Source organism: Taudactylus pleione, unplaced genomic scaffold, assembly GCF_031769625.1.
Source record: "Taudactylus pleione unplaced genomic scaffold, aTauple2 ptg000281l, whole genome shotgun sequence".
Classification (NCBI taxonomy): Eukaryota; Metazoa; Chordata; class Amphibia; order Anura; family Myobatrachidae; genus Taudactylus; species Taudactylus pleione.
In genome coordinates, this window is record NW_028284683.1 from 932,773 (window position 1) to 1,221,130 (window position 288,358).

Consider the following 288,358-nt stretch of genomic DNA (forward strand, 5'->3'; position numbering starts at 1 on the left):
TGGAGACCATCATCAGCGTCGCTCGCTGCATGTCCGATTCCCAGTGACCGCCGCGTCGGAAAGGCGTCTCCGGGAACACTAAGCGCGCCCACAAGAGCCGAAGGCAGGGACCAGGGTGCCCGTGATGGCAGCAAGCAAGCCTCTCATCCAAGGAGTGGTACTGGTGTGGATGGACCTGGAGCTAATTGTCCCCTCCAGCCTTGTCCTAGACCCACTACGGGCAGTGCTGGACCATTTTCCAAAGTTTGATGGACAGAACATGAAGGTGTGGGATTGGGAGGACAGCGTACAAGGATTATTTAATCTGTTCCGGGTAGCAGGGGAGATTCAGGCACATTTCGCGTTGTATTCCCTCGAGGGAGACGCTCGCAGGACTGTGACGCTGCGTCCAGATCGAGAACGAGACACGATGGCGAAGATCTTTAAGATAGTTGCAGATATCTATGGAAACAAGTTGTCGCCTGCAGAGCTGCAAATGAGTTCTTCATCAGAGTGCAGCGGGATGACGAGACCCTCCTGGAGTTCTCTGGTGCGCTGATGGATCTGATGATGGAGATTAGGTGGAAGGACCCTAAAGGACTTCAGGCTCTTGGAGATGAGGATCTTAATGCGGGATCAATTCATCATGGGTCTTCGCAATGTGACCCTGCGGACTATCCTTGCTGACAAAGCCACTGATTCGGCAAAAAACCTTTCATTTGATTCTGGTAAGGGCAATAGATATTGAAAGTGACGACGATGCCCCCTACATGGTGGACCAGCAGCGGTCAAGAACGCTGACCAAAGCCACCAAGGAAGAGCCAAGCCCTCTGGAGAGCTGTGTGAGGGACTTGAGGGATTCGCTCATTGCTTTGAAAGAGATTACGCAACTGAAGAAGGTAGTGACATCATTCAGAAAGGGACAAGGCGTTGAAAAAGATCCTCAAAGGCGAAGGGCAGAGAGAACTCGCTGTTGGAGATGTGGGCAGCTTGGGCACTTTGCCTGGCACTGCCAGGAGGTGGTCCCCCTGGGGTCTTTAAACTAGGATACCTCATAGCCATGGGACAACCCGCAAGGAAAGGAAGAATAAGGCCCACAATAAATACGGTTGCCATGATTCATGGATAGATCACGCCCAGCACTGTTACAGAACTAATGGTTGTCATCCTCTTCATCAAAAATGTATCAAGGGTGCTACTGCAGACGTAAATTAACTACAGGTTCTCACACACTGTCCTCAGCATCCCAAACAGTTCTTCTTTTCCTGGTCTCACGGAATCCAACTGAAATACTTTGCTCCACCTGTGGAACTTCTAAAATATGACAGCGAGTAATGGACACACCTGTGCACCTGTTGGGTGACCTGGAAAATGTGATCTGTGTTGGGTCCTAAGGACTGAGTTTCAGAACCACTGAAATAGCATTTTGGGTATCTATGAAAAAGACTGCTCTAGGGCTGCCTTATGTGTACTTTGAGAAACTGTTCATGCTCTGTGCATGGGACTCTCAGGATTGGGAGTTCTTGCCCATGTGGGAGATGGAAAGGAAAAGACACTAATAAAAGAAAACAATTGAAGCCACCACAGTTCATTCAAACTGTAACTGCTGTTAGGTGTGATGGAGAAGGTCTTCATGTACTGTTTGCAGTTGTCATTGACAGGTGTTCTCTAGCCTACAAGAGAATGCAAAGGTCGGAGCAATGATGGGTCACAAAACTGAAAAAATAGGAAGTGGAGAAGAAAGGCCTGATGTCACAGCCTTGCTTCCGTCCTGGACCCAAGCCTCACCAAGACCCTATGCGCAAAGCCTTACACACAACACTACGGCCAGTTTCAGACTGCAGGCACCCAGCCTCATCTGTCTCAGCTCCCAGGCCTTATAAATTATAGAACACCATTCTATAAGTCTATCCAAACTCCCTTTATTATAGTTATTCTTGTGTGATTGTTACAATCTTACTGTTTATTGCTGTTCCATGTGTTAGCTGGTTGTGTTTAGGATAGTTGTCAGGCCCTGCGCTTATTGCATAGGAATAGAACAGGTACGCGGGTGTGTTCTGTTTGCAAGATTCCTGAGGTAAATGCGTTTGCTTGTGGATCACTATTAAGGTGCCCATCCACTAGAAGATTAAATTGAACGATATCGTTAAATTGTTAAGAAAAATGTCTAAAATGACCAGCGATGTGAGCACATGCTGGTCGTTTAGACATCTATCATCAGGCAAACATGCTGGACAACCTGACGATAACATCAGGTTCAGCATGTTTGCAGATTGATGTGTCTACACTGAACGTCTGCTCGTTCAGTGTTAAGGTGCCCAGTGTTAATCGTGCAGTCGTTTTGAGGTCTGCTAGTGGATGGGCACCTTTACCGACGTCAGTATTCAAAGAACCCCTCAATTCTCATGTCCTACAGCAACAGCCAGGTTTATTGCCTGAGGTGTACTACCTACCCGGGTTGTATAGATGGCGAGGGATGTTCTTGGTGGTGTACTTGCCTAACGGAACTGCCCTTCAACTTTCACTATAGCAACATGAACCCCGCTGTGAATGACGAGCATCCTTTTCTCTTGTCCCGTCAGGGTAGCTCAGACACCCCCATCCCCCACTTTGGCACAAATGCTGATAGGTTTTTGGTATTATATTGAACTTAATTGGTACATTACTGTTGTATATGTCTGTACATTTATTTACATGGTAAATGCAACATGTGTTTCTACTTCAGGGTCCACAGGGTGACCTTGGGGTATAGCTGGATCCTCGGGCACCACAGAGTTAAAGCTTTTAGCTGCTTCCAGGATGCACTTGGGTCCATCCTCCTCTATACCCCGCCCCCGAGCCACAGGCACCTCAGTTTAAGATGGTGCCCGGCCGGAGTCGGGTCACCCTGCGGGGGGGGGGAGCTGCAGGAGCGGGCCCCTAAAGCTTTTTTAACTTAGTTAAATTTATTTATTTTTTTGACTACAGTTTTTTTTTTCTCCAGAGTGGCAGCGATGGGCTGTCTGTACATACGCCCACGCTGCCGCTCCTTTTCCCTGCTGGCGACGCCAGCACTGAACTGGGGATCGCGGCGGGGGAAGCCAGAGTCTGTACTAGCCGGACTCTGGTTTCCCCCGGGACTGCTGCCGGGGAGATCAAGGTAAGCCGCGCACCGCTGATTAGCGGCGGTGCGCGGGTTCCTTTTAAATGCAGTCCCATGCCCCCGGTCTAGGGGACAGACCGGCAGGGCTGCAGGAGTGGATAGGGAGGATTTGTCACAGGACGGCCTGTGCGGACGGTGCCAGGCGGTCCCTGGTACGTCTAAACCTCCTATGTCGCAGGAGCCACCATGGGCCATGGTTTCCCAGATGCTGGTGTCCATCGCGGGCGGTCCTGACTGCCGTCCCTACTAGGGCGTTGCCCCAGCCTACCATTCCCCGGGTGTCCCACAATTATTGCAGACTCCCCCGGGGTCTCAGCCTATGCGGGGTTGCCAATGTATATACAGTCCACCCCTGTGGCGCAGCAGGCTGTGGTGCCGTTTCAGGCTCCTGTGGCAGCTCCTCCACGCTGGGTGGATGCGCTTTCCCACACTGTCCAAGATTTGGCGGCAGCATCTTCGGCTTTTCAGTCGATGTTGCGCAGTAACGTGCCCTCCAGGGCGTCTAAATGCACAGTTATGGCGCAGGCTGCGCATTTTTCGGACTATGAGGGGTCCTCGGATGATGGTGAGGTGCAGGATGACTCAGCCTCAGATGCCTCAGTCCAGGAGGTAGACACTAAGTCTTCCATCAATGTGCGGGCTCTGGTTAGGGCGGTGCGGGACATTCTTCTGATTGAGGATGAGGCACCCGCTCCCAAGTCGATGTATCCTAGTTTTAAAAAAGCTAAGGTTACTTCTGCAGAGTTCCCCTTGTCTGATCAGTTGACTGATCACATGGCGGTGGCCTGGCAGACGCCCAGTAAGCGATTCCTGCAACAGAAGCGGTTGGCGTCCAATTATCCGTTTCCGGAGGCGCATTGTAAGAAATGGGAAACTCCGCCTGCGGTCGATTCCCATGTAACACGCCTCATCAGGAGTGCTACTTTGCCATTGCCGTCTATATCCTCGCTGAAGGATCCTACGGACAGGAAGGTGGAGACTTGTCTAAAGTCTATTTACTCTCTCAGGGGCTGTAGCCCGGCCGTCCATGGCCATCTCCTGGGTGGCCAAGGCCATTGAGGGTTGGGCCAACGCCTTGGAGGATATGTTTACGGATGAAGCTCCGGATGTCCAGAGGGCGTTGTTAGGAGGGATGAGAGATGCCGCTTCCTACATTGGAGAAGCATCTTTGGATGCTAGCCTGCTGACCTCTAGGGTTTCAGCGGCAGCAGTGTCTGCTCGCAGATCTTTGTGGTTGAGGTCTTGGAGAGCTGACGCTGATTCAAAGAAAGGCTTGGAGGCCTTACCTTTTAATGGAGAGTTACTATTTGGTCCGGACCTGGACAAAATCCAAGTCAGCCTTCCTCCCTTCAGCTACTACACCTGCTAAGGTCCGGAGCTCTTCCTTTCGCTCCTTTCGGGTTCAGGGCAAGACAAAGGGTCAGTCCTTCCCAAGGCAGTCCGCAACCAAGACTGCATCAAAGCCGCACAAGCAAGCCTGGAGTGCTAGACGCCCTTCTTCCAAGCAAGAAGATAAGCCTTCTGCATGATGGGACGGGCCTCCCTCTGGGGGACCCCAGAGTGGGAGGCCGACTTCTTCAATTCGCCCAGTGCTGGCACAATACCACCACGGATGTCTGGGTGCGAGAAGTGGTCTCCCAGGGGTACGCCCTGTCTTTTCGGCACAGGCTGCCTCGCCAGTTTTTTTGCACGAGTCCTTCTCAGGTTAAAACCAAGGCCTTGCAGGTTCAGGAAGCCATAGAGGCCTTGCTGATGGCGGGGGTCATTATACCCGTACCACAATCTCAACGTGGGATGGGGTATTACTCTACGCTGTTTCTGGTGCAGAAACCCAATGGCTCATGCTATTCTCCACTACCAATTCAGGGCTCTACCCTTTGGCCTCTTCACAGCACCAAGGGTATTTACCAAGGTGATGGCGGCTCACCTTCGGAGCCAGGGGATACGGTTGCTACCGTATCTAGACGACCTCCTCTTGCTGGCAAGCTCCCCGGAGGTACTGATCCAGCATCTCCACCTGACGGTCGCTTGTCTACGGGCGCACGGGCTGGTTGATCAACTGGAAGAAGTCCTCCCTCATCACAGCGGATGGTTCATTTGGGGGCCCTGCTGGACTCTCAGCAACGGATTTTTCTGACTCCAGAGAAGGTCTCCTCCTTACAGCTGCAGATTCACAGTTGTCTGAGCAGGGGCAGAGTGTCGGTGCACTCAGCGATGAGAGTTTTGGGGTCCATGGTGTCGGCATTCGACATGGTGGAGTTTGCCCAGTTCCATTCCAGGCCCCTGCAGAGGCTGATTTTTTCGGAATGGAACGGATTGCCACACAAGATCCGCTCTCAGATGCTGGTGTTGTCCTCGGAGGTGCGTCTGTCCCTGGCCTGGTGGCTATAGACGGCTCATCTCGAGGGGCGCCCCTTTTGGATCCCGGAATGGGTTCTGCTCACGACAGATGCCAGTCTCCGGGGTTGGGGGGCGGTGACAGGCTCCTTTGTCACTTCAGGGTCGTTGGTCGGCGGAGGAAGCGATTCTTCCCATCAACATCCTGGAACTGTGGGAAGTGTCCTGCAGTCGTCCGGCACTGCTCTTCACGGAAGGGCTGTTCATTTGCAGTCAGACAACGCCACCACGGTGGCGTACATCAATCACCAGGGAGGGAATCGCAGTCGAGTTGTGATGTCGGAGGTGTCCCGCATCCTGGCTTGGGCAGAGCGCTATCTTCCAGCTCTCTCGGCAGTCTTCATCCCGGGGGTCCTCAATTGGGAGGCAGACTTCCTCAGCCGTTACGACGTGCATCCCGGGGAATGGTCGCTTCATTCAGAGGTATTCCAACTACTCGTGGACAAGTGGGGGCTGCCAGAGCTGAACCTGATGGTGTCCCGTCACAATTACAAGCTGCCCGTGTACGGGTCAAGGACAAGGGACGCAGGCGCAAGTCTGATAGACGTGCTGTCGATGAAATGGCTGTTTCACCTGGCTTACTTGTTCCCTCCGATATCTCTGCTGCCTCGGGTCCTGCGCAAGTTCAAGCAGGACGGAGGCACACTCATCCTGGTGGCCCAGAAGGCCGTGGTACTCCGATCTGTGGAGCCTGTCCATCGACGCTCCATACCGCCTACCTCAACGGCGCGACCTGTTGTCTCAGGGGCCCTGTCTTCACCTGGATCTGGGTCGACTATCTTTGACGACGTGGCTCTTGAGACAGCCGTCCTGAGGTCTCGGGGCTTTTCTAGCTCCGTTATTACCACCATGCTGAGGGCACGCAAGCCTGCTTCCGCGAGGATCTACCACAGAGTGTGGCACACTTACTTTCAGTGGTGCGAGGCCAGAAAATATGATCCCCAGGTGTTCCGGGTTTCGCGTATTCTGGCTTTCCTTCAGTCGGGTTTGGACTTAGGATTACGTCTTTCCTCACTGAAGGTGCACGTGTCTGCTCTGTCGGTGTGGTTCCAGCGCAGGATTGCTGCTATACCGGACGTACACACCTTTTTCCAGGGTGTTTTAAGAATCCAGCCTCCCTTTGTGGCCCCGTGGGATTTGGCGGTGGTTCTTCGGGCCTTACAGGGTCCTCCTTTTGAGCCCTTGGAGTCAGTGGAGCTCAAGTGGCTAACTTTTAAGACTGTTTTCCTCTTGGCAATTGCTTCTGCCAGGAGGGTTTCGGATTTGGGGGCGCTTTCCTGTCGTCCCCCTTTTCTGGTTTTTCATCAGGACATCGCACTCGTCCTGATTTCCTGCCTAAGGTGGTTTCCAGGTTCTACATTAATCAGGAAATAGTTGTACCAGCCTTTCAGTCGCCTGATCTTTCGGCTGGGGAGGCTTCCTTAGACATTGTCCGTGCACTCCAGGTTTATGTGGACCGGACTAGCTCTGTGAGGAAGTCGGATTCTTTGTTTATCCTCTGGTTTTCACAAGAGGGATTGTCCTGCCAACAAACAGACTCTAGCCCGTTGGCTTCGTTCTGTTGTTATTGAGGCTTATATGGAGGAGGGTTTACCTGTTCCAGCCTCTGTTAAGGCTCATTCCACTCGGTCTGTGGGCCCTTCTTGGGCTGCTAGCCGTGGCGCCTCTGCTGTTCAGCTGTGTAAGGCGGCCACCTGGTCTTCTATTCAGACCTTTTTGAGGTTCTATGCGTTTGACACCTTTGCCTCTCAGGAGAACCCGGCGCCCAAAGGATGCATCCTATCAGCACAGGAGCGTCCCCGCCCTTAGTTGGACTGCTTTGGGACATCCCCAAGGTCACCCTGTGGACCCTGAAGTAGAAAACAAGAGATATGGTAAGAACTTACCTTTGTTATCTCTGTTTCTACGAAGTCCATAGGGTCCACAGGGCACTCGCCCTGACGCACCTGGCTTCATATGGGCTCTGTGACTGGTCACCGGTTTTCCGTCTCCCATTTCTGTGAGTATGGTTCTTGTGTGTTCCAGTCTTCCTTTTCTCTGTTTCGTCTCCTCCTCCGGCCTGGGCTGCTTACGAACTGAGGTGCCTGTGGCTCGGGGGCGGGGTATAGAGGAGGATGGACCCAAGTGCATCCTGGGAACAGCTATAAGCTTTAACTCCGTGGTGCCTGAGGATCCAGGATCCAGCTATACCCCAAGGTCACCCTGTGGACCCTATGCACTTCGTAGAAACAGAGATAAGAAAGGTAAGTTCTTACCATATCTCTTGTTATTAACACTACAAGCACAGTCAAAACTGTCTTATGTATATGACAATTAAAGTACTATATTGTATTTGAATTGTGTACTGTCACTTTAGCACTAACGCTATCAATCCACACATCCTTGCGTAACCCAGGCACATATACTGCTGTTCTCTCTTGGGGTAACCCAGGCACATATACTGCTGTTCTCTCTTGGGGTAACCCAGGCGTATTTACTGCTGTTCTCTCTCGGGGTAACCCAGGCGTATATACTACTGTTCTCTCTCGGGGTAACCCAGGCGTATATACTACTGTTCTCTCTCGGGGTAAACCAGGCGCATATACTACTGTTCTGGAGTAACCCAGGCGCATATACTACTGTTCTCTTGGCATATAACTGGCTCATATACTATTTTTGAAGAGCTAATACACAGTTGAGTCTTATGACGACCAGCTAATAACCAAAGTATCTGCAGTGTGCAGCACAGACAGCAGCTAGACGGGCTGGGAGTGACTCCATAAGGTGCTGGTAGGTTGGCACAGGTATCTGGAGCCATAGTGACAGCAGGGCATCCCACAGCTGCTGGAGGGTGCGTGGTGGAGTATCCATAGAGCGAACACAACGATCAAGGTGGTCCTACAGATGCTCACTTGGGTTCAAGTCCAGGGAATTAGGAGGCTAGGGAAGTACTTGGAAGTCTTGGTCGTGCTCGTCCAACCACTGTCGGACATTTCTAGCCATGTGACATGTTGCCTTATCTTGCTGGAAGATCCCATCCGTCTCAGGGAAGACAATCAGCATGTATGGGTGTACATGCGCCGCAAGGATGGATTCATAACCAAATTGTTTGAGGGTGCCTTCAACATGGATGAGTGGTCCCAGAGAATGCCATGAAAACTAATGAGTAGTTCACAAATGATCAGTTCAAAACAAACTAAACTTCAAAGTGAACTAGTTCACAGCTCTGGTAAAGATTAGTTCATCAGGAACTAAAACAAGTGAGAGGAGTAAGATACAGTGACAGAGAGAGCACAGCAGCTCCATTAGGCATGAGTCAGTACTGCTAAACTACCACAGATGGCACTGCTTTGCTCAGACATTGTGAGGACTCAGTGGAGCTGATTGAACTAGATTGTCATAATGACTCGAGTCATTCTCCTGGCATCTAGTTCAGTAGTTTGTTTAGACCAGTGGATTATGTTGTTCAAAAGTCACATTATACATTCCCCATCAGCTCAAGACACAGTGCTGCATGCCATATACTGTAGTTCTATTTATTCCACAAGACAGGGTGATATGTAAAACCTTCAAGAGAGATCAAGTGGAAAAGTTGTCCATAGCAACTAATCAGTTTCTGTCATTTTATAGACTTGGCTAGATAACTGACAGAAGCTGGTATGAACAACCCCTACACTATCAAACCCATTATCTCTCTAAATACTGAAAACTAGAGACATTGTATATTTTTGAGAGGAAAACATAAATGCAATTATAATACGTGATTTATGGCAGACTGTGTACCAGCTAGGCAGCTGGGTATTATAATGCTGTAATGATGATGGGCCTATTTTTATGTGGAGGCCTGGAGCTGTAGTCCCATTCACCCAATTTTTAATCTAGCAGTACTAAAATTGGAACAGGAGATACACAAACAGGCGCTATATAACAAAAGAATACTTAGGCTATCTGATCAAAAGCGTCCCTTGAGTCGGGAGTAAGTTCTCATGCACTTCTTTCTTAGTGTGTTCCATGTTCAGATTCTTAATCATTTCGCTCAGCGTGGTATGTGCCGTAAAAAGAAAAAAACATAAATTGCGTCACTGCCATGAGATCACCCTTCGATTATAAAACAAAGAAGAAAAAAAAAACAAGCTATGAGGGATTTGCTTGCAGTAGAGCGTACCCTTCTCACAGGAAAAAACACTGATAATCTTATAAAGGTATCTTGACAAAGACCTTCCCTCACCAAACGTGTTCAGGAAATGTAAGGTACTGCGTACCATTCACTCAAAAGAGGAGAGTGGAAAACACGTCATGGTTTCTTTAATTCTATAGGTGTGTCAATTTGCGTACCGGACTTACGATTTCAATATTGTGAGTTTTGCACATCAAGGTATCTTTCACTGTGTTGTTTCAAATGCACCATATCTTATATGTATTCACGATCGACATTACTCCAGTCCAGAAAATACATCCAAAAGCAATTTATTGATTAAAAAAAAATGTCCAAGATTGTTCAAAAGTATGTACAGGTTGAGTGTCCCGTATCCAAAATGCTTGGAACCAGGGGTATTTTGGATATCGGAAATATTCTGTATTTTGGAATATTTGCATACCATAATGAAATATCTTTGGAGTGGAACCAAAATCTAAACACAGAATGCATTTATGTTTTGGCTGGCGGTTCGATTCCCGGCAGCGCCTTTCTGGCAACAGCAGAGTTCCTGGCAGCGGAAGCCCGACAGTGCTGGAAATCCCGAACGTTGAAAGGTTAGTATTCTCTAATCGGGAAGCCGACTGCCTATATACCGGCAGCCGGCTTCCCGACTGTCTTATCCCGGCAATGGTGAAATGCCGGGCGTCTAGATGCCCGCATTTCCCAGACGCCGGGAGACCGGTGCCCGGCATCACGATCGTAGTGATGCCGGGCACCGCGAGCGGACAGCCGGGGGGGGGGGGTTAGGTTTAGGGCTCCCAGGGGGGAATTAGGGTTAGGCACCCCCCCCCCGGGAGGGTTAGGGTTAGGCACTCCCGGGGGGACTTAGGTATAGGTAGCGGGGAAGGGGGGTGGTTAGGGTTAGGCACTTAGAGGGGGGGATTAGGGTTAGGCACCCCTAAGGAGGGTTAGGTTAGGTTAGTGGATACTTTCCTATCCACGATCGGGATTTCTAGCGCTGTCAGGCTTCCGCTGCATCGCACTCTGCTCCTGTCGGGCTGCCGCTGACGGGAATTTCATACCCATTCCCTCTAACCTAACCCTCCTTAGGGGTGCCTAACCCTAACCTCCCCCCCAAGTGCCTAACCCTAATCCCCCCTCTGAGTGCCTAACCCCCCCTTCCCTGCTGCCTAAACCTAAGTTCCCCGGGGGGGGTGTCTAAGTCCCCCCTGGGGGTGCCAAACCCTCCCTAGCCTAACCCTCCCGGGAGGTGCCTAACCCTAAGTCCCCACGGGTGCCCTAAACCTAACCCCCCCCGCAGCCATCCGCTTGCAGCGCCCGGCATCCCTTCGATCGGGATGCCAGGCGCATGTCTCCCGACGTTGTGGAAATGTCAGGCGTCTACATCTAGACGCACGGCATGTCATCCCTCGCCAGGATATGTGAGTCGGGAAGCCGGCTGCCGCTATTAAGGCAGCCGGCTTCCCGATTGTATACCCTTATACACACAGCCTGCAGGTAATTTTATACAATATTTTCAATAATTTTGTGGCTCAATGTTTTTGTACATACGTGAAATTAATTTATGTTTCATATACACATTATACACAAAGCCTGAAGGTCATTTTATACTTTATTTTTAATAATTTTGTGCCTAAACAAAGTTTGTGGACATTGGACCACGAAAAAGCAAAGGTTTCACTATCTGTCATGCTAAAAGATTTTGTATTTCGCAGACTCAACCTGTATATCCAGACGATAGTAATAATACACAAAAAAACACAAATAAATTAGAAATAAATCCAAGAGGCAACACAAAAATCTATATATATATATATATATATATTGCACATAGCTTCAAATAGAATTCTGTTTTTTCCAAGCTAGAACAAAATGCAAATAAAAAAGAACATTCCTATGGATCAGTAAAAACAGCACACTTCCTTAAGATCGATGCGTTTCAGCACTCTTGGGAGCCTTTCTCAAGATATAAGAATAGTGTGCAGACACAAGCTATTTAAGCCATAAACTATCAATCGGGATGTGTTGGGCGGGATCACCGCCGAAAACCAGGTGTCTCCCGATAAGGTGTATTTCCTTTCATAAGGCGGGTGCAGCTTAAATCAGCCAAAGCGAAGTGTAATCCACCAAAGAGCCCTTACCTTGCAGGTTCCAGAGAATCCCAGCTGCTGGGCCCACGTTCACGACTTGAAGTGATGCGTGCGTGTCACTCACCAGAAGCGACCCCGGCCGCCGTGGATGTACGGAGTGCATCGGTGGTTACCATGGAAACCCGGGCAGGAGAATCTATTGCAATTTCTCTAATTAAAACAATACAACAGTAGTATACAGGTAAGTTAAGTTTCACAAATACATATAACAGAAAATATATTTCCATCGTCGAATGGTCCATGTTGAAATAGTCAGATGCTCCATGGGGCATACTTCTATTCATCTCCTTTATAATGGCAATCATTAATGGATGTGTTCCAAATGTCCATATTCCATACACAGGCAAATAAATCTAAAGTGAAGATTTTTAATCTCAGTTCACACATTTTGCAGAAGGACAAAATTTCCCTTTGGAAAAGGGCCTGAAGTATGCTCCAAGTAATTTCATTAACCCTTTCAACATTTTCGTTGATACAACAAAAATTCATAAGAAAGTTGACTGAAGAAGTTCTTTCTGAACAGGGGGAAGCAGGCTTTGGACACTGAGGAAGAGACGTCGGTCAATCCTTTTCGTCCTAAGTCTATCTTTTACCCACAATATTTGAAAGGCCCTTTTCTTGAGACATTCAAGGCCTGATTCAGAGCCGCTCGTAAGCGGCCGCTCGTTCGTTCTGAGCGATGTTCGCACATCTGCGCATGCATATGGGTTTTAGTACGCATGCGCGAACCAGTCAGTGCGGTCAGAAATCGTGTGCTCGCTATATAGCGAATGCCTGCTAATTTGAGTGACAGAGTGAGGCGTTTGTGGGTGGTAACAGAGGAAGGTGCTTGAAAACGGGGAGTGGAGATCCGAACGCAGGCGTGCCAAACGGTCAAAATGGCGTTTAATGGGAGTGCATAATTAACAAAGCAGCGTCATCGACCACGTCACTTGGTTGTCTTTTAGCCTAAACTGCTTGCATGATTGCGGTAGGAAAATGCTACCACAAGAATAGCGAGCAGTTCATACGCCGTTCGATGTACTCGATTAATCAAATAAATAGCGGAGATGACGTATGATGCGAGCGGCCAAGGGGCGTTTTTTTCAAAATAGCAACCGCATGTTTTGTTCGCTCATTCAGACATAGAGGCGTCAACAGACCGCAAAGAGCGAGCACTTCATTTAAATATCCGGCCCCTTTTTCAGAACGACCGTCCGCAAATAGCGTTCGTCTCTGAATCAGGCCCTCAGTTCATTGGTTCTGGATGATATAGAAAAACTGTTCACGAATAATAATAAAAAGAGGAATCTCAATATAACCTATAAAGAGAGAAAAGAATTGAAAGATTTAAGTGGAAATAATAAGTTAATTATTAAACCTATAGACAAAGGAAAGGGCATTGTTTTAAATATTGAGGATTATGAGACGGAGGTCTATAGGCAGTTGAATGATCAAAGAATGCATACAAAATTAAGGGGACCCCACAAAAATGACGCTTATTAAACAAAAAAAATCTAATAGACAAATATGTTAAAAAAGGGACGTTAACACAGACCTTAACCTGGGGGACACATCTGGTGGCCCCCAGGTTCAGGTTCTGGTGGCCCCCAGGTTCATTTTGATGGTGAGCTGCTCCAGTGTAGCGTGTCGGTCGGCCCTCACGTGCCTTCGTAGCCGATGTTCACCTCTCACATCAATGGCACGTTGTGCTCCGCCGTTTCCACGTCAGTTGTTCGCAATGGTGCCATTTGTCCAGTCACAATACACCTTACCACAGCAGCATGCAAACAGTTCACAAACTGCGCTGTGCCAGAAATACTGCCACCCTTGGCCCGAAAGCCAATAATCATCTTCCTCATTTCATGTTTTGCAATTACAAAGAGACATAGGGGCATATTCAATTTGTGGCGAAAAGTAAGTTGCCGGACTTTTCGCCATCATCGGAGGTTTTAGAAGTGAAAACTTATCGCGCTTGTCCCCGTGGTTCCCCGTATTCAATTTCATTTAGGTGAAAACGGGACTCGGCGAAAAGGAAATCGGTGAAAAGTCCTATCATTGTAGGGAAAATCAGCCTAACACCCCCCAAAAGATGCTCTGACATGGGGGATCACTATGGGTACCCCCGAATAGCCCTGCTAAAGGTATGTGGGGTCTTTAAACGGTCTCAATAGGTGCTGTATAGCGTCTTAGGGAAAGTGGTGAAGAATAGCATTTAGCAACTTTTTTGGGAAAAAAAAATGAGCAGTCCCATCTAATTTGGGGTACATGAAAATGGGTACTAGCATATTTTAAAGTGGCTAACGTGAAGTTTTAAAAATCGTGAAAAATCCACCTGCCGCAGCCGCCTGCAATCAAAAAAACACCTGCCGCATACTCGGGGACCCCCCCTGAGTCTATTTAGCTGGTTTAGAAGTTTGTCCCCCAATTATTATTTTTTTGCCCCCAAAATTAAAGTACCTTTTTTGGGGTGTCCTGTGGTCCTTTTTTTTTTTTTTTTTTTTGACACAGAATAACTTTGGGGGACTGTCCAAGGGGTGCAGGATGGTTTTTGGAAGTGTGCACCCCAATACCCCAATTCTGCACTTGTTCTCGCCACCTATTCAATGATGATACTTTTTTGCAGGTCCCAATGCATTGACTCCAGCGAAAGTCAGGAAAACTGAATACAAACCTGCGACAATGGTGTCATCGACGATAAAGTATCGCCGATAACGGGTTTTCGCAGCCTAATTGAATACGGCCCTTATTCTGCAAACACTTAGGAAATGTAGCCCCTGACTTTGTAAAAGCTTTAATGCACCACCATATACATTTGCCTTATTCTCCACCAATGAATCCCATATACACAGACCAATACTTCATCCCGCAGTATAACCACCAAACCATCGTTTCCCCCAGGTTTAACCCCACCACACCTTCATACATATCTTCTGGGGATCTCCATGGGGCAGTCACCAGTGCAATGATTGTGCTGCCCCCCTAAGCAGCTACCGAAATGCAGAGTCTGTACTCTACTGCAGCATCATACTATATGTGATAGGTGGACTGTGCTCCTCTGCTGTAATCTCTATGGCTAATCCAGAGGTTCTCAAACGCAGTCCTCAAGGCACCCCTATAGTTCAGGTGTTAGAGATATCCAGGGGTGAGCACAGGTGGTTAAATCAAATTGACTGAGGTACTAATTAAGTCACCTGTGGTCAAGCATGGATATCCTTAAAACCTGGACTGTTAGGGTGCCTTGAGGACAGAGGGCCTGATTCAGACCTGCTCGCACAGCGCTCGCAAGCGGGTCGATGTTTGCTCCCTGCGCATGCGCAGCGTCCGGCATGAGCGAGCCCCAGCGAGCGACTGAAGTTCAGTCGCTCCGGGGCTCGCTACAAGACGGGGTGGCTGTCGATGTTGATTGACAGCTCGCCCCGTTTTGTAGGCGGGGTGGTTGAGCAAATGCAGGCGTTCCCAAAAGAACGCCTGGCGTTTGTGGGCGGCCCTACTGAGATCACTCTTGATGTCAGTAGTGGACTTCCTGCTCTATTAGAGCAGGAAGTCCACTTGGGCTTGCGGGAGCCGAGACCCTACCACAGGGTCTCGTCGCAAGCCTGATGGTCGCGATAATCACCCACAGCTTTGCGAGCGGGCTGGTTAATAAAGAACAAAAAACATGCCCATCAGACCTGCAAGCTGCCTCCGGCAGCGAGCGGGTCTCAATCAGACCCAGAGTTTGAGAATCTCTGGGCTACGGCCCTGATTCAGAGCCGGACGCTCTGACAGAACGCTCGCTCTGAATCACGGCCGTCCCTTCTGCTTTTTGGAGCGGCCTCCACAGCTATAGCGAGCGGCCAAAATGATGGTCGCGATGGTCAAGACCATCGCGACAGCCATCAGGCTTGCGACGAGACCCTGCGGTAGGGTCTCGTTGCCGCGAGCCCTGGAGTGATTTTGGCTCTATCAGAGCCAAAAGCACTCACTAGTGATGTCAGTGGGGCCGGCCCCAGACGGTAGGCGTTCCCATGGGAACACCTCCGTCTGGGCCGCCACGCCCACCAAAGGGGGCGTGCTGTCAATCACCATCGACAGCACGCCCCCTTTGGTGCGAGACCCATAACGACGGCTTGGCCGTCGTTATTTGAGTCTTGCGCATGCGCACGACGGAGCCGGCTCCCTCGTGCGCATACGCACTTGGGCAACATCGACCCGCTCGCGAGCGGGTCTGAATCAGGCCCTAAATCCATAGAGTTATGGATTAGTAACTTCTCATTGCCTGATTCAGCAAGGATCGCAATTGTAAAATATAAATGTATCCCAAACTCATGACCCGCATGTTAGAATACTCTGTACGCTGTCCAGGCCGCTGCAGGGCAGACTGCCCATTACTGTGCGCAGAATGGTGGAAATAGGCTTCTACAGGGGACTTGGTTCTTGTGTACCATAGAGGGCCTGGCCTGAGGTACAAACTGCAAACTACCAAACTATGGGGCAGACTCAATTAGTTGCAAGTTTTACTATGCAGCTTTAACTCATGAATTAAGTCCTGGAGCTGTTCAATTATTGGTTGCGGTCAACCCGCGAATTGCTTTAGACCTCAGGATAGTTGCTTGAGATATTCATTTACAGCCCACAGTAAGACCGCGACTATCCTGAGAGTGACCGCAAAGTGGATTTTTCATCACAGCCTCTGGAGCTGCGAGGAAAAATCTGTGTTAAGTGCACCCTCTGGGCTACTCGCGGACAGTAAAGGCGCATATCCACTAGACGACATGAGCGATATTATCTAGTGTTTGCCCTGCAGTGCCGAGCATTCACACTGAACAATATCATAATAATATCGTTCAGTGCCGGCACCCTTCCTCATCCCCGTACTTGCAGAACCTGACGATATCGTCAGGTTGCCCTGCAAGTATGGGCGATGAAAGATATCGTCAACGAGCAGCGGGAGTGCACATCGCTGGTTGTTGGCAGCATACACACTGAACGTTATTGCGAATGATGAACGATATCGTTCAAATCGTCCACCTTCTCGTTTAGTGGATATGCGCCTTAATTGAATTGCTCTGGCCCCTTAACCTGGGAGTTAATGCCGTGCGGTAAAGCCTGCGGCCTTTTGAAATTGCCCCTATGATTACAATATGTGAATATGGCATATGTATAAAAGCTATTACTGCTTTATTTAGTATTGTTTTATTGTAGTTTTTGTGCATACTGGTTTCAATTTTTTTTCTATTAAATAAAACATCACTAAACCATCTCATACTCCATGCGCACATCCCCTCAGCTGACGTGAAATAGTACCGCCATTCCCTGGCTTACATTCTGACGTCCTGCCCCGGGAACATCTTCATACTGCTCTCTGTGATCCCGACTCTTTGCTGGATACATTACGTTTCTGTACGGTTCTCACTTGCGCCCTAGATTGCTGTATCCGCCCTTTCCACATCCAGCGTTATCGTTGTCAGGAGAAAACTCCACTTTGTGGTCACACCACTAAAACCATGTTGTGCACAGCGCTTACATCTGATCCGCCTGTGATTGATAGCTGACAGCCGTACATCAGGGCCGAAACTAGTGTTTTTGTCACCCGGGGCAAGACAGTAATTTGGCGCCCCCCTCCCCCTGCTAATTCCCCCGCAGCAGTGCCCCCATAGTAATGCCCCTTCAGTAGTGCACCTATAGTAATGCCCACTGAGGTAATGCCCCTGTACTAGTAGCCATATGGTAATGTTCCCATAATACTGCCCCTGTAGTGCCCATATGGTAATGCCCCCATAGTGCCCAAATAGTAATGCCCCTGTAGTCCCCATATAGTAATGCCCTCTAGTAATGCCCCTGTAGTGCCCATGTAGTAATACCCCTGTAGTGCCCATTAGTAATGCCCCTGTAGAGCCTCCTGGTAATGCCCCTGTAGTAATACCCCTAGTTATGCCCCTGTAGTGCCCATTTAGTAATGCCCCTGTAGTGTCCATGTACAGCCCCCTGCTAATGCCTCTGTAGAGCCCCCTGGTTATTCCCCTGGTAATGCCCTGTAGTGCCCATGTAGAGCCCCCTAATAATGCAGCCTGTTAATGCCCCTGTAGTGCCCCCTGGTAATGCCCCCGTAGTGCATACTGGTAATGCCCCCGTTGTGCCCCCTCATAATGCCCCTGTAGTGCTCCCTGGTAATGCTTTTGTAGACCCCCTGGTAATGCCCCCGTCGTGCCCCCTGATGCCCCTGTAGTGCTCCCTGGTAATGCTTTTGTAGTCCCCCTGGTAATGCCCCCGTCGTGCCCCCTGATAATGCCCCTGTAGTGCCAATTACACACACACAAAAAAAAAGAAATACTTACCTTAAACCCGCTCCTGTGACCACCGCCGTTGGGTCCGCCCGGCTGCTCCTCGGAACTATGGGAGAGACGTCATTACGTCTCTCCCATAGTGCCTGTGGGGAGAGCCGGAAGCTGGAGTTCAGGAGAGAACCGGGTGCACCTAGTTGCGGCCCTGCGTACATGCAGACCAGACATTGGGTATATAACGGGCAGGCCTGTCCTATCAGATTTACTGAGACTACAGAAGCCTCCTCAGCTGCAAACACCTCAGGAAACAGCTCCTCAATGGTTCCTTATGGTACCTACTAATATTTCCTATCTCATTAGTGAATTCCAGTGGGTGCTGTAAAGTTGCTACAAGAAATAATCTTTGTATTAAGTCCTGTGAGCGGCAATTATTATTTATATTTTTGCATCCAGAATATTTTGCTTTGCGGAGGACGCATTATAGAGAGAAAAAACAGCCTGGTACGGTGCGCAATTAAACCAAGTGCAGCTTAGGAGGCGTAAACACGGTGAATACTACATCCAAAAATGACCCAAAATGACACAGTAGACAAGATAATATTTACACCCTTAACATAGCGCTCTCCTGGCAAGTATATTTACATAGATGTGAATTATCTGATTGATTTCACACAGGTAAAACAAAAGAAAAAAAAACACCATAGATATTCCGTCTTAGAGGTTCAAAGAACAACGACTCAAAGGGGGGAATTCAATTCAACGTGAATTGAATAGCAATGGAACTGATGTGTGTGCAGGTGTTGATATTGCAGAGTTATGTAGGCATACACCAGCGGATGACACTATGAACAGCCCAGTTACTTACCCAGTGGCGTTGGTTTATTGATAGATAACAGGTACAGCCGTACTCACTGTTACATGTACACTGGTGCTGAAGAGTACAGCGGGGTTCTATACAGCTCACCAGCCAGTGAGTGTATGCTGCTTGAAGGTGGTGTAGACTGCTGGAACAGCATTAATAACAGGTAATAACCGGGTCTCTCATACAGGAGCTAAGTAGGAGACTACTGTCTCCCACCATGTCACTCTTGCAGTAAAAAAGCTGTCCACTGCACATATCCAACACATAGGAAAAGCATTGTGAATGACATGCATTCTTGTAATTTTATGTGCATTAAACAACATCTTATACGTCAGCTAGAGATAAAATATATGGCAACTTCAACCCTCAGGTAACCCCAACAGGTCATGTTTTCAGGGTTTCTGTCTGTGGAAGCAGGTGGGTGAATTACTGACCCAGAAAAACAGATTTACTCCCATGTGCATGACCTGTTGGGGAGGACTGGAGATGAGAAGCCCGGCTCTAGTGGAAATGATCAATTGAGGTAAATATTTATTACAGGGATACGCGTTTGGCATCGGGATGTCGATGCTTACATTACCGGCGCCAGTATACCGACGCTAGTCAGCATCCTGGCGTCGGCATCCCAACTGCCACGATGCCGATGGTAAGTAACTGGGGTTGGGGGGAGGGTTAGGCACTAAGGGGGGAGGGTTAGGTTTAGGGTGCGGGGACGGAGAGTTAGGGTAGGGAGAGGGGGAGGGTTAGCATGCCGAACAACAAGTGTCGGTATGTTAACCCTGTTGGGATCCCGGCGTCAAAAGGATTCCATTACAGGATAAGGTCTCAGAACAAGTACACAGGACACTAATTCTGCACAAGCCCGTATGAATGTCCTATATAGCTGGTGGGGAGTTATGATTAGATACCATACTCTTCAGCTGGTTAGAAGCACGCTGAGGGGGAGATGTACCAAGATAAACACTGGAGATGTTGCAAAACCAAGGAGCGGACACTGACAGAGCTTCCTAACTGACACTTTGCATATATGATCTAAATGTTTATGGACAGGACACCTTACCTGAGATCTAACATACCCGTCACTTAATCCAGTCACCATGTTCTGATACATGTGCGTCTAATGGGCTAAGTGGAAAGAAAATATCTACAGATGTGTCCACACAGAACTGTTCTCAAATCGCACCAAATAGCCCCATTTAGTGCACCACAGACTTGCTACTTAGCCGCACTAAAACACTAATCCTAAGAGCCTGGTACACTATTTGCAAACTATGGGCCTGATTTAGAGAGAATACACTAATGCCGCTACTGAGAATGTGTACGCCGGGGCTTTGCCAAAATACGCAAATGACGCAGCCGTCAGGATTTCCATTGAGACCGCCACTGGGGCTTTGCAAATCCAAAAGACTGCGTATAAGGACGCAGCATCGGTCGCAGGACAGTCGATTATCGGAGTTCTGAGTAATCCTATGTAGCTTAAAATCTGCTTCAATTTCTTAGTCATGCAGCCCAGTAATCCTACCGCAACTGTAGCTATAGGTTGTTTATTAGTGGTCTGTAGACGCATTTTATATACATATATACAGTTAGGCCCATGTATATTTGGAACTGACACAATTATAATAATATTGGCTCTATACGCCACCAAATGGATTTGAAATGAAACAATGTAGATGTCACTGAATTGCAGTCTTCCAGCTTTAATTCAAGGGGTTGAGCAAAAATATTGTATGAAACATTTAGGAATTGCAGCCATTATTATATACACCGTCCCCTATTTTCAGAGGCTCAAATGTAGTTGAACAAATTAACATAATCATAAAGAAATGTCCTTTATTATTACTTTGTGGGGAATCCCTTGCAGACAATGACTGCCTGAAGTCTGGAACCCTTGGACATCCCCAAATTCTGGGTTACCCTCTTTGTTATGCTTTGCTCGGCCTTTACAGCAGCTGGGTCTGCCTTTTAGTTTTGTTTTCAGCACGTTAAATGCAGCTCCATCGGGTTGGGATCAGGTGAATGACTCGGCCATTGCAGAATATTCCACTTCTCTGCCTTACAGAGCTCCTGGGGTGCTATCGCAGTGTGTTTTGGGTCATTGTCAATCTGTACTCTGAAGTGCCGTCCAATCAGCTGTAATGAATGTGACTGAATCTGAGCAGACAGTATATCCCTATACAATGCAGAATTAATCCGGCTGTTTCAGTCACATCATCAATAAACACTAAAGACCGGTGACGGTTGCAAGGTGGGGGCTGCAGCCCTTACCAAAACTGCCGGGGGTGGTGCCGTTTAAACTAAGTCTGCTCCAAACGCTGCTGTCGGGGATCGATCATTAAACTCCCCGGGAAAAGATCAGCTGGGTCTCTGTGTGATTGACAGGTTTGATTGACTGTGTGATTGACTGGATTAGCCTGCCCCCAGACTCCTGTTAGCTAGCTCCCATTGGCTAGTTTAGAGTCTGGGGGAGGTGCTAATCTGGTGTGTCGATCAATCACACAGAGACCCATCTGAGCACCGGTGAGTTAAACGATCCCCGGCAGCAGTGTTTGGAGCCGCGCAGACTAAATGTTATTGTTTAAACTGCACCCCCCCCCCCCTCCAGCAGTTCTGGACTGTGCTGCAGCCCCCACCTTGCAGCCCCCACTGCTAGCGACCCAGAGCCATTGGAAGCTATGCATGCCCATTCCATCACAGTGCCCCCCCCCGTGTGTTACAGATGATCTGGTATGTTTCCGATCATGAGCCGTTCCAGGCTTTCTCCATACATTTTTTTCTCCCATCATTCTGGTACAGGTTGATCTTAAGGTGCCCACACACATACCGACTTGCTCCCAATCAGCCGATGTACACGATTTCCCCTGAACTCTCCCCGGCAGTCGTGGTCACGATTTGGAGTTAAAAATGTCCAATCTGACTTAAGATCTATCGTGCAGCCAGTGCATTGTATCCCAGATTGGCTAATCTTCCCTACAGCACGGCAGATCTGAAGATGCGAGGTACGATGAGCGGGGACGAGCAACGGCATCATGATCAAGAGTAGAAACTCACGATTTGGCCATTTTTTACATGATCTGTCGTCACAATTCGTCGAAATCGGCCAAATTGGATGAAAAGTCGGTATGTGTGTGGGCACCTTTAGTTTCATTTGTCCAAAGACTGCTGTATTTGTTATGGTAAAGTCTTCTCTTTATGGTAGACGTGGATGATGACATGGCTACCTACCGGAGAGTGTTCCTCACTAGGCTGGATGTTGTGAAGGGGTTTATCTTTACCATAGAAAGGATCCTACAAACATCCACCACCGTCATCTTCCGTAAATGTCCAGGTCCTTTGTGTGTTGCTGAGCTCACCAGTGTTGATTTGGCTGCTCCTAAAGTTCCCGCTATCTCGCCAATGTAATTTTTTCATTTTTGTCCAAATTGGACCTCACTGTATTTCAGGTACTCGCTGGACGTTGCCTTTAACTTTTGTCCATTTTCCTTTGAGAGTGTCATTGTCTGAGTCTGCGTACCAGCAGCATCTGTACGTCCATCACATTGGTCCCAGTTAATCCAGTGACCAGGAGATACTTGCCGTGTTGGAACTGACTGAAGAAGCCATTTGAGTCACTGAGAAGCAGGGAGTGCTCCGCATCCAGCCCACTCCCCAGAGCTTGTGCCGTCAGCTGCGGATAGGCGAAAGCCCCAGCGGCCTCGGTGGGTCCGTCCTGACCGTCTGTGCCCGCACTCAGGAATATTACCTCACAGTCCTTCATGGTAGTCTGAGATTTGTGCCACTCCTTGGCCACTCGCAATGCCAACTCCTGGTTTCTGCCTCCTTTACCCTTTCCCTGCACCTGAACCGTGGTCTCACCTCCAAAGAGGACGCAAATGGCATCTACGTTGCCGGACACTTTCATCTCCTGCAAGCGGTCAGCCAGGTTAAGGTCGGGAGTGTCCATCTTGGAAGCCAGAGCTAGGACATCTTGTTCCAGCTCCTGCTGCTGAGGACTGGACGTCAGAAAAGAGCAGATGACTTCAGCCAGGGTGGCATAGAAGCGTGAGACATATTTAACGTCCCCATGGATGGCAGTAGAGAGGAGCAGGGTAAAATAACCCAACTTCTTAGCTTCTTGCTCTGCCTCCCGCAATGCAATGAAGTTGGACCCAATGAGGTTGTTGTGGACGTGGCTGAAACGGTCAGGATATCCGGTGTGTGACCGGGAGCGCAACGCTTCCTCTACCGCCTCCGACATGGAGTCTCTCAGGCCGTACCTACTCAATATGTGCAGGCAGTCCTCTGTGCTGTGAGAACTGCAGACTGTAGGGCCACTCGCAATGACGTCCAGGTCATCTCCAATAACATCAGACAGGATCAGACTGACCACCTGTACAAGGCAGAAACTGTATCAGTGTGTGTCTGATGGATAATCTTACACAGAACAAATAACTCTTAAAGGTCCTAATCTGAGCAGAATGTCCCAGATGTCGTGTGCATTGGCTTTATTCAACGGGGCGGGTACGGGATGCCTGTGCTCAGAATCCCGGCGGTCAGAATCCTGACACCTGTCGGTAGGTATCCTAACCCTCTCCCTATCCTAAACTTCCCTCCCAGTGCCTGAACCTAACCTCCCCCCTAGTGCCTGAACCTAACCTCCCCCCTTGTGCCTGAACCTAACCTCCCCCCTAGTGCCTGACCCTAACCTCCCCCCTAGTGCCTGACCCTAACCTCCCCCCTAGTGCCTGACCCTAACCTCCCCCCTAGTGCCTGACAACCTCCCCCCCAGTGCCTGACCCTAACCTCCCCCCTAGTGCCTGACAACCTCCCCCCTAGTGCCTGAACCTAACCTCCCCCCTAGTGCCTGAACCTAACCTCCCCCCTAGTGCCTGACCCTAACCTTCCCCCTAGTGCCTGAACCTAACCTCCCCCCTAGTGCCTGACCCTAACCTCCCCCCCTAGTGCCTGACACTAACCTCCCCCCTAGTGCCTGACCCTAACTTCCCCCCTAGTGCCTGAACCTAACCTCCCCGCTAGTGCCTGACCCTAGAGCTAGAGGCTGCTCCGTTGTGCGCATGCGCGAGACCCAAATAACGACGGCCAAGCCGTCGTTAAAGGTCTCGCACCAAAGGGGGCGTGCTGTCGGTGGTGATTGACAGCACGCCCCCTTTGGTGGGCGTGCCGGGGGCGTGGCTGCAGAGAGGGAGGCGTTCCCATGGGAACGCCTACCGTTTGGGGCCAGCCCAACTGACATCACTAGTGATGTCAGTGGGAGTGTTTTTGGCTCTAATAGAGCCAAAATCACTCCAGGGCTTGCGGCAGACGAGACCCTACCGCAAGGGTCTCGTCACAAGCCCGATGGTCGCGATGGTCTTGACCATCATCATGGACGCTCGCATAAGCTGTGGGACGCGCAAAAAAAAACAACAAAACGCCCTGATTCAGAGCGGGCGCTCGTTCAGAGCGTCTGGCTCTGAATCAGGCCCTGAATTCGCTATGCGAATTCGAAGTGAAAATCGCAACTCGCACCTCGCAATTAATAGGATTGACCCCTATGCGTCTGTAGTGAAATCTAGGAGCACTTGCAGCAGACATTTGGGGTGCATTGTCTATAGGCGAGGACTACACTTTATGAATGCACATTTGCTAGCTGTAATCCCTGTATTACCGCCCGATGTCATCTCCCATACATTGCCCCGGCTATACTGACCTGGGCGGGGTACGCTGCCCTAGCCAGGCCTCCCCCTTTTAGCTGTGACAGGGCTCTGCGCAGAGTGTTCAGCTCCTGTATAGTTGCACCTCTCAGCGCCAGCTGCTGGGTCACTGTCTGTTTGTCTTGCAGGGTAAGAGGTGGTACAGGTGCTGGCAGGAGAGCCGAGCCTCCACCTGGAAAAAGAGAGTGGGCATGAGATCTAATCCACGTCACTGCTACAAATACAGCCAGCAACTCGCTACCAGGCTACACTTACAGAACGTGGATATATAGATACTGTAACATCTACACTGTTACTGCACTACTGCGGCTTTTTAAAGCTCTGGTGTCCAACTGGATTATATATAGTTAATTTGGGCTAATTTTTTTTTTTTAATAATTGGGGACAGCGATTAGGGTTAGGAATAGGGATTTAGTTTAGGAATTGTCTGGAATTAGGGTTTGGATTAATGATGGTGTTAATTAAGGTTTTGGGAATAGCGATTGAGGTTAAGAATTGGAGGGGATGTAGTTTGGAAGCCGTTGGTCTAAATGCCGACCGCTGGCTGCCAGACTTTCTAATCCCGGTGTGGTACTAATGACAGGCGTCAAAAACTCGCCGCCTGTCATTAACCAGACGCCGGAAGACCGACGCCCGGCATACCGAACGAAGGTAAGATGGACGCCGGCAGCCGCGGGGGGAGGGTTAGGGCTCCCGGGGGGGATTTAGGGTTAGGCACCCCCCCGGGAGGGTTAGGCTAGGGGAAGGGGGGTTAGGGTTAGGCACCACCTGGCGGGAGGTTAGGATTAGGCACCCCCCGGGGGACTTAGGTTCAGGCAGCGGGGGAAGGGGGGGTTAGGTTTAGGCACTTAGAGGGGGGATTAGGGTTAGGCACCCTAAAGGGAGGGTTAGGGTTAGGGGGGGGAATTAGGTTAGCGATACTTACTTTAGGGACGATTTCACCCTTGTCACTGTCGGGATTTGAACCACAGGCCCTGCGTCCGGCGGTAATACCTACTACACCCAATTGGAGGGCTGCAGTTAAAGGCTGGAGTTACACAATGGGGAAGCTGGAGATAAAGATTGGGGTTAGCAAAGGAGATGAGTTAGGGATTAAGTTCTGAGGTTACTGATTGGAGATAGCAACTGGGATTAGACATTAGAGGCTGGGGTCAGGCATTGGGGGCTGGTGTTAGGCATTGAAAAGCTAGGGTTAGGTATTGGGGGCTGGGGTTAGGCATTGGAGACTGGGGTTAGGTGTTTAGGGTCTGGGGTTAGGCATTAGAGACTGGGGTTAGGTACTGGGGGCTGGGGTTAGGCATTGGAGACTGGAGTTAGGTATTGGGGGCTGGTGTTAGGCATTGAAAGCTAGGGTTAGGTATTGGGGGCTGGGGTTAGGCATTGGAGACTGGGGTTAGGTGTTTAGGATCTGGGGTTAGGCATTAGAGACTGGGGTTAGGCATTGGGGCCTGGGATTCGGAATTAGAGACTAGGGTTAGGCATTGGTGGCTGGTGTCAGGCATTGGAGGCTGGAGTTGGTGGGTGGAGTTAAAGATTTGGGTTAGGATTTGAGGACTGGGTTAGAGAGAGGGACAGGGATTAATAAGTGGGTGCTGTAGTTTGACATTGGGATTAGGGATTGTGGTTAGAAGTGTAGATCATTGTTGCCTAAATATGGTGGAGCCCAAATGATACACACTCAATACTACACCATGCCGTATTGTACACACCAAGTCATATTGCACTCTATTGCCTTAATGTCCCACTCAATTTCTCTTTCCGATGTTTGTGACTTTTCCACCTACATTACCACAAGCGTTCCCCCATGTGTACAGTTTTTAATACATACTGTGGTGAGAAGGGTTGTCTCTAACCTGAACTGCCCACATTCTGGTGGGATAAGCTCCCTCCAAGGGAGAGGAAAACAAGACCAGCACATTCTGATGTTACAATAGAAGTTTGGAATTCTGGGTTTTCAGAGCTGCACAGCTCAAAGTGGAGATATGGAACTCCTTGTTTTCCAGGTCGCCCAGAACCAGCAGGAAGTCAGTAGCACAGGAAGGGTTTACAACTCTCACACACCTGTTGCTCATTGCTCCTGATGCTGGATAAGCTAGCCAGGCGATAGGCTGGGGGTGGTGGTTAGCATTAGGGTGCCAGGACCTGGGGGGTCCACAGACATTAGCACAAGGAGTGCTGAAACATTTACTTTTATGTTGTTTGCTTATTTTCTGTTATGTGCCTGTGTGTGTGTCCAGGCCTATGCTCACGTATGTTAAGGCGCAGTGTTTGCTGATATTAATAAGCCACTGCTTTACCAAGTACCTGCCTTTCTGGAGTCCTCATTTCTATACCCCATGTTACAATACTATCATACATCAGACCCCTCTCTGAAGCTCAGGGTCAGCTCGCTCAGCTCATCCCACCTCACCTGAGATGAGCACCAGCAGTAAATGTTTCTCCTCCAGCTTCTCGGCCAGCTCCCGGATCTCCCCGGCAGCTCTCATTGCTGCCTCATCAGACATATTGTTTGCGGCTCCTTCCATCACGCGGATCCGGGACCCAGGGGACAGCAGCATATCCCTGCGAGTATCAGAGAGGCCCATTGGTATACGTGGCGTAATGCCAACACCCGCCATTACTGAGGTCAGCTATCAGGAATACATGATTAATGCAGCCCAAAAAGTACATTTCAAGTATAATGAGACATTTGCAACACATGGGAATACTGAGGTTTATATATGACACAGCGCAATCAAAAGACATTTCTGACACCCATCCCACAGAGAACTGAAGGAAAGGTATGTAACCAGACGTTGCCTCTCGTTGTCCATAGTAACCACCATACTGCGGAGACAGACAGTTATTGTCCATTCATCTCTCTGTCACCGATTCCTTGTTAGTTGATATTCCCATCAATATTGCCCATTTCTACAAACTGGCTGCTCCGCCAATTATAGGCGACAGGTACAATCACCAATAGATTATGAATAGAGGCCCTGATTCAGTACGGATCGCAAATGAGATCGCAGCTGCAAATTCTTACGGAACGCAGCTGCTAAAATATGCTAAAGCCTGCCAAAGCTCAGCCGCCATAAAGACGCTCATTGCTGCTTTCTCACATCCGTCCAACGCCATTGTTATACGTAAACATCGGTACCATCGACGCACATCGGTCACTCACGCAGAATTCACACCAAGTCTGACCAGCCGTAGATACTGAAAGTCTCCCCGCACGCAGAGAGCTCTCATGCTGAGTATGCAATCGCGGCTGATAACTTATGCGCACCCAGGAAATGGCGTTCCAGCGCGCCTGCGTTCTTCCGACCACCCCCGTCACCACCCCCTGAACGATGACAGCCTGTCACTCTGCGATAGATTCCTCTGGGCGTCCATAATCGCAGAGCGAATGCAGCGCACACGCAGTGCAGCTTATACACTTGCGCGATGGCAAACAATCGCTCGATCTACGTCCGCAGATGCACTGGTGATCGGTACTCAATCAGGCCCAGAAACATATAATAGTAGAGATGGAAGTTAAATATGGCCATAAAAATACATATGTACATTGGGCCTGATTCAGACCCGCTCGCAAGCGCTATGCGCTCGCAAGCGGGTCGATGGCCTGGCAGTGCGCACGCAATGCGTGCGCAAGCCCCGGAGCGAGAGAGAAAAACCATCGCGACCATCACCTGGCCGCTCACAAAAGCTGTAGGTGGTCACCCACAGCTTAGCGAGCGGCCAGAAGGCCGGACTCAAAAAACAAAAACCGCCCTTCAGACCTGCGAGCTGCCTGCGTCAGCGAGCGGGTCTGATTCAGGGCTATTATCCTCTGTGGGTGAATTTGCACCTGTAACTCCTATTCAATTAGACATTTTCGCCAATAAACAGGCGACAAAGGGCAATAGACGAAAAAAAAACTGGAGAAAAGTTTTCTCCATCCCAGACACATCCCTAAAAATGTGGGGATTCCTTTCAGAACCCTTTGGACACCCCCCATAATGTTAAATTACAGGGGAAAAAAAATGTAATTTGTGTACTTTGGCCCAAATTTTGGGCAAAAAAAACATTTAAAAAAGATAGAAAGCTATTTTTTTCCAGGAAATTACTGTTCCTCGTAAATTGGGGGTACGTTAAAATGGGTGCAAGTATGTTTTTGTCTCGTAAACACACAATTTTAAAAACCGTTAAAAATCATTTGCTGCGACCGCGCGCGATATTTAAAACACTTGCCGCATCCATACCGCCCATCGAAAAATCAGACCCAATATGCAGTGTCGGACTGGGTCATGAAGGGCCCACCGGGGGAATGCAGTGGTAGGGGCCCATGCTTAAGTGGTGTCGCCAGCCACCAGAGGTGCTTGGTAAACCAATAGGCAAATCTTGTTGTAGTTTCTATAGAAAGGAACCAAGCACCCATGTTGATCAGTGGTACTACTCCACCAGGTCACTGATCATTTAACAGAGTAACAATGTATGATTTGAGATCTGGAAACAGAGACAGACAGAGTAGGGGGTGGGCCCTCAGACAGTGGGGCCCACCGGGGATTTCCCCTGTATCCCTGTGGGCCAGTCCAACCCTGCCAATATGTTAAAAACATTTTTCAACGTTTTTTTTTTTGTTCGCCCAAAATGTGCGGACGTTTTTTTTGCCAAAGCACGCAACTTACGATTTTTTTCTCATTAGGGGGGGGGGGGGTCCAAAGGGTCCTGAAAGAAATCCCCACATTTTTAGCCAAAAAGAGGGATTTTGCATCTTTTTTCGCCTGTTCTGGGATGGAGAGTTATTTTTTCACCTGTTGCCATTTTCGACTGGTTTTTTTTAGAAAATTTCACCTTTTTTTTGGGGCGAAAACGTCCGTTTTTCGACAATGGCGAAAAATACCGTCCGTTTTCGCCGGTAATTGAATACGGCCATGTTATTTACGGCTAATTGGAACCTGTGAAGTGAAATGCCCTCCTGGTGCTAGGATAATACCTTCTTCCGGCTTGCTTTAGGCTCTCCTCCATCCCCTGCGGGATACTGATCACCCCCTGCACCAAATGCTTCCCCACAATCTGTTCCGCGGCGGCTGCCATCCCCAGGACCGCTTTCCCAAACCCCACCATGAAGAGATTCTTGTCCAGAGTGAACTCCTTCCCACCACACTCCAGGACCGAGGAGCCGCCAGTGTCCCTCACAGCCAGGGCCCTGCGCAGCATGCGGGGAGGTAACACGGCCGACACTGCACTCCAAAATATACGATGAGCATCTTGCTGTAGGGAGGCCATGTTCCTGGCGGCTCCGCGGGTTTGACATGAAAGGACTCGTCGTAGGTGTATGACGCCTGATATCCTGGCCATGGGGGAAAGTCAGATACCTGCAGAGAGAGCAGAAGGAATCGTGACATGTTTATGGGCAGTGTTACAGTAATTATCAACAGACTGTGGGCCTGATTCAGCAAGGAACGCAGCCGCGAATTCACACGCACCCGTCCGATGTTTGCGTTCTGGGCATGCGTATGCAGACTTGTGTTCCATGGTGAAACAGGTCCTGTATTGCTATGAGATCCGGGTCTAGACAGTGACTGTGGGAGAGGATGGTCTTACTACTGTACATTCATGTGTGAGCATACGGGTGACTCTCAGCCATAGATATAAAAGGATGAGGGACTGGCAGACAGCTATACTACATGCCCACTATGTGCCTGTTATGTCTTCCCTTTGTATAGACAATACAGTCAGTTTTAAAGTACAGTTGGCTTTAATCTGGCATGTACAGTATGTTGTCTCTGCTGGCACATGACTGCCAGGACATGTGCCAGCAGGAAGGAGAATGCAGCGCTGGACTAGTGACACACATAGGAGACTGCCAGGACATGTGCCAGCAGGAAGGAGTGTGCAGCGCTGGACTAGTGACACACATAGGAGACTGCCAGGACATGTGCCAGCAGGAAGGAGCGTGCAGCGCTGGACTAGTGACACACATAGGAGACTGCCAGGACATGTGCCAGCAGGAAGGAGCATGCAGCGCTGGGCTAGTGACACACATAGGAGACTGCCAGGACATGTGCCAGCAGGAAGAAGCATGCAGCGCTGGGCTAGTGACACACATAGGAGACTGCCAGGAAATGTGCCAGCAGGAAGGAGCATGCAGCGCTGGACTAGTGACACACATAGGAGACTGCCAGGACATGTGCCAGCAGGAAGGAGCATGCAGCGCTAGACTAGTGATACACATAGGAGACTGCCAGGACATGTGCCAGCAGAAAGGAGCATGCAGCGCTGGTCTAGTGACACACATAGGAGACTGCCAGGAGATGTGCCAGCAGGAAGGAGCATGCAGCGCTGGACTAGTGACACACATAGGTGACTGCCAGGACATGTGCCAGCAGGAAGGAGCATGCAGCGCTGGACTAGTGACACACATAGCAGACTGCCAGGAGATGTGCCAGCAGGAAGGAGCATGCAGCGCTGGACTAGTGACACACATAGGTGACTGCCAGGACATGTGCCAGCAGGAAGAAACGTGCAGCGCTGGGCTAGTGATACACACAGGAGACTGCCAGGACATGTGCCAGCAGGAGGGAGCGTGCAGCGCTGGACTAGTGACACACATAGGAGACTGCCAGGACATGTGCCAGCAGGAAGGAGCGTGCAGCGCTGGACTAGTGACACACATAGGAGACTGCCAGGACATGTGCCAGCAGGAAGGAGCGTGCAGCGCTGGACTAGTGACACACATAGGAGACTGCCAGGACATGTGCCAGCAGGAAGGAGCGTGCAGCGCTGGACTAGTGACACACATAGGAGACTGCCAGGAGATGTGCCAGCAGGAAGGAGCGTGCAGCGCTGGACTAGTGACACACATAGGTGACTGCCAGGACATGTGCCAGCAGGAAGGAGCGTGCAGCGCTGGACTAGTGACACACATAGGAGACTGCCAGGACATGTGCCAGCAGGAAGGAGCTTGCAGCGCTGGACTAGTGACACACATAGGAGACTGCCAGGACATGTGCCAGCAGGAAAGAGCGTGCAGCGCTGGACTAGTGACACACATAGGAGACTGCCAGGACATGTGCCAGCAGGAAGGAGCGTGCAGCGCTGGACTAGTGACACACATAGGAGACTGCCAGGAGATGTGCCAGCAGGAAGGAGCGTGCAGCGCTGGACTAGTGACACACATAGGTGACTGCCAGGAGATGTGCCAGCAGGAAGGAGCATGCAGCGCTGGACAAGTGACACACATAGGAGACTGCCAGGACATGTGCCAGCAGCAAGGAGCATGCAGCGCTGGGCTAGTGACACACATAGGAGACTGCCAGGAGATGTGCCAGCAGGTAGGAGCATGCAGCGCTGGACTAGTGATACACATAGGAGACTGCCAGGACATGTGCCAGCAGGAAGGAGCATGCAGCGCTGGACTAGTGACACACATAGGAGACTGCCAGGACATGTGCCAGCAGGAAGGAGCATGCAGCGCTGGACTAGTGACACACATAGGAGACTGCCAGGACATGTGCCAGCAGGATGGAGCATGCAGCGCTGGACTAGTGACACACATAGGAGACTGCCAGGAGATGTGCCAGCAGGAAGGAGCATGCAGCGCTGGGCTAGTGACACACATAGGAGACTGCCATGACAAGTGCCAGCAGGAAGGAGCATGCAGCGCTGGACTAGTGACACACATAGGAGACTGCCAGGACATGTGCCAGCAGGAAGGAGCATGCAGCGCTGGACTAGTGACACACATAGGAGACTGCCAGGAGATGTGCCAGCAGGAAGGAGCATGCAGCGCTGGACTAGTGACACATATAGGAGACTGCCAGGAGATGTGCCAGCAGTAAGGAGTGTGCAGCGCTGGACTAGTGACACACATAGGAGACTGCCAGGACATGTGCCAGCAGGAAGGAGCGTGCAGCGCTGGACTAGTGACACACATAGGAGACTGCCAGGACATGTGCCAGCAGGAAGGAGCATGCAGCGATGGACTAGTGACACACATAGGAGACTGCCAGGACATGTGCCAGCAGGAAGGAGCATGCAGCGCTGGACTAGTGACACACATAGGAGACTGCCAGGACATGTGCCAGCAGGAAGGAGCACGCAGCGCTGGTCTAGTGACACACACAGGAGACTGCCAGGACATGTGCCAGACACACATAGGAGACTGCCAGGAGATGTGCCAGCAGGAAGGAGCATGCAGCGCTGGACTAGTGACACACATAGGAGACTGCCAGGAGATGTGCCAGCAGGAAGGAGCGTGCAGCGCTGGACTAGTGACACACATAGGAGACTGCCAGGACATGTGCCAGCAGCAAGGAGCATGCAGCGCTGGACTAGTGACACACATAGGAGACTGCCAGGACATGTGCCAGCAGGAAGGAGCATGCAGCGCTGGTCTAGTGACACACATAGGAGACTGCCAGGACATGTGCCAGCAGGAAGGAGCATGCAGCGCTGGGCTAGTGACACACATAGGAGACTGCCAGGACATGTGCCAGCAGGAAGGAGCGCGCAGCGCTGGACTAGTGACACACATAGGAGACTGCCAGGACATGTGCCAGCAGGAAGGAGCATGCAGCGCTGGACTAGTGACACACATAGGAGACTGCCAGGAGATGTGCCAGCAGGAAGGAGCATGCAGCGCTGGTCTAGTGACACACACACAGAAGACTGCCAGGAGATGTGCCAGCAGGAAGGAGCATGCAGCGCTGGACTAGTGACACACATAGGAGACTGCCAGGATATGTGCCAGCAGGAAGGAGCATGCAGCGCTGGGCTAGTGACACACATAGGAGACTGCCAGGACATGTGCCAGCAGGAAGGAGCATGCAGCGCTGGGCTAGTGACACACATAGGAGACTGCCAGGACATATGCCAGCAGGAAGGAGCATGCAGCGCTGGACTAGTGACACACATAGGAGACTGCCAGGACATGTGCCAGCAGGAAGGAGCATGCAGCGCTGGGCTAGTGACACACATAGGAGACTGCCAGGACATGTGCCAGCAGGAAGGAGCGTGCAGCGCTGGGCTAGTGACACACATAGGAGACTGCCAGGACATGTGCCAACAGGAAGGAGCGTGCAGCGCTGGGCTTGTGACACACATAGGAGACTGCCAGGACATGTGCCAGCAGGAAGGAGCATGCAGCGCTGGACTAGTGACACACATAGGTGACTGCCAGGACATGTGCCAGCAGGAAGGAGCATGCAGCGCTGGACTAGTGACACACATAGGAGACTGCCAGGACATGTGCCAGCAGGAAGGAGCATGCAGCGCTGGGCTAGTGACACACATAGGTGACTGCCAGGACATGTGCCAGCAGCAAGCAGCATGCAGCGCTGGACTAGTGACACACATAGGTGACTGCCAGGACATGTGCCAGCAGGAAGGAGAAAGCAGCGCTGGGCTAGTGACACACATAGGAGACTGCCAGGACATGTGCCAGCAGGAAGGAGAAAGCAGCGCTGGACTAGTGACACACATAGTAGACTGCCAGGACATGTGCCAGCAGGAAGGAGCATGCAGCGCTGGACTAGTGACACACATAGGAGACTGAAAGGACATGTGCCAGCAGGAAGGAGCATGCAGCGCTGGACTAGTGACACACATAGGAGACTGCCAGGACATGTGCCAGCAGGAAGGAGCATGCAGCGCTGGACTAGTGACACACATAGCAGACTGCCAGGACATGTGCCAGCAGGAAGGAGAAAGCAGCGCTGGGCTAGTGACACACATAGGAGACTGCCAGGACATGTGCCAGCAGGAAGGAGCATGCAGCGCTGGTCTAGTGACACACATAGGAGACTGCCAGGACATGTGCCAGCAGGAAGGAGCGTGCAGCGCTGGACTAGTGACACACATTGGAGACTGCCAGGACATGTGCCAGCAGGAAGGAGCGTGCAGCGCTGGTCTAGTGACACACATAGGAGACTGCCAGGAGATGTGCCAGCAGGAAGGAGCATGCAGCGCTGGACTAGTGACACACATAGGAGACTGCCAGGAGATGTGCCAGCAGGAAGGAGCATGCAGCGCTGGACTAGTGATACACATAGGAGACTGCCAGGACATGTGCCAGCAGGAAGGAGCATGCAGCGCTGGACTAGTGACACACATAGGAGACTGCCAGGACATGTGCCAGCAGGAAGGAGCATGCAGCGCTGGACTAGTGACACACATAGGAGACTGCCAGGAGATGTGCCAGCAGGAAGGAGCGTGCAGCGCTGGACTAGTGACACACATAGGAGACTGCCAGGACATGTGCCAGCAGCAAGGAGCATGCAGCGCTGGACTAGTGACACACATAGGAGACTGCCAGGACATGTGCCAGCAGGAAGGAGCATGCAGCGCTGGGCTAGTGACACACATAGGAGACTGCCAGGACATGTGCCAGCAGGAAGGAGCATGCAGCGCTGGGCTAGTGACACACATAAGAGACTGCCAGGACATGTGCCAGCAGGAAGGAGCGCGCAGCGCTGGACTAGTGACACACATAGGAGACTGCCAGGACATGTGCCAGCAGGAAGGAGCATGCAGCGCTGGACTAGTGACACACATAGGAGACTGCCAGGAGATGTGCCAGCAGGAAGGAGCATGCAGCGCTGGTCTAGTGACACACACACAGGAGACTGCCAGGAGATGTGCCAGCAGGAAGGAGCATGCAGCGCTGGACTAGTGACACACATAGGAGACTGCCAGGATATGTGCCAGCAGGAAGGAGCATGCAGCGCTGGGCTAGTGACACACATAGGAGACTGCCAGGACATGTGCCAGCAGGAAGGAGCATGCAGCGCTGGGCTAGTGACACACATAGGAGACTGCCAGGACATATGCCAGCAGGAAGGAGCATGCAGCGCTGGACTAGTGACACACATAGGAGACTGCCAGGACATGTGCCAGCAGGAAGGAGCATGCAGCGCTGGGCTAGTGACACACATAGGAGACTGCCAGGACATGTGCCAGCAGGAAGGAGCGTGCAGCGCTGGGCTAGTGACACACATAGGAGACTGCCAGGACATGTGCCAACAGGAAGGAGCGTGCAGCGCTGGGCTAGTGACACACATAGGAGACTGCCAGGACATGTGCCAGCAGGAAGGAGCATGCAGCGCTGGACTAGTGACACACATAGGTGACTGCCAGGACATGTGCCAGCAGGAAGGAGCATGCAGCGCTGGACTAGTGACACACATAGGAGACTGCCAGGACATGTGCCAGCAGGAAGGAGCATGCAGCGCTGGGCTAGTGACACACATAGGTGACTGCCAGGACATGTGCCAGCAGCAAGCAGCATGCAGCGCTGGACTAGTGACACACATAGGTGACTGCCAGGACATGTGCCAGCAGGAAGGAGAAAGCAGCGCTGGGCTAGTGACACACATAGGAGACTGCCAGGACATGTGCCAGCAGGAAGGAGAAAGCTGCGCTGGACTAGTGACACACATAGGAGACTGCCAGGACATGTGCCAGCAGGAAGGAGCATGCAGCGCTGGACTAGTGACACACATAGGAGACTGAAAGGACATGTGCCAGCAGGAAGGAGCATGCAGCGCTGGACTAGTGACACACATAGGAGACTGCCAGGACATGTGCCAGCAGGAAGGAGCATGCAGCGCTGGACTAGTGACACACATAGCAGACTGCCAGGACATGTGCCAGCAGGAAGGAGAAAGCAGCGCTGGGCTAGTGACACACATAGGAGACTGCCAGGACATGTGCCAGCAGGAGGGAGCATGCAGCGCTGGTCTAGTGACACACATAGGAGACTGCCAGGACATGTGCCAGCAGGAAGGAGCGTGCAGCGCTGGACTAGTGACACACATTGGAGACTGCCAGGACATGTGCCAGCAGGAAGGAGCGTGCAGCGCTGGTCTAGTGACACACATAGGAGACTGCCAGGAGATGTGCCAGCAGGAAGGAGCATGCAGCGCTGGACTAGTGACACACATAGGAGACTGCCAGGAGATGTGCCAGCAGGAAGGAGCATGCAGCGCTGGACTAGTGATACACATAGGAGACTGCCAGGACATGTGCCAGCAGGAAGGAGTATGCAGCGCTGGACTAGTGACACACATAGGAGACTGCCAGGAGATGTGCCAGCAGGAAGGAGCGTGCAGCGCTGGACTAGTGACACACATAGGAGACTGCCAGGACATGTGCCAGCAGGAAGGAGAAAGCAGCGCTTGACTAGTGACACACATAGGAGACTGCCAGGACATGTGCCAGCAGTAAGGAGCATGCAGCGCTGGACTAGTGACACACATAGGAGACTGCCAGGACATGTGCCAGCAGTAAGGAGCATGCAGCGCTGGACTAGTGACACACATAGGAGACTGCCAGGAGATGTGCCAGCAGGAAGGAGCATGCAGCGCTGGACTAGTGACACACATAGGAGACTGCCAGGACATGTGCCAGCAGGAAGGAGCATGCAGCGCTGGCTAGTGACACACATAGGAGACTGCCAGGAGATGTGCCAGCAGGAAGGAGCATGCAGCGCTGGACTAGTGACACACACACATAGGAGACTGCCAGGACATGTGCCAGCAGGAAGGAGCGCGCAGCGCTGGACTAGTGACACACATAGGAGACTGCCAGGACATGTGCCAGCAGGATGGAGCATGCAGCGCTGGACTAGTGACACACACACATAGGAGACTGCCAGGACATGTGCCAGCAGGAAGGAGCGCGCAGCGCTGGACTAGTGACACACATAGGAGACTGCCAGGACATGTGCCAGCAGGAAGGAGCATGCAGCGCTGGACTAGTGACACACATAGGAGACTGCCAGGACATGTGCCAGCAGGAAGGAGCGTGCAGCGCTGGACTAGTGACACACATAGGAGACTGCCAGGAGATGTGCCAGCAGGAAGGAGCATGCAGCGCTGGGCTAGTGACACACATAGGAGACTGCCAGGACATGTGCCAGCAGGAAGAAGCATGTAGCGCTGGACTAGTGACACACATAGGAGACTGCCAGGACATGTGCCAGTAGGAAGGAGCATGCAGCGCTGTTCTAGTTACACACATAGGAGACTGCCAGGACATGTGCCAGCAGGAAGGAGCATGCAGCGCTGGACTAGTGACACACATTGGAGACTGCCAGGACATGTGCCAGCAGGAAGGAGCGTGCAGCGCTGGTCTAGTGACACACATAGGAGACTGCCAGGAGATGTGCCAGCAGGAAGGAGCATGCAGCGCTGGACTAGTGACACACATTGGAGACTGCCAGGACATGTGCCAGCAGGAAGGAGCGTGCAGCGCTGGTCTAGTGACACACATAGGAGACTGCCAGGAGATGTGCCAGCAGGAAGGAGCATGCAGCGCTGGACTAGTGATACACATAGGAGACTGCCAGGACATGTGCCAGCAGGAAGGAGCATGCAGCGCTGGGCTAGTGACACACATAGGTGACTGCCAGGACATGTGCCAGCAGCATGCAGCGCTGGACTAGTGACACACATAGGAGACTGCCAGGATATGTGCCAGCAGGAAGGAGCATGCAGCGCTGGGCTAGTGACACACATAGGAGACTGCCAGGACATGTGCCAGCAGGAAGGAGCATGCAGCGCTGGGCTAGTGACACACATAGGTGACTGCCAGGACATGTGCCAGCAGCAAGCAGCATGCAGCGCTGGACTAGTGACACACATAGGTGACTGCCAGGACATGTGCCAGCAGGAAGGAGCATGCAGCGCTGGGCTAGTGACACACATAGGAGACTGCCAGGACATGTGCCAGCAGGAAGGAGCATGCAGCGCTGGGCTAGTGACACACATAGGTGACTGCCAGGACATGTGCCAGCAGCAAGCAGCATGCAGCGCTGGACTAGTGACACACATAGGTGACTGCCAGGACATGTGCCAGCAGGAAGGAGCATGCAGCGCTGGGCTAGTGACACACATAGGAGACTGCCAGGACATGTGCAAGCAGGAAGGAGCATGCAGCGCTGGACTAGTGACACACATAGGAGACTGCCAGGACATGTGCCAGCAGGAAGGAGCGTGCAGCGCTGGACTAGTGACACACATAGGAGACTGCCAGGACATGTGCCAGCAGGAAGGAGCATGCAGCGCTGGACTAGTGACACACATAGGAGACTGCCAGGACATGTGCCAGCAGGAAGGAGCATGCAGCGCTGGACTAGTGACACACATAGGAGACTGCCAGGACATGTGCCAGCAGGAAGGAGCGTGCAGCGCTGGGCTAGTGATACACACAGGAGACTGCCAGGAGATGTGCCAGCAGGAAGGAGCATGCAGCGCTGGACTAGTGACACACATAGGAGACTGCCAGGACATGTGCCAGCAGGAAGGAGCGTGCAGCGCTGGGCTAGTGATACACACAGGAGACTGCCAGGAGATGTGCCAGCAGGAAGGAGCATGCAGCGCTGGACTAGTGACACACATAGGAGACTGCCAGGACATGTGCCAGCAGGAAGGAGCATGCAGCGCTGGGCTAGTGACACACATAGGAGACTGCCAGGACATGTGCCAGCAGGAAGGAGCGTGCAACGCTGGGCTAGTGATACACACAGGAGACTGCCAGGAGATGTGCCAGCAGGAAGGAGCATGCAGCGCTGGACTAGTGACACACATAGGAGACTGCCAGGACATGTGCCAGCAGGAAGGAGCATGCAGCGCTGGGCTAGTGACACACATAGGAGACTGCCAGGACATGTGCCAGCAGGAAGGAGCATGCAGCGCTGGACTAGTGACACACACACATAGGAGACTGCCAGGACATGTGCCAGCAGGAAGGAGCGCGCAGCGCTGGACTAGTGACACACATAGGTGACTGCCAGGACATGTGCCAGCAGGAAGGAGCATGCAGCGCTGGGCTAGTGACACACATAGGAGACTGCCAGGACATGTGCCAGCAGGAAGGAGCATGCAGCGCTGGGCTAGTGACACACATAGGTGACTGCCAGGACATGTGCCAGCAGCAAGCAGCATGCAGCGCTGGACTAGTGACACACATAGGTGACTGCCAGGACATGTGCCAGCAGGAAGGAGCATGCAGCGCTGGGCTAGTGACACACATAGGAGACTGCCAGGACATGTGCAAGCAGGAAGGAGCATGCAGCGCTGGACTAGTGACACACATAGGAGACTGCCAGGACATGTGCCAGCAGGAAGGAGCGTGCAGCGCTGGACTAGTGACACACATAGGAGACTGCCAGGACATGTGCCAGCAGGAAGGAGCATGCAGCGCTGGACTAGTGACACACATAGGAGACTGCCAGGACATGTGCCAGCAGGAAGGAGCATGCAGCGCTGGACTAGTGACACACATAGGAGACTGCCAGGACATGTGCCAGCAGGAAGGAGCGTGCAGCGCTGGGCTAGTGATACACACAGGAGACTGCCAGGAGATGTGCCAGCAGGAAGGAGCATGCAGCGCTGGACTAGTGACACACATAGGAGACTGCCAGGACATGTGCCAGCAGGAAGGAGCGTGCAGCGCTGGGCTAGTGATACACACAGGAGACTGCCAGGAGATGTGCCAGCAGGAAGGAGCATGCAGCGCTGGACTAGTGACACACATAGGAGACTGCCAGGACATGTGCCAGCAGGAAGGAGCATGCAGCGCTGGGCTAGTGACACACATAGGAGACTGCCAGGACATGTGCCAGCAGGAAGGAGCGTGCAACGCTGGGCTAGTGATACACACAGGAGACTGCCAGGAGATGTGCCAGCAGGAAGGAGCATGCAGCGCTGGACTAGTGACACACATAGGAGACTGCCAGGACATGTGCCAGCAGGAAGGAGCATGCAGCGCTGGGCTAGTGACACACATAGGAGACTGCCAGGACATGTGCCAGCAGGAAGGAGCATGCAGCGCTGGACTAGTGACACACACACATAGGAGACTGCCAGGACATGTGCCAGCAGGAAGGAGTGCGCAGCGCTGGACTAGTGACACACATAGGAGACTGCCAGGACATGTGCCAGCAGGAAGGAGCATGCAGCGCTGGACTAGTGACACACATAGGAGACTGCCAGGACATGTGCCAGCAGGAAGGTGCGTGCAGCGCTGGACTAGTGACACACATAGGAGACTGCCAGGAGATGTGCCAGCAGGAAGGAGCGTGCAGCGCTGGACTAGTGACACACACAGGAGACTGCCAGGAGATGTGCCAGCAGGAAGGAGCATTCAGCGCTGGGCTAGTGACACACATAGGAGACTGCCAGGACATGTGCCAGCAGGAAGAAGCATGCAGCGCTGGACTAGTGACACACACACATAGGAGACTGCCAGGACATGTGCCAGCAGGAAGGAGCGCGCAGCGCTGGACTAGTGACACACATAGGTGACTGCCAGGACATGTGCCAGCAGGAAGGAGCATGCAGCGCTGGGCTAGTGACACACATAGGAGACTGCCAGGACATGTGCCAGCAGGAAGGAGCATGCAGCGCTGGGCTAGTGACACACATAGGTGACTGCCAGGACATGTGCCAGCAGCAAGCAGCATGCAGCGCTGGACTAGTGACACACATAGGTGACTGCCAGGACATGTGCCAGTAGGAAGGAGCATGCAGCGCTGGGCTAGTGACACACATAGGAGACTGCCAGGACATGTGCAAGCAGGAAGGAGCATGCAGCGCTGGACTAGTGACACACATAGGAGACTGCCAGGACATGTGCCAGCAGGAAGGAGCGTGCAGCGCTGGACTAGTGACACACATAGGAGACTGCCAGGACATGTGCCAGCAGGAAGGAGCATGCAGCGCTGGACTAGTGACACACATAGGAGACTGCCAGGACATGTGCCAGCAGGAAGGAGCATGCAGCGCTGGACTAGTGACACACATAGGAGACTGCCAGGACATGTGCCAGCAGGAAGGAGCGTGCAGCGCTGGGCTAGTGATACACACAGGAGACTGCCAGGAGATGTGCCAGCAGGAAGGAGCATGCAGCGCTGGACTAGTGACACACATAGGAGACTGCCAGGACATGTGCCAGCAGGAAGGAGCGTGCAGCGCTGGGCTAGTGATACACACAGGAGACTGCCAGGAGATGTGCCAGCAGGAAGGAGCATGCAGCGCTGGACTAGTGACACACATAGGAGACTGCCAGGACATGTGCCAGCAGGAAGGAGCATGCAGCGCTGGGCTAGTGACACACATAGGAGACTGCCAGGACATGTGCCAGCAGGAAGGAGCGTGCAACGCTGGGCTAGTGATACACACAGGAGACTGCCAGGAGATGTGCCAGCAGGAAGGAGCATGCAGCGCTGGACTAGTGACACACATAGGAGACTGCCAGGACATGTGCCAGCAGGAAGGAGCATGCAGCGCTGGGCTAGTGACACACATAGGAGACTGCCAGGACATGTGCCAGCAGGAAGGAGCATGCAGCGCTGGACTAGTGACACACACACATAGGAGACTGCCAGGACATGTGCCAGCAGGAAGGAGTGCGCAGCGCTGGACTAGTGACACACATAGGAGACTGCCAGGACATGTGCCAGCAGGAAGGAGCATGCAGCGCTGGACTAGTGACACACATAGGAGACTGCCAGGACATGTGCCAGCAGGAAGGAGCATGCAGCGCTGGACTAGTGACACACATAGGAGACTGCCAGGACATGTGCCAGCAGGAAGGAGCATGCAGCGCTGGACTAGTGACACACATAGGAGACTGCCAGGACATGTGCCAGCAGGAAGGAGCGTGCAGCGCTGGGCTAGTGATACACACAGGAGACTGCCAGGACATGTGCCAGCAGGAAGGAGCATGCAGCGCTGGGCTAGTGATACACACAGGAGACTGCCAGGAGATGTGCCAGCAGGAAGGAGCATGCAGCGCTGGGCTAGTGATACACACAGGAGACTGCCAGGACATGTGCCAGCAGGAAGGAGCATGCAGCGCTGGACTAGTGACACACATAGGAGACTGCCAGGACATGTGCCAGCAGGAAGGAGCATGCAGCGCTGGGCTAGTGATACACACAGGAGACTGCCAGGAGATGTGCCAGCAGGAAGGAGCATGCAGCGCTGGGCTAGTGATACACACAGGAGACTGCCAGGACATGTGCCAGCAGGAAGGAGCATGCAGCGCTGGACTAGTGACACACATAGGAGACTGCCAGGACATGTGCCAGCAGGAAGGAGCATGCAGCGCTGGACTAGTGACACACATAGGAGACTGCCAGGACATGTGCCAGCAGGAAGGTGCGTGCAGCGCTGGACTAGTGACACACATAGGAGACTGCCAGGAGATGTGCCAGCAGGAAGGAGCGTGCAGCGCTGGACTAGTGACACACACAGGAGACTGCCAGGAGATGTGCCAGCAGGAAGGAGCATTCAGCGCTGGGCTAGTGACACACATAGGAGACTGCCAGGACATGTGCCAGCAGGAAGAAGCATGCAGCGCTGGACTAGTGACACACACACATAGGAGACTGCCAGGACATGTGCCAGCAGGAAGGAGCGCGCAGCGCTGGACTAGTGACACACATAGGTGACTGCCAGGACATGTGCCAGCAGGAAGGAGCATGCAGCGCTGGGCTAGTGACACACATAGGAGACTGCCAGGACATGTGCCAGCAGGAAGGAGCATGCAGCGCTGGGCTAGTGACACACATAGGTGACTGCCAGGACATGTGCCAGCAGCAAGCAGCATGCAGCGCTGGACTAGTGACACACATAGGTGACTGCCAGGACATGTGCCAGCAGGAAGGAGCATGCAGCGCTGGGCTAGTGACACACATAGGAGACTGCCAGGACATGTGCAAGCAGGAAGGAGCATGCAGCGCTGGACTAGTGACACACATAGGAGACTGCCAGGACATGTGCCAGCAGGAAGGAGCGTGCAGCGCTGGACTAGTGACACACATAGGAGACTGCCAGGACATGTGCCAGCAGGAAGGAGCATGCAGCGCTGGACTAGTGACACACATAGGAGACTGCCAGGACATGTGCCAGCAGGAAGGAGCATGCAGCGCTGGACTAGTGACACACATAGGAGACTGCCAGGACATGTGCCAGCAGGAAGGAGCGTGCAGCGCTGGGCTAGTGATACACACAGGAGACTGCCAGGAGATGTGCCAGCAGGAAGGAGCATGCAGCGCTGGACTAGTGACACACATAGGAGACTGCCAGGACATGTGCCAGCAGGAAGGAGCGTGCAGCGCTGGGCTAGTGATACACACAGGAGACTGCCAGGAGATGTGCCAGCAGGAAGGAGCATGCAGCGCTGGACTAGTGACACACATAGGAGACTGCCAGGACATGTGCCAGCAGGAAGGAGCATGCAGCGCTGGGCTAGTGACACACATAGGAGACTGCCAGGACATGTGCCAGCAGGAAGGAGCGTGCAACGCTGGGCTAGTGATACACACAGGAGACTGCCAGGAGATGTGCCAGCAGGAAGGAGCATGCAGCGCTGGACTAGTGACACACATAGGAGACTGCCAGGACATGTGCCAGCAGGAAGGAGCATGCAGCGCTGGGCTAGTGACACACATAGGAGACTGCCAGGACATGTGCCAGCAGGAAGGAGCATGCAGCGCTGGACTAGTGACACACACACATAGGAGACTGCCAGGACATGTGCCAGCAGGAAGGAGTGCGCAGCGCTGGACTAGTGACACACATAGGAGACTGCCAGGACATGTGCCAGCAGGAAGGAGCATGCAGCGCTGGACTAGTGACACACATAGGAGACTGCCAGGACATGTGCCAGCAGGAAGGAGCGTGCAGCGCTGGACTAGTGACACACATAGGAGACTGCCAGGAGATGTGCCAGCAGGAAGGAGCGTGCAGCGCTGGACTAGTGACACACACAGGAGACTGCCAGGAGATGTGCCAGCAGGAAGGAGCATTCAGCGCTGGGCTAGTGACACACATAGGAGACTGCCAGGACATGTGCCAGCAGGAAGGAGCGTGCAGCGCTGGACTAGTGACACACATAGGAGACTGCCAGGAGATGTGCCAGCAGGAAGGAGCGTGCAGCGCTGGACTAGTGACACACACAGGAGACTGCCAGGAGATGTGCCAGCAGGAAGGAGCATGCAGCGCTGGACTAGTGACACACATAGGAGACTGCCAGGACATGTGCCAGCAGGAAGGAGCGTGCAGCGCTGGGCTAGTGACACACATAGGAGACTGCCAGGACATGTGCCAGCAGGAAGGAGCGTGCAGCGCTGGGCTAGTGACACACATAGGAGACTGCCAGGACATGTGCCAGCAGGAAGGAGCATGCAGCGCTGGACTAGTGACACACATAGGTGACTGCCAGGACATGTGCCAGCAGGAAGGAGCATACAGCGCTGGACTAGTGACACACATAGGAGACTGCCAGGACATGTGCCAGCAGCAAGAAGCATGCAGCGCTGGACTAGTGACACACATAGGTGACTGCCAGGACATGTGCCAGTAGGAAGGAGAAAGCAGCGCTGGGCTAGTGACACACATAGCAGACTGCCTGGTGGGCAAAATGAATAGATTCCAGAATCTTGGAATGAAACTCATCAGAACGTGCCTCTGACACTTGTTTTTCCTACTGCTCCATTTGCATTAGAATTCCTACAATGGGGAAACTAATTAGTTTTCTTACCCCACCACTTCTCCTACCACTGTCTGCTCCCAAAGGCAAAGGTGAGCAGCAGAACTTGAGGACAAAATTGGATAAAATGTATAAACTGAGAATAACCCTATTTAGATATGTGAACAAATCAAACAATATAATATAAACTAAACAGTGATCAGAGAACAAGGAGACAGAACATGAGGTACAGTACAATGCACGTAACCTGCAGCGGTTCCAGAGCACGGACGTCCCCTAAATCAGAGCATTCCAGCATTTATCTTCCTGACTGATGTGTTCTTCCTGGATCTCCATCTTCCAGGTCTGGGCACAGAATAACAGGATCTCTCATAGAAGCCTGGATGCTATGCAGCTTATTCTCCAGTGTCTAAAGTCCACTATTTGTTTACTCTCCTGAAGGCCAAAACTTTTAACTGTTACATTAATAATTAGCAAGTGCCGGCTAGCAGTATTATTGGTTATCTAATACCTTGCATTAGTCAAATGTCCATTTACCTAACAACCCGTGATATAGTTGCTTCTTTAAGGGGCAGAGGTCGACCTTTGTGCATCCCACTAAACCCGCTTATACCCACAAAACAGACTCGGAGACAAAGCTCTGGGATACAAATCTGGTCACAGCTTCATTTGTTAACCGCATTAAAATCATTGCAGGGCACCAAAATAAGCAGTGGCAAGGCTATATAACAATATCCACCCGATTATGTACTGGGGCGTGCCCCGCCTACCCGGTAGGAGCCACAACCACACCCGCAAAAGAAACTGCCCCCTGGCGCATATCAGCTCACAGGTCCAGCCATCCAAAGCTGGAGGTGGGCCTGCGGCCATCCACAAAGGTGAATCTGCAAATTTCATCGTTCTCCCCCCATTTCCGATACCTTGCACAATGCTTATTTTTTTCACCACCCGAGGTCCTCAGGTAAGCCTGAGTACGGAAGCCCCCACCCTGCAAACTACTATAATGCAACTCCCTCTAGCGCCTCCTGCAATGCGTTTTTGAATAGATCAATGCCTATATCCGATGCACCCCATGCCCACTCTGTTGCTACTGATGTCTTCATACTATACCAATATAATTATGGAAGTACTGAAGCGCTACCCCATGCAATGTTGCTGTCTAATATTGATCAATAATATATGTACTAAACACACACTGATGTATCAAAATTAGAAAAAAATGTTTTACTTACTCCAATAGTATTCAATAATTACATGAACATATAGGAAACATGAAACAAAGGAAAATAAAGAAGCCAAGTATTTAAATACATAAAGTCAATGTAAACTATGCATTATCTTCCATGCACGGAAACAATGCAATTGATGGTGAGGGGTTGTGAATGGGGGATAAAATGACAAATAGCTGGGAACACTATGGTCACTAATCTTCTCTGTTGATAATTAGACAGACTGAGAATTCTGATTGATGTTAGTGTGTCAGATTTGCGGCGTCCCGCTGTCTGATTGGATGAAGTATTGAAAGTTAATGGTGATGTATATGAAAGTGGTGCCCCGGGGTATTCTTCCCAGGGCAGGAGTACGGCTCAAGTCTGGGTGTGCAAGGTAGGAGGAAGGCCTTAGAGGTGATGTATACCCCCCTGTACAGAGCACTACACCGGCGCTTGGCCTTGGCGTTCCAGAACATACTATACCACACTACCCCCCATAGCGGTGACCAATTTTCACAGCGCTGGGTTTACCTTCCTCCAAGCTCTCTCCAGACCCGCCAGGCTCCACACCATGTCAGCCCGGGGATGATGCTGGACCAGATAATTTGTACCACACTTGACCCATACCAAGTCTTAAATAGTGTAGAAGAAAGCGCAAATAGAATATTGATTTGATATATGTAATATAAAAATTTTTTAAACCTTAATGGTAAAAACAGGGGAAGAACCACCTGAATCATATATAAATCCACAAAATAAGTACAAGAGCTGTATATATATATTCAACAGTATAAATTTAAATTAAATTCACATATAAAATAGAATTGAATTAAATAATATTAAATTAAATAAAATAAAATACATGTATAATTGCTGCATATATATTGATCAAATTGTTCTATATATATCCTTTGTGGGACAAAAGCCTCAATCCGATGTTATAGGTATACAATCATTCCCAAATGATAAAAGGATTCTTGTTAGATGAATAGTATAATCACTTGTGCATATTGCACTAGTATTGGTTAATTGAACAATGGTATTGTGCACAATACTAGCTGACCTGTTATGTAACTCCCAATTGCGCTCCGAAAACAAAAAGAGGGCAGTGTCCGGAATGCCTCTCTGATGTTGAAAAGTCACCGCACAGAGGGGTAATGATGATGATGTACACCGGGAATACAAGTGATTATACTATTCATCTAACAAGAATCATTTTATCATTTGGGAATGATTGTATACCTATAACATCGGATTGAGGCTTTTGTCCCACAAAGGATATATATAGAACAATTTGATCAATATATATGCAGCAATTATACATGTATTTTATTTTATTTAATTTAATATTATTTAATTCAATTCTATTTTATATGTGAATTTAATTTAAATTTATATTGTTGAATATATATATATATACAGCTCTTGTACTTATTTTGTGGATTTATATATGATTCAGGTGGTTCTTCCGCTGTTTTTACCATTAAGGTTTAACATTTTTTTATATTAAATATATCAAATCAATATTCTATTTGCGCTTTCTTCTACACTATTTTTTGCTTGGGTTTATCCCATTAGAGTGGCTAGTCACCACTCAGAGAGCAGCAGTAGAATATTCTTTATTGTTAATCACAGCGCCCTTACCATACCAAGTCTGCTTGTATGGACCTAGGGCCTGATTCAGAGCCGCTCATAAGCGGCCGCTCGTTCGCTCTGAGCGATGTTTGCCCAATTGCGCACGGATCGTTATACGCATGCGCGAACCAGTCATTGCAGCTGAATTTCATGTGCTCGCAAAATAGCGAATGCCTGATAATTTGAGTGACAGGAGGAGGTGTATGTGGGTGGTAACAGGGGAAGGTGCTTGAAAACGGGGAGTGGAGATCCGATCGCAGGCGTGCTTAAAGGTCAAAACGGGCGTTTTATGGGTGTGCATAATTAATACAGCAGCGTCATTGACCACGTCACTGGGTTATTTTATAGCCAGAACTGCTCGCAAGATTGTGGTAGCAAAAACCAACCACAAGAATAGCGAGCAGTTCATACGCTGGTCGATGTACTCGAATAATCTAATAAATAGCGGACATGACGTAGGATGCGAGTGGCCAGGGGGCGTAGTTTCCCAAAAAACGACCGCAAGTTTTGTTCGCTCGTTCAGACCTAGAGGCGTGAACAGACCGCAAACAGCGAACGGTTCATTTGAATAGCCACCCCTATTTTTTGAACGAACGACCGCAAATAGCGACCGGCTCTGAATCAGGCCCCTAATTAAGTGTAGGGACTTCAATTTGCACAGGTCGTTGCCCTCTAAGTGCCCTCTATCACGTCTGCCCGACCCACAACCTCTTCAGCGACTAATAAAGTCCTTCTTAGTTTATAACTCCTTATTCCCCTCTTTCCAATCCAGAATAGCTTCCCTTTTCTGCCTCCCATAAGGCCTGCTGGTGGCGCCCTGCTTGCTGCCCAACAATCCATATTTGCTTCCCTCCATTGTGTCCTGTGGGGAAAGGGAGGAGAATATGTAGATATTTGACTGCTGCGCCCTCACTTGTTGGCCTGGTATAAGACTTGTAGCTACCAGACCTCCACCTCCCTAAAGCTTTGATATCTTCCACTGGCTGCAAACGCCGCCGCCCCTATATTGGAAGAATGGGTACCAAATTTACGCACGACCTATCCCAATCTCCCTATACATCTCCTATAGACCGCCATGAATTGTAACTTTGTTAGCGGGGATTCTCACCTGTGGACAAGAAAATTAGTCTCATCCCTTGGTCTGCTGATTAAGAATGCCCTCACTGCCATCACCGGGCATACTGACGTGTCTGGCTGCCTCCTTAACTGCACCCGTCTGCCCCTGACGATTTTGTTGGTCTTGGACTTTTGTACCTTGCCTCAGCTATCACGACATGACTGTTTTGTAATCCTGTGTCGCACGTTGGGTTGGACTCCACCACCAACTCACTAACCCTGGATGCCCTGTTAAATGCCATGATGAAACCTCTTCTAAATAATGTTGCCTCACCTGCATACCCATGGCACTGCACCCTTAGGGCCTGATTCAGACCCACTCGCAAGCGGCTGTCCGCTCGCAAGTGGGTCGATGTTGTGCACTGCGCATGCGCACGACGGCGGGAGCCGTCCATCATCGCGGCCATCAAACTGCCCGCTTGTATAGGCTGTGGGTGGTGACCCACAGCTATACGAGCGTCCAGGAGGACGCTCCAGAATTATGGAGGGCGGCCCTCATTCAGAGCGTGCGCTCTGCTCAGAGCGTACGGCTCTGAATGAGGGCCTTAGTCTTTCTCTGGTCAAAGGTTCCCTAATGTCCGGGTTCCTGACTTCACATTATTGGGCAGACCTTGGTCTCATCCCTCCTTACTCTCAATTTTGTAAAATAAAAAGAGATGCCACCCACTATAATGTTAACCTTTGCTCTGGAAGCCCGCTCCCGTCTTAGCTTGCCAAGAAAAGCTAACATTTCTTGGCGTGGAGCCTTAAGCCGGCCATACACAGTGCGAAACCTCACGATGTGTTGTATGATTGCCATTGTGATTCCTCCTTTGAAAGTCTCCATATGATGTGGTGAAATTATATACGATTGATCGTTACGATCATACATACATCAGAATACATCCTACACAATAGATCGCAATCTTACAGTTTTTCCGTAAGATGTACAATCCAACTATACGAAGGCAGGGACATGCATCGGCATCGCACCAAAACATGATGTGCACGGTTGATCGTTACGATCGATTGAAATCGTGTAAACAATAGCAGCGTGTATGGCTGCTTTACCCTCTGGGCTTCCCGGCACTTTGAAACTGCAGCCACTTTTCCCAGGCGGCTTTGTATAGTTTCCACATCTTTGGCGCCAGTGACCGCTCGACCAGGGTGCTTAGATCGGCTCTACTATCTACCAAAGATGGGAGGGGCACGTTAGGCCTACTGCTTTTGCCTGCGGAGCCGCTGTCCTGAAAACTTGCCATTTTTGCCTGGACAATGCATCTGCTATAATGTTCTGTTCCCTGGGTACGTGCTTAGCGCTAAATGTGATGATGTGATGCAGGCAGGCCGCCTCTAACCTCCTCACTAACCTGACGACTGGTGGTGACAAAGCACATTGATTTTGAATGATCTGCGCCACCCCCATGTTGTCGCACCAAAATTATATATACGCCTGTTGGCCAGCCTGTGGCCTCAGATGCCCACTGCTACCACTATTGGGATATAAGTCCAATGCTACCAAATTCCTGGTCAACCCCGTGACCACCCATCTGGCCGGCCACTGCTGGGCGCACCATTCACCGTCGCGGATACGACTGAAAACCCGTGGCCCCGGCGGCATCAGTGAATAGCTGCAATGCCTGATTGTGTGATGTCGCTGTTTGCCAAATGCTCACGCCATTGAAATGCAGGATGAATTCTTCCCACACTCGCAGGTCATCACTAAGGTTCTTGGAAATGCATATAAAGTGGGGCTTTTTCTTAGCGCCTGCTTCAGTCTTCTTTTAAAGATTCTGGCCATGGCAATTACTCGGCATGCGAAGTTGAGCCTCCCTAACAAGGAGTACATCTGTCCAAGCGTGACCTTCTTCGCCCTCGCGCAATAGCTGATCTCCCTACCCAGCTTCTCTACTATCTCTGCTGGCAATTTACACTCCATCTTTCCTGAATCCATCTCTGTGCCCAGGTAGGGTATTTTTGCTTTTGGCCCCTCGGTCTTCTCTTGTGCGATGGGGATGCCGAGTTCCCCCAGCATGCACTGGAGCTCGTGCTGCAGCCAATCACAATGGTCCCACTGTGGAGGGCCCACTAGAAGAAAATCGCCTAAATAATGCGCTACGGCTTTCAACCCTGTGCGTTCTTCCAAGCAGCATTGCAAAAAAGAGCTAAAAGCCTCAAAGAATGTGCACATAATGACACAACTAGTACAGCCAATCCTGGGGAATTGGTTCGATTCCCGTCAGCGGCAGCCCGACAGGAGCAGAGTGCGACGCAGCGGAAGCCCAACAGCGCTGGAAATCCCGATCGTGGATAGGTAAGTATCCACTAACCTAACCCCCCTAACCCTAACCCTCCTTAGGGGTGCCTAACCCTAACTTCCCCCCCAAGTGCCTAACCCTAATCCCCCCGGGGGGGTGCCTAACCCTAATTCCGCCCCGGGGGTGCCTAACCCTAACCCTCCCTCCCCCTAGCCTAACCCTAACCCTCCCGGGGGGGGTGCCTAACCCTAAGTCCCCCCCCCGGAGCCCTAAACCTAACCCCCCCCCACGGCTATCCGCTCGCGGCGCCCGGCATCACTACGATTGTGATGCCAGGCGCCGGTCTCCCGGCATCGGGGAAATGCGCCTCCGATCCCGGGATTCGCGGAATTAAGATAGCGGGCAGTGCTGCTAATTACTAGCACTTGGCTCAGCCTCAGCCGCTGCAAGGGAAGTCGGGGTGGGCAACGTCTGAGGCTAAGCCGAGCGTTAGTGCTCAGCAGTGCTGCCCTGGCCCACAAAAATACTCTTATACTATGCCCATCTTAATCTCCACGCCAGCCCGAGGCGGCCTAACACAGCGAGTGTTTTTTTTTTTTTTTATGAACGTGGGAGGGGGGGGGCAGGTTAAATTTAAATGCAGTCCGATCCTGGGAATGAAAAAATGGTCCGGGATTGGCCTCCCTAGACGCAACCGATGGGCAAGCACTTGTCTATGAGAAAATATCCCTCAAAACTGAAGCCCATGAGCCTGAAACTTTCCGGATGCAGGGGCAGCAGCTTGAAGGCTGATTCCATGCCCAGCTTCGCTGTGAGCACTCCCCTGCCCTGCGGCTTAACCATCTAGACAGCTCTGTCAGAAGGCTGGTACTGAACCGAACACTGCTCTCTATCCACCGCATCCTTTACTGATGCCCCTTTGGGATACGATAGCTGCTAAATGAGCCTAAATTTCCCGGACACCATCTTCAGGAACCAGCCCGTGGAATAACCAGATCTGGTATCGGCGGGGCACTGAACAGTCCCGTCATTCTACCCAGCGGTAACTCATTCACAATCTTGTCATACACCCCAAGCGGCTGCTCCCTGCTGGAGTTTACATTTTTGCTGCTGTGGATGGGACGTCTTTTCTTATTGGAATTCTGAGCCCTATCTGTAACAGCTTGGCTCCGTAAAGTTTAGGGTACCTGTACAGCCATTCTAGGATCCTGCCTAATCTTACAGGACTAATTGCTTTTGCTAGGTCCTGCTGCAGGGGGTAGCTTTTGTGTGTGACTAGTCCTTTTCCTAGTGCAGTCCTTAGCAAAGTGGTTTGCGTTGCAGAATGCGCAGGCGTGCCTAAACTTGCAGTGTCCTCATGTGCACTGTGACTCGTTAAATGTCCAGCATTTAACATCCTTATTTTGAGTGCTAGGCCTCCCTGCGCTAAACCTTTGCCCTGTGAGGCCCTTCTCTGCTAAGCCGATACCTTGTGCTCTAAGCCACACCTCTAAATCCCTGGTTCTGAAATGAATGGCTTTCCCACCCTGTGCTTTCTGCCTAAACACCTCGTCATACCTGCGTAATCTGTGTATTTTAGCATGCTCATACCCACTTCCAGGTAGGCCTCCATATAAGAGCCTGAGCAGGCAAACATACCACTTAGCCGGTGTTCCAAAGTCTAATAGGCCTCTGTCTGCCCGCCAACCTTTGCCACAGCTCTCTCTTTATCCCTAAACCCGCAATAGCACCCTTTATGATCTCCTTCCTGGTTTGCTTTGGCAAGTGCCTTGACCCCAGGTCACAGCCTACTGCTACCCCTTCCTGCAGGAACCCCCCTGCTTTCTTCTGCTGTACCTGCCCCACTAGGTTTCTTCCTGCATCTACGCCTGGGTTGCATATTTTATTTCTTATTACTCTTTTGCCCTTGCTAACTTTAAGCTGCTCTTTTAACACCTTAAATGCCTTATCCTCATCTGACTCCGATGAACTTCTGTCCTGAACGCTGACCTGTACTGCTGACCTGTACTGCTGACTTATTACTAGGCACTGCTGTACATTACACAATAGCCTTGCTAAAGTCCTGAACAGCTCCTGCGTCAACATTCACAATTACAGGTTGAGTCTCCCATATTTTTCGGTTTTCGGAGTACCTGGGGGGGTTCGGCGGGTCCTGTGGGAGTCATGCGGGTGTCATAGGAGGCCCGACGTGTGCTGTGGAGGGGTACAGCCAGGTTTGGAATATTTTGGTTTTTAGAATGTATGGATATGGGAGACTCAGCCTGTATTATTGATGTTCTCACCATTCCTGTGCGAAGAAGGGTTGTCTGCCCCGCTGGGATTGGCGCTGGCTGCCGCTGCTGGATTATTTGTGTTGGAAGTGGCATGGGCAGTCTGGGATGCTGTTGCAGGAGCCCTGCTGGAAGTGACGTTGACCACGGCGTTGTTCCATGTGCTGCCCTGTTCTGGGTGGTAAATACTGCCTGGCCAGATGCTGCAGGAGCCCCGCTGAACGTGGCACGGGCCGTGTAGCCATTCTTTTGAGGTTTCCTGTGCTGCTGCTCCGCAAATAGGTTTAGGGCTCCCGGGGGGACTTAGGGTTAGGCACCCCCCTGGGGGACTTAGGTTTAGGCGGCGGGGAATGGGGGGTTAGGTTCAAACAAGCCGTTCGTTTTTGTGCTATATTTATTATGTTCTGTTTTTGTCAGGTTTTTGTCGCATTCTACATTCTACAATACTTGGGACCAGGGGTATTTTGGATATTGGAATATTCCGTATTTTGGAATATTTGCATACCGTAATTAGATATCTTGGGAACGGGACCCAAATGTATACACACAGCCTGCAGGTCATTTTATACAATATTTTCAATAATTTTGTGCCTTAAATAAAGTCTGTGAACATTAAACCATCAAAAAGCAAAAGGTGTCACTATCTCAGTTATGCTAAAAAAAAATTCCATGTTTCGGAATATTTGGATATGGGAGACTCTTTAAAAGAAACACTCAGTAAAAGAGAGGGATTCTTAAATAAATAAATAAGAATAATCATGCAATTAGCAATAAAAAGACTGTTCTTATCTGAGACAGTGATCAGCACAAAGTTCATGCGGCAAGAGGGATCACTTCCCAACGCGTTTCGTCCGTGAGATGTCTCACGGACGAAACGCGTTGGGGAAGTGATCCCTCTTGCCTCATGAACTTTGTGCTGATAATTGACTCAGCTAAGAACACTCTTTTTATTGCTAATTGCATGATTATTCTTATTTATTTATTTATGAATCCCTCTCTTTTACTGAGCGTTTCTTTTAAAGTCTATGCCATGAAATTTAATCTTATGAAATCCTGTTTTTAATAGCTTGCTTCTTATTTCCCCATTGTGATCATAACCTACACCCCGATTGTTTTAAACCATATTATATAGACCCATTAGTATATCTACATGTAATGTCCTCTTGTATTATATGCACATCACTGTTTTAGCTTTTTATATTGTGTAGATTAAACATATTTCTATATCTATATGTTCACCACCGTATTATGTTTTTATTCACCTAATTGCTATTTATTCACTTGCACTTTCTAACCTAGGGCCTGATTCAGACCCACTCGCAAGCGGCTGTCCGCTCGCAAGTGGGTCGATGGTGTGCACTGAGCATGCGCACGACGGAGGGAGCTCCGTCGTGCGCATGCGCCAGACGCGACGAGCGAAGGAAAGTCCTTCGCTCGTTGTGTCTGATCAAAGGGGGCGTGCTGTCGATGTTGATTGACAGCACGCCCCCTTTGGTAGGCGTGCCGGGGGCGTGCCTCCCTGACGGGGCGTTCCCACGGGAACGCCTCCCGTCAGAAGCCGGCCCACTGACATCACTAGTGATGTCAGTGGGAGTGATTTTGGCTCTGATAGAGCCAAAATCACTCCGGAGCTTGCGGTTGAAAACCTCAACCGCAGGCTCTGGCTCGCAGTTTCGATGGTCGCGATGGTCAAGACCATCGCGGCCATCAAACTGCACGCTCGTATAGCCTGTGGGTGGTGACCCACAGCTATACGAGCGTCCAGGAGGACGCTCCATTTTCATGGAGGGCGGCCCTCATTCAGAGCGTGCGCTCTGCTCAGAGCGTACGGCTCTGAATGAGGGCCCTAGTTATAACACAGGTACTTATCACTTGATATTATTATTATTATTATTACCAGTTATTTATATAGTGCACACATATTCCGCAGCACTTTACACAGAATAGTTATCCATTCGCATCAGTCCCTGCCCCAGTGGAGCTTACACTCTATATTCCCTACCACATGCTCACACACATACACACTAGGGTTAATTTTTTTTGGGTGGGAGCCAATTAACCTACCAGTATATTTTTTGAGTGTGGGAGGAAACCGGAGTACCCGGAGGAAACCCACGCAAGCACAGGGAGAATATACAAACTCCACACAGTTAGGACCGTGGTGGGAATCGAACCCACGACCTCAGTACCGTGAGACAGTAATGCTAACCATTACACCGTCTGTGCTGCCCTAATATAGAACTGTCTGCTAATATAAACTCACTCGCTAGAAAGTAGGTAGTCGCTGAACAGTACACCTATCTACACAATACTTACAGCACCTATCCCTTGCCTATAATACTGTTTAGCTGACACCCTGATACGTAAAAGGGAGGGAGGTTTCTACTCACGAATATTCGTAACTTCACTTAAGTTTTGTGCTACATGTATCTTTGGTTTTTATATTGAGGGGGAGTGTTATCTGCTACTTATCTTCACCTACACATCGTTACTGTATTTATATCTCACTCTTCTCCTAATAGGACTCAAAGTGCTTTACATTTGCATTTAAAACACAAACTAGAAAATAAGCTTAACAGCAAAATTACATTGTGAGCAAATAGGGGAGACCTGAGTCTGTTTTTGAAGGAGTCTAGAGCGGACGGGTGTGATATGTATTACCGCCGGCCGCATGGTTCAAATCCCAACAGCGGCTGCCCGACAGAGGAGGAAATCCCGATCGTCCTAAAGGTAAGTATAAACTAATCTAATTCTACCCCCTAACCCTCCTTTAGGGCGCCTAACCCTAAAGTGCCTTACCCTAACCCCATCCCGAGCTGAGGCCTCTTGAACTGTGCGGGGAAGCGAGTTTCATAGAGTCGGAGACACAAAGCGAAAAGCTCGACCCCCAGATGAATTCTGGGAGATTCTAGGTACAGCTAATAACCCTTCATCTACAGATGGCAGTAAGTGACCGGGGCAGTAAGGACTCAGAAGCTGCTTCAGGTACCTTGGGCCCTGGTTATGTAGGGCCTTCAAAAACAAACTGGTTTTGCTTTTAAACTAATTTGGCTTTAAATCTAGCGGCTATATTGCTGGGATCAGCAAATCGGAGCCAGTTACATTTGGGCCGAAGTCTTTTTTGCATCCACATATAAGGCAAAATTACCAATACTGATATTATGTGATCAAAACTCAATGTAAACAAACTATGAGCAACTCAGCATTAGCAACAATGTGTAATGATAAAAATGCAACATATAAAGGAAGAACCCTTCATGATGTTATACCTGGCACTGACAAAGTTTACAAAGTAAACAAAACATTTTTACCCTGCTACTTTGTGTCCTATATACCGGATATTGGGCCTGATCCATTACCGATCGCAACTGCGATTACGCAAACAAATCGGCGGCCGCCCCTTTTGTATTGAGTCCCGGAGCGAGAGAATTTCTCTCTCACTCCGGGGCTCGCGCATGTGCAGTGGAGGACCATCGACCCACTTGCGAGCGCTGTGCGCTCGCGAGCGGGTCTGAATCAGGCCCTAAGGAGCTTATTCAGAGGCGGCCGTACGGTCTACGACCGCACGGCCGCCTCGATGTTTGGCCAGTGCGCATGCGGGAGCCGGCTCCCTCGTGCGCATGCGTGAGACCCGCTACGACCGACAGCGCCGGTTGTAGCAGGTCTCTTTCCAAAGGGGGCGAGCTGTCGATGTTGATTGACAGCTCGCCCCGTTTGGAAGGCGGGCCGGGGGGGGTGGCAGCCCAAACGGAGGCATTCCTATGGGAACGCCTGCCGTTTGGGGGAGGCCCCACTGACATCACTAGTGATGTCAGTGAAGAGCTTCCGGCTCAGACAGAGCCAGAAGCTCTGCGGGGCTTACAACAAGTGAGACCCTACCCTAGGGTCTCGTCGTAAGCCCCGATGGTCGCGATCACCCGAGCGGTTGTTAGAGCTGTGGGTGTTAACCCACAGCCTAACGACCGCAACAGAGGCGGGCGGTCAGGATGCAAGTGGCCGCCCAGTTTCTGAGCGACCGCTTGCATCCTCCGACCGCCTCTGAATGAGGCCCTAAGTGCTGTGAGGTAGCAATGCTAATCAGTGAACCGTGCTGCCCAGATCCCCCCTGTAGGAGGTATATTTACTGAAGCGTGTTGCCCATAGCAACCAATCAGATTCTACTTCTCATATATCTAGCACCTTCTAGAAGACAATAGCTAAAAACTGATTGGTTGCTATGGGCAACATCTCCACTTCTATAAACCCGCACTATAGTAAATATGCCCCTAGATGTTACTACTTCCATGTTATTATAACGTAGGTTACCTGATTAACCACATACATATAAGCAACATGTGTAATATTTATTTAGGGCTCGTATCCAACGGGGGTCCTAGTGTAACGGGACGAGCACTCTGCCAGCCTGTCCTGTCAGTTCTTCTGTGCTCTTACTGACTCATGTCGGATTGATTTACCATCAGTAGCCATCACTAGCCTGCCACTACTGACCACCGGTCATACTCTGCTGCCACACACTCACCGGCTGTGCACTAGCTGTAGGAGAATAGCCGCTGCCACCACCAGGCTCCTTCACCAGCATCTGGAACCGCTGCTATCTGGCTGCTGGTATAGCTGCTGCAGCGCCTCTTTGCTGGTGACTCTGGCTGCTTCCTCCTGACCACTTACTCTGAAGCAGGGCTGCAGGCACGGCATTGGCACAGAGCGCTGGGTATAACACAGCAGAGGCGTGGAATGGATTAGAGTGTCAGCTCTTATCTGTAGGTCACAGAAATACAGCACTTAATAGATGTCAAAAAAATATATTGGGGGAGATGTATTAACACTTGGAGAGAGATAAAGAACCAACCAATCAGCCTCTGTAATTTTTCAAACACAGCTTGTAAAATGGTAGTTAGAAGCTGATTGGTTGGTACCAGTCCATTGATCCATGTCACCACAGTCTGTCTATCCCCCCCCCCATTTAGAGTGCATAAGCTCTCTCGAGCAAGGCCCTCGTCCCTCATGTGCTTTTCCTTCCCTTACTTATACTACCATCTATTCCATACCCCCTACAACGCCACCTCACCCTTGGTTGTCCTGCCGCTTATTTGAGTATTAATGTGTCTGACCCATGTCCTTGCCCTGCTATGTTTTGTACTGTAAATCATTGTTTTCTATGGGATCTTTGTGGCGCTATATAATTAAATGATAATAATAATAATATCTCTCTCCAAGATTTGATACATCTCCCCCATTGTGAGCAGAATGGTGTACAGTATATTACTCACAAATAGGCCTTAAATGACTGTTACACATCAGTATGTGCTACTGACACCTGCAGCTGTAACACAAGGAGGTTCTCGCACAACACATACTGTATGCTCTTCATATAGAGCCACAGCCCTTGCAATACATTCATATATGTACTTAGAATACTGCACCAACCCTGGTAGATGTTTGAGCAAGGTGCCCAATCTGGGGAGGCGGCAGACTGCACCCAGCCAACCAAGCAGGGCAAAACCTTTATTATCTTTCCCGGCTAATTAACCTGTTCAGTTATGAGGGCAGATAGCCGGATAGTTTCCAATACAGTGATTATAATATATAACGTAATAATTTATTATCATTTGTACAGGATTCATTTATTACACAATAATGGAGAGCATCAGAGGGTGGTTCTAGCCACAAGTAGACAGAGATGATCTAAAAATGGTATTGAAACGCAATATACTTTAATATATAATTTAACACAGGCCCTAGTACGGATCGCAATTGTGATCGCAGCTGCCATTTCTTACGGAACACAGCTGTGAAATTATGCTAATGCCTGCCACAGCTCAGTCGCCATAGAGACACCCGCTGCTGCTTTCTCATATCCGTTATACCTCACACTCCTGCGTATACATCAGTAACATCAACGCGGATCAGCCCGTCACACACACTTACAGCAGGTCTAATTTATGCACGCCCAAGAAACGCCGTTCAAACGGACAGGAACACCTTTTTCCCAACCGCTCCCCCGTCACCACTCCCAGACGCTCCCAGCCTGTCACTCACTCTGCGATGCATTCCTCTGTGCGTACATAATTGCAGTGTGATAGCAGCGCAGCTTATATACGCATGCGCAATGGCTGACAATCGCTCGATTTGAGTACGTGGCTGCATTTGTGATCGCAACTGCAACAACGTACACAAATCAGCCGATGGTGCGTACTGCGCATGCACCGCAGTGCACGTGCGCAGCGGCTTAATTGCAATCACACCGCAGTCATGCAGAACACAGGAACCCATCGCAGAGTGAGTGACAGGCTGTCAGCATTTGGGGGTGGTGACAGGGTAGTGGTCGGAGAAACGCAGGCGTGGCTGTCCGTTTGAACGCCGTTATATGGGCGTGCATAAATTAGCCACTGCAACGGCATACGCAGCTTGTGTACTCACTGCGTGCGACGAGGTTAGCAATTTCTGAGTAAGGTCAGAATTGCTGTAAGTCTGCGTGAGGGGCTGATGTTCCCGATGTATACACAGGACTGTGAGGTATTACAGATGTGAGATAGCAGTAGTGGGTGTCTCTATGCTGGCTGAGCTGTGGCTGATGTTCCCGATGTATACACAGGACTGTGAGGTATTACAGATGTGAGATAGCAGTAGTGGGGTCTCTATGCTGGCTGTGCTGTGGCTGATGTTACAGATGTATACACAGGACTGTGAGGTATTACAGATGTCAGATAGCAGTAGTGGGTGTCTCTATGCTGGCTGAGCTGTGGCTGATGTTCCCGATGTATACACAGGACTGTGAGGTATTACAGATGTGAGATAGCAGTAGTGGGCGTCTCTATGCTGGCTGTGCTGTGGCTGATGTTACAGATGTATACACAGGACTGTGAGGTTTTACAGATGTGGGATAGCAGTAGTGGGTGTCTCTATGCTGGATGAGCTGTGACTGATGTATACACAGGACTGTGAGGAATTACAGATGTGAGATAGCAGTAGTGGGCGTCACTATGCTGGCTGAGCTGTGGCTGATGTTACAGATGTATACACAGGACTGGGAGGTATTACAGATGTGAGATAGTAATAGTGGGTGTCTCTATGCTGGATGAGCTGTGACTGATGTTACTGATGTATACACAGGACTGTGAGGTATTACAGATGTGAGATAGCAGTAGTGGGTGTCTCTATGCTGGCTGAGCTGTGGCTGATGTTACAGATGTATACACAGGACTGGGAGGTATTACAGATGTGAGAAAGCAGTAGTGGGTGTCTCTATGCTGGCTGTGCTGTGGCTGATGTTACAGATGTATACACAGGACTGTGAGGTATTACAGATGTGAGATAGCAGTAGTGGGTGTCTCTATGCTGGCTGAGCTGTGGCTGATGTTACTGATGTATACACAGGACTGTGAGGTATTACAGATGTGAGATAGCAGTAGTGGGTGTCTCTATGCTGGCTGAGCTGTGGCTGATGTTACAGATGTATACACAGGACTGTGAGGTATTACAGATGTGAGATAGCAGTAGTGGGTGTCTCTATGCTGGCTGAGCTGTGGCTGATGTTACAGATGTATACACAGGACTGTGAGGTATTACGGATGTGAGATAGCAGTAGTGGGCGTCTCTATGCTGGCTGAGCTGTAGCTGATGTTACAGATGTATACACAGGACTGTGAGGTATTACAGATGTGAGATAGCAGTAGTGGGTGTCTCTATGCTGGCTGTGCTGTGGCTGATGTTACAGATGTATACACAGGACTGTGAGGTATTACAGATGTGAGATAGCAGTAGTGGGTGTCTCTATGCTGGCTGAGCTGTGGCTGATGTTACAGATGTATACACAGGACTGTGAGGTATTACGGATGTGAGATAGCAGTAGTGGGTGTCTCTATGCTGGCTGAGCTGTAGCTGATGTTACAGATGTATACACAGGACTGTGAGGTATTACAGATGTGAGATAGCAGTAGTGGGTGTCTCTATGCTGGCTGTGCTGTGGCTGATGTTACAGATGTATACACAGGACTGTGAGGTATTACAGATGGGAGATAGTGGTGGTGGGCGTCTCTATGCTGGCTGTGCTGTGGCTGATGTTACAGATGTATACACAGGACTGTGAGGTATTACAGATGTGAGATAGCAGTAGTGGGTGTTTCTATGCTGGCTGAGCTGTGGCTGATGTTACTGATGTATACACAGGACTGTGAGGTATTACAGATGTGAGATAGCAGTAGTGGGTGTCTCTATGCTGGCTGAGCTGTGGCTGATGTTACAGATGTATACACAGGACTGTGAGGTATTACAGATGTGAGATAGCAGTAGTGGGTGTCTCTATGCTGGCTGAGCTGTGGCTGATGTTACAGATGTATACACAGGACTGTGAGGTATTACGGATGTGAGATAGCAGTAGTGGGTGTCTCTATGCTGGCTGAGCTGTAGCTGATGTTACAGATGTATACACAGGACTGTGAGGTATTACAGATGTGAGATAGCAGTAGTGGGTGTCTCTATGCTGGCTGTGCTGTGGCTGATGTTACAGATGTATACACAGGACTGTGAGGTATTACAGATGTGAGATAGCAGTAGTGGGTGTCTCTATGCTGGCTGAGCTGTGGCTGATGTTACAGATGTATACACAGGACTGTGAGGTATTACGGATGTGAGATAGCAGTAGTGGGTGTCTCTATGCTGGCTGAGCTGTAGCTGATGTTACAGATGTATACACAGGACTGTGAGGTATTACAGATGTGAGATAGCAGTAGTGGGTGTCTCTATGCTGGCTGTGCTGTGGCTGATGTTACAGATGTATACACAGGACTGTGAGGTATTACAGATGGGAGATAGTGGTGGTGGGCGTCTCTATGCTGGCTGTGCTGTGGCTGATGTTACAGATGTATACACAGGACTGTGAGGTATTACAGATGTGAGATAGCAGTAGTGGGTGTCTCTATGCTGGCTGTGCTGTGGCTGATGTTACAGATGTATACACAGGACTGTGAGGTATTACAGATGTGAGATAGCAGTAGTAGGTGTCTCTATGCTGGCTGTGCTGTGGCTGATGTTACAGATGTATACACAGGACTGTGAGGTATTACAGATGTGAGATAGCAGTAGTGGGTGTCTCTATGCTGGCTGAGCTGTGGCTGATGTTACAGATGTATACACAGGACTGTGAGGTATTACAGATGTGAGATAGTGGTGGTGGGCGTCTCTATGCTGGCTGTGCAACGGCTTTGCGATTGCATTCATTAGCATATTTTCGCAGCAGACCCGCACGCGTATTTGCAATAGCGATCCGTAATGAATCAGGCCCAAAGACACACACTCAGAGAGTACAAAGGAGGTAACACCGTCCCCTACCTGGCTGAGGCTGGAGGTTACCATGTGATTAGCAGTCTGTATAACACAGCCATGCTGTTGGTATAGTACCATAGAAATCAATACACTTTTTACACGTACAGTATAATGCAGCTGGCACGCCGTGCGCCAATAAGAGAATAACATTTGCGCAGTAAGTTATGTCTCCTAATTTTTGTGTGGCGGAAGATGGATCCCGGCACGGTGTGTATAGGGGTCTGGCACATTGTTTCTAACAGCGCCGCGTTCACTGGCGTTGTTACTAGCGTTGCGTTTTTGGATGCCATTTTGCTACGCCGTCCGCACTGGGATTGCCTACAGCGATCTTTTCAGCACTGGTAAAAATGCTACTGAAAAGGCACGGCAAACGCGTCTGCGTGGAGGTTCCAACGGCGACAACCTGATGTAACAAATGAAAGCCTTTCATTCCAGATAACAAATCCAGGTGACTGCAGCTGGGAAACAAGTGAAAGAAGGTGGATATAATAATAATATCATGACACCGAAGAAATGTAATAATTACAGCAGTTACACAGCATCTGCCTCCTCCAAGGTCCCCAATCCAGTAACATGGAGGAAGGCTTTAGTCCCCTAATAAATGTCTATAAAGCACAATGGAAGAGAGACCATGTCAGTCTAGCTAAGGAAGCATTAGTAACACCCCATAGGACAGAATGCACAGCAACAGCAGCAGCAACAGCAGCAGCAACAGCAACAGCAAGACTCACACTGTCAATGACAGGACAGCCAGCCTAGGAACCAGGGGTTAACCATGCCACACGCAAGATGGCGGCCTCCCAGGACCACAGCGAGATCACCGCGGCCCGTGCGCCCGAGCATTCCATAGCACGCAGCAGCGCGCCGCACGCAACATGGCGGACGCGCCTGACGTCACTGACCCTCCAGCCAATAGCCGGCCGTAGTTTTTTTTTTTTTTATGTGCTGCGTCGACGCGCGCTGCGGCCTCCCTCCGGCTCCTGCGGCAACATGGCGGCGGCGGAGACAATGAGCGCGGGCGGGAGGCGCCAACTGTGAGCCGGTCACTAACACCACCGTGACCCGGGGGCCCCAGGGACCCGAGCTCCTCCGCCTTCACCCCCCCCGTAGCCATCGGGCTCAGGGGTGTGATCTCACCCAGATCCCCGCACACCCGTCACCACACCAGGCCTGTCAGCCAGGGGGGGCTGGTGTAGGAATAGTGCAGGCTCTTATTACTGCTTAACCCTCTCCCTGCGCCCCCAGATCTCCCCCTGAGCCCCAACAGCTCCCCCCCTCTGCTTGTGCCCCTGCATCCCCAAGTCTCAGCCCCCCCACCATTACCTCACTTGCACCCCAATATTGCTTATATTTCTGCACCCCATATCCTGTTTCCCCCCCCCCCCCTTTTCTCCCCCCCCCCCCCTCTCCCGGGCGAGTGAGCCCGACCCCCTCTGGCAGCCATGAAGCTAACGGACAACGTGCTGCGCAGTTTCCGGGTGGCCAAGGTTTTCCGTGAAAACTCCGATAAGATCAACTGCTTCGACTTCAGTCCGGGCGGAGAGACCGTCATCTCCAGCAGCGACGATGACTCCATTGTGCTGTACGACTGCCAAGAGGGCAAGTGAGTATCCGGCGCTGCTGTTACGCTCGCTGTCTAGTGATCACAATGGGTCGGTTATATACTTCTCTATGTATAATAAACGCCTATGGCGTGTCCTGAGACTGATCTGCCATAGCCTGCGGCGCGCTCCCACAGAATGAGCTGGCGGGGGCGGGAGTTGTCCGAAAGATGTCACGGTTGGGACACGAGAGACCACCTGTCCTGGGGAATGCTTGGTCCATTACACTGGTGTACTGTCTGTATACGATGCAGAGAGAGTATGAGTGTGGGCCTGGAAAAGATGTAAAGATGGTTCTGCTGGGACAGCGGCGATAGAACTAGTATAGGTCGTTCGTGATTTACAGTAATGGTCTACAACCATGTAAGGGCACTTTGCCTAGGACAACCAGTCAGAGCCAGGGAGCCGAAAAATATCTGTAGTCAAGTTAAAGAGCTGCCACAAGGCAATGCCTCATTTTTGTGCGCACACCGTTGGTATGACATTAGCAGGAGCATGACCTTGTGTCACCCCCCCGTAGTTGTGCCCCCAGTAGTAGTGCCCATTATGCAGTGCCCCCTGTAGTGTCTATTATGCTGTGCCCCCTGTAGTTGTGCCCCTTATGCAGTGCTTCCTGTGGTAGTGACCCTTAGGCTGTGCCCCTTATGCTGTACCCCCAGTGCTAACATGATCACGCTGGGCATCGCTGACTCCATTCCGTCAGGGCTGCTGCTGACTGGATCTAACTAAATCCAGCAGGCACTCCGGCTCCTCACACCCGGCTAACCCCCCCCCCCCCCCACCCCTTAATCCGGTGCCCCCAAGCCACTTCAGGGTTAGAGCCGTATTACAACAATGAAAGACCCACATGTGGCTCGAGAGCGGTGGGTTGGCATCCCCTGGTTTAGGATAAAGGTGCATACACACGATCAGATTTTTTCTTCAGATATGGACGATAACGATTTAAAAATCGTTCAGTCGTTCATATCTGATGGAAAATCATTCATATCTGACATGCCTGAACGATGGACGATCAACGATGCGCGTTCCCGTTTGTCAGATAACGATATCTGACATCTGATGGGTTTGCAGTCAGACTTGGACGATTCCATTCATTTTAATGCAGTTAAAAATCGTTCAATCGTTCAAATCGTTCAAATCGTTCAAAACTTTGGTCAAATCGTCCAAATCGTTCAAATCGTTTAATCGTTCAGTCGTTCATCTGACAAGTCTGACAAATCTGACCGTGTGTACGCTCCATTAGAAGTCTGCCAGATCTAGGGAAATGTATGTAAGCTTTCACAGATGCTTGTTGCCATTTCTTGGCCTTGATAACTGTGCCCTGCTTGGCCCGAAACTGTACAAGTCTATAAAATCCTTCACATTGGAAACATCTGCGCGAAGAACATCCCCACTTGGTGGTAACCACATCGATGATGGCGTCGTTTATCCCCTTTTTGTACCTTTTGCTGTCAGATTTCGCCATGAATAACGACTATAACAAATGTAAATATATGGCGGTCCGCATGTGGCTGCCAGTCGACAAAGCCTGATCTTGATAGAGGTGGTGTCGGTGAGGGGTAGATTGGCTGAGAGGCTATTGGGGAGGCAGTGGGGGGGCAGATGTAAGTGTCTGTGATAAGGTCCATTCTGAGTCCAAGTGGCTGAAAAAAAAAATGGTACTATTACAATTGCTCTGGGTTTTTTAGCCGTGTTTCACAATGCTTTCTGTTTTGGCAGGCCCAAGAGGACACTGTACAGCAAGAAGTACGGTGTGGACCTCATCAGATATACACACGCAGCAAATACTGTGGTCTATAGTTCCAACAAAATTGATGGTACGCCTTCTCTATGGTCCACTCAGATCCTTACTCTGTATGTTGCCTCTTTAAGACCATTTGTCTACTTTACTATCGATGGTAGGTTACCTTCTTCAGGTATGTCTTTTGTCAGTGTCGGCAATAGGCTTATTCTACGGAGATGTCTTCGGTCGTAGGCTTGGATCTGGGCTGAGGTAGTTGTTTGTACAGTTTAAGGGTCTGTGACATCACCCGCGGTTGGAGATAACTGTACAGGCTACTGCCTTGCCCAGGGCACGGCACAATCGGCACGGAGTTCCTGCTCTGTGTGTGGATCCACAAACCTGTCTTCATGGTGCTGGGTAACGCTTTCGCTTTCCATATCGTACCTGAGATTGTTCTCGATTTGTTTTGTTTTTAAGCCATCTGTCTGTTGACTTAAACTTATTCTGTACAGTGATGTAATGTTACGTACAGCTAATCGCTTTCTTTTTTATTTCTTCTGTAGACACTATCCGGTACCTCTCGCTTCATGATAATAAATATATCCGTTATTTCCCAGGCCACAATAAAAGGTGAGTGACAGTAGTGAGGTGAATCTAACCAGCGGGTCACTAGAGTTTGGGTCAGGGAAGAAATGGTAAAAGGGGGGTGAGGCATGGTACATAAAATCAATGATGATGCTTTAAATAGATTATTGGAGATGCTACATGTAATCGCTGCCATGTGACAGGCAAAGTGTCCCTAATCGCCTCCACCTCTCATCAAGTATTCAAATCAGCATTTTTATTTTATTTTTTTTTACGGTTAAATAAAGTGCTCATCTTTAAAATCTCTGTGGCCCCACCCTTAGCGCAGTCATGTTTTTAATTTCAGTGCCATAGATAATAGCATTCCCTCTAGGCTGTTTTAGCGGGGCAAAAAGCGCCCTGCCCTCACAGCCTGCGGGTGCCGTCTTCACCCGCGGTTGGGGAAATGTGCGGTGACCTGGTCACCGCCGGAGAATAGACGCCCAGCATCTATTCTCCCTGTCGGCGCTTGGGGGCTTTTCAATGGCCACGCCCCCTTTTCGGAAGCGCGCGCCTTAGGCACGCTCACGGAAGTGCCCTCTCTAGCTCTGGCTCCCTGCCTGCCGCCCCAGCTAGAGTGAGCACTAGATAACACCATTCCAGGGGGTATAGAGGTGTTTATATGCATTTTCTTTTGATTGAAATTATTTATTTGGTTTCCTCATATTGGAAACAGCCCATTCTAATTGACCTAATTTTTTTTTTATTCCAAATAAACAATGTTTTTGCAATGCATCTATAATAGACTTGGGGAAAGCAGAAAGTTGTATGTAAACACCGTTAGTTGGTGGGTTTCTCTCTTGTGGGATTAAGTCTTGAACTGATGTCAGCTGCTTACCAAGTGGCTAGATTTGTGTCCAGCTACCCACACACGTGGCCAAATAGAAGTGATCCGGCTGTTTAATGCTTGTGCCGTGTGCCCAGACCTATGGGGCACAGAGCTTGTGCGATTGGATGACAATTGCGGTCATCATCCAGCTGCACTTGCGTGCGTTCCTGATGGGTATCTGGACATTCCTGCTCAGCTGTTGACCAGCAGGTGTTTTGTGCCCACATACTGCTGATGGCAATAAAACCGTCATTTTCTCCGTTTGTAAGACACCTTTGTGTGTCCAGTTCTGGTTTAGAATAGAAGTACTCTGAAACTGCATTCAGTGTCAGCTATCCCAAGCAGGGTTAGGAGTGTTGTGTATATAGGGAAATACGTCTCCTTGTATTTATCTTTGCGCTTCGACCTTCAGAACTGTTTCTTCAAGGACCTTCACTCAGGGTCTCATTATTTTAACAGGGTTGTTGCGTTATCTATGTCTCCGGTGGATGATGCCTTCATTTCCGGGTCCTTGGATAAAACCATCCGATTGTGGGACCTCCGGTCTCCCAACTGTCAGGTTAGTGACGCTCTTCCCTGATGTTTTATATGATGCGGAGGTGTACCGAATGAATCCCACTGATGATATATTCCTTCCTCCATAAAGGGTCTGATGCACCTACAGGGGAAGCCAGTGTGCTCGTTTGATCCGGAGGGTCTTATTTTTGCTGCTGGGGTTAATTCAGAGATGGTGAAGCTGTATGACCTTCGCTCCTTTGATAAGGTAATTCTAAGCCGACAGATCAGGTGCATTTGTGTTTACCAGGACAATTCCGCTGGTCACACATGACCCTTTCCTGCAACCGAGGACCAATAGTGTTCACTTCCGAACACATTCACTAACATGTCCGAAAATGATCTAATCAATTTTTAGTCCTGTGGTTGTCGTAGGGGCTGCATGCGTCAGAGTTGGCCCGATTCTTAGAAATCTCTTGCAATATGGTAGTGTTTAGCTGTCCGCTTTATATTGGCGGGATAGTACGACCACAAAGGGGCCCTTTTAGTGCGGTCACACAGGCCGACCAGATCAGCAGACCTGTCCATCGATAACCTGTTCCTTTTGGAGACACACGTGCTCATATTCTGTCTGTTGATTTGGTTTTATCTTAAGATCTGTCTGTCCGCAAATTGCAGCTTCAATGTGCTCAAAGCAGCGGCTCCCATTCCACATGTGACTGTGCCCGGGCTGGGTGTACGTTTGTTAGATTGGGAGTTTATCCGCTTGCTCAGTCATGTATGCTGCATGGAACGTGTGTTTTACAGTGTTAGAGCAATGGAGAAGGTCCCAATAGCCGCCAGAAAGATGTCTCTTTTAGCAAACGCCATTAGTCGCACTTTTATACGCGATACCTTGCATCTTAGCAGTGCTTTTAAATGAAGATCAATTTTTCTCCCACCCTCCTCTATTCAAGTTTAATTGTTCATGGAGCTTAGCGGATACTCTTTCTGCTTTCTAAACCAGGCCAGAGATATAAACGGTGCAGGTTTCTATTGATCTATGTGGTCATCTAGACCAACCAGTACGGTGGGGGGGTCAGCCAGTAAACGTATTGTATACTGAGACAGGCTGTAAACATTGAAAAACTTGCAGAATTAAAAAATCTCGTTCTGAAATTCCTTGTCGCAGGGCCCTTTTGCCACCTTTAAGATGAATTATGACCGTACCTGCGAATGGACATCACTCAAATTTAGCAACGACGGAAAATTAATTCTCCTCTCTACAAATGGCGGCTTCCTAAGGCTGGTTGATGCGTTTAAAGGGGCTGTGCTCCACACCTTTGGGGTAGGTAGCCTGTGACGTGTGTGATTGGATAAATGAGGATCAGGCAGTGGATAAATCTGACTGTAATATTGGTCTCTGACAGGGTTATAACAACAGTAAAGGAGTCACACTGGAAGCTTCGTTCACCCCAGATTCTCAGTTCATTATGATCGGTAAGACGAATAAGAATAGTTTTCTCCCTTGTTTTATGGCTCCTCGGCTGCTTCTCATCCTCCGTGTGTATCTGCAGGGTCGGAAGATGGCAAGATCCATGTATGGAATGGAGAGAGTGGCATGAAAGTTGCCGTACTGGATGGCAAACACACTGGACCCATCACCTGCTTACAGTTCAATCCCAAGTTCATGACCTTTGCAAGTGCTTGTTCCAATATGGTAAGCAAGGATCCTAAATGTGCAGTGACTTTTCCTTCTACCGGTGTACTGTCAGTAGGTCAGACGTAGATTATAGATGGATAATGGCATAGTCGATTTGCAGACTGGATTACACAATGGCACTAGTATTATAGCCAGGTAGCTAGCTATCGTGCTTTGACTTCTCATCTCTGTCCTCCTGTCTATATCTTATTTCTGTCCCCTCTGAGTTTCTCATCCCTTCCCCCGGTCTGTGTCTCAAATTTTTGACCACCCTCCAGGTCTCATCTGTCTCCCCTCTGTCTTTAAGTAATTTCTGCCTGGTCTGTGTGTGTGTGTCGGTCTGTCGGTGTGTGTGTGTGTGTCGGTCTGTGTGTGTGTGTCGGTCTGTGTGTGTGTGTCGGTCTGTGTGTGTGTGTCGGTCTGTGTGTGTGTGTCGGTCTGTGTGTGTGTGTCGGTCTGTGTGTGTGTGTCGGTCTGTGTGTGTGTGTCGGTCTGTGTGTGTGTGTCGGTCTGTGTGTGTGTCGGTCTGTGTGTGTGTGTCGGTCTGTGTGTGTGTGTCGGTCTGTGTGTGTGTGTCGGTCTGTGTGTGTGTGTCGGTCTGTGTGTGTGTGTCGGTCTGTGTGTGTGTGTCGGTCTGTGTGTGTGTGTCGGTCTGTGTGTGTGTGTCGGTCTGTGTGTGTGTGTCGGTCTGTGTGTGTGTGTCGGTCTGTGTGTGTGTGTCGGTCTGTGTGTGTGTGTCGGTCTGTGTGTGTGTGTCGGTCTGTGTGTGTGTGTCGGTCTGTGTGTGTGTGTCGGTCTGTGTGTGTGTGTCGGTCTGTGTGTGTGTGTCGGTCTGTGTGTGTCTGTCGGTCTGTGTGTGTGTGTCGGTCTGTGTGTGTCTGTCGGTCTGTGTGTGTCTGTCGGTCTGTGTGTGTCTGTCGGTCTGTGTGTGTCTGTCGGTCTGTGTGTGTCTGTCGGTCTGTGTGTGTCTGTCGGTCTGTGTGTGTCGGTCTGTGTCTCTAGTATTGCATTATCTCTGCAATCTCATCTCACTCTCCCTCATATGTGTCATCACGGTGCAGGCGTTGACAGGAGGGTACAGACCTGTACATTCATACAGCGCTAGGGGGAGAACAGCGGCTGTATCCTATCAGACAGCCAGTGAGAGCTGTAAGGGCAGGTTGTGCTGTTATCCAGTCAGGCATCCAGTGAGAGCTGTGAGGGGAGGTGGTGCAGTGTCCATATGGCAGACAGTGAGAGCTGTGAGGGGAGATGATGGCAATGCTGTATGTGTCAGGCAGCTAGTGAGAGCAGGTGGTGGGGCTGTGTCAGTCAAGCAGCCAATGAAAGCTGTGAGGAGAGGTTAGCGGGGCCTTCCTCCAGCTCTGACTTCACTGCTAGACATCCCTGTTATTTGGTTATATAATAGATCATTCCTAGTCCTGGAAATATGTTTTGCAGCGTTAAGCAGTGAAGACAATGGCACATTTAATGTTTGGAAAGTCTAGAAGTTTAGAACTAATGTCATTACCATGATGGATGTTCTACTGTATGTAGGCAGCAAAAATGCATTTCCCAGGCTGGAACTAATTTGCTTTTATGGGATTGTGGTTATTAATAGCGTTTACAATTTAATATTTGGTGACTGGGACACAGGGAGACGACAAGGACCTGACACTGGGACTGGCGGGGTCTGTAGAGGGCTCACTGTCACGTACAGGTGTCCTCTCCTTCTACTCTGCACTAAGTGTAACTGGATTCAGTGCGTCTCTACGAAACATGCGACTATCTGGGCAGTAAACAGTCTGATCCTACTTTGCAGGAGACACAATTTTATTTGTTATTTAAGTCTTTAAAAGCAAAATTGTTCTGTGAAAGAAAAGTGACCTGGAACTTGGAATCTACATTTAGTTGGTTAAAGTACAAGCGCCTAATTCTCATACGTGCGCAGATGCGGCTACCTGTTTAGCCGCGTCTGTATTCTTATGCCTCGACCGATATCTTAAAAACAGATTTCCACTTGCTTCTTCATGCGGCGGTGCAAATCTATCTCTGCATCTTTAGACGCTACCATCGGACGCATTATGGCCGGTGCCTTTTTTTCATCGGAGTATGGCGTACTGTGCGAGCAGTTGTGTGTCTTTGGATGCAGCTGCTGCCAGCAACACGCCCTCCTCTGCCTAGACTACTAATACGCTAATATACGCACTCCCTACGTCCAAATTCTTCTGCGTCTGTGTGGTAACCATCGGGACACATGCGCAGTTCTTCAAACATCGTCCAGCTGGGCTCATATTTTGCATGGTATGCAGTCGGGATGCCGACTGTTAAATCCCGACCGTTGGCGTCCCGACTGTCTAATCCCTGCAAGGGCCTAATGACAGGCGTCGAAATCCCGACGCCTGTCATTTTACCTACGCCGGGAGCCCGGCATCCCGATCGAAGATAAGCCGGTTGCAGACAGCCGCGGGGGGGGTTAGGTTAGGGGCTCCCAGGGGGGGGGGGAGTTAGGGTTAGACAGCCCCCTGGGAGGGTTAGGGGTTAGACTAGGGTGAGGGGGGGGGGGTGTTTGGCACCCCTGGGGGGAGGTTAGGGTTAGGCACCCCTCCTGGGAGACTTAGGGTTAGGCAGCGGGGAAGGGGGGGGGGGGGGTTAGGTTTAGGCACTTGGAGGAGGGTTAGGCACTTGGGGGAGGGGGGGAGAGGGGGAGGTTAGGGTTAGGCGCCCCTCAAGGAGGGTTGGGGGGAGGGGGGGAGGTTAGGGTTTAGGCACCCCTAAAGGATGGTTGGGGGTTAGGGGTTAGACTAGGGTAAGGGGGGGGGGGGGTGTTTGGCACCCCTGGGGGGAGGTTAGGGTTAGGCACCCCTCCTGGGAGACTTAGGGTTAGGCAGCGGGGAAGGGGGGGGGGTTAGGTTTAGGCACTTGGAGGAGGGTTAGGCACTTGGGGGAGGGGGGGAGGTTAGGGTTAGGCGCCCTCAAGGAGGGTTGGGGGGAGGGGGGGAGGTTAGGGTTTAGGGTTTAGGCACCCCTAAAGGATGGTTGGGGGGGGGGGGGGGGGGGTTGTTAGGTTAGTTTGTACTTACCTTTAGCGCAGTCAGGATCTTCACCTCTGCTGGGCTTCCGCTGTCAGGAATTGAACCGTGTGGCCGGTGGTAAATCATACCGATCCCATCTGCATAGCGTGCAAACAGACCCCCAGGGTCTGAGATTCTGCAGACTTTTCGGTAAATGCCAAATTTAAAAGTCCTGTTCTTCAGGCATTCAATGCTGCCCGTGATGTAATGGAAAGTGAGGGTGAGCTGTGTCTTCGGGGGGAATTCAGTTCCCCCCGATAAGTTTTTACGGGTAAAAAAGGGAGGTCGCCAAAGGCTATTCAACTAAACTTTCCTTTGTCACCTGATACCTTTGTTCACGCCTTTTACATTTACGTATTAAATTGACGTGTTAACGGACGTTCACACACATCCGTGAAAAGTTCACTGATTCGTGCATTAACAGGGTCGTGTCACCTGCTAAACACCTGGGTATCAGGGACTTTTATCACTGCTTGTGCAGTGGTGAAAAAATGTTTGATAATTGCTGCACATTTGGGGCTTATTGATTAGCACTGGGGGTTCAATTAGCCCACCGTAAATTACCGTGGCTTTTTGCATTCCCCTCACATAGGAGGCCATACTCTGTCCTATGGCAGGTGCAGATTACTAGTCTGTGTCCGATAGTGATGTCTGATGCACCAAGTGTTGGTTTAGCGTCTTAAGATGCTCAAAATGGGTGTCTGTCCTTGCACATTGGTACGGGCACTTGTACACCAGTGAAGAGCTTGTAGCGGCCTTTACGTAAGGTGGCAGGAGCAATACCAGCAAAGCGCACACACCCTGCGGTTTAGGGGCCGTTTTATATAGTTCAGTACAGGGTTCTGGATGGCAGAGTTGGTCTCCAGACAAATGGCCGTCGCATGAAGCAGGGCTCTTGCATTTGTAAACAAGAAGACTATGATGTGAGTGAGAACGGATGCTGAGAACTATACCTGCCCCCCTGATGGAAACCCCATCACACAGGCCGTCAGTACGGAGAAGAGCTATTCTCTTGTGATCATTTTAAGCATAAATGGTTATTGTCTCTGTATGTGTAAGGATGCTATCTTATTGGTAATTGTCCCTTCTGTCTCTGCAGGCCTTCTGGTTGCCGACTATTGATGACTAATGTACCGGTTACCCATGGGGGTAGCGAGAGCCCGCATGTTGGGGTTAGGACTCTGTTGGAGGCTTTCCTGAGTACTCCCCAGTATTACCCCGCTTCCACAATAGACTGATACTTCTACTTGCCAAAACTGCCCGGTTTATGCATCCGAATATATATATTATTACTGCCGTCCAGACGATGGATACTGAAGCTGCGCTGTGGTGACTGAGCTATGTCCTAATCACATTAATTTGGGGCCTTTTTTAAATTCCTGTGGTAACATTTTTATGTATTTCCTTCATGTATTAGTGTAACAGGTGCCCGGCCTGGCCTCACCCCTCTGAACGGGCGAGTTACAAAGTCCTCTCACCCTTTTATTGCTGGGATATTTCACGCACCTATTGTGCAACTATGCTGAAATGCAGCGAGGCTCTCGCCACGCGTGTGTCATGTGACAGACGTGTATTTGGTTCCCTGAACATAGGAGTTACAGCATTATTAGTAGCTTCGGATCTCTTACGCAATGAAGGGACTAAATAGAGCCGTTCTCGTTTCATCTCAATTTGTACTTTGTGGACCAGAGTGATAGAAATATTCTCTGCAGACTGAGAGAGTGTCGTCTCCCTGTCGCCCTGTCTCCCTGAGAGGTCTGACGGGCTGGTTGCAGTTACTGTCCGCGCCGTTCACGGCCAGTATCTTGGACGCGGGGATCATTGTACATAGGTTACACTGAGGATTCCGATAACTTCAGCTTCTGTTCTGTTCCTGCAGGAGAACATTTGATTTAATTTTGTTTTATTTTATTTTTTTTTAAACTTGGTTCCTGAAAGATTTTGAAAGTTTAAATATTTTCTTGAGTTTTTATAGCATAAGATCTAATAGTAACAGCTTGTTCTCCAAACCTAGTGAGCGGGGCGGGTACATGACAGCTGATATTTGTGTGGGAAGCAGTATAGAAAGGAGCACTGCAGCAATAAGATACTATTGGGTGGTCCTGACGAGATATGATCCAGTACATGTACAAGCCCACCTGGGACAACAGGCAGTGTGGGCTGCTCCCCTGTAAGCTATAGAGCAGGAAGACCAGGGGTGAGAGTGTACGTGGGCCTCACCTTGCACTATGTGAATCCCTGGTGCATAATATCTGTATATTACGACTTACTTTTGCAGTTTCAAGTATTGAAAGGGACCTGGCTTGTGGCACATGCTCATCACCTCCTCATCCCCAGGGACTGTCCGCCAGCAGTATTTCTGATGTATTTCACAGACGCACATTTTAGACTATCCAGCCGCACAAACAAATTGACATTTATTCGCAGATATGTACATAAGTGTTGTGATAATGTGAGTTTGCCGCAATAAACAGCCCACAACCGTTTCTTGTATATAATGTTTTTTTTACACAAATAAAACAGTTATCGAAAAGTTGTGTAAATTGTATTGTGGTCAATGCACAAAGAAGGAGATTCGACACGCCGGAATGTGGGTCTTCCGGTGCAGGAAATTCAGGGTAAACTGGAACGCGACATGCGGATGGCAGAGCTGCTCCGTCTAATGGGATTTCTTTGTTACTTATATAATTAGGCTTCATATACAACTTTAATCATCCAAAAGTATTGCCCAGGCACGCGAATCTACATGTCTTATTTATATATTAGCAGTTATTTATATAGTGCATGTTCTGCAGAGCATGGAGCCTTATTACCAGCTATATAGTGCGCATGTTCTGCAGAGCATGGAGCCTTATTACCAGCTATATAGTGCGCATGTTCTGCAGAGCATGGAGTCTTATTACCAGCTATATAGCGTGCGCATGTTCTGCAGAGCATGGAGCCTTATTACCAGCTATATAGTGCGCATGTTCTGCAGAGCATGGAGCCTTATTACCAGCTATATAGTGCGCATGTTCTGCAGAGCATGGAGTCTTATTACCAGCTATATAGCGTGCACATGTTCTGCAGAGCATGGAGCCTTATTACCAGCTATATAGTGCGCATGTTCTGCAGAGCATGGAGCCTTATTACCAGCTATATAGTGCGCATGTTCTGCAGAGCATGGAGTCTTATTACCAGCTATATAGCGTGCGCATGTTCTGCAGAGCATGGAGCCTTATTACCAGCTATATAGCGTGCACATGTTCTGCAGAGCATGGAGCCTTATTACCAGCTATATAGTGCGCATGTTCTGCAGAGCATGGAGCCTTATTACCAGCTATATAGCGTGCACATGTTCTGCAGAGCATGGAGCCTTATTACCAGCTATATAGTGCGCATGTTCTGCAGAGCATGGAGCCTTATTACCAGCTATATAGTGTGCATGTTCTGCAGAGCATGGAGCCTTATTACCAGCTATATAGCGTGCGCATGTTCTGCAGAGCATGGAGCCTTATTACCAGCTATATAGTGCGCATGTTCTGCAGAGCATGGAACCTTATTACCAGCTATATAGCGTGCGCATGTTCTGCAGAGCATGGAACCTTATTACCAGCTATATAGTGCGCATGTTTTGCAGAGCATGGAGCCTTATTACCAGCTATATAGCGTGCATATGTTCTGCAGAGCATGGAGTCTTATTACCAGCTATATAGCGGAGCATGGAACCTTATTACCAGCTATATAGCGTGCGCATGTTCTGCAGAGCATGGAACCTTATTACCAGCTATATAGTGCGCATGTTCTGCAGAGCATGGAGTCTTATTACCAGCTATATAGTGCGCATGTTCTGCAGAGCATGGAGCCTTATTACCAGCTATATAGCGTGCATGTTCTGCAGAGCATGGAGCCTTATTACCAGCTATATAGCGTGCATACGTTCTGCAGAGCATGGAGTCTTATTACCAACTATATAGCGGAGCATGGAACCTTATTACCAGCTATATAGCGTGCGCATGTTCTGCAGAGCATGGAACCTTATTACCAGCTATATAGCGTGCGCATGTTCTGCAGAGCATGGAACCTTATTACCAGCTATATAGCGTGCGCATGTTCTGCAGAGCATGGAACCTTATTACCAGCTATATAGTGCGCATGTTCTGCAGAGCATGGAGCCTTATTACCAGCTATATAGCGTGCATATGTTCTGCAGAGCATGGAGTCTTATTACCAACTATATAGCGGAGCATGGAACCTTATTACCAGCTATATAGCGTGCGCATGTTCTGCAGAGCATGGATCCTTATTACCAGCTATATAGTGCGCATGTTCTGCAGAGCATGGAGCCTTATTACCAGCTATATAGCGTGCATATGTTCTGCAGAGCATGGAGTCTTACCAGCTATATAGTGCGCATGTTCTGCAGAGCATGGAGTCTTATTACCAGCTATATAGTGTGCATGTTCTGCAGAGCATGGAGCCTTATTACCAGCTATATAGCGTGCATATGTTCTGCAGAGCATGGAGCCTTATTACCAGCTATATAGTGCACATGTTCTGCAGAGCATGGAACCTTATTACCAGCTATATAGCGTGCACATGTTCTGCAGAGCATGGAGCCTTATTACCAGCTATATAGTGCGCATGTTCTGCAGAGCATGGAGTCTTATTACCAACTATATAGCGGAGCATGGAACCTTATTACCAGCTATATAGTGCGCATGTTCTGCAGAGCATGGAGTCTTATTACCAGCTATATAGCGTGCGCATGTTCTGCAGAGCATGGAGTCTTATTACCAGCTATATAGTGCGCATGTTCTGCAGAGCATGGAGTCTTATTACCAGCTATATAGTGCGCATGTTCTGCAGAGCATGGAGCCTTATTACCAGCTATATAGTGCGCATGTTCTGCAGAGCATGGGGTCTTATTACCAGCTATATAGTGCATGTTCTGCAGAGCATGGAGTCTTATTACCAGCTATATAGCATGCATATGTTCTGCAGAGCATGGAGCCTTATTACCAGCTATATAGTGCGCATGTTCTGCAGAGCATGGAGCCTTATTACCAGCTATATAGTGTGCATGTTCTGCAGAGCATGGAGCCTTATCAGCTATATAGCGGAGCATGGAACCTTATTACCAGCTATATAGTGTGCATGTTCTGCAGAGCATGGGGTCTTATTACCAGCTATATAGTGCATGTTCTGCAGAGCATGGAGTCTTATTACCAGCTATATAGCATGCATATGTTCTGCAGAGCATGGAGCCTTATTACCAGCTATATAGTGCGCATGTTCTGCAGAGCATGGAGCCTTATTACCAGCTATATAGTGTGCATGTTCTGCAGAGCATGGAGCCTTATTACCAGCTATATAGCGTGCATATGTTCTGCAGAACATGGAGTCTTATTACCAACTATATAGTGCGCATGTTCTGCAGAGCATGGAGCCTTATTACCAGCTATATAGTGCGCATGTTCTGCAGAGCATGGAGCCTTATTACCAGCTATATAGCGGAGCATGGAGCCTTATTACCAGCTATATAGTGCATGTTCTGCAGAGCATGGAGCCTTATTACCAGCTATATAGCGTACACATGTTCTGCAGAGCATGGAACCTTATTACCAGCTATATCGCGTGCACATGTTCTGCAGAGCATGGAGTCTTATTACCAACTATATAGCGTGCATATGTTCTGCAGAGCATGGAGTCTTATTACCAGCTATATAGCGGAGCATGGAGCCTTATTACCAGCTATATAGCGTACACATGTTCTGCAGAGCATGGAGCCTTATTACCAGCTATATAGCGTACACATGTTCTGCAGAGCATGGAACCTTATTACCAGCTATATAGTGCGCATGTTCTGCAGAGCATGGAGCCTTATTACCAGCTATATAGCGTGCATATGTTCTGCAGAACATGGAGCCTTATTACCAGCTATATAGTGCGCATGTTCTGCAGAGCATGGAGCCTTATTACCAGCTATATAGTGCGCATGTTCTGCAGAGCATGGAGCCTTATTACCAGCTATATAGCGTGCATATGTTCTGCAGAACATGGAGTTTTATTACCAACTATATAGCGGAGCATGGAACCTTATTACCAGCTATATAGCGTGCGCATGTTCTGCAGAGCATGGAGCCTTATTACCAGCTATATAGTGCGCATGTTCTGCAGAGCATGGAGCCTTATTACCAGCTATATAGTGCGCATGTTCTGCAGAGCATGGAGCCTTATTACCAGCTATATAGCGTGCATATGTTCTGCAGAACATGGAGTCTTATTACCAACTATATAGTGCGCATGTTCTGCAGAGCATGGAGCCTTATTACCAGCTATATAGCGTGCATATGTTCTGCAGAGCATGGAGTCTTATTACCAGCTATATAGCGTGCATATGTTCTGCAGAGCATGGAGTCTTATTACCAACTATATAGCGGAGCATGGAACCTTATTACCAGCTATATAGCGTGCGCATGTTCTGCAGAGCATGGAACCTTATTACCAGCTATATAGCGTGCGCATGTTCTGCAGAGCATGGAACCTTATTACCAGCTATATAGTGCGCATGTTCTGCAGAGCATGGAGCCTTATTACCAGCTATATAGCGTGCATATGTTCTGCAGAGCATGGAGTCTTATTACCAACTATATAGCGGAGCATGGAACCTTATTACCAGCTATATAGCGTGCGCATGTTCTGCAGAGCATGGAACCTTATTACCAGCTATATAGTGCGCATGTTCTGCAGAGCATGGAGTCTTATTACCAGCTATATAGTGCGCATGTTCTGCAGAGCATGGAGCCTTATTACCAGCTATATAGCGTGCATGTTCTGCAGAGCATGGAGCCTTATTACCAGCTATATAGCGTGCATATGTTCTGCAGAGCATGGAGTCTTATTACCAACTATATAGTGCGCATGTTCTGCAGAGCATGGAGCCTTATTACCAGCTATATAGCGTGCATATGTTCTGCAGAGCATGGAGTCTAATTACCAACTATATAGCGGAGCATGGAACCTTATTACCAGCTATATAGCGTGCGCATGTTCTGCAGAGCATGGAACCTTATTACCAGCTATATAGTGCGCATGTTCTGCAGAGCATGGAGTCTTATTACCAGCTATATAGTGCGCATGTTCTGCAGAGCATGGAGCCTTATTACCAGCTATATAGTGCGCATGTTCTGCAGAGCATGGAGCCTTATTACCAGCTATATAGCGTGCATATGTTCTGCAGAGCATGGAGTCTTATTACCAACTATATAGTGCGCATGTTCTGCAGAGCATGGAGCCTTATTACCAGCTATATAGCGGAGCATGGAACCTTATTACCAGCTATATAGCGTGCATATGTTCTGCAGAGCATGGAGCCTTATTACCAGCTATATAGTGCGCATGTTCTGCAGAGCATGGAGCCTTATTACCAGCTATATAGCGTGCATATGTTCTGCAGAGCATGGAGTCTTATTACCAGCTATATAGTGCGCATGTTCTGCAGAGCATGGAGTCTTATTACCAGCTATATAGTGCGCATGTTCTGCAGAGCATGGAGCCTTATTACCAGCTATATAGCGTGCACATGTTCTGCAGAGCATGGAGCCTTATTACCAGCTATATAGTGCGCATGTTCTGCAGAGCATGGAGCCTTATTACCAGCTATATAGTGCACATGTTCTGCAGAGCATGGAGTCTTATTACCAACTATATAGTGCGCATGTTCTGCAGAGCATGGAGTCTTATTACCAACTATATAGTGCGCATGTTCTGCAGAGCATGGAGCCTTATTACCAGCTATATAGCGTGCATATGTTCTGCAGAGCATGGAGCCTTATTACCAGCTATATAGTGCGCATGTTCTGCAGAGCATGGAGTCTTATTACCAGCTATATAGTGCGCATGTTCTGCAGAGCATGGAGCCTTATTACCAGCTATATAGCGTGCATATGTTCTGCAGAGCATGGAGTCTTATTACCAGCTATATAGTGCATATGTTCTGCAGAGCATGGAACCTTATTACCAGCTATATAGTGCGCATGTTCTGCAGAGCATGGAACCTTATTACCAGCTATATAGCGTGCACATGTTCTGCAGAGCATGGAGCCTTATTACCAGCTATATAGCGTGCATGTTCTGCAGAGCATGGAACCTTTTTACCAGCTATATAGTGCGCATGTTCTGCAGAGCATGGAGCCTTATTACCAGCTATATAGTGCGCATGTTCTGCAGAGCATGGAGTCTTATTACCAGCTATATAGTGCGCATGTTCTGCAGAGCATGGAACCTTATTACCAGCTATATAGCGTGCACATGTTCTGCAGAGCATGGAGCCTTATTACCAGCTATATAGTGCGCATGTTCTGCAGAGCATGGAGCCTTATTACCAGCTATATAGTGCGCATGTTCTGCAGAGCATGGAGCCTTATTACCAGCTATATAGTGCGCATGTTCTGCAGAGCATGGAGCCTTATTACCAGCTATATAGCGTGCATGTTCTGCAGAGCATGGAACCTTTTTACCAGCTATATAGTGCGCATGTTCTGCAGAGCATGGAGCCTTATTACCAGCTATATAGTGCGCATGTTCTGCAGAGCATGGAGCCTTATTACCAGCTATATAGCGTGCATATGTTCTGCAGAGCATGGAGTCTTATTACCAACTATATAGCGGAGCATGGAACCTTATTACCAGCTATATAGCGTGCACATGTTCTGCAGAGCATGGAGCCTTATTACCAGCTATATAGCGTGCACATGTTCTGCAGAGCATGGAACCTTATTACCAGCTATATAGCGTGCACATGTTCTGCAGAGCATGGAGCCTTATTACCAGCTATATAGCGTGCACATGTTCTGCAGAGCATGGAGTCTTATTACCAGCTATATAGCGTGCACATGTTCTGCAGAGCATGGAGCCTTATTACCAGCTATATAGCTGCCGGTGATGTTATTTCGCCAGGCGAAAGCTTTTCCCCGTATTCAATTCCACAGACTTTTCGCTGGTGCGTCACCCGCGCCGTGAGGAGCCTGCGCGACCACGACTGCTTGATCAAGTCAGATCCAGTGAGTACGGCAGTGGAAGCGTCATCCTGGACGACGGCCGCGTCGAGTCAGGTAAGTAGGGGGCATGGGGGGGGGGACTACTACGACGGGAACTACACAGGGGCACTACTACTACTACTGGGGAACTACACGGGCACTACTTTAAAGGGCACAACTACAGGGGCACTACTATTACTATAGGGGACCTACTATAAAGGGCACTACTACTACAGGGACACTACTTTAAAGGGCACAACTACAGGGGCACTTCATAAGGGGCACTGCTACAGGGGGCATTGCATAAGGGGCCCTGATTACTGGGCACTGCTACTGGGGGCATTGCATAATGAGCAGTACTACAAGGGGCATTGCTTAATGGGCAGTACTACAAGGGGCATTGCTTAATGGGCAATGCTACAGGGGGCATTGCATAAAGGGCATTGCATAAGGGGCACTAGTACAGGGGCATTGCATGAGGGGAGGGGGGGTTAGTGATAGAGCGGGACTGTGCTGCGAGGGGAGGAGGTGGGTTCTGCGCTGAGAGGGGTCAGTGATGTGAGGAAAGGGGGCTGTGTATGTGAGGGGGAGTGTTAGGATACTTACCGGCAGGTATCGGTATCCTAACCTTGTCGGGATGCTGGCATCTGTATCCTGAGCGCTGGCATCCAGTACCCAAAATGGCTGAGCTCCTCTTATACATTTCCTGTGGATCATTGTTCAAGGAGACTCCCCCCTGCGGTAGATTCACGTTACGCATTTAATTAAAAGCGCCACGTTACCTATCCCTACAGTGTAACCTCTTTGAAGGATCCTAGGGATAGAAAGGTAGAATCTTGCCTTAAATCGATCTCTTCTTTTTTAGGGGCTGTTGCCCGTCCGACCATGGCTATTGCATGGGTGGCTAAAGCTACAGAGAACTGGGCTGACGCTCTTGAAGACTCTTTCCCTCAGATGCTTCTAGGGATCAGATATCTTTCGTCGCTCACATACAAGATGCAGCTTCATATATTGGAGGAGTGACATTGGAAGCCACTTTCCTTAACTCCAGAGTCTCGGCCGCGGTGGTGTCTGCCCACCGTACCTTGTGGCTACGCTCATGGAAAGCGGATGCGGATTCCAAGAAGGGCCTAGAAGTGTTACCCTACGATGGGGAGATCTTGTTTGGCCCAGACCTTGACAAGATTGAAACTACGTTGGCGGCTTCAAAAACTGCATTTCTGCCTTCAGCAACCAATGCTACAAAGCCTCGGGCCACATCTTTTAAGTCCTTTCGTCCTCACGGAAAGCCTAAAGATCAGTCCTTTCCTAGGCAGTCGGCTTCCACTAGTGTTGCCAAGACCAGGACCCGAGGATAAGCTCTCAGGGGACGGGCCTCTCTGGGAGATCCCAGAGCGGGAGGCCGACGACTTCAGTTTGCCCAGTGTTGGTGTCAAACCACCACGGATGCTTGGGTAAGAGAAGTGGTCTCTCACGGGTATGCCCTCTCATTTCTTCGACAGCCTCCCCACTAGTTTTTCTACCCAGGCCCTCCGTCAGACCCGAACAAGGCCGTACAAATCCAGAACGCCATACAGTCCTTGCTGCAGGCAGGGGTAATTGTGCTAGTCCCGCTATCTTAACGGGGGACTGGTTGTTATTCTACTATTTCTGGTTCAGAAGCTGAATGGGTCTCATCGGCCTATCCTCAACCTCAAATCCCTGATCGGGTTCAGGATGGAAACCCTACGCTCTATCCTAACTATGGAGCTTGGGGACTTTATGGTATCTCTGTATAGTCAGGACGCGTACCTACATGTACCTATAGCTCCCGCACATCAGCAATATCCCTGGTTTGCTATACTACAGCAACACTTCCAATTTCAGGCTCTGCCCTTTGCACTATCCACAGCTCCACGGGTGTTTACCAAAATTATGGCTATCATGGTGGCCCACCTGTGTGGTCAGGGTCTCCAACTGTTACCGTATCTGGACAACCTCCTGCTCTTAGCAGGATCCCCAGAAGTGCTTCACCGCCATCTGTGGCTAATCACTTCTTTCCTTCACAAGCATGGATGGTTAATCAACTGGAAAGAGTCCTCCCTGAATCCCTCACAGATAATGATTCATCTGGGAGCCCTGCTGGATTCTCAGGATTAGAGAATCTTTCTGACATCAGACAAGATCTTTACACTTCAACTACGAGTGCGCAGATGTCTCCACAGTCGCTGGGTGTCGATCCACTCAGCAATGCAGGTTTTGGGATCCATGGTGTCCACCTTTGACATGGTGAAATATGCTCAGTTCCACTCCAGGCCTTTGCAAAGGCTGGTCCTCTCCAGGTGGAACAGGTTACCCCATCGGATCAAAGCTCAGACAATGGTACTCTCTCCGGAGGTGCGTCTGTCCTTCTCTTGGTGGCTACAGACATCTCATCTAATCAAGGGTCGCTCCTTTTGGATCCTGGACTGGGTACTCCTAACAACGGACGCCAGTCTCCGGGGTTGGGGCGCAGTGACTGGTCCACACTTTCAGGGCCGCTGGACATCGGTCGAATCAACCCTGCCATTCAACATATTGGAGCTTCGAGCTGTCTACAGGGCCCTCATACTGGCCCAGAAAATACTTCACGAAAAACATGTACAGGTAGAGTCCGACAATGCCACAACAGTGGCTTACGTCAACCATCAAGGAGTCACTCGAAGTCGAGCAGCATTGACAGAAGTGTCACGCATTCTGACATGGGCCGAGGGTCACCTCCCGGCCATCTCTGTGGTCTTCATTCTGGGAGTTCTCAATTGGGTAGCAGACTTCCTTGGGGAATGGTCTCTTCACCAAGAGGTTTTTAAACTCCTAGTGAGCAGATGGGACCTCCCAGAGGTGGACCTCATGGCCTCCCGACACAATCACAAACTGCCGGTGTACGGGTTAAGAACAAGAGATGCCGAGGCAACCTTTGTAGATGCATTATCAGTGAAGTAGACCTTCCATTTTGCGTACCTATTCCCTCCAGTTTCCATTCTTCCTCGAGTTCTTCGGAACGGAAGTTCAAACAAGATGGAGGCACTTTCCTGCTGGGGGCTCCAGCTTGGCCCAGACGTCATTGGTACTCAGATCTTCGGAGTGTCTCTATTGGCACTCCATTCCTGCTGCCTCAATGACCGGACCTGTTGTCTCAGGGTCCTTGCCTTTACCCGGACCTGGGTCGTCTGTCTTTGACGGCGTGGCTCTTGAGACATCCCTCCTGCGGTCCAAAGGATTCTCTAGCTCTGCAGTCAAAACTATGCTCAGAGCGCGTAAGCCAGCCTCTGCTCGGATCTACCACAGAGTGTGGCATACATATTTCCAATGCTGTCGTACCAGAAGCTACGACCCCCAAGTGTTTAGGATTTCCAGAGTCCTGGCCTTCCTTCAAACTGGATTGGACCTTTTGACTCCTCCTGTCTTCACTGAAAGTGCATGTCTCTGCTCTATCCATTTGGTTCCAGCGTAGACTTGCTCCACTTCTGGGTGTCCACACCTTCCTCCAGTGTGTCCTCCGTATACAACCTACCTTTGTCCCTCCAGTGGCTCCATGGGATTTGTCAGTAGTGCTTTGTGCCCTCCAGGGTCCTCCATTTGAACCCCTGGATTCTGTGGAAATCAAGTGGCTCACAGCGAAGACTCTTTATCATCTGGCTATGGCATTCGCGAGAAAGGTGTCAGATTTAGGGGTGCTCTCCTGTCCCTCCCCATTTCTGATATTCCATCAGGACAGTGGTGTACTTTGGACTCGCCCTGGTTTCCTTCCAAAAGTTACTAGTTTCCATATTAATGAGGAAATTGTAGTCACCAGACCTATCGACAGGTGAGGCCTCCTTGGATGTGGTCCAGGCCCTCAGGATATATGTGGACCGTACCAGTTCCCTTTGGAGATCAGACTCCTTATTTGTGCTCTATGGATTTCACAAGAAGGGATGACCAGCCAACAAACAGACATTGGGTAGATAGCTTCGCATGTCTATCTCACAGGCTTACACGCAGACATGCCTTCCTGTACTGGCTACTGTTACTGCTCATTCTACTCGCTATGTGGGTCCTTTGTGGGCAGCTCGCCGTGGCGCCTCAACTGAACAGCTTTGTAAGGCGACCATGTGGTCCCCTGTCCATACATTTCTGAGGTTTTATGCCTTTGATACATTTGCCTCTTAGGATGCTTCATTTGGGCGCCGGATCCTCTACTCAGGAGCATCCCCACCCTTAAATGATTGATTTGGGACATCCCCAAGGTCTCCCTGTGGAGCCCTATGGACCCTGTAGAAGACTATGAGTTATGGTAAAACCTTTGTTAACTCTTTCTCTGAAGTCCATAGGATCCACAGGGCACCCGCCTTGACGCACCTGGCTTCATATGGGCTATGTCTCTGGTCACCGGTTTCCTGTCTCCTCCGTGAGAGTGTGATTCTTGTGTGTACCAGTCTTCCTTCTCACTTCTCCTTCGGCCTTTGGCTTGTCACAAACTGAGGTGCCTCGGGGGTGGGGTATAGGGGAATGGACTGATGCATCCTGGGAGCTGAAAGCTTTAACTGCGTGGTGCCTGGTCCTCAACCACCACCTACACCCCAAGGTCTCCCTGTGGACCTTATGGACTTTGAAGAAAGAGAGTTAAAAAAGGTTAATTTTTACCTTAACTCTCATTAGCTAGCATGAAGCCTTATTTAATACCAGTTATCTAGCACACAAATATTCTGCAGCACATGTATTAGGATAAGGGGTTTGCTGTGCCCCCATTTACTTATGCCCCACTTTTTTATCAATGGTGCGGCATTACATTCATTGCACTCTCCCCTTATTGCCCACATCTGTTTCTACAGCTTCGTGTGTGGGGATTGCCTTGGATTCTACCATGTCCTCCAAGAGCAAGACACCTGTGGAGGTGACCAAGGAGATGGGAGCTGGGAGGTATGGACTCGGAGTAGGGCTCACAGTGTAATAATATAATATACTAGGTGCAGCACTGAGTGTGGGAGTAACAGTGTAATAATGTACTAGGTGCAGGTAGTGAGTGTACGTGTAACACTAATATAATGTACTAGGTGCAGTTACTGAGTGTAGGGGTAACACTATAATAATATAATATACTAGGTGCAAGCACTGACTGGGGGGTAACAGTGTAATAATATACTAATAGTGTATATAATATACTAGGTGCAAGCACTGAGTGTGGGGCTAACAATGTAATAATATAATATACTAGGTGCAGGTACTGAGTGTAGTGGTCACACTATAATAATATGATGTATTGGGTGCAGCACTGAGTGTAGGGGGTCACACTATAATAAATATTATGATGTATTGGGTGCAGCACTGAGTGTAGGGGGTCACACTATAATAAATAATATGATGTATTGGGTGCAGCACTGAGTGTAGGGGGTCACACTATAATAAATAATATGATGTATTGGTTGCAGCACTGAGTGTAGGGGTCACACTATAATAAATAATATGATGTATTGGGTGCAGCACTGAGTGTAGGGGTCACACTATAATAAATAATATGATGTATTGGGTGCAGCACTGAGTGTAGGGGTCACACTATAACAAATAATATGATGTATTGGGTGCAGCACTGAGTGTAGGGGGTCACACTATAATAAATAATATGATGTATTGGGTGCAGCACTGAGTGTAGGGGGTCACACTATAATAAATAATATGATGTATTGGGTGCAGCACTGAGTGTAGGGGGTCACACTATAATAAATAATATGATGTATTGGGTGCAGCACTGAGTTTAGGGGTCACACTATAATAAATATTATGATGGATTGGGTGCAGCACTGAGTGTAGGGGTCACACTATAATAAATAATATGATGTATTGGGTGCAGCACTGAGTGTAGGGGGTCACACTATAATAAATATTATGATGGATTGGGTGCAGCACTGAGTGTAGGGGGTCACACTATAATAAATATTATGATGGATTGGGTGCAGCACTGAGTGTAGGGGGTCACACTATAATAAATATTATGATGGATTGGGTGCAGCACTGAGTGTAGGGGTCACACTATAATAAATATTATGATGGATTGGGTGCAGCACTGAGTGTAGGGGGTCACACTATAATAAATAATATGATGGATTGGGTGCAGCACTGAGTGTAGGGTCACACTATAATAAATATGATGGATTGGGTGCAGCACTGAGTGTAGGGGGTCACACTATAATAAATATTATGATGGATTGGGTGCAGCACTGAGTGTAGGGGGTCACACTATAATAAATATTATGATGGATTGGGTGCAGCACTGAGTGTAGGGGGTCACACTATAATAAATATTATGATGGATTGGGTGCAGCACTGAGTGTAGGGGTCACACTATAATAAATATTATGATGGATTGGGTGCAGCACTGAGTGTAGGGGGTCACACTATAATAAATAATATGATGTATTGGGTGCAGCACTGAGTGTAGGGGTCACACTATAATAAATAATATGATGGATTGGGTGCAGCACTGAGTGTAGGGGGTCACACTATAATAAATATTATGATGGATTGGGTGCAGCACTGAGTGTAGGGGGTCACACTATAATAAATAATATGATGGATTGGGTGCAGCACTGAGTGTAGGGGTCACACTATAATAAATAATATGATGGATTGGGTGCAGCACTGAGTGTAGGGGTCACACTATAATAAATAATATGATGGATTGGGTGCAGCACTGAGTGTAGGGGTCACACTATAATAAATAATATGATGGATTGGGTGCAGCACTGAGTGTAGGGGTCACACTATAATAAATAATATGATGGATTGGGTGCAGCACTCAGTTATCACAGTAATAATGTACTTGGTGAAGGGGGCGTAGGAAGAACCTCAGTGACACGTGGTATATTGGTTACGTCAGGGAACTACCTTTCCCGGCGTGACCCGCGGTGTTCCCAGCATGCTGTGCGTTGGTGCTCTGGAAATCGCTGTTTTAGTAATAGATTCGCCTCCCGCGCTAGCCCCGCCCCCCGAGTCCCCGGCCCCGCCCCCAGCGCAGTGTGTGAGCCGCTCCCTGATCCCGGGCTGTCCTGACATGGCGCACCAGACCGGCATCCACGGTATGTACCTACCCCCCGGGCCTGGCCGGGTGTGTGTGAGACCGGCACCGAGCGAGGCCTGCTCACTAGGGCTGTGTGTGTATATATAATATAGATGTAGCTGCTTCTGGGGCTTACCCTCCCACACACGATTGCACCATAGCCAGGTTACAGTATGAGCTCCTGCCCTCTGAGCACTTGTCATACTAGCAGTGATACGCTCTCCTTACCTGCACACAGTGTGTGCTCTGAGCACTTGTCACACGAGCAGTGATAGGCTCTCCTTACCTGCACACAGTGTAAGCTCTGAGCATTTGTCATACTGGCAGTGATACACTCTCCTTACCTGCACACAGTGTATGCTCTGAGCACTTGTCACACGAGCAGTGATAGGCTCTTCTTACCTGCACACAGTCTGTGCTCTGAGCACTTGTCATACTAGCAGTGATAGGCTCTCCTTACCTGCACACAGTGTGTGCTCTGAGCACTTGTCACACGAGCAGTGATAGGCTCTCCTTACCTGCACACAGTGTAAGCTCTGAGCATTTGTCATACTGGCAGTGATACACTCTCCTTACCTGCACACAGTGTATGCTCTGAGCACTTGTCACACGAGCAGTGATAGGCTCTTCTTACCTGCACACAGTCTGTGCTCTGAGCCCTTGTCACACGAGCAGTGATAGGCTCTTCTTACCTGCACACAGTGTGTGCTCTGAGCATTTGTCACACGAGCAGTGATAGGCTCTCCTTACCTGCACACAGTGTAAGCTCTGAGCATTTGTCATACTGGCAGTGATACACTCTCCTTACCTGCACACAGTGTATGCTCTGAGCACTTGTCACACGAGCAGTGATAGGCTCTTCTTACCTGCACACAGTCTGTGCTCTGAGCACTTGTCACACGAGCAGTGATACGCTCTCCTTACCTGCACACAGTATGTGCTCTGAGCACTTGTCACACGAGCAGTGATGCGCTCTCCTTACCTGCACACAGTGTAAGCTCTGAGCATTTGTCACACGAGCAGTGATATGCTCTTACCTGCACACAGTGTATGCTCTGAGCACTTGTCATACTAGCAGTGATATGCTCTCCTTACCTGCACACAGTGTGTGCTCTGAGCATTTGTCATACTAGCAGTGATATGCTCTCCTTACCTGCACACAGTGTATGCTCTGAGCACTTGTCATACTAGCAGTGATATGCTCTCCTTACCTGCACACAGTGTGTGCTCTGAGCATTTGTCATACTAGCAGTGATATGCTCTCCTTACCTGCACACAGTGTATGCTCTGAGCACTTGTCACACGAGCAGTGATACGCTCTCCTTACCTGCACACAGTATGTGCTCTGAGCACTTGTCACACGAGCAGTGATGCGCTCTCCTTACCTGCACACAGTGTAAGCTCTGAGCATTTGTCACACGAGCAGTGATATGCTCTTACCTGCACACAGTGTATGCTCTGAGCACTTGTCATACTAGCAGTGATATGCTCTCCTTACCTGCACACAGTGTATGCTCTGAGCACTTGTCATACTAGCAGTGATATGCTCTCCTTACCTGCACACAGTGTATGCTCTGAGCACTTGTCATACTAGCAGTGATATGCTCTCCTTACCTGCACACAGTGTATGCTCTGAGCACTTGTCATACTAGCAGTGATACGCTCTCCTTACCTGCACACAGTGTAAGCTCTGAGCACTTGTCATACTAGCAGTGATAGACTCTCCTTACCTGCACACAGTGTAAGCTCTGAGCATTTGTCACACGAGCAGTGATACGCTCTCCTTACCTGCACACAGTATGTGCTCTGAGCATTTGTCACACGAGCAGTGATACGCTCTCCTTACCTGCACACAGTGTGTGCTCTGAGCATTTGTCACACGAGCAGTGATACGCTCTCCTTACCTGCACACAGTGTGTGCTCTGAGCACTTGTCATACTAGCAGTGATACGCTCTCCTTACCTGCACACAGTGTAAGCTCTGAGCACTTGTCACACGAGCAGTGATAGGCTCTTCTTACCTGCACACAGTCTGTGCTCTGAGCATTTGTCACACGAGCAGTGATATGCTCTTACCTGCACACAGTGTAAGCTCTGAGCATTTGTCACACGAGCAGTGATACGCTCTGCTTACCTGCACACAGTGTACGTGCTCAGCTGTTGGCACACAAGCAGTGATGTGTTTTCCCCACCTGCACACAGTGTACGCGCTCAGTTGTTGGCACACAAGCAGTGATACGCTCTCCTTACCTGCGCTCAGTTGTTGGCACACAAGCAGTGATACGCTCTCCTTACCTGCACACAGTGTACACGCTCAGCTGTTGGCACACAAGCAGTGATGTGTTTTCCCCACCTGCACACAGTGTATGCGTTCAGCTGTTGGCACACAAGCAGTGATGTGTTTTCCCCACCTGCACACAGTGTATGCGCTTAGCTGTTGGCACACAAGCAGTGATGTGTTTTCCCCACCTGCACACAGTGTACGTGCTCAGTTGTTGGCACAGAAGCAGTGATATGTTTTCCCCACCTGCACACAGTGTATGCGCTCAGCTGTTGGCACACAAGCAGTGATACGCTCTCCTTGCCTGCACACAGTGTACGTGCTCAGCTGTTGGCACACAAGCAGTGATGTGTTTTCCCCACCTGCACACAGTGTACGCGCTCAGTTGTTGGCACACAAGCAGTGATACGCTCTCCTTACCTGCACACAGTGTACGCGCTCAGCTGTTGGCACACAAGCAGTGATGTGTTATCCCGACCTGCACACAGTTTATGCGCTCAGCTGTTGGCACACAAGCAGTGATACGCTCTCCTTACCTGCACACAGGGTACAGCGTAAGATCTGAGCACTTTCGTGATGCATCTGATTTAAAGAGGTTATTAAGTTGGTGAAAGTACCCTTCCTCTTTCTGTACTAGCGCTACGGGTATTGCGCCATGTACGGGTGACTCTCTCTGTTAGGCGGAGGAAGTGAGTTAGTGGCTGGGTTACATTGTGGCCAAACTCTACAGCCAATCAGCTGCTACATCAGCTTTTCACTACATATAGCTGAGATGATAAATGATGAGACACGAGTGTCCTCGCTCAGCTTTGCTGCCATCGCATCAAACATCCTCTCGTGGCGTGACCGGTGAGCCTCTGCAGCACCGGGTGTCTTTTTTTTTCCTGTGTCGTTTTGTCCCCAAAATGCGTCTAAGGCTGAGTACACACTTAAAGATATTCTCTCCAACCAGCCAACTAGTTGATTGGTTGGAATGAAAATCTGGTAACGTATGGGAGTAACCGAGGATCAGCAATTTGCTCCCAAACGCCGGAAAATGGACAAAAACTGTTGTTTGAACAAATTATTTTGATCAAACATTTAACAAACTTGTCTGACGCCATTTTCATCTGTTTTCTGGCATTTAGGAGCAAATTGCTGATCATCAGTTACTCCCATACGTTAGCCGCGACGTGACGCAACTAGGAAGCCCCAGGAAACTAACGCTACTGCTGATTGTATGTGACACGTCTACATCTGTGTGCATGTAATGTAAATGGCGCTTGGCGTGGAAAAATGCTGCGGCCGCTGAATCGTAGTAAAATTTCTAATCCGCACAGTCTCCAGGTGCGTCCTAGTCACATCACATTGCGACTTAAGCTGGGTACACACTGAGACGATGTCGTTCCGATCTGGCCAATCGTGCAGTGCGCATGCACAATATGCGCGCTCCCGCGATCACATGCCATGTCGTCAGGTTTGATGTGCTGCACGCTGAAGATATCGCTTGTGGCTCCATGCATGTTTGTGGAGGACGCAACGAGGGATTGTTCGGTCGTTCATTACTTCGTTCTTACGTGTACCCAGGATATGATATGTGTCGACCCAGCGGCCGCCATTTTGTTCTGGCACACATTGTCTCAGTGTGTACCCATCTTTAGATTTACAAAAGATGCCCAACGCTACCAGAGCTGCATGGGCTCACCTACACCAGGCATATGGCGCTGCATGGTGTATTGAGGGAACACAACTGTACCAGAAAATATTACATGAAGATAGTGATAGGGTGCGTACTGGGCAACAATAAAACACAGATGGGTGCAATAGATAGAAAACCTTCAGTGTGCTCTCATTACCTATGGCAGTGTGGGTGTGTGTGTGTATATATATATATATATTATTTATTTCATTTCTGGGCTCCAGCAGTCTTAGGTCAGGTCGCTCCTCCGTTTGGATGAAAAGTTGTTAGGAGAAAAGGAACACACAGGGGGCGATTCAGTTGTTTTTCAGCACCCATTAATTATTGCGCTTGTCGCACCCAATTAGATCGGGTTTAAATGACTAAACCCTATAAATTGTGACCTTGGAAGCAGGGCCGTCCTACCTCTGTTATTACCCAGTTTTGTTCTATTACTGTTTACAATTGTAAAAGAACAACGGAATACTGTACGCTGCACAATATAAGAAACTTAATAATAAAAAAATAATAGTCCTGGTTATGGCGCCCAAACGACGGACTTATCGTACATTTCTGCTCGCCTCCGGAGGTGGTGAGCAGAAATGCTGGCGCCTGTTCACACCCGAATTGCTCCGTCGGGCGCCTGGCGCTGACAATTGAATCGCCACCTAAGTGCAGTATGTTCAAACCAAAGCAATTTGTTAAAATACAATAATTCTCCAAATAAAACCAAAACGAGAGCAATACATGCAGCAAATCCTCTTCTAATGGAACTGCACCAGAGATAATATGAAAAACAGCGCAGTATAGAACCGGTCAGTTTTTTCCAACTAACCGTTTATAAACTAAGTCCTACAGGCGTGTGGTATAAATGGAACGTACCGCGTCCGCCCTTGTGGGGAGCGTTTCAGTTTTAGTAAAGTTAGGAGACTTCTGATCCTCCTTTCCTTCTCAACCCGGTCACAGAAGTAGTCACAGGTCGGGCTCTGGGCCTGATTCAGACCCGTTCGCAAGCGGGTCGATGGTGACCCAGTGCGCACGTGAGCCCTTGAGCGAGCGCTAAAAGCACTCGCTCCGTGGCACACTGCGAAAGGGGTGGCTGTCGATGTTGATCGTCAACTCGCCACATTTTGTAGGCGTGGCGGGGGTGGGTGGCTTCACAAATGGAGGCGTTCCCATGCGAAGCCCCAGAAGCTCTCTGGGGCTTGCGGCCACGAGACCCTACCACAAGGGTCTCGTCGCAAGCCCGATGGCCGCGATGGTCTTGACCATCATCCTGGCCGCTTGCATAAGCTGTGGGTGGTAACCCACAGCTATGCGAGGGGCCAAGAGGCCGCAACTAAAAAAAACAAGCGCCCGCCCTGATTCAGAGCGAGCACTCGCTTTTTGCGAGCGCTTCTGAATCAGGCCCTCTGTACAGACGTCTCCTATCAAGGCCAGGTAAGTGCAGAACGCCACCAACGCGTTTTGCGTAGTGAATAACTCTTCCTCATGGCTCTGCGGAGCCCTACCTGCGACTACTTCTGTGACTTGGCGCCTGATTTTACATGTGTTATTAATGTTGTGGTGTTTTATACTGTACCCTTTATTGCTTTTCATGGCTGCTATATCCGCTTTATGGGAATTTTCAGCCTTTACTTACAATAGACACAAGTGCAGCCCATTCTGCTGATTACTCCCTATTTTTATTAGCAGACTAAGGGCGGAATTCAATTGTTCTCGCGGCCCGGATCTCCCGTCTAAAGTGGCGGGAGATTGCGGACCGCTATGCAATTGTTCCAGCTTTTCGTGCTGATCGCACCCAAAGTGGTAGGGTTTAGCCGCGTAAATCGGCTAACCCCGACCAAAGTGCAGGGCGCGATCGCGAAAAGTGCCGCTTGGGCGCCCAAACTGGTCACTTATTGCTGATTTCAGCTAGCACCCCTCTGGGGCTGCGAGATGAAATGGAGAGCTGGCAGGTGACGGCGCCCCACTGGAGCAACAATTGAATAGCTCCGTCCGGCGCGATGGGTGCTGGAAACAATTGAATTCCGCCCTAAACCCCCCACTTGCATGATCCTTGGGGGCTCCTGGCATCCATGCAGCCAAATGTTGCCAGCAGCTTGCGCACACCTCTCCTCCCAGTCTTGGTGCTGCCCGGCCGATCGCGACAAGCTAAACAAGGCGCCAATACCCGACGACTCCTAGTCTCCCCAGCGGATGATCTTTCCGTTGCCTATTGCAGCAAGATACAGGGCAGGCTCCTATTGGCCGCAGAGCATAGCGGCCGGAGACTATTGGATGCAGCGCGTCTCAGCCAGATAGTCATTGGTTGCAGAGCGCGTCCCCTGGGACTCCATTATTTTGTGAAGTGCGTCCTCCACTATAATTTTGAAGTAAAAGACGTGCTATAGCGCATATGTGCGATCACTGGGAGATGAGCGCTGGCGTGCGACGGGGGACTCACAGTTGGTAATAGTCTGTGGATAACATCAATTGTTCACAATGGTGACAGTAATATGAGGCTCAGGGCTGGGGCATGTCTGGTACGTTGCACCTTTTCTCTCTGTGTGCTTCGTCTCGGCTGCCTGATCCCCGGCCCCTGTAACATGCTGAAACTTGTTACCACGGGACGAATCGCTGTTCTGTTCCTCTCGCCTGGCAGATGCTGCTGGCCACGCCATTCTGCCAAAGCACATAGAAGTATGAATAGGAACGCCATGAGGGTGTGGGGCAGCACTCGTAGGCATCCGGGTTTCTCAACGGCGTAACATTAATGGCTAAAGGCCTGAGATCAGATAAGGGGGTCATTACCCGGTCCCTGGAGCCGGTGCCCTCAGCCTTTATTCGCCATGAGTCCTGTTCTGCCAGCGCAGTGGGAGTGGATGAGCCGGGGGCAGTACTGTATAGCGTGCCAGCTCATGCGTAGTCGTACTCTGTACTGTATGATGCCGGGTCATTGACTCCGACTTCACTTTGCTGCTAATGGAAGTGAAGTGATTGTTCTGTGTGTTAGGCAAGTCCCTCTGCCCTTAGTCCTGAGAGACTGACATTAGACTCGGGCCTTGACAAGAAGGACGACGTACAGAGCTCAGTATGTGATGCAAGGTGTTGAGGACTCTGCTCCTGAGAGCTTACAATCTAGGGGGGGGGGTGCAATGGAGAATTAGGCTGGAGTGTGGTGTAACTGCCCAATGGGGGTAGGAATGAAGCCTACAATGGACACTGTGAAGTGAATTTACTAAGGTGCAGTGTTTTTTAGAAGTGGGGATGTTGCCCATAGCAACCAATAGGATTATACTTAACATTTACCTAGCACCTTCTGGAAGATGATAGCTAGAATCTGGTTGGTTGCTATAGGCAACATCTCCCCTTCTAAAAATCCGCAGTTTAGTAAATATACCCCTGTATATTTATATTTTCCAGGCACTTGTAGCTGAGGAATATTTGCATTGGTTGATATGTGTAACGGTAACGTTGGGCTTCCATTGTGCAAGCATCCGTCGGCTGGCTCAGGGTTTGGAGCGATGCCAAAAAAAGAGCGATTTTGAACCTTGTTAAACCCACGCTGCACTGTGGGTGGGGGGAATTGTGCGTAGAGAGTGGGAGCGGCGTGTCCCTGCAGTGTAAGAATACAGCTGCCCTGTAACACAACTAAACGACCGGCAATCGTGCCCATGTGCAGGGCGATTTGCCTTTACCCTGGACATCGCGTGATTGCCGGTACACACAGATTTATAGAATGACGAAACAATCACTGTTCTGTCCTTCAGCCTTCGATGCGATATCGTGTGATTGGCCGTTCTGCACAGTCAATCACACGATATCGCATGCGACCGCGGGAGCGCGCAAATTGGGCATACACACTGCACAATATGCCTGGTTTGTCATTACGATTTGGCCAAATTGTGCCGATATCGTCCTGGCGTGTATGCATCCTTACTGTCAGTAAGTACCCTACATGTGCCCCCCTTGCATTGCAGCATGGTTTGTCCGTTCTCATAGTTGCTGAATGCCCTGTAAGTCTAGCTCAGGGGTGGGCAGTAATAGCTGGTGAGCTGTGAACTGTTGGGAATTGTCTATGGAAGGCGTCATTTGTGTTTATTATGGTGAAGGAAACGTCATTGGTAGTAAAGGCAACGTGGCCCCTGGTGCTGACATGCGGGATGTGTTACTGATGTCACTTCAGCCAATGAGAGGGAGAGTGACACTAATGCCATGTGATTTCTCTACTGTGTGTGTAGTGGGGAGGGGTATGGGTACTGGTGTAATGGGGAGGGGTATGGGTACTGGTGTAATGGGGGGCAGTATGGATACTGGTGTAATGGGGAGGAGTATGGGTACTGGTGTAATGGGGAGGGGTATGCCTACTGGTGTAATGCGGAGGGCTGACTGTGGGCACTGGTGTAATGTGGAGGGCTGACTGTGGGCACTGGTGTAATGTGGAGGGCTGACTGTGGGTACTGGTGTAATGCGGAGGGCTGACTGTGGGTACTGGTGTAATGTGGAGGACTGACTGTGGGTACTGGTGTAATGGGGAGGGCTGACTGTGGGTACTGGTGTAATGGGGAGGGCTGACTGTGGGTACTGGTGTAATGGGGAGGGCTGACTGTGGGTACCGGTGTAATGGGGAGGGCTGACTGTGGGTACTGGTGTAATGCGGAGGGCTGACTGTGGGTACTGGTGTAATGGGGAGGGCTGACTGTGGGTACTGGTGTAATGTGGAGGACTGACTGTGGGTACTGGTGTAATGGGGAGGGCTGACTGTGGGTACTGGTGTAATGGGGAGGGCTGACTGTGGGTACTGGTGTAATGGGGAGGGCTGACTGTGGGTACTGGTGTAATGGGGAGGGCTGACTGTGGGTACTGGTGTAATGGGGAGGGCTGACTGTGGGTACCGGTGTAATGGGGAGGGCTGACTGTGGGTACCGGTGTAATGGGGAGGGCTGACTGTGGGTACTGGTGTAATGCGGAGGGCTGACTGTGGGTACCGGTGTAATGGGGAGGGCTGACTGTGGGTACCGGTGTAATGGGGAGGGCTGACTGTGGGCACCGGTGTAATGGGGAGGGCTGACTGTGGGCACTGGTGTAATGGGGAGGGCTGACTGTGGGCACTGGTGTAATGGGGAGGGCTGACTGTGGGCACTGGTGTAATGGGGAGGGCTGACTGTGGGCACTGGTGTAATGGGGAGGGCTGACTGTGGGCACTGGTGTAATGGGGAGGGCTGACTGTGGGTACTGGTGTAATGGGGAGGGCTGACTGTGGGCACTGGTGTAATGTGGAGGGCTGACTGTGGGCACCGGTGTAATGGGGAGGGCTGACTGTGGGCACCGGTGTAATGGGGAGGGCTGACTGTGGGTACTGGGCTAATGTGGAGGGCTGACTGTGGGCACTGGTGTAATGTGGAGGGCTGACTGTGGGCACTGGTGTAATGTGGAGGGCTGACTGTGGGCACTGGTGTAATGTGGAGGGCTGACTGTGGGCACTGGTGTAATGGGGAGGGCTGACTGTGGGCACCGGTGTAATGGGGAGGGCTGACTGTGGGTACTGGGCTAATGTGGAGGGTTAAAACTTGGATTGTGGTTTGTGTTATAATTGTAGAGCATGGATCACGTGTTTCTGTTATTCTGCTCAAACCGCTGTTTGCATGTTACTGTTATATCGTGGTTTTGTGTGTTGCTATAATTGTAAAGCAGAGATCGCTTTTTGGCCTTGTTGCCACGGAGCAGCGATCCTCTTTGCGCCTTGTTACGATAGAGCAGAGATCGCTCTTTGCGCCTTGTTGCCGTGGAGCAGCGATCCTCTTTGCGCCTTGTTACCGTAGAGCAGAGATCGCTCTTTGCGCCTTGTTGCCGTGGAGCAGCCATCTCTCTTTGCGCCTTGTTGCGTGGAGCAGCCATCGCTCTTTGCGCCTTGTTGCCGTGGAGCAGCCATCGCTCTTTGCGCCTTGTTGCCGTGGAGCAGCCATCGCTCTTTGCGCCTTGTTGCCGTGGAGCAGCCATCGCTCTTTGCGCCTTGTTGCCGTGGAGCAGCCATCGCTCTTTGCGCCTTGTTGCCGTGGAGCAGCCATCGCTCTTTGCGCCTTGTTGCCGTGGAGCAGCCATCGCTCTTTGCGCCTTGTTGCCGTGGAGCAGCCATCGCTCTTTGCGCCTTGTTGCCGTGGAGCAGCCATCGCTCTTTGCGCCTTGTTGCCGTGGAGCAGCCATCGCTCTTTGCGCCTTGTTGCCGTGGAGCAGCCATCGCTCTTTGCGCCTTGTTGCCGTGGAGCAGCCATCGCTCTTTGCGCCTTGTTGCCGTGGAGCAGCCATCGCTCTTTGCGCCTTGTTGCCGTGGAGCAGCCATCGCTCTTTGCGCCTTGTTGCCGTGGAGCAGCCATCGCTCTTTGCGCCTTGTTGCCGTGGAGCAGCCATCGCTCTTTGCGCCTTGTTGCCGTGGAGCAGCCATCGCTCTTTGCGCCTTGTTGCCGTGGAGCAGCCATCGCTCTTTGCGCCTTGTTGCCGTGGAGCAGCCATCGCTCTTTGCGCCTTGTTGCCGTGGAGCAGCCATCGCTCTTTGCGCCTTGTTGCCGTGGAGCAGCCATCGCTCTTTGCGCCTTGTTGCCGTGGAGCAGCCATCGCTCTTTGCCTCAGAAATGTCACTGGTTCCTAGTGTATCAAGTGTTTGCATTCTCAAAAATAATGTTAATCTCAAGCAATGGCTGCCCTCACCGCAGAAGACGTTATCTCATATAGAGGAACACAACACACGCATGTCTCTGTGTGCAGGAACTGGGGGAGGAAGCGTGACTCTTATCTCCCTCAGTGCGGGCAGAGACCTGCAGATGCCTGGACATCGGAGACTCTAGGCCCTGACACTGAAGTGTAATGTGTGTGTGACAGCATTGCGTGATGGGTCTTATTCGTAAATATAATTCCTTTTATGATCAGCTATTGGTATAGCACCGCCATATTATGGAGCGCGCTACCGAGTCATTCAGATCTATTCTACAGGAATCACAGGGAGAACATGCAAACTCCACACAGATTTGACCCCCTGTCGGAATTCATTACATGACCTCAGCATTTATTAAATAAACTTTATTAATAAAGTGCAGAAGTTGCCCAAATCAACCAATCAGCTTCTATCATTTATCATTTATCTAGCACAGTCTATGAAAGTTTGGAGACCTCTCCCTCTGTGTGAGCAGAACCGTTGTTGGTGAGTGTACTGGAAGTGTTATACCATTGCCCTCCAGCTGTAGCCAAACTACGATTCCCAGAGTTCTGTGCGAGCTTATTTAGTTCAGTAGAGCTCTCGGGCCGTGCTGAGATATGTAGTTCCTCGTGGAGAGCCACTAGGTGGCAAAGTCTGACGTGATGCAGGCTCTGAAAAGCAGTGTGATCCCAAATGACATACTGAGAGGTGTATTTGTACCAGGACATACTGAGAGGTGTATTTGTACCAGGACATACTGAGAGGTGTATTTGTACCAGGACATACTGAGAGGTGTATTTGTACCAGGACATACTGAGAGGTGTATTTGTACCAGGGCATACTGAGAGGTGTATTTGTACCAGGACATACTGAGAGGTGTATTTGCACCAGGACATACTGAGAGGTGTATTTGCACCAGGACATACTGAGAGGTGTATTTGCACCAGGACATACTGAGAGGTGTATTTGCACCAGGACATACTGAGAGGTGTATTTGCACCAGGACATACTGAGCGGTGTATTTGCACCAGGACATACTGAGCGGTGTATTTGCACCAGGACATACTGAGCGGTGTATTTGCACCAGGACATACTGAGCGGTGTATTTGCACCAGGACATACTGAGCGGTGTATTTGCACCAGGACATACTGAGCGGTGTATTTGTACCAGGACATACTGAGAGGTGTATTTGTACCAGGACATACTGAGAGGTGTATTTGTACCAGGACATACTGAGAGGTGTATTTGTACCAGGACATACTGAGAGGTGTATTTGTACCAGGACATACTGAGAGGTGTATTTGTACCAGGACATACTGAGAGGTGTATTTGTACCAGGATATACTGAGAGGTGTATTTGTACCAGGACATACTGAGAGGTGTATTGGTACCAGGACATACTGAGAGGTGTATTTGTACCAGGACATACTGAGAGGTGTATTTGTACCAGGACATACTGAGAGGTGTATTTGTACCAGGACATACTGAGAGGTGTATTTGTACCAGGACATACTGAGAGGTGTGTGTGTGCCAGGACATACTGAGAGGTGTATTTGCGCCAGGACATACTGAGAGGTGTATTTGCGCCAGGACATACTGAGCGGTGTATTTGCACCAGGACATACTGAGCGGTGTATTTGCACCAGGACATACTGAGCGGTGTATTTGTACCAGGACATACTGAGAGGTGTATTTGTACCAGGACATACTGAGAGGTGTATTTGTACCAGGACATACTGAGAGGTGTATTTGTGCCAGGACATACTGAGAGGTGTGTGTGTGCCAGGACATACTGAGAGGTGTATTGGTACCAGGACATACTGAGAGGTGTATTTGCGCCAGGACATACTGAGCGGTGTATTTGCACCAGGACATACTGAGCGGTGTATTTGCACCAGGACATACTGAGCGGTGTATTTGTACCAGGACATACTGAGAGGTGTATTTGTACCAGGACATACTGAGAGGTGTATTTGTACCAGGACATACTGAGAGGTGTATTTGTACCAGGACATACTGAGAGGTGTATTTGTACCAGGACATACTGAGAGGTGTGTGTGTGCCAGGACATACTGAGAGGTGTATTTGCGCCAGGACATACTGAGAGGTGTATTTGCGCCAGGACATACTGAGCGGTGTATTTGCACCAGGACATACTGAGCGGTGTATTTGCACCAGGACATACTGAGCGGTGTATTTGTACCAGGACATACTGAGAGGTGTATTTGTACCAGGACATACTGAGAGGTGTATTTGTACCAGGACATACTGAGAGGTGTATTTGTACCAGGACATACTGAGAGGTGTATTTGTACCAGGACATACTGAGAGGTGTATTTGTACCAGGACATACTGAGAGGTGTATTTGTACCAGGACATACTGAGAGGTGTATTTGTACCAGGACATACTGAGAGGTGTATTTGTACCAGGACATACTGAGAGGTGTTTCTACTTCAGGGTCCATAGGGTATCCACAGGATACCTTAGGGTATAGGTGTGACGTCAGTCGCAGGGCACCAAAGAGTTAAGCTTTCAGCCTCCCAGGATGCACTAGGTCCCCCTCCTATACCCCGCCCCCGGGCCAAGGCACCTCAGTTTAGTTTGGTGCCCGGCCGGAGTCGGGTGCACCTGTTGGAGTGGGGGCTAGAAGAGCCCCTGAAGCTTATTCTTCATGCAGCTGTGGCTGCACAACTGGATGAACAGCATGGACAGTCAGTCCTGACGTCCATGCTGTCTTCCCTACACCCCGCCGGTACCAGAACGCCGGTACTGATCCGGGGATGCTGGTGGGCGTCTGGGGTCACAGCTAGCGGTGACCCCAGATGCTCCGGACCATGGCCGGATTCAAGGGGGACAGAGGTAAGCAGCGGGGTCCCGCGGTGGGTCCCCGCTGATCACATGGTCCTAAGTCCCCAGGCAGGGGGCTCCCTGGGGACTGGCTGCAGCGTGGAGCCAGGCGACCAACCTGCGCTTCCACTACCCCCTGGGACAGCGGACCGCAGCAGAGCGGTAGCGCTGCGGCGTCCCAGGGGTTAAATGCATGCCAGGGGAGCGCGCCTTCCCTGTCTCACAGCCGGCGCCTCCCCCGCTGCACACAGCCCTCTCTGCATGCTGCCGACTGGTCCTGTGGCAGCGCTCCTCCCCCAGGCCAGCCTCCTCTCTGCTCCTCGGCGGCCATCTTCTCCAGAACGCATGGTGAACGCTGCTGGAAGCGCTGGACGGAAGCATCGTGGTCTGGGTCCCCCCGCATACCTCTCCTCCGCTGTGGTCAGGTCTGTGTATGCAGCGCTGTGTCCTACCAGGCCCTGTGTCTGTGTAGTTGAGTGATCAGCGCTGTTAGTGCAGGAATTGTTATTTTTCTGCATTGTATGTGACTGTGCTAGCGCTGCTGCCTGTAATCTTTTCTTCTCTAAACTGTCAGCTTTATTACTGTCCCTGTTCTTTCTGCTAAAGCCCGTGCGGTGCTGCAGGGTGGTCTCTCGCCTATTTAATACTTAATTGGTGAGAGAGGTCACATACGTGGTGCCATCATGTCTGAAAGTGATTTTCCCCTCCGGCTACAGTGTACCACGTGCAAAGTACCGTTAGCGGAGGGGGAGGGTAGCGCGGAGGGCCTTTGCCGGCAGTGTTTGTCCATGGCGCGGCCTATTACGGTTACAGCACCGGTACAGGAGCCGCCCTGGGCTTGTTTCGCTCAGGCGTTAACAGCTTTAGTGGGCCAGTTAGCTCCGCAGCCCGCGTTTACTCCGATGGGTTTGTCCCAGCAGTCTGTGGTGTCGTCACCCATGCAGGGGTTCCCACGACAATTGGTGGTACCCCACAGTCTCCCTATTTCCCCGCTCCCGGGTTCTCGGGAGCCAGCGTGGGTTAACTCCCTGACGAGTTCTGTACAGCACTTGTCGGATGTGTTGCAAGGGGAGTCTGTGATGCGGTCTCATAAAAGGCCGGTGGCGTCTCTGTCCGCTCCTTATGAGGATGACGAAGGGACGTCTGATGATGGGGAGATTCTAGATCCTTACGATCAGGAACCTCTCCATACTAAGGACGCTGATGCTAAGTCCAAAGTATATATTCCTGGACTTATTCGGGCGGTCCGCACAGCCTTGGTGATTGAGGACGAAGTTCCCCCAGCGGCTAAATCTAAGTATGCCTTTTTCAAAGATGTGAAGGGCGATGCCACAGTCTTTCCTCTTTCGGGTCAGTTGGTGGACCATTTAGAGGAGGCGTGGAAACAACCTGGCAAAAGATACCAGCCGCAGAGACGCCTGGCGGTGGCTTATCCGTTCGCGGATAATTATTTTGCGAAGTGGGAATCCCCTCCACAGGTGGATTCTCACGTGACCCGTCTTGTCCGTAGTGCCACATTGCCGATGCCATCCATGTCCTCCCTTAAGGATGCTACGGACCGCAAGGTAGAAATCTGCCTGAAGTCCGCTTATTCCCTTGCAGGGGGGGCAGCACGGCCGGCTATGGCCATTTGCTGGGTTGCCAGAGCGATGGAGCGCTGGGCGGATTCATTAGAGGCTTCTTTTGAATCCGACTGTCCGGCCGATCAGGCGGAGTTGATTGGCAATCTCCGTGATTCGGCCACCTACATCAACGAGGCGGCTCTAGACATTAGTACTCTGGTGTCTAGAATTTCTTCAGCAGCGGTAGCTGCTCGTCGCACCTTGTGGCTGCGATCCTGGAAGGCGGACGCAGATTCCAAGAAAGGTCTGGAAGCGTTGCCGTTTGCCGGAGAAGTTCTCTTCGGTCCGGATCTGGATAAGATTGTGGCCACGCTGGCGGCAGCCAAATCTGCCTGTCTCCCGTCGGCCGCTGCTCCTTCTGGTTCGGGACCATCGTCCTTTCGGTCATCTAGGGCCCAGGGCAGGCCCAAACCACAGTCGTTTCCTCGACAGGCTGGCCCTAAGAAATCGGTCAAGCCCCGGAAGCAGGCATGGAGTACCAGACGTCCGGCCCCCAAGCCAGATGACAAGCCTGCGGCCTGACGGTCCGGGCCTCCCTTTGGGGGATCCCAGGGTGGGAGGCCGCCTGCTACAGTTCGCCCAGTGTTGGTCGACCACTACGACAGACACTTGGGTTCTGGAGGTGGTTTCCCACGGATACGCCCTCTCCTTCCGGCACAGACCACCGGCTCGCTTCTTCACCACGGGTCTCCCATCAGACCGGAACAAGGCTACGGAGCTGCGGAAGGTATTGCACACTATGCTCCAGGCTGGAGTTATAGTGGCGGTTCCATTCTCCCAGAGGGGCCAGGGTTTCTATTCAAATCTATTTTTGGTACAGAAACCCAATGGGTCATATCGTCCGATTCTCAACCTCAAAGCACTCAACAAGTCTTTGCGGGTCCCGAAGTTTCGGATGGAGACCCTACGGTCCATCATTCTGGCGCTGGAACCTGGGGACTACTTGGTGTCATTGGACATACAGGACGCTTACCTGCATGTCCCTATTCTTTGGCGCCATCAACAGTTCCTCAGGTTTGCAATCAGCAGCGACCACTTCCAGTTTCGGGCGTTACCTTTTGGCCTGGCAACAGCACCACGTGTTTTCACCAAGGTGATGGCGGTCATGGCGGCTTCTCTGCGGCTGCAGGGAGTCCGCATGTTGCCGTATTTGGACGACCTGTTATTGGTGGCAGGATCTCCAGAGCTCCTGTTACGCCACTTGGACCTGACCATTGCACTGCTGCAACGGCACGGCTGGCTAATCAACTGGCAGAAGTCCACTCTAATCCCGTCTCGGAGGATTCTGCATCTTGGAGCCTTATTGGACTCGGGACAGCAAAGGATCTTCGTGACGGAGGACAAGATCTCTGCTTTACAGTCAAGGGTGCGCAGTTGTCTGCACAGCCGCCGGGTGTCCTTACACTCGGCGATGAGGTTACTGGGCTCCATGGTGTCGGTGTTCGACATGGTGGAATACGCCCAGTTTCACTCCAGACCTCTGCAGCACCTGATCCTGTCCAAGTGGAACGGGCTGACTCAGTCTCTGAAGTCCCAGACGATTGTGCTCACCCAGGAGGTTCGCCTGTCCCTTACGTGGTGGTTACAGACGACCCACCTCAACAAGGGACGTCCGTTCTGGGTTCCAAATTGGGTCCTGTTGACAACGGACGCCAGTCTTCGGGGCTGGGGAGCAGTTTTGGGTCCACACTTGTTCCAGGGCAGGTGGACGCCGACAGAAGCGGAGCTTCCAATAAATATCTTGGAACTCCGTGCGGTCTTCAATGCTCTCCAGCAGGCACAGCGGTTTCTCCAGGGTCGCCCGGTGCAGGTCCAGTCGGACAACGCTACCACCGTGGCCTACATAAACAGGCAAGGAGGAACTCGCAGTCGGGCGGCTCTCGTAGAGGTCTCTCGGATCCTGGTTTGGGCGGAGCGCAATCTTCCGGCCATATCAGCGGTCTTCATCCCGGGAGTGCTCAATTGGGAGGCGGACTTTCTAAGTCGCCAGGACGTTCATCCGGGGGAATGGTCCCTGCACCCGGACGTTTTTCAACTACTGGTGGACAGGTGGGGTCTTCCAGAAATCGACCTCATGGCGTCCCGGCACAACAACAAGTTGCCGGTGTACGGGTCTCGCACAAGAGACGAAGGGGCGTCTCTGGTGGATGCTCTGTCCGTCCGGTGGACGTTCCGGTTCGCATACCTGTTCCCTCTGGTCTCCCTTCTTCCACGGGTAATCCGGAAATTCAAACAGGAAGGAGGGACGCTCCTGTTGATAGCTCCCGCGTGGCCCAGACGGCACTGGTTCTCAGACCTTCAGGGTCTGTCCGTGGACATTCCTCTGCGGTTGCCGCTACGACCGGACCTTCTGTCTCAGGGTCCTTGCCTTCACCCGGACCTGACTCGGCTGTCTTTGACGGCGTGGCTGTTGAGACGGCCATGCTGAGGTCCCGGGGGTTTTCCAGCTCTGTGGTGCGTACCATGTTGCGAGCTCGGAAACCGTCTTCCGCGAGGATATACCATCGCGTGTGGCATACGTTCTTCCAGTGGTGTCGACCGAGAGGTTATGCACCGCGGGAGTTTCGTCTGTCTCGGATTCTCGCCTTCCTGCAAGCGGGACTAGATCATGGGCTTCGCCTTGCTTCTTTGAAGGTACAGGTTTCGGCCCTATCTGTCTGGTTTCACCGTAGGATTGCTACAATCCCGGATGTGCGCACCTTTATGCAGGGTGTTCTCCGCATTCAGCCGCCCTTTGTTCCACCTGTGGCGCCTTGGGATTTGGCTGTGGTCCTGAGGGCTCTCCAAGGACCGCCGTTTGAACCACTGGGCTCAGTGGATCTTAAATGGCTAACAGCTAAGACTGTTTTCCTTCTGGCCATTGCTTCGGTCAGACGTGTTTCTGAGTTAGGGGCTCTTTCTTGTAGACCCCCTTTCTTGGTTTTTTATGGGAACAGGGCAGTGCCCCGCACTCGGCCCGAGTTTCTTCCCAAAGTTGTTTCCCAGTTTCATATTAGCGAGGAAATAGTTGTTCCGGCCTTTAACTCACCGGGTCTTTCCGTGGGTGAGGCCTCTTTGGATGTTGTGCGGGCCTTAAGGACTTATGTTGACCGCACTTCTTCGTTTAGGAAGTCGGACGCTTTGTTTGTCCTCTTTGGCTTCCGTAAAAAGGGTTGGCCTGCTTCAAAGCAAACTTTGGCAGCCTGGATCCGTATGGCTATTTCTGAAGCTTATCTTCATGAAGGCCTACCGGTCCCTCCTTCTCTGAAGGCTCATTCCACTAGGTCTGTGGGTCCTTCGTGGGCAGCTCGACGTGGTGCCTCGGCAGTTCAGATCTGCAAGGCTGCTACGTGGTCTTCTGTCCATACCTTCGTGAGGTATTACAGGTTTGACACCTTCGCCTCTCAGGATGCTTCCTTCGGGCGGCGGATTCTCCTTTCTGCACAGGAGCGTCCCCACCCTTAAAGGATACTGCTTTGGGACATCCCCAAGGTATCCTGTGGATACCCTATGGACCCTGAAGTAGAAAATATGAGATATGGTAAGAACTTACCCTTGTTATCTCTATTTCTACGAAGTCCATAGGGTTCCACAGGACTCCCGCCCTGTCGCACCTGTGCTGCAGATGGGCTTTGCTCTGGTCACCGGTTTTCCGTCTCCCTCTGGTGAGAATGTGATTCTTGTATGTGTCCAGATCTTTGTTCTCTCTCTTCCTTCTCCTCCTCCGGCCTATGGCTTGGTAACTAACTGAGGTGCCTTGGCCCGGGGGCGGGGTATAGGAGGGGGACCTAGTGCATCCTGGGAGGCTGAAAGCTTAACTCTTTGGTGCCCTGCGACTGACGTCACACCTATACCCCAAGGTATCCTGTGGAACCCTATGGACTTCGTAGAAATAGAGATAACAAGGGTAAGTTCTTACCATATCTCATATTATTTGTACCAGGACATACTGAGAGGTGTATTTGTACCAGGACATACTGAGAGGTGTATTTGTACCAGGACATACTGAGAGGTGTATTTGTACCAGGACATACTGAGAGGTGTATTTGTACCAGGACATACTGAGAGGTGTATTTGTACCAGGACATACTGAGAGGTGTATTTGTACCAGGACATACTGAGAGGTGTATTTGTACCAGGACATACTGAGAGGTGTATTTGTACCAGGACATACTGAGAGGTGTATTTGTACCAGGACATACTGAGAGGTGTATTTGTACCAGGACATACTGAGAGGTGTATTTGTACCAGGACATACTGAGAGGTGTATTTGTACCAGGACATACTGAGAGGTGTATTTGTACCAGGACATACTGAGAGGTGTATTTGTACCAGGACATACTGAGAGGTGTATTTGTACCAGGACATACTGAGAGGTGTATTTGTACCAGGACATACTGAGAGGTGTATTTGTACCAGGACATACTGAGAGGTGTATTTGTACCAGGACATACTGAGAGGTGTATTGGTACCAGGACATACTGAGAGGTGTATTGGTACCAGGACATACTGAGAGGTGTATTGGTACCAGGACATACTGAGAGGTGTATTTGTACCAGGACATACTGAGAGGTGTATTTGTACCAGGACATACTGAGAGGTGTATTTGTACCAGGACATACTGAGAGGTGTATTTGTACCAGGACATACTGCGTTTTGCTGCTTAGGTCTGGGATACAGATTACAGGAGGATTGTCTACTATTGTACACTAACTCCCCTAACCCTCCCTTAGGGGTGCCTAACTGTAAATGCCCCCGGGGTGGTACCTAACCCCAAGCCCTTCTGGGGGTGCCTAAACCCCCCCCCCTCCCCGCAACATAAATCTAAGCCTCCCGGGGGGGTGCTTGACCCTAACATCCCCCCCGGTGGTGCCTTATTCCCCCTTCCCCTAGCCTAACCCTAACCATCCCCGGGGGGTGTCTAACCGTAAGTCCCCCCCCCCGGAGGTGTCCCCGCTTCCCCGCTTACTTTCGTTCGGGAAGCTGTCTGTCAGGATTCAGTCATCGGGCTAAAGATGGGTGTTGGTATGTAGACGCCTATCTTTTGTACTAAGAGCCGTATTTAATTTGAGCCGAGCCGCGATACATTTTCGCCTCCCGGACTTTTCGCCTACTTTGCCCATTTTGCAGGCAGAAAAGTATCGCGCGCGTATCCCTGTATTCAATTTGAAAGTACGCTTGGGGACCCCCCCAGAGTCAAGTTCGCTAGTTTTTAACTTTGTCCCCCAACTTTTTTTTATTTTCCGCCCCCTTTTTCAAAGTAAATTTTTGGGGTGTGCTTAAGTGTTTTTTTTTTTACATTTTTGACAGATTACCTTTGGGGGACTGTCTGTAGGCTACACAGGGGTTCCCGCAGCGTTGTACCCCAAAACCCCAATTCTGCACTTTTTTCCAACTGCTATTCATAGGCGACACTTATTTGCCTAGTATGTTGTATTGACTTTCCGGGGTAAAAGGAAAACAGGCGAAAATGATGTCATTGGTGAAAAACTATCGCGGATCCGGACTTTTCGCCTCAAATTGAATTTGGGCCTAAGTTGGGATTTCGACGCCGGGATTCCATCAGACGGCTTCCCGTGCGTCGGTATCCGAACTACATCCTACCTACATCCCAGATACAGCTCGGCCTCTCTGCTATTTATAGCTGACATGAGATGATGTCAGAGCGCTGCTATTACCACCCACATCCTCTGCTCTATTGTCGGCTACGATGCTGCCTGCCGGTGTTTACTCTGCCAGCCCCTCCTGAACATAATGTCTTTATATCATTAGGCAGAGTCGTTTATTTTCGTATTCCTGGGGAAGAACCAAAAAGCTGCTTTTCAGAAATAACTGTAACCAATGGGGAGAGCGCTCAGCAGATCCGTGTCACCATCCAGGCCTGATGCTGCACAGACATGATGGAGGAGCACGGGGGGGTTGTTAGAAACCTCTGCAGCACAAACCAGGAAAAGAAAGTGACCCCTGACAGATAACATGGCAGCGTGTGACTGCATTTCTGTATAGTATGTGGTCGCTTTCCAGAGGGGGCCGGACAAATCGGTAACTTATGGCGTTTTATCCGGCTATTTTCACATGTATGACACACGCAGAATCTGTATAACAGGCTACACACACATCCTTTTATACTGGCTGGGATACCCGGCGTTACCCGGTATGAAGACTGGACCCTGAAGTACACCGGCAGCCTTTGTGTACATTGCCCTCGCCTATAGCCCCATTCCACTGATCCTGACCAGAACCCCACTGTTAGCTAACATGCATGCGAGCAGTGGCGTAATTACGGTGGATGCAGGGGGCGCGGCTGCTATGGTGCCCGAGCTGGCTCTGTGACCCGCTGCTCTCCCTGCACCCAGTCACACAAGTTGGGCTGGTCCAGTCAGGACCGTCGAGGGGCGCCCGGGTGTCAGCGATTTTGATTTGATGCCGGCCCGCCAGCTGGTTACAGCTGGCGCACTGGCAGGCAGTCATGGAGAGACAGCGCCACCGGTCGTGAGGCAATAGGAGCTCGCGGACCAGCAGCCAATCAGCAATGGTGGCTCCTTATTGGCTGCCAGTCCACGAACTCCGACAAATTGCGCCAGTCCTGTCTGTCCATGTCTGCTAACTACATCCCGTGTGTATATTTATATATGTTTGTGTGTATATTTATATTTGTGTTTTGTGTGTGTATGTGTTTTGTGTATTTGTATTTATATATGTGTTTTTGTGTGTGTAATTGTTTGTATATATATATATATATATATATATATATATATATATATATATATATATATATATATACAATGTTTTCTGTGTGTGTATATATACTGAATGTGTTTTTGTGCGTATGTGCTTTGTGTGTGTATATATGTTTGTATATTTGTGTAATTTTGTGTGTATATTTATATATGTGTTTTTGTGTGTATATATTGTGTTTTTGTGTGTGTGTGTATATATGTGTTTTGTGTGTATACAAGATTGGGCCACCAGGTAACGTCACGTTTGGAGCGCAGCGGCGGTGGTTAGATGGCGAGATCACGGTGTAGGTTGTGCAGACATAAAAGGAAGTTGTTGTTTTGTACAGCACCCTGCAGTGTGTGTGTCATAAGTTATTAGGGGCCTCTGAGCCCAGGGTCCACCTTCCCAGAGCCGCTTATGCTGTGTCCTGGTGACAGTGTATACTGTAATGGGTTAGGTATCCGCTATACGGGAGGAATGAGCAATTATGGGTGTTAAACAGTCTGTTGTTTTAGATGTTGCCCTCTGCCCCCATTAAGGAGAGGACTCGGAGGTCTGCCTGTATGAGATAGGCAGTGACGGGGCGGCCCCCCTCCCCTCCAGCGGAGCTCTCTGCTATATTTGGGAGGTTATGCTGTCAGGATTGTGATCCAGTTTAGCACATGTCCTCACCCAGCTATTCCCTATGTGCAGCTCATCTGCGCTAGACCTCCTGACGTTTCCCCCTCCAGCGTCCGTCTGTTTCTCTCCCCGCCGCGCACAGCTGACTCACCGGCATGTTCTTGGTTCTTGTAGCTACACCGGAACTGAAGGATTTCTTCGCCAAGGCTCGCAATGGATCTATCCGGCTCATAAAAGTGGTCATCGAAGACGGTGAGTTGTAGTGACATTACTGGGGGCATTTATATATATATGTGTTTTAATCGTTTCTTTCACATGTATTTATAGCATAGTTGAGAATTTAGATTTGATTTTATTATGCAGGAACTTGTAGTGAATTTGAGGCATTTTAGCGAATAAAGACAAGAGCAGATAAACTTTCCGATTAGAAAACCAATATCTAGTTTGTACGAATAATGTTATATTATATTATTATAGACCACAGAGAAAATACTGTGATGCTGCTGAGCTTATGCGTCATGCTGGGTGCGCGCGATATACTGTATCTGTCAACCACGTAGTTTACAGATATGTCACATCGGTAGTGCGGCACCGCAGATGCGATCTATCTGAAAGGTATATCGTACGCATCTGTGTTGGCAACAGGAACCAGCGAATGTGACATCGCAACTGGTTCCTGCGGCCAGACATATAAGTAAGACGATTTTTAAGTGTGAATACTTATCCAATCGGTTGGTCGGCCAAGTGTGCGCCCGGCATGAGAAGCCAAAGCATAATATACATATACAAGCTTGCACTGAATGCTGGGACTTGCAGTTCCTTGAACCGTTGGTGTAGTTACCAATTGTCTAAGTCTGGTCTAGACCTTGAGTCCGTGTCCTTGTCTCCCAGTCTGCGGGGGGTACGATCTGCGTCCCACCTAAGTAATGAGGAGGTGAAGGTTCCAGATCTCCCCTTCCCTTCGCCATGGGGCGTAATATATTAATCTTATTAATCTCTCTGACCAGCAGCTAATATATTCATTATATGTGTTTATTGCTGAAGGACATGAAATGACTTCTACATTAACACTGCGCATAACGTCAGCCCAAAGCTGCTCCCAACAGGTCATGTCGTTAGGATTTCCTGTGAGGGCGCAGGAGGCATAATTACTGACCTAATCCGATTTTATTTACCCCTGTGCTGTTTAAGAAATCGTCAAACCATGACCCGCAAATGAGATGCCCACGACCACCAGTCAGATGTCTGCTTTCAGTCAGCCTAAGCAATCGGATCAAGAGCGAACATCTGATTGGCTCGGCTAAAGGCTCAGTCAGGGCCCAGTTCTCACACATTAAGTCAGAGCTGATGCTAATAATAACGTAACTTGTGTCAAATGCTTTAATTCCGTTTTTTTAAGACTTCTGTGGTACAAGGGACTTAAGTTACTTCCAGGTTTAACTGCATTTGGGAAGTCAGAGACCTATGGGGGCCGTCGTGGATGTGACCAGGGTAGCGGGTTACTGAGCGCTCGGTTTTTATTTTAACTCTTTGTTCTCCCCCCAAAATGCAACTATTCGTTTTTGGTGGTGCTGATTCGGGACTCTTACTACTCGCCGGCAGGTAGAACGTTACCCACATCCATCACTGACCATGGTAAGAGAGGACCCGGAGTGTAGTGGTCTAGGTCACAGGGTAGTCGGAGGGTCTGTCACTGGGGTAAGTGAGAGGACGGGCTACAAAGCGCAGCCAGGATCCAGCTCATGGAAAATATGTCTCAGGCCGTCTGGAATGTGAGAGCTTAGAATAGCTGGGAGAGATAAACACATTGGCCAATTGTACATGGAGACACGGGGTGATATAGCCCAAAATATATACTCAGCTCCGGGAGGGAGCGGACTTTCCCAATACCTGCCGCCGTATTTTATTTACAGCTCACTTGTCAGTGTCACGCGTCGCTGGCATGTCACTCGTGCAGCGACAGAAGGATTTCTCCTAATGGTGCCGCATAACTCGCTGGTGGTTATTATCCTGACCTGCGCTGCGTGTAACTGGCCCCCTGGGGGGGGGGATTTCAGCCTGATGGATTCAGTGAGAAAACCAGAACCGTATTCAGTATTCACATAGAGTAAAACACGATGCACAGGATTAGTATAATAAATGTGTGTGTATATAGGGGAGGATGGTGGGGTGGGGGGATGTGTGATCAGTATATAGGGGGAGGATGGTGAGGTTGGGGGGATGTGTGATCAGTATATAGGGGAGGATGGTGGGGGATGTGTGATCAGTATATAGGGGAGGATGGTGGGGTTGAGGGATGTGTGATCAGTATATAGGGGAGGATGGTGGGGTTGGGAGATGTGTGATCAGTATATAGGGGAGGATGGTGGGGTTGGGGGATGTGTGATCAGTATATAGGGGAGGATGGTGGGGTTGGGGGATGTGTGATCAGTATATAGGTGGAGGATGGTGAGGTTGGGGATGTGTGATCAGTATATAGGGGAGGATGGTGGGGGATGTGTGATCAGTATATAGGGGAGGATGGTGGGGTTGGGGGATGTGTGATCAGTATATAGGGGAGGATGGTGGGGGATGTGTGATCAGTATATAGGGGAGGATGGTGGGGTTGGGGGATGTGTGATCAGTATTTAGGGGAGGATGGTGGGGTTGGGGGATGTGTGATCAGTATATAGGGGAGGATGGTGAGGTTTTGGGGATGTGTGATCAGTATATAGGGGAGGATGGTGAGGTTGGGGGATGTGTGATCAGTATATAGAGGGAGGATGGTGGGGATGTGTGATCAGTATATAGGGGGAGGATGGTGAGGTTGGGGGATGTGTGATCAGTATATAGAGGGAGGATGGTGGGGTTGTGTGATCAGTATATAGGGGAGGATGGTGAGGTTGAGGGATGTGTGATCAGTATATAGGGGAGGATGGTTGGGTTGGGAGATGTGTGATCAGTATATAGGGGAGGATGGTGGGGTTGGGGGATGTGTGATCAGTATATAGGGGAGGATGGTGGGGTTGGGGGATGTGTGATCAGTATATAGGTGGAGGATGGTGAGGTTGGGGATGTGTGATCAGTATATAGGGGAGGATGGTGGGGGATGTGTGATCAGTATATAGGGGAGGATGGTGGGGTTGGGGGATGTGTGATCAGTATATAGGGGAGGATGGTGGGGGATGTGTGATCAGTATATAGGGGAGGATGGTGGGGTTGGGGGATGTGTGATCAGTATTTAGGGGAGGATGGTGGGGTTGGGGGATGTGTGATCAGTATATAGGGGAGGATGGTGAGGTTTTGGGGATGTGTGATCAGTATATAGGGGAGGATGGTGAGGTTTTGGGGATGTGTGATCAGTATATAGGGGAGGATGGTGGGGGATGTGTGATCAGTATATAGGGGAGGATGGTGGGGTTGGGGGATGTGTGATCAGTATATAGGGGAGGATGGTGGGGTTGGGGGATGTGTGATCAGTATATAGGGGAGGATGGTGGGGTTGGGGGATGTGTGATCAGTATATAGGGGAGGATGGTGGGGTTGGGGGGATGTGTGATCAGTATATAGGGGAGGATGGTGGGGGATGTGTGATCAGTATATAGGTGGAGGATGGTGAGGTTGGGGATGTGTGATCAGTATATAGGGGAGGATGGTGAGGTTTTGGGGATGTGTGATCAGTATATAGGGGAGGATGGTGGGGGATGTGTGATCAGTATATAGGGGAGGATGGTGGGGTTGGGGGATGTGTGATCAGTATTTAGGGGAGGATGGTGGGGTTGGGGGATGTGTGATCAGTATATAGGGGAGGATGGTGGGGTTGGGGGATGTGTGATCAGTTTATAGGGGAGGATGGTGGGGTTGGGGGATGTGTGATCAGTATATAGGGGAGGATGGTGGGGTTGGGGGATGTGTGATCAGTATATAGGGGAGGATGGTGGGGTTGGGGGATGTGTGATCAGTATATAGGGGAGGATGGTGGGGGATGTGTGATCAGTATATAAGGGGAGGATGGTGGGTTGGGGGATGTGTGATCAGTATATAGGGGAGGATGTGTGATCAGTATATAGGGGAGGATGGTGAGGTTGGGGGATGTGTGATCAGTATATAGGGGAGGATGTGTGATCAGTATATAGGGGAGGATGGTGGGGGATGTGTGATCAGTATATAGGTAGAGGGTGGTGGGTTGGGGGATGTGGGATTAGTATATAGGGGAGGATGGGGGGGTTGGGGGATGTGTGATCAGTATATAGGGGAGGATGGTGGGGTTGGGGGATGTGGGATCAGTATATAGGGGGAGGATGGTGAGGTTGGGGGATGTGTGATCAGTATATAGAGGGAGGATGGTGGGGTTGGGGGATGTGTGATCAGTATATAGGGGAGGATGGTGGGGTTGGGGAATGTGTGATCAGTATATAGGGGAGGATGGTGGGGTTGGGGGATGTGTGATCAGTATATAGGGGGAGGAGGTGGGGTTGGGGGATGTGTGATCAGTATATAGAGGGAGGATGGTGGGGTTGGGGGATGTGTGATCAGTATATAGTGGAGGATGGTGGGGTTGGGGGGATGTGTGATCAGTATATAGTGGAGGATGGTGGGGTTGGGGGGATGTGTGATCAGTATATAGGTGGAGGATGGTGAGGTTGGGGATGTGTGATCAGTATATAGAGGGAGGATGGTGGGGTTGGGGGATGTGTGATCAGTATATAGGGGGAGGATGGTGGGGGATGTGTGATCAGTATATAGGGGAGGATGGTGGGGTTGGGAGATGTGTGATCAGTATATAAGGGAGGATGGTGAGGTTGGGGGATGTGTGATCAGTATATAGTGGAGGATGGTGAGGTTGGGGGATGTGTGATCAGTATAAAGGGCAGGATGGTGGGGTTGGGGGATGTGTGATCAGTATATAGGGGGAGGATGGTGGGGTTGGGGGATGTGTGATCAGTATATAGGGGGAGGATGGTGGGGTTGGGTGATGTGTGAGCAGTATATAGGGGGAGGATGGTGGGGTTGGGGGATGTGTGATCAGTTTATAGGGGAGGATGGTGGGGTTGGGGGATGTGTGATCAGTATATAGGGGGAGGATGGTGGGGTTGGGGGATGTGTGATCAGTATATAGGGGAGGATGGTGGGGGATGTGTGATCAGTATATAGGGGAGGATGGTGGGGGATGTGTGATCAGTATATAGGGGAGGATGGTGGGGTTGGGGGATGTGTGATCAGTATATAGGGGAGGATGGTGGGGTTGGGGGATGTGTGATCAGTATATAGGGGGAGGATGGTGGGGTTGGGGGATGTGTGATCAGTATATAGATCAGTACAGGGGTAGGTCACATCTGGCACTCCAGCTGCTGTTACATGTGACCTGGATTAGTGTATAGAGGACGTTGGGCAGAATGCTGTAACCTGGGTCATTGTATAGAGGACGTTAGGCAGAATGCTGTAACCTGGATCAGTGTATAGAGGATGTTAGGCAGAATGCTGTAACCTGGGTCAGTGTATAGAGGACGTTAGGTAGAATGCTGTAACCTGGGTCAGTGTATAGAGGACTTTGGGCAGAATGCTGTAACCTGGGTCAGTGTATAGAGGACGTTAGGTAGAATGCTGTAACCTGGGTCAGTGTATAGAGGATGTTAGGCAGAATGCTGTAACCTGGATCAGTGTATAGAGGACGTTAGGCAGAATGCTGTAACCTGGATCAGTGTATAGAGGATGTTAGGCAGAATGCTGTAACCTGGGTCAGTGTATAGAGGACGTTAGGTAGAATGCTGTAACCTGGGTCAGTGTATAGAGGACTTTGGGCAGAATGCTGTAACCTGGGTCAGTGTATAGAGGACGTTAGGTAGAATGCTGTAACCTGGGTCAGTGTATAGAGGACGTTAGGCAGAATGCTGTAACCTGGATCAGTGTATAGAGGATGTTAGGCAGAATGCTGTAACCTTGGTCAGTGTATAGAGGACGTTAGGTAGAATGCTGTAACCTGGGTCAGTGTATAGAGGACTTTGGGCAGAATGCTGTAACCTGGGTCAGTGTATAGAGGACGTTAGGTAGAATGCTGTAACCTGGGTCAGTGTATAGAGGATGTTAGGCAGAATGCTGTAACCTGGATCAGTGTATAGAGGACGTTAGGCAGAATGCTGTAACCTGGATCAGTGTATAGAGGATGTTAGGCAGAATGCTGTAACCTGGGTCAGTGTATAGAGGACGTTAGGTAGAATGCTGTAACCTGGGTCAGTGTATAGAGGACTTTGGGCAGAATGCTGTAACCTGGGTCAGTGTATAGAGGACGTTAGGTAGAATGCTGTAACCTGGGTCAGTGTATAGAGGACGTTAGGCAGAATGCTGTTACCTGGATAATTGCGCCTATTCTTCGGTCTGCAGAGCAGCTGGTGTTGGGATCGCACAAGGAGCTGAGACAGCACTGGGACCAAGACTATGATGCCCTAGTCCTCCCTCTCCTGGACGAGACGCAGCCGTGCTATATCCTGTACCGCCTCGATAGCCAGAATGCTCAGGGATACGAATGGCTCTTCCTGTCGTGGTCACCCGATCATTCTCCGGTATGATGCAAGCTCCCTTGTTTTCCTTCAAACTGTCAAATACCTACCTCCACTCCGGTGGAACTACACATCCCAGCATGCCCTGTCTCAATTTTGCTATAAGGGCTCGAGGTTTTATCTGGCATTCCTAGTAATGTCACACAATTAGCACATTGTAATAACTGTGAGCAGATGATTTTATGTCCCTGAGGATATAAATCTGGTCCTGAAGGTTATCAGTAAATGGTTGTACATTGTGTAAGCTGTTCCTAATAGCTGTGCAGGTGGGGCTTGGTCCGCGTTGCGCTCACCTCTGCAATGGGCCTTAGACGCATCTACCAGCCTATAACCGGACTAAGTATATTTATTATTTCCCTGCTCCAGCGGTGGGCTGTGATTGGAGGTTTTCCTGAGAAGTAAATTTTATATATATATATATATATAGATATATAGATATATATATATATACACACATACATATATACAGGTAACAAATGGCGGCACTCCACGTCTTGCCGTTTGTTACCTGTATTTTGGGCTGTTGTTCCTTGGAAGGCACCCTCCCATATATATCTTCTTCACTCTGACAAGTGCTGGGATTTTGTCTGCTACTAATAAATAAATAAATATATATATATATATATATATATATATATATAAACAAGACTGTAACTATTTTCTGATTGTACCTAGCGCAGGGATTGTATATGACTGACAGTTATATGTCCTATCTCTGCCATCTATGAGCAAGCTCCCGAGTTTAATCTATCCGTCACATCTATTTCTGCTCTGTTATATTTTTAGTACCTGAGCGCACCACTAGTGATGTCATACCTCGGCCCCTATGGCGCCAGACACATCCCTTTGTATTAGGTCACCTCCCCAGTCTGGTGTATTGTGAGGAGATTATTACACTCCATAAGATCGAGAGGAGACTTCTGGGAGGAGATAAAGGGGTTATGGGGAAGGGAAGGGATGCAATGGTATCTGTACTGCTATTTGTGCTCTGTAAGCAGACCTGCTAGCAGCATCATAGAAACACATAGTAAAACACATTAACGGGAATATATTTATACTGTACATTCATCCCTTACTATTTACATGTGTTACGCTGTTATTGTGAAATGATCTCATAGTTGGTTGTAAGCTCTTTATTGGATACACAGTGACCCCCATGGATGTATTGGCGGTACTCCCCAATCCAATATGGAGGTTACAGCAGAGCGAGTCGGACTATTTGTGATTGTTCTTGTGTCTGAGGCTTTGTTCTCTTGGGGCAGGTGCGGCTGAAGATGTTATACGCAGCAACCCGAGCAACCGTCAAGAAGGAGTTTGGAGGTGGACACATTAAAGATGAATTGTTTGGAACACTAAAGGTCAGTCTGTGATTTGGGATTGTGTGGTCTCTAATTCCTGGATGTATGTAATCAGTAGGGGTACTGAGATGTTCTCTCTCATTCAGTAATAAGCCTGGGAGATGTCTGTGTCGTATATATGGTCATTTAGGGTTTGGCTGAAGTGGCTGCTGACCAGGTGCGGCTGGGCACTTATAGGGCACGGATTATGCTGTGTGGTAGTGTATTCCGGAGGAGGGACCTGCACGTTGCTGCCTGTGCTGGGGAACCAATGGCCCATTCCCTGCAGGTAAACTAGAGAGGAATAGCAGCTCTTAGTATTTAATGATGAGGAGAAATATTATTGATAAGCAAAGCGTATCCAATTCATTCAATACAAATGTATATTTATATAAACCCGCCTATGTAAAAAAATTAGGTTTTCCAATTGATTATGATATTTATACCATCTCACATTAGAAAACAATACTGTTACCCTAGTTTTTGTAACAGAGTGCAGTAAATTATTATTTATAAATTCCGGGCCGTGTCTACAAATCCGTTTCTGTAGTCCTGTAACTGAGGGCCTGATTCAGAGCCGCTCGTAAGCGGCCGCTCGTTCACTCCGAGCGATGTTCGCACATCTGCGCATGCGTATGGGTTGTAGTACGCATGCGCGAACCAGTCAGTGCGGTCGAAAATCGTGTGCTCGCAAAATAGCTAATGCCTGCTAATTTGAGTGACAGAATGAGGCGTATGTGGGTGGTAACAGGGGAAGGTGCTTGAAAACGGGGAGTGGAGATCTGAACGCAGGCGTGCCAAACGGTCAAAACGGGCGTTTTAAGGGTGTGCATAATTAACAAAGCAGCGTCATTGACCACGTCACTTGGTTGTCTTTTAGCCTGAACTGTTCGCATGATTGCGGTAGGAAAATCCAACCACAAGCACTGCGAGCAGTTCAGATGCCTTTCGATGTACTCGATTAATCAAATAAATGAGCGGAGATGACGTATGATGCGAGCGGCCAGGGGGCGTTTTTTCCAAAATAGCGAGCGCATGTTTCATTCGCTCGTTCAGACATAGAGGCGTCAACAGACCGCAAAGAGCGAGCGCTTAATTTAAATAGCCGGCCCCTTTTTCTGAACGAGCGAGCGCAAATAGCGTCCGGCTCTGAATCAGGCCCTGAGTCTCCTAGGAGGACAATTGTCCCATATCCTAGTTAGTCAGCAGCTTACTCCCAAAAGAGTTGTATGAGCGGGTTACAATTGCAGGGACCATACACCTGTGTAGTGTGGATTGCTGCTAGTACAAGGACTTCTCAGTCCCAGGGGAAGAAGCATCAGGGAACGCAGATGTAATGTAGATTGGGCAGCTTTGGCAGACTTTACGCGTTTCACCATACAGAGCGGCGATTTCATCAGATGCAACTACAGTTATGATAATAACTTGCTGCCATTTCCCTGAAGTAATTGTTCCGTTCTGTGCGGCAGGAAGACATAGCTCTTAGCGGGTACCAGAGGCACGTTTCTTCCTGCGCCGCTCCGGCGCCACTCACTGCTGCCGAGAGGGAACTGCAGCAAATCAAGATAAATGAGGTGAGTGTGCAGTGAGGTTGGGGGCTCAGGGGGGGGGGGGGGGGGGGGCTGAAGTGTTGCTCTTCCTCTGTGACATCCGGTGCCTCTTTCCCAGGTAAAGACTGAGATCAGTGTGGAGAGCAAACAGCAGACTCTGCAGGGACTGTTCTTCCCTCTAAGACCAGAGGCTGAGGAGGCCGTGCAGCTCCTGAAGCAGAAGAAAATCAACTACATTCAGCTGGTAGGTCACAGAGCATCCACATTCTTCACCCTCACAGCGTCCTACAGACTCGCTGCGCACGGATTATCATAGCACAGGTCACACTAGAGAAAGTATTTTCCGTTATACGTTATCCTTTGTCGTGGTGCGTTTGTGCCTATGACTTGGTGTTTACAGCCTGCAGTACACGCTTACCGCCTGCAGGTGTCGCTGTTTGCAGTAATGAGGTTAATTGCGAGAACAAGTCCTGCATTGTCCCCTGACCCATTTATACCTGTATTTGTGTCTAAATCAAACATTTGAAACATCGTTGTGTTGGATATTCCCTGATACAGACAATCCGGCAGCTCTGAAAGCTATCCCACCTATAATGTAATGGCAAGATATAGATTTAAATTGGACAACCCCCCTGATCAGTGAATTAGAGTTAATCTACTGTGATTTCAACCAAACAAATAGACCAAGCAATGTGTTTCTGCTCCTTCACCTCATAACAAGAGGCGTAGGCAGGGGTATAACACCCGGCTGCACCAGTTCACGCAGCTGTAACGGGCACCCCAACGTCAGGAGGCGCAGAGGACACAGAGGCACGCATTGCTGTGGCCTCACCTGCCTTAAGGATGGCGTTTAGTCTCCCGGACCCTCTCAGGGCAACGATGTGTCCGATGGCGTCCGAGAGACTATAACATTGCCATACGGGGCCAGTCAGGAACTCAGTAGGAGTCCTGGGGATGAATAGATTATGCTGCGCCTTAGGGACAGAAGGAGAAGTAGCTACAACTCACGGCCTCCAGAGAAGGTGGAAGACCTGGTGGGGTGAGGATGTTACTGCATAATCAGTCTGTTATATTTCTGTCCTTGCCATTGGGTATATAAAATCTCCCAGCATACACTCTTTCCTAATTCCTCTGTCTATGCCAGGGGATCCCAACCACGGTCTTCAAGGCACACTAACCTTCCAGGTTTTAAGGATAACCATACTTGAGCACAGGTGACTTAATTAGTACCTCCGTTATTTTGATTTAACCATCTGTGCTTTAGCATAGATATCAATAAAACCAGGACTGTTAGTGTGCCGTGAGGACCGAGGTTGGGAATCACTGGTCTAGTCCTATGTGAGCCCCCTGCACAGACTATGAGCGAGGTTGGGAATCACTGGTCTAGTCCTATGTGAGCCCCCTGCACAGACTATGAGCGAGGTTGGGAATCACTGGTCTAGTTCTATGTGAGCCCCCTGCACAGACTGTGAGCGAGGTTGGGAATCACTGGTCTAGTCCTATGTGAGCCCCCTGCACAGACTATGAGCGAGGTTGGGAATCACTGGTCTAGTCCTATGTGAGCCCCCTGCACAGACTGTGAGCGAGGTTGGGAATCACTGGTCTAGTCCTATGTGAGCCCCCTGCACAGACTATATGAGCGAGGTTGGGAATCACTGGTCTAGTCCTATGTGAGCCCCCTGCACAGACTATGAGCAGCCTCCCGGGTTACATCTTCCCTTTTTCATCATTTATGGACATCAGAGCCCGGTTCAGGGTCCCGGCTTATGTGCGGTTCAGGGTCCCGGCTTATGTGCGGTTCAGGGTCCCGGCTTATGTGCGGTTCAGGGTCCCGGCTTCTGTGCGGTTCAGGGTCCCGGCTTCTGTGCGGGGCAGGGTCCCGGCTTATGTGCGGGGCAGGGTCCCGGCTTATGTGCGGGGCAGTATGAGGGATTTGGGTTTAATAGTAGAAGTAAATGTCATAACTTTTTTTGGAGACCTAATTGGGCGCATATCCTGATTAATACCTGACGGGGGAGCCTGAATATGTTGGTCAGGCCTAGCGGTAAATTCATTTGTCTGTGCGGGTAAGCCGCCGCAGGTCATGATGCCTGGACTGGTCGTGCCTTGCAGGGCTGGCACGACCAGTCCAGGGTCACAGCCGGTCTGTGACAGATCTCAGCCAGCCATATCTGCTCTGTCCCACCTGCTTATAACCCCTTCTCGTTGTCTAGAAACTGGATCTAGAAAAGGAGACCATCGATCTGGTCCATACAAAGCACACCGATATCCAGGACCTGCCCTCGAGGGTCCCGAAGGACACAGCCCGCTACCATTTTTTTCTCTACAAACACTCCCACGAGGGCGACTACCTGGAGTCCATTGGTAAGATTGTTGTCCTGATTTCCTCTCATTCTGTAACATAGACCATTGGGCTCTCCCTCCCGCCTCTATGGTAACCCTGGTTATAATAGGAGAGCAATCATTTCACTAACTTACAGTGACCTCATCTACGGGGAGATGTACCAAGCCTGGGGGAGATGTATAGTGTGGCAGGTGCCCATAGTAGACGATCAGCCTTCTAGCTGTCATTTCAAAGACTGCACTGGATAAATGACAGATGCTAATTAGTTGCTATTGGCAACTACTCCACTTACTCTCTCTCCAAGACTTGATACATCTCCCCCTGTAGTCATAGTAGTATCAGTGGTACTTTCAGTCTGAATGCATGAAGAGCGGGGCCTTCAGTTGCAGTTACAGTATCTCCTGAGGTTGTGACTAAAGCGGTATGCAGTTGGGATGCCGATGGTCTGAATGCCGACATTCGGCAGCTCGACTGTCTAATCCCTGCAAGGGTCTAATGACAGGCGTTGACATCCCGACGCCTGTCATTTTACCTACGCTGGGGGCCCTGCATCCCGATTGAAGGTAAGCCGGGCGTGGACAGCCGCAGGGGGGGGGGTGTGTGTGAGGGTAAGGGGCTCCCATGGAGGGGGGGGGAACAGGGTTAGGCACGCCCCCTGGGAGGTTTTGTGTTAGGCTAGGGGAAGGGGGGGGTTAGGGTTAGGCATCCCCCCGGGAGACTTAGGGTTAGGCTGCGGGTAACGGGGGTTAGGTGTAGGCACTTACAGGGGGTGGGTTTAGGCACCAGGGAGGAAGGTTAGGGTTAGAGGGGTTAGAAAGGTTAGCGATACTTAACTAAATTTATGATCGGGATTTTCACTCTTACCGGGCTGCCGCTGTCGGGATTTGAACCGCCGGCCGCATGGCATACTGATTCCACTAAAGTTACCTCTATGCAGATACCATTCCACGCACCTGTGTGTACATGCTGGGTAATAGAAGCCCCCTCTTCTGCAGAGACCCTTATTACCAGGTCACCATTCCCCTATGAGTGGTGCTGATGCTGCACCTGTGTGTACATGCTGGGTAATAGAAGCCCCCTCTTCTGCAGAGACCCTTATTACCAGGTCACCATTCCCCTATGAGTGGTGTGCACCTGTGTGTACATGCTGGGTAATAGAAGCCCCCTCTTCTGCAGAGACCCTTATTACCAGGTCACCATTCCCCTATGAGTGGTGCTGATGCTGCACCTGTGTGTACATGCTGGGTAATAGAAGCCCCTCTTCTGCAGAGACCCTTATTACCAGGTCACCATTCCCCTATGAGTGGTGCTGATGCTGGGTACATGCTGGGTAATAGAAGCCCCCCTCTTCTGCAGAGACCCTTATTACCAGGTCACCATTCCCCTATGAGTGGTGCTGATGCTGCACCTGTGTGTACATTCTGGGTAAAAGAAGCCCCCTCTTCTGCAGAGACCCTTATTACCAGGTCACCATTCCCCTATGAGTGGTGCTGATGCTGCACCTGTGTGTACATGCTGGGTAATAGAAGCCCCCTCTTCTGCAGAGACCCTTATTACCAGGTCACCATTCCCCTATGAGTTGTGCTGATGCTGTACCTGTGTGTACATGCTGGGTAATAGAAGCCCCCTCTTCTGCAGAGACCCTTATTACCAGGTCACCATTCCCCTATGAGTGATGCTGCACCTGTGTGTACATGCTGGGTAATAGAAGCCCCCTCTTCTGCAGAGACCCTTATTACCAGGTCACCATTCCCCTATGAGTAGTGCTGATGCTGCACCTGTGGGTACATGCTGGGTAATAGAAGCCCCCTCTTCTGCAGAGACCCTTATTACCAGGTCCCCATTCCCCTATGACTGATGCTGATGCTGGGTACATGCTGGGTAATAGAAGCCCCCTCTTCTACAGAGACCCTTATTACCAGGTCACCATTCCCCTATGAGTGGTGCTGATGCTGCACCTGTGTGTACATGCTGGGTAATAGAAGCCCCTCTTCTGCAGAGACCCTTATTACCTGGTCACCATTCCCCTATGAGTGGTGCTGATGCTGCACCTGTGTGTACTTGCTGAGTAATAGAAGCCCCCCTCTTCTGCAGAGACCCTTATTACCAGGTCACCATTCCCCTATGAGTGGTGCTGATGCTGCACCTGTGGGTACATGCTGGGTAATAGAAGCCCCCTCTTCTGCAGAGACCCTTATTACCAGGTCACCATTCCCCAATGAGTGGTGCTGATGCTGCACCTGTGTGTACATGCTGGGTAATAGAAGCCCCCTCTTCTGCAGAGACCCTTATTACCAGGTCACCATTCCCCTATGAGTGGTGCTGATGCTGGGTACATGCTGGGTAATAGAAGCCCCTCTTCTGCAGAGACCCTTATTACCAGGTCACCATTCCCCTATGAGTGGTGCTGATGCTGCACCTGTGGGTACATGCTGGGTAATAGAAGCCCCTCTTCTGCAGAGACCCTTATTACCAGGTCACCATTCCCCTATGAGTAGTGCTGATGCTGCACCTGTGTGTACATTCTGGGTAATAGAAGCCCCCTCTTCTGCAGAGACCCTTATTACCAGGTCACCATTCCCCTATGAGTTGTGCTGATGCTGTACCTGTGTGTACATGCTGGGTAATAGAATCCCCCTCTTCTGCAGAGACCCTTATTACCAGGTCACCATTCCCCTATGAGTGATGCTGCACCTGTGTGTACATGCTGGGTAATAGAAGCCCCCTCTTCTGCAGAGACCCTTATTACCAGGTCACCATTCCCCTATGAGTAGTGCTGATGCTGCACCTGTGGGTACATGCTGGGTAATAGAAGCCCCCTCTTCTGCAGAGACCCTTATTACCAGGTCCCCATTCCCCTATGACTGATGCTGGGTACATGCTGGGTAATAGAAGCCCCCTCTTCTACAGAGACCCTTATTACCAGGTCACCATTCCCCTATGAGTGGTGCTGATGCTGCACCTGTGTGTACATGCTGAGTAATAGAAGCCCCCCTCTTCTACAGAGACCCTTATTACCAGGTCACCATTCCCCTATGAGTGGTGCTGATGCTGCACCTGTGGGTACATGCTGGGTAATAGAAGCCCCTCTTCTGCAGAGACCCTTATTACCAGGTCACCATTCCCCTATGAGTGGTGCTGATGCTGGGTACATGCTGGGTAATAGAAGCCCCCTCTTCTGCAGAGACCCTTATTACCAGGTCACCATTCCCCTATGAGTGGTGCTGATGCTGCACCTGTGTGTACATGCTGGGTAATAGAAGCCCCCTCTTCTGCAGAGACCCTTATTACCAGGTCACCTCTCCCCTATGAGTGGTGCTGATGCTGGGTACATGCTGGGTAATAGAAGCCCCTCTTCTGCAGAGACCCTTATTACCAGGTCACCATTCCCCTGTGAGTGGTGCTGATGCTGCACCTGTGTGTACATGCTGGGTAATAGAAGCCCCCTCTTCTGCAGAGACCCTTATTACCAGGTCACCTCTCCCCTATGAGTGGTGCTGATGCTGGGTACATGCTGGGTAATAGAAGCCCCCTCTTCTGCAGAGACCCTTATTACCAGGTCACCATTCCCCTATGACTGATGCTGCACCTGTGTGTACATGCTGGGTAATAGAAGCCCCCTCTTCTGCAGAGACCCTTATTACCAGGTCCCCATTCCCCTATGAGTGGTGCTGATGCTGGGTACATGCTGGGTAATAGAAGCCCCCTCTTCTGCAGAGACCCTTATTACCAGGTCACCATTCCCCTATGAGTGGTGCTAATGCTGTACCTGTGTGTACATGCTGGGTAATAGAAGCCCCCTCTTCTGCAGAGACCCTTATTACCAGGTCACCATTCCCCTATGAGTGGTGCTGATGCTGTACCTGTGTGTACATGCTGGGTAATAGATGCCCTCTCTTCTGCAGAGACCCTTATTACCATGTCACCATTCCCCTATGAGTGGTGCTGATGCTGGGTACATGCTGGGTAATAGAAGCCCCCTCTTCTGTAGAGACCCTTATTACCAGGTCACCATTCCCCTATGACTGATGCTGCACCTGTGTGTACATGCTGGGTAATTGAAGCCCCCTCTTCTGCAGAGACCCTTATTACCAGGTCACCATTCCCCTATGAGTGGTGCTGATGCTGCACCTGTGTGTACATGCTGGGTAATAGAAGCCCCCTCTTCTGCAGAGACCCTTATTACCAGGTCACCATTCCCCTATGAGTGGTGCTAATGCTGCACCTGTGTGTACATGCTGGGTAATAGAAGCCCCTCTTCTGCAGAGACCCTTATTACCAGGTCACCATTCCCCTATGACTGATGCTGATGCTGGGTACATGCTGGGTAATAGAAGCCCCCTCTTCTGCAGAGACCCTTATTACCAGGTCCCCATTCCCCTATGACTGATGCTGATGCTGGGTACATGCTGGGTAATAGAAGCCCCTCTTCTGCAGAGACCCTTATTACCAGGTCCCCATTCCCCTATGAGTGATGCTGATGCTGGGTACATGCTGGGTAATAGAAGCCCCCTCTTCTGCAGAGACCCTTATTACCAGGTCACCATTCCCCTATGAGTGGTGTTGATGCTGGGTACATGCTGGGTAATAGAAGCCCCCTCTTCTGTAGAGACCCTTATTACCAGGTCACCATTCCCCTATGACTGATGCTGCACCTGTGTGTACATGCTGGGTAATTGAAGCCCCCTCTTCTGCAGAGACCCTTATTACCAGGTCACCATTCCCCTATGAGTGGTGCTGATGCTGCACCTGTGTGTACATGCTGGGTAATAGAAGCCCCTTTTCTACAGAGACCCTTATTACCTGGTCACCATTCCCCTATGAGTGGTCCTGATGCTGCACCTGTGTGTACATGCTGGGTAATAGAAGCCCCTCTTCTGCAGAGACCCTTATTACCAGGTCACCATTCCCCAATGAGTGGTGCTGATGCTGCACCTGTGTGTACATGCTGGGTAATAGAAGCCCCTCTTCTGCAGAGACCCTTATTACCAGGTCACCATTCCCCTATGACTGATGCTGCACCTGTGTGTACATGCTGGGTAATAGAAGCCCCTCTTCTGCAGAGACCCTTATTACCAGGTCACCATTCCCCTATGAGTGGTGCTGATGCTGGGTACATGCTGGGTAATAGAAGCCCCTCTTCTGCAGAGACCCTTATTACCAGGTCACCATTCCCCTATGAGTGGTGCTGATGCTGCACCTGTGGGTACATGCTGGGTAATAGAAGCCCCTCTTCTGCAGAGACCCTTATTACCAGGTCACCATTCCCCTATGTGGTGCTGATGCTGGGTACATGCTGGGTAATAGAAGCCCCCTCTTCTGCAGAGACCCTTATTACCAGGTCACCATTCCCCTATGAGTGGTGCTGATGCTGCACCTGTGTGTATATGCTGGGTAATAGAAGCCCCCTCTTCTGCAGAGACCCTTATTACCAGGTCACCATTCCCCTATGAGTGATGCTGATACTGGGTACATGCTGGGTAATAGAAGCCCCTCTTCTGCAGAGACCCTTATTACCAGGTCACCATTCCCCTATGAGTGGTGCTGATGCTGGGTACATGCTGGGTAATAGAAGCCCCCTCTTCTGTAGAGACCCTTATTACCAGGTCACCATTCCCCTATGACTGATGCTGCACCTGTGTGTACATGCTGGGTAATAGAAGCCCCCTCTTCTGCAGAGACCCTTATTACCAGGTCACCATTCCCTTATTAGTGGTGCTGCACCTGTGGGTACATGCTGGGTAATAGAAGCCCCTCTTCTGCAGAGACCCTTATTACCAGGTCACCATTCCCCTATGAGTGGTGCTGATGCTGCACCTGTGTGTACATGCTGGATAATAGAAGCCCCCTCTTCTGCAGAGACCCTTATTACCAGGTCACCATTCCCCTATGACTGATGCTGTACCTGTGGGTACATGCTGGGTAATAGAAGCCCCCTCTTCTGCAGAGACACTTATTACCAGGTCACCATTCCCCTATGAGTGGTGCTGATGCTGGGTACATGCTGGGTAATAGAAGCCCCTCTTCTGCAGAGACCCTTATTACCAGGTCCCCATTCCCCTATGACTGATGCTGATGCTGGGTACATGCTGGGTAATAGAAGCCCCCTCTTCTGCAGAGACCCTTATTACCAGGTCACCATTCCCCTATGAGTGGTGCTGATGCTGTACCTGTGGGTACATGCTGGGTAATAGAAGCCCCCTCTTCTGCAGAGACCCTTATTACCAGGTCACCATTCCCCTATGAGTGGTGCTGATGCTGCACCTGTGTGTACATGCTGGGTAATAGAAGCCCCCTCTTCTGCAGAGACCCTTATTACCAGGTCACCATTCCCCTATGACTGATGCTGATGCTGTACCTGTGGGTACATGCTGGGTAATAGAAGCCCCCTCTTCTGCAGAGACCCTTATTACCAGGTCACCATTCCCCTATGAGTGGTGCTGATGCTGCACCTGTGTGTACATGCTGGGTAATAGAAGCCCCCTCTTCTGCAGAGACCGTTATTACCAGGTCCCCATTCCCCTATGAGTGGTGCTGATGCTGGGTACATGCTGGGTAATAGAAGCCCCCTCTTCTGCAGAGACCCTTATTACCAGGTCACCATTCCCCTATGAGTGGTGCTGATGCTGCACCTGTGTGTACATGCTGGGTAATAGAAGCCCCCTCTTCTGTAGAGACCCTTATTACCAGGCCACCATTCCCCTATGAGTGGTGCTGATGCTGCACCTGTGGGTACATGCTGGGTAATAGAAGCCCCCTCTTCTGCAGAGACCCTTATTACCAGGTCACCATTCCCCTATGACTGATGCTGTACCTGTGGGTACATGCTGGGTAATAGAAGCCCCCTCTTCTGCAGAGACCCTTATTACCAGGTCACCATTCCCCTATGAGTGGTGCTGATGCTGCACCTGTGTGTACATGCTGGGTAATAGAAGCCCCCTCTTCTGCAGAGACCGTTATTACCAGGTCCCCATTCCCCTATGAGTGGTGCTGATGCTGGGTACATGCTGGGTAATAGAAGCCCCCTCTTCTGCAGAGACCCTTATTACCAGGTCACCATTCCCCTATGACTGATGCTGATGCTGTACCTGTGGGTACATGCTGGGTAATAGAAGCCCCCTCTTCTGCAGAGACCCTTATTACCAGGTCACCATTCCCCTATGAGTGGTGCTGATGCTGCACGTGTGTGTACATGCTGGGTAATAGAAGCCCCCTCTTCTGCAGAGACCGTTATTACCAGGTCCCCATTCCCCTATGAGTGGTGCTGATGCTGGGTACATGCTGGGTAATAGAAGCCCCCTCTTCTGCAGAGACCCTTATTACCAGGTCACCATTCCCCTATGACTGATGCTGATGCTGTACCTGTGGGTACATGCTGGGTAATAGAAGCCCCCTCTTCTGCAGAGACCCTTATTACCATGTCACCATTCCCCTATGAGTGGTGCTGATGCTGCACCTGTGGGTACATGCTGGGTAATAGAAGCCCCCTCTTCTGCAGAGACCCTTATTACCAGGTCACCATTCCCCTATGAGTGGTGCTGATGCTGCACCTATGTGTACATGCTGGGTAAGAGAAGCCCCCTCTTCTGCAGAGACCCTTATTACCAGGTCACCATTCCCCTATGAGTGGTTCTGATGCTGCACCTGTGTGTACATGCTGGGTAATAGAAGCCCCCTCTTCTGCAGAGACCCTTATTACCAGGTCACCATTCCCCTATGAGTGGTGCTGATGCTGCACCTATGTGTACATGCTGGGTAATAGAAGCCCCCTCTTCTGCAGAGACCCTTATTACCAGGTCACCATTCCCCTATGACTGATGCTGCACCTGTGTGTACATGCTGGGTAATAGAAGCCCCTCTTCTGCAGAGACCCTTATTACCAGGTCACCATTCCCCTATATGAGTGGTGCTGATGCTGGGTACATGCTGGGTAATAGAAGCCCCTCTTCTGCAGAGACCCTTATTACCAGGTCACCATTCCCCTATGAGTGGTGCTGATGCTGCACCTGTGGGTACATGCTGGGTAATAGAAGCCCCTCTTCTGCAGAGACCTTATTACCAGGTCACCATTCCCCTATGTGGTGCTGATGCTGGGTACATGCTGGGTAATAGAAGCCCCCTCTTCTGCAGAGACCCTTATTACCAGGTCACCATTCCCCTATGAGTGGTGCTGATGCTGCACCTGTGTGTACATGCTGGGTAATAGAAGCCCCCTCTTCTGCAGAGACCCTTATTACCAGGTCACCATTCCCCTATGAGTGATGCTGATACTGGGTACATGCTGGGTAATAGAAGCCCCTCTTCTGCAGAGACCCTTATTACCAGGTCACCATTCCCCTATGAGTGGTGCTGATGCTGCACCTGTGTGTACATGCTGGGTAATAGATGCCCTCTCTTCTGCAGAGACCCTTATTACCAGGTCACCATTCCCCTATGAGTGGTGCTGATGCTGGGTACATGCTGGGTAATAGAAGCCCCCTCTTCTGTAGAGACCCTTATTACCAGGTCACCATTCCCCTATTACTGATGCTGCACCTGTGTGTACATGCTGGGTAATAGAAGCCCCCTCTTCTGCAGAGACCCTTATTACCAGGTCACCATTCCCTTTTTAGTGGTGCTGCACCTGTGGGTACATGCTGGGTAATAGAAGCCCCTCTTCTGCAGAGACCCTTATTACCAGGTCACCATTCCCCTATGAGTGGTGCTGATGCTGCACCTGTGTGTACATGCTGGGTAATAGAAGCCCCCTCTTCTGCAGAGACACTTATTACCAGGTCACCATTCCCCTATGAGTGGTGCTGATGCTGGGTACATGCTGGGTAATAGAAGCCCCCTCTTCTGCAGAGACCCTTATTACCAGGTCACCATTCCCCTATGAGTGGTGCTGATGCTGCACCTGTGTGTACATGCTGGGTAATAGAAGCCCCCTCTTCTGCAGAGACCCTTATTACCAGGTCACCATTCCCCTATGAGTGATGCTGATGCTGGGTAATAGAAGCCCCCTCTTCTGTAGAGACCCTTATTACAGGCCACCATTCCCCTATGAGTGGTGCTGATGCTACACCTGTGTGTACATGCTGGGTAATAGAAGCCCCCTCTTCTGCAGAGACCCTTATTACCAGGTCACCATTCCCCTATGAGTGGTGCTGATGCTGCACCTGTGGGTACATGCTGGGTAATAGAAGCCCCCTCTTCTGCAGAGACCCTTATTACCAGGTCACCATTCCCCTATGAGTGGTGCTGATGCTGCACCTATGTGTACATGCTGGGTAATAGAAGCCCCCTCTTCTGCAGAGACCCTTATTACCAGGTCACCATTCCCCTATGACTGATGCTGATGCTGTACCTGTGGGTACATGCTGGGTAATAGAAGCCCCCTCTTCTGCAGAGACCCTTATTACCACGTCACCATTCCCCTATGAGTGATGCTGTACCTGTGTGTACATGCTGGGTAATAGATGCCCCCTCTTCTGCAGAGACCCTTATTACCAGGTCACCATTCCCCTATGAGTGGTGCTGATGCTGGGTACATGCGTGTACATGCTGGGTAATAGAAGCCCCCTCTTCTGCAGATACCCTTATTACCAGGTCACCATTCCCCTATGAGTGGTGCTGATGCTGCACCTGTGTGTACATGCTGGGTAATAGAAGCCCCCTCTTCTGCAGAGACCCTTATTACCAGGTCACCATTCCCCTATGAGTGGTGTGCACCTGTGTGTACATGCTGGGTAATAGAAGCCCCCTCTTCTGCAGAGACCCTTATTACCAGGTCACCATTCCCCTATGAGTGGTGCTGATGCTGCACCTATGTGTACATGCTGGGTAATAGAAGCCCCTCTTCTGCAGAGACCCTTATTACCAGGTCACCATTCCCCTATGAGTGGTGCTGCACCTGTGTGTACATGCTGGGTAATAGAAGCCCCCTCTTCTGCAGAGACCCTTATTACCAGGTCACCATTCCCCTATGAGTGGTGCTGATGCTGCACCTGTGTGTACATGCTGGGTAATAGAAGCCCCCTCTTCTGCAGAGACCGTTATTACCAGGTCCCCATTCCCCTATGAGTGGTGCTGAAGCTGGGTACATGCTGGGTAATAGAAGCCCCCTCTTCTGCAGAGACCCTTATTACCAGGTCACCATTCCCCTATGACTGATGCTGTACCTGTGGGTACATGCTGGGTAATAGAAGCCCCCTCTTCTGCAGAGACCCTAATTACCAGGTCACCATTCCCCTATGAGTGGTGCTGATGCTGGGTACATTGGGTACATGCTGGGTAATAGAAGCCCCTCTTCTGCAGAGACCCTTATTACCAGGTCCCCATTCCCCTATGACTGATGCTGGGTACATGCTGGGTAATAGAAACCCCCTCTTCTGCAGAGACCCTTATTACCAGGTCACCATTCCCCTATGAGTGTTGCTGATGCTGCACCTGTGTGTACATGTTGGGTAATAGAAGCCCCCTCTTCTGCAGAGACCCTTATTACCAGGTCACCATTCCCCTATGAGTGATGCTGATGCTGGGTAATAGAAGCCCCCTCTTCTGTAGAGACCCTTATTACCAGGTCACCATTCCCCTATGAGTGGTGCTGATGCTACACCTGTGTGTACATGCTGGGTAATAGAAGCCCCCTCTTCTGCAGAGACCCTTATTACCAGGTCACCATTCCCCTATGACTGATGCTGCACCTGTGTGTACATGCTGGGTAATAGAAGCCCCCCTCTTCTGCAGAGACCCTTATTACCAGGTCACCATTCCCCGATGACTGATGCTGTACCTGTGGGTACATGCTGGGTAATAGAAGCCCCCTCTTCTGCAGAGACCCTTATTACCAGGTCACCATTCCCCTATGAGTGGTGCTGCACCTGTGTGTACATGCTGGGTAATAGAAGCCCCCTCTTCTGCAGAGACCCTTATTACCAGGTCACCATTCCCCTATGAGTGATGCTGTACCTGTGGGTACATGCTGGGTAATAGAAGCCCCCTCTTCTGCAGAGACCCTTATTACCAGGTCACCATTCCCCTATGACTGATGCTGATGCTGTACCTGTGGGTACATGCTGAGTAATAGAAGCCCCCTCTTCTGCAGAGACCCTTATTACCAGGTCACCATTCCCCTATGAGTGATGCTGATGCTGTACCTGTGTGTACATGCTGGGTAATAGAAGCCCCTCTTCTGCAGAGACCCTTATTACCAGGTCACCATTCCCCTATGAGTGGTGCTGATGCTGCACCTGTGTGTACATGCTGGGTAATAGAAGCCCCCTCTTCTGCAGAGACCCTTATTACCAGGTCACCATTCCCCTATGAGTGGTGCTGATGCTGGGTACATGCTGGGTAATAGAAGCCCCCTCTTCTGCAGAGACCCTTAATACCAGGTCACCATTCCCCTATGAGTGGTGCTGATGCTGGGTACATGCTGGGTAATAGAAGCCCCCTCTTCTGCAGAGACCCTTATTACCAGGTCACCATTCCCCTATGAGTGGTGCTGATGCTGGGTACATGCTGGGTAATAGAAGCCCCTCTTCTGCAGAGACCCTTATTACCAGGTCACCATTCCCCTATGAGTGGTGCTGATGCTGCACCTGTGTGTACATGCTGGGTAATAGAAGCCCCCTCTTCTGCAGAGACCCTTATTACCAGGTCACCATTCCCCTATGAGTGGTGCTGATGCTGCACCTGTGGGTACATGCTGGGTAATAGAAGCCCCCTCTTCTGCAGAGACCCTTATTACCAGGTCACCATTCCCCTATGAGTGGTGCTGATGCTGCACCTGTGTGTACATGCTGGGTAATAGAAGCCCCCTCTTCTGCAGAGACCCTTATTACCAGGTCACCATTCCCCTATGAGTGGTGCTGATGCTGCACCTGTGTGTACATGCTGGGTAATATAAGCCCCCTCTTCTGCAGAGACCCTTATTACCAGGTCACCATTCCCCTATGACTGATGCTGCACCTGTGTGTACATGCTGGGTAATAATAGCCCCTCTTCTGCAGAGACCCTTATTACCAGGTCACCATTCCCCTATGAGTGGTGCTGATGCTGCACCTGTGTGTACATGCTGGGTAATAGAAGCCCCCTCTTCTGCAGAGACCCTTATTACCAGGTCACCATTCCCCTATGACTGATGCTGCACCTGTGTGTACATGCTGGGTAATAGAAGCCCCCTCTTCTGCAGAGACCCTTATTACCAGGTCACCATTCCCCTATGAGTGGTGCTGATGCTGCACCTGTGTGTACATGCTGGGTAATAGAAGCCCCCTCTTCTGCAGAGACCCTTATTACCAGGTCACCATTCCCCTATGACTGATGCTGCACCTGTGTGTACATGCTGGGTAATAGAAGCCCCTCTTCTGCAGAGACCCTTATTACCAGGTCACCATTCCCCTATGAGTGGTGCTGATGCTGCACCTGTGTGTACATGCTGGGTAATAGAAGGCCCCTCTTCTGCAGAGACCCTTATTACCAGGTCACCATTCCCCTATGACTGATGCTGCACCTGTGTGTACATGCTGGGTAATAGAAGCCCCCTCTTCTGCAGAGACCCTTATTACCAGGTCACCATTCCCCTATGAGTGGTGCTGATGCTGCACCTGTGTGTACATGCTGGGTAATAGAAGCCCCCTCTTCTGCAGAGACCCTTATTACCAGGTCACCATTCCCCTATGACTGATGCTGCACCTGTGTGTACATGCTGGGTAATAGAAGCCCCCTCTTCTGCAGAGACCCTTATTACCAGGTCACCATTCCCCTATGAGTGGTGCTGATGCTGTACCTGTGTGTACATGCTTGGTAATAGAAGCCCCCTCTTCTGCAGAGACCCTTATTACCAGGTCACCATTCCCCTATGACTGATGCTGTACCTGTGTGTACATGCTGGGTAATAGAAGCCCCCTCTTCTGCAGAGACCCTTATTACCAGGTCACCATTCCCCTATGAGTGATGCTGATACTGGGTACATGCTGGGTAATAGAAGCCCCTCTTCTGCAGAGACCCTTATTACCAGGTCACCATTCCCCTATGAGTGGTGCTGATGCTGCACCTGTGTGTACATGCTGGGTAATAGATGCCCTCTCTTCTGCAGAGACCCTTATTACCAGGTCACCATTCCCCTATGAGTGGTGCTGATGCTGGGTACATGCTGGGTAATAGAAGCCCCCTCTTCTGTAGAGACCCTTATTACCAGGTCACCATTCCCCTATGACTGATGCTGCACCTGTGTGTACATGCTGGGTAATAGAAGCCCCCTCTTCTGCAGAGACCCTTATTACCAGGTCACCATTCCCTTTTTAGTGGTGCTGCACCTGTGGGTACATGCTGGGTAATAGAAGCCCCTCTTCTGCAGAGACCCTTATTACCAGGTCACCATTCCCCTATGAGTGGTGCTGATGCTGCACCTGTGTGTACATGCTGGGTAATAGAAGCCCCCTCTTCTGCAGAGACCCTTATTACCAGGTCACCATTCCCCTATGACTGATGCTGTACCTGTGGGTACATGCTGGGTAATAGAAGCCCCCTCTTCTGCAGAGACACTTATTACCAGGTCACCATTCCCCTATGAGTGGTGCTGATGCTGGGTACATGCTGGGTAATAGAAGCCCCCTCTTCTGCAGAGACCCTTATTACCAGGTCACCATTCCCCTATGAGTGGTGCTGATGCTGCACCTGTGTGTACATGCTGGGTAATAGAAGCCCCCTCTTCTGCAGAGACCCTTATTACCAGGTCACCATTCCCCTATGAGTGATGCTGATGCTGGGTAATAGAAGCCCCCTCTTCTGTAGAGACCCTTATTACAGGCCACCATTCCCCTATGAGTGGTGCTGATGCTACACCTGTGTGTACATGCTGGGTAATAGAAGCCCCCTCTTCTGCAGAGACCCTTATTACCAGGTCACCATTCCCCTATGAGTGGTGCTGATGCTGCACCTGTGGGTACATGCTGGGTAATAGAAGCCCCCTCTTCTGCAGAGACCCTTATTACCAGGTCACCATTCCCCTATGAGTGGTGCTGATGCTGCACCTATGTGTACATGCTGGGTAATAGAAGCCCCCTCTTCTGCAGAGACCCTTATTACCAGGTCACCATTCCCCTATGACTGATGCTGATGCTGTACCTGTGGGTACATGCTGGGTAATAGAAGCCCCCTCTTCTGCAGAGACCCTTATTACCACGTCACCATTCCCCTATGAGTGATGCTGTACCTGTGTGTACATGCTGGGTAATAGATGCCCCCTCTTCTGCAGAGACCCTTATTACCAGGTCACCATTCCCCTATGAGTGGTGCTGATGCTGGGTACATGCGTGTACATGCTGGGTAATAGAAGCCCCCTCTTCTGCAGATACCCTTATTACCAGGTCACCATTCCCCTATGAGTGGTGCTGATGCTGCACCTGTGTGTACATGCTGGGTAATAGAAGCCCCCTCTTCTGCAGAGACCCTTATTACCAGGTCACCATTCCCCTATGAGTGGTGTGCACCTGTGTGTACATGCTGGGTAATAGAAGCCCCCTCTTCTGCAGAGACCCTTATTACCAGGTCACCATTCCCCTATGAGTGGTGCTGATGCTGCACCTATGTGTACATGCTGGGTAATAGAAGCCCCTCTTCTGCAGAGACCCTTATTACCAGGTCACCATTCCCCTATGAGTGGTGCTGCACCTGTGTGTACATGCTGGGTAACAGAAGCCCCCTCTTCTGCAGAGACCCTTATTACCAGGTCACCATTCCCCTATGAGTGGTGCTGATGCTGCACCTGTGTGTACATGCTGGGTAATAGAAGCCCCCTCTTCTGCAGAGACCGTTATTACCAGGTCCCCATTCCCCTATGAGTGGTGCTGAAGCTGGGTACATGCTGGGTAATAGAAGCCCCCTCTTCTGCAGAGACCCTTATTACCAGGTCACCATTCCCCTATGACTGATGCTGTACCTGTGGGTACATGCTGGGTAATAGAAGCCCCCTCTTCTGCAGAGACCCTAATTACCAGGTCACCATTCCCCTATGAGTGGTGCTGATGCTGGGTACATTGGGTACATGCTGGGTAATAGAAGCCCCTCTTCTGCAGAGACCCTTATTACCAGGTCCCCATTCCCCTATGACTGATGCTGGGTACATGCTGGGTAATAGAAACCCCCTCTTCTGCAGAGACCCTTATTACCAGGTCACCATTCCCCTATGAGTGGTGCTGATGCTGCACCTGTGTGTACATGCTGGGTAATAGAAGCCCCCTCTTCTGCAGAGACCCTTATTACCAGGTCACCATTCCCCTATGAGTGATGCTGATGCTGGGTAATAGAAGCCCACTCTTCTGTAGAGACCCTTATTACCAGGTCACCATTCCCCTATGAGTGGTGCTGATGCTACACCTGTGTGTACATGCTGGGTAATAGAAGCCCCCTCTTCTGCAGAGACCCTTTTTACCAGGTCACCATTCCCCTATGACTGATGCTGCACCTGTGTGTACATGCTGGGTAATAGAAGCCCCCCTCTTCTGCAGAGACCCTTATTACCAGGTCACCATTCCCCGATGACTGATGCTGTACCTGTGGGTACATGCTGGGTAATAGAAGCCCCCTCTTCTGCAGAGACCCTTATTACCAGGTCACCATTCCCCTATGAGTGGTGCTGCACCTGTGTGTACATGCTGGGTAATAGAAGCCCCCTCTTCTGCAGAGACCCTTATTACCAGGTCACCATTCCCCTATGAGTGATGCTGTACCTGTGGGTACATGCTGGGTAATAGAAGCCCCCTCTTCTGCAGAGACCCTTATTACCAGGTCACCATTCCCCTATGACTGATGCTGATGCTGTACCTGTGGGTACATGCTGAGTAATAGAAGCCCCCTCTTCTGCAGAGACCCTTATTACCAGGTCACCATTCCCCTATGAGTGATGCTGATGCTGTACCTGTGTGTACATGCTGGGTAATAGAAGCCCCTCTTCTGCAGAGACCCTTATTACCAGGTCACCATTCCCCTATGAGTGGTGCTGATGCTGCACCTGTGTGTACATGCTGGGTAATAGAAGCCCCCTCTTCTGCAGAGACCCTTATTACCAGGTCACCATTCCCCTATGAGTGGTGCTGATGCTGGGTACATGCTGGGTAATAGAAGCCCCCTCTTCTGCAGAGACCCTTATTACCAGGTCACCATTCCCCTATGAGTGGTGCTGATGCTGGGTACATGCTGGGTAATAGAAGCCCCCTCTTCTGCAGAGACCCTTATTACCAGGTCACCATTCCCCTATGAGTGGTGCTGATGCTGGGTACATGCTGGGTAATAGAAGCCCCTCTTCTGCAGAGACCCTTATTACCAGGTCACCATTCCCCTATGAGTGGTGCTGATGCTGCACCTGTGTGTACATGCTGGGTAATAGAAGCCCCCTCTTCTGCAGAGACCCTTATTACCAGGTCACCATTCCCCTATGAGTGGTGCTGATGCTGCACCTGTGGGTACATGCTGGGTAATAGAAGCCCCCTCTTCTGCAGAGACCCTTATTACCAGGTCACCATTCCCCTATGAGTGGTGCTGATGCTGCACCTGTGTGTACATGCTGGGTAATAGAAGCCCCCTCTTCTGCAAAGACCCTTATTACCAGGTCACCATTCCCCTATGAGTGGTGCTGATGCTGCACCTGTGTGTACATGCTGGGTAATATAAGCCCCCTCTTCTGCAGAGACCCTTATTACCAGGTCACCATTCCCCTATGACTGATGCTGCACCTGTGTGTACATGCTGGGTAATAATAGCCCCTCTTCTGCAGAGACCCTTATTACCAGGTCACCATTCCCCTATGAGTGGTGCTGATGCTGCACCTGTGTGTACATGCTGGGTAATAGAAGCCCCCTCTTCTGCAGAGACCCTTATTACCAGGTCACCATTCCCCTATGACTGATGCTGCACCTGTGTGTACATGCTGGGTAATAGAAGCCCCCTCTTCTGCAGAGACCCTTATTACCAGGTCACCATTCCCCTATGAGTGGTGCTGATGCTGCACCTGTGTGTACATGCTGGGTAATAGAAGCCCCCTCTTCTGCAGAGACCCTTATTACCAGGTCACCATTCCCCTATGAGTGGTGCTGATGCTGCACCTGTGTGTACATGCTGGGTAATAGAAGCCCCCTCTTCTGCAGAGACCCTTATTACCAGGTCACCATTCCCCTATGAGTGGTGCTGATGCTGGGTACATGCTGGGTAATAGAAGCCCCCTCTTCTGCAGAGACCCTTATTACCAGGTCACCATTCCCCTATGAGTGGTGCTGATGCTGGGTACATGCTGGGTAATAGAAGCCCTCTCTTCTGCAGAGACCCTTATTACCAGGTCACCATTCCCCTATGAGTGGTGCTGATGCTGGGTACATGCTGGGTAATAGAAGCCCCTCTTCTGCAGAGACCCTTATTACCAGGTCACCATTCCCCTATGAGTGGTGCTGATGCTGCACCTGTGTGTACATGCTGGGTAATAGAAGCCCCCTCTTCTGCAGAGACCCTTATTACCAGGTCACCATTCCCCTATGAGTGGTGCTGATGCTGCACCTGTGGGTACATGCTGGGTAATAGAAGCCCCCTCTTCTGCAGAGACCCTTATTACCAGGTCACCATTCCCCTATGAGTGGTGCTGATGCTGCACCTGTGTGTACATGCTGGGTAATAGAAGCCCCCTCTTCTGCAGAGACCCTTATTACCAGGTCACCATTCCCCTATGAGTGGTGCTGATGCTGCACCTGTGTGTACATGCTGGGTAATATAAGCCCCCTCTTCTGCAGAGACCCTTATTACCAGGTCACCATTCCCCTATGACTGATGCTGCACCTGTGTGTACATGCTGGGTAATAATAGCCCCTCTTCTGCAGAGACCCTTATTACCAGGTCACCATTCCCCTATGAGTGGTGCTGATGCTGCACCTGTGTGTACATGCTGGGTAATAGAAGCCCCCTCTTCTGCAGAGACCCTTATTACCAGGTCACCATTCCCCTATGACTGATGCTGCACCTGTGTGTACATGCTGGGTAATAGAAGCCCCCTCTTCTGCAGAGACCCTTATTACCAGGTCACCATTCCCCTATGAGTGGTGCTGATGCTGCACCTGTGTGTACATGCTGGGTAATAGAAGCCCCCTCTTCTGCAGAGACCCTTATTACCAGGTCACCATTCCCCTATGACTGATGCTGCACCTGTGTGTACATGCTGGGTAATAGAAGCCCCTCTTCTGCAGAGACCCTTATTACCAGGTCACCATTCCCCTATGAGTGGTGCTGATGCTGCACCTGTGTGTACATGCTGGGTAATAGAAGCCCCCTCTTCTGCAGAGACCCTTATTACCAGGTCACCATTCCCCTATGACTGATGCTGCACCTGTGTGTACATGCTGGGTAATAGAAGCCCCCTCTTCTGCAGAGACCCTTATTACCAGGTCACCATTCCCCTATGAGTGGTGCTGATGCTGCACCTGTGTGTACATGCTGGGTAATAGAAGCCCCCTCTTCTGCAGAGACCCTTATTACCAGGTCACCATTCCCCTATGACTGATGCTGCACCTGTGTGTACATGCTGGGTAATAGAAGCCCCCTCTTCTGCAGAGACCCTTATTACCAGGTCACCATTCCCCTATGAGTGGTGCTGATGCTGTACCTGTGTGTACATGCTTGGTAATAGAAGCCCCCTCTTCTGCAGAGACCCTTATTACCAGGTCACCATTCCCCTATGACTGATGCTGTACCTGTGTGTACATGCTGGGTAATAGAAGCCCCCTCTTCTGCAGAGACCCTTATTACCAGGTCACCATTCCCCTATGAGTGGTGCTGATGCTGCACCTGTGTGTACATGCTGGGTAATAGAAGCCCCCTCTTTTGCAGAGACCCTTATTACCAGGTCACCATTCCCCTATGAGTGGTGCTGATGCTGGGTTCATGCTGGGTAATAGAAGCCCCCTCTTCTGCAGAGACCTTTATTACCAGGTCACCATTCCCCTATGAGTGGTGCTGATGCTGCACCTGTGTGTACATGCTGGGTAATAGAAGCCCCCTCTTCTGCAGAGACCCTTATTACCAGGTCACCATTCCCCTATGACTGATGCTGCACCTGTGTGTACATGCTGGGTAATAGAAGCCCCCTCTTCTGCAGAGACCCTTATTACCAGGTCACCATTCCCCAATGAGTGGTGCTGATGCTGCACCTGTGTGTACATGCTGGGTAATAGAAGCCCCCTCTTCTGCAGAGACCCTTATTACCAGGTCACCTCTCCCCTATGAGTGGTGCTGATGCTGGGTAATAGAAGCCCCCTCTTCTGCAGAGACCCTTATTACCAGGTCACCATTCCCCTATGACTGATGCTGCACCTGTGTGTACATGCTGGGTAATAGAAGCCCCCTCTTCTGCAGAGACCCTTATTACCAGGTCACCATTCCCCTATGAGTGGTGCTGATGCTGCACCTGTGTGTACATGCTGGGTAATAAAAGCCCCCTCTTCTGCAGAGACCCTTATTACCAGGTCACCATTCCCCTATGAGTGATGCTGATACTGGGTACATGTTGGGTAATAGAAGCCCCTCTTCTGCAAAGACCCTTGTTACCAGGTCACCATTCCCCTATGAGTGGTGCTGATGCTGTACCTGTGTGTACATGCTGGGTAATAGATGCCCTCTCTTCTGTAGAGACCCTTATTACCAGGTCACCATTCCCCTATGAGTGGTGCTGATGCTGGGTACATGCTGGGTAATAGAAGCCCCCTCTTCTGTAGAGACCCTTATTACCAGGTCACCATTCCCCTATGACTGATGCTGTACCTGTGTGTACATGCTGGGTAATAGAAGCCCCCTCTTCTGCAGAGACCCTTATTACCAGGTCACCATTCCCTTATTAGTGGTGCTGCACCTGTGTGTACATGCTGGGTAATAGAAGCCCCTCTTCTGCAGAGACCCTTATTACCAGGTCACCATTCCCCTATGAGTGGTGCTGATGCTGCACCTGTGTGTACATGCTGGGTAATAGAAGCCCCCTCTTCTGCAGAGACCCTTATTACCAGGTCACCATTCCCCTATGACTGATGCTGTACCTGTGGGTACATGCTGGGTAATAGAAGCCCCCTCTTCTGCAGAGACCCTTATTACCAGGTCACCATTCCCCTATGAGTGGTGCTGCACCTGTGTGTACATGCTGGGTAATAGAAGCCCCCTCTTCTGCAGAGACCCTTATTACCAGGTCACCATTCCCCTATGAGAGGTGCTGATACTGGGTACATGCTGGGTAATAGAAGCCCCTCTTCTGCAGAGACCCTTATTACCAGGTCACCATTCCCCTATGAGTGGTGCTGATGCTGCACCTGTGTGTACATGCTGGGTATTAGAAGCCCCCTCTTCTGCAGAGACCCTTATTACCAGGTCACCATTCCCGTATGAGTGATGCTGATGCTGGGTAATAGAAGCCCCCTCTTCTGTAGAGACCCTTATTACCAGGTCACCATTCCCCTATGAGTGGTGCTGATGCTACACCTGTGTGTACATGCTGGGTAATAGAAGCCCCCTCTTCTGCAGAGACCCTTATTACCAGGTCACCATTCCCCTATGACTGATGCTGCACCTGTGTGTACATGCTGGGTAATAGAAGCCCCCCTCTTCTGTAGAGACCCTTATTTCCAGGTCACCATTCCCCTATGACTGATGCTGATGCTGTACCTGTGGGTACATGCTGGGTAATAGAAGCCCCCTCTTCTGCAGAGACCCTTATTACCAGGTCACCATTCCCTTATGAGTGGTGCTGATGCTGCACCTGTGTGTACATGCTGGGTAATAGAAGCCCCCTCTTCTGCAGAGACCGTTATTACCAGGTCCCCATTCCCCTATGAGTGGTGCTGATGTTGGGTACATGCTGGGTAATAGAAGCCCCCACTTCTGCAGAGACCCTTATTACTAGGTCACCATTCCCCTATGAGTGGTGCTGATGCTGCACCTGTGTGTACATGCTGGGTAATAGAAGCCCCCTCTTCTGCAGAGACCCTTATTACCAGGTCACCATTCCCCTATGAGTGGTGCTGATGCTGCACCTGTGGGTACATGCTGGGTAATAGAAGCCCCCTCTTCTGCAGAGACCCTTATTACCAGGTCACCATTCCCCTATGACTGATGCTGATGCTGTACCTGTGGGTACATGCTGGGTAATAGAAGCCCCCTCTTCTGCAGAGACCCTTATTACCACGTCACCATTCCCCTATGAGTGATGCTGTACCTGTGTGTACATGCTGGGTAATAGATGCCCCCTCTTCTGCAGAGACCCTTATTACCAGGTCACCATTCCCCTATAAGTGGTGCTGATGCTGGGTACATGTGTGTACATGCTGGGTAATAGAAGCCCCCTCTTCTGCAGATACCCTTATTACCAGGTCACCATTCCCCTATGAGTGGTGCTGATGCTGCACCTGTGTGTACATGCTGGGTAATAGAAGCCCCCTCTTCTGCAGAGACCCTTATTACCAGGTCACCATTCCCCTATGAGTGGTGCTGATGCTGCACCTGTGTGTACATGCTGGGTAATAGAAGCCCCTCTTCTGCAGAGACCCTTATTACCAGGTCACCATTCCCCTATGAGTGGTGCTGCACCTGTGTGTACATGCTGGGTAATAGAAGCCCCCTCTTCTGCAGAGACCCTTATTACCAGGTCACCATTCCCCTATGAGTGGTGCTGATGCTGCACCTGTGTGTACATGCTGGGTAATAGAAGCCCCCTCTTCTGCAGAGACCCTTATTACCAGGTCACCATTCCCCTATGACTGATGCTGTACCTGTGGGTACATGCTGGGTAATAGAAGCCCCCTCTTCTGCAGAGACCCTTATTACCAGGTCACCATTCCCCTATGAGTGGTGCTGATGCTGGGTACATGCTGGGTAATAGAAGCCCCTCTTCTGCAGAGACCCTTATTACCAGGTCCCCATTCCCCTATGACTGATGCTGATGCTGGGTACATGCTGGGTAATAGAAGCCCCCTCTTCTGCAGAGACCCTTATTACCAGGTCACCATTCCCCTATGAGTGGTGCTGATGCTGCACCTGTGTGTACATGCTGGGTAATAGAAGCCCCCTCTTCTGCAGAGACCCTTATTACCAGGTCACCATTCCCCTATGAGTGATGCTGATGCTGGGTAATAGAAGCCCCCTCTTCTGTAGAGATCCTTATTACCTTGTCACCATTCCCCTATGAGTGGTGCTGATGCTACACCTGTGTGTACATGCTGGGTAATAGAAGCCCCCTCTTCTGCAGAGACCCTTATTACCAGGTCACCATTCCCCTATGACTGATGCTGCACCTGTGTGTACATGCTGGGTAATAGAAGCCCCCCTCTTCTGCAGAGACCCTTATTACCTTGTCACCATTCCCCTATGACTGATGCTGATGCTGTACCTGTGGGTACATGCTGGGTAATAGAAGCCCCCTCTTCTGCAGAGACCCTTATTACCAGGTCACCATTCCCCTATTAGTGGTGCTGATGCTGCACCTGTGTGTACATGCTGGGTAATAGAAGCCCCCTCTTCTGCAGAGACCCTTATTACCAGGTCCCCATTCCCCTATGAGTGGTGCTGATGCTGGGTACATGCTGGGTAATAGAAGCCCCCTCTTCTGCAGAGACCCTTATTACCAGGTCACCATTCCCCTATGAGTGGTGCTGATGCTGCACCTGTGTGTACATGCTGGGTAATAGAAGCCCCCTCTTCTGCAGAGACCCTTATTACCAGGTCACCATTCCCCTATGACTGATGCTGCACCTGTGTGTACATGCTGGGTAATAGAAGCCCCCTCTTCTGCAGAGACCCTTATTACCAGGTCACCATTCCCCTATGAGTGGTGCTGATGCTGCACCTGTGTGTACATGCTGGGTAATAGAAGCCCCCTCTTCTGCAGAGACCCTTATTACCAGGTCACCATTCCCCTATGACTGATGCTGCACCTGTGTGTACATGCTGGGTAATAGAAGCCCCTCTTCTGCAGAGACCCTTATTACCAGGTCACCATTCCCCTATGAGTGGTGCTGATGCTGCACCTGTGTGTACATGCTGGGTAATAGAAGCCCCCTCTTCTGCAGAGACCCTTATTACCAGGTCACCATTCCCCTATGACTGATGCTGCACCTGTGTGTACATGCTGGGTAATAGAAGCCCCCTCTTCTGCAGAGACCCTTATTACCAGGTCACCATTCCCCTATGAGTGGTGCTGATGCTGCACCTGTGGGTACATGCTGGGTAATAGAAGCCCCCTCTTCTGCAGAGACCCTTATTACCAGGTCACCATTCCCCTATGACTGATGCTGATGCTGTACCTGTGGGTACATGCTGGGTAATAGAAGCCCCCTCTTCTGCAGAGACCCTTATTACCACGTCACCATTCCCCTATGAGTGATGCTGTACCTGTGTGTACATGCTGGGTAATAGATGCCCCCTCTTCTGCAGAGACCCTTATTACCAGGTCACCATTCCCCTATAAGTGGTGCTGATGCTGGGTACATGTGTGTACATGCTGGGTAATAGAAGCCCCCTCTTCTGCAGATACCCTTATTACCAGGTCACCATTCCCCTATGAGTGGTGCTGATGCTGCACCTGTGTGTACATGCTGGGTAATAGAAGCCCCCTCTTCTGCAGAGACCCTTATTACCAGGTCACCATTCCCCTATGAGTGGTGCTGATGCTGCACCTGTGTGTACATGCTGGGTAATAGAAGCCCCTCTTCTGCAGAGACCCTTATTACCAGGTCACCATTCCCCTATGAGTGGTGCTGCACCTGTGTGTACATGCTGGGTAATAGAAGCCCCCTCTTCTGCAGAGACCCTTATTACCAGGTCACCATTCCCCTATGAGTGGTGCTGATGCTGCACCTGTGTGTACATGCTGGGTAATAGAAGCCCCCTCTTCTGCAGAGACCCTTATTACCAGGTCACCATTCCCCTATGACTGATGCTGTACCTGTGGGTACATGCTGGGTAATAGAAGCCCCCTCTTCTGCAGAGACCGTTATTACCAGGTCCCCATTCCCCTATGAGTGGTGCTGATGTTGGGTACATGCTGGGTAATAGAAGCCCCCACTTCTGCAGAGACCCTTATTACCAGGTCACCATTCCCCTATGAGTGGTGCTGATGCTGCACCTGTGTGTACATGCTGGGTAATAGAAGCCCCCTCTTCTGCAGAGACCCTTATTACCAGGTCACCATTCCCCTATGAGTGGTGCTGATGCTGCACCTGTGGGTACATGCTGGGTAATAGAAGCCCCCTCTTCTGCAGAGACCCTTATTACCAGGTCACCATTCCCCTATGACTGATGCTGATGCTGTACCTGTGGGTACATGCTGGGTAATAGAAGCCCCCTCTTCTGCAGAGACCCTTATTACCACGTCACCATTCCCCTATGAGTGATGCTGTACCTGTGTGTACATGCTGGGTAATAGATGCCCCCTCTTCTGCAGAGACCCTTATTACCAGGTCACCATTCCCCTATAAGTGGTGCTGATGCTGGGTACATGTGTGTACATGCTGGGTAATAGAAGCCCCCTCTTCTGCAGATACCCTTATTACCAGGTCACCATTCCCCTATGAGTGGTGCTGATGCTGCACCTGTGTGTACATGCTGGGTAATAGAAGCCCCCTCTTCTGCAGAGACCCTTATTACCAGGTCACCATTCCCCTATGAGTGGTGCTGATGCTGCACCTGTGTGTACATGCTGGGTAATAGAAGCCCCTCTTCTGCAGAGACCCTTATTACCAGGTCACCATTCCCCTATGAGTGGTGCTGCACCTGTGTGTACATGCTGGGTAATAGAAGCCCCCTCTTCTGCAGAGACCCTTATTACCAGGTCACCATTCCCCTATGAGTGGTGCTGATGCTGCACCTGTGTGTACATGCTGGGTAATAGAAGCCCCCTCTTCTGCAGAGACCCTTATTACCAGGTCACCATTCCCCTATGACTGATGCTGTACCTGTGGGTACATGCTGGGTAATAGAAGCCCCCTCTTCTGCAGAGACCCTTATTACCAGGTCACCATTCCCCTATGAGTGGTGCTGATGCTGGGTACATGCTGGGTAATAGAAGCCCCTCTTCTGCAGAGACCCTTATTACCAGGTCCCCATTCCCCTATGACTGATGCTGATGCTGGGTACATGCTGGGTAATAGAAGCCCCCTCTTCTGCAGAGACCCTTATTACCAGGTCACCATTCCCCTATGAGTGGTGCTGATGCTGCACCTGTGTGTACATGCTGGGTAATAGAAGCCCCCTCTTCTGCAGAGACCCTTATTACCAGGTCACCATTCCCCTATGAGTGATGCTGATGCTGGGTAATAGAAGCCCCCTCTTCTGTAGAGATCCTTATTACCTTGTCACCATTCCCCTATGAGTGGTGCTGATGCTACACCTGTGTGTACATGCTGGGTAATAGAAGCCCCCTCTTCTGCAGAGACCCTTATTACCAGGTCACCATTCCCCTATGACTGATGCTGCACCTGTGTGTACATGCTGGGTAATAGAAGCCCCCCTCTTCTGCAGAGACCCTTATTACCTTGTCACCATTCCCCTATGACTGATGCTGATGCTGTACCTGTGGGTACATGCTGGGTAATAGAAGCCCCCTCTTCTGCAGAGACCCTTATTACCAGGTCAGCATTCCCCTATTAGTGGTGCTGATGCTGCACCTGTGTGTACATGCTGGGTAATAGAAGCCCCCTCTTCTGCAGAGACCCTTATTACCAGGTCCCCATTCCCCTATGAGTGGTGCTGATGCTGGGTACATGCTGGGTAATAGAAGCCCCCTCTTCTGCAGAGACCCTTATTACCAGGTCACCATTCCCCTATGAGTGGTGCTGATGCTGCACCTGTGTGTACATGCTGGGTAATAGAAGCCCCCTCTTCTGCAGAGACCCTTATTACCAGGTCACCATTCCCCTATGACTGATGCTGCACCTGTGTGTACATGCTGGGTAATAGAAGCCCCCTCTTCTGCAGAGACCCTTATTACCAGGTCACCATTCCCCTATGAGTGGTGCTGATGCTGCACCTGTGTGTACATGCTGGGTAATAGAAGCCCCCTCTTCTGCAGAGACCCTTATTACCAGGTCACCATTCCCCTATGACTGATGCTGCACCTGTGTGTACATGCTGGGTAATAGAAGCCCCTCTTCTGCAGAGACCCTTATTACCAGGTCACCATTCCCCTATGAGTGGTGCTGATGCTGCACCTGTGTGTACATGCTGGGTAATAGAAGCCCCCTCTTCTGCAGAGACCCTTATTACCAGGTCACCATTCCCCTATGACTGATGCTGCACCTGTGTGTACATGCTGGGTAATAGAAGCCCCCTCTTCTGCAGAGACCCTTATTACCAGGTCACCATTCCCCTATGAGTGGTGCTGATGCTGCACCTGTGTGTACATGCTGGGTAATAGAAGCCCCCTCTTCTGCAGAGACCCTTATTACCAGGTCACCATTCCCCTATGACTGATGCTGCACCTGTGTGTACATGCTGGGTAATAGAAGCCCCCTCTTCTGCAGAGACCCTTATTACCAGGTCACCATTCCCCTATGAGTGGTGCTGATGCTGTACCTGTGTGTACATGCTTGGTAATAGAAGCCCCCTCTTCTGCAGAGACCCTTATTACCAGGTCACCATTCCCCTATGACTGATGCTGTACCTGTGTGTACATGCTGGGTAATAGAAGCCCCCTCTTCTGCAGAGACCCTTATTACCAGGTCACCATTCCCCTATGAGTGGTGCTGATGCTGCACCTGTGTGTACATGCTGGGTAATAGAGGCCCCCTCTTTTGCAGAGACCCTTATTACCAGGTCACCATTCCCCTATGAGTGGTGCTGATGCTGGGTACATGCTGGGTAATAGAAGCCCCCTCTTCTGCAGAGACCTTTATTACCAGGTCACCATTCCCCTATGAGTGGTGCTGATGCTGCACCTGTGTGTACATGCTGGGTAATAGAAGCCCCCTCTTCTGCAGAGACCCTTATTACCAGGTCACCATTCCCCTATGACTGATGCTGCACCTGTGTGTACATGCTGGGTAATAGAAGCCCCCTCTTCTGCAGAGACCCTTATTACCAGGTCACCATTCCCCAATGAGTGGTGCTGATGCTGCACCTGTGTGTACATGCTGGGTAATAGAAGCCCCCTCTTCTGCAGAGACCCTTATTACCAGGTCACCTCTCCCCTATGAGTGGTGCTGATGCTGGGTAATAGAGCCCCCTCTTCTGCAGAGACCCTTATTACCAGGTCACCATTCCCCTATGACTGATGCTGCACCTGTGTGTACATGCTGGGTAATAGAAGCCCCCTCTTCTGCAGAGACCCTTATTACCAGGTCACCATTCCCCTATGAGTGGTGCTGATGCTGCACCTGTGTGTACATGCTGGGTAATAAAAGCCCCCTCTTCTGCAGAGACCCTTATTACCAGGTCACCATTCCCCTATGAGTGATGCTGATACTGGGTACATGTTGCGTAATAGAAGCCCCTCTTCTGCAAAGACCCTTATTACCAGGTCACCATTCCCCTATGAGTGGTGCTGATGCTGTACCTGTGTGTACATGCTGGGTAATAGATGCCCTCTCTTCTGCAGAGACCCTTATTACCAGGTCACCATTCCCCTATGAGTGGTGCTGATGCTGGGTACATGCTGGGTAATAGAAGCCCCCTCTTCTGTAGAGACCCTTATTACCAGGTCACCATTCCCCTATGACTGATGCTGCACCTGTGTGTACATGCTGGGTAATAGAAGCCCCCTCTTCTGCAGAGACCCTTATTACCAGGTCACCATTCCCTTATTAGTGGTGCTGCACCTGTGTGTACATGCTGGGTAATAGAAGCCCCTCTTCTGCAGAGACCCTTATTACCAGGTCACCATTCCCCTATGAGTGGTGCTGATGCTGCACCTGTGTGTACATGCTGGGTAATAGAAGCCCCCTCTTCTGCAGAGACCCTTATTACCAGGTCACCATTCCCCTATGACTGATGCTGTACCTGTGGGTACATGCTGGGTAATAGAAGCCCCCTCTTCTGCAGAGACCCTTATTACCAGGTCACCATTCCCCTATGAGTGGTGCTGCACCTGTGTGTACATGCTGGGTAATAGAAGCCCCCTCTTCTGCAGAGACCCTTATTACCAGGTCACCATTCCCCTATGAGAGGTGCTGATGCTGGGTACATGCTGGGTAATAGAAGCCCCCTCTTCTGCAGAGACCCTTAATACCAGGTCACCATTCCCCTATGAGTGGTGCTGATGCTGCACCTGTGTGTACATGCTGGGTAATAGAAGCCCCCTCTTCTGCAGAGACCCTTATTACCAGGTCACCATTCCCCTATGAGTGATGCTGATGCTGGGTAATAGAAGCCCCCTCTTCTGTAGAGACCCTTATTACCAGGTCACCATTCCCCTATGAGTGGTGCTGATGCTACACCTGTGTGTACATGCTGGGTAATAGAAGCCCCCTCTTCTGCAGAGACCCTTATTACCAGGTCACCATTCCCCTATGACTGATGCTGCACCTGTGTGTACATGCTGGGTAATAGAAGCCCCCCTCTTCTGCAGAGACCCTTATTTCCAGGTCACCATTCCCCTATGACTGATGCTGTACCTGTGGGTACATGCTGGGTAATAGAAGCCCCCTCTTCTGCAGAGACCCTTATTACCAGGTCACCATTCCCCTATGAGTGGTGCTGATGCTGCACCTGTGTGTACATGCTGGGTAATAGAAGCCCCCTCTTCTGCAGAGACCGTTATTACCGTGCCCATTCCCCTATGAGTGGTGCTGATGTTGGGTACATGCTGGGTAATAGAAGCCCCCACTTCTGCAGAGACCCTTATTACCAGGTCACCATTCCCCTATGAGTGGTGCTGATGCTGCACCTGTGTGTACATGCTGGGTAATAGAAGCCCCCTCTTCTGCAGAGACCCTTATTACCAGGTCACCATTCCCCTATGACTGATGCTGCACCTGTGTGTACATGCTGGGTAATAGAAGCCCCCTCTTCTGCAGAGACCCTTATTACCAGGTCACCATTCCCCTATGAGTGGTGCTGATGCTGCACCTGTGTGTACATGCTGGGTAATAGAAGCCCCCTCTTCTGCAGAGACCCTTATTACCAGGTCACCATTCCCCTATGACTGATGCTGCACCTGTGTGTACATGCTGGGTAATAGAAGCCCCTCTTCTGCAGAGACCCTTATTACCAGGTCACCATTCCCCTATGAGTGGTGCTGATGCTGCACCTGTGTGTACATGCTGGGTAATAGAAGCCCCCTCTTCTGCAGAGACCCTTATTACCAGGTCACCATTCCCCTATGACTGATGCTGCACCTGTGTGTACATGCTGGGTAATAGAAGCCCCCTCTTCTGCAGAGACCCTTATTACCAGGTCACCATTCCCCTATGAGTGGTGCTGATGCTGCACCTGTGGGTACATGCTGGGTAATAGAAGCCCCCTCTTCTGCAGAGACCCTTATTACCAGGTCACCATTCCCCTATGACTGATGCTGATGCTGTACCTGTGGGTACATGCTGGGTAATAGAAGCCCCCTCTTCTGCAGAGACCCTTATTACCACGTCACCATTCCCCTATGAGTGATGCTGTACCTGTGTGTACATGCTGGGTAATAGATGCCCCCTCTTCTGCAGAGACCCTTATTACCAGGTCACCATTCCCCTATAAGTGGTGCTGATGCTGGGTACATGTGTGTACATGCTGGGTAATAGAAGCCCCCTCTTCTGCAGATACCCTTATTACCAGGTCACCATTCCCCTATGAGTGGTGCTGATGCTGCACCTGTGTGTACATGCTGGGTAATAGAAGCCCCCTCTTCTGCAGAGACCCTTATTACCAGGTCACCATTCCCCTATGAGTGGTGCTGATGCTGCACCTGTGTGTACATGCTGGGTAATAGAAGCCCCTCTTCTGCAGAGACCCTTATTACCAGGTCACCATTCCCCTATGAGTGGTGCTGCACCTGTGTGTACATGCTGGGTAATAGAAGCCCCCTCTTCTGCAGAGACCCTTATTACCAGGTCACCATTCCCCTATGAGTGGTGCTGATGCTGCACCTGTGTGTACATGCTGGGTAATAGAAGCCCCCTCTTCTGCAGAGACCCTTATTACCAGGTCACCATTCCCCTATGACTGATGCTGTACCTGTGGGTACATGCTGGGTAATAGAAGCCCCCTCTTCTGCAGAGACCGTTATTACCAGGTCCCCATTCCCCTATGAGTGGTGCTGATGTTGGGTACATGCTGGGTAATAGAAGCCCCCACTTCTGCAGAGACCCTTATTACCAGGTCACCATTCCCCTATGAGTGGTGCTGATGCTGCACCTGTGTGTACATGCTGGGTAATAGAAGCCCCCTCTTCTGCAGAGACCCTTATTACCAGGTCACCATTCCCCTATGAGTGGTGCTGATGCTGCACCTGTGGGTACATGCTGGGTAATAGAAGCCCCCTCTTCTGCAGAGACCCTTATTACCAGGTCACCATTCCCCTATGACTGATGCTGATGCTGTACCTGTGGGTACATGCTGGGTAATAGAAGCCCCCTCTTCTGCAGAGACCCTTATTACCACGTCACCATTCCCCTATGAGTGATGCTGTACCTGTGTGTACATGCTGGGTAATAGATGCCCCCTCTTCTGCAGAGACCCTTATTACCAGGTCACCATTCCCCTATAAGTGGTGCTGATGCTGGGTACATGTGTGTACATGCTGGGTAATAGAAGCCCCCTCTTCTGCAGATACCCTTATTACCAGGTCACCATTCCCCTATGAGTGGTGCTGATGCTGCACCTGTGTGTACATGCTGGGTAATAGAAGCCCCCTCTTCTGCAGAGACCCTTATTACCAGGTCACCATTCCCCTATGAGTGGTGCTGATGCTGCACCTGTGTGTACATGCTGGGTAATAGAAGCCCCTCTTCTGCAGAGACCCTTATTACCAGGTCACCATTCCCCTATGAGTGGTGCTGCACCTGTGTGTACATGCTGGGTAATAGAAGCCCCCTCTTCTGCAGAGACCCTTATTACCAGGTCACCATTCCCCTATGAGTGGTGCTGATGCTGCACCTGTGTGTACATGCTGGGTAATAGAAGCCCCCTCTTCTGCAGAGACCCTTATTACCAGGTCACCATTCCCCTATGACTGATGCTGTACCTGTGGGTACATGCTGGGTAATAGAAGCCCCCTCTTCTGCAGAGACCCTTATTACCAGGTCACCATTCCCCTATGAGTGGTGCTGATGCTGGGTACATGCTGGGTAATAGAAGCCCCTCTTCTGCAGAGACCCTTATTACCAGGTCCCCATTCCCCTATGACTGATGCTGATGCTGGGTACATGCTGGGTAATAGAAGCCCCCTCTTCTGCAGAGACCCTTATTACCAGGTCACCATTCCCCTATGAGTGGTGCTGATGCTGCACCTGTGTGTACATGCTGGGTAATAGAAGCCCCCTCTTCTGCAGAGACCCTTATTACCAGGTCACCATTCCCCTATGAGTGATGCTGATGCTGGGTAATAGAAGCCCCCTCTTCTGTAGAGATCCTTATTACCTTGTCACCATTCCCCTATGAGTGGTGCTGATGCTACACCTGTGTGTACATGCTGGGTAATAGAAGCCCCCTCTTCTGCAGAGACCCTTATTACCAGGTCACCATTCCCCTATGACTGATGCTGCACCTGTGTGTACATGCTGGGTAATAGAAGCCCCCCTCTTCTGCAGAGACCCTTATTACCTTGTCACCATTCCCCTATGACTGATGCTGATGCTGTACCTGTGGGTACATGCTGGGTAATAGAAGCCCCCTCTTCTGCAGAGACCCTTATTACCAGGTCACCATTCCCCTATTAGTGGTGCTGATGCTGCACCTGTGTGTACATGCTGGGTAATAGAAGCCCCCTCTTCTGCAGAGACCCTTATTACCAGGTCCCCATTCCCCTATGAGTGGTGCTGATGCTGGGTACATGCTGGGTAATAGAAGCCCCCTCTTCTGCAGAGACCCTTATTACCAGGTCACCATTCCCCTATGAGTGGTGCTGATGCTGCACCTGTGTGTACATGCTGGGTAATAGAAGCCCCCTCTTCTGCAGAGACCCTTATTACCAGGTCACCATTCCCCTATGACTGATGCTGCACCTGTGTGTACATGCTGGGTAATAGAAGCCCCCTCTTCTGCAGAGACCCTTATTACCAGGTCACCATTCCCCTATGAGTGGTGCTGATGCTGCACCTGTGTGTACATGCTGGGTAATAGAAGCCCCCTCTTCTGCAGAGACCCTTATTACCAGGTCACCATTCCCCTATGACTGATGCTGCACCTGTGTGTACATGCTGGGTAATAGAAGCCCCTCTTCTGCAGAGACCCTTATTACCAGGTCACCATTCCCCTATGAGTGGTGCTGATGCTGCACCTGTGTGTACATGCTGGGTAATAGAAGCCCCCTCTTCTGCAGAGACCCTTATTACCAGGTCACCATTCCCCTATGACTGATGCTGCACCTGTGTGTACATGCTGGGTAATAGAAGCCCCCTCTTCTGCAGAGACCCTTATTACCAGGTCACCATTCCCCTATGAGTGGTGCTGATGCTGCACCTGTGTGTACATGCTGGGTAATAGAAGCCCCCTCTTCTGCAGAGACCCTTATTACCAGGTCACCATTCCCCTATGACTGATGCTGCACCTGTGTGTACATGCTGGGTAATAGAAGCCCCCTCTTCTGCAGAGACCCTTATTACCAGGTCACCATTCCCCTATGAGTGGTGCTGATGCTGTACCTGTGTGTACATGCTTGGTAATAGAAGCCCCCTCTTCTGCAGAGACCCTTATTACCAGGTCACCATTCCCCTATGACTGATGCTGTACCTGTGTGTACATGCTGGGTAATAGAAGCCCCCTCTTCTGCAGAGACCCTTATTACCAGGTCACCATTCCCCTATGAGTGGTGCTGATGCTGCACCTGTGTGTACATGCTGGGTAATAGAGGCCCCCTCTTTTGCAGAGACCCTTATTACCAGGTCACCATTCCCCTATGAGTGGTGCTGATGCTGGGTACATGCTGGGTAATAGAAGCCCCCTCTTCTGCAGAGACCTTTATTACCAGGTCACCATTCCCCTATGAGTGGTGCTGATGCTGCACCTGTGTGTACATGCTGGGTAATAGAAGCCCCCTCTTCTGCAGAGACCCTTATTACCAGGTCACCATTCCCCTATGACTGATGCTGCACCTGTGTGTACATGCTGGGTAATAGAAGCCCCCTCTTCTGCAGAGACCCTTATTACCAGGTCACCATTCCCCAATGAGTGGTGCTGATGCTGCACCTGTGTGTACATGCTGGGTAATAGAAGCCCCCTCTTCTGCAGAGACCCTTATTACCAGGTCACCTCTCCCCTATGAGTGGTGCTGATGCTGGGTAATAGAGCCCCCTCTTCTGCAGAGACCCTTATTACCAGGTCACCATTCCCCTATGACTGATGCTGCACCTGTGTGTACATGCTGGGTAATAGAAGCCCCCTCTTCTGCAGAGACCCTTATTACCAGGTCACCATTCCCCTATGAGTGATGCTGATGCTGGGTAATAGAAGCCCCCTCTTCTGTAGAGATCCTTATTACCTTGTCACCATTCCCCTATGAGTGGTGCTGATGCTACACCTGTGTGTACATGCTGGGTAATAGAAGCCCCCTCTTCTGCAGAGACCCTTATTACCTTGTCACCATTCCCCTATGACTGATGCTGATGCTGTACCTGTGGGTACATGCTGGGTAATAGAAGCCCCCTCTTCTGCAGAGACCCTTATTACCAGGTCACCATTCCCCTATGAGTGGTGCTGATGCTGCACCTGTGTGTACATGCTGGGTAATAGAAGCCCCCTCTTCTGCAGAGACCCTTATTACCAGGTCACCATTCCCCTATGAGTGGTGCTGATGCTGCACCTGTGTGTACATATGGGTAATAGAAGCCCCCTCTTCTGCAGAGACCCTTATTACCAGGTCACCATTCCCCTATGAGTGGTGCTGATGCTGCACCTGTGTGTACATGCTGGGTAATAGAAGCCCCCTCTTCTGCAGAGACCCTTATTACCTGGTCACCATTCCCCTATGACTGATGCTGATGCTGGGTATATGCTGGGTAATAGAAGCCCCCTCTTCTGCAGAGACCCTTATTACCAGGTCACCATTCCCCTATGAGTGGTGTTGATGCTGCACCTGTGTGTACATGCTGGGTAATAGAAGCCCACTCTTCTGCAGAGACCCTTATTACCAGGTCACCATTCCCCTATGAGTGATGCTGATGCTGGGTAATAGAAGCCCCCTCTTCTGTAGAGACCCTTATTACCAGGTCACCATTCCCCTATGAGTGGTGCTGATGCTACACCTGTGTGTACATGCTGGGTAATAGAAGCCCCCTCTTCTGCAGAGACCCTTATTACCAGGTCACCATTCCCCTATGACTGATGCTGCACCTGTGTGTACATGCTGGGTAATAGAAGCCCCCCTCTTCTGCAGAGACCCTTATTTCCAGGTCACCATTCCCCTATGAGTGATGCTGATGCTGGGTAATAGAAGCCCCCTCTTCTGTAGAGACCCTTATTACCAGGTCACCATTCCCCTATGAGTGGTGCTGATGCTGGGTACATGCTGGGTAATAGAAGCCCCCTCTTCTGTAGAGACCCTTATTACCAGGTCACCATTCCCCTATGACTGATGCTGCACCTGTGTGTACATGCTCGGTAATAGAAGCCCCCTCTTCTGCAGAGACCCTTATTACCAGGTCACCATTCCCTTATTAGTGGTGCTGCACCTGTGTGTACATGCTGGGTAATAGAAGCCCCTCTTCTGCAGAGACCCTTATTACCAGGTCACCATTCCCCTATGAGTGGTGCTGATGCTGCACCTGTGTGTACATGCTGGGTAATAGAAGCCCCCTCTTCTGCAGAGACCCTTATTACCAGGTCACCATTCCCCTATGACTGATGCTGTACCTGTGGGTACATGCTGGGTAATAGAAGCCCCCTCTTCTGCAGAGACCCTTATTACCAGGTCACCATTCCCCTATGAGTGGTGCTGCACCTGTGTGTACATGCTGGGTAATAGAAGCCCCCTCTTCTGCAGAGACCCTTATTACCAGGTCACCATTCCCCTATGAGAGGTGCTGATGCTGGGTACATGCTGGGTAATAGAAGCCCCCTCTTCTGCAGAGACCCTTATTACCAGGTCACCATTCCCCTATGAGTGGTGCTGATGCTGCACCTGTGTGTACATGCTGGGTAATAGAAGCCCCCTCTTCTGCAGAGACCCTTATTACCAGGTCACCATTCCCCTATGAGTGATGCTGATGCTGGGTAATAGAAGCCCCCTCTTCTGTAGAGACCCTTATTACCAGGTCACCATTCCCCTATGAGTGGTGCTGATGCTACACCTGTGTGTACATGCTGGGTAATAGAAGCCCCCTCTTCTGCAGAGACCCTTATTACCAGGTCACCATTCCCCTATGACTGATGCTGCACCTGTGTGTACATGCTGGGTAATAGAAGCCCCCCTCTTCTGCAGAGACCCTTATTTCCAGGTCACCATTCCCCTATGACTGATGCTGTACCTGTGGGTACATGCTGGGTAATAGAAGCCCCCTCTTCTGCAGAGACCCTTATTACCAGGTCACCATTCCCCTATGAGTGGTGCTGATGCTGCACCTGTGTGTACATGCTGGGTAATAGAAGCCCCCTCTTCTGCAGAGACCGTTATTACCGTGCCCATTCCCCTATGAGTGGTGCTGATGTTGGGTACATGCTGGGTAATAGAAGCCCCCACTTCTGCAGAGACCCTTATTACCAGGTCACCATTCCCCTATGAGTGGTGCTGATGCTGCACCTGTGTGTACATGCTGGGTAATAGAAGCCCCCTCTTCTGCAGAGACCCTTATTACCAGGTCACCATTCCCCTATGAGTGGTGCTGACGCTGCACCTGTGGGTACATGCTGGGTAATAGAAGCCCCCTCTTCTGCAGAGACCCTTATTACCAGGTCACCATTCCCCTATGACTGATGCTGATGCTGTACCTGTGGGTACATGCTGGGTAATAGAAGCCCCCTCTTCTGCAGAGACCCTTATTACCACGTCACCATTCCCCTATGAGTGATGCTGTACCTGTGTGTACATGCTGGGTAATAGATGCCCCCTCTTCTGCAGAGACCCTTATTACCAGGTCACCATTCCCCTATAAGTGGTGCTGATGCTGGGTACATGTGTGTACATGCTGGGTAATAGAAGCCCCCTCTTCTGCAGATACCCTTATTACCAGGTCACCATTCCCCTATGAGTGGTGCTGATGCTGCACCTGTGTGTACATGCTGGGTAATAGAAGCCCCCTCTTCTGCAGAGACCCTTATTACCAGGTCACCATTCCCCTATGAGTGGTGCTGATGCTGCACCTGTGTGTACATGCTGTGTAATAGAAGCCCCTCTTCTGCAGAGACCCTTATTACCAGGTCACCATTCCCCTATGAGTGGTGCTGCACCTGTGTGTACATGCTGGGTAATAGAAGCCCCCTCTTCTGCAGAGACCCTTATTACCAGGTCACCATTCCCCTATGAGTGGTGCTGATGCTGCACCTGTGTGTACATGCTGGGTAATAGAAGCCCCCTCTTCTGCAGAGACCCTTATTACCAGGTCACCATTCCCCTATGACTGATGCTGTACCTGTGGGTACATGCTGGGTAATAGAAGCCCCCTCTTCTGCAGAGACCCTTATTACCAGGTCACCATTCCCCTATGAGTGGTGCTGATGCTGGGTACATGCTGGGTAATAGAAGCCCCTCTTCTACAGAGACCCTTATTACCAGGTCACCATTCCCCTATGAGTGGTGCTGATGCTGCACCTGTGTGTACATGCTGGGTAATAGAAGCCCCCTCTTCTGCAGAGACCCTTATTACCAGGTCACCATTCCCCTATGAGTGATGCTGATGCTGGGTAATAGAAGCCCCCTCTTCTGTAGAGATCCTTATTACCTTGTCACCATTCCCCTATGAGTGGTGCTGATGCTACACCTGTGTGTACATGCTGGGTAATAGAAGCCCCCTCTTCTGCAGAGACCCTTATTACCTTGTCACCATTCCCCTATGACTGATGCTGATGCTGTACCTGTGGGTACATGCTGGGTAATAGAAGCCCCCTCTTCTGCAGAGACCCTTATTACCAGGTCACCATTCCCCTATTAGTGGTGCTGATGCTGCACCTGTGTGTACATGCTGGGTAATAGAAGCCCCCTCTTCTGCAGAGACCCTTATTACCAGGTCCCCATTCCCCTATGAGTGGTGCTGATGCTGGGTACATGCTGGGTAATAGAAGCCCCCTCTTCTGCAGAGACCCTTATTACCAGGTCACCATTCCCCTATGAGTGGTGCTGATGCTGCACCTGTGTGTACATGCTGGGTAATAGAAGCCCCCTCTTCTGCAGAGACCCTTATTACCAGGTCACCATTCCCCTATGAGTGGTGCTGATGCTGCACCTGTGGGTACATGCTGGGTAATAGAAGCCCCCTCTTCTGCAGAGACCCTTATTACCAGGTCACCATTCCCCTATGAGTGGTGCTGATGCTGCACCTATGTGTACATGCTGGGTAATAGAAGCCCCCTCTTCTGCAGAGACCCTTATTACTAGGTCACCATTCCCCTATGACTGATGCTGATGCTGTACCTGTGGGTACATGCTGGGTAATAGAAGCCCCCTCTTCTGCAGAGACCCTTATTACCACGTCACCATTCCCCTATGAGTGATGCTGTACCTGTGTGTACATGCTGGGTAATAGATGCCCCCTCTTCTGCAGAGACCCTTATTACCAGGTCACCATTCCCCTATGAGTGGTGCTGATGCTGGGTACATGCGTGTACATGCTGGGTTATAGAAGCCCCCTCTTCTGCAGAGACCCTTATTACCAGGTCACCATTCCCCTATGACTGATGCTGATGCTGTACCTGTGGGTACATGCTGAGTAATAGAAGCCCCCTCTTCTGCAGAGACCCTTATTACCAGGTCACCATTCCCCTATGAGTGATGCTGATGCTGTACCTGTGTGTACATGCTGGGTAATAGAAGCCCCTCTTCTGCAGAGACCCTTATTACCAGGTCACCATTCCCCTATGAGTGGTGCTGATGCTGCACCTGTGTGTACATGCTGGGTAATAGAAGCCCCCTCTTCTGCAGAGACCCTTATTACCAGGTCACCATTCCCCTATGAGTGGTGCTGATGCTGGGTACATGCTGGGTAATAGAAGCCCCCTCTTCTGCAGAGACCCTTATTACCAGGTCACCATTCCCCTATGAGTGGTGCTGATGCTGGGTACATGCTGGGTAATAGAAGCCCCCTCTTCTGCAGAGACCCTTATTACCAGGTCACCATTCCCCTATGAGTGGTGCTGATGCTGGGTAATAGAAGCCCCTCTTCTGCAGAGACCCTTATTACCAGGTCACCATTCCCCTATGAGTGGTGCTGATGCTGCACCTGTGTGTACATGCTGGGTAATAGAAGCCCCCTCTTCTGCAGAGACCCTTATTACCAGGTCACCATTCCCCTATGAGTGGTGCTGATGCTGCACCTGTGGGTACATGCTGGGTAATAGAAGCCCCTCTTCTGCAGAGACCCTTATTACCAGGTCACCATTCCCCTATGAGTGGTGCTGATGCTGCACCTGTGTGTACATGCTGGGTAATAGAAGCCCCCTCTTCTGCAGAGACCCTTATTACCAGGTCACCATTCCCCTATGAGTGGTGCTGATGCTGCACCTGTGTGTACATATGGGTAATAGAAGCCCCCTCTTCTGCAGAGACCCTTATTACCAGGTCACCATTCCCCTATGAGTGGTGCTGATGCTGCACCTGTGTGTACATGCTGGGTAATAGAAGCCCCCTCTTCTGCAGAGACCCTTATTACCTGGTCACCATTCCCCTATGACTGATGCTGATGCTGGGTATATGCTGGGTAATAGAAGCCCCCTCTTCTGCAGAGACCCTTATTACCAGGTCACCATTCCCCTATGAGTGGTGTTGATGCTGCACCTGTGTGTACATGCTGGGTAATAGAAGCCCACTCTTCTGCAGAGACCCTTATTACCAGGTCACCATTCCCCTATGACTGATGCTGCACCTGTGTGTACATGCTGGGTAATAGAAGCCCCTCTTCTGCAGAGACCCTTATTACCAGGTCACCATTCCCCTATGAGTGGTGCTGATGCTGCACCTGTGTGTACATGCTGGGTAATAGAAGCCCCCTCTTCTGCAGAGACCCTTATTACCAGGTCACCATTCCCCTATGACTGATGCTGCACCTGTGTGTACATGCTGGGTAATAGAAGCCCCCTCTTCTGCAGAGACCCTTATTACCAGGTCACCATTCCCCTATGAGTGGTGCTGATGCTGCACCTGTGTGTACATGCTGGGTAATAGAAGCCCCCTCTTCTGCAGAGACCCTTATTACCAGGTCACTATTCCCCTATGACTGATGCTGCACCTGTATGTACATGGTGGGTAATAGAAGCCCCCTCTTCTGCAGAGACCCTTATTACCAGGTCACCATTCCCCTATGAGTGGTGCTGATGCTGTACCTGTGTGTGCATGCTGGGTAATAGAAGCCCCCTCTTCTGCAGAGACCCTTATTACCAGGTCACCATTCCCCTATGACTGATGCTGCACCTGTGTGTACATGCTGGGTAATAGAAGCCCCCTCTTCTGCAGAGACCCTTATTACCAGGTCACCATTCCCCTATGAGTGGTGCTGATGCTGCACCTGTGTGTACATGCTGGGTAATAGAAGCCCCCTCTTTTGCAGAGACCCTTATTACCAGGTCACCATTCCCCTATGAGTGGTGCTGATGCTGGGTAATAGAAGCCCCCTCTTCTGCAGAGACCTTTATTACCAGGTCACCATTCCCCTATGAGTGGTGCTGATGCTGCACCTGTGTGTACATGCTGGGTAATAGAAGCCCCCTCTTCTGCAGAGACCCTTATTACCAGGTCACCATTCCCCTATGACTGATGCTGCACCTGTGTGTACATGCTGGGTAATAGAAGCCCCCTCTTCTGCAGAGACCCTTATTACCAGGTCACCATTCCCCAATGAGTGGTGCTGATGCTGCACCTGTGTGTACATGCTGGGTAATAGAAGCCCCCTCTTCTGCAGAGACCCTTATTACCAGGTCACCTCTCCCCTATGAGTGGTGCTGATGCTGGGTAATAGAAGCCCCCTCTTCTGCAGAGACCCTTATTACCAGGTCACCATTCCCCTATGACTGATGCTGCACCTGTGTGTACATGCTGGGTAATAGAAGCCCCCTCTTCTGCAGAGACCCTTATTACCAGGTCACCATTCCCCTATGAGTGGTGCTGATGCTGCACCTGTGTGTACATGCTGGGTAATAGAAGCCCCCTCTTCTGCAGAGACCCTTATTACCAGGTCACCATTCCCCTATGAGTGATGCTGATACTGGGTACATGCTGGGTAATAGAAGCCCCTCTTCTGCAGAGACCCTTATTACCTGGTCACCATTCCCCTATGAGTGGTGCTGATGCTGTACCTGTGTGTACATGCTGGGTAATAGATGCCCTCTCTTCTGCAGAGACCCTTATTACCAGGTCACCATTCCCCTATGAGTGGTGCTGATGCTGGGTACATGCTGGGTAATAGAAGCCCTCTCTTCTGTAGAGACCCTTATTACCAGGTCACCATTCCCCTATGAGTGGTGCTGATGCTGCACCTGTGTGTACATGCTGGGTAATAGAAGCCCCCTCTTCTGCAGAGACCCTTATTACCAGGTCACCATTCCCCTATGAGTGGTGTGCACCTGTGTGTACATGCTGGGTAATAGAAGCCCCCTCTTCTGCAGAGACACTTATTACCAGGTCACCATTCCCCTATGAGTGGTGCTGATGCTGCACCTGTGTGTACATGCTGAGTAATAGAAGCCCCCTCTTCTGCAGAGACCCTTATTACCAGGTCACCATTCCCCTATGAGTGATGCTGATGCTGTACCTGTGTGTACATGCTGGGTAATAGAAGCCCCTCTTCTGCAGAGACCCTTATTACCAGGTCACCATTCCCCTATGAGTGGTGCTGATGCTGCACCTGTGTGTACATGCTGGGTAATAGAAGCCCCCTCTTCTGCAGAGACCCTTATTACCAGGTCACCATTCCCCTATGAGTGGTGCTGATGCTGGGTACATGCTGGGTAATAGAAGCCCCCTCTTCTGCAGAGACCCTTATTACCAGGTCACCATTCCCCTATGAGTGGTGCTGATGCTGGGTACATGCTGGGTAATAGAAGCCCCTCTTCTGCAGAGACCCTTATTACCAAGTCACCATTCCCCTATGAGTGGTGCTGATGCTGCACCTGTGTGTACATGCTGGGTAATAGAAGCCCCCTCTTCTGCAGAGACCCTTATTACCAGGTCACCATTCCCCTATGAGTGGTGCTGATGCTGCACCTGTGTGTACATGCTGGGTAATAGAAGCCCCCTCTTCTGCAGAGACCCTTATTACCAGGTCACCATTCCCCTATGAGTGGTGCTGCTGCTGCACCTGTGTGTACATGCTGGTTAATAGAAGCCCCCTCTTCTGCAGAGACCCTTATTACCTGGTCACCATTCCCCTATGACTGATGCTGGGTATATGCTGGTTAATAGAAGCCCCCTCTTCTGCAGAGACCCTTATTACCTGGTCACCATTCCCCTATGACTGATGCTGGGTATATGCTGGGTAATAGAAGCCCCCTCTTCTGCAGAGACCCTTATTACCAGGTCACCATTCCCCTATGAGTGGTGCTGATGCTGCACCTGTGTGTACATGCTGGGTAATAGAAGCCCCCTCTTCTGCAGAGACCCTTATTACCAGGTCACCATTCCCCTATGACTGATGCTGCACCTGTGTGTACATGCTGGGTAATAGAAGCCCCTCTTCTGCAGAGACCCTTATTACCAGGTCACCATTCCCCTATGAGTGGTGCTGATGCTGCACCTGTGTGTACATGCTGGGTAATAGAAGCCCCCTCTTCTGCAGAGACCCTTATTACCAGGTCACCATTCCCCTATGACTGATGCTGCACCTGTGTGTACATGCTGGGTAATAGAAGCCCCCTCTTCTGCAGAGACCCTTATTACCAGGTCACCATTCCCCTATGAGTGGTGCTGATGCTGCACCTGTGTGTACATGCTGGGTAATAGAAGCCCCCTCTTCTGCAGAGACCCTTATTACCAGGTCACCATTCCCCTATGACTGATGCTGCACCTGTGTGTACATGCTGGGTAATAGAAGCCCCCTCTTCTGCAGAGACCCTTATTACCAGGTCACCATTACCCTATGACTGATGCTGCACCTGTGTGTACATGCTGGGTAATAGAAGCCCCCTCTTCTGCAGAGACCCTTATTACCAGGTCACCATTCCCCTATGAGTGGTGCTGATGCTGCACCTGTGTGTACATGCTGGGTAATAGAAGCCCCCTCTTCTGCAGAGACCCTTATTACCAGGTCACCATTCCCCTATGACTGATGCTGCACCTGTGTGTACATGCTGGGTAATAGAAGCCCCCTCTTCTGCAGAGACCCTTATTACCAGGTCACCATTCCCCTATGAGTGGTGCTGATGCTGTACCTGTGTGTACATGCTGGGTAATAGAAGCCCCCTCTTCTGCAGAGACCCTTATTACCAGGTCACCATTCCCCTATGACTGATGCTGCACCTGTGTGTACATGCTGGGTAATAGAAGCCCCCTCTTCTGCAGAGACCCTTATTACCAGGTCACCATTCCCCTATGAGTGGTGTTGATGCTGCACCTGTGTGTACATGCTGGGTAATAGAAGCCCCCTCTTTTGCAGAGACCCTTATTACCAGGTCACCATTCCCCTATGAGTGGTGCTGATGCTGGGTACATGCTGGGTAATAGAAGCCCCCTCTTCTGCAGAGACCTTTATTACCAGGTCACCATTCCCCTATGAGTGGTGCTGATGCTGCACCTGTGTGTACATGCTGGGTAATAGAAGCCCCCTCTTCTGCAGAGACCCTTATTACCAGGTCACCATTCCCCTATGACTGATGCTGCACCTGTGTGTACATGCTGGGTAATAGAAGCCCCCTCTTCTGCAGAGACCCTTATTACCAGGTCACCATTCCCCAATGAGTGGTGCTGATGCTGCACCTGTGTGTACATGCTGGGTAATAGAAGCCCCCTCTTCTGCAGAGACCCTTATTACCAGGTCACCATTCCCCTATGAGTGGTGCTGATGCTGCACCTGTGTGTACATGCTGGGTAATAGAAGCCCCCTCTTCTGCAGAGACCCTTATTACCAGGTCACCATTCCCCTATGACTGATGCTGCACCTGTGTGTACATGCTGGGTAATAGAAGCCCCCTCTTCTGCAGAGACCCTTATTACCAGGTCACCATTCCCCTATGAGTGGTGCTGATGCTGTACCTGTGTGTACATGCTGGGTAATAGAAGCCCCCTCTTCTGCAGAGACCCTTATTACCAGGTCACCATTCCCCTATGACTGATGCTGCACCTGTGTGTACATGCTGGGTAATAGAAGCCCCCTCTTCTGCAGAGACCCTTATTACCAGGTCACCATTCCCCTATGAGTGGTGTTGATGCTGCACCTGTGTGTACATGCTGGGTAATAGAAGCCCCCTCTTTTGCAGAGACCCTTATTACCAGGTCACCATTCCCCTATGAGTGGTGCTGATGCTGGGTACATGCTGGGTAATAGAAGCCCCCTCTTCTGCAGAGACCTTTATTACCAGGTCACCATTCCCCTATGAGTGGTGCTGATGCTGCACCTGTGTGTACATGCTGGGTAATAGAAGCCCCCTCTTCTGCAGAGACCCTTATTACCAGGTCACCATTCCCCTATGACTGATGCTGCACCTGTGTGTACATGCTGGGTAATAGAAGCCCCCTCTTCTGCAGAGACCCTTATTACCAGGTCACCATTCCCCAATGAGTGGTGCTGATGCTGCACCTGTGTGTACATGCTGGGTAATAGAAGCCCCCTCTTCTGCAGAGACCCTTATTACCAGGTCACCTCTCCCCTATGAGTGGTGCTGATGCTGGGTAATAGAAGCCCCCTCTTCTGCAGAGACCCTTATTACCAGGTCACCATTCCCCTATGACTGATGCTGCACCTGTGTGTACATGCTGGGTAATAGAAGCCCCCTCTTCTGCAGAGACCCTTATTACCAGGTCACCATTCCCCTATTAGTGGTGCTGATGCTGCACCTGTGTGTACATGCTGGGTAATAGAAGCCCCCTCTTCTGCAGAGACCCTTATTACCAGGTCACCATTCCCCTATGAGTGATGCTGATACTGGGTACATGCTGGGTAATAGAAGCCCCTCTTCTGCAGAGACCCTTATTACCAGGTCACCATTCCCCTATGAGTGGTGCTGATGCTGTACCTGTGTGTACATGCTGGGTAATAGATGCCCTCTCTTCTGCAGAGACCCTTATTACCAGGTCACCATTCCCCTATGAGTGGTGCTGATGCTGGGTACATGCTGGGTAATAGAAGCCCCCTCTTCTGCAGAGACCCTTATTACCAGGTCACCATTCCCCTATGAGTGGTGCTGATGCTGGGTACATGCTGGGTAATAGAAGCCCCCTCTTCTGCAGAGACCCTTATTACCAGGTCACCATTCCCCTATGAGTGGTGCTGATGCTGGGTACATGCTGGGTAATAGAAGCCCCTCTTCTGCAGAGACCCTTATTACCAGGTCACCATTCCCCTATGAGTGGTGCTGATGCTGCACCTGTGTGTACATGCTGGGTAATAGAAGCCCCCTCTTCTGCAGAGACCCTTATTACCAGGTCACCATTCCCCTATGAGTGGTGCTGATGCTGCACCTGTGTGTACATGCTGGGTAATAGAAGCCCCCTCTTCTGCAGAGACCCTTATTACCAGGTCACCATTCCCCTATGAGTGGTGTGCACCTGTGTGTACATGCTGGGTAATAGAAGCCCCCTCTTCTGCAGAGACACTTATTACCAGGTCACCATTCCCCTATGAGTGGTGCTGATGCTGCACCTGTGTGTACATGCTGGGTAATAGGAGCCCCTCTTCTGCAGAGACCCTTATTACCAGGTCACCATTCCCCTATGAGTGATGCTGTACCTGTGGGTACATGCTGGGTAATAGAAGCCCCCTCTTCTGCAGAGACCCTTATTACCAGGTCACCATTCCCCTATGACTGATGCTGATGCTGTACCTGTGGGTACATGCTGAGTAATAGAAGCCCCCTCTTCTGCAGAGACCCTTATTACCAGGTCACCATTCCCCTATGAGTGATGCTGATGCTGCACCTGTGTGTACATGCTGGGTAATAGATGCCCTCTCTTCTGCAGAGACCCTTATTACCACGTCACCATTCCCCTATGACTGGTGCTGATGCTGGGTACATGCTGGGTAATAGAAGCCCCCTCTTCTGCAGAGACCCTTATTACCAGGTCACCATTCCCCTATGAGTGGTGCTGATGCTAGGTACATGCTGGGTAATAGAAGCCCCCTCTTCTGCAGAGACCCTTATTACCAGGTCACCATTCCCCTATGAGTGGTGCTAATGCTGGGTACATGCTGGGTAATAGAAGCCCCCTCTTCTGCAGAGACCCTTATTACCAGGTCACCATTCCCCTATGAGTGGTGCTGATGCTGCACCTGTGTGTACATGCTGGGTAATAGAAGCCCCCTCTTCTGCAGAGACCCTTATTACCAGGACACCATTCCCCTATGAGTGGTGCTGATGCTGCACCTGTGTGTACATGCTGGGTAATAGAAGCCCCCTCTTCTGCAGAGACCCTTATTACCAGGTCACCATTCCCCTATGAGTGGTGCTGATGCTGCACCTGTGTGTACATGCTGGGTAATAGAAGCCCCCTCTTCTGCAGAGACCCTTATTACCAGGACACCATTCCCCTATGAGTGGTGCTGATGCTGCACCTGTGTGTACATGCTGGGTAATAGAAGCCCCCTCTTCTGCAGAGACCCTTATTACCAGGTCACCATTCCCCTATGAGTGGTGCTGATGCTGCACCTGTGTGTACATTCTGGGTAATAGAAGCCCCCTCTTCTGCAGAGACCCTTATTACCTGGTCACCATTCCCCTATGACTGATGCTGATGCTGGGTACATGCTGGGTAATAGAAGCCCCCTCTTCTGCAGAGACCCTTATTACCAGGTCACCATTCCCCTATGAGTGGTGCTGATGCTGCACCTGTGTGTACATGCTGGGTAATAGAAGCCCCCTCTTCTGCAGAGACCCTTATTACCTGGTCACCATTCCCCTATGACTGATGCTGGGTACATGCTGGGTAATATAAGCCCCCTCTTCTGGAGAGACCCTTATTACCAGGTCACCATTCCCCTATGACTGATGCACCTGTGTGTACATGCTGGGTAATAGAAGCCCCCTCTTCTGCAGAGACCCTTATTACCAGGTCACCATTCCCCTATGAGTGGTGCTGATGCTACACCTGTGTGTACATGCTGGGTAATAGAAGCCCCCTCTTCTGCAGAGACCCTTATTACCAGGTCACCATTCCCCTATGAGTGGTGCTGATGCTGCACCTAAGATTAGTTATATAGACCTAGTCTGTCTTCCATGCCGGTATACAAAGGGTGTCACGGCAGAGTTCAGCATATTACGGTCCAACTGGGAAAAAGAGACAAAGTTATTTCTCAATGCACAAGGAACCGACGGGATTCAGACTTAGGTCTCCAGCGAATTGGCGACCTGACACATTGAGCTACATACGTCTCCCTTCGTAAACCTGCGATGTGCGCAGTGCTGCGCTGACTTTGATGTTTCTCCTTCATCCACTAGGGGACACTGGAGTTCAAGACAGTGGGGTATAGACGGTGGTAGAGTAGAGCCTGGCACTTTAAATAATTTAGAAGTGTGACTGGCTCCTCCCCCTCTATGCCCCATCAGCCCCAGTTTTTAGAATGTGCCCGAGAGAGCCGGTCGCACATGAGGCTGTCTCCAGCCTTTCTCATATAATTTTTAATTTTTATTTTTTATTTTTATTTAACAAGCTGAGGACAGGCAGGCTGCTTACTGTGGTAGTCTGCCTGCTACGTGGGAGCCGCCGGGAGGGCACCACACGGCTACTGCAGTCTGTGTCCGGTGACCCTGAGGGGGGACTTTAAACAGAGTCATCGGACTCCATGAGGACCCGCCACAACTGAAACCGGTTCGTGTCCGGGTTTCCTCATTTGCCCCCCTGCCCAGCAACCCGGCCGCAGCAGTCCGTAAGTATATCCCACTACTCCTGACTAGCTGGAGTGGTGGGCCAAAACGCTGGGCTCAGGGACAGCGCACACTGCATGGCTGTCACACACGGCTCCTTCCCCCTGCCAGTGAAAGTGGTAGTGTCGGAGCTGCTGACGAGACCTGCCGCTGCACTCGACAGTCAGCGTCCGGGTCTCTGGCTTATACCTAGCCATCCCCCTCCTATTAACGAGGGGATGGAGCGCGGGCCCCTGCAAGTGCGTGTTAAGCGGCAGTGATTCCGTGACTGTCACTGAGACGCCTGTTCCTCCCTTCTCTATATGGGAGTAGAAACGCTGGGCGGTGTGAGTAAGATCACACAAATGACAGACGCCGCACCGCTGCTCACTAAATAGTGTAGCACAGGGGAGGTCCTGCCATCTGCCATTGGTAGTGTAATGGCGGGCTTCAGGAGACCAGACGAGTCCCTCTACATGAGGCAGCGCTGACAAGCAGCACGATCCTTGGTGTAGGAGTACCCGCGTATAGAGGCTTCCCTTATTGAGACAAGGGCCCAGCCTTATAGATGTGTCTGCTGATGCTCCCGTACCCCGCTCAGAAGGGCCGGGAGGAAGGATGTCTTCCCTACATTACGCCCAGCCCACTTTTTCCTAGTAAGTGGGCAGAGGCGAGCCTTACAGTGCACGTGCGCGCACACACTGATAGGGCGTCATACATCCTGCCGCGTCTAATAAGAGCCGCGCCATCTGTAGTCGGGCTCGTGCTCTAAGCCCTCATCTGAGAGCAGCGCGGTCTGCCGGTCCGTTAGCGCGGCTGCGCAGACATACTCGGCATTAGTCCCCCCGTGAAGGGACCACAGAGGTACCTGGGAGGGCATCCTGCCGCGTCAAAAGCAGGCAGCAGTAGCCCCCCAGTATTAAAATGGCGGCCGCACTCGGGGCAAAGCCACGCCCCCTTCGCGGCCCTAATTGCGAGCACGCAACAGCCCAACCAGCGGGGCAGCCACCACTGCCTACCGCTGGTTAAAGATGCAGTGCAGTGCAGACCAGCGCCTGAATGAGCGCGGCTGCCTCCTAACTCCTGCAACAGGGTTAATTAATGCGACTCCCTCCCCCTCCCACGCTGGGAGTGCTGCTAGCACAAAAGTAGAAGTAGGAGGGAGTGCTTTTAAGTGCTAGCTACAAATAAGTATCAGCGCAGGGCTCGGATCTCTCCACGGCTCTTGCTGTGTGGAGTTTGTATGTTCTCCCGGTGCAGGCAGCACTGTTTTTGCTTAGGCTCATCTTAACAATTAGCAACGCTCCTCATCTAAATCTCAGGAGGAGATGCTGCGTCCCGCAGCTCCTGGCTGGGCTGAGCAGGCTTCCCTGTTAGCTATAACATAGGGCTAATAGCCTTACGTTATACCAGCACAATGCGGCTCCACGATGCAGCGCTGTATGACCATCACACTCCTGTCACAGCAGGACAGCATCACCGCTTTATACTATTAAGGGGGCTAGCAGCGCTGTGCTAACTGGAGTGTAGCAGTTTGCACACGCACAGCGCGGTATTCATGAACAAACAGCCCCCCTGCTTCCCTTTTAAGGACTGTAGTTACTGCCTGCACACAAGCAGTATAGCTCAGTGCACTACCTGCAGCAGGGAGTGCTTTAGCGTGGGTCTCTTACGACTACCACACTGGGAGTGCTTCAGCGCAAAAGGTAGGGGAGGCCCTGTCCTTGTATAATAGGAGTTTAGTGCTAGCTACAGTGGATAGCTGGTTGCTAGCTGTATGGGCACTAGCCCAATTCCCTTTTGCACATAACACCACGTTAGGCGGTTCTGAAAGAGGCCAGTTCAATCGATGCATCACAGCTAGAAGCGAGGGGTTGGCGAGACAGTCCCGCCAATGCAGCGCCGCTTGGCAGGCTTCCCTTCGTTCTTTAACAAAGGGCGCCTAGCTTAATCTAATGGCTTGATATCTCAGCCTGTGAAGTATCATAGCCTCATGGTGTACTAGCTCTACTGTTCTGGTGCTGCTGCCAGAACTTATGGTTATAGCATACCCTTCACCCAGGGTTAGCACACTTTGGCGTCCCATCCCCAGGCTTATGCCTCACATGGGCTCGCCTTAAAGAGACTTCCCATGCATATATGTGGCAGCACATATACTACATTATAGGCTGGTCTTAAAACCTTTCACCAGTTTTCTGTGCTTACCTTAGAAGGTATGCATATGTGCATCTATTTATATCTCATGTGTTCCCTTCGGCAGCACATACAGGAAGAGGTTAGTAACGTGCGGCTGGTGTAGTTGTTGGCATTACGGCCTCACAGCACTGAGGTAGTCTTTTTGATTCCCACTTCGAAAAGTGGGTTAATCTGGCGCTAAAAGGGCTCACCTGCTAAGGCGAGTACACCTGTAACAGAAGGGTCCCAGGATCGAAACCAGTCTGGGACAGCACGCAGCTACCATATCCTGTCCCTGCGCAGTAGCTGAGTGACGGCCACACGCGGTACATGAGCAGTCCCCCTGCGGGGGGGTAAGCCACGGGTATGGTATGTATATATGTGTGTGTGTATATATATAATGTATATTGTATTTTATACTAGCCCTGTAGTAGAAACATATACATGCTGGAGTGAAATTTGTCCTTGGAGTTCCTTCCATGGCTTTAATTTTTGTTCATGTTCTAGTTTTACAATATTATCGTTACCTACTAAATTTGTATGTAGGTATGCGTATGCCTATATGGATATCGCTTCTTATCCTTCCCATAAGAGCAGGGGTAGGATCTGTTCTTATCAGTTTTATGTCGGATACCTAGCATATTGATAGAAGGCTGCGATTGGAGGCTGGACTCCTGATGCGGAAGTTGGTACAATAACTCCGCTTAACACAATCTCTCCCGGGGGATTGGGTTGTGTGTGTATATACATGTATATGTGTAGGAGGCCTATACTTCCACAAGCATTAGGTTACCTATAATACCACGCATGGGAAGCCGCCTGGGATTACCAGAAGCTGTAGGCTATATCCATACATATTATATGGTGGCTCTATAATCTAAAGTCATGTGCTGCAGCTTACATAGTGATAGTCACAATTCCCTAAGGCATTGCTTCTAGCATGGACCCTAGACATGTCACATGTATATAAGGATATATACTTATATAGCTCGGTTCATGTCAGTCTATATCTATGGCGCCCCGTTTCGGGGGACCTATTATCATTACAGTGATGCACTTGGTAGCAAGCTTGTAAGACGCCCATTCTTTGTATATTTCCTAATAATTGGGAAACAAAAACCTGTTTTCTGTTTAACCCTACTGGGGTTATCACTCCCTTCTTTGCTTGGGATAACTAACGAGTTCTATGTCTAAATACAGGTACCCTTCTCAGTATCGATTCCTGTACTCCATATTATTGTCACATATCTCAATAGAATGAGTCTAAAGGGCCCTTAGGTACAATTCATATCTTGAAGGCCTAGGGCCACCTACCGATTTAGGCAGGGACAGACCTGGGTTATATTAGATTGGTGGGCATAATACACATTGTAAATATTGGTGTAAGGATACTTAAACTAGCAGACCGTTTTTGGGGTATAAGTATAATCTACAGATACACGTCTCTAATGGAACAGGCTCAGGTATAGAGTCCTGTTTTACGACCTTCTTGTCTCCACTAACATTTTGCTAGTTTCCACAGTATTTTCTACTGCACATCTCCAGACTGAAGTATGTGCTGTAGACCATTGGTCTTAGCCCACTGAAGCTACTCTCTATTCCTAATGTGGCGGGTTGCTTTGCGATAGAACAGGTCAGTGACATTCTACATTTCGGCCAGAGGGCTTCTGGTCGCTCACAGGTGAGAGCTTACCCACTAATGCCTCGGTAGAGGCTCCTATTTCATGTAAACTGACATACATAGAGTTCTTCTCCCTTACTGCCTCCTAGCAGCCATCCGCTCTTTTAATCAGTTGGCTCTACACTTTAGAATTTTCCTGGAGTGTGGGTGCATAGTTACAACATTGAGAACCAATTCTACTAGAATCTGTTGGCGTTATGGACCAAAGCACATCTCTGGGCTACTGCACATCTTTACATAGAAGTGTGACAGTCACTATGTTCCACTCAGGGGGCCTGGTGGGTTTCCTGTTCAGTAGCTGTTGATATTTTTATCATACTGACAGGTACCTGACTGGTATCTTCCTGGTTTTTCTCATGCTATGTTCAGGCCAGCAGTTACTACTGCCTATGCACTTCCATCATGTTGGAAGTTGTCCGTTGTTTCTCTTTAGCGTCAGGGTTTCAGTTGCTGGTTTATTCCTGTTCTCAGCATGGGTTGTACTGCGGTCTGACCCTCTGAAAGGTATTGTAATCTCAATCCTCTCGAAGCCGCCTCATGGCCAGGGTGATCTCCTCTCTTTGGAGATTTCTATGGTCTCATCCTTCCGCTGGTTAACAACTTTGTAGTACTTGGACTTCCAGAAGGGTTCAGGGCGACTGTGCGGCCTTGACTTTTACCTCCCTGTATACTCTTTGTGAGGAGTCTGTGGACTCTCTGTTTTTGTAGATTGGTATCGTTATACTTCTATCTATATGAGTTATGTCCAGCAGTGCTGGTATTCTGCTATCTGCAAAATGTGGCAGCTTCCTGTTTCCGACTCTGGTACGGTTTCCTTGAGGTTTCTTCTCGGGTTACTGCCCTTCTCCTATGGATTCGGGTAGGAGTTCTCTTCTCCCAACAGTATGGCTTGGTCTGTTTTCAGCTGAGTTTACAGTGTTCTGATGCTTCTCATCTGAGGGTGTTTTCTCGCTAGCCGCTTATTCCATTCGACTACTGTACGTTGTGGTATTCTGTGTCTGTTCCGCACGGAGTTCTGTTTGTCTCCTGGCTCACGACACTTGATTCTCAGCTCTTGCCTTCCGTTGAACCTCCGGTTCTATGCGGTCCCTGTTCGGTTGGCCGAAGGGTCGGCATGTTCTCCGCGCTTCCCACCCGGGAGGTTGGCTTTGGGACGTCCCCACTGTCTTGAACTCCAGTGTCCCCTAGTGGATGAAGGAGAAAACAGGATTTTGGTACTTACCGATAAATCCCTTTCTCCGATTCTACAGGGGACACTGGACGCCCGCCCGGCGCGGCGTACCTGCCTGTTGTGGGTCTTTATATAGTTGTGTGACTGCATGTGTTCCCTGCAGTGGTTTCCTCTGTTTTCCTTCAGTCGGTATTGTTCCGTTCTGTGGTCTTCTCCTTCTCCTCGTTTTCCTGTTGTCCTCCGTCTCCTCTCGGGCTCAGTTCTTAAACTGGGGCTGATGGGGCATAGAGGGGGAGGAGCCAGTCACACTTCTAAATTATTTAAAGTGCCAGGCTCTACTCTACCACCGTCTATACCCCACTGTCTTGAACTCCAGTGTCCCCTGTGGAATCGGAGAAAGGGATTTATCGGTAAGTACCAAAATCCTGTTTTTGTAAAACCAGTGATTTAATAATATCTCAGTTTATTTCATTAAAAAAAGCTTAAAAATCAGAATAAAAATTCTCAACCTTATAATACGCGTTGTACATCTACATCACTAATTATAATTATTATTATTATTATTATTATCCCTTACCCTTCACAACTTATTAAACATCACCATAGACATTGTATCAAAACCATTTAAACAATATAATATAGATACAATGTGACTGATTGGAGTTCTGTGAAGCACAGACGAGCTAAGTCTATTGAATTGAAAAAAAAAAAAAATATATATATATATATATATATATATATATATATATATATATATATATATATATATATATATATATATAATGTGGGTGCAGACAGTCTTTATAGGACCATTTGGGGCAAGATCGCGGAATTATACATTTCTATACTGTATGTTGAAGGCAGCAGCCCTTAAAGGTTCCAGGACACAATAGTAATGTTACATGGATGACCGGTCTTTATACAGCACTGTATGGAGTGTGTGTATTACTACTGAGCCTGGCCTCTCTCAGGGTATGTAATAGGCATGAGTAGAGGTCGGCACAGTAAGTTCTCATAGGCTGGCTGATCTATCACTCTCCGTTTGGTGGGTGCCTCAGCTGGAGTCCTCTACACCACAGCGCGGCCAATCCCCGGAGGACATTGTTCTTCGGCTCTCACCAGAACAGCGTACCGCAGTCCGGCTTTCTGCCGTCAATGACTAGAAGCCCGGCACCTGACTGGGGAGGCTGTGCTATGCACAAAGCTCTCCCCTAACCATTCTCCGTGGGGGTCTGCAGGCTGCGGTTGGTCTGTGTGTCCAAAGTGCATGTATATTTATAGTAGATCCTTTAGATGGACTTTTGTACGCGCTGGGTTATCCTATTATTGTGCTGTGTGTAATGACTGATTCTCCTCCTTTCCAGTCTTCATTTACTCCATGCCGGGCTACAAGTGCGGTATAAAAGAGCGCATGCTGTATTCAAGCTGCAAGAACCGGCTTCTGGAATCTGTGGAGCAGGATTTCCAGCTGGACATTGCAAAGAAGGTAACGTCCCCACCGTAGTTCTTCCCTCTGGTCACCCTGACGTTGTCGGTAGTCCCGCACAGTCACCTGCGTGCTGTGACACCAATATGAATCAGGTCACTAGCAACCGGTGACCTTACTGAGCCATGAGAGGTACTTTATTATGAGGTGTTGACCTAATGTACGGTGCCTCCTATGTGTATTACCATCGCTATTGGTGCAGACCACTGAATGGTGGCTTCCACCGCTAAGCATTGTTGGCGGGTGAGCTTGGTATTACCAAGTACACAGGCCGCTTACACTTATGTAGACCAATATTGCAAGCAGCAGAAAGTTATCTCTCTCAGGAAGGCGCAGAAAATTAAATATATTTTGATAAAAACTTAACATTTATTAGGGACAGTTTTAGAGTATTCCTATCTTTGGGACAGCGGCCAGCGAAATAAAGGTTAAAATGTTTTGTCTTATAGTAGAGTAGTGACAAAAAGTATTGAAAATGTGAAATAAAAAAAGTGTATAACCCCGCTGTGTGTCTATATTATTATTCAGTCTTCATAGGTATATAAGGGTTAATTCAATTGAACTCTTGAGTCGAAGGGGTAAATGAAATAAATGAGATTATCTGTTTAATTTATAAAAGAGAATGGTCTCATTTATCAGCTGATATCTAAGCAGTGCACTGAATAATTGTGACAATCTCCATAGATTCTTTCTCCCCTAAATAGATATCTTAGGTATAGTTGTTATCCAGAACACATCTATATATATTTTGCTGTGACCTTATTGGTATATAGGTCTTTATTATAGTCACAGTCTGCAGTCAGCTTTCCTTCACACTTGTTGTTTGGTATTCATGAATCCCCCTCCACACTGTATGATTTCAGTTGGGACTGGTTACATCTTATATTATGAACTTTATTAATATACAGACCTTGAATCAATTGCGGTCACAGTCTGAAATCACACAGTTATTGGCTTAATATTCGGAGATCTTCTATTACAGTCTACAACAGTTTCTTATTGTGGTTGCTATCAAAGCGTTCATGAGATACATGTGGTAACAATGTTGCTACCATCTATCAGTTGCAGACTGTGAAACTCAGAGACCCATACACGTAATAGCGTTCCTGTTGTTGGAACTATTAACACCTATTATTTTATATTGACATATCTAGTGCTTACCAAAGCAACAATATACAATAAGTGCAGACACAGCGTGGGCATACCGACGCGCATTTCGCTAAAAATAGCTTTTTCTAGGCAAGCCGATTGCCTCTACATTCCCATGCTATATTGATATGTGGGAGCCAATAGAACTTTGTTTCCCGGTCACGTGACGTGCAGGGCCAATCAAATGCCATCTCTCATCCTTATTGAGAATGCCGCGTCACGTGATACTTGTATCAGTAATATTCCTATTTTTCAATGTATGGTAAATGCTTGGTATTCCATTAAGTAGTTAGGGTGGGTGTGTTCTTTCCTGCCAATCAGATCTTAGTCTGTCCGGACTGCATGATACTTTTGTTGTTGTCTACTGAAAGTAAGATCTTACGATGATTCACTATACTACATTGTTATCAGTTCCTATTATCTTTATGTGAGAAGTGTAAATTCTTAAATAAATCTATAATATTGTATCATTAATTCTAAGTATGAGTTTGTACTTCTTTACTATTCTACATTATTATTATTATTCCTATAAATAACTGAGGTAAGTATTCATAGTGGTTATATTTTCCACTTCCAGCATTATTGATATAGTTTAATAGCAACCCTCCATTCATATTAGGAATGGGAATTGGTCATTATTACTATTACAGGTTTATTGAGGACCGTTTTCGTGATAATAAAATAAGGGTTAGAAAGAGATGTTGATTATATAAATAATTCAAAAATAAAAATATACATGTCATACAGAGGAATATATGAGTAAATCTATAAAATGAATATATGGAGTTGGTATATCCTAAAAGTTATCTCAGCTCCTTGTATTCCTGTGTATTACATATATATGGGGAAACTGTATTTATACAGTACCCCATTGTTGATAAAGATTAAATAAATATTGAATAAAGTGTTAGAAGACCTACATGTATATGAATATGTGTATTGTGTTGTCATGTGATGTAAATACTAATGAATGGTGATATAAATAAATATTGAATAAAAATATGCACTGTGATTAATTGTGAATAATTAATAAGGGACATATAAAAAATATTCCTGTGATTGAATTAATGAGTGACTCCTAATATTTCATGATTATATAAATGTATATATTGTATTTGCGTGTATTATGTACTATGATTGATTAGAGGTGGTTAATCAGGAATATATAATTAATATTATTATGATTAAATTCATAAGTGAGTCATAATACATATTTTGTGATCGGTGTAAGAGAAAAATTTGTGAAATTAAAATGTGTGTTAAAGTAAAAATAAAATATATTACATATAGTGATGTGTAAAAAAACTAGAAAAAATAAAACTACTATAATATAAAAAAATATAAGATTTTATATTTATGTGATTAAGGACACATCCCAAATTATTGCTTGGTAGCAAGATTGCTCATGATTCGGTAATTTAAGTTGAGAGATATATAGTCAATATACTCCCCATATTCTTACAAACCCTCATATGTTGGTCTCATTCTATGAGATTGGCTTCCTGCAGTGAGTGTCAAATGGTATCCATATATAATATTATTTAGTCCTAACTTGATTGTTCATAGTTTTATTAGCCTGTTATGAGTATACACAATCCTCAAGAATTATATTGGTTAGAGCTTGTTTCTTCATAAAGCTCTACCTATTAATATTTCTCTTGGTTTTATTCATGGATTATCAAATATCCCTGAATGGTATCATCTGTCATTGTTGTACAATCCTATTCCAATATTGCCAAGACCTGAATAAATTTCATCCTCCGTAATTACCTGTAAATGTACTAGGGTGAGTTTCTTTATAAATAATACAGTAAATTTAATTTATGATTTAATTTTTAAAAAGTAGTAAAGATATACCAAATTCCCCACATCTTTGGGGAATTTGGTCTATCTTTACTACTTTTTAAAAATTAAATGATCATAAATCATAAATTAAATTTACTGTATTACGTATAAGAAACTCACCCTAGTACATTTACAGGTAATTACGGAGGATGAAATTTATTCAGGTCTTGGCACGAAACTGTTATAGACTGTAATAGAAGATCTCTTAAATATTAAGCCAATAACTGTGTGATTTCAGACTGTGACCGCAATTGATTCAAGGTCTGTATATTAATAAAGTTCATAATATAAGATGTAACCAGTCCCAACTGAAATCATACAGTGTGGAGGGGGATTCATGAATACCAAACAACAAGTGTGAAGGAAAGCTGACAGCAGACTGTGACTATAATAAAGACCTATATACCAATAAGGTCACAGCAAAATATATATAGATGTGTTCTGGATAACAACTATACCTAAGATATCTATTTAGGGGAGAAAGAATCTATGGAGATTGTCACAATTATTCAGTGCACTGCTTAGATATCAGCTGATAAATGAGACCATTCTCTTTTATAAATTAAACAGATAATCTCATTTATTTCATTTACCCCTTCGACTCAGAGTTCAATTGAATTAACCCTTATATACCTATGAAGACGGAATAATAATGTAGACACACAGCGGGGTTATACACTTTTATTTCACATTTTCAGTACTTTTTGTCACTACTCTTCTATAAAACAAAACATTTTAACCTTTATTTCGATGGCCGCTGTCCCAAAGATGGGGACATTTTTAGAGTATACCTAAAGTTTAGTTTTATCAAAATATATTTCATTTTGTGCGCCTTCCTGTGAGACATAACTTTCTGCTTCTTGCATTATTGTTCTACTATTATCTTAGGGCCTGATTCAGAGCCGGTCGCTATTTGCGCTCGCTCGTCCAGAAAATAGGGGTGGCTATTCAAATGAACCGTTCGCTGTTTGCGGTCTGTTCACGACTCTAGGTCTGAATGAGCGAACAAAACTTGCGGCCGTTTTTTGGGAAACTACGCCCCCTGGCCGCTCGCATCCTACGTCATGTCCGCTATTTATTAGATTAATCGAGTACATCGAACAGGGTATGAGCTGCTCGCTATTCTTGTGGTTGGTTTTTGCTACCACAATTTTGCGAGCAGTTCTGGCTAAAAAAAAACCCAGTGACGTGGTCCATGACGCTGCTGTTTTAAATATGCACACCCATAAAACGCCCGTTTTGACCTTTAAGCACGCCTGCGATCGGATCTCCACTCCCCGTTTCCAAGCACCTTCCCCTGTTACCACCCACATACGCCTCATCCTGTCACTCATATTAGCAGGCACTCGCTATTTTGCGAGCACATGAATTTCGACCGCACTGACTGGTTCGCGCATGCGTATAACGATCCGTACGCATGCGCAGTTTGGCAAACATCGCTCGGAGTGAACGAGCTGCCGCTTACGAGCGGCTCTGAATCAGGCCCTTAGTCTCTAGGCAGCACCCCCGAAGAGAATAATGATCTCTCTTAATATAGAATAACGGGGTCTCAAAATACTTTGCCTTATTTCTATGTGTGCAGGTGTAGCTATCTCTCTGTATTACTAATCCGCTACACATATGTGTACAGAGGAAGTACACAGGCCGCTAATTATATGTATACAGAGGTCACACTACAGGAGAACTGAGAGAGAACCACACAGTGGACCTTATACAGAGTTGGGAGCAGACCCCTGGGTCTGCTTATAACTCTGTTAGACCAATAGGTGTATGCGCAGGATCTATACTATGCACGTTCCGACGAGTGTCAGCGAGATCGCTCGCAGGACCCCCTAAGCCGCAGCAGGAAGGATATGCTGCAGCCCTTCGGGGACGGTGAGCGTGAGATGCTGCGTCTGATCACCATCGGACAACCATTGGCCAGGAAGTCTGCTTCTTCCGAAGCAGATTTCTTGGCCTCGGCGGCCATTCTGAGTAAGCTTAGGTTTACTCAGATGGCCAATGGTTGTCTGATGGTGATCAGACGCAGCACTGGGATCTGCAATGCCGGCCGTGGGCGTCTTTTACCATAAGGTGCGATATTGTCGCAAATAGCGTACAACTCTGAATCAGGCCTATTGTCCTTACTGTAATATATTGTGTGTCTATAGAACAGGGAGTATGGTCATAGTTACTCCATAAGGTGCTGTCACTATAGGATGATGTCTCTGTAGAACAGGGAGTATGGTCATAGTTACTCCATAAGGTGCTGTCACTATAGGATGACGTCTCTATAGAACAGGGAGTATGGTCATAGTTACTCCATAAGGTGCTGTCACTATAGGATGATGTCTCTGTAGAACAGGGAGTATGGTCATAGTTACTCCATAAGGTGCTGTCACTATAGGATGATGTCTCTATAGAACAGGGAGTATGGTCATAGTTACTCCATAAGGTGCTGTCACTATAGGATGATGTCTCTATAGAACAGGGAGTATGGTCATAGTTACTCCATAAGGTGCTGTCACTATAGGATGACGTCTCTGTAGAACAGGGAGTATGGTCATAGTTACTCCATAAGGTGCTGTCACTATAGGATGATGTCTCTGTAGAACAGGGAGTATGGTCATAGTTACTCCATAAGGTGCTGTCACTATAGGATGATGTCTCTGTAGAACAGGGAGTATGGTCATAGTTACTCCATATGGTGCTGTCACTATAGGATGAGGTCTCTGTAGAACAGGGAGTATGGTCATAGTTACTCCATATGGTGCTGTCACTATAGGATGATGTCTCTGTAGAACAGGGAGTATGGTCATAGTTACTCCATATGGTGCTGTCACTATAGGATGATGTCTCTGTAGAACAGGGAGTATGGTCATAGTTACTCCATAAGGTGCTGTCACTATAGGATGAGGTCTGTTTAGAACAGGGAGTATGGTCATAGTTACTCCATAAGATGCTGTCACTATAGGATGACGTCTCTATAGAACAGGGAGTATGGTCATAGTTACTCCATAAGGTGCTTTCACTATAGGATGATGTCTCTATAGAACAGGGAGTATGGTCATAGATACTCCATAAGGTGCTGTCACTATAGGATGAGGTCTCTGTAGAAAAAAGGTCGGCAACTTTGCCTATTAATCTTCATATTCCAATACAGCGGAAGATTTTTCAGCCCTGAATCCATGGCGGATCCTATATCCACGTTTTGTGTCTTTATTTTCCAGATTGAGATTGAGGATGGCTCGGAGCTGACGTCTGAGTTTCTGTACGACGAGGTCCACCCCAAACAACACGCCTTCAAACAGGCTTTTGCCAAACCCAAAGGACCTGCAGGGAAACGTGGACAAAAGCGTCTGATAAAAGGGCCGGGGGAGAATGGAGAGGACAGTTAAACAGGTGATTGCTGTCCTAGCCTGGGCCTTCCAAATGTTGCCAGGATGGACCCTGTATAATGTGCGGGAACTTCCATGAGTTTTAAGACAAAATGAGTCTGTGTCTGGGCCCCCGGGGAACCCCGTGCTCCCTCCTCTTCCTCTATAGCTGTGGCTTCTTACGTGGATACGGTCCGGATGGGATCCTCCTTTTTTTTTTTTTATTTCTTACATTTTGCTTTTGTTTAAGCCAGAATGATGTGAGACCTGGTGACCATCTCGCCCTCGCGCATAGATTTTTCCTGGCGCTCTCTCCTTGTGCCAAATCGCATCGCTCACGGTTTGCTTACACATGCCACTGCCGTGACCTTCAGCCGCTCTCATCAGTCCGGACACAATGGCGCAGGAGTGGCGCAATTAGGAGTATTTAATGACTTTTATACTCTCTTTGTAGTGCTGGTATTAGCTGCCTGTAGAATTATGTTACTGTTTACTTTTGGAATTGGGCAACAGGCACCTAGTGTTACAGTTCATGACATCAGATAAGGCTCTGCCAGAAAATGTTCATCACCCAGAGGCATCGATCGCTGGAAAAGGTGGTTTCCCTTCCTGCTAATGCCGTCATACTATACCGACGAGAAATTGGCCCAAGGGGTTGCAATCTTTTCCTGGCCCTGCTTTCATCATGCGCTTACTGGCAGACGTTTCATCCCGGACTTTTACATTAACCTCCTGGAGATGGTGTACATTCCACACAAAGCATCCGCCAAGGCCAGGTCTTCCTGGGAAATCCGATTACTGCGCCCTAAGCTCTGTATTTTCTATACAAAATAAATAAAAGTACTTTGTTTTTACGTACCGCCTGGCGTGTTATTGCCTGGCGAAAGTCTGATGCTATATAGACCTGCTGACCTGCGATTTACTGTGTGCATGCCATCTCACGCTCACACATGTATCTGTATATACAGCGCCATCTCACGATCACACATGTATCTGTATATACAGCGCCATCTCACGCTCACACATGTATCTGTATATACAGCGCCATCTCACACATGTATCTGTATATACAGCGCCATCTCACACATGTATCTGTATATACAGCGCCATCTCACGCTCACACATGTATCTGTATATACAGCGCCATCTCACGCTCACACATGTATCTGTATATACAGCGCCATCTCACGCTCACACATGTATCTGTATATACAGCGCCATCTCACGCTCACACATGTATCTGTATATACAGCGCCATCTCACGCTCACACATGTATGTGTATATACAGCGCCATCTCACGCTCACACATGTATCTGTATATACAGCGCCATCTCACGCTCACACATGTATATACAGCGCCATCTCACGCTCACACATGTATATACAGCGCCATCTCACGCTCACACATGTATATACAGCGCCATCTCACGCTCACACATGTATATACAGCGCCATCTCACGCTCACACATGTATATACAGCGCCATCTCACGCTCACACATGTATATATAGCGCCATCTCACGCACACACATGTTTCTATATACAGCGCCATCTCACGCTCACACATGTATCTGTATATACAGCGCCATCTCACACTCACACATGTATCTGTATATACAGCGCCATCTCACACTCACACATGTATCTGTATATACAGCGCCATCTCACACATGTATCTGTATATACAGCGCCATCTCACGCTCACACATGTATCTGTATATACAGCGCCATCTCACACATGTATCTGTATATACAGCGCCATCTCACGCTCACACATGTATCTGTATATACAGCGCCATCTCACACATGTATCTGTATATACAGCGCCATCTCACGCTCACACATGTATCTGTATATACAGCGCCATCTCACGCTCACACATGTATCTGTATATACAGCGCCATCTCACGCTCACACATGTATCTGTATATACAGCGCCATCTCACGCTCACACATGTATCTGTATATACAGCGCCATCTCACACATGTATCTGTATATACAGCGCCATCTCACACATGTATCTGTATATACAGCGCCATCTCACACATGTATCTGTATATACAGCGCCATCTCACACATGTATCTGTATATACAGCGCCATCTCACGCTCACACATGTATGTGTATATACAGCGCCATCTCACGCTCACACATGTATCTGTATATACAGCGCCATCTCACGCTCACACATGTATCTGTATATACAGCGCCATCTCACGCTCACACATGTATATACAGCGCCATCTCACGCTCACACATGTATATACAGCGCCATCTCACGCTCACACATGTATATACAGCGCCATCTCACGCTCACACATGTATATACAGCGCCATCTCACGCTCACACATGTATATACAGCGCCATCTCACGCTCACACATGTATATATAGCGCCATCTCACGCACACACATGTTTCTATATACAGCGCCATCTCACGCTCACACATGTATCTGTATATACAGCGCCATCTCACACTCACACATGTATCTGTATATACAGCGCCATCTCACACTCACACATGTATCTGTATATACAGCGCCATCTCACACATGTATCTGTATATACAGCGCCATCTCACGCTCACACATGTATCTGTATATACAGCGCCATCTCACACATGTATCTGTATATACAGCGCCATCTCACGCTCACACATGTATCTGTATATACAGCGCCATCTCACACATGTATCTGTATATACAGCGCCATCTCACGCTCACACATGTATCTGTATATACAACGCCATCTCACGCTCACACATGTATCTGTATATACAGCGCCATCTCACGCTCACACATGTATCTGTATATACAGCGCCATCTCACGCTCACACATGTATCTGTATATACAGCGCCATCTCACACATGTATCTGTATATACAGCGCCATCTCACACATGTATCTGTATATACAGCGCCATCTCACACATGTATCTGTATATACAGCGCCATCTCACGCTCACACATGTATCTGTATATACAGCGCCATCTCACGCTCACACATGTATCTGTATATACAGCGCCATCTCACGCTCACACATGTATCTGTATATACAGCGCCATCTCACACATGTATCTGTATATACAGCGCCATCTCACACATGTATCTGTATATACAGCGCCTTCTCACGCTCACAGATGTATCTGTATATACAGCGCCATCTCACGCTCACACATGTATCTGTATATACAGCGCCATCTCACGCTCACACATGTATCTGTATATACTGCGCCATCTCACGCTCACACATGTATCTGTAAATACAGCGCCATCTCACGCTCACACATGTATCTGTATATACAGCGCCATCTCACGCTCACACATGTATCTGTATATACAGCGCCATCTCACGCTCACACATGTATCTATATACAGCGCCATCTCACGCTCACACATGTATCTATATACAGCGCCATCTCACGCTCACACATGTATCTGTATATACAGCGCCATCTCACGCTCACACATGTATCTGTATATACAGCGCCATCTCACGCTCACACATGTATCTGTATATACAGCGCCATCTCACGCTCACACATGTATCTGTATATACAGCGCCATCTCACGCTCACACATGTATCTGTATATACAGCGCCATCTCACGCTCACACATGTATCTGTATATACAGCGCCATCTCACGCTCACACATGTATCTGTATATACAGCGCCATCTCACGCTCACACATGTATCTGTATATACAGCGCCATCTCACGCTCACACATGTATCTGTATATACAGCGCCATCTCACGCTCACACATGTATCTGTATATACAGCCATCTCACGCTCACACATGTATCTGTATATACAGCGCCATCTCACGCTCACACATGTATCTGTATATACAGCGCCATCTCACGCTCACACATGTATATACAGCGCCATCTCACGCTCATACATGTATCTGTATATACAGCTCCATCTCACGCTCACACATGTATCTGTATATAAATTAGTAAGCGTGTGGTGACGCTCTTTTTCCTGCGTGGTGGGTAGGCTGCAGGTTCTGCGCACCCTGAATAGAGACTTCTTCTATTATTTTCTCTATAATTTAGGCTGAGGAATTTGACTTATTCAGACCCCCCCACCCCCTGTCCCCTGTGCTTTGCCTTTGCAAACATACTTATTGTGCAAGAACCACATCAGCAGCGATGTGTGAGGAGGGTAAACCTGTTTCTCCTGTAATAGTGACAGGAGGGAGTATCGGTAAGGGCGCTGTGATGCTTATCAGGGAATGTAAGTTGCTGAGAGGGTCAGTGAGGGTCGTATGCTACACAAGCGCGGTAATGATGGTGATGGTGATGGGGAAATGTGTGGGGACCTCTGATAGTTGCAGAACGACTAAAAGAAAAGAAAAACTAGAGCAGAGGACATTTATCCCACAACCCCATTTCCGTCTCCAGTCGGGAGTACACTAAGATACTCTGTACTATAGATCCCCTTGGATGGCGTCCGTCTTCCTGTGCAGTCCTCCTCCTGGGTGCGATGTACACAGTGATTCTCTCTGTACACAACGCCTGCAGTACTTGTGTGTGTTTATGCATGCTGCATTCGCATTCTGTGACGCAATTACTGCCTAGCGTCTACCAGTCCAGTGTCGAGTATTGCGCATTTTAAGGCTGCGGAACGAACTCTGTAAATAATGAAAATTTGTCCAGGAGAATAGGTTTCTATCATGCTGGGGGCACAAAAGGCAGCGGGCGGGCAGCATATGGGTCCTTGGCACCTCACAGGACATTCCGGATATAGATCTGTAACCAGCTCTCCCTTATGCTTGTAACACTGAATGAAATATGCCCCAATGTTGGGTTGTTCCTCTGGGTGTTGGACTATACCTGACGTCCTTACTGTTATACGTCAGTAAAGATGACCCGGCTGAAGTATCCGCTGAACCTGGGCCTGATGCAGAGATGGACGCTAATGTTACCACTGCTGTGAATTTGTACGCTGCGGCTGTGTGAAAATATGCAAATATTGTAGGCGCCTGCCGGTGGCTTTGCAAATCCAAGCGATTGCGTGCAGAGACGCAGCATGGGACTTAGATCATTCAATTATCCTGGGTACCACTGCGCTCACTCAGAATGGCCGCTAAAACTGCGACGCCGGAGCATATGTAGCAACGTATGGGATTGCAGTCACCGTCTGCGTTTTCGCCGACACGCCTCAGTTACCCCCCACAATCGTACCCTGACTGCCAGACTGTAGCCAATTCCTTGAAGCGACTGATGTCTGTAATGAAACGATAATCGCTCAACTGCGTGGCCATCGCCATTCTGTCCATCTCACATTCTGTCTGGAAACCAGTGTCCCAAAGGAAACCTTAAAATCACTTGTCAATTAGCGCTGTCAGCGCCGCCAATTCAACCATCTGCCCTATGCTGGGAATAAATATCTGATTCAATCTGCAAAACCTCCTGTAACGATGTATCCGCAGTATCACACCCAGCATATAACCACATCACAATGTCATGGGCTCAGCCTTACATCTGTGACACACACATTCCACATACTGTATTAGTAAATGGGCATTAGGCCATATATAGCTATAACTTTGTTACACTGTCGGCTCTAACTAGCATCGTCTATAAATCGTTCTCACCGTGTCACATCAGATTTATAGCAATGACTTTTCCAGGGCTACGTAAATAATATGACATCAAGTACAGCAGCTGGCGGTGTAGAGGATAGTCTTCCCAGCCCCGCGCTGTAACTTGTCATTAGCCGCTGTTTATATCCTGGATTTAATTTAATAAACACTTAATTATCATGGCCCTGTAAGTTAGCAACTAGAGTAAAAAAAATGACCCGCATTGAATCTAGTTACTATGTGGCACATTAATCCCAAGCATTGGATCCCAGGTGCAATTGATCCAGAAATAAAGCCACAACTGATTTCCGGAAACAATGATCTTGCAGACAGTTCCTCACCAGGTTTCTGGTCTCCTGCAGCACCTCCTCCAACCCGCACTGGTCTCCTGCTCTCTCCCAGCAGGTTACTTCCCTATCTTCCTGTTGGGCCCTCTACTTGCACCCTGCTCTGGGTTACTGCCACTGATGAGAAGATAAGGTTGTGCGAAGCTCGAGATGGACTGTACAAGGTGGAAGGTTATTTGATGGCTGTGGGAGGGTGCTTCTAGCTATTGGTTAAGGTCCCATACGTAAGAACTGTAATGTCCTAACAAATACACAAAGGCCATTTAATGTATAGAAACCGGATCCAGTGAACAGGAGGGAGCTGGCCAGCAGTGGCAGCTACGTGTGGAATACACTGTTAATGCATGTAGAGATATTTGATGACCAGCTAAGCCCGGAATTGTATGGGCGGAGGAAATCTGCCACACTGAAGGAATCTCGTCTACGTAACGCGCTGCCCTAGAGAGCGGATTTCTCTGCGCCGAAGTGGAAGTGTCATTTATAACGCCAAAAGTGTGGGTAGTTGGGTGGACCTCAACAGAGATGGGTCAAAGGTCGGATATAAAGTTCACCAGGTTGGGACTAAGAAAGAATGCAGGATATCGCCACTCGAGAAGAAAGTCTCTGACCTATATGACCTCTTCCTCATTGTTCTCCATGTATACTGGCCTGGAATCCCTCATTGTACAGCCCCACAGATTATGTTGATGCTTAATAATAAAGTAGGGTCCGTACGCGGCACACTAGACCACCGAACGCTCTGCCTGCCCTCTATCTGCTCACAGACCTCTGTCATACCCGATAGCTTGTAAACCCCTCCGTATTTAATCAGCTGTAAGAGTAGAGGTTCTTCCTATTGCCTGTGGGAACGAGAGCTCATTAATGTCCGAGGACTGTAATAAAACCAGTCCTGGCAGGATTTCTCGTGATTGATTGCTAAGCAGCAAATAAACAGCTCGGCGCAGGTCAGAGGGATGCTTAGTAACAAAGAGAATTGTGGGCGCCACCAGCAGCCGACCGAGCGTGACTTCTCAGTAACCACCAGAAATGGGAGCGTGTGGAGCTACCTTTCACAGGTTCTTGGTAACGTAATTGCAGGCTGGTTTCTCAGGTGCATGTTTGCAGGACGAGGCGTGGGATCCTTTTTTCGGGATGAATATACCTGTACAAAATCAACCATTGTAATCGGTTGTGATGAGGGCAGCCGTGCCAACCGCCGTTAGTAACATGAGATTCTCTTTGTGAAGACCTCTGGACCCGAAGTTAATTAAAGTGACTTGTGCCAGGAAGCGACTACGCTTGGCTGGAAGCTGAGTGCTGGAAGCAGCTTGTAGCTCCCTCCGTAGCCAGTGAAAAGAATAGAGCAGGGTTTCTCCTTAACCCCTTACCGGCTGCTCAGGCCGCGGAATGGACCATTATGCACGGGGAAGATGTGTTTCTATAAGAAAAGGCAAAACTTTGGAATGATGGGTCCTGAGGGGAAAAAAAAAAAGTTTTCGGTTTAAATCTGACTTTTATTGAAACTGAATTGGACATCAGAAGATGTATTTACACCTAAGCTTTACACTAGAGGAGATATATTTATTATCAGTTACTTATATAGCGTCAGCATATTCCATTGCTTTTAACAATTGAGGAACGAACAGTACTAGAACAAGATCGGGTAATAACAGAAAGACCTAGAGGGCCATGAGATACACTTTTATACTCTTATAACATTTGCTTAAACAGTTGGAACAATAAGTAAGAGATGGAAACTGTATGTTATACAGCTGGACCTAAGCCCGGCGGATCAAATACCGACGCCGGAAGGCTGGCAGATGGAGATCCCGGCAGGGTAAGTATTAACCCTATCCCTACCCCTCCCCCCCATGTGCCTAAGCCTAACCTCACCCTAGGGGTGCCTGAACCTAACCTCCCCGTGGCTTACTGAGAGCATGGTCAGATTGTTGGTTGTAACTGTTACTGAAGAGAACTGCACTCTACAGCACAGGTTCTCAAACTCTGTCCTCAGGACCCCAAACAGGGCATGTTTTCAAGGTCTCCTCACAGAATCGCAAGTGAAATAATTAGCTCCACCTGTGGATCTTTTAAAATGTGTCAGTGAGTAATGACTACACCTGTGCTCCTGCTGGGTGACCTGGGCAATGTGTCGGTGAGTAATGACTAAACCTGTGCTCCTACTGGGTGACCTGGGCAATGTGTCAGTGAGTAATGATTACACCTGTGCTCCTGGGTGACCTGGGAAATGTCAGTGAGTAATGAATACACGGTAGTATCTAGATGCCCTTCACGGAGAGGACCCTGACGTCATCAGTTACTGTCCAACGCCATTCCCTACTATCCACGTGGACATAGATGGGGAATATAAACCTGTGACGAGCGAAGTATGCCGCCACGCCCGAAGCGAGCCCGCAAGGGGACAAATTTCTTTGTTTGGTGGCCTTTATGGGCATGGAACTGCACTTCCTCCCTCACCTAACCTCACTTCCAGGGGAAATCAGCTCAACCATGAATACACCTGTGCTCCTGCTGGGTGACCTCTTTGGGGTCCTGAGGATCGAGTTTGAGAACCACTGCTCTAGAACTTTTTTTTTAAATGGGGACGACAGGCATATAGAGTGACAAGGATTGTGATGGTACCAGATAACCAATGCCAATGCTTTGCAGCTTTATTTGTGAATGCATGTGTTGTGTATTAGCCAGAACAGTAGCAAATGGGTTTAGTGCTCCATTACAGAGCAGTCATGATGAGCAGAAGACCTTTACACCTAAGGGGAATATAACTTTTGGAATCGGTCTTAAAAACAAATTAATATCAGTATCTGTTGCACAGAAGTGATATAACCATTCAGACTTTTGCCTTAATCAGTCAACTAGATTCTCATTGATTTTGTGGGTGCTCTTTCCGATATGATGATAAAGAACTTGGTATTCCCCAACAAACAATGCGTAAACTGAAATAAAGTCTACTTATAGAGTCACAATGCTAAATGGTAATGTGGTAATAGAAACTCATCATCCACACTCTAATCTTATTCTAGAGACTCTCTGTAATATACTTAGAGACTTAGGCCCTCATTCAGAGCCGTACGCTCTGAGCAGAGCGCACGCTCTGAATGAGGGCCGGGCTCCATTTTCATGGAGCGTCCTCCTGGACGCTCGTATAGCTGTGGGTCACCACCCACAGGCTATACGAGCGTGCTTTGTGATGGGCGCGATGGTCGAGACCATCGCGACCATCGAATTTGCGAGCCGGAGCCTGCGGTTGAGGTTTTCAACCGCAAGCTCCGGAGTGATTTTGGCTCTATCAGAGCCAAAATCACTCCCACTGACATCACTAGTGATGTCAGTGGGCCGGCTTCTGACAGGAGGCGTTCCCGTGGGAACGCCCCCGTCAGGGAGGCACGCCCCCGGCGCGCCCACCAAAGGGGGCGTGCTGTCAATCAACATTGACAGCACGCCCCCTTTGATCGGACACAACGAGCGAAGGACTTTCCTTCGCTCGTCGCGTCTGGCGCATGCGCACGACGGAGCTCCCTCCGTCGTGCGCATGCTCAGTGCATAACATCGACCCACTTGCGAGCGGACAGCCGCTCGCGAGTGGGTCTGAATCAGGCGTAAGGTGCCACAAGGATTCTGTAGTATCGTACAAGGGGAAAAATTAAACGAGATACATAAAGGGAAGGGGCAGTTGGCCAAGTAGGGGGTGAACCTTGAGAGAGCAGAGTCACAAAGCCAGATGTAGACGAGAGTTTGGAGGTTGAGTGGATGGTCAGTGGTGTTAAATGCCGCGGTGTGGTCAAGGAATAGAAGAATAGTGAATTGGCCATGAGGAGGTCACTGGGGATCTTGGTTTAGATGGAATGATATCAAAAGCCACCTAGAATGGAGTGTGTGGAGAGGAGGGAGGGAGGGAGGTGGGTCCAGGTTATCTGCTCAAGGATCTTGGAGGCACAGGGGAGAAGTGAGATGGGGAGGTAGTTAGAGATGGAGGTGGGGTTACGAGAGGGATTTTTAAGAATGAGGGAGAGCAGGATATGCTTGTTGGATGCAGGGAAGGTGCCAGGGGGGACAGATAAGTAGACCATGAGGAGCTATGGGGGAGTATGCTTCAGGGATGAGGGATCGGAGGAGGTCAGAGGCAATGGGGTCAATTGGGTAGGTGGAAAGGAATTGAGGAAGGCACAGATTTAAGTCATGGAGACTGGGATGAAGGAGGACAAGGGTGGCGGTCCTGGCAGCGTGGGAGAATGAGGTGGAGTCTCGAGTGACTCAATGTCAACACTGAATGGTAATATATTATTACAATCTGTCAACCCTGAATTGAATTTGGCAACTAGATCTATACGTTTGAGGGAATGCTCCTAAGACATAATGGGTAATAAGGTCAGTTATATACAGTATCAGCCATGGTGAGTTCTCAGATATTAACTTTTTGGATAGAGCTGACCTTTAAATCTCAATCAGCCTGTGTACAAAATTTAGTGGTGCTGGGGAAAGTTAACCATCGGGTTCCACCATTTTCACATTCAAAGCTCCGTTCTCCCAAAATAAGACAAAACAAAATCTGCATGGACTGAGTGGAGATTATGGGCGACGGGAGCTCAGCCACCCCACCCACCCACCTGGCCTCATCTTACAGTTATTCAGGAACACAAACTTTAATGAGATACAGTGTGGTGGCACGGTGGTTAGCATTGCTGCCTCAGTGCTGGGGTCATGGGTTTGTATGTTCTCCCCATGTTGCATGAGTTTCCTCTGATAACTCAGTGTTTTACACACGACATAGATATACTAGTAGGTTACCTGGCATCTGACATAACTTTAACCTTAGGGTATGTATGTCTGCTGGGGACAGGGACAGATTTGAATTGCAAAACATACTCTGTTACACAATGTGTAAATTATATACTGTACATATATAAAATCAGTGATGTGCGGTGATGTAAATGGCTGGGGAGGCATTTGCTAGTATCAGAGCCAGACTTACTGGTATATCTATGATCCTGAGCGTTCATGTGGGCATTATACAAAGGTGCAGCAGTATAATGGTGCTGGAAATTTGGTGAGGTGTGATCAAGGATGTGTGGTAAAGGTAGAGAGGGGAGGCAGTGACAGGGGGAGGCAGTGACTGGTGGAGGCAGTGACAGGGGGAGTCACTGACGGTGAGGCAGTGACAGAGGGAGGCAGCGACGGGGAGGCAGTGACAGGAGGCAGTGACGGGGGGAGGCAGTGACTGGGGGAGTCACTGACAGTGAGGCAGTGACAAGGGGAGACAGTGACGGGGAGAGGCAGTGACGGGGGAGGCAGTGACTGGTGGAGGCAGTGACAGGGAGGCAGTGACGGGGGAGAGGCAGTGACAGGAGGAGAGGCAGTGACAGGGGGGGAGTCAGTGACGGGGGGAGGCAGTGACGGGGAGAGGCAGTGACGGGGAGAGGCAGTGACGGGGAGGCAGTGACAGGGGGGAGGCAGTAACGGGGGGAGGCAGTGACAGGAGGCAGTGACGGGGGGAGACAGTGACAGGGGGAGGCAGTGACAGAGGAGGCAGTGACGGGGGGAGACAGTGATGGGGGGAGGCAGTGACGGGGAGGCAGTGACTGGGGCAGTCACTGACGGTGAGACAGTGACAGGGGGAGAGGCAGTGACAGGGGGGGAGTCAGTGACAGGGGGGGAGTCAGTGACAGGGGGGGAGTCAGTGACAGGGGGGGAGTCAGTGACGGGGAGAGGCAGTGACGGGGAGGCAGTGACGGGGGGAGGTAGTGACGGGGGGAGGCAGTGACAGAGGAGGCAGTGACAGGGGGGGAGGCAGTGACAGAGGAGGCAGTGCCTCACCTGCCATACACATTTTACTCAAGAATTTTGAATATAAAAATGATTACAATAATACAAAGAAGATATTTATAATATTTTCTTTAAATTTTTCTTATAATTTTTATAGTAAAAAACTCTGTGGAGTATGACAGGAAAGGCTCTGCCTCACCTGACTCATCTAATTAAAGAATACATTAATATATACTTACTATCTCTATATTTGAGTTACAATTGCAATAACTGCATAACAGAAAGTAAGTAAGTATGTATGTATGAGAAGTATTAAGGATTTAGGGGGAAATGTATCAAAGCTTGTAGAGAGATAAAGTACCAAACAACCAGCTCCTGTCATGTTACAGGTTGTGATTGAAAAATGACTGTTAGGTGCTGATTGGTTGGTACTTTCTGTCCAAGCTTTGATAAATCTCCCCCATAATTTCCTTGTCTCTTGCCGATAAATGACAGTGGGTCTCATTCAGAGTCGCTCGTAAGCGGCCGTTCGATCGTTCCGAGCGATGTTCGCACATCTGCGCATGCGTACGGATTGTAATACGCATGCGCGAACCTGTCAGTGCACCGAAAATCGTGTGCTCGCAAAATAGCGAATGCCTGCTATTTTGAGTGACATGAGGAGGCGTATGTGGGTGGTAACAGGGGAAGGTGCTTGAAAACGGGGAGTGGAGATCAGAACGCAGGCGTGCTTAAAGGTCAAAACGGGCGTTTTATGGGTGTGCATAATTAATACAGCAGCGTCATCGACCACGTCACTTGGTTGTTTTATAGTCAGAACTGCTCGCAAGATTGCGGTAGGAAAAACCAACCACAAGAATAGCGAGCAGTTCATACGCCGTTCGATGTACTCGATTAATCTATTAAATAGCGGACATGACGTATGGTGCGAGCGGCCAGGGGGCGTATTTTTCAAAAAAACGACCGCATGTTTTGTTCGCTCGTTCAGACATAGAGGCGGCAACAGACCGCAAAGAGCGAACGGTTCATTTAAATAGCCACCCCCTTTATCAGAACGACCGTCCGCAAATAGCGTCCGGCTCTGAATCAGGCCCAGTATCTATTCCATCATGGTAATAATAGAAAGTCCTGTGTATCGTGCTGGTTTCCTTGAATACATTTTAGAGTATTTCTGTACATTTCATAACCGTGAAACCTTAAGGGGGGGTATCCACTTAGCGATTTAGCCAAGCGATTGCACGATAACGACGTTATCGTGCAATCGCTTGCAAATTGCGCATGCATCGGGCATGTTTTGGTCGGAATCGACCAGCGATGCGCGTGCCCGCTGGTCGCTTCCGACATCGCCCGGAACATGCTGGTCAACTTGACTATCTCGTCAGGTTCAGCATGTGCGGGGATGAGGGATGTGCCGGGACTGAATGAGTGACCGTACAGTGTAGGCACATCACTAGACATACAAACGAGAGCACGATTGCAATGTCGCAATCATGCTCTCGTTTGCATATCTACAAGTGGATACCCGCCTTTAGACTTGGTACACACGGGGCCTGATCCACAGATGGACAAGAGAGCCGCACGCAAGCAGCTGCCCAGTTCTGTCCAAGGAGGACTCAGACACCGGTGGTCGTGATGGCCGGAGCTGAAGCTTCCTTCCGCCTGACCAGGTGCCGGTCACTTCCCGGAAAACGGGGGCGACATCCCCCGTTTCCGGGAACGGTGACCAGCCATGCTCAATCATGCGACGGCTCGGGGGCTCTGCAAGCGTAATCCTGCGCAAGTGCAGACCCCTCACCATTGTTATCAGATGAATGTAAATCTCTAAATCAGGCCCACTGTGCGATCTATCATCCTATATATATCGCTCCGACACAGAGCGGAGCGATATATCGTGCACATCATATAATATGTATGTCCAATTTGTCATTCATTGCCGCCACTCATGGAATCGTCCCATCTGCTGTGCTGCACGTCCCGGCCGACGCAGTCTTGATACATTCAGCGTGTAATGATACATCGCGTCGTATGCCAGGTAGTGTAATGTGTATGGTGACGCGATGTATCGTTACATCGCATCGCTGGGACGCACCGTCGTATAGTGTGTAAATGGCTTTAGAATTAGATACACGTCATTAAATAGTCAGCGACCTCTGGTCATAAAGGGATTTTTGAACATAAAACAAGGTGATATCACATCAGAGTTACAACATACATGCAGCGCCCGCCGTCTGAGAGGTGCCTATTACCCGGGGGGTAACTGCTCAGCGGCGTTCTATCAGTGGCAGGTCTCAGGCTGTGAAACATCATCCTTTATTATGTCAACATTGCAAAGTAATTTTGATGTTTATATACTGGGCTGAAGATTACTATTTCCAAATGTTGACTTAATGCTCTTAAACACATTCACTAATATAATTGTTTGCTGGAAGATGATGACTCAATGATGTAATCTGGGAGTTCGTAGCTAAGGATGGCGACACATAGAGACATTGTGTACGTTACCATTGTGCCAGCGCTCGTTCTCAGAATCTGCCACTTACACCGAACCATCCGGGGGGCGTCATACCTCCGCGCCGGGCAGCGGGGTACAGGACTGATACACCACAGTGCGCTCACTACTGTACGCGCTAAGCAGACAAAAAGCTGAAGCTCATCTAAATTCCATAAATGCCATTAATAAAGAGTCTTAGGGGGATATTTACTAAAGTGAGAGTTTTTAGAAGTGGAGATGTTGCCCATAGCAACTAATCAGATTCTAGCTGTTATCTTCTAGAAGGTGCTAAATAAATGTTAAGTAGAATCTGATTGGTTGCTATGGGCAACATCTCCACTTCTAAACACGCTCACGTTAGTAAATATAGCCCCTTAGTATCCAAGTGTTGAGATTATTTTACAATAATTGTCAGGATATCATTTGAATGTTTAAAGGAAGTGGGGCCTTAAACCACACAGCCCCCTCCGCCTCTCACCCAAGGGCCATCGGATGGACAACTGTGCTTGAGATGTCCAATGCCATGACATACAGCTTTATATGCCGTGTAATGTCCTGTGTCACTGTGCATTGCTCTGTGTGAGACATTCTGCTGTTCTACACAGTATAGTGTAGACCATTACAAAATATTTGCATATGGCTTAATGGACACAATATTTGCATACACATTATGTAATGTCTGCATACTCCCTGGGATGCAATATTGCACTAATCTATAGTTCTCGTCCAATGTGTGTGTAATATTGTTTGTATTATATTGTTAACAACATTCTATGTATTTTATGTACACATTCTTAAATGTTGCCAGGTGGGATTGCAGACTCTGCTACTATTAGGTATACATTCCTATGTTTGTGTACCGTAATATACACAGGCAGCCTGTTTCTCTCTTGAGTTCCATCCTGCTTTAGCAGACATGCTGGGGCCACACACCACAGAGTGCCTGTAAGTGAGTTGAGGTCTGGGGTAGGTACATGGGCAGCCTTGGTGAGAATGCAAGAGAGGTTTAAAAAAAATGCAGGGCAGAAGGGCTTTCTCTCCTGGTCGGTGCTGACACGGGGTTACAGCTCTGATTGGTCACAAGGCAGCAAAGGGTCAGAAGATGCAAGTGGGTTGTGGCGTCTATTCAGACGTTGCTACTGTGTGTACTTGCCACAAGCTGGAACACATTGAGCTCTGTCTCCATCATTTAAGTAGTGGAGTGTCGCCCAGCAGCCGGAATTGTGCATCAAAAGGGACCTTGGACCAAGACACTGGTGAGTCATAGAATAGAGGTTTGTATTATGCAGTGGGATGAAGCACCTGGTATTGTTGCATGTTTACTATAGTGGGCTGTGTGTATTTATATATGATAAAAGGATCCGTGTTTCACCCAATGTTTGCCTAGGTGATTTATCGGAATCGGTATGAAATATGGCCAGCGGTTCGATTCCCGGCAGCCCGACATCAGCAGAGTTCCCGGCAGCGGAAGCCCGACAGCGCTGGAAATCCCGATCGTCCTAAGGTAAGTAATCACTAACCTAACCCTCCTTAGGGGTGCCTAACCCTAAGCCCCCCTCTAAGTGCCTAACCCTAACCACCCCCTTCCCCGATGCCTAAACCTAAGTCCCCTGGGGGGGTGCCTAAACCTAACCCTCCCCCCCCTCCCCCCGCGGCGCTCACTACGATCGGGATGCCGGTCTCCCGGCGTCGGAACTGCCGGGCGTCTACATCTAGACGCCCGGCATTTCACCCTTGCCGGGATATGACAGTCGGGAAGCCGGCTGCCGGTATTAAGGCAGTCGGCTTCCCGATTGCATACCGATTTATCTAACCCATGTCCAGGTATTGGGAAAACCAGGGGTGACGCAAAAGGCCCACCTACAGGCTGGCACTGTACAAATAGTTGAACATTCCCCCATATCCTCAGAGCGCATGCGAACATCACTCAGAGTTGTTTTTGCTCACAGTGAAGAAACATTGCACTGTGTGTGCTTCAACATAATTTCTAGACACAATCAAAGCCTGAATCTATTGTTACATGCCTGAGGACTTTACTCCATTGCTGAGGCCTTCCCTGCATGTCTGAGGACTTCCCTGCATGTCTGAGGTCCACTCCATGTCTGAGGCCTTCCCTGCATGTCTGAGGAGTTTACTCCATTGCTGAGGCCTTAGCTCCATGTCTGAGGTCTTCGTTCCATGTCTGAGGCCTTCCCTGCATGTCTGAGGAGTTTACTCCATTGCTGAGGCCTTCCCTGCATGTCTGAGGTCTTCGCTCCATGTCTGAGGACTGACCTCCATTTTTGAGGCCTTCACTCCATGTCTGAGAACTTTACTCCATTGCTGAGGTCTGTGCTCCATGTCTTAGGACCTCGGTCCATGTCTGAGGACTTCCCTTAATGTCCGAGCTCTTAGCTCCATGTCTGAGGACTTCGCTCTATAGCTGATTGTCCAGTTGGGACCTTGAAGAATCTTCCATGGGTGACCATAGCTGTCTCTGATCCAGGTGGCAGAACAGGCCGGTTATGTGACTCTTTGTATCACTGGTGGCAGCAGTGTTGCATGACGCCTTTTCTCTGCCGCTTACTGGAAGCTGTATCTTGTGTTCTATTGTATGTCAGAAACTGGGAAGAATACGGTGGAATCGGTCTAGATTTGACCCTGCTGACACATTTGGTGTATACCGTTACATAATATTTACTTATGGTTTAGTGAACACAATAGTTGTACACACACAACCATGTAATGCTTGCTGGCTCCCTAAGTACAGCAATGTATGGAATTCTACTTAACTGTATATTATAATAAATGCAGATGGTTCACATTTGTACAGTCGGATGCACTTAGTACATAACAGTACAATGACACATTAGGTCAAAAGTCCTCACCCTGAAAAGCTTGCAATCTATAGGACACCTAAGCCACAGATGTATAGCCAAGGACCTAGGAGGTAAGTGCTTTGAGATCAGTATGTACCTGTGCGAGGAGCATCAAACTCACTTTTATGTCCCTCTTTATTTGTCTTTTGTAACTATTAAAGGCTAAATGTGTGGAACTGTTCTTATTCCAAGACTTTACTCAGTTTCAGTCATGGTGCTAATAAGTCTCGCAGGGTTCACCATTATGTACAGTTGCCATTGTTTCCCTCTCTTCCCCATAATTACTTTTTTTCTTCTCCCAGTGCTCGTCTGTCAATCATTGAGGATTACGAATATTGCTTCACAACGCAATTGCTAGAGGACAGGTGGGGCCCTATCGGCACAGGACGTGTGATATCATCTTGGCCGTTGTGTTGTCATTGGGGCTGTGGCACGGAAAAGCCCAAACACTCCAAATAAAGGCCAAACCTCTGTGTCATGTCCTAAGACAATGTCTAGCTCATACATTCACCTGTGCGGGACACAATTGAGCAATATTTGGTTTGGAAATCAGTTTATGCGTTTCATGGGGAGGGAGACAGGTACATCAGACAGGGCCGACATTCTCTCCAAATGACTTGTACCATTGTCAGTGCAGATGCTATTCCGAATATTCACCTTGGCAGCTGTATACAGGTTATATGACCCATGTGTCCTTACATAAACCTCCAATCAGTAAGATTTAATGAAGTGATTATTCTGGACATTAGAAAGGTTATCACATATGGCAGGGGTTTCCAACAACAGTCGTCAAGGCACACTAACAGTCCAGGTTTTAAGGATAGCCATACTTGAGCAGAGGTGACTTAATTAATATTTCAGTTATTTTGATTGAACATCTGTACTCAAGCATGGATATCGCTAAAGCCAGGACCGTTAGTGTGCCTTGGGGGCCGAGGTTGGGAAACACTGACCTATGGGTTCACTTACATCTAAGGGCCGTATTCAATTAGAGACGAAAAATTTCCGTGGATTCGGACTTTCCGCCTGTTTTCAAAGTTTCTCCATATGCAATTCCAGGACGATTTTGCGTAAGCGGAAAGTCAATGTAATGTAATAGGCGGAAAAGTATCTCCTATGAATAGCAGGAGAGAAAAAAAATTGCAAAGTCATTATTTTGGGGTCAAACGTGGTGAAACGACTCAGAACCCTCGGGACAGCCCCAAAAAAGGACATAACAACAACGAAAAATAAGTGCTTTTGTTTTGGGGGTGAAAAAGCAAAAAGTGGGGGGACAACTTTAAAAACTAGCGAAATAGACTTCTTGGGGTGCTGTAAGGATGGGTCAGGTGTTTTTGGGATTGCAGGTGCACGTATGAGGGTGGTTTTTCACGTTTTTAAAAAGTTCACTTTAGAGACATAAACAGATGCTAGCGCCCATTTTCAGGTACCCCAAATGTGACTGGACTACTGTCTTCACCAAAAAATACTGCTTTACGCCATTCTTCACCACTTGTGCAAAGACGCTAATAAGAAGTTATTTCAACTACTTAAGTACCCCAAACACTCTTATTAGGGGTATTAGTACACATCTATGATCGTGCATTTTTTTTGGGGTACAGACTGATTCCCCCACTTCTGACTACTTTCCGCCTGTTCCGCATTCGCCGCTTTCCGTTTTCGCGTGTTTAGGAATTGAATAGGGCTAAAAGCTGGGACGCGCACAAAATGTTTTCGCCCCTGAAACAGGCAGAGGAGGCGGAAAGTCGGACAGGCGAAACTTCTCTGACTTTTCGCCACTAATTAAATACGGGCCTAAGTCTGACTGTCATGTTTTATTAAATAACAGCTAGAGAGCTCCTAGAAGCCCAGGACTTTGTGCATATCTGTCATTATCTGCATAAATGTAACATTTCTCATACTGACCTGCGCACAACTTGCGCCAGTATTGTGAGACGTACGTATCCAGCCCTTATGGTCATAAGGCAGCTTGTGTGTTCATGGGCAACTGCAGTATGCTAAGGGCGTGGGGACGCGCACGTATTTATGGTTGGCGTTAGCTCTGACTCGTCTTTGTAGTGATATTTGCAAAACCGTTTATTTCACACATGGATGTTAGGCTAAAGAAGATTATTTACAAATGTACCATATATTTGGTTATATATCCGCCCATCCTTTCTTAGATCCGGCGTGTCATAGAGCAGGGTTTTTCAACCACTGTGCCGTGGCATACTAGTGTGCCGTGAGCGGTCAGGTGTGCCGCGAGGTCACTGCAGTCAGAGCTGACTTTACTTGCACTGCTTGCCCCAGGCAGTGGTGGGCTCTTCAGGGAGGCTCGGGCTGTGACCGATGGAGACGCAGCGATGTGACGTAGGTCACGCACGCCGCGTTGCACACCTGCCTGTACACTGCTCCCAGCTCTGTACTGTGTGCCTGAGCTATCCCTACCGATGAGGGAAAGGTCTTCTCAGCTGGTTATTTTTTTTCTGTGGGGGCCAATTTGATTGTTTTTTTTTTTTCTATGGGGGCAATGTGTGTGTTTGTTTTCTTTCTGTGGGGACCATTTTGTTTTAGATTTTCTTCTGTGGGTCCATTGGGGTAGATGTATGATAGCGGCACTTAACGTGCCGCTATACCGCTTCCTGCTCAGCCTCATTACCGAGGCGAAGCAGGAAGCACTACCGATGTGATGTAAGAACATCTCATCGGCCAGAGAGGGAGAGCGTTAACTCCCCCCTCCGGCGCTACACGCTAGAGACAGCAGCGCATCAGCCTAGTGCTGATGCCCTGTGTCTCTGTCCCGGCCGGCTCCACTGAGCATGCGCGGGATCTCGCAAGTATCGCGAGATCCCCGCGTGCAGCCCTGGAGCCGGCAGCAGCCCCAGCAGGGACAGCGCTGTCCCTGCTGTGGGGATAGGTTAGCGCCAGGCTGTAGCTGTCGATAACGACAGCTACAGCCGGCCGAGCGGTCATGCGTTATGACCGTTCGTACATAGCCTTGCCGCTCGGCGCTGCTCAGCCCCTGTCATTTACCGTCCAGACCCCTGATCATACATCGGGGATACCGCTTCTAGGCTTCGTACATCTACTCCATTGTGTTTTATTTTTGCTCTGTGGGGCCCAATGCGTTTGTGTTCTGTGAGGGCTATTGTGATTTATCTTTTTCTGTGAGGGTCAATGTCTGTTCTTTTTCCTGTGGGGGGGCCAATTTGTAAGAGTTTTTTCCCGTGGGGGCCAATGTGTGTGTTTTTTCCTGTGAGGGACTGATGGTGTGCCTTAGAAATGTTAAAATCTTCTTTAGTGTGCCACGAGTTGAAAATCATTGTCATAGAGTCACAGAGGGGGGTGGTCACCTAATTTGTTGGACTAAAGACCCATTCTGAGAGAGTTTTGGGCGCTTCCGCAAATTAGTTTTTTTTTTTTTGTTTTTTTAAATGGTGATAAAACAGTTTACACAGCAGCAAATGTAACACTAGAAACACAATTCTGTACAGTATGTGTGGTGTTTTGTAATAAGGAACCACATAACTGGAAATACAAGTTGTCATATAGAAAACAGTGACTAATATTATTCACAAACATATAAGGTAAATGGAACGCAATTGGGGCTTCCTGCAGGGGAAATGGCGTAACATAGAGATATATTTAGTGATGACTACAGAGGCTAAATATTGCTTCAACCCAAAAACTGGCAACAGCCCACTTTTAGGGGAAATACAGTAATATGGTGAATGGATTGTAGCCAGGGCTCGTGCAGGTTTTGTAGGTGGCCTAGGCAAAGCTTCACCCTGACCCTCCCATTTACCCTCTTTCCAACACCTCACATGCACAATTCACTTTTTAAAATAGATTTATAAATTCTGTTTCTATTATACAAAACACACGTGAGTAGCGGCTCTTACCTGAGGGAGCTGCTGGTCAGTAGTATATGTGCCTGGGTTACACCAGGAGAGAACAGTAGTGTATGTGCCTGGGTTACACCAGGAGAGAACAGTAGTATATGCGCCTGGGTTACACCAGGAGAAAACAGTAGTGTATGTGCCTGGGTTACACCAGGAGAGAGCAGTAGTATATGTGCCTGGGTTACACCAGGAGAGAATAGTAGTATATGTGCCTGGGTTACACCAGGAGAGAGCAGTAGTGTATGTGCCTGGGTTACACCAGGAGAGAGCAGTAGTGTATGCGCCTGGGTTACACCAGGAGAGAACAGTAGTATATGCGCCTGGGTTACACCAGGAGAGAGCAGTAGTATATGCGCCTGGGTTACACCAGGAGAGAGCAGTAGTATATGCGCCTGTGTTACACCAGGAGAGAACAGTAGTGTATGCGCCTGGGTTACACCAGGAGAGAGCAGTAGTATATGTGCCTGGGTTACACCAGGAGAGAACAGTAGTATATGTCCCTGGGTTACACCAGGAGAGAACAGTAGTATATGTGCCTGGGTTACACCAGGAGAGAACAGTAGTGTATGTGCCTGGGTTACTCCAGGAGAGAACAGTAGTGTATGTGCCTGGGTTACACCAGGAGAGAGCAGTGGTATATGCGCCTGGGTTACACCAGGAGAGAACAGTAGTGTATGCGCCTGTGTTACACCAGGAGAGAACAGTAGTGTATGCGCCTGTGTTACACCAGGAGAGAACAGTAGTGTATGCGCCTGGGTTACACCAGGAGAGAACAGTAGTATATGCGCCTGGGTTACACCAGGAGAGAACAGTAGTATATGAGCCTGGGTTACACCAGGAGAGAACAGTAGTGTATGTGCCTGGGTTACACCAGGAGAGAACAGTAGTATATGCGCCTGGGTTACACCAGGAGAGAATAGTAGTATATATGTGCCTGGGTTACATCAGGAGAGAACAGTAGTATATGCGCCTGGGTTACACCAGGAGAGAACAGTAGTATATGCGCCTGGGTTACACCAGGAGAGAATAGTAGTATACAGTATGTGCCTGGGTTACACCAGGAGAGAACAGTAGTATATGCGCCTGGGTTACACCAGGAGAGAACAGTAGTATATATGTGCCTGGGTTACACCAGCAGAGAACAGTAGTATATGCGCCTGGGTTACACCAGGAGAGAATAGTAGTATATGCGCCTGTGTTACACCAGGAGAGAACAGTAGTGTATGCGCCTGGGTTACACCAGGAGAGAGCAGTAGTGTATGCGCCTGGGTTACACCAGGAGAGAACAGTAGTGTATGTACCTGGGTTACACCAGGAGAGAGCAGTGGTATATGTACCTGGGTTACACCAGGAGAGAACAGTAGTGTATGTGCCTGGGTTACACCAGGAGAGAACAGTAGTGTATGTGCCTGGGTTACACCAGGAGAGAACAGTAGTGTATGTGCCTGGGTTACACCAGGAGAGAACAGTAGTATATGTGCCTGGGTTACACCAGGAGAGAACAGTAGTATATGTGCCTGGGTTACACCAGGAGAGAACAGTAGTGTATGTGCCTGGGTTACACCAGGAGAGAACAGTAGTGTATGTGCCTGGGTTACACCAGGAGAGAACAGTAGTGTATGCGCCTGGGTTACACCAGGAGAGAACAGTAGTATATGCGCCTGGGTTACACCAGGAGAGAGCAGTAGTATATGCGCCTGTGTTACACCAGGAGAGAACAGTAGTGTATGCGCCTGGGTTACACCAGGAGAGAGCAGTAGTGTATGCGCCTGGGTTACACCAGGAGAGAGCAGTAGTGTATGCGCCTGGGTTACACCAGGAGAGAGCAGTAGTGTATGCGCCTGGGTTACACCAGGAGAGAGCAGTAGTGTATGCGCCTGGGTTACACCAGGAGAGAGCAGTAGTGTATGCGCCTGGGTTACACCAGGAGAGAACAGTAGTATATGCGCCTGTGTTACACCAGGAGAGAACAGTAGTGTATGCGCCTGGGTTACACCAGGAGAGAGCAGTAGTGTATGCGCCTGGGTTACACCAGGAGAGAACAGTAGTGTATGTACCTGGGTTACACCAGGAGAGAGCAGTGGTATATGTGCCTGGGTTACACCAGGAGAGAACAGTAGTGTATGTGCCTGGGTTACACCAGGAGAGAACAGTAGTGTATGTGCCTGGGTTACACCAGGAGAGAACAGTAGTATATGTGCCTGGGTTACACCAGGAGAGAACAGTAGTATATGTGCCTGGGTTACACCAGGAGAGAACAGTAGTGTATGTGCCTGGGTTACACCAGGAGAGAACAGTAGTGTATGTGCCTGGGTTACACCAGGAGAGAACAGTAGTATATGCGCCTGGGTTACACCAGGAGAGAACAGTAGTGTATATGCCTGGGTTACACCAGGAGAGAACAGTAGTGTATGCGCCTGGGTTACACCAGGAGAGAACAGTAGTGTATGCGCCTGGGTTACACCAGGAGAGAACAGTAGTGTATGCGCCTGGGTTACACCAGGAGAGAACAGTAGCGTATGCGCCTGGGTTACACCAGGAGAGAACAGTAGTATATGTGCCTGGGTTACACCAGGAGAGAACAGTTGTATATGAGCCTGGGTTACACCAGGAGAGAACAGTAGTATATGTGCCTGGGTTACACCAGGAGAGAACAGTAGTATATGCGCCTGGGTTACACCAGGAGAGAACAGTAGTATATGCGCCTGGGTTACACCAGGAGAGAATAGTAGTATACAGTATGTGCCTGGGTTACACCAGGAGAGAACAGTAGTATATGCGCCTGGGTTACACCATGAAAGAACAGTAGTATATGTGCCTGGGTTACACCAGGAGAGAACAGTAGTATATATGTGCCTGGGTTACACCAGCAGAGAACAGTAGTATATGTGCCTGGGTTACACCAGGAGAGAACAGTAGTATATGCGCCTGGGTTACACCAGGAGAGAATAGTAGTATATGCGCCTGGGTTACACCAGGAGAGAATAGTAGTATACAGTATGTGCCTGGGTTACACCAGGAGAGAACAGTAGTATATGTGCCTGGGTTACACCAGGAGAGAATAGTAGTATACAGTATGTGCCTGGGTTACACCTGGAGAGAACAGTAGTGTATGTGCCTGGGTTACACCAGGAGAGAATAGTAGTATATGTGCCTGGGTTACACCAGGAGAGAGCAGTAGTATATGTGCCTGGGTTACACCAGGAGAGAACAGTAGTGTATGTGCCTGGGTTACACCAGGAGAGAGCAGTAGTGTATGTGCCTGGGTTACACCAGGAGAGAATAGTAGTATATGTGCCTGGGTTACACCAGGAGAGAACAGTAGTATATGTGCCTGGGTTATACCAGGAGAGAACAGTAGTATATGTGCCTGGGTTACACCAGGAGAGAACAGTAGTGTATGTGCCTGGGTTACACCAGGAGAGAACAGTAGTGTATGTGCCTGGGTTATACCAGGAGAGAACAGTAGTATATGTGCCTGGGTTACACCAGGAGAGAACAGTAGTATATGTGCCTGGGTTACACCAGGAGAGAACAGTAGTATATGTGCCTGGGTTACACCAGGAGAGAACAGTAGTATATGTCCCTGGGTTACACCAGGAGAGAACAGTAGTGTATGTGCCTGGGTTACACCAGGAGAGAACAGTAGTATATGTGCCTGGGTTACACCAGGAGAGAACAGTAGTATATGTCCCTGGGTTACACCAGGAGAGAACAGTAGTATATGCGCCTGTGTTACACCAGGAGAGAACAGTAGTGTATGCGCCTGGGTTACACCAGGAGAGAACAGTAGTATATGCGCCTGGGTTACACCAGGAGAGAGCAGTAGTGTATGTGCCTGGGTTACACCAGGAGAGAGCAGTGGTATATGTGCCTGGGTTACACCAGGAGAGAGCAGTGGTATATGTGCCTGGGTTACACCAGGAGAGAACAGTGGTATATGTGCCTGGGTTACACCAGGAGAGAAAAGTAGTGTATGTGCCTGGGTTACACCAGGAGAGAACAGTAGTATATATGTGCCTGGGTTACACCAGGAGAGAACAGTAGTGCATGTGCCTGGGTTACACCAGGAGAGAACAGTAGTATATGTGCCTGGGTTACACCAGGAGAGAACAGTAGTATATGAGCCTGAGATACACCAGGAGAGAACAGTAGTATATGTGCCTGGGTTACACCAGGAGAGAACAGTAGTATATATGTGCCTGGGTTACACCAGGAGAGAACAGTAGTATATGCGACTGGGTTACACCAGGAGAGAATAGTAGTATATGCGCCTAGGTTACACCAGGAGAGAATAGTAGTATACAGTATGTGCCTGGGTTACACCAGGAGAGAACAGTAGTATATGTGCCTGGGTTACACCAGGAGAGAACAGTAGTGTATGTGCCTGGGTTACACCAGGAGAGAACAGTAGTATATGCGCCTGGGTTACACCAGGAGAGAATAGTAGTACATATGTGCCTGGGTTACACCAGGAGAGAACAGTAGTGTATGTGCCTGGGTTACACCAGGAGAGAACAGTAGTATATGCGCCTGGGTTACACCTGGAGAGAATAGTAGTATATGCGCCTGGGTTACACCAGGAGAGAATAGTAGCATACAGTATGTGCCTGGGTTACACCTGGAGAGAATAGTAGTATATGCGCCTGGGTTACACCAGGAGAGAATAGTAGCATACAGTATGTGCCTGGGTTACACCTGGAGAGAACAGTAGTGTATGCGCCTGGGTTACACCAGGAGAGAATAGTAGTATATGTGCCTGGGTTACACCAGGAGAGAACAGTAGTGTATGTGCCTGGGTTACACCAGGAGAGAACAGTAGTATATGCGCCTGGGTTACACCAGGAGAGAATAGTAGTATATATGTGCCTGGGTTACACCAGGAGAGAACAGTAGTGTATGTGCCTGGGTTACACCAGGAGAGAACAGTAGTATATGCGCCTGGGTTACACCTGGAGAGAATAGTAGTATATGCGCCTGGGTTACACCAGGAGAGAATAGTAGCATACAGTATGTGCCTGGGTTACACCTGGAGAGAACAGTAGTGTATGCGCCTGGGTTACACCAGGAGAGAGCAGTAGTGTATGCGCCTGGGTTACACCAGGAGAGAGCAGTAGTGTATGCGCCTGGGTTACACCAGGAGAGAACAGTAGTGTATGCGCCTGGGTTACACCAGGAGAGAACAGTAGTGTATGCGCCTGGGTTACACCAGGAGAGAGCAGTAGTGTATGCGCCTGGGTTACACCAGGAGAGAACAGTAGTGTATGTGCCTGGGTTACACCAGGAGAGAACAGTAGTGTATGTGCCTGGGTTACATCAGGAGAGAACAGTAGTGTATGTGCCTGGGTTACACCAGGAGAGAACAGTAGTATATGTGCCTGGGTTACACCAGGAGAGAACAGTAGTGTATGTGCCTGGGTTACACCAGGAGAGAACAGTAGTGTATGTGCCTGGGTTACACCAGGAGAGAACAGTAGTGTATATGCCTGGGTTACACCAGGAGAGAACAGTAGTGTATGCGCCTGGGTTACACCAGGAGAGAACAGTAGTGTATGCGCCTGGGTTACACCAGGAGAGAACAGTAGTGTATGCGCCTGGGTTACACCAGGAGAGAACAGTAGTGTATGCGCCTGGGTTACACCAGGAGAGAACAGTAGTGTATGCGCCTGGGTTACACCAGGAGAGAACAGTTGTATATGAGCCTGGGTTACACCAGGAGAGAACAGTAGTATATGTGCCTGGGTTACACCAGGAGAGAACAGTAGTATATGCGCCTGGGTTACACCAGGAGAGAACAGTAGTATATGCGCCTGGGTTACACCAGGAGAGAATAGTAGTATACAGTATGTGCCTGGGTTACACCAGGAGAGAACAGTAGTATATGTGCCTGGGTTACACCAGGAGAGAACAGTAGTGTATGTGCCTGGGTTACACCAGGAGAGAACAGTAGTATATGCGCCTGGGTTACACCAGGAGAGAATAGTAGTATATATGTGCCTGGGTTACACCAGGAGAGAACAGTAGTGTATGTGCCTGGGTTACACCAGGAGAGAACAGTAGTATATGCGCCTGGGTTACACCTGGAGAGAATAGTAGTATATGCGCCTGGGTTACACCAGGAGAGAATAGTAGCATACAGTATGTGCCTGGGTTACACCTGGAGAGAACAGTAGTGTATGCGCCTGGGTTACACCAGGAGAGAGCAGTAGTGTATGCGCCTGGGTTACACCAGGAGAGAGCAGTAGTGTATGCGCCTGGGTTACACCAGGAGAGAACAGTAGTGTATGCGCCTGGGTTACACCAGGAGAGAACAGTAGTGTATGCGCCTGGGTTACACCAGGAGAGAGCAGTAGTGTATGCGCCTGGGTTACACCAGGAGAGAACAGTAGTGTATGCGCCTGGGTTACACCAGGAGAGAGCAGTAGTATATGCGCCTGTGTTACACCAGGAGAGAACAGTAGTGTATGCGCCTGGGTTACACCAGGAGAGAGCAGTAGTGTATGCGCCTGGGTTACACCAGGAGAGAGCAGTAGTGTATGCGCCTGGGTTACACCAGGAGAGAGCAGTAGTGTATGCGCCTGGGTTACACCAGGAGAGAACAGTAGTATATGCGCCTGTGTTACACCAGGAGAGAACAGTAGTGTATGCGCCTGGGTTACACCAGGAGAGAGCAGTAGTGTATGCGCCTGGGTTACACCAGGAGAGAACAGTAGTGTATGTACCTGGGTTACACCAGGAGAGAGCAGTGGTATATGTGCCTGGGTTACACCAGGAGAGAACAGTAGTGTATGTGCCTGGGTTACACCAGGAGAGAACAGTAGTGTATGTGCCTGGGTTACACCAGGAGAGAACAGTAGTATATGTGCCTGGGTTACACCAGGAGAGAACAGTAGTGTATGTGCCTGGGTTACACCAGGAGAGAACAGTAGTGTATGTGCCTGGGTTACACCAGGAGAGAACAGTAGTGTATGCGCCTGGGTTACACCAGGAGAGAACAGTAGTGTATATGCCTGGGTTACACCAGGAGAGAACAGTAGTGTATGCGCCTGGGTTACACCAGGAGAGAACAGTAGTGTATGCGCCTGGGTTACACCAGGAGAGAACAGTAGTGTATGCGCCTGGGTTACACCAGGAGAGAACAGTAGTGTATGCGCCTGGGTTACACCAGGAGAGAACAGTAGTATATGTGCCTGGGTTACACCAGGAGAGAACAGTTGTATATGAGCCTGGGTTACACCAGGAGAGAACAGTAGTATATGCGCCTGGGTTACACCAGGAGAGAACAGTAGTATATGCGCCTGGGTTACACCAGGAGAGAACAGTAGTATATGCGCCTGGGTTACACCAGGAGAGAATAGTAGTATACAGTATGTGCCTGGGTTACACCAGGAGAGAACAGTAGTATATGCGCCTGGGTTACACCATGAAAGAACAGTAGTATATGTGCCTGGGTTACACCAGGAGAGAACAGTAGTATATATGTGCCTGGGTTACACCAGCAGAGAACAGTAGTATATGTGCCTGGGTTACACCAGGAGAGAACAGTAGTATATGCGCCTGGGTTACACCAGGAGAGAATAGTAGTATATGCGCCTGGGTTACACCAGGAGAGAATAGTAGTATACAGTATGTGCCTGGGTTACACCAGGAGAGAACAGTAGTATATGTGCCTGGGTTACACCAGGAGAGAATAGTAGTATACAGTATGTGCCTGGGTTACACCTGGAGAGAACAGTAGTGTATGTGCCTGGGTTACACCAGGAGAGAATAGTAGTGTATGTGCCTGGGTTACACCAGGAGAGAGCAGTAGTATATGTGCCTGGGTTACACCAGGAGAGAACAGTAGTGTATGTGCCTGGGTTACACCAGGAGAGAGCAGTAGTGTATGTGCCTGGGTTACACCAGGAGAGAATAGTAGTATATGTGCCTGGGTTACACCAGGAGAGAACAGTAGTATATGTGCCTGGGTTATACCAGGAGAGAACAGTAGTATATGTGCCTGGGTTACACCAGGAGAGAACAGTAGTGTATGTGCCTGGGTTACACCAGGAGAGAACAGTAGTGTATGTGCCTGGGTTATACCAGGAGAGAACAGTAGTATATGTGCCTGGGTTACACCAGGAGAGAACAGTAGTATATGTGCCTGGGTTACACCAGGAGAGAACAGTAGTATATGTGCCTGGGTTACACCAGGAGAGAACAGTAGTATATGTCCCTGGGTTACACCAGGAGAGAACAGTAGTGTATGTGCCTGGGTTACACCAGGAGAGAACAGTAGTATATGTGCCTGGGTTACACCAGGAGAGAACAGTAGTATATGTCCCTGGGTTACACCAGGAGAGAACAGTAGTATATGCGCCTGTGTTACACCAGGAGAGAACAGTAGTGTATGCGCCTGGGTTACACCAGGAGAGAACAGTAGTATATGCGCCTGGGTTACACCAGGAGAGAGCAGTAGTGTATGTGCCTGGGTTACACCAGGAGAGAGCAGTGGTATATGTGCCTGGGTTACACCAGGAGAGAGCAGTGGTATATGTGCCTGGGTTACACCAGGAGAGAACAGTGGTATATGTGCCTGGGTTACACCAGGAGAGAAAAGTAGTGTATGTGCCTGGGTTACACCAGGAGAGAACAGTAGTATATATGTGCCTGGGTTACACCAGGAGAGAACAGTAGTGCATGTGCCTGGGTTACACCAGGAGAGAACAGTAGTATATGTGCCTGGGTTACACCAGGAGAGAACAGTAGTATATGTGCCTGGGTTACACCAGGAGAGAACAGTAGTATATGAGCCTGAGATACACCAGGAGAGAACAGTAGTATATGTGCCTGGGTTACACCAGGAGAGAACAGTAGTATATATGTGCCTGGGTTACACCAGGACAGAACAGTAGTATATGCGACTGGGTTACACCAGGAGAGAACAGTAGTATATATGTGCCTGGGTTACACCAGGAGAGAACAGTAGTATATATGTGCCTGGGTTACACCAGGAGAGAACAGTAGTATATGCGACTCGGTTACACCAGGAGAGAACAGTAGTATATATGTGCCTGGGTTACACCAGGAGAGAACAGTAGTATATGTGTCTGGGTTACACCAGGAGAGAACAGTAGTATATGAGCCTGGGTTACACCAGGAGAGAACAGTAGTGTATGCGCCTGGGTTACACCAGGAGAGAACAGTAGTGTATATGCCTGGGTTACACCAGGAGAGAACAGTAGTGTATGCGCCTGGGTTACACCAGGAGAGAACAGTAGTGTATGCGCCTGGGTTACACCAGGAGAGAACAGTAGTGTATGCGCCTGGGTTACACCAGGAGAGAACAGTAGTGTATGCGCCTGGGTTACACCAGGAGAGAACAGTAGTATATGTGCCTGGGTTACACCAGGAGAGAACAGTTGTATATGAGCCTGGGTTACACCAGGAGAGAACAGTAGTATATGTGCCTGGGTTACACCAGGAGAGAACAGTAGTATATGCGCCTGGGTTACACCAGGAGAGAACAGTAGTATATGCGCCTGGGTTACACCAGGAGAGAATAGTAGTATACAGTATGTGCCTGGGTTACACCAGGAGAGAACAGTAGTATATGCGCCTGGGTTACACCATGAAAGAACAGTAGTATATGTGCCTGGGTTACACCAGGAGAGAACAGTAGTATATATGTGCCTGGGTTACACCAGCAGAGAACAGTAGTATATGTGCCTGGGTTACACCAGGAGAGAACAGTAGTATATATGTGCCTGGGTTACACCAGGAGAGAACAGTAGTATATGCGACTGGGTTACACCAGGAGAGAACAGTAGTATATATGTGCCTGGGTTACACCAGGAGAGAACAGTAGTATATATGTGCCTGGGTTACACCAGGAGAGAACAGTAGTATATGCGACTCGGTTACACCAGGAGAGAACAGTAGTATATATGTGCCTGGGTTACACCAGGAGAGAACAGTAGTATATGTGTCTGGGTTACACCAGGAGAGAACAGTAGTATATGAGCCTGGGTTACACCAGGAGAGAACAGTAGTGTATGCGCCTGGGTTACACCAGGAGAGAACAGTAGTGTATGCGCCTGGGTTACACCAGGAGAGAACAGTAGTGTATGCGCCTGGGTTACACCAGGAGAGAACAGTAGTGTATGCGCCTGGGTTACACCAGGAGAGAACAGTAGTGTATGCGCCTGGGTTACACCAGGAGAGAACAGTAGTGTATGCGCCTGGGTTACACCAGGAGAGAACAGTAGTATATGCGCCTGGGTTACACCAGGAGAGAACAGTTGTATATGAGCCTGGGTTACACCAGGAGAGAACAGTAGTATATGTGCCTGGGTTACACCAGGAGAGAACAGTAGTATATGCGCCTGGGTTACACCAGGAGAGAACAGTAGTATATGCGCCTGGGTTACACCAGGAGAGAATAGTAGTATACAGTATGTGCCTGGGTTACACCAGGAGAGAACAGTAGTATATGCGCCTGGGTTACACCATGAAAGAACAGTAGTATATGTGCCTGGGTTACACCAGGAGAGAACAGTAGTATATATGTGCCTGGGTTACACCAGCAGAGAACAGTAGTATATGTGCCTGGGTTACACCAGGAGAGAACAGTAGTATATGCGCCTGGGTTACACCAGGAGAGAATAGTAGTATATGCGCCTGGGTTACACCAGGAGAGAATAGTAGTATACAGTATGTGCCTGGGTTACACCAGGAGAGAACAGTAGTATATGTGCCTGGGTTACACCAGGAGAGAATAGTAGTATACAGTATGTGCCTGGGTTACACCTGGAGAGAACAGTAGTGTATGTGCCTGGGTTACACCAGGAGAGAATAGTAGTATATGTGCCTGGGTTACACCAGGAGAGAGCAGTAGTATATGTGCCTGGGTTACACCAGGAGAGAACAGTAGTGTATGTGCCTGGGTTACACCAGGAGAGAGCAGTAGTGTATGTGCCTGGGTTACACCAGGAGAGAATAGTAGTATATGTGCCTGGGTTACACCAGGAGAGAACAGTAGTATATGTGCCTGGGTTATACCAGGAGAGAACAGTAGTATATGTGCCTGGGTTACACCAGGAGAGAACAGTAGTGTATGTGCCTGGGTTACACCAGGAGAGAACAGTAGTGTATGTGCCTGGGTTATACCAGGAGAGAACAGTAGTATATGTGCCTGGGTTACACCAGGAGAGAACAGTAGTATATGTGTCTGGGTTACACCAGGAGAGAACAGTAGTATATATGTGCCTGGGTTACACCAGGAGAGAACAGTAGTATATGCGACTGGGTTACACCAGGAGAGAACAGTAGTATATATGTGCCTGGGTTACACCAGGAGAGAACAGTAGTATATATGTGCCTGGGTTACACCAGGAGAGAACAGTAGTATATGCGACTCGGTTACACCAGGAGAGAACAGTAGTATATATGTGCCTGGGTTACACCAGGAGAGAACAGTAGTATATGTGTCTGGGTTACACCAGGAGAGAACAGTAGTATATGAGCCTGGGTTACAACAGGAGAGAACAGTAGTGTATGCGCCTGGGTTACACGAGGAGAGAACAGTAGTGTATATGCCTGGGTTACACCAGGAGAGAACAGTAGTGTATGCGCCTGGGTTACACCAGGAGAGAACAGTAGTGTATGCGCCTGGGTTACACCAGGAGAGAACAGTAGTGTATGCGCCTGGGTTACACCAGGAGAGAACAGTAGTATATGTGCCTGGGTTACACCAGGAGAGAACAGTTGTATATGAGCCTGGGTTACACCAGGAGAGAACAGTAGTATATGTGCCTGGGTTACACCAGGAGAGAACAGTAGTATATGCGCCTGGGTTACACCAGGAGAGAACAGTAGTATATGCGCCTGGGTTACACCAGGAGAGAATAGTAGTATACAGTATGTGCCTGGGTTACACCAGGAGAGAACAGTAGTATATGCGCCTGGGTTACACCATGAAAGAACAGTAGTATATGTGCCTGGGTTACACCAGGAGAGAACAGTAGTATATATGTGCCTGGGTTACACCAGCAGAGAACAGTAGTATATGTGCCTGGGTTACACCAGGAGAGAACAGTAGTATATGCGCCTGGGTTACACCAGGAGAGAATAGTAGTATATGCGCCTGGGTTACACCAGGAGAGAATAGTAGTATACAGTATGTGCCTGGGTTACACCAGGAGAGAACAGTAGTATATGTGCCTGGGTTACACCAGGAGAGAATAGTAGTATACAGTATGTGCCTGGGTTACACCTGGAGAGAACAGTAGTGTATGTGCCTGGGTTACACCAGGAGAGAATAGTAGTATATGTGCCTGGGTTACACCAGGAGAGAACAGTAGTATATGTGCCTGGGTTACACCAGGAGAGAACAGTAGTGTATGTGCCTGGGTTACACCAGGAGAGAGCAGTAGTGTATGTGCCTGGGTTACACCAGGAGAGAATAGTAGTATATGTGCCTGGGTTACACCAGGAGAGAACAGTAGTATATGTGCCTGGGTTATACCAGGAGAGAACAGTAGTATATGTGCCTGGGTTACACCAGGAGAGAACAGTAGTGTATGTGCCTGGGTTACACCAGGAGAGAACAGTAGTGTATGTGCCTGGGTTATACCAGGAGAGAACAGTAGTATATGTGCCTGGGTTACACCAGGAGAGAACAGTAGTATATGTGTCTGGGTTACACCAGGAGAGAACAGTAGTGTATGTGCCTGGGTTACACCAGGAGAGAACAGTAGTATATATGTGCCTGGGTTACACCAGGAGAGAACAGTAGTGTATGTGCCTGGGTTACACCAGGAGAGAACAGTAGTGTATGCGCCTGGGTTACACCAGGAGAGAATAGTAATATATATGTGCCTGGGTTACACCAGGAGAGAACAGTAGTATATGTGCCTGGGTTACACCAGGAGAGAACAGTAGTGTATGTGCCTGGGTTACACCAGGAGAGAGCAGTAGTGTATGTGCCTGGGTTACACCAGGAGAGAATAGTAGTATATGTGCCTGGGTTACACCAGGAGAGAACAGTAGTATATGTGCCTGGGTTATACCAGGAGAGAACAGTAGTATATGTGCCTGGGTTACACCAGGAGAGAACAGTAGTGTATGTGCCTGGGTTACACCAGGAGAGAACAGTAGTATATGTGCCTGGGTTACACCAGGAGAGAACAGTAGTGTATGTGCCTGGGTTACACCAGGAGAGAACAGTAGTATATGTGCCTGGGTTACACCAGGAGAGAACAGTAGTATATATGTGCCTGGGTTACACCAGGAGAGAACAGTAGTGTATGTGCCTGGGTTACACCAGGAGAGAACAGTAGTATATGCGCCTGGGTTACACCAGGAGAGAATAGTAGTATATATGTGCCTGGGTTACACCAGGAGAGAACAGTAGTGTATGTGCCTGGGTTACACCAGGAGAGAACAGTAGTATATGCGCCTGGGTTACACCTGGAGAGAATAGTAGTATATGCGCCTGGGTTACACCAGGAGAGAATAGTTGCATACAGTATGTGCCTGGGTTACACCTGGAGAGAACAGTAGTATATGCGCCTGGGTTACACCAGGAGAGAATAGTAGTATATGTGCCTGGGTTACACCAGGAGAGAACAGTAGTGTATGTGCCTGGGTTACACCAGGAGAGAGAACAGTAGTATATGTGCCTGGGTTACACCTGGAGAGAACAGTAGTGTATGTGCCTGGGTTACACCAGGAGAGAGAACAGTAGTATATGTGCCTGGGTTACACCTGGAGAGAACAGTAGTATATGTGCCTGGGTTACACCAGGAGAGAATAGTAGTATACAGTATGTGCCTGGGTTACACCAGGAGAGAACAGTAGTATATGTGCCTGGGTTACACCAGGAGAGAACAGTAGTATATGCGCCTGGGTTACACCAGGAGAGAATAGTAGTATATGTGCCTGGGTTACACCAGGAGAGAACAGTAGTATATGTGTCTGGGTTACACCAGGAGAGAACAGTAGTATATGTGCCTGGGTTACACCAGGAGAGAAGAGTAGTGCATGTGCCTGGGTTACACCAGGAGAGAACAGTAGTATATGCGCCTGGGTTACACCATGAGAGAACAGTAGTATATGTGCCTGGGTTACACCTGGAGAGAACAGTAGTATATATGTGCCTGGGTTACACCAGGAGATGTGGCTGCACAGAGGTAACAGTAATTACTAAAATTACAGTATACAGTTCCTACGCTGTGCAGTACATGTCTGATCTGTTATTAATGATTACTAAAGTTGCACTTATGTAAAATGAATACATCAGTTGCCTTTCTCTTTAAAGATAAAATAGAAGTATCCTTCATTGCTGCGGACAGATAGCTGATATCACCGTCATAATGTACATGGATTGAGTCAGCGACATACTGTACCTGACTGCATTTTCACACCCCTCCAACACCTGTTCTGTCCCCCTTATGGTTCGTAAGCGTAAAAGACATCTAGGCTGGCATTGGACCGGATGCCTGGGAATTTTTGGTGGATATTCGCTGTTTGGCGCAATTTGCGGATTTCTGGCCAACTGATTTTTTAAATTCTGGTTTGCTCTCTGTTCTCCCCCTCCCATATGACGGAAGAATGCCATGCACAGACTTGGCTGGGGCAGCAAGTGCCAGGGGTGATCCAGCACCCACGGAGCTGGCACCTATGACTGTACACAAGATATCACAGTGTTCCTTTCTGAGACATGTTGTTTAATCTCCTCTCGGGTTTCTTGCTTGACAACAGCAGCCAGTGTGACCCTTTGAGGCTCTGAATTTGGTGAGTCTTGTGCCTGGGGCTGCAGGTAGCAGGGGGATGGGGCTGTCCTAGCAGTAGTTCCTACCCCAGCAGGCCCCACCCATACCTGCACTTACCTTTATATGCTATTTGGATGTTTTGCTGACGTTTATCTAGAGGTTGGAAGAATCATGAAGACGGCAGCAGTGTGTCTCCTGGTGGCTCTCCTGGTGCAGCTGAAGTGTATCCAGGGGGCAAGTGTGACAGGTTCTCCAACCACACCTGCTGCAGGTAAGACGGGAACATAGGACACTGTAACCTGCATCTCCCTGTACACAATGGTCATTTTATTAGGATCTGACAGGTCCTTCATGTGCAATGAGAAATCTCTATACTCAGTGAAGTTATTAGTTTAGAGGCAGGGAGGAGATCTGAGGCACAGGGCGAGCTCTCTATTCTAGCTTACAGGGCGAGCTCTCTATTCCAGTTTACAGGGCGAGCTCTCTATTCCAGCTTACAGGGCGAGCTCTCTATTCTAGCTTACAGGGCGAGCTCTCTATTCCAGTTTACAGGGCAAGCTCTCTATTCCAGCTTACAGGGCGAGCTCTCTATTCCAGCTTAGAGGGCGAGCTCTCTATTCCAGTTTAGAGGGCGAGCTCTCTATTCCAGCTTACAGGGCGAGCTCTCTATTCCAGCTTACAGGGCGAGCTCTCTATTCCAGCTTACAGGGCGAGCTCTCTATTCCAGCTTACAGGGCGAGCTCTCTATTCCAGCTTACAGGGCGAGCTCTCTATTCTAGCTTACAGGGCGAGCTCTCTATTCCAGCTTGTCCTGCAGAGTGTTGGGTACTCACTGTGCTGTACAGTATAATGACATTTCTGCAGGTCAGGCTCAGGTAACCTCCAGCTGCAGTAGTGCAATCACAAACTCCCAGTCTGCTCTAACATAATCAGGGCATGCTGGGACTTGTAGTTCCACAGTTTGAATAATGAAATGCATAATTCTGGAATAGATTGTTCCAAGTATTTAGTAAAACAATAAATAAGAATAAAATAGATTTATTAAGTTGAACAAATCCTTTGCAGAGCGCATGAAATATACTTTTTTGATTTTCTGGATGTATTGTAATCAAGAGAATGTCAGTAATCTATATAATCCCACACCGGTGTATTACGTGTGAGTGTATATTATCCCACACCGGTGTATTACGTGTGAGTGTGTATATTATCCCACACTGGTGTATTACGTGTGAGTGTGTATATTATCCCACACTGGTGTATTACGTGTGAGTGTATATTATCCCACACCGGTGTATTACGTGTGAGTGTGTATATTATCCCACACCGGTGTATTACGTGTGAGTGTGTATATAATCCCACACCGGTGTATTACGTGTGAGTGTGTATATTATCCCACATCGGTGTATTACGTGTGAGTGTGTATATAATCCCACACCGGTGTATTACGTGTGAGTGTGTATATTATCCCACACCGGTGTATTACGTACGAGTGTGTATATTATCCCACATCGGTGTATTACGTACGAGTGTGTATATTATACCACACTGATGTATTACGTGCGAGTGTGTATATTATCCCACACCGGGGTAATACGTGTGAGTGTGTATATTATCCACACCGGTGTATTACGTGTGAGTGTGTATCTAATCCAACACCGGTGTATTACGTGTGAGTGTGTATATTATCCCACACCGGTGTATTACGTGTGAGTGTGTATATTATCCCACTGCGTTGTATTACGTGTGAGTGTGTATTTTATCCCACTGCGGTGTATTACGTGTGAGTGTGTATATTATCCCACACCGGTGTATTACGTGTGAGTGTGTATATTATCCCACACCGGTGTATTACGTGTGAGTGTGTGTATTATCCCACATCGGTGTATTACGTGTGAGTGTGTGTATTATCCCACATCGGTGTATTACGTGTGAGTGTGTGTATTATCCCACATCGGTGTATTACGTGTGAGTGTGTGTATTATCCCACACCGGTGTATTACGTGTGAGGGTGTGTATTATCTCACACCGGTGTATTACGTGTGAGTGTGTGTATTATCCCACACCGGTGTATTACGTGTGAGTGTGTATATTATCCCACATCGGTGTATTACGCGTGAGTGTGTATATAATCCCACACCGGTGTATTACACGTGAGTGTGTATATTATCCCACACCGGTGTATTACGTGTGAGTGTGTATATTATCCCACACCAGTGTATTACGTGTGAGTGTGTATATTATCCCACACCGGTGTATTACGTGTGAGTGTGTATATTATCCCACACCGGTGTATTACGTGTGAGTGTGTATATTATCCCTCATCGGTGTATTACGTACGAGTGTGTATATTATCCCACACTGATGTATTACGTGCGAGTGTGTATATTATCCCACACCGGGGTAATACGTGTGAGTGTGTATATTATCCACACCGTTGTATTACGTGTGAGTGTGTATATTATCCCACTGCGGTGTATTACGTGTGAGTGTGTATATTATCCCACACCGGTGTATTACGTGTGAGTGTGTATATTATCCCACACCGGTGTATTACGTGTGAGGGTGTATATTATCCCACACCGGTGTATTATGTGTGAGGGTGTATATTATCCCACACCGGTGTATTACGTGTGAGTGTGTATATTATCCCACACCGGTGTATTACGTGTGAGTGTGTATATTATCCCACACCGGTGTATTATGTGTGAGAGTGTATATTATCCCACACCGGTGTATTACGTGTGAGTGTGTATATTGTCCCACACCGGTGAATTACGTGTGAGTGTGTATATTATCCCACACCGGTGCATTACGTGTGAGTGTGTATATTATCCCACACCGGTGTATTACGTGTGAGTGTGTATATTATCCCACACCGGTGTATTACATGTGAGTGTGTATATAATCCAGCACCGGTGTATTACGTGTGAGTGTGTATATTGTGTGCTGTAGATAGTTTTGGTGGCTGGAGCAAGGACACAAAGCGTTTTTTTAAAGTCACAAACTCTGGGATTCAAACTGGGTTCTCCAGCGAGTCTCCCAGTGAGTCAGTGACTAGAGCCAGTGCATGCTGGGGCTTGTAGTTAAACAACACATAGGGGGAGATGTATCAAGCCATGAGGGTAATCCAATTATCTGCAGTCGGCAATTCGGTTGAATTGATTCCACCCATGGAGAGAGATAACGTAGAGAAGTTTCCCATAGCAACCAATCAGCTTCTGTCACTGCATAGACTGTGCCAGATAAAGGACAGTTACAAGCTGATTGGTTGCTATGGGAAACTTCTCCACTGTATCTCTCTCTCCAAAGGGCCCATTGATCACTGCGGTCTGGGTGCGATATCTGCGCCCGTGATGGCATTGCGGGATACGATTATACTGGCCGGATGTATGATATAGCACACGCAGGGACGCGGGGCCCGTGAGGCGCTCATCCCTGCCATGTGGTCAGAGTGAAGAGACCGTGTCAGTGTGCCGGGGCTCCAGCGCATGCGTGGGCCGTTGCCGGGGAGAGTTCCTCCGGAATAGCGCATACACTACACCAGCACAACGCTGTCTTCAGCTTTGCCTTCCGGAGCCTGGTAAAACTGACAGCATCGCATCCCCCATAGAAGCCTATAATAGCTGCGGCTGCTGGCGGAAATGGAGGGACACAGGGGCGGAACTACTGGCTGTGCAGCCGGTGCACTGCTCCGGGGCCCACCACAATATAGGGGTCCACACTGCCGTTTGTAAATGGCAGGTGCAGTGCAGCTGCTTGCCGGGCAGTCATCAAGGCTGTGACTGAGCCGGCCAGCAGCTACACGCAGAGAGGACCAGGGCACAGTGCAGTCAGGATCAGCGCTTCAGTGCACTACTGGGTAATAAATCCCTATAGTCTCTGCAGTGGGGTCAGAGGAGCATGTGCTGAGCTCTGATTGGAGGAGCCCATCACATGCTCCTCTGACCTGGAGTTTAGCAGCAGCGCAGCCTCATGGGTGTGACTCTTTGGGGGCGATTCAAATGTTCGGCCGGCGGCTTTTTTTTTTTTTTTAAGACGACTGACAGAGCAATTCAATTGTTGCTCTGTCAGGGCGCGATAGCCGCCGGCGCCGGCATTTCTGCATGCACAGGAGGGTGTGAGCACAAATGTGTGATACCCCCTGGTTAGGGCGCGGTAACCGCAGTTAGCGCGCCCTAACTAGAATTTTAGACGGGTTTAGCCGTTTTACACGGCTAAACCTCGTCTCATAGGCGACAATTAATGAGCGCACAGAACAATTGAATAGCAAACTGGGCGCTCATTAATTATCACGACCTAAAAAACATTTGAATCGCCCCCATTGTGAGGCTGTGACTGCTGCTCTGCCGGCTGCCTGTGGATGCTGCTGGTGAGTACACTGTGTGGGCACTACAGGTGGCATAATGTGTGGGTACTACAGTGTGCTATAATGTGTTGGGCACCCACTGCATCCCTGTCACCTCTCCCTGTCACCCTCTCTGTCACACACTGCCTGTCTTGTCTTCCTATTACCCTCTCTCTGTTATCACCCACTGCCTCTCCACTCTCCCTGTCACACACTGCCTCTTCTCTCTCCCTGTCACACACTGCCTCTTCTCTCTCCCTGTCACACACTGCCTCTTCTCTCTCCCTGTCACACACTGCCTCTTCTCTCTCCCTGTCACACACGGCCTCTTCTCTCTCCCTGTCACCCACTTCCCTTCCCTCTCCCTGTCACCCACTGCTTTTACCTGTCACCGCTCCCTATAACTCTCTCCCTGTCACCCACTGCCTGTCAACTATCCCTGTCACCTCTCACCCTCTTCCGTCACACACTACCTCTTCTCTCTCCCTGTCACACACTGCCTCTCCCCTCTCCCTGTCACACACTGCCTCTTCTCTCTCCCTGTCACACACTGCCTCTTCTCTCTCCCTGTCACTCACTGCCTCTTCTCTCTCCCTGTCACACACTGCCTCTTCTCTCTCCCTGTCACACACTGCCTCTTCTCTCTCCCTGTCACCCACTTCCCTTCCCTCTCCCTGTCACCCACTGCTTTTACCTGTCACCGCTCCCTATAACTCTCTCCCTGTCACCCACTGCCTGTCAACTATCCCTGTCACCTCTCACCCTCTTCCGTCACACATTACCTCTTCTCTCTCCCTGTCACACACTGCCTGTCACCTCTCCCTGTCACACACTGCCTCTTCTCTCTCCCTGTCACACACTGCCTCTTCTCTCTCCCTGTCACACACTGCCTCTTCTCTCTCCCTGTCACTCACTGCCTCTTCTCTCTCCCTGTCACACACTGCCTCTTCTCTCTCCCTGTCACACACTGCCTCTTCTCTCTCCCTGTCACCCACTTCCCTTCCCTCTCCCTGTCACCCACTGCTTTTACCTGTCACCGCTCCCTATAACTCTCTCCCTGTCACCCACTGCCTGTCAACTATCCCTGTCACCTCTCACCCTCTTCCGTCACACATTACCTCTTCTCTCTCCCTGTCACACACTGCCTGTCACCTCTCCCTGTCACACACTGCCTCTTCTCTCTCCCTGTCACACACTGCCTGTCACCTCTCCCTGTCACTCACTGCCTCTTCTCTCTCCCTGTCACTCACTGCCTCTTCTCTCTCCCTGTCACACACTGCCTCTTCTCTCTCCCTGTCACACACTGCCTCTTCTCTCTCCCTGTCACCCACTTCCCTTCCCTCTCCCTGTCACCCACTGCTTTTACCTGTCACCGCTCCCTATAACTCTCTCCCTGTCACCCACTGCCTGTCAACTATCCCTGTCACCTCTCACCCTCTTCCGTCACACACTACCTCTTCTCTCTCCCTGTCACACACTGCCTCTCCCCTCTCCCTGTCACACACTGCCTCTTCTCTCTCCCTGTCACACACTACCTCTTCTCTCTCCCTGTCACACACTGCCTCTCCCCTCTCCCTGTCACACACTGCCTCTTCTCTCTCCCTGTCACACACTGCCTCTTCTCTCTCCCTGTCACACACTGCCTGTCACCTCTCCCTGTCACACACTGCCTCTTCTCTCTCCCTGTCACTCACTGCCTCTTCTCTCTCCCTGTCACACACTGCCTCTTCTCTCTCCCTGTCACACACTGCCTCTTCTCTCTCCCTGTCACCCACTTCCCTTCCCTCTCCCTGTCACCCACTGCTTTTACCTGTCACCGCTCCCTATAACTCTCTCCCTGTCACCCACTGCCTGTCAACTATCCCTGTCACCTCTCACCTTCTTCCGTCACACACTGCCTCTTCTCTCTCCCTGTCACACACTGCCTCTTTTCTCTCCCTGTCACACACTGCCTCTTCTCTCTCCCTGTCACACACTGCCTGTCACCTATCCCTGTCACACACTGCCTCTTCTCTCTCCCTGTCACACACTGCCTGTCACCTCTCCCTGTCACACACTGCCTCTTCTCTCTCCCTGTCACACACTGCCTCTTCTCTCTCCCTGTCACACACTGCCTCTTCTCTCTCCCAGTCACCCACTTCCCTTCCCTCTCCCTGTCACCCACTGCTTTTACCTGTCACCGCTCCCTATAACTCTCTCCCTGTCACCCACTGCGTGTCAACTATCCCTGTCACCTCTCACCCTCTTCCGTCACACATTACCTCTTCTCTCTCCCTGTCACACACTGCCTGTCACCTCTCCCTGTCACACACTGCCTCTTCTCTCTCCCTGTCACACACTGCCTCTTACCTCTCCCTGTCACTCACTGCCTCTTCTCTCTCCCTGTCACACACTGCCTCTTCTCTCTCCCTGTCACACACTGCCTCTTCTCTCTCCCTGTCACCCACTTCCCTTCCCTCTCCCTGTCACCCACTGCTTTTACCTGTCACCGCTCCCTATAACTCTCTCCCTGTCACCCACTGCCTGTCAACTATCCCTGTCACCTCTCACCCTCTTCCGTCACACATTACCTCTTCTCTCTCCCTGTCACACACTGCCTGTCACCTCTCCCTGTCACACACTGCCTCTTCTCTCTCCCTGTCACACACTGCCTCTTCTCTCTCCCTGTCACACACTGCCTCTTCTCTCTCCCTGTCACTCACTGCCTCTTCTCTCTCCCTGTCACACACTGCCTCTTCTCTCTCCCTGTCACACACTGCCTCTTCTCTCTCCCTGTCACCCACTTCCCTTCCCTCTCCCTGTCACCCACTGCTTTTACCTGTCACCGCTCCCTATAACTCTCTCCCTGTCACCCACTGCCTGTCAACTATCCCTGTCACCTCTCACCCTCTTCCGTCACACATTACCTCTTCTCTCTCCCTGTCACACACTGCCTGTCACCTCTCCCTGTCACACACTGCCTCTTCTCTCTCCCTGTCACACACTGCCTGTCACCTCTCCCTGTCACTCACTGCCTCTTCTCTCTCCCTGTCACTCACTGCCTCTTCTCTCTCCCTGTCACACACTGCCTCTTCTCTCTCCCTGTCACACACTGCCTCTTCTCTCTCCCTGTCACCCACTTCCCTTCCCTCTCCCTGTCACCCACTGCTTTTACCTGTCACCGCTCCCTATAACTCTCTCCCTGTCACCCACTGCCTGTCAACTATCCCTGTCACCTCTCACCCTCTTCCGTCACACACTACCTCTTCTCTCTCCCTGTCACACACTGCCTCTCCCCTCTCCCTGTCACACACTGCCTCTTCTCTCTCCCTGTCACACACTACCTCTTCTCTCTCCCTGTCACACACTGCCTCTCCCCTCTCCCTGTCACACACTGCCTCTTCTCTCTCCCTGTCACACACTGCCTCTTCTCTCTCCCTGTCACACACTGCCTGTCACCTCTCCCTGTCACACACTGCCTCTTCTCTCTCCCTGTCACTCACTGCCTCTTCTCTCTCCCTGTCACACACTGCCTCTTCTCTCTCCCTGTCACACACTGCCTCTTCTCTCTCCCTGTCACCCACTTCCCTTCCCTCTCCCTGTCACCCACTGCTTTTACCTGTCACCGCTCCCTATAACTCTCTCCCTGTCACCCACTGCCTGTCAACTATCCCTGTCACCTCTCACCTTCTTCCGTCACACACTGCCTCTTCTCTCTCCCTGTCACACACTGCCTCTTTTCTCTCCCTGTCACACACTGCCTCTTCTCTCTCCCTGTCACACACTGCCTGTCACCTATCCCTGTCACACACTGCCTCTTCTCTCTCCCTGTCACACACTGCCTGTCACCTCTCCCTGTCACACACTGCCTCTTCTCTCTCCCTGTCACACACTGCCTCTTCTCTCTCCCTGTCACACACTGCCTCTTCTCTCTCCCAGTCACCCACTTCCCTTCCCTCTCCCTGTCACCCACTGCTTTTACCTGTCACCGCTCCCTATAACTCTCTCCCTGTCACCCACTGCGTGTCAACTATCCCTGTCACCTCTCACCCTCTTCCGTCACACATTACCTCTTCTCTCTCCCTGTCACACACTGCCTGTCACCTCTCCCTGTCACACACTGCCTCTTCTCTCTCCCTGTCGCACACTGCCTCTCCCCTCTCCCTGTCGCACACTGCCTCTCCCCTCTCCCTGTCGCACACTGCCTCTCCCCTCTCCCTGTCGCACACTGCCTCTCCTCTCTCCCTGTCGCACACTGCCTCTTCTCTCTCCCTGTCGCACACTGCCTCTTCTCTCTCCCTGTCGCACACTGCCTCTTCTCTCTCCCTGTCGCACACTGCCTGTCGCACACTGCCTCTTCTCTCTCCCTGTCGCACACTGCCTCTTCTCTCTCCCTGTCGCACACTGCCTCTTCTCTCTCCCTGTCACACACTGCCTCTTCTCTCTCCCTGTCACACACTGCCTCTCCCCTCTCCCTGTCACCTATCCCTGTCACTCACTGCCTCTTCTCTCTCCCTGTCACACACTGCCTCTTCTCTCTCCCTGTCACACACTGCCTCTTCTTTTTCCCTGTCACACACTGCCTCTTCTCTCTCCCTTTCACACACTGCCTGTCACCTCTCCCTGTCACACACTGCCTGTCACCTCTCCCTGTCACACACTGCCTCTTCTCTCTCCCTGTCACACACTGCCTCTCCCCTCTCCCTGTCACACACTGCCTCTTCTCTCTCCCTGTCACACACTGCGTCTTCTCTCTCCCTGTCACACACTGCCTCTTCTCTCTCCCTGTCACACACTGCCTGTCACCTCTCCCTGTCACTCACTGCCTCTTCTCTCTCCCTGTCACACACTGCCTCTCCCCTCTCCCTGTCACACACTGCCTCTTCTCTCTCCCTGTCACACACTGCCTCTTCTCTCTCCCTGTCACACACTGCCTCTCCCCTCTCCCTGTCACACACTGCCTCTTCTCTCTCCCTGTCACACACTGCCTCTTCTCTCTCCCTGTCACACTCTGCCTCTCCCCTCTCCCTGTCACACACTGCCTCTTCTCTCTCCCTGTCACACACTGCCTCTTCTCTCTCCCTGTCACACACTGCCTCTTCTCTCTCCCTGTCACACACTGCCTCTTCTCTCTCCCTGTCACTCACTGCCTCTTCTCTCTCCCTGTCACACACTGCCTCTTCTCTCTCCCTGTCACACACTGCCTCTTCTCTCTCCCTGTCACACACTGCCTCTTCTCTCTCCCTGTCACCCACTTCCCTTCCCTCTCCCTGTCACCCACTGCTTTTACCTGTCACCGCTCCCTATAACTCTCTCCCTGTCACCCACTGCCTGTCAACTATCCCTGTCACCTCTCACCCTCTTCCGTCACACACTGCCTCTTCTCTCTCCCTGTCACACACTGCCTGTCATCTCTCCCTGTCACACACTGCCTCTTCTCTCTCCCTGTCACACACTACCTCTTCTCTCTCCCTGTCACACACTGCCTGTCACCTCTCCCTGTCACACACTGCCTCTTCTCTTTCCCTGTCACACACTGCCTCTTCTCTTTCCCTGTCACACACTGCCTCTTCTCTCTCCCTGTCACACACTGCCTCTTCTCTCTCCCTGTCACACACTGCCTGTCACCTCTCCCTGTCACACACTGCCTCTTCTCTTTCCCTGTCACACACTGCCTCTTCTCTTTCCCTGTCACACACTGCCTCTTCTCTCTCCCTGTCACACACTGCCTCTTCTCTCTCCCTGTCACACACTGCCTGTCACCTCTCCCTGTCACACACTGCCTCTTCTCTCTCCCTGTCACACACTGCCTCTTCTCTCTCCCTGTCACCCACTTCCCTTCCCTCTCCCTGTCACCCACTGCTTTTACCTGTCACCGCTCCCTATAACTCTCTCCCTGTCACCCACTGCCTGTCAACTATCCCTGTCACCTCTCACCCTCTTCCGTCACACACTGCCTCTTCTCTCTCCCTGTCACACACTGCCTGTCATCTCTCCCTGTCACACACTGCCTCTTCTCTCTCCCTGTCACACACTGCCTCTTCTCTCTCCCTGTCACACACTGCCTCTTCTCTCTCCCTGTCACACACTGCCTGTCACCTCTCCCTGTCACACACTTCCTCTTCTCTCTCCCTGTCACACACTGCCTCTTCTCTCTCCCTGTCACACACTGCCTCTTCTCTCTCCCTGTCACACACTGCCTCTTCTCTCTCCCTGTCACACACTGCCTCTTCTCTCTCCCTGTCACACACTGCCTCTTCTCTCTCCGTCACCCACTTCCCTTCCCTCTCCCTGTCACCCACTGCTTTTACCTGTCACCGCTCCCTATAACTCTCTCCCTGTCACCCACTGCCTGTCAACTATCCCTGTCACCTCTCACCCTCTTCCGTCACACACTGCCTCTTCTCTCTCCCTGTCACACACTGCCTGTCACCTCTCCCTGTCACACACTGCCTCTTCTCTCTCCCTGTCACACACTGCCTCTTCTCTCTCCCTGTCACTCACTGCCTCTTCTCTCTCCCTGTCACTCACTGCCTCTTCTCTCTCCCTGTCACTCACTGCCTGTCACACACTGCCTCTTCTCTCTCCCTGTCGCACACTGCCTCTTCTCTCTCCCTGTCGCACACTGCCTCTTCTCTCTCCCTGTCGCACACTGCCTCTTCTCTCTCCCTGTCGCACACTGCCTCTTCTCTCTCCCTGTCGCACACTGCCTCTTCTCTCTCCGTCGCACACTGCCTCTTCTCTCTCCCTGTCGCACACTGCCTCTTCTCTCTCCCTGTCGCACACTGCCTCTTCTCTCTCCCTGTCGCACACTGCCTCTTCTCTCTCCCTGTCGCACACTGCCTCTTCTCTCTCCCTGTCGCACACTGCCTCTTACCTCTCCCTGTCACACACTGCCTGTCACTTCTCCCTGTCACCCACTTCCCTTCCCTCTCCCTGTCACCCACTGCTTTTACCTGTCACCGCTCCCTTTAACTCTCTCCCTGTCACCCACTGCCTGTCAACTATCCCTGTCACCTCTCACCCTCTTTCGTCACACACTGCCTCTTCTCTCTCCCTGTCACACACTGCCTGTCATCTCTCCCTGTCACACACTGCGTCTTCTCTCTCCCTGTCACACACTGCCTCTTCTCTCTCCCTGTCACACACTGCCTGTCACCTCTCCCTGTCACACACTGCGTCTTCTCTCTCCCTGTCACACACTGCCTCTTCTCTCTCCCTGTCACACACTGCCTCTTCTCTCTCCCTGTCACACACTGCCTCTTCTCTCTCCCTGTCACACACTGCCTCTTCTCTCTCCCTTTCACCCACTTCCCTTCCCTCTCCCTGTCACCCTCTGCTTTTACCTGTCACCGCTCCCTATAACTCTCTCCCTGTCACCCACTGCCTGTCAACTATCCCTGTCACCTCTCACCCTCTTCCGTCACACACTACCTCTTCTCTCTCCCTGTCACACACTGCCTGTCACCTCTCCCTGTCACACACTGCCTCTTCTCTCTCCCTGTCACACACTGCCTCTTCTCTCTCCCTGTCACACACTTCCCTTCCCTCTCCCTGTCACCCACTGCTTTTACCTGTCACCGCTCCCTATAACTCTCTCCCTGTCACCCACTGCCTGTCAACTATCCCTGTCACCTCTCACCCTCTTCCGTCACACACTACCTCTTCTCTCTCCCTGTCACACACTGCCTGTCACCTCTCCCTGTCACACACTGCCTCTTCTCTCTCCCTGTCACACACTGCCTCTTCTCTCTCCCTGTCACACACTGCCTCTTCTCTCTCCCTGTCACACACTGCCTCTCCCCTCTCCCAGTCACACACTGCCTCTTCTCTCTCCCTGTCACACACTGCCTCTTCTCTCTCCCTGTCACACTCTGCCTCTCCCCTCTCCCTGTCACACACTGCCTCTTCTCTCTCCCTGTCACACACTGCCTCTTCTCTCTCCCTGTCGCACACTGCCTCTTCTCTCTCCCTGTCACTCACTGCCTCTTCTCTCTCCCTGTCACTCACTGCCTCTTCTCTCTCCCTGTCACTCACTGCCTGTCACACTCTGCCTCTTCTCTCTCCGTCGCACACTGCCTCTTCTCTCTCCCTGTCACCTATCCCTGTCACTCACTGCCTCTTCTCTCTCCCTGTCACACACTGCCTCTTCTCTCTCCGTCGCACACTGCCTCTTCTCTCTCCGTCGCACACTGCCTCTTCTCTCTCCCTGTCGCACACTGCCTCTTCTCTCTCCCTGTCGCACACAGCCTCTTCTCTCTCCCTGTCGCACACTGCCTCTTCTCTCTCCCTGTCGCACACTGCCTCTTCTCTCTCCCTGTCACACACTGCCTCTTCTCTCTCCCTGTCACACACTGCCTCTTCTCTCTCCCTGTCACCTATCCCTGTCACTCACTGCCTCTTCTCTCTCCCTGTCACACACTGCCTCTTCTCTCTCCGTCGCACACTGCCTCTTCTCTCTCCGTCGCACACTGCCTCTTCTCTCTCCCTGTCGCACACAGCCTCTTCTCTCTCCCTGTCGCACACTGCCTCTTCTCTCTCCCTGTCGCACACTGCCTCTTCTCTCTCCCTGTCACACACTGCCTCTTCTCTCTCCCTGTCACCTATCCCTGTCACTCACTGCCTCTTCTCTCTCCCTGTCACACACTGCCTCTTCTCTCTCCCTGTCACACACTGCCTCTTACCTCTCCCTGTCACACACTGCCTCTTCTCTTTCCCTGTCACTCACTGCCTCTTCTCTCTCCCTGTCACTCACTGCCTGTCACTCACTGCCTCTTCTCTCTCCCTGTCACACACTGCCTCTTCTCTCTCCGTCGCACACTGCCTCTTCTCTCTCCCTGTCGCACACTGCCTCTTCTCTCTCCCTGTCGCACACAGCCTCTTCTCTCTCCCTGTCGCACACTGCCTCTTCTCTCTCCCTGTCTCACACTGCCTCTTCTCTCTCCCTGTCACACACTGCCTCTTCTCTCTCCCTGTCACCTATCCCTGTCACTCACTGCCTCTTCTCTCTCCCTGTCACACACTGCCTCTTCTCTCTCCCTGTCACACACTGCCTCTTCTCTCTCCCTGTCACTCACTGCCTCTTCTCTCTCCCTGTCACTCACTGCCTCTTCTCTCTCCCTGTCACACACTGCCTCTTCCCTCTCCCTGTCACACACTGCCTCTTCTCTCTCCCTGTCACACACTGCCTCTTCTCTCTCCCTGTCACACACTGCCTCTTCTCTCTCCCTGTCACTCACTGCCTCTTCTCTCTCCCTGTCACACACTGCCTCTTCTCTCTCCCTGTCACTCACTGCCTCTTCTCTCTCCCTGTCACACACTGCCTCTTACCTCTCCCTGTCACACACTGCCTGTCACCTCTCCCTCTTCTCTCTCCGTCACACACTGCCTCTTACCTCTCCCTGTCACACACTGCCTGTCACCTCTCCCTGTCACACACTGCCTCTTCTCTCTCCCTGTCACACACTGCCTCTTCTCTCTCCCTGTCACCCACTTCCCTTCCCTCTCCCTGTCACCCACTGCTTTTACCTGTCACCGCTCCCTTTAACTCTCTCCCTGTCACCCACTGCCTGTCACCTCTCCCTGTCACCTCTCCCTGTCACTCACTGCCTGTCACCTCTCCCTGTCACTCACTGCCTGTCACCTCTCCCTGTCACTCACTGCCTCTTCTCTCTCCCTGTCACCCACTGCCTGTCCCTGTCATGCTCTTCCTGTCACCCACTGCATATAATCTCTCCCTGTCACCGACTGCCTCTTCTCTCTCCCTGTCACTCACTGCCTGTCATCTCTCCCTGTCACGCTCTTCCTGTCACCCACTGCCTGCTATCTCTCCCTGTCACCTTCTTGCCTCTCCCTGTCACTCTCTACCTCTGCGGAGGAGGGGGGCCCAAAGCTAATTTTTGCACCTGGTCCCACCATTCACAAGTTCCGCCACTGGAGGGACAGTAACAAAAAACATCTGGAGGATATTAAATATTTGCGGGTATCCCCCGAAAATGGGCTTCAGGGAATATACTGCAAATATTTAATGATCAATAAGCCCCCAATGCTTACATCGCCCGCAGAGTGAGCCTTATGTTACCCTATGTTACCCTATTCTAAACTATTACAATAACGCACAGTTACTAGAGGTATCTTCTACTTTTCATTCCCTAAGAACTCCCCAACGTGAGAGGAGTATTACACTGTGAGACATCTCTCCATCTATGTAAAGCCGGGTACACACTAGAAGATATGTTGTCCGATTTGGCGGCTTGGACGACATATCGTCCACATCGGCCAGTGTGTACCAGCTATGTCTCTGACAATGCGCGCTCCCACGTGTCGTCAGCAACATCGTCAGGCGGGCAATATCAGCGGGGTGCCATGCTGCCGAATGCAGCATGGCCCCCCGCTGACGATATCGCCCGTCTGACCTGCATGTAGATCCGGCAGACGATGTTGTTGCGCTGCCGCTACCGGCATCGGCAAGTGTGTATGTACTTGCCAATGCCGGCACCCCGCCGGATCCTGTCATTAACGAGGTCGGTACACATTAGCCATCGCAATCACCGCCATCATTTCTTACTAATAAGAGGGTATTTATTAATAGTAATGAATGTACAGGATTATTTATCCAGTGACGTGCACTGAGGCCCTGATTCAGAGCCGGACGCTCTTTGTGAGAGCTTGCTCTGAATCTGGGCGGCCTGTTTTTTTTTTTTTTGGGCCGGCCTCCAGGCCGCTCGGTAAGCTGTGGGTGATGGGTGACCACCCACAGCTTTTGTGAGCGGCCAGGTGATGGTCGCGACCATCGGGCTTGCGACGAGATCCTTGTGGTAGGGTCTCGTTCCCGCAAGCCGCAGTGAGCTTCCTGCTCTAATAGAGCCGGAAGCTCACTACTGACATCACGAGTGATGTCAGTAGGGCCGCCCACAAACGGCAGGCGTTCCTTCAGGAACGCCTCAGTTTGAACAGCCACCCCCCCCTCCCCGCCTACAAAACGGGGCGGACATAGACAGATTGTAGCGAGCCCCGGAGCAAGTGAATTTCTCACTCACTCCGGGGCTCGCGTGCGCAGTGCCCCACCATCGACCCGTTGCTAGCGGGTCTGAATGAGGCCCTGAGTCTAGACATGTACAGTAAATAACAGGGACCTGCATTCAGGGTAGCAACATATAAAGTATTACTTATAATAAAAATGGAATCTAAAAAACCAGTAAGAAGAATTTATGATCACGTGGAACGATACAAAATGAAACCTGTATCAGCCGCTGATGAATTAATCACATAATGATAGATGTCCAAATGGTCAATGGGTTGAAATAGCCTCAATGTGATTAGAAGTAGACCTCTCCTTGCTGCATCTGTAACCCCATCACCATTGTGATCATCGGTCGTCATAGTGGCTTCTCTGGCCGGCTGCGTAAGCCGAACCTTACTTAGCCTGGCCGGCTACTGGCCACTTGCGATGGACAGGAAATCTGAGTCTTACATGGTAAATCCTGGCCTTGGCACGCCCCCGATTCCAGGAATGCAGCCAGCGCTGCCCACTCACCGCCCTCATATGGCCGCTGCACAAACGCAGAATGAATCCTACGCTTGTGCAGACCCACAAACAGTCCGGAGAAATAATCACTGATGCAAAGAAAAAGTTCACCTGAATGATAGCAGGGTGTGCGCCGCTACTACAGGTAACATTACTGTATCAGTGGGGAGGATGCTTCTCAGTCAGATGATGTTCTCCCATGGCGAACTATTCACTCCATTGTGCAATGCTCAGTGTTTTAGGATGGCCATTGGTTGGATATTTATTGATGGTGCCGTTCTTGTTTAGCATCGATGGCATGAACACACTGAAGGAGGACCATTGATGGTTTGCACCCATTGATGGACTTCCCTGCTCTAGGGAATGGCAGGCAGTGGGCCAATCAGTAAAAGGGGGTGGGGCTGCACCGAGAAGGAAAAAGAAAAACACCCACTTCCTGTCTGCCATCAAGTCTGCTTTCCATCATTGATAGTAAAACCATCAACAATTGATGATTAATCATTGATGTATGATGGCCATCCCTACCCAGCGTCTGGAATAGATCAGTATGCAGGCAAGATCTAGAGCTGCTCAGTTGACTGATCAATCAACATACAGTACAGCTGCTGTTGGCTAAGGCGTTTCAACGCATGTGTAAAAGATATACGTATACCATATATATATATATATATATATATATACTGCTTAAAACACATCATTCCAGTGAAGCGATCTATGAAAGAGTGTGAGAGGACAATGCCAGTTCAGTGAGGAGGGGTCCCAGGAAGAGGAGAGGGGACACCATATCAGGGCACAGAGAAGGGGTCCAAGAAAAGAGAGCATGGGCAAGTTTGCAGGGTGGAGATAAGAGTTTCCAGGAGAGAGGGGACAAGGTGGCAGGTTTAAGAGGAGGGATCCCAGTAGAGACCAAGAGGACAACATGTCAGGGCAGAGAGAAGATTGGGACAAGGTATTGTGGCAGAATGGAGAGGTCAGAGGAGAGGGAATACATTATCAGAGAGGAGGGGTCCCAGAAGAAAAGTAGGAGAGGGAACAAGGGGGCAGGGCAGAGATCAGGGGTCCCAGGAGAGGGAACAAAGGTGGCAGGGCAGAGTTCAGGGGTCCCAGGAGAGGGAACAAGGTGGTAGGGCAGAGATCAGGGGTCCCAGGAGAGGGAACAAGGTGGCAGGGCAGAGATCAGGGGTCCCAGGAGAGGGAACAAGGTGGCAGGGCAGAGATCAGGGGTCCCAGGAGAGGGAACAAGGTGGCAGGGCAGAGATCAGGGGCCCCAGGAGAGAGAACAAGGTGACAGGGCAGAGATCAGGGGTCCCAGTAGAGGGAACAAGGTGACAGGGCAGAGATCAGGGGTCCCAGGCGAGGGAACAAGGGGACAGTGGCAGGTGGGGAGTTTGACTGGGGCGGTACACCTGTCTAACCGTAACGCAGGTGTCCTAAGGCGAGCTCAGGGAGCACAGAAACCTCCCGTGGAGCAGAATGGCATAAGCAGGTGGCAGGGCAGAGATCAGGGGTCCCAGGAGAGGGAACAGGGTGGCAGGGCAGCGATCAGGGGTCATAGGAGAGGGAACAAGGTGGCAGGGCAGCGATCAGGGGTCCCAGGAGAGGGAACAAGGTGGCAGGGCAGAGAGGAGTGGTCCCAGGAGAGGGAACAAGGTGGTAGGGCAGAGATCAGGGGTCCCAGGAGAGGGAAAAAGGTGGCATAGCAGAGATCAGGGGTCCCAGGAGAGGGAACAAGGTGGCAGGGCAGAGATCAGGGGTCCCAGGAGAGGGAACAAGGTGGCAGGGCAGAGATCAGGGGTCCCAGGAGAGGGAAAAAGGTGGCAGAGCAGAGATCAGGGGGTCCCAGGAGAGGAAACAAGGTGGCAGGGCAGAGATCAGGGGTCCCAGGCGAGGGAACAAGGTGGCAGGGCAGAGATCAGGGGTCCCAGGAGAGGAAACAAGGTGGCAGGGCAGAGATCAGTGGTCCCAGGAGAGGGGACAAGGTGGTAGGGCAGAGATCAGGGGTCACAGGTGAGGGAACAAGGTGGCAGGCAGCAATCAGGGGGTCACAGGAGAGGGAACAAGGTGGTAGGGCAGAGATCAGGGGTCCCAGGAGAGGGAACAAGGTGGCAGGGCAGAGATCAGGGGTCCCAGGAGAGGGAACAAGGTGGCAGGGCAGAGATCAGGGGCCCCAGGAGAGGGAACAAGGTGGCAGGGCAGAGATCAGGGGTCCCAGGAGAGGGAACAAGGTGGTAGGGCAGAGATCAGTGATCCCAGGAGAGGGAACAAGGTGGTAGGGCAGAGATCAGGGGTCCCAGGAGAGGGAACAAGGTGGCAGGGCAGAGATCAGGGGTCCCAGGAGAGAGAACAAGGTGACAGGGCAGAGATCAGGGGTCCCAGTAGAGGGAACAAGGTGACAGGGCAGAGATCAGGGGTCCCAGGCGAGGGAACAAGGGGACAGTGGCAGGTGGGGAGTTTGACTGGGGCGGTACACCTGTCTAACCGTAACGCAGGTGTCCTAAGGCGAGCTCAGGGAGCACAGAAACCTCCCGTGGAGCAGAATGGCATAAGCAGGTGGCAGGGCAGAGATCAGGGGTCCCAGGAGAGGGAACAGGGTGGCAGGGCAGCGATCAGGGGTCATAGGAGAGGGAACAAGGTGGCAGGGCAGAGATCAAGGGTCCCAGGAGAGGAAACAAGTTGGCAGGGAGGAGATCAGGGGTCCCAGGAGAGGGAACAAGGTGGCAGGGCAGAGAGAAGGTGTAAATGAATGAATACTGCGCTGGTGTGTCCCTGTCAGAAACAGCAATCAATTACATCAATGATGGATATCACATATATTTAATAAAAATACAATAAATACAAATACGTACAAAAAAACGCTAGACAATAACAATGAGACTATACCTCAAAATACCTAATGGTGTATTGAGGGCTAATATTATTGACACATTATAAAATGATAGATGTGTAAACCACAATGGTATCCGATGGAGGTTTTGAAATAGCAATGTCCCATATGCAAATAAATGCTAATCACGACTTGACAGCCGTGATAATAAAAGAAATCCTGCACTTGATATAGGTAAACAATATATAGTCATATGGTTGGAACAGTGCTGGCCCGCAAGTGTAATAAGAGGAGAAAGGACAGTCGGACAAATCCGATGACACCTGCTCAGATGGTTAGAACCCACTTGGAATTAGTGGATGGAGCCCCATGCAGGGGATTTACTCACGGAGCGTCTCTGGCTCAATGCTCCACATGTAGCAGGTGAATTGGCAGGCTGAATCTCCCTCGAGTGCCTGCAGCAGTCTCGCTCTCTCACTCTCTCCGCCGGCGGAGAGGGGACGAGCGGCCTCTGTTCTGTAACAGACCATGGGAAGTCTCCGTGTACTCCGCCGCGCCAGCAGCTGTGATGGTAATCAGGTAGACACGAATAAGGTGGCAGGGCAGAGGTACACCTTCTCTCTGCCCTGCCCACCTTGTTCCAGGAGAGGGAACAAGGTGGCAGGGCAGAGAAGGTGTACCAGGAGAGGGAACAAGGTGGCAGGGAAGAGAAGGTGTACCAGGAGAGAGAACAAGGTGGCAGGGCAGAGCGAAGGTGTACCAGGAGAGGGAACAAGGTGGCAGGGCAGAGAGAAGGTGTACCAGGAGAGAGAATAAGGTGGCAGGGCAGAGAGAAGGTGTACCAGGAGAGAAAACAAGGTGGCAGGGCAGAGAGAAGGTGTACCAGGAGAGAGAATAAGGTGGCAGGGCAGAGGTACACCTTCTCTCTGCCCTGCCACCTTGTTCCAGGAGAGGGAACAAGGTGGCAGGGCAGAGAAGGTGTACCAGGAGAGGGAACAAGGTGGCAAGGCAGAGAGAAGGTGTACCAGGAGAGAGAACAAGGTGGCAGGGCAGAGAGAAGGTGTACCAGGAGAGGGAACAAGGTGGCAGGGCAGAGAGAAGGTGTACCAGGAGAGAGAACAAGGTGGCAGGGCAGAGAGAAGGTGTACCAGGAGAGAGAATAAGGTGGCAGGGCAGAGGTACACCTTCTCTCTGCCCTGCCCACCTTGTTCCAGGAGAGGGAACAAGGTGGCAGGGCAGAGAAGGTGTACCAGGAGAGGGAACTAGGTGACAGGGCAGAGAGAAGGTGTACCAGGAGAGGGAACAAGGTGGCAGGGCAGAGAGAAGGTGTACCAGGAGAGGGAACAAGGTGGCAGGGCAGAGAGAAGGTGTACCAGGAGAGGGAACAAGGTGGCAGGGCAGAGAGAATGTGTACCAGGAGAGAGAACAAGGTGGCAGGGCAGAGAGAAGGTGTACCAGGAGAGAACAAGGTGGCAGGGCAGAGAAAAGGTGTACCAGGAGAGGGTACAAGGTGGCAGGACAGAGAGAAGGTGTACCAGGAGAGGGAACAAGGTGGCAGGGCAGAGAGAAGGTGTATCAGGAGAGGGGACAAGGTGGCAGGGCAGAAAGATGAGGTCCCAGGAGAGGGAACAAGGTGACATGGCAAAGAGAAGGTGTACCAGGAGAGGGGACAAGGTGGCAGGGCAGAAAGATGAGGTCCCAGGAGAGGGAACAAGGTGACATGGCAAAGAGAAGTCCCAGGAGAAGGAACAAAGGCCCTGATTCAGAGACGGATGCTCTGAAAGAGCGCCCGCTCTGAATCTGGACGTTTATTTTTTCCTTTTGTGCGGCCTTGTGGCGAGCGGCCAGGATGATGGTCGCGATGGTCAAGACCATCGGGCTTGTGACGAGACCCTTGTGGTAGGGTCTCGTGGCCGCAAGCCCCAGAGAGTCATTTGTAGAAACTCTGGTAACCAATGGAGTTTGGTTGTTGGGTTTGGATAGAGTAAATGCAGTCAGTCTGCTTCACCACCAACCACAGCTCAGGCTGGTGATTTTGGTGCCATAGGCCTGCAGCAGTTTCCCAGTACAGCCACGATATTTCAATGTACCGCCATCAAAATCCTAACAATGCTCATGGCCAACGTTGGATTAGTGGCAGATAGATAAAATAGATTATTAGAGATCAGGGTTTTTTTTTTTTAAGTAAAGTTCTTTCAAATCCAAACCTAATGGTTGGTTGACGGTTCTAAGTGCTACTAAGTGCCTGTGCTCCATTCTTTACAGACAGACCAGGGACATGCCCACCACCGGTGCCCATGATTCTAGGAGCGTGTTTTAAAGTATGCAGCACAGACCAAGAATGTGAGGGCAATCGCAAATGCTGCAAGACCGCCTGCAATGGGTTTCAGTGCCAGATTCCAGACAGTGAGTATTCACCGGGCACGATGACCTCACTGATGGCCTCCATCAGACTATCCGCCATTAATTGTTTTCTTTATCCTCTTTCAGACAAACCCGGTGCTTGCCCCGAGAACGTCAGTTCGACAACCTGTGACACAACCGTTCACTGTGCGTCTGACTCCAAATGTGACGGGGACCAGAAGTGTTGTTCTACAGGCTGCAACGGCTCCATTTGTCAAAGTCCAATAGGTAACTAATAAGGTTTCCCAATTAACGGTGCAGACAATATCCTAGTAGAGACTCTTGTTGGCTTCTTGTTACTCCATGACTAGAAGTCCTTAGGTGATGCACAGCATGCAAGACCCCCCCCCCCCTAATTTCCAATACAGATCTCTCTATGTCATCAGTCTATAAGAGTCATTATATTCCGAAGTTTAATACAGAGGGCGATCAGATGGCACATGAGGGTTGGGCAACATAACTCCTAACTGAAGATACAGTAATTTAGCTGAATACAAATACATTTGGGTGATATTAGTAATAATATAATATGTCTATCCCTGAATTACTGCAGAAATAAACGTTTCACAAGCTGTAGAGTTAGTGGCCTCCAAGACTTACATGCCTAGAACCATAAGCTTAGCTGTCATGGGAGGAACGGTGGAACCTGATTGGATCGTCATTGCAGCTGTCCAGACCAGGACCAGCGTCTTGCTAACACTGTCCCACCCCTTTATAGATTCCACAGCCACTAATGACAGAGGGGAGATGGCTGTAGAACATTTGTCAGGGGTTACAGTGTTGAAATCTATTTAGCTTTGTTGATCATTTCCCTAGTGCCATTTGGTTCATGAGGTCTGGTTTCCTTCAAGAAGTAGAAAGAAATGAGGTTGATGTAAAGCCCTCTCTATAGTATTTGGAAGGTGTGTTCTGAAAGCCTGACAATGATTGGCTTCACAGCAACTTTACACCCATGATGCATTAGCCTAATACCATGTACGGGTCTGTATGGAACTTTCAGGGCCACTGCGCAGATATACAGGTCAGGGTAAAGCTGGGAGAAGTTGAGGAGGGGACTATCTCGGTCTGTATTTTTATACCTCATTCACCGGTCATTAGCTATTACTCTCTCCCCATCTTCCTCTCTCTCCCCCTCTCTCCCCATCTTCCTCTCCCCATCTTCCTCTCTCTCCCCATCTTCCTCTCTCTCCCCCTCTTCCACCCATTTCCCTCCCCCTCTTCCCATCTCTCCCTCTCCCTTTCCCATTTCCCCCTCTTCCTCCCATCTATCTCCCCATTTCTCTCTCATTCCCCCTCCTTTGTCTTCCTTCCGTCTCTCTTTCTCCTTCCTATCTCTTTCTCTCCCTCTTGAGCTAGGTACACACTATAAGATAGTCTGGCTGGTTGGAAAGAAGATCTGGTAATGTATAGAAGCAAATGACAATCAACCATTTGCTCCCAAACTGATTTAACTAATTTGTCTGAACAACCATTTTTGTCTGTTTTCTAGTGTTTGAGAACAAATGGTCCATTGTCATTTGCTCCACACTACAAAATTTTTGTTCCAACCAGTTAGATTGGACAGATAATCTTCCACCTCTCTCCCTCCCATCTCCTCCTCTAAGCTTTCTCTTCTCCTTCCTCTCTCCCATCTCCTCCTCCTAAGCTCTCTCCTCTACATCCTCTCTCCCATCTCCTCCTCCTAAGCTCTCTCCCTCTTCATCCTCTCTCGCATCTCCTCCTCCTAAGCTCTCTCCCTCTTCATCCTCTCTCCTATCTCCTCCTCCTAAGCTCTCTCCCTCTTCATCCTCTCTCCTATCTCCTCCTCCTAAGCTCTCTCCCTCTTCATCCTATCTTGCATCTCCTCCTCCTAAGCTCTCTCCCTCCTCATCCTCTCTCGCATCTCCTCCTCCTCTTAAGCTTTCTCCCTCTTCTTCTTCGCTCTCTCCCCCCTCTCCTTCCTCTCTCTCTCCCATCTCCTCCTCTAAGTTCTCTCCCTCCCGTCTCCTCCTCCTAAGCTTTCTCCCTCTTCTTCCTCTCTTGCATCTCCTCCTCCTAAGCTCTTTCTCCCTCTTCTTCTTCTCTACCTCCCTCCCATCTCCTCCTCTAAGCTCTCTCCCCCTCTCCTTCCTCTCTCTCTCTCCCATCTCCTCCTCTAAGCTCTCCCCCTCTTCTTCCTCTCTCTCTCCCATCTCCTCCTCTAAGCTCTTTCTCCCTCTTCTTCTTCTCTACCTCCCTCCCATCCTATCCTCTAAGCTCTCTCCCATCTCCTCCTCTAAGCTCTCTCCCCCTCTTCTTCCTCTCTCTCTCCCCCTCTCCTTCCTCTCTCTCTCCCCCATCTCCTCCTCTAATCTCTCTCCCATCTCCTCCTCTAAGCTCTCCCCCTCTTCTTCCTCTCTCTCTCCCATGTCCTCCTCTAAGCTCTTTCTCCCTCTTCTTCTCTACCTCCCTCCCATCCTATCCTCTAAGCTCTCTCCCATCTCCTCCTCTAAGCTCTCCCCCTCTTCTTCCTGTCTCCCATCTCCTCCTCTAAGCTCTCTCCCCCTCTTCTTCCTCTCTCTCTCCCATCTCCTCCTCTAAGCTCTTTCTCCCACTTCTTCTCTACCTGCCTCCCATCCTATCCTCTAAGCTCTCTCCCCCTCTTCTTCCTCTCTCTCTCCCATCTCCTCCTCTAAGCTCTTTCTCCCTCTTCTTCTCTACCTCCCTCCCATCCTATCCTCTAAGCTCTCTCCCATCTCCTCCTCTAAGCTCTCCCCCTCTCCTTCCTCTCTCTCTCCCATCTCCTCCTCTAAGCTCTCTCCCCCTCTCCTTCCTCGCTCTCTCCCATCTCCTCCTCTAAGCTCTCTCCCATCTCCTCCTCTAAGCTCTCCCCCCCTCTTCTTCCTCTCTCTCTCCCATCTCCTCCTCTAAGCTCTCTCCCCCTCTCCTTCCTCTCTCTCCCATCTCCTCCTCTAAGCTCTCCCCCTCTTCTTCCTCTCTCGCATCTCCTCCTCCTAAGCGCTCTCCCTCTTTTTCCGCTCTCAAATCTCCTCCTCCTAAGCTTTCTCCCTCCCTTGTCATTCAGACAAGTTTGTTAAATGTTTGATCTAAACAATTTGTTCAAACAACAGTTTCTCCTTCATCCACTAGGGGACACTGGAGTTCAAGACAGTGGGGTATAGACGGTGGTAGAGTAGAGCCTGGCACTTTAAATAATTCAGAAGTGGGACTGGCTCCTCCCCCTCTATGCCCCATCAGCCCCAGTTTTTAGAATGTGCCCGAGAGAACCGGTCGCACATTAGGCTGTCTCCAGCCTTTTCATATAATTTTAATTAAGAGTTTTTACAAGTATTGAGGACAGGCAGGCTGATTACTGTGGCAGTCTGCCTGCTACGTGGGAGCCGCCGGGAAGGGCACCGCCACGGGTACTGCAGCCTGTGTCCGGTGACCCTGAGGAGGGGGCACAGCAGAGAGAGTCATTGGACCCTGCGAGGACCCGCCACTGCTGACAACGGCATGTGTCCGGGTTCCTCGCCGCCCCCTCAGCCCAGCATCCCGGCCGCAGCAGTTGTAAGTATAACCACTGCTCCTGATTAGCAGTGGACGTTAGAGCTGGGCTCAGTGACATGCCGCTAGCTGTCACTGTTAGCGGCGCTGCTAAAATCTCCCCCCGCTATCCACCCCCATCTTTCCACAACGGGCCTGGGGACATAATTCCCGATTAAAACACCGGAGCTAACGGGGGCGAAGCTAATAACGGCGAGTCCTGTACAGTGGCGCCACTGGTACGGGCTCTCCCTCTCAGTACTATGCACTGCAGCAGCATCCTGGAGAAGTGGCTCACTGTGGTAAGGGCGGCTCTGTACAGCAGCCGCTAAGCGCACTCAGCAGCCCGCCATTTATAGTGGAACACTGCCGGAGCATAGCTGGCAGTCAGTTCTAACACAGGGGTTTCTGCTCCCTCTTTTATAAGAGGAGTCGCGCAGCAAGCTCTGACTCATCCCCGCTCGGGAGAGAAATGAAGTCGGGGTCCGCCGCAGCTGAAACCGGCTGAGTCCGGGTCTCCCGCCTCTCCCCCCACAGTCAGACGGCTTGCTGCGCTGTCAAACAGCACCGCGCTGGCTTAGGCTCAGAGCCGCTGGAGTGCACGGCTGTTCATTACTGCGCTCTCGGCTGTTGGTCCCCCTCCTGTTTAATGAGGGGATGGAGCGCGGGCCCCTCTACAGCAGAGTAATACGCATTACTGATACGCCTGCTCCTCCCACCTCTATACACAGGGAGGGAGACTGCGGCGTCCCGCTACTCCAGGGGTCTACACTGGCGCTGTCTCAGTAGGTGCAGCGCCAGTTGCACTAAGAGTAGCAGTAAGATCCCGGTAAAAAACACCCATGCTAGCGGGGGCGGAGTTTACCGGTGGCCATAGTGGCTAAGCTTGCCGCCCATTCCAGAGTAATGGCGCGTCCTATATACAGTCAGGTGCATAAATATTGGGACATTGACAGAATTTTCATATTTTGGCCTCTATTCACCACCACAATGGCTTTGAAATGAAACAAACAAGATGTGCTTTAACTGCAGACTTTCAGATTTAATTTGAGGGTAATTACATCCAAATCAGGTGAACGGTGTAGGAATTACAACGGTTTCTATTGGTGCATCCCACTTTTTAAAGGGGCCAAAAGTAATGGGACTATCAACTCAAAAGCTATTTCATGGACAGGCGTGGGCTATTCCCTCGTTATTTAATTATCAATTAAGCAGGTAAAAGGTCTGGAGTTGATTCCAGGTATGACATTTGCATTTGGAATCAGTTGCTGTCGACTCTCAATAGGAGATCCAAAGAGCTGTCACTATCAGTGAAGCCATCATTAGGCTGAAAAATCAAAACAAACCCATCAGAGAGATAGCAAAAACATTAGGTGTGGCCAGATCAACTGTTTGGAACATTCTTAAAAAGAAAGAATGCACCGGAGAGCTCAGCAACACCAAAAGACCCGGAAGACCACGGAAAACAACTGTGGTGGATGACAGAAGAATTATTTCCCTGGTGAAGAAAAACCCCTTCACAACAGTTGGCCAAATCAAGAACACTCTCCAGGAGGTATGGAATTCCAGATTACAGTTAGCCAATCAACATCTAAAAAAGCCATTGCAGTTATGGAACAACATCCTATGGACAGATGAGACAAAGATCAACTTGTACCAGAGTGATGGGAAGAGAAGAGTATGGAGAAGGAAAGGAACTGCTCATGATCCAAAACATACCACATCATCAGTGAAGCATGGTGGTGGTAGTGTCATGGCTTGGGCATGTATGGCTGCCAATGGAACTGGTTCCCTTGTATTTATTGATGATGTGACTGCTGACAAAAGCAGCAGAATGAATTCTGAAGTGTTTTGGGCAATATTATATGCTCATATTCAGTCAAATGTTTCAGAACTCATTGGACGGCGCTTCACAGTGCAGATGGACAATGACCCGAAGCATACTGTAAAAGCAACCAAAGAGTTTTTTAAGGCTAAAAAGTGGAATGTTATGCAATGGCCAAGTCAATCCCCTGACCTGAATCCGATTGAGCATGCATTTCACTTGATGAAGACAAAACTGAAGGAAAAATGCCCCAAGAACAAGCAGGAACTGAAGACTTTTGCAGTAGAGGCCTGGCAGAGCATCACCAGGGATGAAACCCAGCGTCTGGTGATGTCTATGCGTTCCAGACTTCAGGCTGTAATTGCCTGCAAAGGATTTGCAACAAAGTATTAAAAAGTGAAAGTTAGATTTAGGATTGTTTAGTTTGTCCCATTACTTTTGGCCCCTTAAAAAGTGGGAGGCACATATAGAAACCATTGTAATTCCTACACCGTTCACCTGATTTGGATGTAATTACCCTCAAATGAAATCTAAAAGTCTGCAGGTAAATCACATCTTGTTTGTTTCATTTCAAAGCCATTGTGGTGGTGACTAGAGGCCAAAATATGAAAATTCTGTCAATGTCCCAATATTTATGCACCTGACTGTATATAGCGGCGCCATTAGTCGGGCTCTCCTGTCTTCTGCCGCGCTGTGCCCGCGAGATGTCAGCCAGTAGAGAGCTCTCATACCACGCCGGTTCGCAGAGGCTAGCACTTAAAAGCTTTCTGGAGTCTGTAAGGCGGGCAGCCAATAAGACCGGCACAGTGGAGTGTGCCGTAAAATAGCCCGCCTGGGATCCGGGTTCGAGACCCGCACTAAGCGCTGTCTCTATAGGCAGGCTGCCAGACGCTCTGCAGTGGCTGTAACAACTAGATGGGCATAGACTTAGCAGACATATGCCGACCCCCGGGCGTGGTCCTTCTCATCGGTCTCTCTTAATGAGAAGACCGCGGCATCCCACTGCTCCCATAACTAAGAGGGCCGTAGCGGGGAGTTACAGTGCGGCCCCGCATTTTGTAAAGTCCTGCTCCTAAGAGGTCAGCATAGTAAAAATGTAACAGTTTCTTGTGCCGTGCATGGCACATCATGATCTCCTGGTTGGGACCGTAGGGCAGAATCGATATCGTAAGATTTCGGAAGCATAATTGCAACAAGACTGCTCGTGAGTGTCACTCTGGGCGTCCTAGGAGCAGTCGGATGGCATAATGCATAGGTCTGATAGGTGGGGGCCACCACATCCCGCTGTCTTGGGGATGGATACCAGCCTTTGCGCATCCAGGCTCCTTATAAGCGCAGGCTGCTACAGTTAGCAGCGCTATTGTAAGAGATGACCGCTCCTGCTCTCCACTATACAGAAGGCAGCACTAGGCGCATGGCGCCCGATCTCGTCTGATCTTGGAAGCTAAGCTCCCCATGTGGGGACGCTGCCATTCCTCTACTACAGGAGTCCTCAGCAGCACTGCGTACACACAGTGCCGGGTGAAGGTTTGTTAGCGCTGCCTCATACACTTCTGAATACTGATCAGCTGGGAGGTTTTCACCAGCGACTGGTTGAGGCCCTGTTTTTTATTAGACATTGTCTTGCTGGCCTCATAGTGGGTTGGGTTAAAAATACCTAACTTTTTTGTTATTTGCATAAACTAACGCAGACTGGCAAGATGGCCCGTGCCTTAGTCCTACATTGGGGAAAGCCTCCAAATTAGGTTCAAGTAGAGCTTGAATGGCTCACCTGATAAGGCGAGTACACCAGTGACAGAAGTTTCCCAGGATGGAAACCAGTCTGGGACAGCACGCTGAAAAAAATAAATAAATAAATAAAATTTCTTGCCCCCTTACGCCGTAGCGGTGTGTATGTGTATATATATATATATATATCTATATATTTATTTGTATTTATACTAAACTCTGGTTTAGAACATATACTAGTCCGGAGTGACCTCGTACCTTGGCTCAAGGACCTTGGGTCAGCTCATATTCAACTTAAAGTATGCTCGTCACCTATTAATCTGGTATATAGGTACGTGTGTGTATGTATAATATATATATAGCTTCTTGTTCTTACCCTAAAGGCGAGGGTAGGATCTGTTCGTATCGGTTTTATGTCTGATACCTACATATTTATAAGGAAAGATGCTGAGATTGAAAGGACTCTCCTGATGCGGTACTTTGCTACGTATAATAACTCCACTTTACACTATCCCTAAGGATATATATATATATTGAATAAATGTACTGTGTGTGTGTGTATATATATATATATATATATATATATATATATATATATATATATATATATATAGACATTTTTTTCTTTGGCAACTGGGTTCTAGATCCAGTATACTATTGATGAGGTGGCTTTATAGACTAGTCACTTCTATAAGGGACCCTATGCATGTCCTGTGGCCGCCTTGTTAGTAAATCTATGTACTTACATAGATGCTCCTGGGACTCTAGGTGTCTAGGTTCAGCTCAGGCTGTTCTAAGAGGCAATTCTGCCTCACAACAATTCGGTCTTGGGCAATCGCATTGCGACCTTTGACAATATCTAATATACTGTATAATTGTTCACGTCAGTCAATGTCTACAGCATCCCCTTTTCTGGGGACCTATTATTAATTACTTGGGGTGCATTTGACAGTGCCCGGTAAGTACTTTCAGGACCAGTGCACGACATTATAAAAGACACTAAAATGCAGTGTATAAGTACTAAGTATACTAATCTCCTGGTGCAGGAGTCTGCCAAGTCAACTTAGTACTAAGGCCCTCATTCAGAGCCGCTCGCTAGCGGCCGTACGCTCGTTCTGAGTGATGTTCGCACATCTGCGCATGCGTACGGTTTTTAGTACGCATGCGCGAACCAGTCAGTGCGGCCGAAAATCGTTTGTACGCTATATAGCGAGTGCCTGCTATTTTGAGTGACAGAATGAGGCGTATGTGGGTGGTAACAGGGGAAGGTGCTTGAAAACGGGGAGTGGAGATCCGAACGCAGGCGTGCTTAAAGGTCAAAACGGGCGTTTTAAGGGAGTGCATAATTAATACAGCAGCGTCATTGACCACGTCACTTGGTTTTTTTTAACTCAGAACTGCTCGCAAAATAGCGGTTGAAAAAACCAACCACAAGAATAGCGAGCAGTTCATACGCTGTTCGATGTACTCGATTAATCTAATAAATAGCGGACATGACGTATGGTGCGAGCGGCCAGGGGGTGTCTTTAACAAATAAACGAGCGTATGTTTTGCTCGCTCGTTCAGACTTAGATTTGTGAACAGACCGCAATTTGCGAACGGATCATTTGAATAGCCACCCCTTGTTTTTGAAAGAACGACCGCAAATAGCGAACGGCTCTGAATCAGGCCCTAACTCTTCTTTTCAAAGAGATTGACTTCCCATGCACCTATGTAGGTGTCTGTGTGTACGAGTATGCGTATATAGTATGATATATAATCATATATATATATATATATATATATTATATACTGATATTTTCCCATTCCTTGTATGAATATTTCCTAATAATTGGGAAGTCCGGTTTATAATCCCTAACTTGGGTTATGACTGACGATATATCCCTTTCATGGGAAAACTGATGCACGGTACCCTTTGCGATACTCCATATTATTGACTTGTCGCATACGGCACAAGCTATCTCAGAAATCAGAATCTCTACAGTGGCCCCTAGATACGTTTCCTATCGGAGAATGGAGAATACAAGTTCTATTCCATCCTCATGGCTTAAGTGGTTAAATTACAACAAAGTTGCTGCTCCTATGCCTGAAGTCCTGGGGCCACCTGCTGATATAGGCAGGGTCAGGCCTGGGTTATATTAGATGATGGGCATAAAGTAAAATGTTTGTTTTCCATATCACTCTTGTTGTGACTACTATGATGTCAGGGGTCACTGGTAGGGATCCATCATCTAATAGGTGATATTTCCATGTGTTCCTTGACCGGTACAGGGTTTTAGTTAATACCTTAATTCTGCCTCTTGGCTTATAAGTACTTCATCATTAGAAGTGTTATTGTAATGATACACTAGTAGACCGGTTTTGGGGTGTATTTATAATCTCTATATGGATACACATCCCTAATGGAACAAGCTCAGGTATAGAATGTGGTCCTGTTGATGACCTTCATGTCTCCACTAACATTCTGCTAGTTTCTACAATATTTTCTAACATCTCCAGACTGCAGTTAGTGCCATTGAGCATGGGTTCTTACCCAACAAAACCACTCTCCAAGTTAAGGCATGTTGCTGTGGGATGGAAAAGGTCAGTGACATTCTATGTAGCGTCCAGAAGGCTTCTGGTCGCTCACAGGTAAGTGGGCTTACCCACTAAGGTCTCGGAAGATGCTCCTATTCCGTGCAACCTAACATTACATAGTCGTTATTCTCTTCTGCACCCTAGCTGCTGTCCTAGCAGCCAATGTACTCCTTTATGGCACCTGTTCATATCTGTTGGCTCTACACTTTTTCGAGCTTATACGGGCGTGTAGGTTCATAGTTCCTACATAGCAATCAGTGCCACTATTCTATTAGAATCTCTTTGGTCTGGCCTAGGGTGCATCTATGGGCTAATGCACATCTTACGTCGAAGTGTGACATTCACTATGTTCCATGCCTGACGCAGAAACTACAGCCACACCACACATGATATTGGAAGCTATGCTGTGTTGGGCCTGGTTAGTACTTGGATGGGAGACCACCTGGGAATACCAGGTGCTGTAGGTACACTGGTTGGCTTTCTTGTTCAGTATCTGTTGATACTTTCATTACTCTGACAGGTTCCTGTCGGGTACTTTCATGGTTGTCCTAGTGCTCTAACCTTGCTTTATGGGATGCTTCACAATATGGGTAGCTCGCTCTCACTTGGTGGCTGTTGCATCAGTGTCGATATCTTCCTACGTATCTGTATGATTTGTTTATGTCCGGCAGTGCTGGGATTATTCTGTCTGTGACTGTGGCATCTTCCTGTTTTCGACTCTACATTGGGATTTTCTCGAGTTCTTCTCGTGTTATTGACCTTCTCCAATGGATTCTGGTTGGAGCCCTCTGCTACCAACAGTCCGGTTTGGTCTGTTTCAGCTGAGATTACAGTGTTCTGTAGCTTCTCATCTGCGGTCGTTGCCTCGCTAGCCGTTCTGTACCTTTCCACATATGCTGTATGTTGTGGAAATTCTGTGGCTGTTCAGTGATGGAATTCCAATTGTCTTTTGTGCTCTACGACACTTGATCCTCAGCCCTTGCCTTTTCTTTGGGCCTACGGTTCTTGGTGGTCCCTGTTTAGGTTTGGCCAAGGGGTCGGCCAGTTCTCCACACTTCCCACCCGGGAGGTTGGCTTTGGGACGTTCCCACTGTCTTGAACTCCAGTGTCCCCTAGTGGATGAATGAGAAAACAGGATTTTGGTACTTACCGATAAATCCCTTTCTCCGATTCCACAGGGGACACTGGACGCCCGCCCAGCGCTGCGTACCTGCCGTTTTGGTTGGTTCCTTATAAGGTTGTGTGACTGCATGTGTTCCCTGCAGTGGGTTTCTCTGTTCTCCTTCCATCTGTCTTGTTCCGTTCTGTGGACTTTCTCCTCCTTTTGTCCTCCGTCTCCTCTCGGGCTCAGTTCTTAAACTGGGGCTGATGGGGCATTGAGGGGGAGGAGCCAGTCACACTTCTAAATTATTTAAAGTGCCAGGCTCTACTCTACCACCGTCTATACCCCACTGTCTCCTGTGGAATCGGAGAAAGGGATTTATCGGTAAGTACCAAAATCCTGTTTTTTGTCCATTTCCCGGCGTTTGGGAGCAAATTGCTGATCATCAGTTACTCCCATACGTTACCAGGTTTTCATTCCAACCAATCAACTACTTGGTTCGACAGAAAATCTTTACGTGTGTACCCAGCTTAAGCCGGTTATATTATAGATTTCTCTTTAGTCTCTAAAGAACTTTTTCTATGTATACATTTGCAAGAGACCGCCCTTTGTTTGATTTATAGGCCAGCACTTTTACTAATGGTTATTGTAACAGGAAATCCAGCACAGCTCAGCCATTCTGTTTTACCGTTGATTAGTACGATTGGTAAAAGCAGATCATCGTCTGGCAGTGAAACAAGTGAATGTTCAACAAATAAACAGGGAGATCACAAGTTTTAACCCCCCCCCCCATTCATCTCCAGCCGTGATCCATAAATGAATCAGTAACATAAGAGCTTGTGTTGGGCTCACATTGAAGCGTGTAAATGTCGTCTTCAACACATTCGCGTTATGGGGGCAAAGACATGTAACCAGGTGAGCTCGGGGCATCCTCAATATTTACGGATTCTTTTTTTCCTCCCATAGATGTATAGTAAATAGCGATGGAATAAGCAGATCGGAGATGAAGAACAGCGGGGACATCTGTTGTTTGATCCATAAACTGGAAATAAACTTTTGAGCTTAAATATATTCATCCAAGATATGTTTTTACTTAATGTAATCTCTTATACATGTAATTTAAAAATGAAATCAAAAGAACAGTTTGCTGTCCTACAAAGCAGCATGAGACACCTGATTTTATCATCATGTTATATTTATTATTTTGTGATACTGTATGTATTTGTGAAGTAATAATTAGGGTAAGACTGCAGGTAGCGTTTGCTATTCCAGCGGCTACAGGTGCATCCCTGGTAAAAGGCTTATGGAACATTGAGTGGATGTAGTGTCACCTAGTGGCATAAGGGGTTATTGCAGGAGTAACACATGTTGAAAAGCTTAATTGCATTTCCTTAGCTGTGAGGTTCCAACTCTAGTATAAATGCAGTTGATACGGGAAGGGAACCTTGGTCAGGGACTGATTCAGCGATGGACGCAATGCTGCCGAGCGATTATCGGTGGTCTGCGCTCCCATCTGAGCCGCACTACACATGCGTTAATTTCTATCACCTTCTTGGCTTGCAGGGGGCAATAGCGCAAATCTCTGATCCAGGCCCTCAGTTTTGCTAGCAAGGTGCAGAAACAGCCTCACTGAGCCAGAACACAAGACCCAAGTGACTAAAATGCCCATTCATCAGTAATCACATCTGCAATCTGGGTGCGATATTAGCCCCCATGATCGCATTGCAGGATGCCATGACAGCGCAGGAATGTAGCGCCCGCAGGGGCAACGAAAGAAGGGCGTCTCTGTGCTCAGAGTGAAGAGACCTGTGCCAGACTTCAGACCGTGCATTAGCAACAGCCATTGCCGGGGAGTGGGTGTAAATGTTATGAAGTGGAGCCCACAGGCTACAGCCGCACAACGCCATCTTCAGATAGTGTTCACCGCAGGAACCACACCTCAGAATGCTTCGCATACTGGCGCTCGGTGAATCTGACAGCACCGCCGCCAGAGAAACTATAGGGGTTGCGGCTGCTGTCGGAAATGATGGGACAGTAGCAGATGTCGGAGATATTTGCTCCGGTCCCACCATAATACATCTGGGGGATACTAATTATATACTCTGAGAACAGGCGTTTTTAGGGAATATGCTGCAAATATTTAATGATAAATAGGCCCCTTAATAATACATAGATACTTGCCCAGTGTATAAACACTACTGCAGTGGTTCTCAGACTTTGTCCTCAGGACCCCACAGGTCAGGTTTTCCAGGTGACCCAGCAGGAGCACAGGTGCAGTCATTACTCGCTGACATATTTTAAAAGATTCACAGGCGGAGCTAATCGTATCACTTGCGATTCTGTGAGGAGATCTGGAAAACATGCACTTTGGGGTCCCTAGGACCAAGTTTGAGAACCTGTGCACTAGTGTATCGGTGACATTGGCATTTAAAAGTGTTTAATCCCTGCTAGAACATCACCCTAAAAGTTGAATTGATCAGATGCCATGATTTGTGCCATTAGCTCTATGCCATGCCCTCACGTGTTGGTTAGTTTTCTATTCTGGTGCAGTTGGTAAATATTTGTCCTTACGGCGCAGGCTGGCGTAAGCTTCTCTTCCACCAATCTTTGTGCAATTGTGCTACTCATGTGTTTGTAATAATCTAGAATCCAGCGTCAACGTATTACTATGATCAGAATAAAGTAACATATAGAGGTGCAGTAATTAGCGAGCTCATGTCCAAATGCTGGATGTCACATACAAAGATTTTCATGGTATTACCTCCCGTATAACTGGCTGACAGGATAGACCCCGGCCACACGTGACTGGGATAGGTAACACTGGCTGACAGGATAGACCCTGGCCACAAGTGAATAGGATAGGTAACAGTGGCTGACAGGATAGACCCGGCCACACGTGAATAGGATAGGTAACAGTGGCTGACAGGATAGACCCCGCCACACGTGAATAGGATAGGTAACAGTGGCTGACAGGATAGACCCCGGCCACACGTGAATGGGATAGGTAACACTGGCTGACAGGATAGACCCGGCCACACGTGAATGGGATAGGTAACACTGGCTGACAGGATAGACCCGGCCACACGTGAATAGGATAGGTAACACTGGCTGACAGGATAGACCCGGCCACACGTGACTGGGATAGGTAACACTGGCTGACAGGATAGACCCGGCCACACGTGACTGGGATAGGTAACACTGGCTGACAGGATAGACCCGGCCACAAGTGAATGGGATAGGTAACACTGGCTGACAGGATAGACCCGGCCACAAGTGAATGGGATAGGTAACACTGGCTGACAGGATAGACCCGGCCACAAGTGAATGGGATAGGTAACACTGGCTGACAGGATAGACCCGGCCACAAGTGAATAGGATAGGTAACACTGGCTGACAGGATAGACCCGGCCACAAGTGAATAGGATAGGTAACACTGGCTGACAGGATAGACCCGGCCACAAGTGAATAGGATAGGTAACACTGGCTGACAGGATAGACCCGGCCACAAGTGAATAGGATAGGTAACACTGGCTGACAGGATAGACCCGGCCACAAGTGAATAGGATAGGTAACACTGGCTGACAGGATAGACCCGGCCACAAGTGAATAGAATAGGTAACACTGGCTGACAGGATAGACCCGGCCACAAGTGAATAGGATAGGTAACACTGGCTGACAGGATAGACCCGGCCACAAGTGAATAGGATAGGTAACACTGGCTGACAGGATAGACCTGTGCATGCACACAGTACAAATATACGCTGACCCTAAGACTTGTCAGCCCGCAGTTACTGTCCCACTCATATGTCAGCTTCTTTGTTACATGTATATTCCCCTGTACAACACTGCAGAAAGTATGTGGTGCCTTAAAATTCTAATTAGAATAGAGAACCAGGAATGTAGAAATGTCTCACCTGCTTGTCAATAAATTTAACTGCAAATAAAAACAAAAACGTAATAAAAAAAAAAACATTTACCCCCCCCCCTGCTTGTATTGCTGTTATTTTTCATCACTACCCCCGTTATACACCTCCTCCAGGGGTCTGTAATGAACCTCAGTGACCAGTTGTGTATCTACATCTCCCCACAAGTGACTTAAAAATACATCTATATTCTTACTGGCCCAGGGTTAGGCACCCCCAGTTAGGGTTAGGCACCACCGGGAAGAGGTTAGGGACCCCCCCCCCCCCCCCACCTAGGAGGTTTAGACTTAGGGTGCAGGAAGGGGGGAGTTAGGGGGAGAAGGGTGTGGTTATTATACTTACCTGCCCCATCGGAATTCTGATATGTCGGGCTTCCAGCATCAGCATTTCACCCGCTGGGGATATCATACCCAACCCCTTCAGAACATCTGCTGGAAATACCATGAAGCCGGTCTGAGATGACGGTAAGGGGGAACCTGCACTTATCAGCTGCTCCCTTGGAGAGAAGAAGTCTAGAACAGTCCTTCCTAGTGGTGTAGAAAATGCAGGGACCCCATAGAAAGCTCCGAGCTGCTTTTTCCCCCCACGTAGCACATTTCCCAGCCCCCCCAGTAATGTAATATATACAGTTATCACCAATTATCAGACACTGCAGGGCCACAGAAATTTAATAACTGTATGGATGATATATAGCCCTTGGTGACTGACACAGGAGGAAGCCAGCAGCAAAGATTAGTAAGAATCACAGGGCGGCTCGTACAAGCCACAGAGTCATCTGGAGATAGAGAGTAACACGTATGTAATTATGTGATGATGCTCGCATTGTGCGATGGTTCTCTAGTAACACAAATATAGGAATGTCTCATGTACTATAATTATGTGTAGTGCACAAGGAATGTTTCGGCAGTGCTCTGTTCACAGTCCCTGGACGCCGCTGTAACAGGCTCTGCCCAGTCCTTGTCCCGGGCAAAGGAAAATAGAGACCGCTCCACCAGAAAGAATTCGTCACTGTCCCAATGACAATATCTTCTACGCAATTCACTTTCCTGTGTGCGTGTCACAAAACGCAGATCACGGTATATCACTTATATAAAATAACCTTTAATAAAATTAGCATAAAAGTGGTTTGACGTAATATATATTAACTTCATGGCCAGTAAAAAAAAAACAAAGGACAAGCATTAAGGCATTAATAGTAGTGCATAATTATAGAACGTCAGGTTACATCTGCCCTTAATTTACAGCCCCACGACCTGAGGCGACCTGAGCTGGAAGAGGGGGGGTGGGGGGTTTGCTTCCGAATAAATAATCAGTATTATTATAACTTAACAGTCTTTGGGTGAGGAGCTCAGTGCGTCTGAGTAACCATAACCTCATGTGACTCTTTCTTCCGCATCGATCCATAGACGCGCGTCCTCCACGGCCTGCGTCACCACCAGCAGGATCTCGCAGGAGCCCCGGGAAATGCAGTCCTGCAGGAAGTCCCTGTTGGAGAATAGAGACCGGTCACTAAATCATCCTGCTACACTGCAACGCTGATCGCTTTATACCGTTACCATCGGGCTGGACTAACACGCGCTATGTGACCTCATGTATCTAATGCCCGAAGCTTATGGGCAGTGCCCTCTTACCTCTATCTGCCAATCAATATCCAATCTTGTTGTATTATGGTGTTGTCCCTATCTACAAAGCACTTGTGTATACAAATAAATGCTGATCCTCCAATTCACTATGACGGTGTCACTGTTACACTGATGCCCCCGAAGACTAGATCAGCGCCACCAGCAGGCTATAACAGGGCACTACATTCTACATTTAGGGATATTTGCCACATTTCAGTATCCATATGGTTATACATGGTGAATAATACAATCGGCGCACCCGCATATAGTTCTGGGCTGTGGCTGCAGTGTAAATCTACACGTATAGGGGAGCAGCGCAGATTTTGGCGAGGTCACTGATATTTGCAGCCATGAAACTACGCCTTCCGTCAGGTCACTGTGACTTATTAGCTCTCATCAGTGCAAGACATGGAGAGGTGGCTTCTACGGCACAGGACGTGTAGTGGACAGTACAGCGCGGCAGTGACGGTTCGGGGAGCGGCAGGACTAGACATCCCTATTTTTGTTACCGAGCAAAACATTGCACAGAAAGGTCGCTAGCAGCGTTATTATAACCTGTGACCGTCGGCTTTGGGGACTATTTATAGTAGGTAAAAGTATTTTTTACAGTCAAATTATCCCACAACATCCGATGCAGACAGAAGTAGGTCAGACCGCGCCCACACACAGGATTCCTGAGATGCCGCATAGCAGGTGTCAGAGACTACACATCGGAGCTATTCCGGATCACCTGTCCTGACACAATACAGGAACAGGACACGTGAGTGTAACACCTGCAGCCAGGAATGTAAGCAGACGCCTGGGAACTGCTGGCTGCATTCTCATAATATTCTAGTCACCGCCGTACACCACACGCTCCCGGTATACACACCATCTATACATCATGTCCGCATTACCCGTCACATGCTCCGCCTGGACTCGCTATACACCCACTGGTGGGACGAAATGCAGTCAGAGGGGGGAAATCAATTGCCAACAACGGGTGCTAATTGCTGCTGCCACTGCGTTCAAATGCCGGCAATGGCAGCCCGTCTCGCACCCTTCGCCCGGCCAGCCGAATGCCAAATTCACTCAAAAGAGCGACCCTATTGGGTAGCGAACACTTTCGTGCGAGACTGCTGCCGTGCAGATTGAGTCAGGCAAATGGATTCTCCCTTAATTTAATTCCTCAATAAGGTCAACATTGTTGAAATTGTGACACTGAATATGTCAACATTCTGCAGGAACTGTAGGTTTAGGGTTAGGCTGTGGTGGTGCGGGAGAGTTACGCTGCGGTGGGGAGGATAGGCACTAGGAGGGAGAGTTAAGCTGCGGTGGGGGGGATAGGCACTAGGAGGGAGAGTTAAGCTGCGGTGGGGGGGATAGGCACTAGGAGGGAGAGTTAAGCTGCGGTGGGGGGGATAGGCACTAGGAGGGAGAGTTAAGCTGCGGTGGGGGGGATAGGCACTAGGAGGGAGAGTTAAGCTGCGGTGGGGGGGATAGGCACTAGGAGGGAGAGTTAAGCTGCGGTGGGGGGGATAGGCACTAGGAGGGAGAGTCAAGCTGTGGTGGGGAGGATAGGCACTAGGAGGGAGAGTTAAGCTGTGGGGGAGGGGGGTTTGGGGGTACAGCAGTAGTAGGAGGGTTAGGCTCCAAAAGGAGAATTTATTTAGACACTAGAGCAGTGGTGGCAAACCCTGGCTGCTTTGGGACTACATATCTCAGCATGCCCTGCCACAGTTTTTTGCGTTCCCTAATAGCAAAACTCTGGCAGTGCATGCTAGTATATGTAGTCCCACGGCAGCTGGAGTGCCAGGGTTCTCCACCACTGCACTAGAGGGTTAGACTGCGGGTGGCGAGGGAAAATTAAGCTACGACGGGGGAGGGGGGGGGGTTAGGCACTAGGGGGAGGGTGGTGGGTGGGGGGGTTCAGCAGTAGTGGGAGGGTCAGACTGCGGGTGGCGAGGGAGAATTAAGCTGTGATTGGGGGGGGGGGGTGGTTAGGCACTAGGGGGAGGGTGGGGGTAAGCAGGAGTGAGGGGGCTAGGTTCCAGGAGAAGAATTTATTTAGATACTAGAAGGAGGGTTAGAGAGTTAGGCTGCGGGAAAGGTGGGTTAGGCTGTGGTGGTGGTGGGGGGTTAGGCACTAGAGGGTGGGTTAGGCTACGGGAGGAGGTGGTTATTTAGGCACTAAAGGGAGGTTAGGGTTAGATACTAAGTGGAGGGTTAGGGCTTTAAGATTGGTCACTGCCGGAAATCCTGACATTACCGCTGGACCCAGTAGACCCCACTGGAGCTGCCGTACAAGGTAAGCCACCGCTAGATCACCAAGACCCTTTTGTTGACAAACTAATTAGGTCAACATTTCATCAGTGTGGAAATGATGAATGAGGAGAAAATATACCTCACCCGGTGAGACAGGCGCCAACCTAAATTCCCCGGTCACTCACCTTTACCAGCTCTTCCTCTATAAATAAATGCACAATGGAAATCCTATCACACCTTATATTACACCAGGGGAGAACTGAACCCTACGATGAGCTGAAGTGAGCCGTGGTAAGAATGGTAAGTTACTATGGCGACCTATGCACATGGATGTAGGCAGGCATAATGGGCATCCGCAGCGGCCTTCCGTGGGATAATCATGACTATAAAACAGTGTAGTGTAACTAAATATAGGACATAATCCAGGAGACAATCACTAATAACCTGCATACAGTGGCCGGCCCCAAGCACCGGCCCTCATCTGTAATAAGATCTGGGGTAAATGCCCCAAGCACCGGCCCTCATCTGTAATAAGATCTGGGGTAAATGCTCCCAAGCACCGGCCCTCATCTGTACTAAGATCTGGGGTAAATGCCCCCAAGCACCGGCCCTCATCTGTACTAAGATCTGGGGTAAATGCCCCCAAGCACCGGCCCTCATCTGTACTAAGATCTGGGGTAAATGCCCCCAAGCACTGGCCCTCATCTGTACTAAGATCTGGGGTAAATGCCCCCAAGCACTGGCCCTCATCTGTACTAAGATCTGGGGTAAATGCCCCAAGCACTGGCCCTCAGCTGTACTAAGATCTGGGGTAAATGCCCCAAGCACTGGCCCTCATCTGTAATAAGATCTGGGGTAAATGCCCCCAAGCAACGGCCCTCATCTGTACTAAGATCTGGGGTAAATGCCCCCAAGCACCGGCCCTCATCTGTACTAAGATCTGGGGTAAATGCCCCCGGCACCGGCCCTTATCTGTAATAATATCTGGGGTAAAGGCCTCCACCACCTGCCCTCATCTGTAATAAGATCTGAGGTAAATGCCTCCACCACCTGCCAACACAGCACCAAAATAAAACCTTCGCAAAATTATGAGACAAGAGAAAATACACATAAAAGACACCTAGTTTATCCTCACGTGACACAAAGCAAATCCCAGGATGTAACAGCCAGCGCCCTCCTGGATGGGTTTGCAGTAAATTACGGCCCTGTGTACAGGTCGGCTGTCACAGTGAGGAGAAACAGAACTTATGTCCCTGTAGGCGGCTGCTCGGGAGCAGAAAGTAGAAGACACTAATACCCGGCCAGCGGAGGACACAGCGGGAGACACAGAACGGGGCACAGCCGCTGCAGGGCTCCAGGCCCACAGATTATAAACGCTGCACAGCGGCCTCTTACTTTAGCTCCCTGGGGCCTCCGAGTCGCACTGGAGACTTCAGCTTGGAGTCCAGGTTGTAGTAAACCCCGTTTATTTGGCGTACAGCGATCCAGTGCTTGCGTGTGATTGGTAGAGAGAGGAAGCCCAAGGAGATGGGAGACGGGATGTTGAGGATAAAGCCAAAAATTTCACTTAATACCAAACTCTCCAGGGACCTGTGAACAAGAAGAAACTCAGTAACCTCAAGTCTCATATCCCAGAACTGGTGTCACATTACCTGGCTGCAATAGGTAATAGCGTACATACACCTCATACAGTATACTAGGTGTCACATTACCTGGCTGCAATAGGTAACACAGCGTACATACACCTCATACAGTATACTAGGTGTCACATTACCTGGCTGCAATAGGTAACACAGCGTACACACACCTCATACAGTATACTAGGTGTCACATTACCTGGCTGCAATAGGTAACACAGCGTACATACACCTCATACAGTATACTAGGTGTCACATTACCTGGCTGTAATAGGTAACACAGCGTACATACACCTCATACAGTATACTAGGTGTCACATTACCAGGCTGCAATAGGTAATACAGCGTACATACACCTCATACAGTATACTAGGTGTCACATTACCTGGCTGCAATAGGTAACACAGCGTACATACACCTCATACAGTATACTAGGTGTCACATTACCAGGCTGCAATAGGTAACACAGCGTACATACACCTCATACAGTATACTAGGTGTCACATTACCTGGCTGCGATAGGTAACACAGCGTACATACACCTCATACAGTATACTAGGTGTCACATTACCTGGCTGCAATAGGTAACACAGCGTACATACACCTCATACAGTATACTAGGTGTCACATTACCAGGCTGCAATAGGTAACACAGCGTACATGCACCTCATACAGTATACTAGGTGTCACATTACCTGGCTGCAATAGGTAACACAGCGTACATGCACCTCATACAGTATACTAGGTGTCACATTACCTGGCTGCAATAGGTAACACAGCGTACATACACCTCATACAGTATACTAGGTGTCACATTACCTGGCTGCAATAGGTAACACAGCGTACATGCACCTCATACAGTATACTAGGTGTCACACTACCTGGCTGCAATAGGTAACACAGCGTACATGCACCTCATACAGTATACTAGGTGTCACATTACCTGGTGCAATAGGTAACACAGCGTACATGCACCTCATACAGTATACTAGGTGTCACACTACCTGGCTGCAATAGGTAACACAGCATACATGCACCTCATACAGTATACTAGGTGTCACATTACCTGGTGCAATAGGTAACAGCGTACATACACCTCATACAGTATACTAGGTGTCACATTACCAGGCTGCAATAGGTAACACAGCGTACATGCACCTCATACAGTATACTAGGTGTCACATTACCTGGCTGTAATAGGTAACACAGCGTACACACACCTCATACAGTATACTAGGTGTCACATTACCTGGCTGCAATAGGTAACACAGCGTACATACACCTCATACAGTATACTAGGTGTCACATTACCTGGCTGTAATAGGTAACACAGCGTACACACACCTCATACAGTATACTAGGTGTCACATTACCAGGCTGCAATAGGTAACACAGCGTACATACACCTCATACAGTATACTAGGTGTCACATTACCTGGCTGCAATAGGTAACACAGCGTACATACACCTCATACAGTATACTAGGTGTCACATTACCAGGCTGCGATAGGTAACACAGCGTACATACACCTCATACAGTATACTAGGTGTCACATTACCAGGCTGCAATAGGTAACACAGCGTACATGCACCTCATACAGTATACTAGGTGTCACATTACCTGGCTGCAATAGGTAACACAGCGTACATACACCTCATACAGTATACTAGGTGTCACATTACCTGGCTGCAATAGGTAACACAGCGTACATGCACCTCATACAGTATACTAGGTGTCACACTACCTGGCTGCAATAGGTAACACAGCGTACATGCACCTCATACAGTATACTAGGTGTCACATTACCTGGTGCAATAGGTAACACAGCGTACATGCACCTCATACAGTATACTAGGTGTCACACTACCTGGCTGCAATAGGTAACACAGCGTACATGCACCTCATACAGTATACTAGGTGTCACATTACCTGGTGCAATAGGTAACAGCGTACATACACCTCATACAGTATACTAGGTGTCACATTACCAGGCTGCAATAGGTAACACAGCGTACATGCACCTCATACAGTATACTAGGTGTCCCATTACCTGGCTGCAATAGGTAACACAGCGTACATACACCTCATACAGTATACTAGGTATCACATTACCTGGCTGCAATAGGTAACACAGCGTACATGCACCTCATACAGTATACTAGGTGTCACACTACCTGGCTGCAATAGGTAACAGCGTACATACACCTCATACAGTATACTAGGTGTCACATTACCTGGCTGCAATAGGTAATACAGCGTACACACACCTCATACAGTATACTAGGTGTCACATTACCTGGCTGTAATAGGTAACAGCGTACATACACCTCATACAGTATACTAGGTGTCACATTACCAGGCTGCAATAGGTAACACAGCGTACATGCACCTCATACAGTATACTAGGTGTCCCATTACCTGGCTGCAATAGGTAACACAGCGTACATACACCTCATACAGTATACTAGGTGTCACATTACCTGGCTGTAATAGGTAACACAGCGTACACACACCTCATACAGTATACTAGGTGTCACATTACCTGGCTGCAATAGGTAACACAGCGTACATACACCTCATACAGTATACTAGGTGTCACATTACCTGGCTGTAATAGGTAACACAGCGTACACACACCTCATACAGTATACTAGGTGTCACATTACCAGGCTGCAATAGGTAACACAGCGTACATACACCTCATACAGTATACTAGGTGTCACATTACCTGGCTGCAATAGGTAACACAGCGTACATACACCTCATACAGTATACTAGGTGTCACATTACCAGGCTGCGATAGGTAACACAGCGTACATACACCTCATACAGTATACTAGGTGTCACATTACCAGGCTGCAATAGGTAACACAGCGTACATGCACCTCATACAGTATACTAGGTGTCACATTACCTGGCTGCAATAGGTAACACAGCGTACATACACCTCATACAGTATACTAGGTGTCACATTACCTGGCTGCAATAGGTAACACAGCGTACATGCACCTCATACAGTATACTAGGTGTCACACTACCTGGCTGCAATAGGTAACACAGCGTACATGCACCTCATACAGTATACTAGGTGTCACATTACCTGGTGCAATAGGTAACACAGCGTACATGCACCTCATACAGTATACTAGGTGTCACACTACCTGGCTGCAATAGGTAACACAGCGTACATGCACCTCATACAGTATACTAGGTGTCACATTACCTGGTGCAATAGGTAACAGCGTACATACACCTCATACAGTATACTAGGTGTCACATTACCTGGCTGCAATAGGTAATACAGCGTACACACACCTCATACAGTATACTAGGTGTCACATTACCTGGCTGTAATAGGTAATACAGCGTACACACACCTCATACAGTATACTAGGTGTCACACTACCTGGCTGCAATAGGTAACAGCGTACATACACCTCATACAGTATACTAGGTATCACATTACCTGGCTGCAATAGGTAACACAGCGTACATGCACCTCATACAGTATACTAGGTGTCACACTACCTGGCTGCAATAGGTAATACAGCGTACACACACCTCATACAGTATACTAGGTGTCACATTACCTGGTGCAATAGGTAACAGCGTACATACACCTCATACAGTATACTAAGTGTCACATTACCAGGCTGCAATAGGTAACACAGCGTACATACACCTCATACAGTATACTAGGTGTCACATTACCTGGCTGCAATAGGTAATACAGCGTACATACACCTCATACAGTATACTAGGTGTCACATTACCTGGCTGTAATAGGTAACACAGCGTACATACACCTCATACAGTATACTAGGTGTCCCACTACCTGGCTGCAATAGGTAACAGCGTACATACACTTCATACAGTATACTAGGTATCACATTACCTGGCTGCAATAGGTAATACAGCGTACATGCACCTCATACAGTATACTAGGTGTCACATTACCAGGCTGTAATAGGTAACACAGCGTACACACACCTCATACAGTATACTAGGTGTCACATTACCTGGCTGCAATAGGTAATACAGCGTACACACACCTCATACAGTATACTAGGTGTCACATTACCTGGCTGCAATAGGTAACACAGCGTACACACACCTCATACAGTATACTAGGTGTCCCACTACCTGGCTGCAATAGGTAACAGCGTACATACACTTCATACAGTATACTAGGTATCACATTACCTGGCTGCAATAGGTAATACAGCGTACATACACCTCATACAGTATACTAGGTGTCACATTACCAGGCTGTAATAGGTAACACAGCGTACACACACCTCATACAGTATACTAGGTGTCACATTACCTGGCTGCAATAGGTAACACAGTGTACACACACCTCATACAGTATACTAGGTGTCACATTACCTGGCTGCAATAGGTAACACAGCGTACATGCACCTCATACAGTATACTAGGTGTCACATTACCTGGCTGCAATAGGTAACACAGCGTACACACACCTCATACAGTATACTAGGTGTCACATTACCTGGCTGTAATAGGTAACAGCGTACACACACCTCATACAGTATACTAGGTGTCACATTACCTGGCTGCAATAGGTAACACAGCGTACATACACCTCATACAGTATACTAGGTGTCACATTACCTGGTGCAATAGGTAACAGCGTACATACACCTCATACAGTATACTAGGTGTCACATTACCAGGCTGCAATAGGTAACACAGCGTACATGCACCTCATACAGTATACTAGGTGTCCCATTACCTGGCTGCAATAGGTAACACAGCGTACATACACCTCATACAGTATACTAGGTATCACATTACCTGGCTGCAATAGGTAACACAGTGTACACACACCTCATACAGTATACTAGGTGTCACATTACCTGGCTGCAATAGGTAACACAGCGTACATGCACCTCATACAGTATACTAGGTGTCACATTACCTGGCTGCAATAGGTAACACAGCGTACACACACCTCATACAGTATACTAGGTGTCACATTACCTGGCTGTAATAGGTAACAGCGTACACACACCTCATACAGTATACTAGGTGTCACATTACCTGGCTGCAATAGGTAATACAGCGTACATACACCTCATACAGTATACTAGGTGTCACATTACCTGGCTGCAATAGGTAACAGCGTACACACACCTCATACAGTATACTAGGTGTCACATTACCTGGCTGTAATAGGTAACAGCGTACACACACCTCATACAGTATACTAGGTGTCACATTACCTGGCTGCAATAGGTAACACAGCGTACATACACCTCATACAGTATACTAGGTATCACATTACCTGGCTGCAATAGGTAACAGCGTACATACACCTCATACAGTATACTAGGTGTCACACTACCTGGCTGCAATAGGTAACACAGCGTACACACACCTCATACAGTATACTAGGTGTCACATTACCTGGCTGCAATAGGTAACACAGCGTACATACACCTCATACAGTATACTAGGTGTCACATTACCTGGCTGCAATAGGTAATACAGCGTACACACACCTCATACAGATTATATTTTTGAGGCTTAAACCTACACGATTCTGATCAAGTGAACCCAACATAACTGAGGAAATGTGTCTATTATATGGTTTGGGTATGAGATCCCGGCAGTCGGGATTCCGCTGGTCAGAATACAGACACCCATAAGGAACAGGGTAAGTCTAACCCTTACCTCTACCCCTCCCACCGTAGTGCCTAACCCTAACCCTCCCCCTAACACCCGATACATAAGTTCGACAAGCCGGCGGTTGGGATTCTGGTGCCGGTATTTTGGGTGTCGGCATACTGCACGCCGGGATGCGGACTACATCCCCTATTATATTTAGGAGCCAAGACAATTAAGCGCAGCTGCAGTCAAAACAGCGTCCACCCACTTTGCGCATTACATCACGGAAGACCGATTGTGCTCGCAGCCTATGGATTTGCGAGCAGAACTGGCCTACCGTAAACAACCAATGTAAGCGCAGCAGCTCGGCCCATGAAGTGCTGGGGAACCTATTATGTCTTATTCCAAATTCACTGTTAACAGATGTCATGGAAGCCGGCACTCACCGTCTCTTATCCCACCATACAGCTGCATAATCCAGCGTCTGCAGAGCCGCCATGATTACGTTGACATCATAGTTACCGGTGCCCAGGAAACTGCGATGTGGATTTATTACGGAGTTTGGAGACAGCCTGGAAAGGAAAACCCATTAATTGACGATCACTAGGCAGACACGTAATGCACGGAAAGTCCTGTACATCCACGAGGAGCTCAGAAATGACCGACTCTGGTCTAAGGAGCTTTTGTTCCGGGACCTCGTGTGTGTTGGTTGAACGGTGACTGTATGGAATATCAGACAACTACAGTGCCCCAATAACAGGTTCTGGAATCCTACTTGGGGCCCAGCATGAAGGCCTTGCGCCACCGATGTACTAGTGTCCACTACAGCCACATCGTCTCCTCTCCCCAACTCTATGCACCAGAAAGTATTTACATTTCAGCTTCACAGACACAACCGAAACCTGATCACCGCCAGCAGCCTCCAACCTCAATCCACAGATCCAGCCATCTTGTCCTGACCCCATCCACACTCATCTCTCTGACAGTCTCCCGTCTCCCCCCACTCCACTCCACTCCACTCCACTCCACCTCTGACAGTCTCTTGCCTCCCGCTCTCTCACACTCTCCTGTCTTCCCTATCACTCTCTCCCTCTGACATTCTCCTGTCTCCCCCCTCTCCACCTCTGACAGTCTCCTGCCTCCCTCTCTCACTCTCCTGTCTCCCTTCCTCTCATTCTCTGACAGTCTCCTGTCCCGCCCCCCACTCTCTCTGACAGTCTCCTGTCTCCCACAATCTCTGTCTCTCCTACAGTCTCCACTCCCCCTCCTCTCTCTCCATCCAGCTTGTCCTGACCCCATCCACACTCACTTTGCCCTCCTGTTCCCCTTTCTCACTGACAGTCACTGTCTACCCTCCTGCCCCTCCGTATCTCTCTCTCTCACACTCTCCTGCCCCTCCGTATCTCTCTCTCTCACACTCTCCTGCCCCTCCGTCTCTCTCTCACACACTCTCCTGCCCCTCCGTATCTCTCTCTCACACACTCTCTCCTGCCCCTCCGTATCTCTCTCTCACACACACACTCTCCTGCCCCTCCGTATCTCTCTCTCACACACTCTCCTTCCCCTCCGTATCTCTCTCTCACACACTCCTTCCCATCTCTCTCACACTCTCCTGTCCCTCCGTAACTCTCTCCCACTCTCCTGCCCCTCCGTAACTCTCTCCCACTCTCCTGCCCCTCCGTAACTCTCTCCCACTCTCCTGCCCCTCCGTATCTCTCCCCCTCTCCTGCCCCTCCGTATCTCTCCCCCTCTCCTGCCCCTCCGTATCTCTCCCCCTCTCCTGCCCCTCCGTATCTCTCTCTCTCTCTCACACTCTCCTGCCCCTCCGTATCTCTCTCTCTCTCACACTCTCCTGCCCCTCCGTATCTCTCTCTCTCACACTCTCCTGCCCCTCCGTATTTCTCTCTCTCTCACACTCTCCTTCCCCTCCGTATCTCTCTCTCTCTCTCTCTCACACTCTCCTTCCCCTCCGTATCTCTCTCTCTCTCACACTCTCCTTCCCCTCCGTATCTCTCTCTCTCACACTCTCCTGCCCCTCCGTATCTCTCTCACACTCTCCTGCCCCTCCGTATCTCTCCCCCTCTCCTGCCCCTCCGTATCTCTCTCTCACACGCTCTTGCCCCTCCGTATCTCTCACACGCTCTTGCCCCTCCGTATCTCTCTCTCTCACTCTCCTGCCCCTCCGTATCTCTCTCTCTCACACTCTCCTGCCCCTCCGTATTTCTCTCACACTCTCCTGCCCCTCCGTATCTCTCTCTCACACTCTCATGCCCCTCCGTATCTCTCACTTTCCTGCCCCTCCGTATCTCTCTCTCACACTCTCCTGCCCCTCCGTATCTCTCTCACACTCTCCTGCCCCTCCGTATCTCTCACACTCTCCTGCCCCTCCGTATCTCTCTCACAATCTCCTGCCCCTCCGTATCTCTCTCTCACTCTCCTGCCCCTCCGTATCTCTCTCTCACTCTCCTGCCCCTCCGTATCTCTCTCTCACACTCTCCTGCCCCTCCGTATCTCTCTCTCACACTCTCCTGCCCCTCCGTATCTCTCTCTCACACACTCTCCTTCCCCTCCGTATCTCTCTCACACACTCTCCTTCCCCTCCGTATCTCTCTCTCTCACACTCTCCTGCCCCTCCGTATCTCTCTCTCTCTCACACTCTCCTTCCCCTCCGTATCTCTCTCTCTCTCTCACACTCTCCTTCCCCTCCGTATCTCTCTCTCTCTCACACTCTCCTTCCCCTCCGTATCTCTCTCTCTCACACTCTCCTTCCCCTCCGTATCTCTCTCTCACACTCTCCTGCCCCTCCGTATCTCTCTCTCTCTCACACTCTCCTTCCCCTCCGTATCTCTCTCTCTCTCACACTCTCCTTCCCCTCCGTATCTCTCTCTCTCTCACACTCTCCTTCCCCTCCGTATCTCTCTCTCTCACACTCTCCTGCCCCTCCGTATCTCTCTCACACTCTCCTGCCCCTCCGTATCTCTCTCACACTCTCCTGCCCCTCCATATCTCTCCCCCTCTCCTGCCCCTCCGTATCTCTCTCTCTCACACGCTCTTGCCCCTCCGTATCTCTCTCACACGCTCTTGCCCCTCCGTATCTCTCTCTCTCACTCTCCTGCCCCTCCGTATCTCTCTCACTCTCCTGCCCCTCCGTATCTCTAGCTCTCTCACACTCTAGGACACTCTCACTCTCGGACACTCTCACTCTCGGACACTCTCACTCTCGGACACTCTCCAGTCCCCCCCCATCACCCACAGACAGTCTCCCTTCTCCCTTCCCCCGTCCCCGAGCAGCCCTCACCCCCGGCAGATCTCCTCGGCTCGGTGATGGGTGATCTCCGCCCTCTGCAGCAGGTTATTCAGGGCATGGACCGCGCACAGCTCCAGCCGCTGCCGCTCATGGAACAGCGGACTCTCTCCCATCTCAGGGCCGGAAACACCGGGGACCGGAGCCGGCGCCTGGTAATGTAACCACCCGGTCATGTGACCCGAAACCTGTCACATGGGGGGCGGGGCGACGGGACACGTGTGAGCCTGGGGGCGGGGCCTCATATAGTAACAATGTATCACTGACTGACTATAAATATATATATATACAGTGACAGTATTTGTATCATATATACATACACACACACATATATATGTGTGTGTACAGTATATAAATATATATATATATATAAATATATATATATATATATATATATATATATATGTATGTGTGTGTATAGTATGTATACAGACCCTCCAATATAACTCATTGCATCATGGGCCCCATGCTGCAACTCGGCATCATGGGATCGCAGAAGTCCAACATGTTGGACTTTGCGGATTTGCCGATCGTGATCAAAAAATGATCGCGATTGTCAAATCGCCGACATTTAACATGGCAAATGTCTGTGATCAGTCGACAGATCGCAGGACATCGATGGTAGGCGATCTGAAGTTTCCGATGGGCGATCGGAAATTTCCGATCTCATCCCTGCATCGCGACGATCCGTCACAGATGTATGGCCACCTTTAGGTACATATGCATATACATCTCCCCCAAAGTCATTACCTTTGATCACTATAGCCCAGTTTTATCGCCTGCGGGATGGGAAGACCAAGGTTCCAAAATCTGGGTACAGTCATCTCCCCTATCACACAGGTCCATGGACGCTATGAAGCAGATTCTATGCTGACCTGCTCCGGTACATTCTGCAGCATGTACAGTGTAACATGTACAATATAATGCTGGTTTAATAGAGCCCCTGCCCGGACCAATAATAGGGACACATAGAGCTGCAGATTATCGGTTTATCACCTCCCTGTAATTCTGCATGTCATCACAGAACAGCAATAATAAGGTCACATAGAGCGGCAGATCATCGGTTTATCACCTCCCTGTAATTCTGCGTATCATCACACAACACAGCAATAATAGGGGCACATAGAGCTGCAGATTATCTGTTTATCACCTCTGTAATTCTGCGTATCATCACAGAACAGCAATAATAGGGGCACATAGAGCTGCAGATCATCGGTTTATCACCTCCCTATAATTCTGTGTATCATCACACAACACAGCAATAATAGGGGCACATAGAGCTGCAGATTATCGGTTTATCACCTCTCTGTAATTCTGCATATCATCACACAACACAGCAATAATAGGGGCACATAGAGCTGCAGATTATCTGTTTATCACCTCTGTAATTCTGCGTATCATCACAGAACAGCAATAATAGGGGCACATAGAGCTGCAGATCATCGGTTTATCACCTCCCTATAATTCTGTGTATCATCACACAACACAGCAATAATAGGGGCACATAGAGCTGCAGATTATCGGTTTATCACCTCTCTGTAATTCTGCGTATCATCACACAACACAGCAATAATAGGGGCACATAGAGCTGCAGATTATCTGTTTATCACCTCTGTAATTCTGCGTATCATCACAGAACAGCAATAATAGGGGCACATAGAGCTGCAGATCATCGGTTTATCACCTCCCTATAATTCTGTGTATCATCACACAACACAGCAATAATAGGGGCACAGAGAGCTGCAGATTATCGGTTTATCACCTCTCTGTAATTCTGCGTATCATCACAGAACACAGGAATAATAGGGGCACATAGAGCTGCAGATTATCGGTTTATAACCTCTGTAATTCTGCGTATCATCACAGAACACAGCAATAATAGGGGCACATAGAGCTGCAGATTATCGGTTTATCACCTCTCTGTAATTCTGCGTATCATCACAGAACACAGCAATAATAGGGGCACATAGAGCTGCAGATGATCGGTTTATCACCTCTGTAATTCTGTGTATCATCACAGAACACAGCAATAATAAGGTCACATAGAGCTGCAGATTATCGGTTTATCACCTCTGTAATTCTGCGTATCATCACAGAACACAGCAATAATAGGGGCACATAGAGCTGCAGATCATCGGTTTATCACCTCTGTAATTCTGCGTATCATCACAGAACACAGCAATAACAGGGACACATAGAGCTGCAGATTATCTGTTTATCACCTCTGTAATTCTGCATATCATCACAGAACACAGCAATAATAAGGTCACAGAGAGCTGCAGATTATCGGTTTATCACCTCCCTGTAATTCTGCGTATCATCACACAACACAGCAATAATAGGGGCACATAGAGCTGCAGATTATCTGTTTATCACCTCTGTAATTCTGCGTATCATCACAGAACAGCAATAATAGGGGCACATAGAGCTGCAGATCATCGGTTTATCACCTCCCTATAATTCTGCGTATCATCACACAACACAGCAATAATAGGGGCACATAGAGCTGCAGATTATCTGTTTATCACCTCTGTAATTCTGCGTATCATCACAGAACAGCAATAATAGGGGCACATAGAGCTGCAGATCATCGGTTTATCACCTCCCTATAATTCTGTGTATCATCACACAACACAGCAATAATAGGGGCACAGAGAGCTGCAGATTATCGGTTTATCACCTCTCTGTAATTCTGCGTATCATCACAGAACACAGGAATAATAGGGGCACATAGAGCTGCAGATTATCGGTTTATAACCTCTGTAATTCTGCGTATCATCACTAAAAACAGCAATAATAGGGGCACATAGAGCTGCAGATTATCGGTTTATCACCTCTCTGTAATTCTGCGTATCATCACAGAACACAGCAATAATAGGGGCACATAGAGCTGCAGATGATCGGTTTATCACCTCTGTAATTCTGTGTATCATCACAGAACACAGCAATAATAAGGTCACATAGAGCTGCAGATTATCGGTTTATCACCTCTGTAATTCTGCGTATCATCACAGAACACAGCAATAATAGGGGCACATAGAGCTGCAGATCATCGGTTTATCACCTCTGTAATTCTGCGTATCATCACAGAACACAGCAATAACAGGGACACATAGAGCTGCAGATTATCTGTTTATCACCTCTGTAATTCTGCATATCATCACAGAACACAGCAATAATAAGGTCACAGAGAGCTGCAGATTATCGGTTTATCACCTCTGTAATTCTGCGTATCATCACAGAACACAGCAATAATAGGGGCACATAGAGCTGCAGATCATCGGTTTATCACCTCTCTGTAATTCTGCGTATCATCACAGAACAGCAATAATAGGGGCACATAGAGCTGCAGATCATCGGTTTATCACCTCTGTAATTCTACGTATCATCACACAACACAGCAATAATAAGATCACATAGAGCTGCAGATCATCGGCTTATCACCTCTCTGTAATTCTGCGTATCATCACACAACACAGCAATAATAGGGGCACATAGAGCTGCAGATTATCAGTTTATCACCTCTGTAATTCTGCGTATCATCACACAACACAGCAATAATAGGGGCACATAGAGCTGCAGATCATCGGTTTATCAACTCTCTGTAATTCTGCGTATCATCACACAACACAGCAATAATAGGGGCACATAGAGCTGCAGATCATCGGTTTATCACCTCTCTGTAATTCTGCGTATCATCACAGAACACAGCAATAATAAGGTCACATAGAGCTGCAGATTATCGGTTTATCACCTCTGTAATTCTGTGTATCATCACACAACACAGCAATAATAGGGGCACATAGAGCTGCAGATCATCGGTTTATCTCCTCTCTGTAATTCTGCGTATCATCACACAACAGAGCAATAATAGGGGCACATAGAGCTGCAGATTATCGGTTTATCACCTCTCTGTAATTCTGCGTATCATCACAGGACACAGCAATAATAGGGGCACATAGAGCTGCAGATCATCGGGTTATCACCTCTCTGTAATTCTGCGTATCATCACAGAACACAGCAATAATAGTGGCACATAGAGCTGCAGATCATCGGTTTATCACCTCTCTGTAATTCTGCGTATCATCACAGAACACAGCAATAATAGGGGCACATAGAGCTGCAGATTATCGGTTTATCACCTCTGTAATTCTGCATATCATCACAGAACACAGCAATAATAAGGTCACATAGAGCTGCAGATTATCGGTTTATCACCTCTGTAATTCTGTGTATCATCCCACAACACAGCAATAATAGGGGCACATAGAGCTGCAGATTATCGGTTTATCACCTCTCTGTAATTCTGCATATCATCACAGAACACAGCAATAATAAGGTCACATAGAGCTGCAGATTATCTGTTTATCACCTCTGTAATTCTGCATATCATCACCGAACACAGCAATAATAAGGTCACATAGAGCTGCAGATTATCTGTTTATCACCTCTGTAATTCTGCATATCATCACAGAACACAGCAATAATAAGGTCACATAGAGCTGCAGATTATCGGTTTATCACCTCTGTAGTTCAGCGTATCATCACACAACACAGCAATAATAGGGGCACATAGAGCTGCAGATCATCGGTTTATCACCTCTCTGTAATTCTGCGTATCATCACACAACACAGCAATAATAGGGGCACATAGAGCTGCAGATCATCGGTTTATCACCTCTCTGTAATTCTGCGTATCATCACAGACCACAGCAATAATAGGAGCACATAGAGCTGCAGATTATCGGTTTATCACCTCTGCAATTCTGTGTATCATCACACAGCAGAGCAATAATAGGGGCACATAGAGCTGCAGATCATCGGTTTATCACCTCTCTGTAATTCTGCGTATCATCACAGAACACAGCAATAATAGGGGCACATAGAGCTGCAGATTATCGGTTTATCACCTCTGTAATTCTGCATATCATCACAGAACACAGCAATAATAAGGTCACATAGAGCTGCAGATTATCGGTTTATCACCTCTGTAATTCTATGTATCATCACACAACACAGCAATAATAGGGGCACATAGAGCTGCAGATCATCGGTTTATCACCTCTGTAATTCTGCATATCATCACAGAACACAGCAATAATAAGGTCACATAGAGCTGCAGATCATCGGTTTATCACCTCTGTAATTCTGTGTATCATCACACAACACAGCAATAATAGGGGCACATAGAGCTGCAGATTATCGGTTTATCACCTCTGTAATTCTGCGAATCATCACAGAACACAGCAATAATAGGGGCACATAGAGCTGCAGATCATCGGTTTATCACCTCTGTAATTCTGTGTATCATCACACAACACAGCAATAATAGGGGCACATAGAGCTGCAGATCATCGGTTTATCACCTCTGCAATTCTGTGTATCATCACACAGCAGAGCAATAATAGGGGCACATAGAGCTGCAGATCATCGGTTTATCACCTCTCTGTAATTCTGCGTATCATCACAGAACACAGCAATAATAGGGGCACATAGAGCTGCAGATCATCGGTTTATCACCTCTCTGTAATTCTGCGTATCATCACAGAACACAGCAATAATAGGGGCACATAGAGCTGCAGATTATCGGTTTATCACCTCTGTAATTCTGCGTATCATCACAGAACACAGCAATAATAGGGTCACATAGAGGTGCAGATTATTCGTTTATCACCTCTGTAATTCTGTGTATCATCACACAACACAGCAATAATAGGGGCACATAGAGCTGCAGATCATCGGTTTATCACCTCTGTAATTCTGCTTATCATCACAGAACACAGCAATAATAAGGTCACATAGAGCTGCAGATCATCGGTTTATCACCTCTGTAATTCTGTGTATCATCACACAACACAGCAATAATAGGGGCACATAGAGCTGCAGATTATCGGTTTATCACCTCTCTGTAATTCTGCGTATCATCACACAACACAGCAATAATAGGGGCACATAGAGCTGCAGATTATCGGTTTATCACCTCTGTAATTCTGCGTATCATCACACAACACAGCAATAATAGGGGCACATAGAGCTGCAGATTATCGGTTTATCACCTCTGTAATTCTGCGTATCAGCACACAACACAGCAATAATAAGGTCACATAGAGCTGCAGATCATCGGTTTATCACCTCTGTAATTCTGCATATCATCACAGAACACAGCAATAATAAGGTCACATAGAGCTGCAGATCATCGGTTTATCACCTCTGTAATTCTGTGTATCATCACTCAACACAGCAATAATAGGGGCACATAGAGCTGCAGATCATCGGTTTATCACCTCTGTAATTCTGCGTATCATCACACAACACAGCAATAATAGGGGCACATAGAGCTGCAGATCATCGGTTTATCACCTCTCTGTAATTCTGCGTATCATCACAGAACACAGCAATAATAGGAGCACATAGAGCTGCAGATTATCGGTTTATCACCTCTGTAATTCTGCGTATCATCATACAACACAACAATAATAGGGGCACATAGAGCTGCAGATTATCGGTTTATCACCTCTCTGTAATTCTGCGTATCATCACAGGACACAGCAATAATAGGGGCACATAGAGCTGCAGATCATCGGTTTATCACCTCTCTGTAATTCTGCGTATCATCACAGAACATAGCAATAATAGGGGCACATAGAGCTGCAGATCATCGGTTTATCACCTCTCTGTAATTCTGCGTATCATCACAGAACACAGCAATAATAGGGGCACATAGAGCTGCAGATTATCGGTTTATCACCTCTGTAATTCTGCATATCATCACAGAACACAGCAATAATAAGGTCACATAGAGCTGCAGATTATCGGTTTATCACCTCTGTAATTCTATGTATCATCACACAACACAGCAATAATAGGGGCACATAGAGCTGCAGATCATCGGTTTATCACCTCTGTAATTCTGGATATCATCACAGAACACAGCAATAATAAGGTCACATAGAGCTGCAGATCATCGGTTTATCACCTCTCTGTAATTCTGCGTATCATCACAGAACACAGCAATAATAGGGGCACACAGAGCTGCAGATTATCGGTTTATCACCTCTGTAATTCTGCATATCATCACAGAACACAGCAATAATAGGGTCACATAGAGGTGCAGATTATTCGTTTATCACCTCTGTAATTCTGTGTATCATCACACAACACAGCAATAATAGGGGCACATAGAGCTGCAGATCATCGGTTTATCACCTCTGTAATTCTGCTTATCATCACAGAACACAGCAATAATAAGGTCACATAGAGCTGCAGATCATCGGTTTATCACCTCTGTAATTCTGTGTATCATCACACAACACAGCAATAATAGGGGCACATAGAGCTGCAGATTATCGGTTTATCACCTCTCTGTAATTCTGCGTATCATCACACAACACAGCAATAATAGGGGCACATAGAGCTGCAGATTATCGGTTTATCGCCTCTGTAATTCTGCGTATCATCACACAACACAGCAATAATAGGGGCACATAGAGCTGCAGATTATCGGTTTATCACATCTGTAATTCTGCGTATCAGCACACAACACAGCAATAATAAGGTCACATAGAGCTGCAGATCATCGGTTTATCACCTCTGTAATTCTGCATATCATCACAGAACACAGCAATAATAAGGTCACATAGAGCTGCAGATCATCGGTTTATCACCTCTCTGTAATTCTGCGTATCATCACAGAACAGCAATAATAGGGGCACATAGAGCTGCAGATCATCGGTTTATCACCTCTCTGTAATTCTGCGTATCATCACACAACACAGCAATAATAGGGGCACATAGAGCTGCAGATTATCGGTTTATCACCTCTGTAATTCTGTGTATCATCACACAACACAGCAATAATAGGGGCACATAGAGCTGCAGATCATCGGTTTATCACCTCTGTAATCCTGTGTATCATCACACAACACATCAATAATAGGGGCACATAGAGCTGCAGATTATCGGTTTATCACCTCTGTAATTCTGCGTATCATCACACAACACAGCAATAATAGGGGCACATAGAGCTGCAGATTATCGGTTTATCACCTCTGTAATTCTGTGTATCATCACACAACACAGCAATAATAGGGGCACATAGAGCTGCAGATCATCGGTTTATCACCTCTGTAATTCTGTGTATCATCACACTACACAGCAATAATAGGGGCACATAGAGCTGCAGATCATCGGTTTATCACCTCTGTAATTCTGTGTATCATCACACAACACAGCAATAATAGGGGCACATAGAGCTGCAGATCATTGGTTTATCACCTCCCTGTAATTCTGCGTATCATCACACAACACAGCAATAATAGGGGCACATAGAGCTGCAGATTATCGGTTTATCACCACTGTGTAATTCTGCGTATCATCACACAACACATCAATAATAGGGGCACATAGAGCTGCAGATTATCGGTTTATCACCTCTGTAATTCTGCGTATCATCACACAACAGAGCAATAATAGGGGCACATAGAGCTGCAGATTATCGGTTTATCACCTCTGTAATTCTGCGTATCATCACACAACACAGCAATAATAGGGGCACATAGAGCTGCAGATTATCGGTTTATCACCTCTGTAATTCTGCGTATCAGCACACAACACAGCAATAATAAGGTCACATAGAGCTGCAGATCATCGGTTTATCACCTCTGTAATTCTGCATATAATCACAGAACACAGCAATAATAAGGTCACATAGAGCTGCAGATCATCGGTTTATCACCTCTGTAATTCTGTGTATCATCACACAACACAGCAATAATTGGGGTACATAGAGCTGCAGATTATCGGTTTATCACCTCTGTAATTCTGTGTATCATCACACAACACAGCAATAATAGGGGCACACAGAGCTGCAGATTATCTGTTTATCACCTCTCTGTAATTCTGCGTATCATCACAGAACAGCAATAATAGGGGCACATAGAGCTGCAGATCATCGGTTTATAACCTCTCTGTAATTCTGCGTATCATCACAGAACACAGCAATAATAGGGGCACATAGAGCTGCAGATCATCGGTTTATCACCTCTCTGTAATTCTGCGTATCATCACAGAACAGCAATAATAGGAGCACATAGAGCTGCAGATCATCGGTTTATCACCTCTCTGTAATTCTGCGTATCATCACACAACACAGCAATAATAGGGGCACATAGAGCTGCAGATCATCGGTTTATCACCTCTGTAATTCTGTGTATCATCACCCAACACAGCAATAATAGGGGCACATAGAGCTGCAGATCATCGGTTTATCACCTCTGTAATCCTGTGTATCATCACACAACACAGCAATAATAGGGGCACATAGAGTTGCAGATTATCGGTTTTTCACCTCCCTGTAATTCTGCGTATCATCACACAACACAGCAATAATAGGGGCACATAGAGCTGCAGATTATCGGTTTATCACCACTCTGTAATTCTGCGTATCATCACAGAACACATCAATAATAGGGGCACATAGAGCTGCAGATTATCGGTTTATCACCTCTGTAATTCTGTGTATCATCACACAACAGAGCAATAATAGGGGCACATAGAGTTGCAGATCATCGGTTTATAACCTCTCAGTAATTCTGCGTATCATCACAGAACACAGCAATAATAGGGGCACATAGAGCTGCAGATCATCGGTTTATCACCTCTCTGTAATTCTGCGTATCATCACAGAACAGCAATAATAGGGGCACATAGAGCTGCAGATCATCGGTTTATCACCTCTCTGTAATTCTGCGTATCATCACACAACACAGCAATAATAGGGGCACATAGAGCTGCAGATCATCGGTTTATCACCTCTGTAATTCTGTGTATCATCACACAACACAGCAATAATAGGGGCACATAGAGCTGCAGATCATCGGTTTATCACCTCTGTAATCCTGTGTATCATCACACAACACAGCAATAATAGGGGCACATAGAGTTGCAGATCATCGGTTTTTTACCTCCCTGTAATTCTGCGTATCATCACACAACACAGCAATAATAGGGGCACATAGAGCTGCAGATTATCGGTTTATCACCACTCTGTAATTCTGCGTATCATCACAGAACACATAAATAATAGGGGCACATAGAGCTGCAGATTATCGGTTTATCACCTCTGTAATTCTGCGTATCATCACACAACAGAGCAATAATAGGGGCACATAGAGCTGCAGATTATCGGTTTATCACCTCTGTAATTCTGCGTATCATCACACAACACAGCAATAATAGGGGCACATAGAGCTGCAGATTATCGGTTTATCACCTCTGTAATTCTGCGTATCAGCACACAACACAGCAATAATAAGGTCACATAGAGCTGCAGATCATCGGTTTATCACCTCTGTAATTCTGCGTATCATCACACAACACAGCAATAATAGGGGCATATAGAGCTACAGATCATCGGTTTATCACCTCTCTGTAATTCTGCGTATCATCACAGAACACAGCAATAATAGGGGCACATAGACCTGCAGATTATCGGTTTATCACCTCTGTAATTCTGCATTTCATCACACAACACAGCAATAATAAGGTCACATAGAGCTGCAGATCATCGGTTTATCACCTTTGTAATTCTGCGTATCATCACACAACACAGCAATAATAGTGGCACATAGAGCTGCAGATCATCGGTTTATCACCTCTCTGTAATTCTGCATATCATCACACAACACAGCAATAATAAGGTCACATAGAGCTGCAGATCATCAGTTTATCACCTCCCTGTAATTCTGTGTATCATCACAGAACACAGCAATAATAAGGTCACATAGAGCTGCAGATCATCGGTTTATCACCTCCCTGTAATTCTGCATATCATCACAGAACACAGCAATAATAAGGTCACATAGAGCTGCAGATCATCGGTTTATCACCTCTCTGTAGTTCTGCGTATCATCATAGAACACTAATAATAAGGTCACATAGAGCTGCAGATCATCGGTTTATCACCTCTGTAATTCTGCGTATCATCACACAACACAGCAATAATAGGGGTACATAGAGCTGCAGATCATCGGTTTATCACCTCTCTGTAATTCTGCGTATCATCACAGAACAGCAATAATAAGGTCACATAGAGCTGCAGATCATCGTTTTATCACCTCTCTGTAATTCTGCGTATCATCACAGAACAGCAATAATAGGGGCACATAGAGCTGCAGATCATCGGTTTATCACCTCTGTAATCCTGTGTATCATCACACAACACAGCAATAATAGGGGCACATAGAGTTGCAGATTATCGGTTTTTCACCTCCCTGTAATTCTGCGTATCATCACACAACACAGCAATAATAAGGGCACATAGAGCTGCAGATTATCGGTTTATCACCACTCTGTAATTCTGCGTATCATCACAGAATACATCAATAATAGGGGCACATAGAGCTGCAGATTATCGGTTTATCACCTCTGTAATTCTGCGTATCATCACACAACAGAGCAATAATAGGGGCACATAGAGCTGCAGATTATCGGTTTATCACCTCTGTAATTCTGCGTATCATCACACAACACAGCAATAATAGGGGCACATAGAGCTGCAGATTATCGGTTTATCACCTCTGTAATTCTGCGTATCAGCACACAACACAGCAATAATAAGGTAACATAGAGCTGCAGATCATCGGTTTGTCACCTCTGTAATTCTGCGTATCATCACACAACACAGCAATAATAGGGGCACATAGAGCTACAGATCATCGGTTTATCACCTCTCTGTAATTCTGCGTATCATCACAGAACACAGCAATAATAGGGGCACATAGAGCTGCAGATTATCGGTTTATCACCTCTGTAATTCTGCATATCTTCACACAACACAGCAATAATAAGGTCACATAGAGCTGCAGATCATCGGTTTATCACCTCTGTAATTCTGCGTATCATCACACAACACAGCAATAATAGGGGCACATAGAGCTGCAGATCATCGGTTTATCACCTCTCTGTAATTCTGCATATCATCACACAACACAGCAATAATAAGGTCACATAGAGCTGCAGATCATCAGTTTATCACCTCCCTGTAATTCTGTGTATCATCACAGAACACAGCAATAATAAGGTCACATAGAGCTGCAGATCATCGGTTTATCACCTCCCTGTAATTCTGCATATCATCACAGAACACAGCAATAATAAGGTCACATAGAGCTGCAGATCATCGGTTTATCACCTCTCTGTAATTCTGCGTATCATCATAGAACACTAATAATAAGATCACATAGAGCTGCAGATCATCGGTTTATCACCTCTGTAATTCTGCGTATCATCACACAACACAGCAATAATAGGGGCACATAGAGCTGCAGATCATCGGTTTATCACCTCTCTGTAATTCTGCGTATCATCACAGAACAGCAATAATAAGGTCACATAGAGCTGCAGATCATCGTTTTGTCACCTCTCTGTAATTCTGCGTATCATCACAGAACAGCAATAATAGGGGCACATAGAGCTGCAGATCATCGGTTTATCACCTCTCTGTAATTCTGCGTATCATCACAGAACAGCAATAATAGGGGCACATAGAGCTGCAGATCATCGGTTTATCACCTCTGTAATTCTGCGTATCATCACACAACACAGCAATAATAAGGTCACATAGAGCTGCAGATCATTGGTTTATCACCTCCCTGTAATTCTGCGTATCATCACAGAACAGCAATAATAGGGGCACATAGAGCTGCAGATCATCGGTTTATCACCTCTCTGTAATTCTGCGTATCATCACACAACACAGCAATAATAAGGTCACATAGAGCTGCAGATTATCGGTTTATCACCTCTGTAATTCTGCGTATCATCACACAACACAGCAATAATAAGGTCACATAGAGCTGCAGATTATCGGTTTATCACCTCTGTAATTCTGCGCATCATCACACAACACAGCAATAATAAGGTCACATAGAGCTGCAGATCATCGGTTTATCACCTCCCTGTAATTCTGTGTATCATCACAGAACAGCAATAATAGGGGCACATAGAGCTGCAGATCATCGGTTTATCACCTCTCTGTTATTCTGCGTATCATTACAGAACAGCAATAATAGGGTCACATAGAGCTGCAGATCATCGGTTTATCACCTCCCTGTAATTCTGCGTATCATTACAAAACACAGCAATAATAGAATCCCATCTCCTGGAGACCACATCTACCCCAGACTGACTGTTAGGGGCCTATTTATCATTCAATATGTTCAGCATTACCCCTGCTAATATTTTCTATCACCTGAATGTATGAAGGAGGGACCGTCTGCAGCAGATATCTCCATATTTTGCCACGGTCCCTCAATTCCGGCAGTAGCTAGAGCCCCCAGCCCTACGGGGGCCGCTAAACTGTCAGGTTAACAAAGCTCCAGGATGCGAAGCCCATATTCTATTCTCAGGAATGTTCTCTCTGCACTCGCCGCGTTAGTATATGGTTCCCCAACCATGGCAAGTTGCCTGCGCCCGTGTACGGAGTTTGAGGGAAAATTGCCAATGTTGGTGAAGTGATAAACTGGAGAGTGATAAACTACCAACCACTCAGCTGCTGGTTTATCACTCTCCACTTTATCACTTTTCAGAACTTAGGCCCTCATTCAGATCCGTACGCTCTGAGCAGAGCGCACGCTCTGAATGAGGGCCGGGCTCCATTTTCATGGAGCGTCCTCCTGGACGCTCGTATAGCTGTGGGTCACCACCCACAGGCTATACGAGCGTGCTTTGTGATGGCCGCGATGGTCGAGACCATCGCGACCATCGAAATTGCGAGCCGGAGCCTGCGGTTGAGGTTTTCAACCGCAAGCTCCGGAGTGATTTTGGCTCTATCAGAGCCAAAATCACTCCCACTGACATCACTAATGATGTCAGTGGGCCGGCTTCTGACGGGAGGCGTTCCCGTGGGAAATGCCCCCGTCAGGGAGGCACGCCCCCGGCACGCCCACCAAAGGGGGCGTGCTGTCAATCAACATTGACAGCACGCCCCCTTTGATCGGACACAACGAGCGAAGGACTTTCCTTCGCTCGTCGCGTCTGGCGCATGCGCACGACGGAGCTCCCTCCGTCGTGCGCATGCTCAGTGCATAACATCGACCCACTTGCGAGCGGACAGCCGCTCGCGAGTGGGTCTGAATCAGGCCCTTAGTACATCTTGGCCCTTTGGGGTTTATTTATCAAGCAGTGAAAAACTTAGTGAAGTGGACCAGTGGAGAAGTTGCCCATGGCAACCAATCAGCTGCTACCTATTATTTTATAGACTATACTTAATAAATGTTACTTCAAAGCTGATTGTTTGCCATGGGCAACTTCTCCACTGGTCCGCTTCACTAAGTTTTTCACTGCTTGATAAATAAACCCCTTAGTGAGGCCCACTTACAAAAAGTGAGCAGATGGTTCAGAAGGACACGTGCTGATATTAGAGTTAATAGGAATGTGCCTAGTACAGAGTCATACCATTCACATAACTGATCAGCACTGTGACACAGGTAATTATAGTGGCTGGCAAATCGCAGATGATGACTGTATGGACGGCCTCCTTTATGTGCTCAAACCTTCCAGCTGTTTTCTTAAGATCCTACCGGTATATTTACTACTGGTGTCACTTTGGTGTTGCTGCTTCTATGTACACGTGTAAAGGGAATTTCCCATATAAAGTGCACCTGGATAGTCATAAAAATGTATCACTACAAGTATTGGGTGATGTTCCCTGCTACCAGATGTAACAATAGGCCTGATTCAGAGATGGACGGAATCGCACAGCCGCACACAAGCAGCTGTGCAATTCCATCCATTTAAAATGCAAATGCAGAAGGAGGTGTCACACACACACACACACCTCCTTGCTGCATTTGCGTGATGCCAGCGCTGCGACCCAGGTTTCAGCCTGGGGTCACCATCGGTTACCAATCGAAAACAATCGTGACCATCGGACGATATTGATGTCGATGTTCCATTGGCCAGGCTGCGGGAGCTAAAGTTTTCCGCAGCCTGGCCGGATCCTGGCAGCTTGCAAGCCCAGGAAGTCAGCGTGCACCCATGCAGACCCTGGCCTCGTCCCTCTGGGAAAAAGGGGGCGACACGCCCCTGTTTTCTGGGAACGCCACCAGGGTACGCCCCCACTCCACCTCCCAAACGCCACAGCCTGTCAATCAGATTGTGAGCGGGCTCGCAGTTGGAGGGCTGCACGTGCGCAGTACACCTGCTGCGCATGCGCAGTCCTCCAAACATCGGAGATGTGCGCTAACCATCGGGTTACTGTACATCTCTGAATCAGGCCCAATGTGTCCAGGACAGTCCCCTTTTTTTCTACACAAAACCTTTATCTCACAATATTTATTTCTGTAGCCCAAATTAACAGGACATTGGGGAATTGGCTGCTAAAACTGTTTCACCTTATTCGGGACCTTAAATATGGGGTGGATTTTTTGTCTTTAGTAAATGTCAGCTCACATGAGTGTCATACTAGCCAACTTTCTAAAAACCCCTCTATGCGATGGGTGGGGGCGTGGCGCAGCATTCATCTTCATGGTGGAGACCGGGCTAGGGTGCCGAAAGTCAATTCAATTCCATCCCAACCGCCCACTTTAGGTGGGAGGATCTGGACAGTAGGGACTTGCAAAGAAGAGCACTCCACCCCCTTGGTGTGCGTGGGCCCACCCCCAGTTCTTGAAGCCTTGACGTCTAGGCTGGTCATGGACAAATTGTGCGGGCAAGGACCAGCACTAGGCTTTGCCATCCTGGGTTGGTGGATCCATAAACGGAAGACCTACAATGAGTCTAATCAGCCTCAGTGCAGTTGGCACCAAGACTTGATTCCCCAGGATGGGGGAGAGTGAACCCACAAATATTCCTGTGGTTATACCCAGGAGGGGGCACCTAGCACTAGGGCTCTTCCTGCATCTGAAAAAAATAGAATTCAATTAATGTAAGTTGCTCATCTCACAGGATCTAAGGTGGTCTCGGACGCTACTCCAGGGTGGTGGTGGTGGTGGGGGATCCATGGATACAGAGGCTCTGATGTCTGTGGGAGCTCTGATTGGGAGCCCTGTTTTGTTCAAGCCAGTGTATGGGGTGGCGGTTTGGAAGAAACTCACAGAAGGTTAAGTGTTCTTGGCTTTCCCTGCCCCGGTGTGGGATAAAGAGCCAGGCAGATTCTCTCTCCCATACAGCAAAAGGGATGAATACACTGTTCCACATTGTACATTCAGGGGTCTATTTACTGAGCAGTGTTAGGAGACATAGGGGGTCATTCAGACCCGCTCGCGAGCAGCAGTACGCTCGCAAGCGGGTCGATGTTCCCCACTGCGAGACCCGGGGAGCGACGGGCTTTCCATCGCTCCGGGTCTCGCACCAAAGGGGGCGTGCTGTCGATGTTGATTGACAGCACGCCCCCTTTGGTGGGCGTGCCAGGGGCGTGCCTGACAGACGGAGGCGTCTGAAACCGATAGAGCCAAAATCACTCCAGGGCTTGTGGCAGGGAGACCCTGCCGCAGGGTCTCCGTCGCAAGTCCGATGGTCGCGATGGTCAAGATCATCGCGACCATCTTTTTGGCCGCTCGCATATGCTGTGGGTGGTCACCCACAGCTATACGAGCGGCCAGGAGGCCGCTCCATTTTCATGGAGGAGGGCCCTGATTCAGAGCGAGCGCTCTGGTCAGAGCGTCCGGCTCTGAATCAGGCCCATAGTGGAAAGTGATAAGGTGCCAGCCAATCAGCTCCTGTCATTTTTCAAACACAGCCTGTGAGATGGCAGTTAGGAGCTGATTGGCTGGCACCTTATCACTTTTCACTCTGTCTCCTAACACTGCTTAGTAAATAGACCCCTAGATCTTATAGCATGAGAGGAGGGGCAGTGTCCAAAATGCATAACTCGGTATCCCAGCTGAGATGTGGGTCGTCCAGAAGGACAACAGCCAAATTGTATTATTCAGAAGGCAGGCTAGCGGCATCAGGCACTAAGGGGTGAATCACTAAGCATCGTTTTTGCATAATTGAATTTAGCAGTGGATGAGCTTTGCCCCTTAATGACCCCATCAGGTTCCCCTGTGATGCTTCTGCTGTGGCTGAACCTGAGCCTGCAGGAAGGATGAAGGAACATCTCATAAACTGCACAGTACAGAGAGAATTTCACCTCCTGGCGTTCTCCATCTCTGCAAATCTTCAGCTTGTGCTCTTCATTGGGATCCTGGTAATGTATTTACTGACAGTGCTGGGGAACCTGATTATCACTGGTCTTATATATCTGACCCCACAGCTCCAAACTCCTATGTACTATTTCCTGTGTAACCTCTCAGTGCAGGACGTCATCTACGTCACCAGCGTCCTTCCCAAAATTCTCTCTATCCTGGTAACAGGTGACACCAGAATCGCCTTCCCAGGATGCATCACTCAGATGTTCCTCTTTATATTGAGACGGAGTATTTTCTTCTAACGTCTATGGCTTATGGGCCTGATTCATCCCGAATCGCAACTGCAACAGCATATGCAGATTGGTCGATGGTCCGTATACTGCACATGCGTATGAGTTAGCATTGCGATCGCACTGCGATCACTCACGCTGAAAGAAAGCCATCGAAGAGTGAGTGACAGACAGTTAGTGTTTGGGGGTGGTGACAGGGGGTGTGGTCGGAGAAACACAGGCGTGCCTGTGCATTTGAACGCCGTTACATGGGTGAGCATACAATAGCTACTACGACGGCATACACAGCTTGTGTACTCACTGCGTGCAACGAGGTTAGCAATGTCTGAGTAAGGTCAGGGCTGCTGTAATTCTGCGTGAGGGGCCAATGTTACTTCATGTTCCCGATGTATACACAGGACTGCGAGGTATTACGGATGTGAGATAGCAGTAGTGGGTATCTCTATGCTGGCTGTGCTGTGGCTGATGTTACAGATGTATACACAGGACTGTGAGGTATTACGGATGTGAGATAGCAGTAGTGGGGTCTCTTTGCTGGCTGTGCTGTGGCTGATGATACAGATGTGAGATAGCAGTAGTGGGCGTCTCTATGCTGGCTGTGCTGTGGCTGATGTTACAGATGTATACACAGGACTGTGAGGTATTACACATGTGAGATAGCAGTAGTGGGTGTCTCTATGCTGGCTGAGCTGTGGCTGATGTTACAGATATATACACAGGACTGTGAGGTATTACAGATGTGAGATAGCAGTAGTGGGTGTCTCTATGCTGGCTGTGCTGTGGCTGATGTTACACATGTATACACAGGACTGTGAGGTATTACAGATGTGAGATAGCAGTAGTTGGCATCTCTATGCTGGCTGACCTGTAGCTGATGTTACACATGTATACACAGGACTGTGAAGTATTACAGATGTGAGATAGCAGTAGTGGGAGTCTCTATGCTGGCTGAGCTGTAGCTGATATTACAGATGTATACACAGGACTGTGAGTTATTACAGATGTGAGATAGCAGTAGTGGGCGTCTCTATGCTGGCTGAGCTGTGGCTGATGTTACAGATGTATACACAGGACAGTGAGGTATTACAGATGTGACATAGCAGTAGTGGGTGTCTCTGTGCTGGCTGAGCTGTGGCTGATGTTACAGATGTATACACAGGACTGTGAGGTATTACAGATGTGAGATAGCAGTAGTGGGTGTCTCTATGCTGGCTGAGCTGTGGCTGATGTTACAGATGTATACACAGGACTGTGAGGTATTACAGATGTGAGATAGCAGTAGTGGGCGTCACTATGCTGGCTGTGCTGTGGCTGATGTTACAGATGTATACACAGGACTGTGAGGTATTACAGATGTGAGATAGCAGTAGTGGCTGTCTTTATGCTGGCTGAGCTGTGGCTGATGTTACAGCTGTATACGCAGGACTGTGAGGTATTACAGATGTGAGATAGCAGTAGTGGGTGTCTTTATGCTGGCTGAGCTGTGGCTGATGTTACAGATGTATACGCAAAACTGTGAGGTATTACAGATGTGAGATAGCAGTAGTGGGTATCTTTATGCTGGCTGAGCTGTGGCTGATGTTACAGATGTATACGCAGGACTGTGAGGTATTACAGATGTGAGATAGCAGTAGTCGGGTCTCTATGCTGGCTGAGCTGTGGCTGATGTTACAGATGTATACACAGGACTGGGAGGTATTACAGATGTGAGATAGCAGTAGTGGGTATCTCTTTGCTGGCTGTGCTGTGGCTGATGTTACAGATGTATACACAGGACTGTGAGGTATTACATATGTGAGATAGCAGTAGTGCGTGTCTCTATGCTGGCTGAGCTG

At 49.3% G+C, this 288,358-nt stretch overlaps 5 protein-coding genes and 1 non-coding gene across 9 annotated transcripts; 4 read left to right on the plus strand and 2 right to left on the minus strand.

The window, feature by feature from the left end:
- Nucleotides 1–21,571: 21,571 nt before the first annotated feature.
- Nucleotides 21,572–63,662, minus strand: GLYCTK (glycerate kinase). 4 transcript variants are annotated; one of them, XM_088482070.1, is made up of 6 exons: nt 63,591–63,662; nt 58,058–58,293; nt 29,564–29,945; nt 27,017–27,168; nt 24,603–24,778; nt 21,572–23,282 (listed from the first exon to the last, which is right to left on the minus strand). In XM_088482070.1, the coding sequence occupies exons 3-6, from the start codon at nt 29,926–29,928 to the stop codon at nt 22,407–22,409; spliced, it is 1,569 nt and encodes a 522-aa protein (XP_088338196.1). In that variant the 5' UTR covers nt 29,929–29,945; nt 58,058–58,293; nt 63,591–63,662; the 3' UTR covers nt 21,572–22,406. The 4 variants fall into 4 exon arrangements, with proteins under 4 accessions (XP_088338196.1, XP_088338197.1, XP_088338199.1 ...); XM_088482071.1 differs by lacking the exon at nt 63,591–63,662 and adding an exon at nt 62,965–63,052; XM_088482073.1 differs by lacking the exons at nt 58,058–58,293; nt 63,591–63,662 and adding an exon at nt 45,317–45,351.
- A 137-nt stretch (nt 63,663–63,799) lies between these two features.
- WDR82 (WD repeat domain 82) lies at nt 63,800–75,402 on the plus strand. The gene is made up of 9 exons (XM_088482038.1): nt 63,800–64,462; nt 66,180–66,277; nt 66,747–66,813; nt 68,096–68,195; nt 68,283–68,399; nt 69,303–69,458; nt 69,541–69,610; nt 69,688–69,830; nt 73,965–75,402. Exons 1-9 carry the CDS (start codon nt 64,302–64,304, stop codon nt 73,992–73,994), a joined length of 942 nt encoding a protein of 313 aa, XP_088338164.1. The 5' UTR covers nt 63,800–64,301; the 3' UTR covers nt 73,995–75,402.
- Nucleotides 75,403–88,849: 13,447 nt separating this feature from the next.
- On the plus strand, nt 88,850–184,095 carry TWF2 (twinfilin actin binding protein 2). Its single transcript, XM_088482039.1, has 9 exons — nt 88,850–88,958; nt 111,515–111,592; nt 117,701–117,879; nt 119,139–119,234; nt 120,683–120,787; nt 120,882–121,007; nt 122,977–123,127; nt 176,770–176,891; nt 183,095–184,095. The coding sequence occupies exons 1-9, from the start codon at nt 88,934–88,936 to the stop codon at nt 183,260–183,262; spliced, it is 1,050 nt and encodes a 349-aa protein (XP_088338165.1). The 5' UTR covers nt 88,850–88,933; the 3' UTR covers nt 183,263–184,095.
- Nucleotides 184,096–219,051: 34,956 nt separating this feature from the next.
- Nucleotides 219,052–254,723, plus strand: LOC148512581 (uncharacterized). The gene is made up of 4 exons (XM_088482040.1): nt 219,052–219,199; nt 239,869–240,009; nt 240,094–240,234; nt 251,709–254,723. Exons 1-4 carry the CDS (start codon nt 219,052–219,054, stop codon nt 251,714–251,716), a joined length of 438 nt encoding a protein of 145 aa, XP_088338166.1. The 3' UTR covers nt 251,717–254,723.
- Nucleotides 246,433–246,563, plus strand: LOC148512582 (U11 spliceosomal RNA). The gene has a single exon (XR_015880191.1). It is a non-coding gene; the product is annotated as a U11 spliceosomal RNA (small nuclear RNA).
- A 1,023-nt stretch (nt 254,724–255,746) lies between the features above and the next one.
- On the minus strand, nt 255,747–269,310 carry JOSD2 (Josephin domain containing 2). The gene is made up of 4 exons (XM_088482074.1): nt 269,099–269,310; nt 266,247–266,372; nt 259,927–260,121; nt 255,747–256,150 (listed from the first exon to the last, which is right to left on the minus strand). Exons 1-4 carry the CDS (start codon nt 269,278–269,280, stop codon nt 256,039–256,041), a joined length of 615 nt encoding a protein of 204 aa, XP_088338200.1. The 5' UTR covers nt 269,281–269,310; the 3' UTR covers nt 255,747–256,038.
- Nucleotides 269,311–288,358: the final 19,048 nt, after the last annotated feature.

What these genes read in the sequence shown, in the direction of transcription:
- GLYCTK (XM_088482070.1), bottom strand. Translation starts at nt 29,928, where the DNA reads ATGGCCAGGATATCAGGCGTCATACACCTACGACGAGTCCTTTCATGT. An exon ending in ACTGCTGGTGCTCATCTCAG is followed by an intron (nt 24,779 to 27,016) that starts GTGAGGTGGGAT and finishes CTCTTTTTCCAG; the next exon opens with GTGGAGGCTCGGCTCTCCTG. An exon ending in GGGCAGCGTACCCCGCCCAG is followed by an intron (nt 23,283 to 24,602) that starts GTCAGTATAGCC and finishes TGCCTTGTACAG; the next exon opens with GTGGTCAGTCTGATCCTGTC.
- WDR82 (XM_088482038.1), top strand. Translation starts at nt 64,302, where the DNA reads ATGAAGCTAACGGACAACGTGCTGCGCAGTTTCCGGGTGGCCAAGGTT. An exon ending in TTCCCAGGCCACAATAAAAG is followed by an intron (nt 66,814 to 68,095) that starts GTGAGTGACAGT and finishes TTATTTTAACAG; the next exon opens with GGTTGTTGCGTTATCTATGT. An exon ending in CAAGTGCTTGTTCCAATATG is followed by an intron (nt 69,831 to 73,964) that starts GTAAGCAAGGAT and finishes CTGTCTCTGCAG; the next exon opens with GCCTTCTGGTTGCCGACTAT.
- TWF2 (XM_088482039.1), top strand. Translation starts at nt 88,934, where the DNA reads ATGGCGCACCAGACCGGCATCCACG. An exon ending in GGTCACCCGATCATTCTCCG is followed by an intron (nt 117,880 to 119,138) that starts GTATGATGCAAG and finishes CTCTTGGGGCAG; the next exon opens with GTGCGGCTGAAGATGTTATA. An exon ending in AATTGTTTGGAACACTAAAG is followed by an intron (nt 119,235 to 120,682) that starts GTCAGTCTGTGA and finishes TCTGTGCGGCAG; the next exon opens with GAAGACATAGCTCTTAGCGG.
- LOC148512581 (XM_088482040.1), top strand. Translation starts at nt 219,052, where the DNA reads ATGCTATTTGGATGTTTTGCTGACGTTTATCTAGAGGTTGGAAGAATC. An exon ending in TCCAACCACACCTGCTGCAG is followed by an intron (nt 219,200 to 239,868) that starts GTAAGACGGGAA and finishes CATTCTTTACAG; the next exon opens with ACAGACCAGGGACATGCCCA. An exon ending in TCAGTGCCAGATTCCAGACA is followed by an intron (nt 240,010 to 240,093) that starts GTGAGTATTCAC and finishes ATCCTCTTTCAG; the next exon opens with ACAAACCCGGTGCTTGCCCC.
- JOSD2 (XM_088482074.1), bottom strand. Translation starts at nt 269,280, where the DNA reads ATGACCGGGTGGTTACATTACCAGGCGCCGGCTCCGGTCCCCGGTGTT. An exon ending in GCCGAGGAGATCTGCCGGGG is followed by an intron (nt 266,373 to 269,098) that starts GTGAGGGCTGCT and finishes TTTCCTTTCCAG; the next exon opens with GCTGTCTCCAAACTCCGTAA. An exon ending in GTATGGTGGGATAAGAGACG is followed by an intron (nt 260,122 to 266,246) that starts GTGAGTGCCGGC and finishes TCTTGTTCACAG; the next exon opens with GTCCCTGGAGAGTTTGGTAT.